This window comes from Syngnathoides biaculeatus, chromosome 18, assembly GCF_019802595.1.
Source record: "Syngnathoides biaculeatus isolate LvHL_M chromosome 18, ASM1980259v1, whole genome shotgun sequence".
In the NCBI taxonomy this organism is placed as follows: Eukaryota; Metazoa; Chordata; class Actinopteri; order Syngnathiformes; family Syngnathidae; genus Syngnathoides; species Syngnathoides biaculeatus.
Genome location: NC_084657.1, coordinates 17,572,237 through 17,849,520, shown reverse-complemented (window position 1 = coordinate 17,849,520; position 277,284 = coordinate 17,572,237). Strand labels below are relative to the sequence as shown.

Below are 277,284 nucleotides of genomic sequence, written 5' to 3'. Positions count from 1 at the left end.
CCAGATTTTAGGGATGTGGGAGGAAACCAGATACCCCCAGACACAGGGAGAACATGTAAACTCCACACAGGCAGAACAGAGGCCAACGCTCTACAGCCATGCCAACGTGCAGCCCACATGGAATAATAAAAACAAAATCATTATTAATCATAATAATACATTTCACAACTCAAAGTAACAAACAAACATTGGGATTAACGTTACCACAAAAGGAAATATTGCATGAGCATGGAATGAGGCACATCTGGATAAGACACCAGTGGCTGCAGGGAGTTGACAGACACAAGGAACAGGGTAAATGAAAAACTGTTGGAACAAAAACCTAATGAGCAAGATAAGACGTGAGCATGGGTCCCAAGAAAACAAGACATAACAATGAAACAAAACTAAATGTTTGACCCTCTAGCATGAAACAAAGTTTGCTGCCATGTTTTGAGCTTGAGCCCATAAAGCAATGGCTATGTGACATTCCATGCGTGTAAGCCTGATTGAAGATAAATTGTCCACAGTGTGAAACGGTCATCCCTCACGATGTGCCCAGCTGTTGACGGGCACCTAGATGTACCCTACATGTCGACCAAAGTTAGCTGGGATGGGGTCCGGCTCAACTATGACTCGAATGAGGTTTAGTACTTTCTAATTGAAAAAAATGTTTCCTGCAAATTTAAACCACAATAATGGCAGCATTAGTAAATGCATACATGACATAGTGTGTTACTAAACTTGGATTTTTACTTGCTGGGTAACCTAATGCTGTGGCCAATGACTTTATATGTGAATGGAGAATTTAACTTTTTTTTTCACTTTTATAATACTTTTTCAATTTTTAAATATTTAATCATAACAATGACGTATCGCGACATTTTCATTTATGATCCTTTTTTTCCATTTCTTTGATCCAACAGCCTCACAGTGAGTGGTGTAACTTCCATTTTGAATTTAGTCAAGCTAATAGTTAATATACAGTCGGTCCTTTAATTGTGGCATATTGTATACACAGGACATTGCATTAATCTTATTTCCATGCAGCGGGTGGCACTTTCAGTTTGTATTTGTGCGCGTATTAGACTAACAATACTTGAATGCTCGAGAATAAAAAAGAAGTCTTCATTGATCAAGCAGCGAGATTATCTCAGCGCGGCATTACTTTTTCATTATAACTGCTATCACAGTCATTTGTTATCAAAAATTCATGCGGGGAGGCAGAGAGGGAGAAATATAGGGTGGTCTTCTAACGCCGTTCAAATGCGCAGACTGATTACGCAACGTCACATTTCAACTCTCGCTCTCTTTGTGCTCCAAACACTCCACGTAATGAAAATCTGCTTTAAATAATGAGCAATCACGAGTGAATCACTAAAGATCAAGAGCACAACACATTTATTATGCTGCATTGAGTTTGGTCAATCCAAAATATTTGTTTTCAAAGTTGTCCTCGTTTTAAATTTCCTGATGCTAAACCTTGAAACGTAACATCCATCCATCCATTTTCTGAGCCGCTTATCCTCACGATGGTCGCGGGATTGCTGGTGCCAAGGCCATCTGGCATCTGGCAGGAGGTGGTGTATACAATGAACTGGTTTCCAGCCAATCACAGTGAAACGAAACATGACCACCGCAAAAACACTTTCCAATGCGTTCTAATCCACCTGAGTAGCTTTTAGCTTTAAGTCACACAATGGCAACACCCACATAGATTTTATTCATCTTTGCTTTTTAGGCATTTGCACCCATTAAATGCACACAATCTCTTCAAATTAAGCATATTTGCCTGTCTGCGGCCTTCTTTCACAGATTAACTTCATATTTAACTGAGGGAATGGCTGTTGAAACTGTGTCAGTTTACTATTCAAATGCATTTGTTGCAACACAATGCCAATTCAAATGTATTTGCAAAAAAATATGCTTATGATATCAACTATTAAAACAAACAGCATCTGATCGACCCATTGCAAAAATCACAGCAGTGGTGTCGAGGCTGCTCCACCAATATTTCAGTTTTAAAGTAGTGTAGGAAATCCAGGTCACTATTTAATTTGTGATTGTTTTGGAAAAAATGTGCTTAAACAGTCAGAACTTGCACAAATTTGACAATTTTTGGGCCATATTTGTTGTGGATTTCAGATTCTGTTCAGATTTCTGACACACACACCGTGCGTATTCTGAAAAAGTGTGCACAATCACCGAAAAGGCAAGACATAACTCATTGAAGCATGAGGCTGGTTGTAAATCATGGAGCATGGAGTTTTCCTGAGACTTGCGAATGTCATAGAAATTAATTTGGGAAATATAGCACTCTTTAAAAATCAAAGTACATTGCTGATGTGTCGTCGCCAGTGAAGTATGCACGTTTCATTTGACACGCTAAACTTTGATTTTATCTTAGCACATTTTGCAGGCCGATCAATCACAAAGGGCTGTGCCTACCATTCTATAGATTTGCGGTGCTCTGCAACCTTCCTTGCGCCACAGTTGGCAGACGAGTTGCTCAAACTTTAACTAAGCGTCATGAAGACTGATAACGAGCCGTAGTTTCAAAACGAGTCTGCTGGTGTCGGCTTATTTAATGAATTAGAACGATAAAACATGGCGACGCATAGGTGTCGGCATGATGTGGTACAGGCACATTTCGGCCGTTGGACTGTCGGTGAGCATTATGAGCCAAAGATGGTTTACTTGTTTTTACATTTTACAGTGGTTAGCTTTGCACAACGAGATGCGTCTCGAATGGCTTTTGTTGTGACTTATACATACCTGGCTTCTCCATTCACATTAGCAAAACATTAACTTTATAATTTTGCAACTATTTTCATGGTTAACATATTTTTACACTTGGTGACGTTTACTAATGTTATAATGTTAAGTTTATCTTCTTATCTTATCTTCTAAGCAACAGAACCTCAAAGTGAATTCCATTTATTCAGATCCTCACCTGCATTATAAAGACAAAATCAGTTTAAATCAAATCAAATTTTCAATTTTAGTTCTCTGGTCTGTGCTTTGCATTGATATATTTTTAAAATCTAGTGATGTCCATCACGATTTCATGATCAAATTGATGAATGTGAGTATTCAAAGAAATGGCTTCACTTCACCTCAGATTGCGCAATCCCTCATAAACTCAATTAAGGAGGCTTGTAATTGCCAAACGACTTATCACATCTCTAACATATTTTCAGAGACTTTTAAAACACATTTTAATTTTCTGAAGTCAGGCTAATGTATTTAAAGATGTAAAATATTTTGGGTTCAACTATAGCATTCTGACAGCACAATCAAAGTTTAGATGTGCTGTTTCACTGTCATTATATTTGACTACTAATTTATATTTAATTGGTGACAGGAATTATGTTTACATTACAAAATACTTTTTTTCATGTATGATCATTAAAGGATGTTATAAAGTTAAAATGTACTTGTATTTATGTTATTTGAAATTAATTTATCTAGATGGATAAAAACAGAGTCCTACATGGGATCAGGACAAACAATATTGGACATTCAAACTTACTATGATGACTCATCATCTAAAAAAAAATGTGTTATAACAATAATGTATTGCGTGTTTTCATGATAATTTTTCTGCATGGTCACATTCTTTAATTCCCTGTAATATGTCTTTCAGTCTTATGAAACACGTTTTATGTGAACAATATTTAGCAGACAACACTTTTCACAGGATGTAGTCATTCCGAACATTTATTTAACTTCAACGTGTGCGTGGAGATGAGAGGAAAACTGATAATGATGGATTGCAGGGAGCTATCTGTCCCCTTTCATGGGAACAATGGAATGAAAAGTATTTCAATTATGTCCATTTGGGAAGTACAATTACTTCAGCGAGATAAGGGGATGTGCTTCGAAATCAAAATGATTTTAATTAGTTCATCATTCAACAAAACCGAGGTTCAATTAACCACGCCATAATATACATTCTGTATTTTGATGCAACGGCAGCAGATTGTTGCATAAAAAGAAGAGAAAAAAAATCATTGAGGATTTAAGTTGTCATTGCGCAACTAGATGTCCTTTTTATGTATTTTTGTGTGTGCTTACTTCCATAAATAAAAGACATTGGAAGCCAGCAAACAAACAAACAAATCATTTTGGTCACACAGCAAATTCTGCAACAGGTGTGTGGAAAAAAAAAATGCATCGTTTGTCATTCCTGACCATGGTGCAATGCTTCTATAAATACATGCCATCTCTGAGATGGACCCACTGTACTTCATAAGTGTGTGGTTACTATGGCAACCACTTACAGTAGGATAAACTCAGAATGCGTGAGCGTGTCCACGTGTGTTTCTCTAAATTTTAATGCGCTTCATTTGTTTTTGCTCGTCAAACAGGGGCAGAATGTTTGGTTATTGTTTCTAAAAGTGTTTTAAGCGAGGACTCAAGCAATGGTTGCAAGGTCCCTTTACGATTGGAGGAAAGTTGTCATGTGATATTTCTAAGGGTTTACATACAAACTTGTGCAGCACATATAACATCAGCGACCACAACAAACTCTTACATTGAAAGTCCCGTCCCCCCAATTTTGTTTTTCATACTTACTCCACAAAAAAGTGTATTTTTAAAATGGTTCAGCTGTCTTTCGCACTCGCACAGGCTCGACATCGGGAGAAATGGCAGAGACAGTTCCCATGGAGACGGAACCATATCATAGCAGGATAAAGTAAATGTTGATTTTCTATTTTGGAGATGAAGATTGGTGGTGGTGGGGGGGGGGGCGATACCTCGGCTGACCCTGCGTTTGACTAGAAGGAAACGCATACAGATGAAATGCGCTGGGCAGCTGCCAACGTCCTCAAGCACTTGCCAAAGTTCTTCTACAGTGGACAAGAAATATAAAAGGTGGAGAGATTTATTTCTCTCTTTCTTTATGGTAAATACACCAGCGTAAAGATTTCCTTCAACTGAATGAATAAAACAATATAAAATAATAAAACACTTGTTTAATTATTTATTAACTTATATTCACAAACATACAAATTGTTTTTTGTCTCATGGTTAAAATTCTCAAGTTGAAAGCATATAATAAAACTTTTTATTTGTTACAAAATTAATGGAAAACAAGATGTCAAACATTAGGCACAGTACAAACTGTAGGCAAATTTAACAAAGTCCATACATTACATATTTCAACTTCTTGAATGTAATACAGAACTTTTTATTTTTTAGTTTTCAAGAACACTATGTTATACATTTATTTGAATTACTTTTAATTAATTTTATTCTTTATTTTTTTTCTATATTGAAGCACAGTGTTAATATTCAAATTTTGCACAACATTACATTTTATTATAATTATATTAAATTCAGTTTTTACATATATAGCCACTGTCTTATTTATGATGAACACTTATGCCTATTAGGTGGAACGGTGGGTCAGCTGGAAATTGTTGGGCTCACAGTTCTGAGGTCCAGGGATCAATCCCAGCCCCACCTGTGTGGAGTATGCACGTCCGCCTCGTGCCTGCGTGGGTTTTCTCCGGGCACTCCAGTTTCATCCCACACCCCAAAAAACATGCAACATTTATTAGACACTCTAAATTGCCCCCTAGGTGTGATTGTGAGTGAGCCTGTTTGTCTCCGTGTGCCCTGCTATTGGCTGGTAACGATTTCAGTGTGTACCTCGCCTCCTGCCCGTTGAAAGCTGGGATAGGCTCCAGCACTCCTGCGACCCTTGTGAGGATATGCAGCTAAGAAAATGGATGGGTGGATGGATGGATGGATGGATGGATGGACTTATTCCTATTATCTTTTTGGATTTTGATGTCGATCTTTAGAGTGATACTAGGTCTTTTTTTCGGTGGTAGTTGGTGTAAATGATTTGAGAAACATTGGTTATGTTTTTGGTGTTCCACTGCCGTTTCGAATTTTTCAGTGTTGTAGAACTACACTACTTTACTGTCTACTTAGAGCTGTTTGCTGTTTGACTCCAAATATCCATTCATATGGCACGCCACAGTTCAAAACTACCATAAACTATAAGTAAAATGATGAACATGGAGTTACAGTAAATGAATTCACCTAATTTTTGATACGGCTAGTCGATCAATGTTAGATGATGCATAAGCATCTCCTTGTACTGTAGGTCTAGTGTGTGCAGTTCTTATATGCAGATGCAAATACATGAGTAATGTAACTTATTAAAAATGTATAGTGTACAAGATATTTGCACAGGCAAGGAAACGCTTGCAAATAAAAACTCATTACAGGAGAGCTTGGAGAAGTAATGTAGCCATTTCCATGTCTGCCAATCATCTTCTTCCCCTCATGACATTTTTGTAGAGAAAACTTTTCTCCTACGGACTCAGCTGAAAAAAAAAAAAGCACAACTTGAACAGTGTACTGCTCTCTTCGACATCTCCCAGGGAAACCATGCAAGAAAGACGGCACAGGAGCTGTTGTGAATAATGAAGAAGAACACCAAGTTGAGGGCTCGATACTGTCGGTTATGTTAGTACTGTGGTTTCGTGTTTGTGCATAAGTGGGCGTTGCTGCCGTTCCACCTGTACAACCGCATCTGGTGTGCCCTACTGCGAGCTGCCGCTGCAAAAGACGTACCTGTGATTCCACCTCTTTGCTCTCACCTCCAAATATACCCTTCATCATGGACTTCTTTAAAAGCGTATCCTCTAAGTATAGTAGAATAGAACGTCGTGCTCCCTGTCCTCCAGCCCCTTCAGCCCCCCTCTACCTGCACTGTGGCTGCACTGTGAACCCTGGGCCAATTGAATTTGCTAGGGTACACCATGTGTTTGTCAACTATCATTGATCCAAGGCACAAACAATATTTTACATTAAAAAAAAAAAAAAATCTACAGCACACCACTAAATAAAAAAGTAAATACTGTACCTGACATACGGCAATTTGATTTCTTTCACACCAAGCTCATCCAAGTACATCCTGGGCCAAACTTTGTGCACTATAGGGTACAATATATTATATATTCAGTCATAGTCATAGAGGGCGGCACGGGGGGATCAGCTGGTAAAGCGTTGGCCTCACCGCTCTGAGGACCCGGTTTCGATCCCAGTTCCACCTGTGTGGAGTTTGCATGTTCTCCCCATGCCTGCATGGGTTTTCTCCGGGCACTCTGGTTTTCTCCCACATCCCAAAAACATGCAACATTCTAAATTTCCCCTTTATCTCTATGTGTTCTGCGATTGCCTGGCAACCAGTTCGGGGTGTACCCTGCATCGTTGACAGCTGGGACAGGCACCAGCACTCCCCACCACCCTCGTGAGGATAAGCGTCAAAGAAAATGGATGGATGGATGGATAGATAGTAATAGCGAAAATGTTTTGAGGTTATTCATCTTGTTCTGATGTTTTTCATTAAAGACACCTGAAGTTTTAACAGAAGTGTGTTTACTGTGCAAAAAAAAAAAAAACCTTGGAAATCAACTTTGATTTATTTTTGTAACATTTCTTCATTGCAAATTCACAAAATTCTTAGGAAGAACATGAGCTGGGGTTTTCAATTTATTGTTTTATGAGCAGTTATTGTCCTAAAACTTAGGGAAATCAGCACATGAGGGCAAAAGCCTCGTTTAAATACAATATTAGTATGTGTTCAAAATGAGGTTGTTAGTGTCACTAAATCCTGTGAGTGATTCTGGATATGCAGTTAAGCAGTCTCGCAAATGCATTGTTGCATGACGAGCATGTGCCAGACGTGGAGGTGGATGCCACAGTCTCCATGGTTACCGCTCATGGAAAAGTGGAGGTCACTGTCAAATTAAAGTCACTGGTGCCCCGGTGGTGCTAGTTAAACTCTGAGCTGCTGAGCCATCAAACTGAGTTGAAACAATTAAAAAACGAAACCAATCAAAGTGCCACGTCGTTGTCGGATTTATCCACTTTACATGCACGCAGGCATTAACTGGAAACCAAAAAATCCATTTAGTTTCTTTTTAGTACTGATCTGGCCGAGCTCTACGGGTCTCAATCATTTTACACTTTTTAGTTCAAGATATTATGAAAATTATTTGAATATTTGTTTACTACAAACTCTTGAATGAACCCACATTGCATGTTTTTGGGATGTGAGAGTAAAACGGAATGAGGATTGGGTAGTGGCACGATGTTCTTCGGCATTTTGTATCGTAGTGATCATTTCTATAAGTGTGACATCATTGTGGTGGTATTCCAAGTTTGAGTCAGTCGGGTGTTCCCTGCGGATGGCCCAGGTTTCAAATGCACGGACTCCCACTTATTACTGGATCCATGATCCATTTTGAATTCCAAGAAAAAAACATAATGTCTCCTTTTGCTTTTGATGTCTGCAGGAAGTGATGTACAGGCATACTGTACAAAAGAACCTCATGTGTCGCCATCTAAATCATCCCATCTGAAGCCAGCCAGCTCCCCTGAAGAGAAGCTTTTTTGGCAGATGCCCTCAAATCATCGCCCCACCTCGCCTTCCCAACTGTGTCTGAAGATGACAGTCCTGTCAGCACTTCTGGTTGAGAAAACCACTTTGGTGGTAGAGGTGGGTGAGTACCGACAATCTGCTCTCTGAAGGGCATGATAACTTTGACGCTGTAGGTGGCGCCCCCTTTGGAGGAGATGAGGCAGGGCCCAAACATGGTCTGACAGGCTCGGTTTATCCTGTTCATTCCAGCTTCCGCACTCCAAACCTAACATTATTCTTGGGACAGGTGTAGACTCGGAACAACTAAGGGGAATAGAAAAAAAAAAGCAGCACACATCAAGGGCTCTTTTGAAGCTAAATGTAGCGTATGTGCTAATTTTTCTTCTCAGGTGAACAATAATGGTAGGGGAGCAGCCGGTGCACACAACGCACTGTATTGTGGACCTCGGATGAAAAATTCATGAGCGTAATTGCGGATGAAAGTATGCCGATCATCACTTCGGTGGATGCAGGAAAAAGGTCTCCCATGCGTATATTGATCTTCGGGCGGACGTTGTAATGGATGTAAGCCTGGTTTAACAAGAATGCGTTGACATTTGCATATGGTAGTGAAACTTGATGTAAGGTCACAGCGCGAAGCAGTGAAATGGAACAAATTGTTTTGTATTTGGATTTAGTATGCTGGGAAAAATGTGATGAGTAAATGGTATTCCATAGTCATTTACTGTATTTGCCGAATTTCCTGAAATACACCATGTGCTCGAAGACCAATTAACAAATCCTGTGATAACGTTAATGATGAGCCCTTTCTCAACTCGAATGCTAACCAAAACAGCAGCACCGAAAGAACCAGATAAATATACTTTTTGATGAATCAAAGTGTGATGACTCACCACTTTGTAAACAAGGCCTCTGCCCAATATTAAAGGTGTGTGTGTGTGTCTATGTTATGTGGAGATGGCATCTTTCACGACAGCGAGAATTTCACTAGATGCTACCGTCCATGAGCTACATACGGTATTTGTTTCCACGCAGTGTACCTCGTCGCTTCTCGCCAGTTTCCCATAAAAAATAAACATGTATTTGTAAAGCACTTTTGAGTGATAATTGTACATGAATACAGGAACTCCACATTTTCTTTGTATCCTTTATTCGTTTATCCTTTGCTCTTACTTTCTTTTTCTTACATTCATATATTTATTGATAAAAAAAATATTTATCGATGTATAGCTTTGATGTTACACTCAGCGCCTGATAAACAACAGGAAGTTTCTTTGCATTTTCATTTGCTATGCAGACAGTGTATTTAAAACAGAAACCCTGACCAGTACAAATTAAAAAAGTAAATCACCACATTTTACAGACAGACGGCCTTGTTTGCTGTGGTAACACATGCACACAGATTTTGTGCATTTTCTAAGTAAGATCGTGTTGGCTCTGATTTATTTAGGAAGTAAATAAAAAAAAAAAAAAAAAAACTTTCCCGAACCAAGCATGGGTGGATGGATGGATGGACAGATGGAAGGATGATAGCTTTAACTGTCCTAATTAAACCAAACCAAAATGCAGATTTACATGTTAAATAGATGCATATGTTATGTCAAGAGTCATTTGAAAGTCACAGTTATGGTGGCGAGAAGGTGTTTGAGGCTACTATGGTGTTTGGACTGGGCATGTGCTTTGGCCTGCAGCCCCACTTGGATGACAAATAGACAGTGGGTCCGTGGTGGGTGGGAGCAGACCAGGTGTAAACTCCACAGTCAAGCCCCACCAGGCGCCGCATAGTAAATCTCTTCACGCCTTCCTTGCGGGGCCCGGCTGCAATGTATGAATACTGCGACGGTTTCACTTATTCAGTTTATTTGGCAGGTCTGGACAACAGCTTTAACAGCAAGATTTAAGTAAGGCAACAAATGTAAGTGACGTGGGTGGAGAAAATAACTGGGATGTCACTCAAAACAAACAAACAAACACACATAAAAACATGATAACTAACAGCCTGTTCATGTCACCAGAAATGACACTTTTGGAAGCCCCATGCTCCTAAAATACACAAATGCTGGAATGTACAGTACACGCATAGTGTTCTTTGTATGTATAGTATATTAGTAGAGGTCCTGAATATCAGCTTCTGATGGTTAAAAATAATGAATAATAAAAATAAAAAACAATACCTATTTGAGCTATCCATCTATTTTCTGTACCACTTATCCCCACAAATTTGACAATGTAGGGTATGACTACTTTCCGGCCATTGTGATTCATCAATCCATCCATCCATTTTCCTAGCCGCTTATCCTCACGAGGGTCGCTGGAGTGCTGGAGCCTATCCCAGCTGTCAACAAGCAGGGTACACCCTGAACTGGTCACCAGCCAATCGCAGAGCACATGGAGACAAACAGCTGCACTCACAATCACACCTCTGGTCAATTTAAAGTGTCCAATTAACGTTGCATGTTTTTGAGATGTGGGAGGAAACCTGAGTGCCCGGAGAAAACCCACACAGGCACAGGGAGAACATGCAAACTCCACACAGGTGGGTCCGTTATTGAACCCGGGACTTCAGAACTGTGAGGCCAACGCTTTCCATCTGCGTCACCGTGCCGCCATTTGAGCTTAAAAAAAAAAAAAAATCTCACGAACCCATCCACAATGTTTAACCAGAATGTGCACATTTTGGAATGAAGCAGCCATTTTGGAAAAATTTCACATTCATACTTTGACGAACTCCTACCAGAGATTTCACCCAAATGAATGAATGAATGAATATGACACAGTTATAGTAGACAGGCGGGTGAGACTAAACTGAAAAGTTTTTTTGTCGATGCCATTCAATGTGAGTGGAGCGTAGTATCACGTTGCGGCATGAAAAAGGAGGTATGAAGACGGGTTCATCACGGCTTATAGGGTTAATTATATATTTTTGTCCTTTTCCCTTAACTTATATGAAAAATACCCAAGACATGTCTGAAAAACATGTTTGTTATTCTAAAACAATTCTATTAAATACTGATCTATCTCAATGTAAATAAAAATAATGTATCCAGGTCAAACTGTTGCCATCCAAACCATCTTGCAAAGTTTAAAAAGCCATTAACCATCTTTGACAAAATCAAAACAACAAAAATATGAAGAAGATAGGATCTTGTTAATTTATATCAGAGATGCACCTCATTCACTTTTAGTTACACTTCCTGTGTATATTCTTTGTCTCACCCTTGGTTCTGAATTTGTTATTTTTTTATTTTGCCCAGTAAATCATTTTGATAGTTATTGTTCTGAAATCTGGGGAAATCTTCTATGACATACATGTCGCTACGTCTGTCAAAGGTTTTCAAAGGGGGAGTTTTGTATTTTCCTTTCATTTATACACGTATAGCAGTTACATATTATAAAATGTTCCAGGTTGTGGTGAAATTGGATTGCCAAAAGCATTCTCCTTTTTTATTGTAGTTTATTGTATGTCTTATATTATTATTATTATTATTATTATTGTTGTTGTTGTTGTTGTGTGTAGATTATTTTGTAATTGTGTTGTAACTTTGCCTCTTTCGCTCCTGTGCAGATATTTGCATAGATTATAAACATTGAATAATGTTTTGGAGAGGGAAATCAAAAACAAAGAACTGAGATAATGTGTTTGCACAAGTGTGCACACCCTCATGACTTGACTGAGGATGTTAAAGTCATGTTGAATGGGAGTCAGAACACACTATCGCCACGCTTTGTGTCTCATTTTTTAAATCACAAAAACCTGGTGTGGGTGGTGGACTTTTTTAATCGCCATTATATGTGCTCAGAAATATGTGCAAAGTCGCACAAAGAGCCGTCTTCACGTTCTTTGTCAAAAGGCTTTTATGGTCTAGAGCGTAGGCTGTAGGTACTATTTCTCCTGGCAGGAGTGTGTAGTTCTGAAAAGAAGAGTCGCTCTATTCCTTTTAGTGCAAACATGCAGAAACATGGATGCAGACAGAAAAAAAAAGGATGACAGGCGGTCCCTTTTGGGGATGTTGAACTAGTCCTTCTATGCTGCCCTTAAAACAGCAGAGTGAGTAAAAACGTGTTTCCTTATATTAAAACCAAATGCATGGCCACCTGTGGCATATGATGGAGTTGAATACAGTGTAGCAATATTAAATATTCATCTTCCATTCATCGATTAAAAAATTTTAAACAATTCTATGCTGCCAAATTTTTGTACACAGGCCTTTTTCCAGTGCCCAAAAAAGGCAAGATTCAAAAAGACATGCGTGGGTGAGTTCGGTGCAGAAGAACTTGATCAAAATCACCCTCAAAAACCTTTGGGATCAAAAAGAAATAAAGAAGAACACAACAGTAGGCATTACATTATTATAGTTTGAGGCAGAAAAAAATGGGTGTAATGTAAATGTTTCTTCTAGGAACTTTCTGGAACGTCCCACCGGAAGGAGACCCCGGAGACTATGTCTCCTCGCCGGGACGGCTTTAGGATCCCCCTGGAAGAGCTGGATAAAATGTATGGGAAGAGAGAAGTCTGGGCTTCCCTGCTAAAGATTCTGCCCCACCGACCTGAGCCCAGATAAGCAGAAGATATTGGACAGAATGAATTTATAGGGAGTTTCTCCGGGTACTTGGGCTTCTGCTAACATTACAAATACAAAGACAGTCGCCAAATTCACGTGGAATAGAATGCAGCTCACTAAGGGCAAGTGCTGATAGATGGATTGTTACCAAAGCTACATACACCATAAGATAATTTCACATTACACTACCCACCCATGATCTTCTGATGCGGTTATCCTTACGAGGCTCACAGGAGTCCTGGAGCTAATCCCAGCCAAATCCCGGCCCAAATCCCATCTCGTTGTATTGCTGGATTTTGCTCGAACACTCGGGAGGATGGATTCACTCTTCACATTTTTCCAAAAGACACGGTTTGTTGTGAGAAATGGATTGCACATGTGAAAAGAACGAGAGCTTTGTGGGTTCAAAATGACAGGTAGGTGTGTATAGAGCTATTAAAAAAAATAGTTGGGGGGGTCAACGTGATCCTTCTCTCAGAACGTAACAAAAAGTACGTAAGTCAGGGGTGCCGCCGGTGCCACCGTTGTTCATCGCTGCCGCGGAGGTGGATTGGGCAGGGAGGTGGTTTGGCTGTGTGTGGGAGGAGAAAGGAGCAAGGAACTTTCCCCCCAACCAGCCAACGGTGTCTGGGCACCCCTGAAATAGTTACTTCACCCAGCATGGGTCCTCCTGAGTACACTACATACATACTGTTGGGGAGTCTATGGTTAGTTAGAAGTAATCCGCATATCATCTAAATGTGGCTCGAAACGATAGAGTAAGATTACCCCGGTCACTTCACTCGATTGTGAGACATTCTTTTCTTCGAAAAGAGTTTCCTTGTCAGAAAGTCGGAAAAATCCAAAAATCTCTGTTGTTCGTCTCCCATTGCAGATGGCACAGCGTCTCAATGGCGACTGTCCCAGTGTGACATCTGTAAATGACGTTGTAGGCAACATAGCTGCCACTGGGATGTCGAGTGAGACTTCTGCATCTTTGAACATGAATGACATGCTCTCCGCGCATTTTTTTTCCATATAGACATTGAAGCGAATATTATATGTAGTTTTTATAACAATAATAACAATCTGCGATATCTGTTTCCAGACTAATCCCACTCCAATTTGTCATTTCGCGAATTTTTGCAAGAGCACTGTAAAGAACATACTGCATGTCATTGAACTTGACTCAGCAGTTACTGCATTTTAAATACAGTGACACCATCAGGTCATGTGGAGATTTTTTCTTTCTTTCATGTTGCATGTATGTATTTATTTATTTATTTTGTGGTACGTGAGCGCTGCTTAGCAGTGCGTGTGTAGCAAAGTGTAGCTTCACCCCATACTGCTGCTGGTCTCCATGTATCCAGCCTCCGAAGCCCGAGGCACTCACCGCACTGGCAGTGCGCCTCTCGCAGCGTTAAGACATTAAGACATGCTTGATGCACTCTACACATTCGGGCCTGGATGTATAGAGATCGATTCACTGGTGCTGGGATGTGAAGACACAACATTGAGTACCCCCTGCGAGATCCAATTTAGTTTTCTTCACAAGGTTGACATTGTCAAAAGAGGTTTTCATCTAACTCTCTTTATTATTGTGATCGGAGTTTGAATTGGTGTGGAACTGCACTGCATCATACTGGCAGGTCTCTGTAATATCTCATGTGAATTAGAAAGTCAAATTACAACATCCACACTGTAAAATGATTGCCTATTTGATAGTGGACTATTTCAAAATGTATATTTTTGTACAGGAAGGATAAGAGATTTGATTTACTGCTGCCTTTGAGTTTACATCAATGGATGCCAATACCACTGGTTAAAATAACTGGAAAATTAAAAAACTTTACTCACTAACTTTGCAAAATATTTTAATGAAATTCACCAATTTGTCTATTCATTTTCTCATCCTTATTAGGGTTATGGATGACCTGGCTCCTACCCCAGCTCAGTCGCCAGCCAGCCACACAACGACTGTTCATGGATTTTTGGGAAAAGCGGGTAGTTTTGTTCCACCCCCTGACTCTCCAACACTTTGGGAATCTGTCCCCTCTGAGCCCCCTGACCTGCCCCTCCCAAACACACCCCTTTACATTCCTGCAATTCCTTTTGAACATGTTTTTCCTAATCCACCGTGCACATCTGTCTGCCTTTGCCAAATCAAATACACCAAAATTGCATTGGGCCACCTAAGCCAAGAGTTAGATGTGGTCCGAGCAGGCATAACCTCAGACTGACTTTCTGCCCCCCAAACTGTCACTCACATGTCAAAGGACACGCCCCCGTTGAGGCGGAATGCCCAGCTTGTCTGTCGCACACCGCTCTGCCAAAGGTGCGGCGTGCCTTGTGCTGGCACAAATATCGAGATACGCCTGCCTTTGCTCCCCGCCGCAGATGTGCCGTTTATGAAAATAAGATGAGAGGCTGCTATTTATCACTTTGTTCTCTTGTGGGACAACGTGGAAAAAGAGCCCTTATATCATTGGGGAAAGGTGTGGGGAAATTACATTTAGGATCGTTAACTTCAAATTATCATTAATTTGAATGTTCACATTCACTTATTCTAGTTATAAATCTACAGAATATATCAAATAATTATTTGTGTCTTGTGTTGGGGTTTTGGTGGTCTTCGGAGGATTTTTACATTTCAAATTGCAAATCATGAAATCAGAGTACTTGGACTTTTTCAAAAGTAAAATAACTGACACGCTGATGGGTACGCTCCTGCTAACCACCCTGCTACCAAATACAATGAAGTATTTTTTTAATCACATTCTCATTTTTTAATTACATTGTGTTCTCTTATGCTTCACCTTTACAAACATCTGCATAGTAATGCTAATTTTAACAATTTAGTGTGAGAAGTATGACAAATAGATTGCTTGCTTACATTTGAGGCTCTGAATTAAAAAAAAAAACAAACTGTGCGATACAGTGCACTTCTACATGACTGCATCAACTTCACTGTTGTAAAGTTTTTGCATTGGATCTGTGCAAATGGACTTTGGGAATTTTCCAGTGTTTGTGCACTAAAACTGCACATCCTATTTCCATTTAAATGGATTTGCTTATTTTATTGACTACAAGAGATTAAAAGTGTAGTCAGTGGGTGAAACTTGCAGTTAACATGAAGACGTGCCTTGCTCATTTCCAGGGGAGTCTAACCTGCAACCTAATCTCAGTCGATCACAGAGGGAGATCCCCCACGACTCACAGTTGACTCCCACCCTTTAAACTCCACCCACGCTTGTCTTTTTTTGTATACTACACTTCTGTCACAAGCATCATCATCGTCATCTTCATCATCATCAGTCTTCACGTTGTAGTGCGGACTGCGCATGCGCCCGGCATTGGAATTACCGCACTGGCAAGAATAAGTTGTGGCTCGTCTTGTCTTCTCTAGAAGGAGGCTGAAAAAAAAACACGCCATCAAAAGACGCGAGCATGGTCGTGTTAAGAAGAAGAAAATGGTGGTTTTGTGTCGGGGTTTTCCCCCTCGTAGTAGCCGTGGTGTGCGCACAAAGGTAAGGATGCTCCTACTCTCTCTTTTTTTTTTTTTTTTTTTTTTTGACCGCCCGGACCAGCAATGGACACGGCGTGGAGGAGACTTTGCGCTCCATGGAATGTTTTGTCACCTTAATTTGTTAATTTGTGCATGCGTGTGTGTGTGTGTGTGTGTGTGTGTGTGTGTGTGTGTGCGCGCGTGTGCTCCTTCACAGCGTCGGCGTGAATGATCCCAGCAATATGCCTTTGGTTAAAGAAACGGTGGATAGGCTGCTGAACGGTTATGATATACGACTGAGGCCAGATTTCGGAGGTAAATCTTGTTAGTTGTCACTTTCTGCACCAGTGCAACGCGATGCTGTGTAAAAGCCAAGTGATTTGCTATATGTGCACGTTCGAAATCACACGCACAAACTACTTGTGCATGCATTGCAACATAAACATCTCTCTCCATTTCAACTTGTCAAATATGCAGGGTTTTTTTTTTTTTTTTGCACCACTGTTCCCAGTGATTTTTTTTAATCAATCCACCTCAGGTGCACCAGTGGGAGTGGGCATGAATATTGACATCGCCAGCATAGACATGGTGTCAGAAGTCAACATGGTAAGTTATTGTACATGTTGGGCTAATTATTCCTGCGGTATGATCGCACGAGGGTGGTGGGGTGGGGTGGGTACGCGTGGGGGGTGGGATACCCTCTCAAATTCACAGAGGGGAAATCCCCACACTTGTTTTTGTATTGACGTTGTGTTTAATGGCTCAAAAGGTGAGAGGTTTGCAGTTTAAATTATAGTTTAAATTTGTATTTGTAATTATTTATTTTAAATCATTAGTTATTTATAGAGCGATAAAAATGCATGGGGGCAAAAAAATAATAACTTCCCAGTCTCCTGCAAACTGACTGCAAGGGATGATATTGTAATGTAAATGCATTGTGACTTCAGTGATTATTTAAAAGAAAAAGATTTTAAGTTTATGTGCTACGCTGGGTTTACAAGTGCTTTATTTTATTTTATTTTATTTTATTTTATTTTATTTTATTTACTGGCAACTGACTGGAATTGAAGTGAGAGGTTTTGCTCCATACAAGTGCACCTCCTACTGATGGTTTGCTGGAACAGCACCCTTTTCTTCCCTGAAAGGTCACGTATGAAAATTGTAACCGTAGTTTCCATCATCATCATCTGCTATTTTATCAATTTTACTTCAATTCTCCGGACTGCTTTATTCCACGTTTATGTATAAATATGAAAATGCAAACGCTTGTTTTGGCGTGGTTTCAGTGCTGGCTGTGATGTGACTCATGTTTGGATGTCATGTGGAATATTTTTGGCAGCAGCGAAAACCCCCCTCAGGGCTTTTTGTTCATGTTGTTGTGTTTGTGCACATGTAGACTGCCTGCTTGAGTGGAGACGTGATGCCCAAAGCAGACGAGGCCACGTCTATTTGCAAATGGAGACAAATACACATGTGGCGCGCACACACGTGACACATATAGGTTAAATTGTACTGCAAAACATGACCTGGGGATTACCTAGAAGTCAAAGACAAACATTATATAAGAGGCTCTTTTATGTCTGCAGCCTAACTATCACATTCTTATCAGCAATTTAAGACATGTTCCTACAAAAATTGTCTTATCACGATTGACCACAAGGATGCTAAGGCCCAAAATGTCAAATGAAACAAATTTGAATGTTTCTATTTGACATGTCCATACATATTATACACTAAATGCTGTAGAGCATGTAAAGGAGGAGAATACAAATCACATTTTTGGTCTTGTGCTTGTAAGTGTAATCAATTACAGTCTACAGTTTGTGTTGGGCTTTAGCTGCTATGAACTCCCCAGGGCTAAAGCTCATGGAATGTATTGGCAAGTTATTATGGGATTTAGTTACATCAGGGATTAGGTTCAAATGATACTGGCTGCATTTGGCACACACAACTTCCTTTAATTGTGAAGTGTTCTGATTAAGTTAGAAGTAGAGTCTGAATCAATTTCTGTCCCTTTAGGTGCACTCCACATGAATGTATCTCAAGGGGCTACTTAGTTGATTCTTCTGCTTTTTTTAGTCCAAAACAAACAAAAACAAAACGAACATTCATCCATCCATTGACCTCAATACCACTTGTCCAGTTTTGGATTGAGGGGCATTGGAGTGCTATCCCAGCCAAATCGGGCCAAAGGCGGAATACACCCTGAAATGGTCGCCAAGTCAATCGCAGGGCACCAAACAAAATATGCAAAAACCAATACAGTTCTCCCCCACTATTCATGGAAAATGGGTACTGAGCCCAGCGAATAGTGACAATCAGTGGACATTTGATGCCCATTATGAATGCGCGGAAAAATTCCCTCCAAATTCTCAAATAGGCCAGGATGTTCCAGCAATTTTTTGTCTTCAGGATATGTCAGTAGATGGTCAGAAAATTGGATAATTTAGGAAGAAGAAAAATCAAAAGATATTCTCGTTAATTCACAAATAATGTGAATATAAACACTCCATCTTAAGTACCCATTGAAAAGTTTGAGAAATTAACTAGAAATGTAATCTTAAAATCTAATTTATTGGACTCCACATTTCCGTGATGTTTGTGGTCAGTGTACAGAATACAAATTTGAAATGTAAAGGATATTTACAAATGATGTTACCATTCATTTATATCGAATGTGTCGTCGATCCCCCAGAAAACCTTTGAATATAACATTTTTTTAAAGTCCTTGTCAATAAATTCTAAAGTACATAAATATCTTGATGACTCAATCAAACAAGCTTTCTCTAATTTCACTTAGTGTACAACTATTAGTATTGCTCTTGAATCCTCAAGCTAAATGTGTCATTGAAAGTTTTATAAAACAATTCAAATAATGCAATTCTAAAATATTCTACAGCACATTTCAGTGGCATAAAAGACCACTTTTTTTTCTCCTTTGATTGACAATTAAAGGCAAGTCAGTTGAAAGTGTGCAATTGACTAATTACTGTACTGTCGCCGTGTGTAGAAAACGACATTACGTGCTGCAAATACGCAATGAGGAGGTGGCTGGCTGATGTGGGGTGTCAAGAGGCTTGAAGGGTGAAAATGAATATGAGTGCGTAAGACCTGGGGGTCACATTTATCACCTCAGTGTATGTGGGAGAGCGAGAGAGGGGGGGGGGGATAGAGAGATGGTGACACGAAAGATTTGCCACCCAGAAAGCCAAATAGTGTTGAGGTCATGAACCTCTTGCTGCTTAGAGTTCACCGTGCGTGACTCAGTGGTGCGCATACAAAGGGCAAACACACTCCGAATACCAATGTCATGTTACACGTTCCACCCGAGGCAGGTGGCCTGGCCGACCGATGTGAAGCTCGAATATTCACACTTTTGACATGTGAGCGTTATGCAAATGCCTTTCTTTCAGAGCTTATTTTAGTCTTTGCATGTGAAGTTCTTTTGAGAGAAAGCTCAGCAAAGGAGAATCCGGGTGGGCCGTCTGTGGCACCGCGACAATATATCATACAGATATATTATTATGGATGTTGGCTGGAAGGCGAGAAAAGATTATTGCTTCCCATATGATAATAAAAGGGAGGGAAGATTGTGGAGCCACTTACTCGCGTTGTCATATCTCATCTGCACCTGAGAGCTTTAAAAAGGATATTAATTCAACTACATTGACTTCATCTGTTTGACAGTTGAGCTGGATGTTGAACAACAAAAATACAACAACCATATGATTTTGATCCTGAATAAGATTAATTTTGGTTTTACAATAGAAGACGCCGGCACTGTGGCTCAGCTGGAAAGCGTTAGCCTCACAGTTCAATCCCAGCCCTCCCTGTGTGGAGGTTGCATGTTCTCTCCATGCGTGCGTGGGTTTTCTCCAGGCATTCCGGTTTCCTTCCACATCCTAAAAACATGCAACATTAATTGGACACTCTAAATTGCCCCTAAGTGTGATTGTGAATGCGGCTATTTGTGTCTATGTGCCCTGGGATTGGCTGGCAACCGGTTCAAAGTGTACCCCGCTTCCTGCCCATTGACAGCTGGGATAGGCTCCAGCACTCCCGCGACCCTTGTGAGGATAAGCAGCTAAGAAATTGGATGGATGGATTACAATACAAGATTCTCAGATTGGATTTCTTTGTTTAAGACACTCAGCACCTTGTGAATAAATACATTTAAAAAAATCTGAGAATTTTTTTGCCGGTACTGTATTCCTCAAATAAATAAATAAGGAAAATTCCTCAAATAAAATTAGTCATAGCATAGTTTATCAATAAGAAATTTACCCATGGTGATATACAGTAGTGTTAAATAATAAGATAATAGTGGCCATAAATAAAAAAAAACATGAATATTTGTATTTATACATATGCTGGAAATATTGCTCACAATTTAGCAATATAATTAAATGTATAAAATATATGTTTTGAGTCATAATTTTTTTATAATGGAAAAATAATTCTAAAATTTGCCACTGGCTGGCACCCAGCCTTTGGGGTGGGGGTGTATGGGTGGGGATAAATATTAGAGTTCTGCAGCAATCACCAGCTCATACTGTGTTTAATCATGTTGCCATTTGCCACACTAGCTGAGTGATCCGGTATCATATCTCAAGATTACCTGCTTATAATGATTTCCACATTGTACTTGCTTAAGGGGTCAGGTGGAGTTAGGTGAAATAATTTAGTCAGGTGAATTCAAGGTGGTATATACATGTACAGTACTAAACCAAAAATAAAACTTTGAAAGTGTACTTTAAGTCAAAGAAGAAAAAGTTTTGTTCACGTTATTTGGAAGGACTCTTGGTTTTTAGCATATGCAGCATCATGTACATACAGCTGAGGACGTTTACCTTCTCCGTGTGCCCCACAAAGGATCACCACCCCCTCGCTTTCATCTCGACGCGCGGCCTGCAGCAATGTCAATGTTTGGATTACGTAACGGCCAGAGCGGTGTCTCATCCGGGGTTCATCTAGGACTTAAATTGGTGCCATAATACAGTCACCGGGAGCAAACAGGATGCGTCAAGAAAGCCTCATATGTCATGCCAAGTCATTAATCGGCATCATTAAATATAATTTCCTTGAGTCTCATTTTTGATCGATGTTGCTGTTTCAGAATCGTCACATAGATCGCTGTGGACACAAGTATCCAGTAATCAATAAACGCTTTGAATCTCTTCATCATCCTTGGACAATTTGTATACTTGTATTCTTTTTTTTTTTTTTTTTTTTTCTGGTCCTGTGCACAAAGCAAGGCCCGTAAAGACATGCTTGGATCAGTTTGGTCAGGGTTTGGCTTGGGCCTTGACCACAACTCCATCAAATGGTGAATCTTTTACGTCAGGTCTAACTTAGGTCCAACATCATTGAGCTTTGAACTCAAACATGTTTCTTGCGGATGAATGAACAAAACTTCTCAGAGACACATCAGCCTCTTGTCAGAAAGTACTCCCAGAAGACGTTGCAGCGGAAAAGCAAGGAAACAACTTTTGTCTTCTCCTATATTCAATTCTTGTGGGAAATGTTCTGATATTATGTCGCAAAAAAGTGTGTCCAAGCTTTTCATTTACTAAAATGTAAATAATGGGAAAGTATTTATTTCAACTGCGGGGGACTGTAGTTAACTTAGAATGTCTAAAAGTGATGTTCTGCGAGCTGCAGTAGGAAAAATGGACTTTGGCTGATGCATGGCAAGCTTCAGCTTTAATATCAGATATAACAAACAGACCCGCCTTATATGCTAAATAAGCGCCGCACAGACACAGCTGAGGGGTGAAGTTTCGGGAACTAAGCTGGAAGACTTTTATCTGGTCATCCGCTTCCCTCAGTCGAAATGTTGTTTTCACAGCTGGAATCTTTGCAGGGGCTGCTGGTGTGACTGACACCTCGCACATTGTCTGTCACCATATAAGCACGACTGTGCTATTCTGACGCTATCCTGTCAACAGGTATCACAGTGAAATGACAACACATTGTTTGGTTCTCTCACGGCTCTGCCAAGTAAGTGAGCGGCTCCAAAATGTTGTTGGATTGGAAGCCAAAAGATGGGCATGGTCCAGTTCATCCGGTAGCATTTATTTACATTTTCAAACGTTATGTATATTCTAATTAAATTATGTAAAATACAATGTTGCCTTCCTGGAAATTTTATTGCCTTTAGAAAAAAGGGAGGACTTATTTTTAATTTTACTTGAGCCATATCATTCTAAAGTAACAGTACTCATACTTGAGTATGATATTTCGCAACTCTACACACTTCTGTTAATTATAAAAATTGAAAAAGGTACATTTTATTGAGCAGCTTAAAGTTTTGATGAATGAAATGAATTTATTTTAACTTTTTGCATCAAGTGCACATTAACTAAAGCCTGGTTTGCGGCAGATAGTAATGGTGGCCAATGATGGTAAATATCATCTGGGTCAGTGTTTTTCAACCTTTTTTGAGCCACGGCACATTTTTTACATTGGAAAGTCAGTGTGAAACCTGGGCCTGTTTAGATGAACACAAAGCCGATATACTGGCAGGAATAGAAGAAAGACACACACGAAGCTCTTCCTCAACAGCTCTCAGTCTCTCTCTGTTTTTAGTTTTTATAGCAGTTAGGCTTGAAAAGCTCAGCTCACACAGATATGTTGTGGAAAATGGGAGCAATGTCAGAACAGCTTTGTTGGCCAGAATGGGGAACTCCTTGGCAGCAGTCAACCAAAAACTGTCCAAAGGAAGATCAGCAAATCTTAGTTTTAAACCACGATCCTGTTTCAGTTCAGTTAGTTCCTCCTGCTCTTGTAAAGTCATGTCCTTTCCAACAACTGATGCCGAGCTGTATGGGTCCCGAACCCAGTCAAAGCATTCAGTGGAGGCTGAAGAGAAATAAAATGACAACTTCTCCTCAAGACTTTTCAAAGGTTTACCTATTACCTCAGACAGTGCAGCAGTGTTGCTTTGCCGTTTGTCTGTGAGTGGGAACATCTCCAGGTTGGCACGTTGCACATGTTGTTGCCAGAGGTGGACCTTTAAACGGAATCCATTTATTTTATCTGTGCTTGTAAGCAGGTTTTCATTTCGGGCCTGCATCCTTGTGTTCAGTTCATTAAGATGATGAAATATATCAGCCAGGTATGCCAGCTTTGCGCACCACTTGTCACTTGCAAACAGATTTGAATAATCAGACCTCTCATTTGTCAGAAACATTTTAAGTTCCATACACACGGGTCAGCACCGCGCGACAACCATCGGACCTCCGTATGGAGCAATAAGGCTTTATGCTCCGCTCCCATTTCCTCACACAGAGATGCGAATATACGGCTTTTCAGAGGTCGTGTCTTTACAAAGTTCACTATGCGCACCACATCATCCAACACAGGAACCAGTTCTGCTGGTAAAGTCTTAGCAACGAGGGCCTCACGGTGCAAAAAACAGTGCGTAACAATCAGATCTGGGTTTCTTTCCTTCACTCTACTCACGAAGCCTTTGGTGCGCCCGACCATGGCTGCAGCTCCATCAGTGCACACACTTGTGCAGTTTTCCCACGTGAGTCCTCCCTGGTCAAGATATTCTGATGTGACCCGAAAAATATCCTCTCCAGTTGTTTTTTCTGGCAGTGCCTTGCAAAATGGGAAGTTTTCTCTAAAGGCATCTCCATCCACAAAACGCACATAGGCCAAGAGCTGAGAATGTCCACTAATATCCGTAGACTCGTCAACTTGCAACCCAAATTTCCTACTGATGCGTACCTTTTCTAAAACATGGCTTTCGATGTCTGTAGACATGTCATCAATACGCCTGGCAATTGTGTTATCAGAGAGCGGGACTTTAGCTATGTCTTTAACCGCATCAGGGCCGAGCATCTTGTTGACAATGGCTTTACAGGCAGGTAGTATTAATCTCTCTGCCACAGTGTGCGGCTTTTTTGATTTCGCAACAAGTTCGGCGACTAGGTAACTAGCTTTGAGCGCTTTCTCATTTAGCTTTGTGCTTTTTCCTCATAAACGTTGCCTGTTTCTCTGTGTTTACACGCAGGCGAACAAAATAGTCTATCAGCTTGTTTTGAAGCGACGGGTGTGTCGTTTGGAGATGGCGTTTAAGCTTGCTTGGCACCATGGCGCTGTTGGATAGCTTCTCGCCACACACCAGGCATAACGGAATAGGTGTCGGCCTCTCAGGTGCATCACTAATTCTCTTGGAGGAACGAGGCAATCAGCTACGTGTTGTCACACGGACAAATATTATATTACTCTGCCAGCCTTTACAGCAGGGACACTGGACAATGAGATAATATTTGCAGAAAATTATTAATAAATGTTAATTTAAAAAAAAAAAAGTGATATTGGATAATTTCTCACGGCACACCTGACGATCTCTCACGGCACACACAAAATCACTGATATAGGTTACTATTGCATTTACTTCCCTATTTCCCACATGCTATTCTTTGATAAAATTGCTGGAATGAAATATATGAGAATTGCATCCAGTATACTATGATGTCCATATTCTGCAAATATTCTAAGCAAATCTCCCAATCTTTTAGAGAGTCACAAGGGATGTTTGGTTCAAGTGTAAAAACTGTAAAATAAAATCAAAGATCGACATGCATTATTCATGCTAGTAGTGTACCAACATATCCCCATGAAAACTTTCACTATCAGAAAAAGTTTAGACACTTGAATGCAACACTAGCAAATATGTTACACGTACATTCTAAGTTGACCATTCTTATTTGGAACTTCTCGAATGTTACCGCTCACACACCCTTTACCCCAGATCACCATTAAGTTTGCTTTGTCTTTTAACAATGCTGACATAAACAATATTTATGCAAAATTAGTGGTGTCCTTTTTTTTTTTTTTTGCAATCTCCACTCTCAGCTGTGTCCACATGTTCCACTCTGCATTGAATGATGACACAAGGTTTGCGCCTTGGCCTGCGAGGGGGATTAGACAGTGACAAGTCAAAGTGGTTTAATCGTCTGACCATCTGAGTCCACTGGCCCGCTGCTGCATTTGTTAGTCTGCTTGGACTCACTGCGAATAAAGTTCTTGAGAGGTGGAGAATGAAGTTTGTGATTACAGCTTGATTGTCACGGATAGGCTTTACCCGGAGATACTACCCGGATTTCCTCAAAGAGTGGCTGAAGGCTTATGTTTATTCACCATGCATTTTGGAATATTAGCAGTACTATATTGACTTGTGTCTTTTTATCAATTAAAAAAAAATACAATGCAATACAAATTTGCTTGAAAAAAATCAATTTTACTTTATTTATCAAGTGAATTTTGCCCAACCATCTGGGCTGCTAACTGAGTGCATTTATGTTTATGTACATGATATACCTTGTAAAAAGTGGCCTTTTTTTTGCTGGCCCATGGGGCATGTATGATTGAACCCTATTAATGCTGCCTCGTATCAAGTAAACAATTTTTTGATTGTTCCAAGGGGCACAAATGTATGTGTTCCAGTATGACCAAAAAGGTCATTTATTTACTTAGGCTGGATGAGAGCAGGGAAAGTTTACTTTTAGAGGCAAAAGACAAAGTCAAATAATAAGTATCTACTGCAAATGTAAAGCTTTTCACAATGGAGACAACAAAGCATCGCAGCGAGGTTGGCTGATATATGTGTTTCTAGTGAACTGCGAAGATTTATTCTCGTGCATTCTGGCTAGTCATCACAACCTATCAACTGTTGGGTCAGTATTGTCTGCCTCTCACTAACCACTTCACAGTTTCTTGCAGTCACATTGTCGGCATCCAATCGAGCACTATATTCCAGGGTGCTTTATCAGAGCTTGTTGTCAGAATAATGCAGGTGTTTTTCTTTTTTCAAAATCATTGTAAAGCACACTAAAAGCAAGTAATAAAACGACCTTGAAAGGACAACTTTCTCCATTTCAACATTGGTTTGGAGTCTTCAAAAGGGAGACAAAACAAACGCACCAAAGACTTCGGTTTCCGATCAAGTAGTGGGGAAAACAAGTTTTATATGAAAAATCACAACCATGACTTTGACACTAATGTTTTTATTCCATCCCCCACAAAACTATAAAACATCAAAAACAAACCTGAGTAAGGGATTTTGATGGTTTGTTTCCGAAGAACAACTAAGAAACATGCCATGAGCGACGCTGACTCACCACATGGCTCGAGTGTGGGCATTTTTACATTGCGTTCACCATGCTGCACTCCATGAACTGCATTGTCGTTTCAAAGCATCGTGACACACACTTTACGTCACACATATGCATATATCAGGTGCCTAAATCTGTCTGACTTTCAACATGTTGGTATATCTATCCCTCTTAATCGATGTGACAAGATGAGACTCACCCCATAGGATCTACTAGTCATTACAGTGGTTTCGCAGACAAGCTGGGCAAGACCCTCTTCCATGACGAAACACTGAAAAATACACTTGGCCACTATGTCTATGTCAGTAAATTATTGGATCCCAGTTGACGAATATAAACGTCTATGGCATTGAATGAGTTAAAGACTGAATGACAATAGTTTATGTAATACAATGCAATACTCTAACATAAATCAAGATACTATGAGATACATTACAATCATATCACTTTTTAGAGCAGCATTACAAGACAACAATAGACAGCAAGTATCAATGGATATACTGTATAAGAAGCAAGTTATGCACTGAAAACATCATGAACGTATGTATGTAGTAAGAAGTTACAAAATAGCACTTTTTTCAGAGTATAATCTGTATTTATAAAAATATATATATATACTGCGAGGGACAGTATGCCAACCTTGATACGTAGTTTCAATTAAAGTTTGTTTCATATTTAAAATATTTTAAACAATGTGCATTGTTTCAATCTTCTTTTCATTGTGTTTTGCTTGGGCCGTACATCTATAGGGTGGATTTGAATTTAAATCATTGCTTGAGTTGACTTTCAGCTAAAGGCTGATAACAGGCTCCTTATTTAACATCGATCCGGCAATGGTCCTCATTCAATAGATTACCGTGGACATTGTGTGTATGTGGCGTTTTGCAATTCAAGTTCTACCTGAAAAGCAGTCAATGCCCAGAATTCCATTATGCATGCTGTGTGTGAGGATGTGTGTGCGTCACTGGTATTCAAAGCTTGAGTGACGCCTATGTCCAGTATGTCCAGAAAAACACACTTCATGCAGTTACATTCATAAATTGGAATAGTATGCAGATAACACCGATAATAACAGAGAAACCCTTGTCAACTTTTTTCACAGCTTCCATCGGGATTTTCAAGCATTTACTAATCCTTCACTAATAATCTGTGTGGTTCTTGTCCTCGCTTAGCCCTCTTCTCTCTCTCCGAATGGCCTTTCACTCCAACATTCCTCTCCAGGGACACAAAGAGGGCTTGCAGATGCCCCGATTGACTCTAATAAATTGTATGTCGTCTGTTAAGCTGTGCAGCTGCCAACTGCCTAAACTAAGCATCCCTGCTTCTGGAAGAGGAAAAACATAAACTATGGTGGCTCTAAATTTGTTTCCCCATTGGCTGCGAGCTTCTTCTAAAGCAATGTCCATCCCAAAATAAATGATAAAAAAAAAAAAAAACAGAGAAAATTTTACCCGAGAGGACATGATATTGTGTTTGAAAGCTTAAGGTCATTTACTTACAGGGAATCTATTTAGGAACAAAGTTGCACACCTCACCTATTGGATAAAATGTGTTGTGCAATACACGAGTCCTTCATTCTCCTCCATTGTCGTTAGCATGTTAGCATGTGTCGGTTCAGCAGTTGCATTCAATGCAGTGTGATTTTCTGGCAGCAGTACTATTATGAATTTGAAAACTGATGGTCCCAAAACATTGGCATCACATGTTTTCTCTCTATATTCTTGGTTTGATGTTTTGGAGACATACTGAGTAGCGAATCAATAGCAAAATGGCTATGTATGTAAAAAAAAAAAAAAGTGTACAATCCAATTACTGTTATTATATTATCTTTTATGTTTTCTAAATGTTGTAAAGTGTCCTTGTTTGTTATAAAAGACACTTTGACAAAGTGTATTCCATCAACAACACAGTCAGGAAGTGGTCAGTGTGTCTTACAGCTCTGAGGTTGGGGGTTTGAATCCTTCCTGTGTGGAGTTTCCATTTGTGCATTTTCACCATGTTCGCTGACTTCCTCCCAAATATCAAAAACCCCACCTCTCACCCAAAGTCTGCTGCAATTGGCTCCAGCTCATGCACAACCCTAATAAGGACTATCACAACTGAAAATTATTGGATTATTATTAGCCCCTAGTTTGTCGTTCTTAAAACTGAGACAGTTGTGAAGCTGGCCGTGATGTACAGATTAGGGACGGTGGCACTGAAGAAACAACAGGAAGCAGAACTGGAGGAAGCAGAAATAAAGATGCTGAGGTTTTCGCTTGGTGTGAACAGGTTGGATGGGATGAGAAATGAACTCATTAGAGGGACAGCCAAAGTTGATTGTTTTGGAGACAAGGTTAGAGAGAGCCGACTTCGATGGTTTGGACATGTTCAGAGGCGAGAGAGTGAGTATATTGGAAGAAGGGTGCTGAGAATGGAGCTGGCAGCCAAAAGAGCGAGAGGAAGACCAAAGAAAAGGTTGATGGATGTTGTAAGGGAGGACATGAGAACAGTGGATGTTGGAGAGGAAGAGGCACGAAATAGGCTTGGATGGAAAAAGATGACACGCTGTGGCGACCCCTAACAGGACAAGCCGAAAGGAAAAGAAGAAGAAGAAAAAGTTTGTCGTTTTTACAGTGTTATTTATGAATATTAAGAAGCAAACTTTTTCATTGTCATTGGGGCAGTTATGATTGATGCCTATGAATGTCACAAGTGTGAAGTGATCAGGAAAAAGAAATTCAGGGATTAAGTTAACTGACATCATTGCTCTCGCCAGAGGATTTGTAATTAGCTGTCGGTAATTTTGAACAGATTAAACATTACGCATTAGACATTGATAGGTGTCAGGTAGCCTGTGTATCCTAAACTTTTCATCTCTCTTGTCATCTTAGGTGTCTCTGTCAGTCCAACTGAACGTCACTGGTTTTGCTGATACAACAATGTAAAACTTAATTATTTATGCTGGAAGAAACAGCCCCTGAAATGAAATGAAATGAAACCCCTGCAGAAGCCTCGGTGGACGTGTGTTGCAGGCTGACTCCATGCAGTGCACAAGCTGTTCCAGCTACAATGCTTGAATATTAAGGAGTTCGTATGCAGCTGCCGGGAGACCGGGGAATATACTGTATGTCACTCAGCTCGGTGGGGGCTGCCATGCTTATTATTAGGCCTCTTTGGAGAAGCTGTGCCCTCTGCTAGGCTCCTCATAGCCTGTCGCTGGCGGCAAAAGGACAGTGCGGGATAGGAAATTGAAAGCCGCTTGTTGTTGTTGGAGGGCTTTTTGAAGACACTGAAGTAGATGGATGATAGTGCAGCATTGGCTGAGGGGCGGTGAGATCACATTGCTCCCCAGCAGGTTTAAGAAAATTAAAGAAATTATAGAAATATGTGAAAAGGGAGGTTTCATTGACTTTTAAAGGTCACAGAACAGGACTGATTAAAAGGTCAACTTAGCGTATGGTCACATAATAATAATGTCATTGAGTTTTTTGAAAAGTTTCATTTCCACAATCCCCATCCAAGCAGACCTGTAAAAGTGACAACACATTTGAGTAAAATACATTCTGGGGCAGTAGTTAACAATATCCAAAGTTGTCTTTTGAACAGACTTTGTCCACATAGAGGAGAATCATTTTATACTGCCTTTTATCAATTCTAACCTCTCAGTTAAAGTTAAATACTTCATAAAGTTATTATTTTGGTAGACAAAACACTTGTTGGTAAAACTTGTCATCCTCACTCAGAATAGAAATTCACAAAAACCTAAGTTTCATTTTAGCACAAAAAAACCTCAACATAGAAAAGTTCACTCCAACGGTTTCAAGTTTCAACTGCAGAGCCATTGCTGCTACTGTGTGGTGACTCCTTAGCGACTTCCAAGCAACCTGGTCTCCACAAGACGTGGCCTCTATTGATAACCCAAGCCCAACCCCATTTTGGTCTCCTGAGTCACTGCGACTAATCAGTTGTGGCAATTGCGACAACGCCTCCACCGGTGATATTATAATAGTAAATAGTAGGGGACTGATATGTGTACAAAGTGTACAAATGGACACAGCATGAGTTCTAGAGAGATTAAGATGGATGTACTTTCCTGGAAATGGGACACAGGAAGATAGGTAAAGCAAGCAAAAGTGAGGAAAGGGTAGAGGGATAAAGGCAGAAAGAGAAACCATCAGAAGGAGGTCAGCGCTGGTGCTGATATCAGATCGTGGAAGTGGCAAGCTGTGAAGAATATAAGCAATTTGCATCGCCGCTCTGCTGAGCTTTTGGGTGCCTCACATTTACCCCCTTGAAGCCCTTTATCCTTCCTTAATAAGCCCCTCGCTTCATTCAGCACCTCTCAAATGAAAAACAGGCTTTGAGTGTAGATGGAAGAAAGAAATATGGAACCTAAGTGCTCGCTATTTTGGTTTTGTCTCCTAGCCGAGCTGCTGGTCCTCACCCAAAACCAAATTCTCCTTTTTTAATCGGCGTGCCAATATCAACTCTGACCTCATCACATTTGTCTTTCCCTTCTATTTGATCAATTGCCTGTCTTCTCTCAAAAACTAGCTTTCCACACAAGCAGGTTTCAATCAGCCTAAAAGGCCACAGGTCAGATTGTAAAAAACGTGGTACGTTTGTATCAGAATACATATCGTGTGGCATTGCTGCTGTGAGACCGCGATACAGCAAGATTTTACAGCAGAGGTCTAACAAATTTGTCCTGCAGTCTGATTCAGGCATTAAAGAGTCAAGGGAGATTAGGGAAGTTTTACATTCTAAAACTTGAATGGTGTTTCTAACTTAGTCACTTAATATATGGATAGGTTAAATGATTGTTGCAAATGATGTTTGCCGGAAATGCAGATGCTTGTGTGTGAAAAGCACAATATGAGTGCAAGGCCATGAATCGATGAATAGATGCACTGGAGGGATCCAAGAATAATTGTCATGGTGGAATGTTAGAAAATAGTCAAACCTTGTATTATGTCGTGCACCGGTACTTTGTAAGGACTTATTGTGTTTCTCCCTGGACAGAGGAAATCAGTACAAATGAAGCCAAAAGCAACAATCTAAGGCTTAGACTGAGGACAGGAAAAAAAAAAAACACATATCCCGTGAATAACTTTAATATTCATTCTTGGTATTGTTCCTAATCCTAGAGCAGCCATGTGGCATGGGGGCGGGTATCTGATGTCAAGAGTTAGTGGACGGTGCAACTTGGAGGATCAGAGGTGAACGGAGGTCGGTGTGCGTGGATGAGAGCCATCCATTTTCTTAGCCGCTTATCCTCACAAGGGTCGCGAGAGTTCTGGAGCCTATCCCAGCTGTCAACAGGAAGGAAGCAGGGATCACCCCGAACTGCTTGCCAGCCAATCACAGGGCAGATGGAGACAGACAGTAGTCGCACTCACAATCACAACTGAGAGTGTCCAATTTATGTTTCATGTTTTTGGGATGTGGGAGGAGTGCCCGGAGAAAACCCACACATGCATGGGGAGAACAAGCAAACTCCACACAGGTAGGGCTGGGATTAATTCCTGGACCCCAGAACTGTGAGGCCAGCTGCTCCACCGTGTCACCCGAGATGAGTTCCAATAATTTCCATTATTTCTACTGGATATCAATATGCATTTTATTGTCCTCGGGTTCACACCACTTGCCGTAATGTTGGTTATTGTTCAGAAACAAACACACAACAGATAAACCAAAAATGTGGGACACTTAGGGGATCATTTATGTCCCAACTTGATTGTTTTTGGCTCCTTTAAGAGTATACGATAGATACTGTCTTCTGATAATGGCCTCATAATATGGAGGGCAGACCATAGGTATTCATTACAGAGTAGTGTTTGAATTGAAAAAAATGCATGTGTCCAAATTAATTTGGAGATAATACGTACACAGGGGTCCTCAGTTTTCCGTTCCTGCACTGGTGACAAATTCGAAGCCACCGAAGTCAGATCCCAATGTGGTAATGGAATCAGAATTACAGTAAATATTTCTATCAAATTAAAAACAGAAAGTAAGGCAATAAGTCACCATTAATGCTGCGTGACAACATATTCTGATGGTGATATTGTTCATAACCACAAAACGTTAAATCTTGGTAGTATCGTAAAGCGAAAATCCACCGTAATGATCAATAATTCTCATGTGTATGCGTCCAAAGTCTGACTGCTGTTTCTGTCGATTTTCTTGGGCCGTTTGCTGGTTGGGGTAGTGAATCCTCCAACCCAATGTCTCCAAGGAACATATCGATGGTGGTGGTCTTGGAAATATCCATCCATTATCTGAACTGCTTGTTCTCACAAGGGTCACGGGAGTGGTGGAGCCTATCCCAGCTACCTTCGATCAAGATTGGCGCCACCCTGAACTGGTTCCCAGCCAATTACAGGGCACATAAACACAATCAGTCGCACTCACAATCACACCAAGGGGCAATTTAGATGCTCCAATTAATGGATGTTTTTGGGATGTGGGAGTAAACTGGAGTGTCCGCACAGGCAGCGCCGGGATTTGAACCCCAGTCCTCAGAGCTGTGACGCAGATGCTCTAACCATGTCAGAAACTTTGTGTGTGTGTGTGTGTGTGTGTGACTGGGGTTGATAATTTCTCCCTGTGATCAGCAGGCAATTGGGGCCTAGAGGAAAAAAAATGACTTCCATGGCAAAATATTATATTCTCAGGCCCCTTACATTATTTTCCCCCTTACAAGGAGAGTCTCCCAAAAATTTGCATAAATGTGAAGTTATTCTAAGCAAGTCTTTCAATGTAATTCATATAATTATTTAGAAACTATCCAAAATCTTTTGTCTGTCTACCAAACCTGTGAAGGGGTGTTGGCCACCACACATTGACCATGACTATTTCACCATTTGTGCTTTACATCAGCCGTAAAAAATGCGGCTATGCTGTGGAACTTGCCGTAGGGTTACTAATTTATTACAATAAAGTTTTACATTTAGTAATAATTTTAGCATTGTGAATATGACAATGACTTTGTTATTGCCTTAAACTGACAGCTCGAAGCTGTGGCATATTCATAAATTACTGTCATTCTTCCTGCATCACTCCTCCTTCCTTTTGGCTTTGCATCTCTCGCCCACTCTCTGCTAACACAGTTTATGTAGTGATGCTCATTACGACTGTTATTATGACAGCATCACTTGCACTTCCACGTGCACACGCACTGTCACTGCAGACGCTCTGCTAATTTAGAGCCTCCTCCTCCCGCAGCGAGACAAGGCAGACAATAGTTGCCTTTTAGGAAAGTTTGGCGAAGCCACAGTGTCACCTCCACAGAGCCCATCCGACAAAGCAAGCCACAACTTCCTCAAGTAGATAAGGCTGCAATAAAAGGCTGCGGGGCATGACAATGGACATATTTAAAACCCTGCCACACTTACGCAGCACCCACTCTAGTCGACAGTGATTGTCAGTTGTCTATTTGAGATGAAAACACATTTAAAAGTGGACTGGAAGTGGTGGGTAGAATTGTGCATCCTGCAGAACGTCTTCAGATAAAGCCATGAGTTCGAAGACTGCAAGACGGAATGGTCTCTGCGGAGCCTATTACTGCAAAGTTTTGGAGCATTTTGTACAAAAAAAGAATCATTATAGTCAGTAATAAGACAAAATTATACATATAATATATGTTACTTATATTAAGATCAATGCTGCAGTTATACATCCATCCATTTTCTTCGCCGCTTATCCTCATGGTTCTCACAGGTAGTGCTGGAGCCCATCACAGCTGTCAACGGGCAGGAGGCGGGGTACAACCTGAACTGGCCAGCCAATCACAGGGCACGTGGAGACAAATAGCCGCACTCACAATCGCACCCAGGGGCAATTTTAGAGTGTCCAATTAATGTTGCACGTTTTTGGAATGTGGGAGGAAACTGGAGTGCCTGGAGGAAACCCGCGCAGGCTCCGGGAGAACATGCAAACTCCACACAGGCAGGTCTGGGATTGAACCCGGGATCTCAGAACTGTGAGGCCAACGCTTTACCAGCTGACCCACCGTGCCGCGCCCTTATACATAAGAAATAAAATTTCTTGAAAAAAATATGCTATGCAAATGAATTTCACACAAAAGTTAAATATAATTGTACATATAAATGTTTGAAAACACAACCGTTCTAAACGCTCCAAATTAATTAATGCTATGAACCCTAACTAACTCTGGCAATGCTGCCCGTCTACACTTAAAATGGATGAAAGGGGATGTTTACATTTACAGTATACTTCATTTATGTACACTATGTTTGAAGTATTAAAATGTGTCTTTTCTGTTCATTTTTTTCTCCGGTCGCTGCTCCTCCACATGAATCCTCTGGTGCAACCCAAGGGAGTCATCTCTTCCCCCCAGCCTTGAACTTCCACTCACTAGTCTCATTACAATTATGGCAAAATATGCTTGTCTTGAATCGTTGGGATGATTAAAATCCTTTCGAGGTATATAGTCAGGTAAAAATAAAAGAAGTGAAAAAAGAAAAACAATTAAAGAAATATAATGTTCCTGTGTTTGTACCATTTCCAACTAAATTCTATTCCAAACAGCTTGTTTTGAGATGGTTAGTGCCTCTATAATTATGAAAATCCCCCAAAACAAGAATTTAAGTGGCTTGGACTATCTGTAATGCATGTGTAATCAGTGTTGAAGCTGTGTAAAGACGAATTACAAGCATGCGTGAGAAAGTACTTGCAATGGTCTGTTTTGGAGGGTACCGAGTAGCTTCTTAAAAACGCTTGGTGGTAAAAAGCATCTCTTCACCCACACGTGCTGCAATACACAGCATGCCAGTGTGAGCATTACATAATCGTCAACTGGAAATGGAAGTGTTGCGAAAGCGGCACGTGCAGCTGAGAAGTTGGTGTGAGTGGGAACAAAGGAAGAAAAGAAAAAGAAAAGAAAAATCATTTCTCCAAGCCATATCAGATATTTTGGTCGTGAGACATCACACATCAAGTTTTTAACTATGAATTGTTCTAATTACACTGCCAAATTCCCAAAATGCTACCACGCCATAGTAAGTACAATTTCAAGTGCAAGGGTTTACATAAGGTGCACAACAAGTATGACAAAATGTGTCAAATTGGAAGAGGATAAAAGATGCTCCCGCTACCCAAACTCCTCCAGGCGACATGCGAGTCCCGAAGGTGCTCTGAAATAATCGCGTTTGTATCTTACCAGGCATGTTCAAAAATGCATGCTCAAGTTTCTTTGCCAGGAAATGGGTATGTCAGTCATGGCAAAAGAAAGTTCCTTGAGAAAGGAAGTTTATGTAAGAGTTATAGTTTATATAAAAAGTTGCTTTTTTCCAGAATGATTGTGTGGGCTGACGGTGTCCTAGATTTATTGTGCAGAATTTCACAGGCGATGAAAAAGGAATTCCTCTATTTGTTTATGAATTATTAACAGGTTCCCACTTTGTGTCGATGTGTCGCTAGAAACTTTACAGAAAATGTATTATCTTTTCTAATAAAACTCAACAATTGCTCAAAATGAGTGGGGCTTAGGACCAGCGCAGCGAGGCAGAAACATCATCAGAATTACTGACTTAATTTACCATTATTTTATCATTCTCAACAACTTATTTTTCAGTGCAGTGGTTGTGAGCAAAAAAAATGTGTTATGAGCGCCATCTATGGTTCAAGCAAACTTCACAACAAGCAGCAGTTTGGCAGATACAAAGTAGTCCACAATGCTTCAAAAAGAAGCCAAGTGCAACCACATGGGTTGTTCCAAGCTTTTTAATGCTACTCCCATTTCAAGTTAACTTTAAGCTAAACCTGTGTGTGTATTTATTTACCCAAATCATATTTACATTGTTAAAGAAAAGTTTCGCTCGCTAAATGCTAAACGAAATACAACAAATAAACATAGACAGGCTAAGGAAACTAGCATCCATCTTAATCCCTCATTTCAACCTCTGAACATATATTTGAACCCAAGCAGTAGCAACACGTGCAGATAGAGCATACAAAGCTTTAATAAAAAGGATTAAAAAAAATAAAGCGTACAACACAACTGGCCAGTATATATTATATATACTCTGCAAAAACAATGATTCATGCAGTTTAGTTAAGACGGTCAAATCTTTTTAATCATCAAATCTACATGGTGTGTTTGTACGTATTATACTGCCCCTACTGTTCAAGGTGTGCCTACCAGAATGAGCAGCATAATGCCCATTTGAAATATCCTCAACATTAAAATAATTTGAATAATGTTATTAATGTATTTTTCTATAAAGTACAATAATGTAGAATACTATTTTCTTAGTGTTTTAAGCCACCTGAACAGATGAATGGCATTTCCATTCATTTTAATAGAGAAAGAAGATTTGAGTTGTGTTTGAGGTAAAAGCATGGCCGCAGAAGGATTTAAACTCGCAAATCAAGGTACCGTTCCTTGGCTTGTATAATAGCAACATGCTCATGCCGGTGTTAAGAGGTGGATGAAATTGGTTCAGGTGCCAAATGTTCGTCTCGCCACTGCTCGGACTATCATGTATCAACGTTCCGCAGCAGACTTACGAGATAGAAGTAGTTTCATCTGAAGATAAGCATAAACATTATGCCATCTGCTCAATCTACAATATTTATACATATATTTATACAGTATTTATACAGCGGTCCCCGTGCAACTTAACTTTGCCATCTTTTACTTTCCGCAGCGGTGGAAAAACAATTGCTCATGCCTTAATCACAAATCCATGTGTACCAGGCCAAAAGACCTTTCATTCTCTGACAAGCTATTACAAATATGATTTATTTTGTTTTATTGTGGTCTACTAGTGTTCTGTGGCATGTGGGAGCTACTATATGTCTTATTAAATTATAAGTTACTACAAAAGGAGAGGCTACTACATGTACCACTTACATGGCATGTCTGTCTTGATATAACAAACCTGTTAGGTGTGTCATCTAAGCTGCATCGGATTTGTCAAGATTCAGTAAATGTATGACCATTTAACAAGGAAAGTGAGAACCAGAACATTTGACCCTGGAACATTGCAAACAATCTGTTTGGTGGATGTTTAATCTTTCATTTGTTCAGCCATCTATTTTCGAGATAAGAAATAATGAAAAGAGAATCAGCTAGGGGTAGACATCTCAGAGTAACTGGCAAAATTAGACAGCAGACTGGCAAACAATGTCTTAAATAGACCACGCAGTACAGTAAATGTACACTGTGATGGCAGCACATGGCAGAAAATATATTCAAATGGTATTTTTGTTTTATAAAGTATGGTAAGGCATATTTCAGTATTCTCATGCTCACAGTGCTATGAAGAGAAGGCATCCCCTTCAACTTTGTTCAGACAGCTCTTTTTCTTTGTAGTTGTGCTGTTACGCTCACATTTTAAGTGGGCTTCATCTAATATTGAAGGCCAGCGTGGTTCTAAAATGAAAGGTGGCCGTGTAGAAGTACTATATCACAGAACAGCTGTGTAAAACGCTTGCATTTAAGAGTAACTCTCTCTGCTCTCTCTTTTCTCCCACATCCACACTTCAGTTCACATATCTGTTTCATCACGTTGAACTTCTTTTTGTTACTGCACATCCTTCTTTGTTCCCTCGCTTACAGGACTACACGCTGACGATGTACTTCCAGCAGGCCTGGCGAGATAAGCGCTTGTCGTATTCAGAGATTCCCCTCAACCTGACCTTAGATAACCGCGTGGCCGACCAACTGTGGGTGCCTGACACCTACTTCCTCAATGACAAGAAGTCTTTCGTCCACGGTGTCACTGTGAAAAACAGAATGATCCGACTGCACCCGGATGGTACTGTGCTGTATGGGCTCAGGTGAGCTTTCACTCAGCCACTACTTTATACAGTTTTATTTTTGATACCGATGACTCAACAGTTTTCGCTTGCCAGGTAATTATCTCATTAGATGGGCAAAGCTATTGATGTGAGATGCGGTGTTGCCCCAAAGCTAATAATATAACACTGATGAAGTGACCGGACGATGGCTCTTCATCCAGGAAGCATCAACAATTAAATACTTCTTTAGATCCTTTACTCTTTTCTGAACTGTTTACTTGATTTATATGAAAATCTAAATTACTGAAAGTATGCGAAACCTGTCGACCAAACGAATCACAATAAAACCTGGATTTAAATGACTGCTTGGATGGATAGATGGATGGATGGATGGATGGATGGATGGATGGATCAGTGGTTGATGGATGGATAAAACAAATAAGACAAATGAATACTGGTGAAAGAGTTTTAAAGCAGTAAAACAAAACAAAACCAAAAAATATCACAAATTACTCCCCACTGAAGCGTTATATCCAGATAGCCTCCTATCATGCCCCCTTGTGCGCCATAAAGACCCAATATGAACCATCTGATTTGTACGCATTGGCTGTACGATTATTACCAGTGATAGCAGTGATGGGTTACTTATAGAACATCTTTATTTCATTGAAGCAATTCTATTATTGGTGGAACACAGAGTCGTTTCAAAAAGTATCACACCATGTGGCATATCATTAGACTTAGAAAATTACCTCTTCAGTATTTTCAAATTATTGAAAGATGGTTGTTTAACTGGAGAACAATGAATGAATAAGTCTTAAATTACAATTATTTAATTATGCTGTTTAAAGTAGAGTAGAATCTGTTGGGGCTGCTATATCTAGATTCTTTTATTTTTTTATTTTAAGAGTACCGGTTGAATTTTCACATATAAAAATTACATTCCAAACTTCAACTGAACTCCGGCCACTATAAAACAATCGAGCTAATTGACTTACTTTCAAGCTTACCGTCGACGAGGCACTTCAAGAGGCACACTGATGTCTCATCAGTTCCTTTGGCAAAATAGCCCTCAGACGTCCATAACTCAATAAAAGCTTATTGAAAACCGTAGCATCTTAATAGCTATTATGGCAACGCATTGGCACTGCTGAGGGAGACTGGAATTACAGTAATGCTGAGAAGAGGAGTCGATGCAGATCCTTTTTGTCTTCATAGTAGCCCAGTGTGGGGCTACACAATGTGTAAAACGTGTAGTTCATCGTTTTTTTTAAGGATCTTTCTAAGTGTGTTTACTAAATCATAATTTAGATATTCCATGTGTTCAAGAAAAACTGCCGAGAAGACTTTGCACACCTAAATCTACCAAAAAAACAACCTGTAACCATGCACATTTTAGAATGGCCTTTAATTGTGGGCAACCTGAGACATTCATCCATTCATTTTCTTTGCTGCTTATCCTCACGGGGGTCGCGGGGAGTGCTGGAGCCTATACCAGCTGTCAACGGGCAGGAGGCGGGGTATACCCTGAACTGGTTGCCAGCCAATCGCAGGGCACATCGAGACAGCCACGCTCACAATCACACCTTGGGGCACTTTCGAGTGTCCAATTGATGCTGCAAGTTTTTGGGTTGTGGGAAGAAACCGGAGTGCCCGGAGGAAACCCATGCAGGCAGAGGGAGAACATGCAAACTTCACACAGGGAGGGCCTGGGTCCTCAGAACTGTGAGGCCAACACTTTACCATCCGACCCACCAAGCCGCCCTCAACCTGAGACACATATACCGTAATAATAATAATAATAATAATAATAATAGCTTTACATAAAAGTACACAGTCAAAAAAGAACAAAGGAGACTAGACATCAAAACTGAATAACCAATTTGTTTTGAGTGTTTGCTTGTGTAATAATTGTGCTGTCTAATCGGCATGTGAATATTCTCCAGGTGATGTGGATGGATTATCTTGGTAAAAGAGAAGTACTTACTCATAAATTATTTGATAAATTTGTGAACAATATTTGATAGTAGTTGTTAATACATAAAACAACTCTCTGATCTTTGACTTTAGCTTTTGAAATGGGGTTGGTGGGTGGAAGTGCTGCATTTATGTATATATATATCTTTTCCTAGATCAATGTAATTGTTCCGATTACTTTGCGAATATAACAAATTCAGCCATAGACCGTAGATTGTTTGAATGGACTATAAGACAGCACTGTAAAAATGAATCCATTCTCTGTTTTCGATATAAATTATATACAGTATTTGAAATATATCACCCCTGCCTCTAATGCAGAATCACAACTCATCAATGCAAAGGCAAACAATGGAAACAATCACAATGTACCAGATGGTGACAATCTGGAAGCAAAAACAACAACAAAAAAACAACAACAAGAATAAGTAGTACTGAGATGATCAAAACTAAGTAAGTTGATGAGAAAGCAGTGAACTGAATTAAAACCCTCCTTTCTGTGAATGATTGTGAGGGCCTGATTACACTGAAATCCAACTCATCCCTGTGTCTTGTCATGTTATCCGGGTTCAAACTCGTGACCTACTGTATCAACCTCTGGCCCAGCTGAATCCCAATATGCAAATGAAATATCCCAAATTGCTGGGATTTGCTAGGCCGCGGAGAGCGGAAGTTGCGACAAAAGTCAGCACAAAAAAAATGACTTTGGATGAATGGGGGATTAGGATGAAATTCGGGGAAGAAATCCATCACCCTTGACACTCAATATCATGTAAGTAGGATGGCCAGAATTGGGTCAGGAGATCAGCAAGTTGCTCTTATAACAAACAGGCAAGGCATACAGTACATATTTTGCAAACTGCATTATAGCCCCCTAATGCATATTTGATCATTACACAAGCGATGGCTTTGTTAATACAGCAAATTATCCAGTGAATGGTAATTGGGAAGTGGTTGTAAAACTCAGCAAGAAAATAGATCATCATTATCACATTTAAAAAAATATATAATTACTCATTCTATAATTGAATGTAAAAACAATACATGTAAATATATACTGTACTATTTCAAGTGCGCTTTGTACAGACAATCAAAAGGCAAAAACAAATAACACTTGAGGCAGGCAGAAAGGCTTTGTCGAGTCAGAGTCTATTATGTGTCTTATTTTGGAATCCCATCGCCAGGCAACCAGATGCCAACATCCACAAAGAACGACAGAATCTGTTTGGATGTGAGAATGTGTGATCACATTTAATGTCACAATCTCTCAGATAAGGTCAAAACTAAGAAATGTACCATAATACTTAGCATGGGGTCTTTTAATTGAGAAAAAATATATCGATTTTTAATAATTAGGAAAAAGGACAGTGGAAAAGTAAACAAATTATTAGTGTCTGCCTCGTACTTCTGAGGACTGGGGTTCAAATCCTGGGCCTCCCTGTGTAGAGTCTGCATGTTCTCCCAGTACCTGTGTGGGTTTTCTCCAGGAAGTCCGGTTTCCTCCCACATCCCAGAAACATGAATGACTGAATGAATAAATGAATTCCATTTGTCTTCATGCTACTGTACAACAAAATAGGAAAGCCTCTCCTGAGTCAGTGCATACATAAAACCAGTATAAAAATAAAAATAAATACAAATAACTAAAAATACACTTGGAAAACAAAGTGCATAAAAAAGGTTATTCAAGATATCAAAATCAGTGTGCCTTTGCATTAATAGCACGGCTAGAGGAAAGATGACAGTTCAGAGTCTTAATGGCTCTTGGAAAAAAATGTCTGTTGGTCATTGGTTTTGCACATCTGTACTGCCTTCCAGAGGGCAGGAGCTCAAACAGTGATAACTGGCAGGTGTAGTGTCCTTAATAATCTTCTGAGCTCTACTGAGGCACCAAGAGAAATAAAAGCATTAATTGAAGACTCTAAATTGTTCGATGGTGTGAATGTGAGTGTGAATGGTTGTTTGTCTACATGTGCCCCGCGATTGGCTGGAAACCAGTTCAGGCTGTACCCCGATAGACTCCAGCACTCCCACGTCCCTTGTGAGTATAAGCAGCTCAGATAATGGTGGGATGGATCTGGTCGGCAGCTACAGGTTATTTAACTAATGATTAACATTGAAAATGACTTAAAAACATATCAAATGATTCAATAGATTTCCATGTGCATTCCAAAGCTAAAGGCACTACTAAAATAGTATTCTCTTTTCAAATACGACAGAAATTGATGTCAACTATTATGTGCATCAGTATCAATTATTAGGGATACATTGGTGATGATGATGGTGTCCCACACATAAATGGGCAGATGCAATGTGTGGTGTGGTTTTGCTGTTCTGAGACCCCTTAACAGAAATGTAATTGGATGTGTCAAGTCCATGGAAGTAAATAAACGTAAACTTACAGAATAAACACTTGATGAATATTCATGCGCACACAGTATTTGATTTCTTTGTATGCTGTAGAACTGCAAATTCATATCAGATTCATTAAAGTGGTTTGAAGGAGAACAGCTCCGAAGCTTTTTAATGGGCTCAAATTGCTAATATAAATGACGAGCGCTAACCCTGCACTGATCTTTAAATCCACAATCCTCGCTTCAGTCTTTTACTTACACTGTAAGGCAGCGGCTGGTCTGTTTCTAGGGAGGTTTTTATTTTTTTCCACACTAACTTTGAATTTTGCAATTCCAACTTACATTATTGATTTAGCCTATTTTGGAACATTGGAGAGATATGCTCTAAATTGCAAGTGGTACGTCAAAGGCCCGTAGTGCGAGTGCTAGTACTCGCAAGAATGATAAGGTAACGGCAACCACAAGTTTCACAGGAAAGATCAAGTTGTTCCATCTAATTAGGTGTGTGCTTCATCTTTCCGTTCTGAACAATTTATGAGCAATCCAGTCGAGATGAAAAGACATTCATTTACACTCAAATTGCATCCGTGGGGCTTACAGGCACAGCGCAGCTTATGATGAATAAATGACAGTAGGAAAGTGTTTTGCAACTCGCTGAATAATGCATCTTGACTATCCGTAGGATTGTGTATCATCTAAAGAGATATTCTTGCATCTGACTTAAACTAGCGAGCACTATTTAGCCACTTAACTATTTAAACCACACTGTTCACATTCTATATAGGGTTTGTATTCTACGCTAGATGTTAGTTTATTTGTCATAGCACATTTGATTGGACTTCACTACACCATCTATTTTCATTTCATTTATTTTTCAGCAGACAGTGGTAATAGTAGTCAAACATTTAGAAGTACATGAGATAAATTGATATATTCTGTAGAGTCTTAATGCACCAACTGAGGGTCAGCATAATGCATTTTATTTATTGATTAATTTCTTTATTTGACCTTTACTTAACCAGGTACAGTTTCTCATTTACGATGCCAACGTGCTTGGACGTTGGCAAAAAGTTCAAGGCACATTATCGCCACCTCGTATGGAGTGTATGTACTGCAACAATCTCTGCCTCATTCGACATATGCGTGCATTGAACCCTGACATCCACACTGTCAGGGTCCAGGATGAATACAAATTTTGTTAAACTCTTTTATAGCACTATAATCACATTTAATGATGGGAATAATATATTTTGATGAAAAAAATACAATACAGACAAAATAGAATGATAATATATATGTACTGTATATGTATTTTTGTGGAGTCACTGTTGGTGTAGTGGTACATATGCCTTCCTTTGGTGTGGGCAGCGTTTGATCGATTCCCGCTTAGTAATGGTGTCGATATCTGGCCTTTGACTGACTGGTGACCAGTTCAGGGTGTAGTCCGCCTTTCGCACGAAGCGAGCTGCGATAGGCTCCACCTTTCCGCAACCCTTGTGAGGATAAGCGGCTTGGATAATGACATGTATTTTCTTTTCCTTTTCACTTGTCCCATTGCTATTGCCAATTTTGAATCAATTTCCCCTTTCCACACAATTACAGGTCAGATGAAAGATTTTTTACTCGCTCAATCACAAGACAAAATAAGTGTGGTGGAAGGAAGACTGCTAAATCTTGATATGCCTGTGTTAAATGTGTGACCAACAGTCAGCATTTACAGTGGTTAGACCTTCAGCTCGTGAGGCTACTTGACCGTGACTTGACCTTACAAGTGAAGGCCACCATGTTGCTTCAACGTACGGCGCTCACTTGGTGTGGTCGGTGGTAATGTCCTTGGGCATTCAGCAAGCAACCACAGGTTGCACAATATTATCCATCAGTTCCACTAACCGTCCACTAACAGTGACCCAATTCCAATTGCCTCTACAGTGTTGCCCGGTTTGGACAGCCATCCATCCATCCATCCATTTAATGAGCTGCTTATCCTCACAAGGGATGCTAGAGCCTATCCCAGGTATCTTTGGGCAGGAGCCGGGGTACACCCTAACCCTGTTGCCAGCCAATCACAGGGCACATAGAGACAGTCAGCAGTCTCAATCGCAATCACAGGAAGTTTAGAGTCTCCAATGAATGCGTGTTTTGGGGACGTGAGAGGAAACCAGAGCGCCCGGAAAAAACCCACTCAGGTATGGGGGTGGGTTGGGGGGCTATGCATCAAGTGATGTTATAACTGCACAACTGCACAGAGTAAATATTTACTCAATGACAACCTTTATCTTACCTGGGCCGTCTTCCCAAAGACTCTGCCAAAGGCTCTTTGCACTCAGTTCTACACCGCTGACTCCATCAACTCACACAAGATCAGAGATTGGCCAGAGACTAAGCAGCAATTTACTCCTTGGTTAAACACTTGGCGGACTCATCACCAGAAGCAAATCCACACTGGTGGAAGAAATGCTGACAATGACGAGGCAAAATGTAAAATCCACCCAACCTTGTTATGGTCAAACATCATTTATTTATCGGTGCTGGGTGTGCATGACAAAAAAGCATCCATGTATCTGCCATTTGGACCACACATCTGGCAGTTACACTTACTGAGAATGACAATCTGAAGTTTAGCTCCCCCTTTCTACAAAGTTTTGGTGTACCAGTAGGATGTCTTCATCCAAAAGTAGTCACTGATGTTGGCCAAAATGTCTTTCCTAACAGTGTCTGTTCAAGATCATCAAGTTGCTGTTTGAAATCACAAGTCAGGAGGAACTTACTGAACTAGTCCAACTTCAAGTCTGTATTTTCCGCACTATGAGATGCATTGCATTATAAGGCGCATAAAATAGATGCTACAATAGAGGCTCGGGTTACATTATGCATCCATTAGTCCGAACTGCACTAAAGGCTCAATACTGATCCATATATCAAGCGCACCGGATTATAAGATGCACCATTGGCTTTTGAGAAAATAAATAAGGCTTTTAGGTGAGTCTTATAGTGCAGAAAATAGGTAATAAATATTTAACCAGAATTTTTTCCACAGTTAAACTTCTTATACATCTTGAAACCAAATAGAAAATACAGTTTAAGTTATAAAAAAGTAACTACATAAATAACTAAATATATTTAGTGTGAAACCTAAACTCCAGTCTCAGGCAATGATGATGATTCATGTACTTTAATGTATAATACACATCTGTGATTCGATTTCAAAATTACAATTGCCTCACAATTTTTAGAATTTGGTGGCACGCATCAAGTAGCCATGCACACATACTGTATGAGTCGATACAGCATCAGGTCATGCTGTTGAGATACATTATTTACGTTACTTAATATTGTAGCAGTTGTAAATGGTGATACAAGGGGTATTGCATTCATACAGCAGCGACATAACCCACACTGATTTGAAAAAAAAAAACTACTTTGAACTCAAAGCTCCGTAGTCTAGCACTAATTTATAATAAACTACGGTACTTTACAATACAGTTGTTGTGACGTGAGAAGTTATATTGTCATGGGGTGTGCCATTTATAACCTCCAAACGTCATATTTCGCGACCAATGCAAACTGAGAGCCTTGTGTCGAGAATCAAGCTGAAAGTGTTATGTCTAGTTCAAACCGTTGCTAATGGAATGAAATGTGTTTGAAAAAAAAAACAAGACAACAAACAAGCACACATCTACGCAAGAATAAGCACTGCTGTTTCCATGACATTGACTATAGTCTAGCTACCTGGTGATCAATACCTACCTGGTAACAAGTGGTGGTTTTGGATTGAACCTGGATTCCTGGACAGAGATGATTTTTGATGGATCACTAAAAATCATTCAGAAAGATGTATATGCAATTCAAAGATCACAAGCATAACTATTGCCATCAAAGTGTTTTTTGTTTAAACTATGGACGAAGGCGACTAGTTAGGCCAAGAGGCTCATTGGGTGATTATCTTCCCACTTGGATTCACGATTGATTAGCTACTCCGCTGGGACACATTTATCTATGTTGTCAAGTGTGACCACACGATTACCCACCATTCCGTGCGGCTTAGTGGCAACTCCCTCTGTGAGAGTCAAGTTTGCACACAAGAGCAAAGCCAGGGGAAGAATGGAATGCTATTACTCACAGACTCATCCTTATGTTCCTCTTACAAAGCCTGACGGACAACAGAAGCTTATCTACTGACTCACGGTTGGCTGTTATCATCATCCTACTATATCCATCCATGCCTCCTTATTTTACTCTGGAGTCTACTATGGCAACAGTCATACACTTTTTTTTTTATGATACAGGTGCAGTAATACTGTTATTTTCCATGAGCTCATAAAACAACCATGTGAAGAACTGGATCAAGTCTAAGAAAGGTCAAACCAATTGGGTTTCAGGCATCATCTTTATTCCCTGTGATCCTCTGTAAATATATACTATCAGAGGTCATTTCACTTTAAATACAGATCATCATCTATTTAGATGTATTGATCTTTTTAGCTTCCATAAAGGCCTGATCCTACTCTTGACCCTTAGCTCCTTGTGGGCTGTAATTTAATACAAGGTGCAATTTGAAGTTATTTATGGAACATCTATCCTTTTAGGCGGCACGGTGGTTCTGCTGGTAAAGCATTGGCCTCACAGTTTTGAGGTCCCGGGTTCAATCCCGGACCCAACTGTGTGGAGTTTTGCATGTTCTCCCTGTGCCTGCGGGGGTTTCCTCCGGTTTCCTCCCACATTCCAAAAACATGCAACATTAACTGAACACTCTTGGTGTGATTGTGAGTGTGGCTGTTTGTCCCAATGTGCCCTGCGATTGGCTGGCAACCAGTTCAGAGTGTACCCCGCCTCCTGCCTGTTGACCGCTGGGGTAGGCTCCAGCACTCCCCGTGACCCTCGTGAGGATAAGTGGCGAAGAAAATGGATGGATGGATATATCCTTTTATGTAAATACTAACGTAAAATGTAACCATCAAAAACGGTTAAAAATGTGTTAAATGAGATACAAAAATGGATAGACTTGTGGCATAGAGATCAGTTTTACTGAGACATCTTTTTACATCTTTAAAGGTCACTATACTCCCTGTGTTCTCCATTGACACAAGTAAGAGGGTAAAATACAGTGAAGAAAATAAGTATTTGATCTGCTATATAGGAAGTTCTCCCACTTACAAATCATGGAGGGGTCTGAAATTTTCGTCGTAGGTGGATGTCCACTGTGAGTGAGATAATCAAAAGACAAAAATCCAGAAATCACAATGTACGATTTTTTTTAACGATTTATTTGTGTCATAGATTTGCAAATGAGTATTTGAACACCTGAGAAAACTACTGTTAATATTTGGTACAGTCACCTTTGTTTGCAATTACAGAGGTCAACCATTTCCTGTAGTTGTTCACCAGATTTGCACACAACGCAGGAGGGATTTTAGCCTACTCCTCCACACAGATCTTCTCAGGATAATACATGAAGTGGAGATGGACTTTTAAAGGCGGACTAACAGGTCTTTGAGGGTCAGATTCTTGCTGATAGTTATTCAAATACTTATTTGCAGGTGCATCACACAAATAAATCATTAAAAAAAGTCAAACATTGTGATTTCTGAATTTTTCTTTTAGATTATCCCTCTCACAGTGGACATGCACCTTCGATGAAAATTTCAGACCCCTCCATAATTTCTATCATGAGGCAAAGAGCCCAAAGGAATTTTGGATCACTGCATTGCAGGGCTGACGGTCAATTACAGTGGCCGTTAACTGCCTATGCATGAGGGAGATTTGTGATATCTGTCAAACTCTAATCCCACAGGACTCAAGAAACCACCAGAGGGATTTGAAATTTAAGTCCTTTTTAAATTACATCTAAGCATGATCAAAGGTTAAACTGGTTTCAAAAGGTCAACATTTTTATTGGTCAAGTTTCTCTCCGAGGTTGAATTTACACTGCAGATTCATTTCCAACAGGTTATTTTTTTAACTTATACATTTCAAGTACACATATCCATTATGTGATGACAATTAAGGAAAATGACATCTCGACTTAGTTGGCCTGCGTGTTCTAACTCTTCCCTTGATTTTACGCTACTAGTTCAATGCGATTTATTTATTTGATGATTTAATGATCAGCACACCTCACATCATTTAGGCTACTTTTTTAATGATTTATGTTTCTGCTGTACTTTATTTGTTATTTGGCCAGATCTGTATATGTGTGCATCACAAGTCGTTGTATTCCAGTGACGTGAAACTTGCATTGACAGGGTGTATGCAGCCTATTTCGCCCTTCCATTGGTGGATATTCAATTTGACCGGATTTTTATCCACAGTTGGTAGAGCTCTGTGTAAATCCGCTCTGTGTGTATCCGATTTAGAGTGTTTATTTTCTTTTTGAAGGCTGCCAAGACATACTGTACATTAGAACGGTGTCATTTAAAAGCAAAACAATTGAAAATTGTTACTTGAACTCAAATGGTTTCCTCTAAGGCAACAAACTTCAATGGTATACTTTGTCTTGTGTTTGATTTTTCAGGATTACCACAACTGCTGCTTGTATGATGGACCTCAGACGGTATCCACTGGATGAGCAAAACTGCACATTGGAGATTGAGAGTTGTGAGTAGTATTCCTTTCTTTGCCCAACGTTGAGAAATAGCATTGGTTAAAGACTGGAAGATTTTCAGCCACACTTTACTTTCTAAATAGATTACCAAGGATGCATGGGATGAAAGGAAAATGTTATAAAGAAAGAAGTTATCATGACTTTAAAAATTTGAAGACCATAATTATTTTTATCTCTGTTTATTGTTTTCCCAAATTTAAAAACACCAAGTGTATTGTTTTGGAGGGCCTTGCTGTTGCATATAGTGAACATACAGTATGACATATGCAATAGCACTTATTTATTTTTCCACTCCAAATGTTAGACCACGTTTTGTTTCACACATAAGCAAAACAAAAGAAGTACTGTGAACTAGGTCAAACTGTTTTTTTTCCACGTCTATGGTTGATAGGAAATCATGGGAAATTGTCTTCCAGGAGTTATTTAACGTTCACAGCATTTTTTAGTAAGTTACATTTTTAACTGTCAGACAAGACCTAATAAATACATTACTAGTATGAGTAGAGCAAAATGAAAAGGTACTACACAATCAGTACTCTGTTTCAGGCAGTAATTCCTTGAGACTCCCTTTATGTTTATTTATATATTTATAAAGTTCCGTGTACTCTCTCGGAGTGATGTTATTTGATTTGTTTTTACCTGAGTCATAGTATCGAGACTGCATTTCTGGTCCGTTTAATATTATTGCAATTGTTTTTCTTCCAAAAATGTATTGCAGGTGATCCAAAATGTTTGAAAGGTACTCAATCAACACATGACATTGTTTGTTCTAGTTCAGGACTTGCTTCTTTTGTCCATGATGCATGTGTAATCCAGGACTCTTAGTTGTAGTAGTAGTGTTTCCCGTAGTAGATTCTACATCAGAGCAAAGGACTACCATTGCATCAATTATTAAAATGTGTTCTAACCACTTAAGGTCTGGATCCCTACAATATGATGGAACTGTATGGTGTTATTCAGGTGCCCGAACTGCAACGTGAACCCATTTCCTGTTAAAAGATTTCACTCTGACTCTGCAAGTCCAGCAGCTGTGAACTGTTTCAATAAATCCCGAACACAATACGCTCACTCATCCGTTTAACGCCAGAAACTACACTTTGTCTTTTTGATTAGCTCGAGCCCAAATATGACAACAGAGGGCTCTTCGGTGCAGTGTGGGGAATTTAAAATTTAAAGTGCACTGACAGGCAGAGGCGATTCACAAATGGAGACAAACTTGAGGTCATTGAAAGTCATGAAATACACACAACCGTATTATTTCATCCAACAAGGAAAGACTGCTCTATGGTCAACATTAAAGTATCATTTCATGTAGTTTTTTCTACCAAGAAATAGTCATATTTTCCCTATCACTGACCCACATCATATAGAGGCAGGCACTTCTCGCTCTCACTCTTTTGCTAGCTACATCTTATTCATTTATTTTTTTAAGATTCTCCATCTCTGCCCAGGCTCTCAGCCAATTACAGCCTTTCCATACGCTGGAGAAGTACGATAGCCATTTTTAATTGGACCCCAGAATCTACATTAAGGTCACTTTGATGTGTGCAGAATCATAGAATCATAGAATCATAGTATCTACAAGCTGAGTCACTTCAGCTCACGGGGGCAGTATAGAAATAAGGTAGTACTTAGTTGATGAGGTGCTGTGCGTGCTCATGCACGATTTTAAATGCATTGAGGTGAGATGCAAGCGCCCTGTTTATTAAACATCTCGGATTTCACTTGAGAACGGTGCCTTCGCTTCTGGTAAATTAATGTCTCAGAGAGTCCAAAGCTGCAGCCAGGCATGAAGGACCATTTGACACCCAATTTACACATCACATTCCTGTCTATTGAAACTTGCACAAGAATGTTTCGAACTTTAGATGGATAGTAATAAGACATCCTGCCAAGAGACTGTACAGTATGAATGGACAAACTAAATCTAAACTTGGTATTACGGAATTTTGTACATGCAATTTGGAATCCAAGAAAAATATCAGGGAAAAAACACTTTGTCCACCAAAATTACGAGACCTCAGCATACCTCAAAGGATTAACGCTTTACTTTGTCCTTTTGTATATTTTACAATACCTGTTCTTAATGGTCTTCCATTTTACTGAGATTAATTATTTTTACACTTGTTACAATAACGTCAAAAGATGTGAGGCACACCGCCGGGATGAATCACTTTCACATTATGCTTTAGTTATTAAAAGTTATTCAAGAATGTTTAATCTCAAGTCTCAATATTAAGATGGTTGTCTGTCGGATTGGTATGAAAACTGAAAGACATGAAGAAAACTAATACTGTACTGTGGTGATAGTGTTTTACACACAAAATGCCGTTATTTTCCAGTACTTCAACCTTCTTTGACCATTAAAAGAAATCAATGTAGACATCATTTTAGTGGACTGATTAAAAAGCCTGCAGTCAGATGTAGAAAGGGAGATATGCCACAGTCCCAGTTAAATAGCTCTTCTCTTGCATTGTTATCTCCACAGATGGAATCACAAAAAAATTCATTTAATTTTGGCCCGCCAGCACTTCCAGACTACCAGACCTTTTGTACTACCATGAAATCCTCATTTTTTTTCCCCAGATGGGACACGTTAATATCACTCCCAATTGGGCATTATGGGGTTCCTTTCATATTCATATTCATCCTATTGTAGTTCATTTGTATGACTGACTCACTCTGTTGATATCATGCACTCTACTAAATTGCTCCTAATTGCTCGGCAGAAATGGCACTCAAATATGTCCTTTCTCAAAGGCAAAAATAACAAAACATCAAAAAGGTGAGTTATATATTCATCTCAGTCTTTACTTCTTGTGGGCACAAATTTTCATATTGCAACTTAATGCATCATCATCCGCCATGATACACAGTCCAGTCAGCGCACTTCAGAAAGGCTTTTAAATCTCTGTATTTGGCCCCATGTACTATAACATACAGTAGTGGTACTAATTCTACCTTCAAACTAGTGTAGTGAGAAGTATGTTGCATCCCATTAGGAAGCGCTTCATTTATACAGGTCATCGTCCAATCTAAAAGACAAATCGACTTTTGCTGCCATCTTGAGCAATCAATGGGCAATTAAACTTTTTTGAAGGTGACGTCGGTTGTTCATTGATATTCGTTATTTGTGGCAGGGTTACCTTACAAACCGCAGAACACTGTAGCCTCAAAGTCTTTTCCACGCCGTCTATTCATTGGTATTTCTCATTTTCAGAAGTAAATCTTGATCGGGATTCAAATCATATTCATTCAACAAGAAAAAGGTTAACCAAGTTAACTCAGTAGTTACTGTGGGATTATGGTTCTTTTAGGATGCACTCATATTTTCATCAAATCCAATTATCTGCCTTCATTATCGTTTATCGGCATTGGAAAATGGAGGATCCTTATTTTGTGCTGGAACACAGTAATAGAACTAGCCTTCCTTTTTAATACATTTTGAGCTGTAGATGAACCGAAACTGTGCCGCACATGAAGTGGAAATGCATTGTGAGGGTGCGACTGAATGCAGCAAGCACCAAGCACGACTTTCACAAGGGAACCAGAGATGTCTCCGAGTGTGAGTGTTCAAAGCCACCATCGAAGAGTCAGGTTTAATAATTCATTCCAACTAAATAGGTCAGTCAAGATTTAATTAAGGAGAGCAGGCAGGATGGAGGGAACTGTGGTGAGGTATAGAAAGGTAGATGGAGAGACAAATGACGATGTATTTGTAACTTAACTCAAAACTCACTCAACAGAGTGCAGCCATCAGCCAAGGTGAGAGCAGAATCTTCACATTGCTATATATGTATTTTACAAAATTAAAAGTGTAGTATTTCCTTTTCTAGGAAAATGTATAAAGGATCCCTGCAAAGTGTCAAGGGGGTTATAAAACAAAAACTATTCACACCAAAAGCTTCATTACTACAAATGGAAAATAACTGGAACAGAGGTGAGGTGCTTTACTCTCGATGTAATCAAGGCGGAATTGTGCCAAATTTACCAAGGGGACAAACAGCGCTATAATGAAATTGTAAAAATAAAAAAACACAATGAAACAATAACTTTATAGAGATCTGCAATAAAAGAAAAGATAAAAGCAAAAGGCTTTTACTCATTTGCTCTTGCTTCAAGCAGCTACAAAAACTCGTTTAATTCATTTTTCAACAACATTTTATTGGTTCTTGCTATGCAGCTGTTCCACCTCTCAACAGAGGTTAATGGAAATCAATAATTTACTTTTTACATAATGCTACCAACTAACTAGAGCTGTGCAAACATTGCAAAGTCGTATGGCTCGCATTTCATTTAGGAGTGGTTTTGTTTCAAGTAACGTCAGCCGTTGCTTGGTGTGTAGTTGACAAAGATGAGCATTTACAGCCAGGATGTAGAATGAACCCCTGCATATTCATAACTTTGCAATTGTAGATTCGTTTATTTACAGATTTTTTTTCATGACACTTGTGACGATAAGTGGTTCAAATAATGGATGGATGGAAGTGAATTTTTATACGTTGTTACCTCTGTTTGCACAAACACTGACTAGAAGCAGTGCAGCCAAATGAAACCCTACAAAATAGAAAAAAACTGCTGGGAATGAAAAGTAAATATACAAATATTAAAATTTAGGTTGGTAAATGTAGGTCAGTGGATCTCATAATGTTGACGATAGCAAAGAAGCCCTTGATCAGCCACCATTTTTTGCACATTAGTCTTGCTTTCTTGCTTGGTGGAGGTAAGTAGGAGAGAAAGCTGTCTCAGGTCAAAAGAATTGTGTAGATAAAGACGATTGTTCATAATTCAACTCTTTTTGTGTCAGCCCTGCACGTCACAATTCCAATCACACACGCACACACACGTGTCAACCATCGTGCATATTTTCTAGCTGCTTAATCTCGACATTGCCATCCTTCATCATCGCAACACATGCAAACAATACCATATAACAAGTCAGTATGAAATAATATCACTTAACTGACATGCAAATCCCCAAACACACAGCCATATAATTTGTCATATACTGTAGTTGCATGTTGCTATACTCAACATCTATTTTAATCTTTTTTTGTGATGCACTCAACTATAATATTGTTTTTTTTTCTGCAAAGAAGTGCTTTGCAAGTCTTTTTCATGCTCAATCAGGAAAATTTTCCATATAATCCTCGTAGAAGAAGGATTAAATGAATGGCTGTTGTATTAAACTGCATTGCTGGGTGAGTGTATGTACTGTAAATGAGTTGAACTAAATTGCATGGAACCTCTGCAGGGTTTCAATAATAAAGTGCCCTCAACATGCAATGTAGCATGTAAGAGCCAACTTTATGGTCTAAAGCAGCGGTGGGCAAACTTTTTGGCTCGGGGGCCACACTGACTTTTAAAACTTAACAGACGGGCTGGGTCAGCACAAGATAGAATACATTAAAAAAGAGGCATTTGTTAACAGTACATATCAAACAACAATAGGAAAAAAGTATTAAAGTATTAACATGCTTTTTAATGAGAACAGTGTTGGTCATCTATTTTAGCCATTACATCAAAGTCTGGTCGTAATCTTAGAATAGATCTGAGGTGCTCATCAATCATCTGGCATCTTTTGGGTGTTTTGTTGTGCTTTGTTGGTGTTCATCACACTGAAAGTCAGTTTGCACAGATATGTCGAGCCAAACAACACCAGCATCTTCTGTGCCATCTTCTGGATCTTTGGAAATTTGGCTGCACTTAATGAAGCATGAAACTCATCCGGTTTCAGGGAATTGAACTTGTCCTTGCACACCATGTCACATTGGAGATCAATCTGTTCCAACTGCAACTCCTGTGGCACCGTTTCTGGGTCTTGTGAGAAGGGACATGACACCAGCTGAAGTGCCTTGTCAATTTTTCCAAGATCACAAAACTGACAGCAGGATTCCTTATGCAGGTCATCCAGTTATTTCCTTTTTTTTTTTTCCACGTGTTCCGGGGGGCCTCTTTTAATTTAGCCAGTGTGGGGAAGTGAGCAAATCACTTGTCTGACAATTGCATGAAAAATAAAACCCTCTTGTCTTTGAAGGTTCTGACGTTTGCATGCATTTCATGCACAAATTGATGTTTCCTTTGTGGCTTCATTTTCAGATCATTCGTGTGTGTTATATGTCCACATTAAAAGCTAAATCACAAACCAAATCTGTGTCATTCAGCTCAGGAAAATTGTCACTATTAAGTAGCTCCAAAAATGAAATCATCCCCTGTTTAAGATCCCACAAACCGTGACATATTTTTCCCAAACGTAACCTGCGGACATTAGAATGATAAAGTATTTCCATATGATCAGCGTCAGTTTTTTCAAGAAAATGAATAAGCTGACAATGGGGAAGTCCCCTCGCTTGAATAACGTTAACGAGTTTCTCAACTGGCTTCACTACGTGGTAAAGATTCAACACTCAGTGCTTCTTGGTGAATTACGGATCCATCCATCCATTTTCTTAGCCGCTTATCCTCGCAAGGGTCCCAGTGAGTGCTAGAGCCTATCCCAGCTGTCAACGGGCAGGAGGCAGGGTACACCCTAAACTGGTTGTCAGTCAATCGCACGGCACATCGAGACAAATGGCCGTACTCACAATCACACCTCGGGGCAATTTAGAGTGTCCAATTAATGTTGCATGTTTTTGGGATGTGTGAGGAAACCGTAGTGCCTGGAGAAAATCCACCCAGGTACGGGGAGAACATGCAACGTTCACACAGGCGGGTCTGGAATCGAACCCGGGACCTCAGAACTGTGACGCCAACGCTTTCCAGCTGAGCCACCATTCCACTTCATATTAATCCCTCTGATAAAAAAAAAATTCAAAGCTGGGCAGTATCCTTTATATCATTGCTTTCATCCAGTGTGAAAGAATTGAATGTAAATGACTCGGCTATTTTTTGTTTAGTTTGGTAGTTAAGTGTTGTCAATTACTTCAATACGGCGAGTCACTGACCTGCGTGATACGCTAAAATTTTCAAATTTGTTCTTTCTCTCAGGACATAAAATACTTGCTGTCTTTACCATGCACTCTTTAAGAAACTCCCTTTTGGAGAAAAGGTTTGCTTGCTTTTGCCGATTTAACTGCCAGTAAATAACTTGTCTTTGTGCTTGCTTCTTGGATGGAAGCTGGTCAAATAAAGGTGTTTTGTGAGAACGCAAGCTAGCTAGAAACCTGTCAGCGGTAGCCGCACATTTGTGTGTTGAAAGGTTGCTGACGTAATCATGATTGGTGGAAAAAGTGACAGCATTCTTTTAAAACCGCATTTGTTTCTTGGCAAATAATACATACTGTACACCCTTGGATCAGACCTCAGTATACAAGTATTTAGGATTCTATAAACACTTGGCATAGACTGTTGACTTTTCTGCAGATGGGTTCCGATCCGACCAGTAGAAGAAGAGCGATAATTGGAAATTGCTCTCTCATTCTTTCGGTCTGGGCTCTGCAAAATGAACTCACTGTGTCTACTGCCTCACCTGGTGTTGCAATACCTGTCATTACAAGTCTGCCATCATTCACGTCAAACCGTAGTTCTAAACCAATCTTTGCCGGGCCAGATTAGAAAGACCAATGGGCCAGACCTCACCCGCAGCCTGTAGTTTTCCCACCTCTCGTCTAAAGACAATCTTTTATCTTTCGTCTTTAAAGTAGCATTTGTCTTCAGATGGAACTCGAGTAACATGTTAATCAATGAATTAGAGCTTGTACCCATTGCCCACTTTGCTGCCCAACCCTCCACTGATTTGGCCAAAATGGAAGCAAAAGAGGGAATAACTTTGGTTCAGATAAATATTAATAGACTCTCGTGCCTTTTAAGGATTTTACTCACTTGTAGAGATGAAAATGGATGCCTTGCTTGGTTATTTAATCATTTTGTCTCCAAATATTAATAATTTAGTTGCATAATAGAATGACTCAAAGACTTAGTCCAATATACAGTATGTATACAGTAAGGGGTTTTATTCAGACACCATACATTAATAATGTTTACATGACTTTATAATTTATTAATAGTTGGTCTTTTCCATAATTCAGTCAAAAATAGCATCGAAGCACAAGCACAAGCTTTGTTCAAGGAAGGCTCAAAGGTGAATGTTCAAAATCAGTGAACACATGCAAAGCTAACAGTTCTAATGGATTATTTAAATTCACAAAAACACACTCATCTATTTTCTGTGCCGCTTATCCTCACAAACTTGACAAAGTAGGGGATGACTACGTTCCGGCCATTGTGATTCACAGTCCTAAAAATATCTTGAACTGAATTAGGTTGTTAAAATGATCTTGAAACCACAATATCCTTTATTAGATATTTTGTAGTTGAGGGCATAATGCTATGTAATACAAAACTGTACAAAACTGGAAAATGTTTGCGGGGGGACTTTTGTTTTTTTTTTTTTTTTTTTTTTGAGTCACAACATAATCATTTGGGTTGACAATTACATTGGCTCAGTCTTATGCTAAATATGCTGAGCATGCTCAGAATGCTAACAGCAAATTATTTTCTCAAACTTGGCAGCCACTCATGGCAATAAAATTGCATAAATATGTCGCTGCCGTATTAACTACTTTATAGGCTTTATTTAAGGCTGCTAAATGGAGATAACGCTGGCACTGAAGTCAATAAATACTTCATTACTTCCACCTTTTGTTTGGAATGCTGTGAAATTGGAACCTTTAAAAGGCAAAAGTGGGATATTTCTTATTTTCCAACAGCCTCAAATGGTGTATAATGGAGCATATTACACCCTAGCTATTGTCGTGGTCAGGTACTTTTAATTATTACCTAACTTGTACTTACAAAAGTAATGTTGTATTCTGTGTCAGACGGTTACACAACAGACGACATTGAGTTCTACTGGCGAGGAGGCAACAATGCTGTGACAGGTGTGGACAAGATTGAGCTGCCACAGTTCTCCATTGTCGATCACAAGCTCATCTCCAAGAACGTCGTCTTCTCGACAGGTGACTAGCGCGAGTGGCATGGATGTAGTCGAAACGCTTTGAACCATAAACACAGGCGGTAATAGGCTGTGGTATAGTTATACAATTTTGTCTCTGGTGCGCTACTCTGTTGTAAGCAGCAGAGGCGCTGTGAATTCAATCTCAGCTAGCTAGCGGTCTGAATGAGATGAAGTGAAGAAAATAACATGAGTTGTGTGAAGTATTAGTAGCAGCATACAAAGAACACATCTCAGAACATTCAAGAGGAATTTTCCCATCCTGTGAAAATTACCATAAACAGTTGTGAAAATGCCATCTCTGCTAATTTCTTGTATGATAACTTGTGAAGATAAAAACATTCAAAAGGAGTTTATGTCAGGAGCAACCCTCTGAGATGGAAGCCACCATGACTTATTTAAATGTGATAAACAAAAAGAAAGTTGTCTGATACACTGAAATATTCATGCTTTTTGCACTTCCATATTCATAAGACGGCGGTGAAAGCAGGCGACGTAAGTGTAAGCAGAACACTGGTTCTGTTCTTTCCAGAGTAGTCAGAGTAATGAAAGAAGGAGCTTTTCCTATCGAAAAGGGTTTACAAGTCACCATAACGCCATTACTTGCGTATGAATGGACAATGTTGTAAAAGCCCGTTTGTTGTGTCACTTCCCTAAATATAATTTAAGGGAGGCTGCCAAACTGGTGACCTGCTAATGTGACTTCAATGAACTCTGTCGCTACAGAAGGCGTGGGGATTCCCTTTTTAGCATGATGTCAGCGGCAGAATGGAAGGAGTGACCCTGAGTTTGTTCAAAGATGCAAACATCAGCATGTGCTTGGCATTTATCCAATTCAAGTGTCAAGTTTATGGCCAAGGAGAGCCAATGAAATTGTACCAAATGAATAATGCATGCTGCTAGGTTTTGTTGCAGTACTGTGTCTTCATCCAGTGAACTCAAATCTTAGTGAGAGACAGTGGCTCATTCTGAAATGAACTAAATCAAATGACAGACGTATTTATGCTATGGCTTGACAAACTCATAAGGGTTTTTATGTGTAGACCGTGTCTCTTCAGCCCTTTTCTGTCTGCAGGACTTTCAAGTAAATTGCAATTCGGTATGATGATCTTGTAAGACCTTTCGTGTGACATTTTAGAACTTGGTTAAAAATGAAAAACGTCAGATGACATCACCATCACTGAAAAATATCCAATAAAAACAGTATATCTCAAAATGTTGTTCTTAGTGTGTTTAGTGTCACAATTTAAAAAAACAACAACAACAAATGTGGCGCTTCAGCACGTACTTTCTTGTTGGACAGCAAGATCTAATTTCAAGATACTGTTTCAACAAACTTAACTTAAAAACTGTTTAACCTCTAAGGTTGACAGCATTACAATTTTGGATTCTTGTTATACTCTAAGTTCATATTTATTTTTTTAAAAAAGGGAAATAATACATGTTTAATTTCAGGGTCAATAAATGACAAATTTTAAGTGATATTTTAACATTTCATCTGTCATACAAGTCTATAATGTTAATCATATGTGTGTAAAATGTGTACTCTGGAGACTCAAACACCAAAGACATTTCATCTTATTTACTGTTGATTACATCAATGCGATGATGAGGTTCAATCCAGAGAGATTTTTTCACCTTCTAAAGTCTTTATGAATGGAATGTAAACTCCAAAATGCACCCCTTGAGGTGGACTACTTGAATTTAGTGGTTTTTACATTCTTTTGAACAATTAGTGCTTGGTTGTTAGTTTCTACATTTAAAGGTTAAAGCCATTCCTCCAAAGTACTTTACCATATTTTCCGCACTATAAAGGGCCCCTAAAAGCCTTTCATTTTCACAAAAGATGACGGTGTGCCTTATAATCCGGTGCACCTTATATATGAAAGAAGTTTTAAAATGGGCCATTCATTGATGGTGCATCTTATAATGTGGTGCACCTTATAGTGCGGAAAATACGCTACATTCAACACTTCACTTCCCCATACCTCTACAATTAGACATGTCAATTTTAATACAGATTGAACGATTGAGCTCTGAACGTGAGTTAATGTACTTTTCCCTTTGGTCAACTCACTAGGCGCTTACCCTCGCCTGTCCTTAAGTTTTAAACTTAAGAGAAACATTGGATACTTCATCCTTCAAACATACATGCCTTCAATCCTGATCACCATCCTCTCCTGGGTCTCCTTTTGGATCAACTACGACGCGTCTGCTGCCAGAGTAGCTCTAGGTAAGTCAGGCACACTTCTGCGGTAGCATCATCAAAAAAAAAAAAAGATGCTAAAGAAAAAGAAAACATTTCATCAGAGTGACGACAAGATACTTTTGCTCTGCAGTCTCTGAAGATAAGAGGTTTTACAAGTTTTGCCTTGGTGCCCCGTAGTCATGCATGATAACAGTTCATACTGCGGGTTCTTGAGTTCTCATCGGTTTACTTATCCTCAAAAGGGTTGGCAGGATTTCCCCAAATCCACTCAAAGCAGCCATATTCCAAAAGTACTCATTGCAGAAACAACAGACACTCGGTTGGATAATGATCACCGAAAGACATACATTTTATAGGACAACTTGGTTGATCAGTTTTTCACTATTCGATTTTCTCCTGTCGACTTTAATTATGCATCTCACAGGGCAGCTTGTGGAGTTTCTTTGATCCATACGGTGACTGTTCGTTGCAAGTTCCAGGTCTTCTTACGTATGGCCCGACACAATCCATCTAGCTTCACCCATCCCTCGATTTAGTCGACAAGGCAATTTCACTGATTGAAGACTGAGCTGCATTTAGTGATGTGGGGAGGAGGAGGGGTGGACAGAGGTAGGGGTCATCCACAGGATTTAATGAAAAAGGGTAATGCCTCATAATGGAAACGGGTCAGATGGGTGACTCAATGTTTAGTCACCCCTCAATCTATATGAGATCCTGAAATCTTTATTCCTGACCTTGTTTTTAGGCTTTAAAGCAGTCTTGCATGTTTTCCCCCCTCCTATTTAATCCCATTTGCATTTTGTGCAATGGTCAGCTTTGGGACAGATGTATAAAAAAAATAAATAACTAGTGCTCACAGATGTACTCCGAGGATTCGAGAATGTATCAAAACCTGACAACATTTTTAATTTATCAAATATTTCAAGTGCTGAATAAGAATGAGCCATTTCATTCGATACAAAATTTGGGGAGTTTTCTGGAAGACTTCTTTAAAAGTCACAACAGAGAATTTAAATGATCAAAAGATCAATCTAGGAACCATCCCCAAAGCCTTTGAAACTATCTAAAAAAAAAAAAAAAATCCACATGAGTTCTCTCCTCATGAACAAGACCAAGGTTGATAAAATACATAAAAAATGTAAAATTCACACACTTCGAAATTCAAGGTTTAAAGTGAGAGGGGTAAGGCTCATGGGATCAATAAAGCAAAGATGTGGTATCTCATGGTTAAGAATGAGATATTACGGGAGCAAATTGCAATTCATCGTTAGCACTTTCTTAAATCTTCCAATAACCTCCTGCTATGGTTCCACTCTTTTTTTTATACCAGGTATTACCACCGTGCTGACCATGACTACGATCAACACCCATCTGAGAGAAACCCTCCCCAAAATCCCCTATGTTAAAGCTATTGACATGTACCTGATGGGGTGCTTCGTCTTTGTCTTTCTGGCCCTACTGGAGTACGCACTTGTCAACTACATCTTCTTTGGACGGGGCCCCCAGCGTCAGAAGAGGGCCGCTGAGAAGATGGCGACAGCCAACAATGAGAAGATGAGAATGGATCCAAACAAAGTAAGTCTACCTTAGCTTATCACAGTGGAAGGCAGTCAAGTGGGAAATAGTTACTTTCTAAAGAAAGAGTTGGTATTCATATTTATTTTTTTTTTGGGGGTGGGGTGGGGGGCAATACAGTTTGTTCATGAAACTTTCTGACAACATATATTGAGAGAAAAAATATATTTAACTTGATTATCATACACAGTAAAAATTAATCCAACAAGGTTACAAGAGACCTGCTTGAACTCCATCTGGTTTCTGAAGAAAAATATATAATAATATAAATATAAATATATATATATATATATATATATATATATATATATATATATATATAAATCTAAATATAAATAATATAATAGTAAGTATGTGTGTGATGGTTGTAGTCACTGACGGTGTAGTGGTACACGTGCCTGCCTTTGGTGCGGCCAGCGTGTGATCAATTCTCGTGCAGTGATGGTGTTGATATCTGCCCTGTGACTGACGGGTGACCAGTTCAAGGTGTCGTTCGCCTTTTGCCTGAAGCTAGCTAGGTTAGGCTCCAGCTTTCCCGCTACCCTTGTGAGGATAAGCAGCTTGGATAATGATGTGTGATGCTTGTGAACAGTAATCCTGAAAAAGGCTGAATGTAAAAAAACAACAACATGATAGAAAGTAATGATAAGGAAGTTTCTGCTTTGACACACAATAATTAGAACGTCAGCAGTGCACTCCAAACCTAAAACCGACATTTTCTGTCTGCAGTCTGCACGGCTGATGTCAGAATTCAGCATCTCGATGAAAGTCAGAATTGATCGGTTTGCCCCGGCGTTTACTAACAGCAACTCTTCCAACTTCAACTCTGAAAAGTGCAATCGCAAAGCGTTTTACCTCAGACTTTTCAAACTCACTTTTCTGGAGATGTGTCTTAGCGTTCCCATTTTTCTCTACTCTACAGTATTGACCCGAATCTAAAAGAGCTGCCATAACGTACACATGTGATGAAAACAGCATATTTAATCAAGCCAAGGAAAAACATCTTCTGAGATGTGATTTGTATCAACTGAGTAGCTACAGAGGAATTGATGGAGCAATTATTGCATAAACTGCATGTTTTTGCCAACTTATGCCCACCCACACAAGCAAAACTCTTACTGTTTGAGTGGCTAAGTAACCATGGTGATTGTGTGCTCTTGCAGTGGCTGGTGGGCAATGTCGTTGGCCGAGATGACACCTTGTACGCGAGGATGAAACAAAGGGATCTCGACGGTCACGACTCAATGTGGGAACCAATCTTTATGGACGATGCGGCTATCGGACTCACTGACCAAAAGAACAAGGTAACGCAAACTGGTGAAGTATATTTTCTCCGCTGACTCAAAGTTATTGACATTTTTTGAGCCAAACCACTTTCATTAAACCCAACCACTTTAATGACTGCTCCAGTACCTTTGTAGATAGACCATGACCAAAGTTGACATTCTCTTTAGCAGATGGACCCACATGAAAACATCTTGCTGAGTACTTTAGATATCAAGAACGACATGGGAATTTCGGAGCTGGCTTTGGGTCTCAACGACCCACGAAACACTATGCTAACGTACGACAGCTCCACCCTGCAGTACCGCAAAGCAGGGCTTGCCCGCCACAACTTTGGCCGAAACACGCTTGAGCGCCACATGACTCAGAAGAAGAGTCGACTAAGGAGGCGCACCTCCCAGCTCAAGATTAACATTCCAGACTTGACTGACGTCAACTCCATAGACAAGTGGTCACGGATGATCTTCCCAACTGTCTTTTCCTTTTTCAACATTGTTTACTGGCTTTATTACGTCAATTAGGACACCAAACTTAAAAAAAAAGAAAAAATGTTGCTTAATTATTTTTTGTATTTTATTTGTGCGTTATTTTTGTGTCTCGTAACGGATTGACAAATAACACCTAGGACGGCAGTCATCATATCTTTTAATGCCACATTAGCTGACTTACTGTACACAAAAAAAAAATCTTCACGAAAGGAGATAGAAATAAAAAGGTGCCTGTTTATAGTTTTAATTAACACGTTTCTTTGTTTTTTCATCTGCTGTACATACAGTATATACATTTTTTCTATTATTTGCAGTATACTCAATGATTGCCAAAAGTTATATTCAAAAGCAAATGTTCAATTTGATTAAGTTCTTTAACTGTTGTATGGTTGAAAAACTGAGGAAAACAGGGATCAGGTCATCAAAAATTTGCAAAATGATTATTTTACTATTTTATTTTATTTTTAAAAATTGATTTCTATCAATATTGAAAACAACCTCACGTACTGTAAATATTATTTGACTGAAATTTTTTAGATGGTCTTTATTTCCCCCAAAATAATCAAAATAACTTTATTTTCCATTAAGTAGTAGTATTGTACAAATTGTGACTGATTAATTCATTGTTTCTATAATGGCACCTGTAGTAACCTCATATTACTACTATTATGTGAAGAGAGTAGTTTTGCACACACATACATGCATCAAAGCACAAATAATATACTTTTTTTTTTAAACGCTGACGCTTTTTACTCATTGCGCTCATAGGTCTGTGGTTATTTCCCCAATGTGATCATAAACACTAAGAAATAAATTAGCTATATACTGTAGTCAAAACATATTTTTTTTGTATCTTTGATGGTTGTTTTTTTTCTAGTTGCTTAGAAAATTGATTTTGTAAAAACTTTTGCACACAAGATCTTTAAGCCATACAGGTGGCACCATTCTTCTAATGCTGGTACGTGTAAAAGTTGGAAAATGTACTGATTTAGATTACACACAGTATTTCACGATTCACATACCAACATTTAAACATTTTAAACATCTTTTTGAATCAAATTATGTCACAAATACTCCAAAATGTATTAGCTATGTAGTTATTTTTTGTTTTTCCCAAAAATTCACTTTGATGATATACAGTAATCGGCAAGAGATTATCGTGTTAAAGTCCTTCAAAAAACCTAGTTTAGTACTAAGTACTAAACATTTTTGACCTGGTATATCGTAGAGTTTAATGGGAGTTAAAGGTAAGCATTTTGTATTTCAGGTCTCTACGGAAACAGTCACAGTGCACAAGCGTGCCTATAAATTACTACTTTACTTAAATGACTCATTTCCATCTCAATAGTACTTATAGTTATGGTTTTATTTTTCTTGATAGTACATTCCGAGACCGAGGTTTTACTTATCAATCATGGGGATTATACATCCTTAACCTTTCCGATAATGATAATTTAATTGTTTCTGTTGACCATTAAAAATAATAATAACATTTAAAATGGGCCTTTCTGGTAAATGTTTTAATTTTCTGGCTCACCAGTTATGCTGAAAAATAAATATCATGATCACAAATGTTTTATAAAGGGGAGCAACAATATAAAGCTGATTTCAATGCCATTGTGTAAATATCAAACATACATGTAACCTTACTAACCAGTTGGTGGATATAAACTGCTGTAAATAAACACACACACTAAGCTTTCTACAGAATTGAACATAATATTTCCACTAACATTTATACTGTGACATGAATAGAATGCCTAATCAAATGCTAAACAGTGTAAATAGTATATTTTACGGTGTCGCACGACTGGATTTTGTTTCCCGTAGCTTTTTTTGTTTGGTTTTTGTTTTTTTTATAAGTTTTTGTTGCCAAAATCAAACATGTAACAATGAATGTAGAAAATGTTTCTGTGCAGTAATATGGCAGTAAAGATAGAAAAAATTAGTCTTATCAAGGATCATTGAAATACGGCTTCATTTACACCCACTTTTCAAGTGTTTTTGCAAATGGGTGATGAGATGGACTAGCCCAAAAATTCAAATCATCTCAGGTCAGCACAATGTACACTACTACAATATTACTATTTCACAGAAAATGTCACAAAAAGACAATTTGTTTCAGATGCTTATGTTGGAGATTATTGTTTGAAAGTGTTTTGCTATATACGTTAGCTGTTCATGGATTAAATGTCAGACATTAGAAATCCATCTCACGTGCTAATGACAAACTATAAATATATCTTGAACATGACTAATAATTATTGAGGAATATTAGAGCCACACTGAAAAGAAAATCCTCCTTGGATATATTGGTTACATTTTTGAGGGAAATAATTTTGGTTTTTTTTAAATCTACTAATCTTGTAAAAATAAAGTCAGGCAACAATGAGATGGTTAAACACACTGACACCATCTTCAATACGAACAATTTAATATGTTGGTTGCTGATATTTCTCTTTAGTTTCCATGAACTAATGAGTTCTTATGTTATTACACGTTTGGCTTTATGGCACTGTTGTGAAAGAGAGCAGCTGCTGGCTTCCACTAAATTTAGCTTTGTGTGGAAATTTGTCACTCCACAAAAAGGATGAATATTCTTGTAAGATTACAACATTATTCTAATAATAAAAATAATAATTTCTCCAAAAAATACTACAATATTTTCGCAGAAAAGTCCAACTTTTTCAGAAAATTTTGTTACTTGTTTTCCTTCCTAATTCTATGTTAATTTTATTTCAATGTGGCCCTGATGTTTCTTTGTAATTTTTAGTGTATGAAGGATAAATAACAAAGTGTATTTACAGAGACACTGTGCCATGGATGCATATTGGCAACAGTCAGTTTTTTTGTCTTTTTTTTTTAAGTTTACACTGGCAACTGCCATGTAAAGTCTAAATTCCTAAGTTCTACACTTTAATGTCTTTGTATTTCACAGCATTTTTGTTTCATATATTTTTATACTTATGTAAAAAAAAAAAAAAGCGCAAAGACTGCTCTTTGGCAAAACCTTGTAAATCTAAATTTCACATATTTCTACTATACAAAATTAATAGAGTGTATATTGTCTTCGCGGGTTCTGAAAGCTGAACAACATGTATGCTCTTGTAAAACTTTCAGATACCCTTGTATAAAGTTTGGAGATTATTTGTGGTTGTGAATAGATTGCAAATGTCTCTTGAGGCTTGTGAAAACATTTTGGATCGGTCTCTGGGGGCGGAAGGACATAGTGACATGCTAAAAGCTTAAATGACTCATCTTGGTGTACTTTTGCACACACTCACAGAAGAAGCCTTAGACTCGTGCTGCCCTGGACTTTTAATCCGAGCGGCGTCAATCCTTCTTACCTTCTCAACACCGTCCACCTCGACAAATCTTTGTATGTGCCCCTCACAAGAACATTCCCAGGAACTCTGAGCTGTACCCCTCTCAAAGATATGCCCTGTAAAAGCCATTGTATGTCTTTACCAATAGAAACCCACAGAAACCATATTGTACCTTCATCAATAAATATTGTATACAGTTCCACTCTAATTTTTTATTTTTTCCTTTTTTTTGTGAATATTGACAAGCAATGGACCAGGATGACACAATGTTTTGGATAATAAGAGTTCATATAACTTTCTTTCAATCTTGTGGCTTAAATATTGATAAAGGTAATGATAAATCTATTTTGCTCATTTCTATAGAATATGTCATCAAACTAAATCTTTTGGTCAATACTAAAAACTACAATCTTGTATTCAATACTATAAAAACAATTCCAATGTCTGATTTAAATTGTGTCAAATGTAAATAAAACCAGAATACATTGACTTGCAAATCAGTTGGAATCAAATTCGATTCAGATTCAGCCTGTTTATTTGATTTGAGGTGTTTATATGAAACACTTTTATTCATTTTGGACTTCTAAACCGATTACAATCGAAAAACAAGGCTCAATGCAAAACCCACTCGTGCTATTCCGGGCCTTTAAAAATTCACAGACGAAGCACAATTCAATGCTCAGACATGTGGCGGTTTACAAAATAAAAGTTTGATTTTCAACACTGGTTTTGCATGGTTAGGCAATGCAACACTGAGAACGACGATAGCGCTTGCTGGTTTTTGTGCTTGAACTCATCATAGCAAAAAGTAAATACAGTAAATAATCCTTGATGGCACGGATAAAGATGAGCTGTTATTTGTGGGTAAAAAAAATATAGTACATATCACACTTTGTGTGTTGGAATGGTCCAAGCTGTTTCATGCAAATGTGTATTTTAACAGAGCCAGAGAATGTAGGAGGTAGGTGCAAGTAAGGTGTAAACATCTTAAGATCACAGGGGTGATGTATTCTGGAACGCAGTGATCTACACAAAGTACGACTGGGCCTGTTGTTTGGATGTGGATGGATTATTGCATCCTTGTTCTCATGGTTTTCGTTCTCACTTTGTTGTTACTTTGAACTGTTGCCGTTTTCTGTCTGCTGGAGAAAAAAATCAAGTTTCTTCACCCTTTTTTTTCTCAACCCTTGCAACAAAGAGTCAAAAAGCTTTTTTTTTTATGAACATCTTCTGTGTGTGTGTGTGTGTGTGTGTGTGTGTGTGTGTGTGTGTGTGTGTGTGTGTGTGTGTGTGTGTGTGTGTGTGTGTTGTGTGTGTTCCTCTCATTATCTTTTCATGTGTGCCTTGTCTTCACTGGCAAATCCTTCTGACTTTTCATGTTTTGTTCTCACTCGGCTCTCGTTTCTGTTTCATCACATTTCCCTTCCAATCCTCCCATTTTTTTCAGTCTCCTGCGCCACACCACGTGTATGTTGCAGCTGGAGGCTACAGCAATGTGACAAACTCATCTAGCCCGTGGAGCTTCATTAGAGAATTTTTACCCACTTCTTGAAAAAAAAAAAGGCTCATTCATACCATATGCAAAGATCAGACGTCCATCATATCTGATTTACTGTATACATATGTCAGACTATTTTTGTCATTTCTGGAGCTTCCTTAATTTAATATTTTGATTTTTTTTCATGATACTTTTCATCTTTTTATGTTGTGTGTTTTTCTTTTTTGATCAATTATTTCTTTGGGAGTCGTTCCATTCTGGCTTGCCTTTCATCTTAACTTTGCGAGGGTCCTTTGTTTTTGCCATCACCACACATTGAATGAATGAATGACTTCGATACAATTTTATAGATCTTCCTATGTAATTAGGGCTCAAGCAGCAGGTTTTGGAGGAACCCTGTTGGACTGCTTATCTTTCATATTCATCCCAGAAATTAGCACCTTTTTTAAAAGCCTCAACATTAGTTTCACCAATCAAGGCACCTGAAAAAGGAGAGACAGTCGGGAATGTTAGTGTAAAGCAGCTATTTTGAGTGTATTTAAAAAACGTGGGCATGGACAAACTCCCTTGGGAAAATCATTCAAGTTCAAAATGGACAGTGTTTCTTATCATGCGGACAGTCATAAGCCACAATCCTCAGGTAATAGATAAAAGAAAAAGTGATACAAGAGATATAATTATACAAAAGTAAAACCAAAAACAATGGAGACATAACATTACAAGTTGAAGGAATAAAATTAGGTTGTAAACTTCGATTGTAACATTGCACAACTTGAAATTCGTAGACGATCGAGCAATGTTAGCAGATTCTTCGGTATCAAAAGATACTGTGATAGTCTACGTGTTAATGAACCATGATCGGAATCAGGTCTACTATGCACAAATCTGATGCAAAAAATCTGTATTGTAGTAGGTAGTGCATAGTATCTAAATTTTCACATCATTTGAATAATTTGCCATGAAAAAGGGGATGTGCGGGCTTTAAATTTCATCTTTCAACACTACCATTTTGCTTTTTTTTCCACCCTAGTTCAAAATGTTAATTTCCACTAAAATCTGTTGATTTTATTTTTATTTTGTTCGTGGGTTTCCTCCCTCATCCCAAAAACATGCAACATGAATTGGACACTGGAAATTGCCCCGAGATGTGATTGTGAGTGCGACTGTTGTTTGTCTCCATGTGCCCTGCAATTGGCTGCCGACCAGTTCAGGGTGTACCCTGCCTCCTGCCTGTTGACAGCTGGGATAGGCTCCAGCACTCCCCGCGACCCTCGTGAGGAGAAGCGGCTAAGAAAATGAATGGATGGACAAATACAAATGTATTATTATTTTTTTTTTTTTATTTAATACAAAAATATATTTATGTATAGAATTTAATATATAATTAGTGTAACATAAACATATAATATGAAATATAAGTATAAAATATATTATAAATAGATATACGTCTAAAACATTAATTAATTAATTAATTAATAACTAAAAATGTATGTATAAAACATAAATTATAATTTATATATTTTTTATAAATAAATGAATACATTATTTTATAAATGAAATATAAATTATTTTATTTTATTTTTTACAAATAAAAAAAAGCTCAACATTTTTTTATTTGTACAAAATCACCCTAATAATGTATGCAAGAGCAGAGGCGGCCATTTTCGCCAAAGGCATTTCAAATACCTAATAATGAACATTTTCATCAACATTTTTAAAACATAACATCCTAAAGCAGCAGATAGCAAGGTTGGCCGAAGTTAAATCTTAAGAGCAAGTACAAGCACAGAAAATATCTGTATACAAACATAAATGTCATCGGCGGACGGTGTGAAGAATGAGATCATCTCTTAGCAGCATGTGAGTAGCATGTGTGAAGGAAGAAAGGCACTACCATGCCCACATCATGGCATGACTGTGCCAGGCTTTGGGTCCCACAGTGGGCGCTTGCTGTGCACAAATGTTGTATGATGACATGTAAATCTGCATCTATGGATAAAAACAGCAAGTTAAAAAAAAAAAAAACAACAACAGGATGGACTGCCCATCTGTCAAATCTGAGCAAATGAGTCACGTTTGTCTAAAAATACCAAATGCCAAATGTATCTGAAATAGGTACCCTGCCAATATATATATGTTCTCCAACTATTACACTTCATGACAATCTGTTTATACCTGTGGATCTGGATCTATATCATGATGGAAGATGAGAAAATCCATTCATGGTTTTTGGAATTATGTTCGTAACACTACAGATTCGACAGACCATGTGTCACATGGCAGAGTTGAATAAAATAAAGTCTGAATTCAGCCTTGTTTGCTGTTTAAAGAAGATGATGCAACACCAGTAATGTTCAGCTACATCCAGGCAGAATTATTCTGCTCAGTTTCTGGAAGGGGGAAAAAACATGAAAGGATGACAGTCAAGCAAATGGCTGTTAATTAACCACATAGGCAATCAAGTTACATTTAAACTATGAAAGAAAAGTCTTCCCCAAGCAAAGCAAATTCATCTGTATAGCGCATTTCATACACAAGGTAACTTATTGTGCTTTACATGATTAAAAGCATTCAAAAGAAATAAAACGTATGAAAGTAAAAGTACAATTTAAACAGTGTACTGTGCAAGAACTATCATTGAAAAGTGGAAAAACCCTCGCAAAAAAATCTAGTGTAATCAGGTGTCATATCTCCATACGTCTTTGGGCCATGTGGCTGAGAAGAATGAGTTGTTGAGTTAATCCTGAAGGTCTTTGGCCACCATGATGCCTGTTAAAGTGGCCACCGCTGCAATGCTCATGTTTAATAGGCACCATACGCCCCACTTCCAGCTTACCAGAGGCAGCGGGTCCACGAAGGCCATCACCTCTGTACTCACTGCCATCACGCCCGCAGCCGTCATTGCATTATGATGGCTCTCCATTATTTCTTACTGCCTATTTATTTGCCAGTAGCAGGCTCGCCAGTCGCGCACAACACTGCAATAAACTAAAGATCGTCTGGAGAGAAGGGCAATAATCACTGGGCAAAAACGAAAGAGCAATCTCTTGATTACTGTTTCTGTTTGTGAGCAGACAAACATTTACCTCTATTATTTTATTCTTCAACGTTCAAAAATTGCTATTACGCAGGGGTAAGCGGTCATATTAGACTGTTAAAAACAATGTCATTACAAATGGGGTGGAATACCAACAACTCGATATGGAGGAGCATGAACAAGGAAGAATAATTGACAATGGCGAGAGATTTGCAGATCCAAGACAGTCCACATAATTGGCCTGAAGAAAATCATTTCGCTACAAAAGTGATGCGTGACGAATGCCAAAAAAACACCAGTTTATGATAAAAGACATACATTTTTCTTAGTCGTTATCATTTGTTTGTGTTACTTACTTCGCAACATTAGTAAAGCCCTGGGATCACATTGTTTTGATGTCATAAAAGTTAAATTTGGTAGTTCTTGTGCTATGTAATCTTATTTTTTTAAGTAAAAAAATGAAAGACAGAAATTACTATAAATTATTTTGTGAGTTTGTTTTGTATTGCCCACTTAACAAAACAAGTAGTGTATTGAATTGACAGTAAAATAATTTTTTGAATGACTCGATTTCAGTTCGTTCATTTCAGTCTTTACTTTTTGGTTGCTTATTTTTTTAAAGTTCAGTCATAACGTTTACCAGAGTATTTTTACAACCAAGAATCTGTACTTCTAGAAAGTAGTGTGAATACTTTTTCCACTTCTGAAACCCGGTACGACCAGGTACTGCAGATGAATATTATCGACTATCTGGTCAGCTGGGGTTTCAGGCTCTTATATCACTGACGATTGTTTCTCATTGATCAACCAGATTTGTTGTTTCTCTTCGTCTCGACTTCTTGTATTGGAACCATGAGTAGTTCCAACCATACTGTATTTTCTTGGTAGCAATGCATCCAAGAGAAATGCTATGAAATAATTGGAATATACTGTTGGGAATATATCAACACAACACAGCAGAGAAGGCTTTTCTGGCTTTGACTGGCCACCACTGATCTGAAATAATCCTCCAAGGACCATGATGGAGCTTGCTATCAAACCACCACAAATATGGCAACCACAAAGTTGTTTTTTTTGTTGTTGTTTATTTGCGAGGTTAGAATTCTTACTGCTGCCCCACAATGTAGTAAACGTAGGAAGTACAGTGCTCGGTAACAAAACGAACGGACAAACAAAACTAAAGCATGACACATTTTTAATTTTAATATTCATGGGTCACATTGAAACTATTCCCCCAACCTTGTGGTCTGGTCAGGAAGGGGCCTGACAAAATGGACAAACAAAACAAACAAAAAAACATTCATGGTTAAAATGCATGATCTGTGCTACAATGATTCCCATTTTAGTTAGTTTTGTAAAAGCTTATTTTGTCTAATTGCCAGTTGTTTTATTGTGGTTATGTTACAACCATAAACAAGGGGAAAATAACAATAACAATGCACAGACCTAAGCAATTTTCTGGTAATTTAACTGACAATGAATGCAGGATCCAAGTTCTTCATACTAACCGCAGTACAAAAATAGCATTTTTGCACATCCCGCTCTGTCTAGCTTATGTGCAGTAACATGAGTAACATTGAACACTGCAGGTGTAATCAAACACGAGTGGCATACAGTAGTTTCAAAGGCAAACCATCTGTCAGGTTTGAAAAATTTTAAACCCTTTTATGATTCTACATCTTCTTTTAACTCATGGTGTAAACGTCCGATTTATGAGTGTGTGAAACATCATGATGGTTTCCTTTCATTCTCTGAAAAAGCAAGACGAAAGCCTCCTGTCTCGACTCATCCTTGAGAACGCATAGGAAAGTGATGTTGTGTTTGTTCATCGGGATGCCCTGGGAGTCTGAAATGAGGGGAGGAATGCTTTCAACGAGACACGGTGCTTCACAGTAAATCCCCTGCTTGAATTGTCGGAAAATTGAATCAGAGCCAACAGTTCCGGGCCAGCGGTGGAGTATTCCTGAAGCGTGATGCCTTTCCAGAGGCATTAAAAATGCAAAGGGGGCCAAAGGTGGTCTTCTCTTAGAGCTAAGGTGAAGAGTTACTTTAAGGATCTATGGGTTTTAATGAGATCTATCATATCCACCCCTTGTTTATCCATGCAGTGACAGAACTGTCTTATCAGTCCCAAAAGCAAAACACTACCTGGAAGGATGTGAAAGCAGATGTGTTAGTGGAAGAAAATATAGTATTCCATCCATTAATCCTCACAAAGGTCGTGGGAGCGCTGGAGGCTATCCCAGCTGTCAAGGGGCAGGAGGCGGGGTAGACCCTGAACTGGTTGCCAGCCAATCAACAGGCACATCGAGGCAAACAGCTGCACTCACAATCACACCGAGGGACAATTTCGAGTCTCCAAATAATGCATGTTTTTGGGATGTGGGAGGAAGTGCCTGGAGAAAAAACACATAGGCAGAGAACATGCAAGCTCCACACAGGCCCAGGCGGGATTTTGACCCTGGTCCGCAGAACGGTGAGGAAAAAGATCTAACCAGTTGGTCACCGTGCTGCCAAAATATAGCATTGTCATTCACAATTCTACTGTACATGTTTTGTATTAATGGACAGAGAATACATGTTTATTTTTTTTTTTATTTTTTACAAATAGGACTCAATTTTCCTGATCTGCGTAATTGTGTCATAGCACAAAAACTGGTGTAGCTTCAGTTTCATGCTCACTGCGCACGTTTGCCAAGTTGGATGTATTGGCCCGACACGGGTGTGCCCTTGGAGATGTGCCTGTCAAAGTGACAATTTGGTGTCAAAAAGTCTAAAGTCTAAGCTTACACCTGCTCATACAAAAGGAACACTGGGCATAAGTTGAGGAAATATTACTTCAAAGAATATATCTCGACTCATCTAAACTTTAGAGTAAGCGTCTGTCAAAAGTAATTAAGGAATGAAGTATACTGATAACATTTCAATTGCTTTTCTGCAGAACTTAATATAGAGGGTCAAATTAAGGAGTTTTTTTCTTCAAGGAAGCTATGATGAAATATCCCACGCATGATAATCAAGCAAATCACTCAATTTGATGGCACTTTTCAGAATTTCTTCCAATGAGGTGAAACATCTTTTCTCCTGACCAGTAATAATGAATTAGGATGACATCAGAGCAGGTCAGACAGAGTCTTATTTTTTATTGTCAAAAAGTTTGATTGAAACAAAAGGTCCCCTTCTACTTTTTGTCCTTCAAGTCAAGTTCAATGCAGTCTTGATTTCGAGAGCGCCACATTTAATGGATGCTAAATCAAACACGCCCATGCCCGGATTTCCTCCTGGGATTTGCACAAGACCCCTAATTTACAATTAGTCCAATCCAACTCTACATCTTCCTTCTTTGTTCTTTTTTCAAATTTCTGCAGTGTCTCTTCCGCTTGAAGGATTTTCAGTGAAAGCTGGTGTGTCCATGCATTTAAACTCCGTTTAATTACAATTACCCCACAGCACTTTCTCCTCTCTATTACTACATTTTCTACAGATTAAAAAAAATATTCTTTTGAACAGTCAAATACAGTGTGTGGTCAAAGGTATTGGGTATATTTGTGTTTCTGAAAAGATTAAAGGAACAAAATCTACTATAGTGCTATGAGCTACTGTCTCACTCTTTACTCTAGAAAATATGTCAGAATTTTTCAAGAATAAATACATGTTATAAAAACACTACACAGTCAGCTGCTACTGTATTTGTGTCTGAATCGCTTCTTAATTGGCTATCGTTCCATTTCACATCCCAAATGCGTCCGGAGCTCAGCCTAACTCTGTGTTGACCACACATATAAGAATTTGCATTGTAGATATAAAACTGTTTTAACATTTACAGTCCGTTCTCTGATCAGACTGCGGAGGGGGAGGGGCGGGTGTTAATATGAATCATGATCATAATTTTTTACATTAGGTATATACTTACCTGACTACTGTATACTGAATACTGTATCTGCATGTAGTAATATTCTATAGTTGTATTTTCAGTAACTGTGTCATTGTAGGAGGCCATAAACTGTGCCAAAAATGCATTAGGTTAATAAAAAATGCACTTGTATATGTGCACATAAACTGTAAAATCTGTGAGCTAATTATATCATGTAACCTATTTCTGTATGTTGGGGGATAGGAGGTAGTTGAAAACACAACACAAGCTAAAACAAAACATGTCTTGGGGACTTTAATTATCGTGGTTAAGAAATTCATCCATCCTTTTAAACATGGACCTGTGATTAATTAATGAGCAAGTGCATTTTGCCCTAATTAGATTGTTCTACGCCAAAGGGGAAATACTTTACTAGAGAGTGTTGTGAACCCTGACAAACTGCTATGATGCAGTAGGATTCTCTATTTTTTTAACATTCAGCATTGCAGTACATGCACAAGTACATTGGCCAGTTGCATTGCTGTAAATGATGCCTCAGAATCATTTCTTTTTCATTTCATTCATCTCCAATAATAACATAAACAAAGCACTTCCCCATCACCAAGAAGTAGATTGAAATCTCATCAAAATAGATGTTCACAAAATGAAATTTTCTCTATAAACTATATGCATGTAGAAGATGTGTCATTGAACTTCTGCAAATATTACTGGAGAGCCTTTTGACAATGAATAGATTTGTATGCTAATGAGATTTAGAACCTACATCAATAGCTGCTCCAAATTAAAACCCGCGCCTGCACAGATAATTGTTATGAAGAGTGTTAAAAAAAAAATATGTGCAACACAGCTGTCGTTTAACCCTGTGCATCCCATCTCTATCCCTTCATATATTTGTAAATCAAACAGTTGTCGTTGTTGTGAAAGTGGCCTACTTTTTTAAACAATGAACTTGGCCACTGGCCGTTTTGCAATGAACAAAATGTTCTTTAACTATATTTGTATCAATCAAAAAATTGAAAATAAAAGCCCAAAGTTTGGGTGATCAGTGCTTTAAATATTCCACCTTTAAGGCTGGTTCATTTTGACAATCTTTAAGATTGACGGTCATTTTGCGAGAAGATGACAAAGCCGGAGGGCAGCATATCAGGTAATAGGCTTTGCTTCAAAGCCCATTATTTTATTGCCAGAGGGGTTCGGTGGTCAGAACTCTTAGGCTAGAAAACAAATTACTAACAGGTTCATTGTGAAGTGAAAAATGTGAACATTACCGCTAAAGGTGAGAACTTGAAGCTGATGCATGTTGCTGTGTCGTGCCCGCTGCTAACACGTGGCAAATAAAGTATTATGTAACTCTATATTATGCTCAATGGTGACCACATCTATCTTAAGCTGCTGAAATATACAGTAACCTTTATTTCCAAGTTTTAATTACACTAACATTGAGGAGTTTGATTTTAAGTCATTTGAAAAAACCTTCAGTGTTGGATTGAGTATTTTCTTGTGAGCCGCTGAAAATTTGGAAAGTGACTTTTGAGTCTTGTGTGGTTACAAAAGGTCGCAGACAGAACAAAATCTTCAGCAGAAGTTTGGACGGCAACTCGACTTCGACAAACTACGTGGTAGCAACCATTCACTTGCAACTGGCTCATGTTGACTAAGATGGATATTTATATGTAGAAATCTTCCGAATGAAAAACAATCGCATCATGTTGAAGTTGTTTTTGTTTTTGTGTAAGCTGTACTAGAATCTAACATTCTAAAAGATTTTTTTTTCAACATAATTCTCCTCATAAATGGGCACCAGGCACTTGCAATATCCAAAGTATTACAAAAGACAAAATACCTGTAGCCAAATTGCACCTTCTAAGAAATTGCCTTGTGTGTTATTTTCCCAGCAAATTGGTACCCACAATACAAGATTGAATAATTTCATGAGAGGTGGGCACTGTGACCGTAAACGTAAAATATTAATGATGTTGAGCTATCCAAAAACAAACAAACCAGCTAAAAAATAGTTTAGACCATTTTATGAACAGCCTGCAAAGCGATTTTGTTATGGGAGCGTAGAAAAATGTGTCTTTCTCTTCACAGTATTATGTTTGAACAGACCTTGAGGTTAACGAAAACGTCACATTGACCTATTTTCAGCCTCAGGGATCAATTGCGACACTGGGGATCACGAAGTGTTCTTTGGCGGTAATTTGTCTTCCAGCAGCATGACATCGACAAAGCTGAAATGAGTTTTGTCATACTGTAGGTTATACGACATGATTCCTTCATGTGACAGGCTCCAACTCAGCCCTCAGATCTTTCAGAAGCTCTAAAATTGTATTCCGCAACAGGTGACACATGATGATTTTTGTTTTCGCCATTTCAAGAGCGGAAAGTTCTCCTTCTTGGTTCTCATTTTGCCTGCACATTGTAGTTTGGGCCTGCCTTTCATAAGCACTATTTAAAGACGCAAAAGCAGTCAGGACAGATGGTATGAATGAACGAGAGAAGGGCTGCCGGCAGATGGAAGGTTTCAGAGTGGGAGAATGTTGACGAGCAGGCATTGGTGAGGGGAATAGAATGATTGCAGCATAGGAATAGTGGGTGGGGGCTGAGCTATCAATGTCAAATTGCTTTTGTGTTACATTGCAATTCCTGTTGACCACCAGTGGCCCCATTACGGCTGACCTTCAGACGATGGTTGAAGGAAAATGGGGAGAGAAACACGGGGGGCGAGGTTAGCATCTGTATGTCTCCCGACATAATCTGTGTCTAAGAGTGACGATTTTATAATTTATTGCAATGAGATGGTTGTCAACATTTCACAAGCCTGTTGACAAATACACAATTTTTTGTGACACATATGATGCGCGGTGTAATGGTTTCACAGCATAAAAGTTGGACGCTATCCACGATGACTGGCAAGTGTGACGTTGCAAAAGGGTGACATTTGATTACTCCACTGCTCGACGAAATATCTATAGGATAACTGATTAAAAACGATTCAGTAGTGACAACCCTAGAATACACGTAGACCACTGGCAACCTTCAACGTCTTTTTGCATATATATAAAAGTGAGCTCTTCTCAACTTTGCATTGAACAGGAAAATAGTCAAATATAAAAACACATAATGAAATCGTAATGAAGTAACCGCATGTTAATGGCCGGACTTCACTTACTAGGCCACAGCACTTAAAGAAGCATATCAACGTGCAATTTTTTGTGTTCTACTTTCGAGTTAATTACACTTAAAGGAAAATTTGGGTGGTTTGGAGTAACAATGTATCCAATATGTCATGTAATCTGTACTCTATCTTGATAATGTGATGTTAAATCCCCTATCATTTAATAATGTTTTGAGAAGATTTTTATCGACAATTACGAATTTTCAGGTGCGCCGCCATTTTCGCAAGTCACCTGACCTACGTGCGCGGATGAGATGTGAATATTCAGATGGTTCTTCGGGTGGAATGAGGAGCTCGCTCATCAGACTCCGCGTCATTCAATTATTATTATTATTATATGATTCAATATTCAACATTATTTACAGCCACAGGTTCAAATCTGTATGGAAGTATTCCTCCATCTTCCCGATCAACCGATACTGCTATTTCTTCATCAGATGAGGATACATCCGAGAAATCAGCGCTGGGCATAATGGTGTCCCATGTTATCTAGCGTTTCGAACCCCACATAACACATCCCATCCGCGCACGTAGGTCATTTGACTTGCGAAAATGGCGTCGCACCTGAAAATTTGTAATTGTCGATAAAATTCTTCTCAAAATACTATTAAATGATAGGGGATTTAACATCACATTGTCAAGATAGAGTACATATTACATACATATTGGATACATAGTTACTCCAAACCACCAGATTTTTCCTTTAATGAAACCAATCTTTCATTATGTTTTTATATGTGTATTAAACAATTTATAGTGTTTTTGTCTTTCTTTTAAAACGTAATGGTTTGTAATTTATGTACTTATGTGTTTATGTATTTATGTATGTTGTTCAATTCATGATGTTGCTTTGAGTTGTATTTTCCATATGAAGAGTAATATGTACAAGCACAGACGCACGTGTATTTCTATATCAACTGAATGCAATTCACTCACCAGATAACTCCAGCTGCTGCAACGGGCGCGTCGGTCTATTCGCCGTTGAGTATTTAAAGTCAGCACAGTGTCTGCCTGCAGTCAGCAGGGGCATTGGGGTCTCATTACCCTTGATATACGCGTCCAAATAAAATGGCACCACCTGAGTAAATCAGGACCAAATTAAAGCTAGCTAACACACACACACACACACACGCACACACTAATTGTGTTATTTTGGAGTTACTTAAATAGGATTGTCCTTGAGTTAGATATTCTCATCAGAACTCAATCATGTTAAGAGACAATTAGTGTGATGAGGAAAAAAACACTCACTTTTCGTTTTTTTTTTTTTTTTTAACGGTGAGGTCCAGACTGCCCCTTTGTTACAGTGTGGAATATTTTAGAAGAGAAACACTGAAAGTCACACAGCAAAGTCACAGAGGTTTAAAGAGAACAGTGTCACCTACTGGCATACCTTGAATATATTTATTTAATACAGTGCGTGGGGACATCAGTCGCTGGCTCTTAAAAAAGAAAAAGATCTGGGACACTCTTCTTTTAGAGATTTCTTTCTATGCTTCGTGGTAACATCAAGTGTAATGTCCCTTTAAATCTCCACAAATATGAAGTAAGTGTGATTATAACTAAAGCCTCTGTGTTCTTGCATGGTTGTTGGGAGCAATTAGACTCAAATTTTCCTTGATTTGTGACTCAAATTTGTACTGAGGGCAGTTTTAGTTTTTGCATGGTCATTCTTGTGTTGCATGTGAATACCACATTTTATGTATATTATCTCAATTGGATTTTGTTCATTATAAACTATCCACAAAGCTACACTTTGACAATTACCCTTTGAGGCAGAGCCTGAGGTAGGCGTCACATTAATTCACATGATCACAGTTAATCACATTTCTCACAGACCAATAAATAGAAGTGTAACATGCAAACTTTTAAGCCCACAGCCCTGAGGTGTTGATTATTCAGCTCTGTTGATGTGTTGGAGATTGTTACTTTTTATAAGTCACCATTCCTCCAAACATAAAATAATGGCGAAGCAGTTGAACCACCAACGTTTTTCAGATTTAGACTAAATATCTATTTCATGAGGAAAAATGGAAATAGAATCAGTTCTTGAGAATGGCCATAAACCATTATAAAATGTTAAATTACTGTACATACTCGGGGATGGGGGGGGGGATATTACTACTGACAGATAGTTATATAGTACACCACAATAGCACATGCAATATTCTTTTTGAGATGCACATGGATGGGCAAGGTATTAACTAACAGTTTAACATGTTTATTCTCTTGCTGGTTAAATAACCTTCCCGTTTTTAGCAGTTAAACAATGATGAATGCGCAGAAGGAGTGTTCTGCTTGGTGATTTGCGTCGTATAAAGATATACAGCAATTGACAATTCAACATTTTCCATTTATCATACAAGCATGAAAAAAATTGAGTAGGAAAACAAACAAATCAAGTTGTACTCACATTGAATGACAAAAGACTGATTTGAAGAAAACTGCTTGGAAGATGAATCATCTGTCTGACAAAGACATACAAATACTCAAATACTATAATCATACAAAAATGAAAAGAAGTTAACCACAGTTCAAAGTGGAACAAAAAAAGTGTAGTCCACCCTCTCTTTCATTCATGACGAAATGTTAAAAAATCTTTGAAAGTGAGCCACCTCTCGTAAAAATTTCACAAAGCTCACTTTGCAGATTGCTATCGATGGTTGTCAGTTTTCAATGCGATCAGCTTCCGCACTGTACCACTATAATGGATAATGGATCGATGGATCATTTGAAAAGAGATATACGAAGTGATTCAAAGCCAACAGTGAAGGCAGTAAAACACATAAAAGTGCTGTCTTTTGGTAATCCATGTACAGTAGATATGTTTGAAGATGGAAGCCAATATAGCCGTTTTTCATTCTCTTCTGGTCGGCAAATGAAATAACAATTTCATTGACTTGTGTCTTAATGCAATGGACCACCTCATTGCTTTTAGTATCTCGGTTACGTTTCTATGTTTTATATCTTCTCTTTCTTATCATGGACCACCTCCGGAAGACGTGCAGTCGACACACTCGCAGCTACCTGCATGACGAAATAGATAAGGCAAACTGCTGTTCAGAGTTATAGAGCATGGTAATAAATTGTCCATTTCAGTGTTATTTTCCCCATTTATTTCCTGTGGAGAATCATGCGCACAGACAACGTTTTATCTCCTAAATTATGTCTATGGAGAATTTTCTCAAATACACAGCGCACAGGATCATTAGTGATGGTGCACAGGTGTCTAAATCTTTTCTTGTCTGTGCAGAGTAAATGCATTTTAATGGCTACCTAAAATATATGTACACAAGGTCAAGATTTTTTTCAAATATCAAACGTGTCCCATTATCGAGTCTTGATGGGCAAGAACTGTATACCCCGTGCTGAAGCCTGGAACAAGACAATACCAAAAGGTCACCTGCCATAAACAGATATGCACCAGTGGTGTGATTTGACGCGCACACGAGGCAGCCGACAAGCAAATAAGAAGAACGCGCAGTGTCAATCACAATTCACAATCTCAATGCCTCGTGAGTGCGGTCAACACAGAGGACAGGCAAACCACGGATTCCATGACTGTGATGACATAAGGAAGGGTAGCCAATTAGGAAGAAAGTGTTTGTTAAGATATTTCACCTTTAATCTAAAAAGATTCTTTAGTTCAAATGTTTTCGGCGTTGTGCCCATTTATGCATCTCGAGGGGGTGTGTCCACTGGGGTGGTCACGCTGGGGTGTTGTTGTTATTGTTGTTGGTGCCCAAAGTGGGTGGTATACTACCGACTGTGGAGAATGTCCGAAGATCGTCAGACACCGAGGATTTCTCATTTCAAGGTAAGAGTGGCCTTAATAAGTTGTTTTCCCGCCAGGCGATTGAACAAATGGTTGATATGCAGGGACAACTACACAGCAAAAGCAAGAAACAAAAATTTACTGAACACACCATTAGTGACCACACTCTCCTGTCACATTTTTAAAACCGATTGAAGTTTTAAAAAAAATATTACGTGTATCACACTTAGACGGACAAATATTTTTTAATTAAAATATGGCGACGGTAAGTATAATTTGGGGAGTTACAGCAATAATGAGCATCGTATTTTTTTTCAAATAGTTTTAGAGTAAATTAAACCATATAAACCTGGAGCAGGACATGACTCATCTCATTCCCTTTTCGCCAGACTTGGAAAGTTTTTCTAGAATTCAATCACGACATTCAAAATTGGAGGGGCATAATCATATCAATACCACTGAAATATTAGTGTCTCGAAGATCAGGTGTTTTCTCACATATTTCCCAATAGTCCCAAATCTATGGTGTGGATCTTTTCCAATAAGTTTGAAACCCCTTCTGACTTCTTCAGTTATAAAACAGTTAACCTTAGACACGGCCTTTGTACAGGCAGTATATTGAATTGCTGACTCTCACTGCTGAGGATGATACACAGGCTGAAAACAAAAAACAAACCAAAAAAAGTTTTAAACCAATACTGAATGCATTGGCAAAGAGAAGCACACAATATTTTGCAATAACTGGAAAAGGATCCTACATAGAGAGGTGGACAATAGAGGAAAATAGAGGGATTAGGGGGTGGACAGATAAACTCCCCCCAAAGGCCAACTTGCCGGCAGGGAAGCACTAAATCAAGAAGATGGATCGAGACAATTTTGGATTTCTTTTATCTATTTGACCCAACAAATACATTTGCTACCTCCACAAGTAAACATTGATAAAACAAATGAAAGTGGCCTATGTGTGACTGAATTTACTGATTTACAATCCATCCATTTTTTGTATTGGTTATCCTCACTAGGGTTGTGAGTGTTCTGGTGCCAATTCCAGATGACTCTGTCTGAGAGGAAAGGTACACCCTGAACTGCTTGCCAGCCAATCACGGGGTAAACATAAACAATTACTCTAGTCGCACTGACATTCACACGCAGGACCAATTTAGAGTCTTCACTTAACCTCCCATCGATGTTTTTGGGATGTGGAAGGAAACCAGAGTACCCAGACAAAAGTCATAGAGGCGCAGAGAGAACTTGCAAACCGGTGAGGTCGGAATATGAAACCCGGTCCTCAAAACTGTGAGACAGATGTTGATCTGCTCAGATGCTCTGATTTACTATGTACTATGTTACTATTTATTGTTTGTGCCTCAACAAGTTATAATGTGAAGGTATTGTAATGTGTGTCTTTTTTTTATGACTTCACTGAACTAGTTAAACGACGCACGTTATTTTTATTCAGGTGTACAAGACCAACTAGCCCAATGTCGTACAAGTTGTTTTAACTGCTACAAAATTAATTCTAAATGTCAGAGTTGTCCAAGCTTGTTCCTGACTTTAGTCAGTGATTAATGCAATGACACACATACACGAACACGCACACCTCCCTCCATCACTCTAATGATGTCCACAGAGCCATAGAGGCAGACTTTCATTCACAAACACCCTCTGATCTGATGTTTCCTCATTAGCAACAGTCAGATTCAAGGCTAAAGGAGGATGTGCTCCATAAAACCTGTGAGGCATCCCTTAGGGTTTCAACTCACATTTTTTGAGAGTTCCTGTATCTGAAGTTCATTAATTATGTAAAAACAAAACACAACTGTTTGGAAGCTGTCACAGCTTTTTTTTTTTTTTTTAAAGTTTACGTTAGCGCTATGTCAGCACACATTACGGAAGACTTGGACGATTAAACATTCAACAGCTTTAGTGTGACTGACAAATAAAAAATGCTTTTGAGCCATTCAGCAATCGGTGACGTGTCCTTGTTTTGTGACCTCAAATATTTGCAAGCTGGCTTCTGTTTGCGAGTCGTGTGTGCTCATCAAGCCACGTATGCTCTCATCCACTTGTGGCACTTTGCTCTACCAGTCAACAAACTCTCACCGCATGCACACTGTATCTGACTTCTGAGGTCAGCTGTGCTCATAACGCAGGTGGAAAATAGAACCTGACGTTGGTAAGCAGGCCCCCCAAAACTGCGCAGGTGGTGCGGCAATCAGCTTGCCAGGCTTCCAAATGGAGCTGACTGCTGCAGAACATCCAAACAAATGAGGGAACACAAATGCAATTGCTTTTTGTGTGTTTAGCCAGGTCAACCTTATTCTTTGTGTATTGATCACACTTGTGTGAAACACTTGTTTTAATATCACTCGTACAATAGTGACCTGAATTGCTTAGACATACTGGACAAGGTGAGTAGTGTTCCAGCATATCATGGTAATTTTATTTTTTTATTTTTTTAGATGCTTTTTGTATTTAAAAACGGGGCCCTGCAGAACTGAGGAGCATAAAATGATGCATCAGCCCTCAGTCTGCCAATGTGTGACCAAGACGAAAAATACTACCTATTTTGATTATCTACATGTGGAGTCTCAAACTTAATTTACCTTGGGGTTGCCGGAGGCAGAATCTAGCTGAAGCTGGGCCCCATCCTCGGTACACATCCATGCATGTGCAATTTAAATTAGAAATTAAAAAAGTCCAATCTTCTCAAATGTCTTTTTATTTTTTTAACACAAAATAAGATAAACAAGGATGCTGGTGTAAACAAGTTGTGTGGAAAATCTACTAATAAAACTCTCCATGGAAACACTGCTGTAACTTTCATTCGTTGAAAAATGTTTTTCTGCTTGCATCAAACCCAGGCGATGTCACGCCCTCAAAAGGGATACACACTACATTGTTAGGTTTGTTAGCTCCACACACAACACTTTTAAAGTGCCATTCTTATAAAACTCAAGGGCCGCACTAACGTTAAATTTTTATATCGTGTTGCAGTGGCCAATAGGCCGCCAGTTTTAGACCCCTGATATACATCATAATTGCTGCTATACAAAGTTATACAAAGTACAGTTTTTGAATTTCAGTTTTGAAGTTTTAGAATAAATCATGGTCTAAATTTAAGTCTATGTTTTTAGGAAACACTAAATACCATTTGCCATTCAGACATTTTTGCGATCCTGCATAGAGGACAGGAGCTCCAGTTGACCTGCATACTTGGTCTGTTCATGAATACAGAGATTCGCATTTTGATTGACTGGCCAATCCAGAGCGTAAACCTACAATGAGATGGGTTTTGCTACATCTTGCCCATGACCCTGAAATTGATAAGAATTACCAAATGGAGGAATTGAATTCAGGGGTCTGTCAGGGATGCTTTCTAGCTCTCAAGATGTATGGATTGACTGTGAGGAGTACTAATAATGGACGAAAGTGACGACTACCAAGCTGGAGTCTGATAGCTAAAGTCCTGGTCTTCTTTGTCTTCCACTGCAGATGTGAAACTTTAAGATTAACAAGAGACCTTGGAAAAAGACTGGAGTCCTTTGCTACCAAGTGCCTGAGCAGAAATCACTTAGTCCTGTTAGTTTCTCAGAGAGACCACATCCTTCATGTTTTCTGGAAGACATCAACTTGGCATACCTCTTCGCTAAGACGCTGTCGCTAACTCGGTCTTGACCCAGAAGTCACACAACAGCTCTTGTCATCGGGCCAAGGTATGCCATGTGTAATCTTGGGCAGTCACCAGGTTGATTCCCATGGCTCCAGGCACACCACCACGACTCAACAGCATAATAAAACAAGTAAAGGAATGAATCACCTTCTCAAGGAAATTAACTGTTTGCTGTCTCCTTGGAAGGTTTTAGTTGTTTATGTCAACCAACTGTGAATTATTTCTGCTGAAGAGACCCATGAGGTAATGGCTGTGCAAAACCTTTTCATTGCCAAGAGAACCAGATGGCCAGGTGAAGCATGGTGGCTAACATGTATATGGAACGTCACTGAAATGGACTCAAGACAAAAATTCAAGAAATCAACTACAGTATAGAAGGGTGTTTGGAACAGAACTAAAGAGATCAGGGTGTCTTACTAAAGACGTGCATTCTTTTTAGGTTGACATTGTGGTCTCTTGCTGCTTCATAATTATCACATCAAGCCATTACTCACATACTCACCCCAGAAGGCATCGTAATTGCTTGCAGTTTTTTCCAAAGAGTCCGACTCAGGTTAGGAACGGTTGACAGTAAACCAGCTTCTTTGTTTCCCGCCAGCACAGCATAATATGAACACTGGGAATATGAATTCGATGTGTTCATCTAAAGACATTTAAACCAAAGCAACAAAGAAAGAGACAACAAAAAAACAAAACTAAACTCCCAACTCGAATCTAAAATATATTATCCAGTTATATAATAGTTCAGTAGTTAGTGTCCACTAATTGGTCTCTTATAATCAGTCAACCAGGGGATTAATACACCGGTGCTAATATTTCTAACACATATATATAATGAACTACACTTTGCCCATATTTATTGAACATATTATATACTACTCATTGTCAACTTGTTTTAACGTAGAACCCCAACCCCCAAAAATTATAAAAATAAGGATTACTTTTATACAATTTACATTCAAATGTCCTCATGGCATAGATATTAAAAACCAAATTATAATTGTAGCATCACAATACAGACAAAGAAGCTTCAATTACTGGTTGAGGGTTGCCTTCAGTTTGCATTCTGATACAAAGTCACATAATTATTCCACTTTTTGTATGCGCCACATGCTCATGCACAGTCTGACAATGTGTGACCGGATCAAATCATTTTTGCAACAATACATCTTAATTCATTCCTTACCTTTTGGCAGGCCTGGACATTGTTCACTTAACTACTACACAAGCTATTGTGGACGAAGCTGCCTTACAGTTATAAATTGCTGTTGTATAAAGGCTATTTGTATGCTATCGTTGATGAGCAAAATTGAAGCCATAGCAACAACCAATCTGCATGTTATTGTTTGCATCACAAATAGCTGGTACTGCTATTTATCACTATAGTGAAATTGAATGAAGCATAATGGAATGCATAATATGTGTGGAAATATAACCACTTTCAAACTTTTGATCGACTGAACACAATTGGTTCCAAAAATAACAATCGCTTAGGGGTAGGGGCTACAGATGATCACAGAAAAACAGTAGTGGGCACCAACATCATCACTTTCCAATGTTAGCTAGAATAAGGTGCTGTCTTGTGTTAGAGATTGGGCTTCCAAGGCCCGAACGTAGTAGAAGCTCTTGTAGCCATTGTCAGAATGAATATTTTCACAAACGGGTTAAAATCAGAGGTAACATTTTAAAGATCATTTCCACTCACATTGTCATAAACTTCGTTTAGTGTCTGAAATATACCTGTCAACTTTTCGGAGCGCCAACCTTTATAAACTACCAAAAAATCCTTTTAACATACTGAAGCAAATTATATGTCAAAATAACGGAAGGAAAAACACAAAGTTTTTCAATTATTTTTATCGTAGATCTCCATCATGATGATATCTGAAGTTAATGTCTAATTATCAAAGTCTATTTAGTGGCATTACTGCACTGGTTTGGTAAACCAGGGGTTGTGGGTTCGTATCCCACTGGGGCCTCCACTCCCTGAGAAGGGTTGCGTCAGGAAGGGCATCCGGCGTAAAAATTGTGCCAAACATATATGTGCGTTCATCTGAGATGACACGCTGTGGCGACCCCGAAAGGGACAAGCCGAAAGAAGAGACAAACTGTGTTCAGAATTGTATTCATGTGTAACTTTTTTCACCAACTCTAAATGCTGACACTTCGGCTCGAAATTACAGCATCCATCCATATTGACTTTGCATTGCAATAATGCTCTAAGAATCCGTATTATTTGTGATATGCGGCCATATACGTAAGATTCACGACAAAATCCGTATGAACTGTGGCTAAACCGTACAAGTTGACAGGTATGCTGAAAGGTAAAGAAAGGTAAATCATGGAATGTTAAAATCCTCAGAATCTTTCGTTGATTTCTATCAAAATCTCTTGAGCATCTAATTGACAAAACAACTGGATGGTGTCTCTGGGCATTGCATGGTTGCTCCCCACATCTCCTTGGATGAAAGGTATCAAATAAAGTGTCTTTTTTTACCTGCTTCAATTGCTGCTCTACCAACTTTGACGTTCATAAGTGAAAGACAATGGATGGCTAGACATCATAAGGTTAGTTAGCCATTCATCTTCTATAGCTCTTTTTTTGTTCACCATCATTGGGGATGGGATGTCTACGCTAGATGACTTGTCTGTAAGGGGGCAATGGATTGATCACAACCATAAAGAACCAACCAAATTAACAATTCAAACAAATTGACACTCATAAGAAATTCGGTTTGCCAAACATTTTCGACAATAAGATGAAGCCAGATATCTGGAGAGAATCCCCCAATCAAAACTTCACATAGAAAAGTGAGAGCTCATACTGATTCAAGTGACTCCAGTTTCTTACCCAAGTCCTAACAAATTTGCTTCTGCCGCCTCAAATTAAACCATTAAAGGCATTAAACCAACCACTAATGTGCAGTTTTTCATTCCATGGCCTTAAAGCTATATTGACTTTGAGACTCTTTGGTTGAGTAATATGCATTTTTTTTTTTTTTTTTTTTGCTGAGCAGAAGGAGTGGAGAACACTGTCAAGGTGTTTGAACAGGAGGCGATCGTATCATGCTGCTTCATTAAACATGGTTTGTTTTACTAATTGATGCTGCAAAGAGGGTTTCAAGTCCATCCTGTCATTTGGACCAAAGCAGTCACTTAATGCTTGCTGATGGGAAAATTTGACTCCGACGTCATTTGCGCACATACTACGTAAGTGTTTAGGCGATGCTGGGGGTATTAATGGACAGAAGACCTCTAGCTTGGATCTGTCTTGATTTCTGCAGTTCAACACCTGCTCCTGTGTCACACAGGTCCTTCTCTATCTTCTTCTCATACCCATCAGGTAAGATTTTATTTTTCACATGTAGATTTTGTTCTGCAGGCTTGTGAATCAATAGTACAGGTAATTTGTGAATGATTGTTACATTTTAGCTTGGATTAGGCGGAAAGCATCAGAGAAGAGCATACTGATGACAACTGGAATTGTCATACTTTTTTGTATGTGTGAATAGATCTTTTCCATCATGGCACCACTGTGGCTTCATTCCGCCTCGGTTCTGGTCTTATTGGTCATGTCATGGCCATGTTCCAGAGCTCTTTCTTCACAACATCTTTGTGGCCCCCATCTCGTTGAGGCCCTCAATATGGTCTGTGGAGACAGAGGGTTTTTCACTAGTTCAAGGAGAGATCTCGACTCTGTGCTACGTAAGAAATTGCTGCAAAAATTGAACTTTTGGATCTCAATGTTTTTGATAATACATAGCCTTTTGAAGTTTGTTTTTTGCCATAACTTTTAGAACAAATACATGTTGTCTCATTCTCCAGGTATCATTCCACCAAAAACTGATGAGGCACCACCAACAGGCGATATCAATGAGATTGTGGGGTATGCCTTCAAAAAACAAATGGATATGATGATGAAGCGTGACGGCATTGTAGAACAGTGCTGTCACCAGCCGTGCAGCATGCTGGTCCTGGATAAGTACTGCAACTAATTGGGCAACATCAGCAACTCCACGATTAGCTTCATCTTTGCTACTCTAGCTTCGCGATGCTTTGATTAAACTCTGCACCTTTCTGTAATTTCTCACCAGAAGACTTGCAGGCACATGGAATATCTGCAAAGCAAGTGAATGTATTAAATATATTTTCCTAGTTTTGTGAATTGATCGTGTTTCCTATTTGTGGTCTTTGCCTGGATGTAATTTTGTTTTTTGTTTTTTTAACCGGGGTATGATGCCTGATTCCAGGGGTTGAAGAGAACTTTTCAGTATCAGGGATATATTTATGGGGCAGAGTGGTGGTGCAACTGTACAGCATTGGCCTCACAGTGCTGAGGACCAGGGTCCAAATACTGTGGGGAGTTTGCATGTTCTCCCTCTGCCTGCGTGGGTTTTCTCCAAGCACTCCGGTTTCCTCCCCCATCCCAAAAATAGGCATTAATTGGACACTCTAAATTGCCCCTAGGTGTGATTATTAGTGTGACTGTTGTCTTTCTCCATGTGATCTTCGATTGGCTGGCAACCAGTTCAGGGTGTACCCTGCCTCCTGCCCGAAGATAGCTGGGATAGGCTCCAGCACTCCAGTAACCCTCCTGTTGATAAGGAGCTCAGAAGTTGGATGGATGGATATCTTTATGGTACCAAGGTGGCAACAGCGAAACTTTATACATTTTCTCCATGAATGACTTTTGTCCAGGTTTCTTCCCAAAACATGTATGCTGGGCCATTTGAGTTTAAATAACAAATGACATAAAAAAAAGCACTCCTAGGTGTGAAAATGAGGTTGAATGGTTATTTGTCTTATTTGTCTGTTTGAATTGCCTGGTGACATGTCCAGAGCTCCTCATTTAAGTCAGATGGAATGTTTCCAGCTCACCTATGACCCTGAACAGGATAAACACTAAAAAGTGAATCAGAATTTGGATGTACCTCAACTTGACCCAGATGGTGTAGTTGTCTATCATCCAACAACTACTTAGATTATATTTAATTACTTGTTAGACAAACGATGATTTAGCAGAATACATTGGCAATGATAGATACAGGCTTTATGGCATTTCTGCATTACTTAATTTGTTAACAAAATCATTAAAGATTTTGAGAGTTTATTTAAATCTACTTGTAGTCACAGTATTCTGTGCACGTTCTCATTTGTAACTAGGAGCTTTCCACCAGTTGTTGCATTTACAGTGCGCAATGAATTCAGGGTTTCAGTGGCATAGTGTGTTCCACTGAATACAAGCAAAGAGCCAAAGACATTCAGAGAGAGTCTCTTAGTATTCCACTTGAGTTTCCATATTGCAATTTCCTATGTGAGTCTTATCAGGAGTGAGCTGGGCTTCAAACAGCTCCCTGTGCCCACCTGATGCCTCTGCTCCTCCATCTCTGCTGTTTTTTTTTTTTAATTCTGTTCTCACTTTCATGCCAAAAGCCCCCTCCCAGGTCTGCAATTAGCCTCCTAAGAAACAGCAAAACGTCAACATCTGCTTCATCATCACGTGTTCTGTTTTGCCTTGACATTGAGTATCATTGATCAGCCACCCATTTACTGTGTGTTTGTTTTTATTTTCACCCACTTATATTTGGAGAAACACACAACACCGAATGGGGGAAATTTTACAGACAATTATAGGAAGAAGAAACATGTATCCTATGGCTTGCTACACTGCCTGACTCCCAAGATGTCTTTCTCTTCAGGTCACTGTGCAGAGAGAAAGAGGGGAGATCAAGCTTCAGTCCTAGAATATGAATTTTCTATCTGCAATGCAGCCCTAGATGGAGACACTATCATAAAGCTGGCTGCTCGTCTTGGCGCAAAATGCTTTATAAATATATGAAAAAAGATGAATGAAATGAAGATATGGAGCAGATATAAGTAAGAAGACAGATATACAGTAGATATATTTTAAACCTTGAGGTAAAATACATGATTAAAACATACAGGTATAATCACATTCAAAACAACACTCCTGTATTATTAATAGCATTTTAAAATGGATTGTGATTTAATTTTATCTTAGCTGTTTTCAAATTATATGTACAGATGTGGCACAAGAGTTTAGTGGTGACTATCAAAATGAATTATCACCTGTCAGGGCACACCACCATCTGACAAATGGAGATAGATTGTCCCTTCTGCCTGCTGACCTTCACTCTCAGTCTGTGTTGGCCTCTAATAAAAGGATAAACAAGTGGTACTTTAAAAATTGTGAACTTGATTATTTTAAGTTTTGGGGGTTGGAAATATAGGACTGGATTGTCAATTGTGCTTGATTCTTGCTTATATTTTTAACAACGATATCAAATCAAATAATGTTAAAACTTGTTGAGATATAAACTGGATAATAAAGCTTGGCCTTATTGTTGCTAAAAGACTTGATGCAAGCCAAATAGTTAATTCACTTACATACACAGGTATATAATAATCCTTCTGAAAAGAATAACAAAACATGGCATGGAATAAGAGCTCCTCCATGAGGCTTGTATCCTAAAGAAAGAGTGGGAGGCGTTCAATGCAGCCAAAACAACATATGTATGCTCATGCACACTAATAAAGACACAAAGCGTCAACCTGGCAGCATTCATGCTAATGTGATCTGCTTGGAAGCTTTGTTGTGGCCATAAAACACATAAAATTGCAAAATGTACCCAGAATTGCAGAATGATCACAGTGAGGTGATGTTAAAACGTACATCATCATTGTTGTTGTTGGACAAACGTCTTTACAAGGCTGATTTGATGAAATAAACATGAATAAAACATTGGCGCTATCCTCGTATGTCATCCTTTGAGTTACAGCAAACAGGCTGGCGTCGGAAGAGACTTCCTAGCTCAAGGCATCCCTTCACAACACGTCTGTTTATTATATGTACGCCGGGCCTGTGGGGCAAAGCTGCGCCCGGATGTGTCACATGTCATGACAAGCCTGCAATACACATCGGGCCCACGATCAGGACCACCGGTGCACAGCGGCGACACAGCCAAAGTCATCCTCTTCCCGGAGAGACACCGCATGTCTCGTATGTGTCTGCTTCATAAATGCCACGGGCCTACATGTGCCCTTTTGTGTCTTTATCTGTGGAGATTAAATAAACACGCTGGGCCACGTGATCACTCTGAGTGGAAGAATCATAATAGCACATCCTGAATGCACAGCGAATTACACTGAAAACATTGGACGAAGAGAAAGAAAGAAAGAAAAAAGAAAGGAAATGTTTGGATATTTTTAGCTTTTCCTCTTCATTCTGACTCGTACTCATTTGTGGTGCTATCACATAAACAACAAAAATCCACAGGAAAAGGAACATACTTCATCCTTTGTGGGTCACCGAGGAAAAAGTCTGGCACGCACCGTTATGGTTTTGACTCTTGTGTTGGACTTTCGAGGAATACCAGTACTTTTCCCATGACATTTGCATTGAGCTCCAAATCGTGCCCACTTTTGCAGGATTTAGCTTTGGAGAGTTCGCTGTGTTTTGTGTATACTGATGACACAAAAAGTGAAGGGTTGCATCAGGATTTTAATTTAAGCATCGTAGTTTTGCACTTGTTATATTAAAATAACAACTTTTATCAACATTGCTGTTCCATTTTTCTTTTTCATCCTCCCCTCCTCATCAATCCTGCAGTGTTCCATTCAGTCCATTATATAAAGCAATTATTTGAAGTGCAATAAAAATCAATTACTTAAAGGACAAGCCACAATATGATTCAGTACTATTTAAAAAGGTAAAGTGGTAAGGAAATTAATATTTACAGATGCAAAGTTTCCCACTGCGCTTCCTCCAATTGTGATACTGTACAAGTGTTTTCGGGTTACAACGATCCCAATGTTTCAAATGGCTCGCAATGAGCTACAGTTTGTGCAGCAGTGTAAGAATACATGCGGCACAAGAAGGTACTTCCTGTTACAATACATGTGCTTGTTTAGGCACCGAAAATATATTCAGCCTAAATTCAACTGTTAGCTTTCTATTAAATGACACAATGCCGTATATGAGTGGAACAAAATCAGAACTGCATCTAAATTGAAGAAAGACATCCTTTTTTTTTGTTTTGTTTTGTTTTGCCAATGGTGAGATCTACGACCTGTGTTACAAAAATAAAACTGATAAATATGAATCCAGTGAAGCTACTTGGTGCAATAATATAAAGCTTGTCCTTTTCATTCTTCACTTCACTTCTTCACAATTACTGCTGCAGGCTACGTTCTTAGTTTTATTCTCTGTGATGAAAAGACGGAACAGTTGTCACAATAACAACAAGCAAACAAAAAATGGCAGAAGGTTATCTTGTTCATGGCTCAGCGGGGTGGAAAAGCACTCAAAATTAAACTGTAATTAGCATCCATTTGGGCCCGTGTTCCCTATAAGGTCATAGAGCGGGAAACCTATGAAAAATGTTCCTTCAGGAATCAAATCTAATTAAAACTCAGTGTTATCCTGCAGATAAAACACTAAAAGTTACAGCAAGATTAATACCCCTAAGAGGCTCTGGTTACCGATGCCTGAAAAGAGGAAGAAGGTCTGTATTTCACTGCGTTTTGATGATGAGTAACTGTTGTGACAATATCTTTTATATTGTTGTAATGAGCACTGGGAAACATCAGGAAGCGGGGGAGCAGAATCTGGATGGAGCAGACGCACAGAATGCAGAATTCAAGGTCTTCTTACTGACGAGGCAGCTCTTGTCCCACATTCAGTACATACTTAACATTGAACTGCTCATGATCACAAATGCACTGTTTATTTGTTTTTTAAAGCATAGTTGCCTATATGGCCAGTTGTTTTTTTCGCATTTTGACTGCTGTTGCAGAAAAAAAAGCAGTTTTTTTCCATTCTCTAGTAATCAGCAGAACGACATGGGTTGGTTTCACCTAAACACCAATTTCTGACCAGAAAGTGGAGAAATTGAGCTGTAACGCTAATCAACAAGAGACAGATTTTGTTGGAAAAAAAAAATATATATATATAGATATATATATATATCTATATATATACAAATATATAATGAAGAATGCCTTCATTCCATGCTTACCCGTTGAAAAATGTACTTGACAAATATATTCATCGGTGGCAGTAAACGGTTGGATTTCAGTTGATGCAATTACAACAGAATGAGAACCACCTTGTACAACTAGGAACCGCATATTGCGTCATCATGCCGAAAGAAAAACGACATTATTATCGTTGTGGATGTAGCAGGCTCTTTCCATTACATCGACACAACACTCTTGCGTTTGATAGTTGTAGGCAGGCATGAAAATGAAATTGAATATAGAGTTGCTAATAAAATGTATATATGTTGCAATTATAACTTCTACAACTTTAATGGATATTTTCAAACAGTCGATTCATATTGGTTTGTCTGCCACAGGGATTTTTTTGGTATTTGCACAGAGTACATTTATTTGAATTGTATTTAAATTGCGTTTGTTAGAATAAATACTTACTGGTTTATCATGGGCCACAAATGCTATCTCTATCTTCTAATGTGATGACATTGACATTTTTTTTTATCATAAAGTCAATGACAATCCGATTTTAGCAATGCAATTATTTTTTGGAGCCTTGTGCTTTTGTTGTACTATACACAATCGAAGGATGTCCTTTTCTCTGTGGGATACACCTGATCGTGACAGGAATGGTGGTTTAGATCATTGGTTCTCAAACTTTTTACACCATTTCTTACAGAATAAATGCAGATGTATAGAAACTCGAAGCTAAATACAACTGAACAGTACTTGGGCAGTGATTCTTTCACAAACGCTAGAGGGAGCCTGTGCACCGCATTGCGTACTCTATTATATGGAATCCCACTTTTTTTACGGTGACGTTTAGCGGTTGGGCTGGTTTTAAGACCATTTAGGATGATTTAGGTTTAGTGAACTTCAGATTAACGTCACCACACTTAAATCACATACTTCTTTTCGTGTCAGGACGCAGAAGGGCATCTTCTACGGGTTACAGCAGCCAATCGTATTACAACGGCACGTGTTATGCAGACAGTATTACTTGATGAAGCAGGATGTGTCCTTCCTGGAACACAAGAAGGATTCCAAAAAAAATGCATACCAAAATTTAGATATTGGTGCATTATGACAATAGAAATTCGATGACAATTTAATTTTTCGTTTTACACTCATTTAAATGATGGGTTTTTTTTTTCTTTAACAAAATACATGTAGGCGTTTAAGTTCTGATGCAGAAGATTAGTACTGTTGGAGGTTCTACCCTTTTGTCATTCCACAGGACAGCTGCAATGATTGCTTTTATTGACAGTGTGAATAAAATGTTTGAGGGAATGTGATCTGTGTGCGTATGTGTGTAGTCATGCGCGTATGTGTGTGTGTGTGTGTGTGTGTGTGTGGTGTGTGTGTGTGTGTGAGAGAGAGAGAGAGAGAGAGAGAGAGATAGAGAGAGAGAGAGAGAGAGAAGTAAAAAGCCTACAAGGAGACTTTATAGTCCTAATATTAATACAGATGGGGCAATATTAATACAGATGGGGCATCTGATGATGTTGCTGATGGTCCATCCACCTAAATGTTTCATTTTCGAAACAGTGGCGGAAGGAAGAAATGTGTGTGTTCAGTAATGGAAATGGGTTTTTCCACTAATGGACTGCTAGTCCAAGCAAAAAGAAAACACTCACATTTGCACTGAGGCAATTTATAATGCAAACGCCAAGTGTGTATTTTTAGGCAGTCTAATTTCCATGCACTACCAACATTAACCTGTGTTAACATTTCATTGCATTGTACACACTAGTTTTCCCCAATACACCCCACACTAAATATTAAATAAAATGGATAAAATATGACATAATACCTTGTGTTGTCCACTTCTGCCTGTTTCTCATATCGATCAAGACCAATATTCACATTGAATTACGGGTTGTACACCTCTGACAGCAAAAACCTGGACAGAATGCAAAATAATTCAGAATTAATCCTCGTATTCCACATTTAGACCATTTAGGCCATTTAGAGTATCCAATTAATGTTGCATGTTTTTGGGATGTGGGGGGGGGGACCCGAATACCTGGAGAAAACCCACGCAGGCACGGGGAGAAAATGCAAACTCCACACAGGTGGGCCAAGATTTCAACCCCAGGCCAGCATTCTACACATGCTCTAACGTGTCGCCCAGGACATTCTATCATTCTTGGGTTTTTTTTTCTTATTGTTCAGTGGTATTACCGGACTGACTTGTGTTCCCAATCCCACTTGAGGCTTCCAATCGCAATTCTAAATGACACAAAGGATATTGAACTTGTGACATGTTGTCAATGATGCAAACAAATGGTGATTATGTTCTGCGGTTCTAAAAGAATATTTTGGACATATTTATCGATGGCTTATCATTGGATACACTAGACGAGCTGTACGGCTCGAGCAGTATTATTGAGTAAGTGCGCCAGTATGTTTGCTGTGTTGACGCTCATATGCCTTTACAGGGAGTCGATTTGTAATTTTGCTGTCAAGACGACTGAACCGGGGAATTAGCTTCAGTTTATATGTATAGCGTATTTCCACTCCCAAGTGAAGATGTACAGTAGTTGTGTGTGGCCAAATGTTGGGCTCAGTGGTGAACTTTCACACTTTATTGCCTCTCAGAGTTTCAGCAAGGGGACTCACATGCACATACTGTAACACGGGTTGTCCATCAAAGAACGCAATCTCACCTCAACAGCTTTGGAGCTAAATTCAGCTTCCTCTTCGTGAGTTCTTCTAGAGATAGGAGATGAGACATCTCAGGGGTAAGTCACTCTGGCGTTTCAGATCACTAAAAAGTGACCTCCAAATAACCTTTTGGTATTTTTTTTCCTCCAGAAAGCTCTCACTCAGCTGTAATGGCAAAAGCACATGCTACTGGTAGTGCAACATGTCCTCCAATATACTGAACACACAACCATGACAAGCACTTAAAGCTCAAGTGTCGTCAAACGGATGATTTTTGGTATAATATTAATGAAAACCCCACAGCCAATATGGTCCCATGTGTTTTTTCACCACAAAACATGATTTTGACGTATACAGCTTTGTGTAACTACCGCCATGAAAATCCTCTCAGGAATTTGTTGTCAAGAAGAAGCAGGAAGTGATGTAAAGGACAGTGGCACCCCCTCGTGGAATCGTTTGTTTCCATTAGTTTTATCTCCGCGAAGGTAGCTCATTGTTCCTTCGTGATAGCCAAAATGCCGGCTCATTGCATTGCTGGACATTGCTTGAACACTCGGGAGAATGGAATTACCCTTCATAAGTTTGAAAGAGACCCTGTTCGTTGTGAAAAATGGATTGCACGGGTGGAGAGGACGAGAGCTTCGTGGGTTCCAAATAACAGGTACGTGTGTATACAGCTCCAAAAAAAAAATAATAGTTTGGGGCGGACCAAGTAATCAGTCTCTCTCATAACGTAGCAAAAGATCCGCGTATGGAATGTGTTGATGTGCGCATACAGCTACTAAAAAAAATAATAGTTTAGGGCAGAACACGTAATCGGTCTTTCTCATAACGTAACAAAAGATCCGCGTATGAAATGTGTCGATGTCCGCGTCGCCCAGCCATCAATGTCTCACTCAGCCTGCAACATAGCTCGGCTCCACCCCTTCCTTATATCGCCGAAACTCAGCTCTGAAGAACCCAGTCGAGAATGCGTTACTCAGTCGCATGCAAGCATGAAGCGCGCCGGCTCGACCTTGAACACAAAGCGGCACCGCTTGGCTGCGTCGTAAGCCACACCGGCCGGCTGTGATGAGCCGCGATGGCTCATCTCCGTCGCGGAAGTGGATCGGACGGGATGCGGTTTGGCCGTGATGGCATACCATCTGAATATGGCTCGAAACTATAGTGTAATATTGCCCTGAGGGCTCGAAACAATAGTGTAATATTGCCCCGGTAACTTTACTTGGTTGTGTGGTGTTGTCCTTTTCAAAAAGAGCTTCCGTGTCAGAAGGGGTGTTGGAAAAATCCAAATATCTCTGTTGTTCGGCTTCCATAGTAGCAGGCACTGCGCGTTTTCAACAGCGGAAGTGACGTCAAGGACAGATGACGCGACTAATATGGCGACCACTTGGATGTCAAGGGACACTCAATTGCGCAACTTTGTGCATGGATGACGCGCTCTCCGCTCACTTTTTTTTTTCGTATAGACATTGAAGTGAATACTGTTATATGTATTTTTCATTACAATGTCTATTTTAGAATGTTTATAGGGATGTCACCCGCACTTTAAGCATGGTGACTGACTACGTCCTCACATTATCAATGACAGAATCAATGGCGGGAGAAAGAAAAAGTCAGTTGCTGAACCATGTCACATTTGTGACTAAGGTGAAAGAGACTGTCACAGAGTGGTTGTTATAGTTACAAATGAATTTCAATAATAAATAAAGACTACTGCATTTCACTTTTTGATTTATTACTATAAATGTCAGATTGTCATTATTAACATTAACAGTTTTAGGGTTGTTACAGTTTAAGAATGGAACAAATGAATTCACCGTTAGCATTTCTGACGGAGAAATGTACAACGATGTTTTCATAAGTGAAGCCTCAATAGGTTTTACTGAACAGATTACATCAGACTTTGAGGTTCGCACTGTAATTTTCCCACATGACGCAGCTCAGCCTACACACTGGATAACTGGAGACTCACAGGAGTGTCATATCTTCATGCGTATAGAGAGGCATCCACATAGATGAAGAAACAGACTTCCAAAGTGGAAGGGAAAAAAAGCTGCATGTCGGTCAACAACTAGACAAGTTGTTCAGAAAAAAGAAAACGATTGCCACGAATGTAGCTGTACTCTTGGCATGTTCTCTCATATATGAACGGTGGCAACTTGTAACTCTCCTCTGAGAATTATAAAATGGGATGCTGTCATGGATCGACTGAGGTGGCGCGCTTGTGTTTTGTCAGATTGACAAGAAGGAAAAAAAACAACAGGAAAAGATAAAAGAAGGAAACCTGATGCACATCAGAATCAAAATCCCTTTGCCTGCTAGACGGCAAATGGTAATGAGTATGGAGGAGTGCTGTCGCATTTTCTCTGACTTGGATTTACATGCATGGGTTTTCTTTTTAAAATTTCTATCCTCTGCTGAATCTGTGGCCACAATGAAAAATGCTATGTTTTGCATCCTGGGAATTTACACTCTGTATAAGGTATAATACAAGCAATAAAGCTAGATTTATTACCTTGACCAACAGGCGTGCAATCTGAATGGGGCCCCAATCTGGAAAAAAACATTCTTGCCATTCGGCCTTACACACACAAGCACACACACACACACACACATGAAAACATGTATGAGGATGATGTGCTGAAAGGTGGCTATTTATTTCCACAATGGACCAAAAGCTATTTCAGCCAGGACAGGTATTGTGATTATGCAGTCAATTATGCAGCATAGTGTGGGACCCCAAATGGGACGTTTAATTTTCTGGCCACCATATTTCAAATGGCCTGGATGTGACTGTTAACAACAATAAAATTCCATATTTTCATTCCTGACAGTTGAAAGCACAAAACAAATGACAAATGAAATGGGACAGCTTAGCTAGCGAGGATCAAATGTTGAGTCACTATATTTTCTTTGTGCTCAGCTGGAATCAATTTTCAAATGATGTGTTGTATATTACAATGCGATGCCAGGATTTTAAGCGTCACCCAGTTGGCTTCGGCTTGTCCCATCAGGTGTCGGGACAACAAGTTACTTGCGTGAGTTGTTTGGCGTAGTTTTCACCCAGAATGCACTTTCTGACACAACTCACTTGTTTTTCTTACTCAGGGAATTGAACCGTCACCATTTGATTGAAAGGCTGCCGCAGGTACTGTTACACCGCATCAACGTCTATCAGCAAAAACTTGTCCAATACACTATACAGTCTGTATTCATACCTCAATACACAATTGTTCAAATATGACTGTATTTACATATTTTCTTTGTAATTTTGACATGGAACATCTACATTTAAATTAATTTTAATCCCCCAGTGTTGTTCTGTTTATAGTTGTACTTAGTTTGTATACTACATAAATAATACAAAAGCTTATGAGTGAATAATGCTGGGAATTTAATTTCCTCATGTAAACAAAGATCTAGTTATCTATAGCGACCTGTCTATTTAGCATCGTATTTTAGAAAATCACAATGATTCATATCATTTTCGACCTTTGCTAACTAATACACATATCCAATAATGTAAATAGCTTGTACAGCATTTGACAATCTGTGACACACAAAGTAAACTGTCTACGTTACAACATGCTGTAAATCTCCAAACGTTAGTGCCTTTGAGACTATAAGTTATACAACGCAATTTAAATTCGCTCAGCAGAAAACGCTGTGTGATCGGAAGTGTCTATCTTAAACAATTACATTTACAAAGATTTTTTTTTTTTTTAACAAACTCGAAAGAAACAATTTCATTACGTGGATGATGCACCTAATTGCAATTAAATGAGGTACATTGTGTGTTACAATAATACAGTACAGTAAAGCCCTGGATGTTTGCTGTTAAAATTAGCTTATTTATGGATTTTTTTGTCTGACTTGTAAAACTGGCACATTTTTTTCTGAGCTAGTTAGTTATCACAACCCAGTGACAATGCAGCATTGTGTTTGGTGATGAGGTAAAGACAAGGTATAAATCGATCTTAACTCTTTTCAAACTGTCCCTTTTATACAGGTCCATATGGCATGGCAGTTGGACCCAAGCGGTTGAACCACAGGTTCAGGTCTCCGCTGTTCAGCCTCCCCAGAACAGGACATATGAGGTCAGTGGTCTGACTGGGCTCAAATGGCACAACCTGGCCGGCCAGGTGACACACATACACACCGGTCTCCGAGTGTGTGCAAACTCGAGTAAAGATGTCTCCTGCAGTTCTTGTCACTTTTCCATTTTGTACGCGTCAAGAGACGGGAGCACAACAACGCTCTGTGAAATTGGTGTGAAAAACTATGATGGAGAAATAACAGAATGCCTGCTTGGTGGAGACATTAATGATTGCTATTTGTGACATGTCAATACGCTAAGAACCAGTGGCGGCTAGTTTATAGAAGGAAATTGAACACCCGCCCCTCCACACATGGTTGTCACCACATTATTTTCCTTGAAGAGAAAGATATTATTAATACAATGAAAATGTTAAACAGGTTTTCACCATTCATTTTTAAGATATAAATATATTGTGTCACTATCAATGTATATGAGACGAAATTGTTGAGAAATATCTGCATTTCTATTTTTAAATCCACAGTTTAATTAATATGTCATTAATGATGAATAACTTCTTTCTTAATTTCCCGTGTTGTGTAATGAGTGATGTATCAGCAGGCTAGGGCGCACAAACCTTTACCCACTAACTCGATCTAAAAATTTGACATGCACACTACGTGCTCTTCACTGCAATAGATTCCACTGCATGTTCAACCATTACAAGGTGGCTGCCCCATGTTGGATGCATACATTTAAAAAAAATCAACTTCCGAGTCAAGCTGATCAAAGTTCACTCACTGTTTGTGGAATAAATATTCTCAGTGTCAATTCCTGGTGCTGTAAAAATATGGTTCTTACTTAAAACGACATTTTTCAGCGGTAACTAGACTCGAAAAAACCTTTAAAAATATCCCAAATGCAATGGTGGGTAATGCTTAGAGTCAATTAAACGTGAGTTTCACAAAAACGCAGCTCCATAAGGTCACATGGTCAATTCCAATAGACAAAGCATTAAAATGTCACATTCAGAAAATAATAATACTGTAGTATAACCGTGATGCCCAAATCAGTTGAACCTTAAAAGCCTTCAGGTTTGCATAAAACCTTAATTCAATCGGACAAAATCCAAGCCTCAAATGGGTCATGCATGATATCAAGCTAGACAAGTATCCCCTGCAAATGTTGCGGGACTCTTGCAGGAATCTCATTAGACTTTAAGTCTGGAAAAAAAGAGGGAGAAAGAGAGACTGCTCAAGCTAGTTTCAGATCATGATGGATATATATATTTTTTTTAAACAAAGAAACATCATCTCACGCTGTGATACGAAACCACAAATTGATCCTTTGTCTGTCATTGTTTCTAACGGCAGTGGCTATTTATTTCCACAATGGACCAAAAGCTATTACAGCCAGGACAGGTATTGTGATTATGCATATTTACATATGTCCTGACATAGTTTCCTGAGCTCGTGCTGCGTCGTTTGATTGCGATCATAGTCCACGCTGATTGCGATAATGAAGAGATCCGACCCACCAGTGCCCATCGCTCAAGTAAACAAGCTTGGAGAGTACAGTCACTTTCAGAGGAGGCTTGCGAACAAAGCTTCACTCGAGGCAATTATGTCTAACAAGGACTGTCTGTGAGCCACCGCTGAGCCCTCTACTTCAGTCAATTAGGGGAAATTAAGTAAAACCTAATTAACACCTTAGCTCGATCAACATGGCCAATCAATTATCTATATGAATAACTCCTCAAAACTGACCTCTAAACCTTCCAGTTTTGAGGTCAGTTGGATACAATGCATTTTCACTTGTCGATATGGTAGTTCTCTCATAACTTCATTTCTACACCATGTGTAACCTATTTCACAGTATGTAACAGTAAACGTCCAAATACATTTATTATAACCCAATGCACGTTACAGTATCATGTCTTATCATATTGGACTTTTGGTTAAGGCATATCATTTTTAGACTCTTGACAAGATAAGCTTGGTATATTGATGCATTTGTATTTTGATATGATTGAAGTAGTATTGAGGTCAGCTAATGAACATCATTTAATGATATTGAAGCAACACCAAGCAGCAAGATTAAGATGGGCCAGAAACAAAAATAAAACTGTGAGCTTTTTAAAGACAGCAGCGCTGCGATATGAGTGGTTTAATCAAAACTAGACAAATTGTCTTCATTTTAAAAAAGTAGCAATGTGTCACCTTTTTGCTGTTGCCGCCTAAGAGGGGCTTTATGCAGAACATCTCGTGACCAAAGTGGGAAACTATTTGCCGGATGTTTTGTATATGCAGTGACAATTATGATAACTATGGGCTGAAGACATATGTGTTAATGTTAAGAAACTGCTTTTAGGAAATCAAGTGATCATTGCAAAATATAACATTGGAGGAGACTAACATGTTTTCTATTTAATTTTCTCACTTACGATTAGCTGCTTGTTGTTGTTTCTATTTACAGACATACAACATTCACGCAATTTATGACTTTTAGGTCACAAATGAGGAAGCTAATGCCGGACATTTTAGATCTTAGAAACCCTCCCAATCCACACCAAGGACCACAGCCATATCAAGAAATTCTCAAAATGTGAATTTCAAAACAGGGGAATGCATTGAAAATTGACGACAACGAATCACCTATACGATGATTTTTTTTTTTTTTTTTTGCAAGTTTTAGGTCCTGTTAGGCCCCCTGGTTTCAGCGTAGAAGGTTTCCATGAAATTACGTCAAGTTGCAACTTAAAACACTTTTGATTTTGTGAAAGTCGAAAGAAAGAACGCCTAAGCCGATATTTAAAGAATCTCTTCACTGTGAGGTAGACACGCTAACCACTACAGAAAATTAGCAATAGAAGATTCAATATACTGTTCATCAGCACAGGTGTGGTAAGGAGTAAACTGCCTGAAGAATGGGAAATTTTATCACAACATTGCTTCAACTCTGCAAGATCCCTGATGGGGAAGAGCAAGTTTCTGACACGCCAGAAATTCATTGAATCGTCATTTGGGAATGGCCAACCCCTTCATATTTCTCCAGTTAACGATATGGTTAATGATAGCCGACAAGACTTAACATCAGTCTGCCTTCAAAAATGAGTCGACTATGAATCTTATTTGAAATTGGCTTCATTCATAGTGTGTGTCCAGGTTTAGAGTCTGTACGGGAGGCTCTTTCTGGTCACATCTGACAGCGTTGATGAGTTCAAACCGACTGTGCACTTCAAGCGCCACCTGCGCCTTTTGTTCCTGCACAACACTGCGCCGGCACAGGATGCACACAATCACATCGTTACCGCAAACATCCGCAAGCAACACATCCCCGCGTAGGCCGAGTGTTTACATTCACACACACGCACAAGCGTCCCCACCTCCAGCAGCTGCGACAGCAGGAGGTTAGGACTGTGATGAATTAACAGCATCTGCAGACTGCAAATTAATGAGAGAAATCATCTGTAAAGAATTCAGCGTGGCACATATTCATCTGCTCACTTGTGCATCGAGGATGGGATGAGATGCGAAGACATAACATGCAATTAGGCAACCTTCGCCTCAGTCTAGTGGAACGCACTTTAATCATTCTAATGCCTCATTATGGTTTTATGATGAAACATATTTCTCTCCAAGCTGTCTAAACCAACCACACATTTTATGAACATTCTTAAGTTGTAAAAAAAAAAAAAGAAAAAAACATGGTCATAGAAAACCACAGTGGATCCCATTGTGATTTATCTACTTACTTGGTTTTGAGTGTACCCTTGCCACTCAAGATCAAGGTCAAGTTCTGCTGTTCGTTATGAAACTAAAGTTAAGGGTCAAGGTACAGTCCAATTAAGTTGTCCATGTTACAGTTAAATCTTGAAAAGGCCTGCTGTAATCCAAACTTGAAATAAGTCAATAAATCCTCCATTGTAAAAAGAAAAAAATATTGATTTTCTACACACTATTTGAAGTAAAAATGACAGTAAAATAAGTGATAAGTTTCTTTCTAGATTGCATTAGTGTTGACTAGAAATGAGACGAATATCATTGGAAAGATGCTGAATATTTTGCACTGTACTACTTCAGCACCATACCGAAAGGATTTTGGAAAGTAGCATCATTTGAGTTGTGACAGTTAGGGTTTGTAAAGGTGAGGAAGGCACGGCAAAACGTGGACGACCCAAGTGCAGGGAAGCAGTGAGGCAAGGCAGTAATGTCCATCAAAGGTAAACTAAATAAAACCACACAACCAAATACCAAAGTAACAAAGAAAAAATTACATCAAGCTAAACTGGAAACAAGACATGATGTGGCATAGAGAGACAGAGAAACTGACAAGAACAATGAATGACATGGGCAAGGACATTGACATTATCACTGACATGAACAATGGACCGACAAGAACTGAAAGAAACCTGAGAGCTAAATAGACACAGATTCACGAGCATTAAGGAACACTTTGACAACCCATGAGTGGCTGGAGGGAGCCGATTGGGCGAAACAAGTTAGAGGTTTAACAGGAACAGGTGGACACAAATAAATGAGCATGCAAGACATGAAAAACACTAAACATGCAAAAGATAGAACAAAACCAAATGCAAATCAAAACATAGACCATGAGTGACGTCTTTTGGGTCCGTATACAGTACAATGGAAATACTGAACATTTTTGTACGGTTCCAAACTGAATCAAACTCTACCGCTACATATGTGGAAATGGAGCTTTTAAACCCTCTGCTTGTTCACTAGAGCAAGCATACATAAGATGAAAATTAATACACATTTAGTGTATCTTATAAGTGCACCTTTAAATTGATACCTTTACTTCACCCTAAAACTGGATTACCAAAAAGCTAGTACCACCACCAGCCCTTATTGCGACTTTGTGATAACTATTCCAGCTTTTGTCTGTGTGCTTGACCCTTCTTCCACCTTTCTGGTGGGCCAATAATGCCAGCAGGAAATTGAAGATTTGGTTCATCTGTGCTTTGTGCTTTGAAGCACTGGGGAACATGTGCCAAATCAGTCCCAAATTTGGGTCATTCCCAAATGAAATGAGACCACCACATTAGCTTTACACATGACTAATAAACCAGTCATGATAAATACAGCATACTGCATCTGGCACACCTCCACCATCAGCGATGTTTCCACGATGGAAAATAAAGGATAATGTTGCTTTAAACTCCTAACAATAATATCTTCCTAACTGAAACAATGCACAGTTCGAACACCTTTAATATGAAAACATCGACTGAAACACAAATTATACTAGGTTGCAAAACTCAAATTGGTGGCACATTATAATTCCCCTTCCAGTTGACCCAGATTAAATGAGCAATGGCACAATACCACTCACTTGTTGTATGAAGAGTTGGCCCATTGCAAGGGGCCAAAATATTATCATAAGATGACAATGGAAAATGGAAAATAACAATCATCCATAAATCGCAAATACCAATACTTTTTCATGGATGTAACAGAAGGCAATGTATTATATTTATAACTGGCATCCTCATTCTTATGTACAGAGACAATTACTGTATATATGTGCAGGTTCATGACTCACAACAGGAAGTCATGATGCAAATCTGATCTAAGATCATCTCAATATTCCCACATGAGCCCCGTCTTAACTATGAACCCACTTTAGCAGTTTGTAAATGGAGTGGGTTCAAGAGAGGCAATCAAAATGGTAATGTTATCGTTACTGTCCCGTGTTGACCACCTACAGTAAGTCCACTATACTAATAATGATTATCAGTAGTCAAATATCCAAGGAAAACACATTTTATAATGGCATTTTATGGATTGCTACCATAGTTGTCCTTTAGAAAATGTATGGGTTTTTTTTCCAGACAATATTTCCAAATGTCAATTTAGCAGGAAAAAGTGGTCCCTTTCCAATTTGTTTACGGAAGTGTAACAAAATGGATTTTCCATTTCTTTTCAAATCTGTTTTTTAGGGGTTGTGGCTAAAATGGCACCCAATGACAGATGATGTTGAGCATGAGTCGCCCCTCCCCCACTGACTAAGAACTCAGCGGCTTCATTCCACCAACAGCTTTCCGTTATTGCGCAACTCTGCCTTTTCTAGCTAGCTAGCTATCTGCATGTTTCAAATATGCAAGACAACCACTGATGCAAAGGAAGGCACCCAACTTCGTACATAATGGAGGAGGGCCGAATCATGCTGTGGCCCATGGTGCGTTTGGGTGGAGTCGCACGAATGATGGTTGGTGAGGATAGATACTTAAAGTCGGCGGACATTTAAGTCGCCAGTGGTTTTCACCAGCTCATTCTGTATTTAATAAGGGTAGCGACTAATGTCTGTTTGCATACCGGTCAAGAGGTCAAAGTGCTCTTCCACACAGAGACATTATGCTGGAGTGTCCTTGTACCACATTTAATCATCCATTATCTGAGCTGCTCATATTTACAAGGGCTATCCCAGCTGTCTTCGGGGAAAGGGCAGGATACACACGAACACTTGCAATCACACCTAAGGACAATTTAGAATCTCCAACTAATGCATTATTTGGAATGTGGGATGAAACCAAAGTGCCTGAATAAAACCCACACAGGCAGTTGGAAAATGTGCAAACTCCAAACAGGCGGAGCCGGCAATTGAACCCCGGCTTTAACTAGGTGGTGGTCTACTACATTTGTTAAGCCTTGTATATATTATAGATCAATCGGATTGTGCTTAGCTGAGTGCATGCTGTCATCATTAAATAAAGACAGTCACAGCAGAGAGGCTATTATAAAGGTGTTCTTAAGTGTACCATTACCGGTCAAAGAATTAGTGATGCAGGCCTTTAAAATGAAGTAAGGGAAGGCTCATTATAGAATGGCTAAGCATATTGAACCAGTGGAATCATTGCCATAGTGCACACCGTAGCAATAGTCAATACGTCAACATTTTTTTGTCCAAGATGGTGTTCTCTTCCTACAATGGGTTTTCTCAACTCGATTCTTAATGTATAAGAAATTCTACCAAAAATGTCATCCGGGATTACATCTGCTCTTTTTTCATTCTAATAAAAACAGCTTTTACAACATGCCCTTTGTTCCCAGCGCTAATGAGAATACACGACTGGCAGCGGAGGGGATGGGGGGGTACTTTTGTCCTTCAAGCAGCAAGGCAAAAACATTCAAATTAATTCACATAAAAGTGTATGTAGGAAGTGTTCCGCACTGTGTCTTGCTGACCTTTATTACATTGCTTCCACCATTACTCACTGTCAGCTCGCTTCATTGTTTCAAGAACTTTGCCATCGCTTGCCACAAGCCGCTTTATTTTTTGTTTCTTTTTTTGAAGAATTACTTGAGTCACTCTTTGAGGACAATGAAAACCCTTCTGGGTAAAGTACTAATTGATATTTAAATTGACAGCTTTCAACAAGATTTTGCAACCTTTGCTTTGAAATACAAGCTTTATAACTGCTGAGTGTATGTGGATATTTTTTTTTTTTTTTCACAACAATGAAGATGAATGACAAAATTGCTTTTTTTGTGGAAGAATAGGGCCAAATTGTCTATGCTTATACTAATTCAGACAACGTTGTGTCTGTGTATTGTGTGTGTGTTCTTGGTTCCTGGCTAAGAAGACCCAGGTTTGGAATTGGTGCTATCTGCGTGGAACTTGTGTGAATTCCACTCTCATTCTAAAAAAATATGCAGGTTAGGATATTTGAAGACTAAATTGTTCTCTTGGTGCAAATAGAGCCTGAGGGATTGTTTGTCAACATGTGGTCTGCAATGGAACTGGGAAGGGCTCATCCAAAAAGGTGAGGTCACTTTCTATCAGGGTCGCCAGTCCTTTTTTAAATTGAAAGCTACCTCTTCGGTACTGACTAAAACAAATATTTTTAGAACAAGCCCAGTTGGCCTCTCATGTGCCTGTGTGCACCAAGTTGGTGACCCCCGTTTGGTATAAATCAGGTTTGCTCTTCAGGAAAAGCTTAACAAATGTAACTCAGTTAACTGAAAGTTACAAAAGAAAAACAGGGTTGTGGAAACGTTCGTGTTCATCCAATAACCAATCTCAATTCAATTTCATTCCAATTTTCTATTTCATTGACAAAAAGTTTCTACACAAAGTTGGAGTTTGGCTATGGGAACATTTTTGGCTATACTGCCATGCGATGGTCTTTTGTCACAGTAGAAAATAGACTTCCTAAAATTCTATCCGCAAGTGTGGTACAGACTTGTCCAAAACATCTGCAAACAATGAAAAACAAGAACATTAAGGAAAAACTCTGTCTTATTTAGAAGACTTTCTCCATCTCCCACTTCCCTTCAGTGGGTCTTCTGTTAAATCCTCATGTTCCTTCCCTTGCATGCCTACGTCTACTTAAGGTATCAGCCTGAGATCATACATGATGAGAATACACAAGCACGCTGTCATGTCGCAGCGTTATGCAAGTGTGTATGACGCATATACGTGCATGTCTGGGAGGGCCGTGCATGACACTGTCACAGTAGACTGCTTCTACTGGTGGCAGCTGTCTCCTTGTGTATCCCTGTATGTGGTGACGCCTCATCATTGTTGTGCTGCAGCGCTCAGGACACATTGAGCCTGCCTCAGGTTACCCCCTCCTCCGAAGAGGAAAGATACCCCAGGGTTACAAGTTCTTAATTGCATGCCAAACCTGGGAGATGTGAGTGCATGCGTTTGAGTTTGTGTGTGCGTATGTCTGCGTGTGTGTGTGTGGTGTGTGTGTGTGTGTGTGTGTGTGTGTGTGTGTGTGCGTGTGCGCGCGTGCACGTTATAAATGTGTATTTGCAGTCTTGTTGGTATTTTGGGACAGCTCACAGATCAAAGCGGATGAGAAAAGAAAGCCATGCAGTTCTGTCTTTATGATCTTACCCAAGGGCATGCTAAAGTGAATACATCATGATAGACTGAATGCATCCTTCTGTTATTTGGAGCAGCCTGGGCTCTTGCTGATTCTTTGAGTAAACAACATCTCCACAGACAGCAGTTTTATCGTATTAAGTCAATATACCATTGAAAATCTGGTCTACCGCTGGTCGAATTGATTCACCTGAAAAGGTATGTTGCTGCCTGGGGTTGGTTTAAACCGGGTGGGTTCTGACAGAAGGATTTACCGATCAAAATACATTCTGCAACAGGGGGAAGTACGCTTTTAATGACAGCCGTTTTATCGTATTAAGTCAATATACCATTGAAAATCTGGTCTACCGCTGGTCGAATTGATTCACCTGAAAAGGTGTGTTGCTGCCTGGGGTTGGTGAAAACCGGGTGGGTTCTGACAGAAGTATTTACTGATCAAAATACATTCTGGAACAGGGGAAAGGACGCTTTTAATGTGCACCCAATTTCGCTTAGATGCCACCCCTGAGTTGCATTTCTGGGACCATCGCCACCTTTGCCCTCCCTTTGCAAGCCATTGTAAGTAGAAATGGGAAGAAATTGATTTATTGTAATTTCTCATGTATCGTGCACCCCCCCGCCCCCCCCCCCCCCCTCCGGTCACCAGTCAGTCACTGGGCACTTATAGATACAGACAAACATTTCCACTCACATTCAAATTGTCACTGAGTGGGAACTCAATGCTCACTGCCCGCACAAAAGTCAGGCAAGTGTACCACGACACCACCACTGAGGATCATGGGAGTGCTGGAGCCTCTCCCAGCTATCTTCGGGCAGGAGGTGGGGTAAACCCTGAACTGGTTGCCGGCCAATCATAGGGCACATAGACAAACAATCATTCGCACTCACAATCCCACTTACAGTAATTTAGAGTCTCCAATGAAATTATACACACAACACAGCAACATGGAGCAACTTACTGACAGTATTCAGATTGTTGTCAGGTGTTCCTCAAAGCCCAATGGAAAGTCGGGAAAAAGAATTTCCTGCATCACATTGTAGAGGATGAAAAGGGAGGGGCAGGAAGAGCAGCTGATAGACAAACAGGGGGAAGCAATTTTAAATTAAGATTTATAAAAATACAAAGTAATTTCTTGATACTGTCCATATATACTAACAAGCGACATCTGCTGGTTGGTCAAAGCACATATTTGCATCGTTTCCATCTCTTTTTTTTTTTTCATTTCCAAACAAAGTAAAGTTTAGACCATTTCCAAGTAAACCAGTGTCATGTTTGCAGGAGTGAGTGGAGCCTCAGGGAGAAGAACAACTCAAGCCTGGCACACAAGGCCATCCAACACAGTGAGAGAAGGCTGTGAACCGTTACACCCCGTAGCGTGTCAACGTTCTTTTCCTGACTGGATATGTCACTCCCTTCCTGATGTCAGCGCATGATGATGCTTGTTTCATCACACGTAACAGATGTTTTTGAAGGAAGAAGATCCGCCTGACCTTCTATTTTTGAGTTGTTAATAAACAATTGCGAATTATAATTTTATTGCGGTTTAATTGCACTGCAATGTTGCTTTAATATGCTTTAGAATCGGTACATTCATCAATAAGGATACAATGAAGCATAGGGTCCCTTTAAAAGCTACCTTTTAGAAGCTGGCATGTTTCACCTTGTTTTTTTTTCTTGTTGTGACACTGTTCTGTTTAAACAGTACCAACACAGAAGAGAGCAGAGAAAATATGCGAAAATATGGTGGACCCTTGCCAGTTAGTGCAGTTGAAGCACACAGTAATAACTTAACAACAAAGATGCTCAATTTTATGTGGCTTCCAGCATACATTTTTCATTATTGTCTATATTTACTATAGAATTCAGGTAACCTTAAATTTAGCTGTCTGGGGTTGGTAGATGTTGGGCAAGCTCTACCAGATTCCATTGTTGAGACCCACGTAGTATGCTTGGTTTTTCAAATACAGCCACAATCACTCGTCACATGAGCATCTTGGCACTGAGCCACGTGCCCTCTCTCCCGTTGTGTGCTCACATTTGTTCAATTGCAACTGTCGGATTCAAATCAAGTGCAATTTGTTTGTTTTATAAGTAGTAGTAGACACATAGCAGCAACCCAACTTAATCAGGGTCGGAAAGAGGAGGCCGGGAATCAAATCGATGCTTCATCCTCCCACTCGCAGGATTGAGGAGGGAAGGCAGACCTGAAAGATAAATTGCCCCAGCACACACTGTGTTGGATTTGGTCAGTGAGCATGATCATTGTCAGGGAGACACATTTGTTAGTCCGTGTTGTAGCTGTAGGTGATATGGGTTATCTGACATGCTTGGATCCATCAAAGGGCAGTTTGTGATGCATTGAAGTATTTGGCCTCCCAGGGGGAGAAACAATTATACACCGATAACACTGAAACCCACTGTGTAATGAGCTAAAAGCAAAAACAACACCTGTAATTTAAAAGTCCACACCTCTGGCTAAGAGCAATAGTAGGTGCTGTCAGCAAATTGCACCTTGCGCCATGAACATTTCCAGGCTCCTCTCAAACATCTGCCATATGTTCCTGATGTTTGAGGGGTGCTTAACGTGTCAAAAGCACTTAAGAATACAAAGTAATCGGTACTTGGGGTGCTTGTCAAGTCGCGTTAGAAGACACAGATGCAAATGAAGGCTGCAGATATGGGAAAATGATCAAAACCAGCACCTTCCTTACCTACTTACAGCAGATCTGACATTTTTTTGCAAATCATGAATAACTTATATGGAAAAGCATCATAAATACAAGCATGAAATACTGTAACGCAGAAATGAGGACAATTGGCAAGCAAATCTGCCTCATTGTTGTGAGGTTCAAATCTCAGCTCCAGCCTTCCTGTGTGATGTTGTTGATTTTCGCCCATGTCTTCCTTTCTGGACCAATCTACTTCCTTAATTGCAATTCTATCTTCCTCAAGCTGTATAGCTTATTAACAGTGATAAAAGTACAATATATGAGGATCACCGATCAGGGTGTCCGAGATTAAGCTTCGGAGTGAAAGGAAGAGCCGACATCGAAGGATCCAAACGTGACGTCGCAATGAACACTTGGTCGGGACAAAGTGACAAGGCACCTTGATATCACCATCCAAAAATCAGAGCAAAGTGGTTTTCTATGTTACGAAGAACAAGCAAGGTATATTTAGACATCAAATATTAGTAAGAAATTGGGCAGTGTCATTGTGAACCATGGATTATACAGGAGAGCGCTCAGAAAACCAGAACTTTAATTTTAACTGGCATGAAGCTGGAAAGGGTCACAAAACTCTAAAACTCTCTAAGTGCCTTCATGTTCATCAGTCCTTGATAATACTGACTGTCTATAAATGGAGGAATGGATCGCATTGAAGTTTGGCGGGTCCATTGTGAATGATTTTATTGTTCTTTACAACACAAACTCTCAGTATTGTGATCATGAATGGTTAAAATTGATGTTATATTAACACTCAGCACACCTCATAGGAGCAGTAACAGTCGGTGGACAGTTTTGTAACTGCATGTGTGGCATTTTCTACAAGCCTGCTCAACTCATTTGTGTTTGAGTGCTAATTAGTCAAGCAGGTGGGAAGCCATTAATGGACATACGCTCGGTTCTTAACAGAAAAACAATAGTGTCCTAGTTTATGGAGGACATAAGAATATGCAGTACAATTCTGCAATTGTAAAGAGCCAACAATGAAGAACCATGACACACTATCACAGGAGCAATAATACAATGTAGTGATATAGAAACAACACCAATTAGATGTATCGCAGACCAGTTAGTCAATTAAGCCAGGTAATGTTTGTTTCCTGTGTAACCTGCTGTGGGCAAAAATAAACGAACAAACGAAATAAAAACATTAACGTTAGCTGTTGTCTGAATGCATGATCACTGGCAGTTACACTGCAAAGGCAACAATGGTGGCTCTTTAAACTAGATATATTTTCACTTCATAACCTGAGCATATTGTTCTATTTCAAATATTTAACTCAACCTAAGTATCTAAATCCTCTCATTCTTTGAGAATTGCAAAATTTTACAAAGGCCAGATCAGGACTGGCCATGAAAGTATAACTCAATTTTTGAGAAAGTGATAATCATCAGAGATCAGATATTAGACACGTGGAAATGTAGCTGGAGGGAAATTTAATCTTCCAGAGATTGTTCTCCAACTATCCCCTAACTCGCTTTGAGGAGGGTTCAAATGGCGTGTAGCGGGGAATGAAGCCTCTGAATTGAATTTCGGCAGAACTTGTTATTTCCAGGCAGGACTGTTGAATGCTGGACTACTCAGAGCTGTGCTTCTAATTAATGGCTTCATCTGTACACTTGCCATCAATCATTGTCATGCATCTTGGTGTGGATATCATTCAATGTGAAACAATTTGCCCTGACAGTCCTGAAACTGCAATTGAGACTGCTTATATGAGCCCTGAGATGGAACGTAAACAATTGACTTTCATTGTGAGCTTCCTCTGCCATCTTGTGATGGATGTCCAAGGCCAGGCAAGTATTCATGCTCCTTAACCTGTGTAGTCGTGACATCAGTCTCATCCTCCGTTTTGACCCTCATGACAATACCGTACTTCATTCTCATTGTTATAAATGTGCTAACTACTCAAAGTCCCTGTCAGCAAATGTAAAAACCCACATCAGTAAGTCAGAGCGATAATCACACTTTGGAGAACTCACTCCCACCATGATCGGGAAGGACGCACCAATATGCACGAGAGGGCTGAGAAAAGAAGGTATAACAAAAGCAATTGAAATGGTAATTGCCTTGTGTTTGACTGTTGACCAATCCAGGCTATAAACTACATTTTGACTGACATCAGCTGGAAATAATATGAAAATGGCTGTCTGGTTGCATCTGCCCAAAGTTCTCTAGAATAGTGTCCAGTTTGCTCGTTGAGACCCTGAACAGGATAAGGGGCGGAAAGTTGATGGAAGAATATCATTTAATTAGTTTCTATGCCGCGCCACCATGGAAGTGCTGCACTGTGATTGGTCAGTCTGTTTTTGTGACTGACCAAAATGTCAATTGTTAGCCCCCCATTCAAAATCATGGAATTTTTTTCTTTGAAAAGGGAAAAAAATGAAGTTAACATTTCCCCTTTATTTGGTAGAGTTCAAGATCAAACTTTTGGAAAGGAATTTTCAAAATAATTTATGACCAACATGAAGTCGTTTATGCATCTGGAAGACATGTTAAAATACAATTTCTCAGCAACAATGGTAATTTAAGTCTAAATCCCGTTTTCAGACCAATCTGAATGAATGGTGCTAAGGGAAAACACCTCAGGCTAAACTGGGCAGTCCAGTTTAGGCAAAAAGAGAAGACAATCGCAGTAGCTCAGTAAGAAGAGAGCAGGATGCAGAGGCAGTAAATTGAGCTGCTGGTCCCCCCGTTTACATAAGGAGCAAGAGGCAGAGGCTGTGCTTGTGCTTGCCTAAAATGGGTCACATCCACAGCACTGCATTTGTACTAAGTGACAGCCCTATTAATCATGGAAGGGCTGCTGTTGGTGCCCATTGGCTTTGCTCAGCAGGTGATTTGTCCCTTTAGATGCGATGAGGGTGATTCCACACCCCACTTCGACACCCCCTACCCCCTTTTCCTCCTGTTCCTTGATTGCCAGATGCTGAAATGGGTTTTGCTCGCATGTTCACCCCGTCACCGATTCTCAACATCCTTAGTTTTAATGCTCACTCGTCACGTTTTCTTTCTATTTTCTTTTTTTCCTGCCCTTGGAAAGTTTCCCCTTTTAAAACTGACACTCACTTTCCTATCCAAAGACTCACTCACCCCTCTTAAAACATTCCTTCTCAGTTCCAGGAGATGTCAGGTTGTCAAACTGCTTGTCTATACTTAAAAGAAAGAGAAGCTGAAGGCTTCGGAGCCAGCATTTCATCACCGAGCCCTTTTGGTAAGTGTAGTTGAAGTCCACCATTTGCTCGACATCATCTTGGCTAAGCTCCATTGAGAGCGTGGATGGAGTCATTCAATTGCCAAAAAGTCCTGACAGTTCACCATATTTAAAGCACTTACCTTGACTGCACATTCTTAGAGTAGATATTGATGCATATTAAGTAATAACAGCAGACGATAAATCAGCATAAATGCCAGTGATCTCAGAAATCAGCAGATATCTGGTTCAAGAATGTCACACACCTGGCAATAGGTTAAAGTTGATGAGACCCATCAAGCTTTGTTTGCAATGCACTCTTAAAACTAACCACAATTTACTACATCTAGTGCAAGTGACTATAAATGACACAAGATAAGAACATTGCTTGACTTTGCCTGTAACTGCTGCTCATAGTTACATCAGTCAGATTTGAACATCATTTATCCGAGTTGCCTTAAGAACTCAAGATTAGTGGTTTATGTGTATATGAAAGCACCCTGGGATTAAATCACGTTTGAACACCAAAGATGCACAAATGGACAGTTACATTCTGTACCCGCCGAAGCATGATTTAGCTATGAAGTGTTCAGTGTCTTAAGGTCTTTAAAGAGTTTCAACCAGATTGTCAATGTCATCTCAATGTTGTCATTTGTTTTTTTTTTTTTTATGCCAAGTTAATCTTATTCATGACTGTTGAGCCTGAAGCTCTTACTGATAATACATTTTGTATCAAGGATAGAAAGAAGACTGGTCAGCTAGTGGTCTTTGTTCTATGAATAATTATTTATTAAAAGACACTATTGACAAAGTGCTCTGCTGGTGTAGTTGTTGACTGAACATCTTCAAACTTCATATTTCAGCAAGAATTTGAATTAAAATCATCCACGTACTCTTGAGTTCCAGACGTTTCTGCCGCAAGGCCTGAAATGAGGTTGTTCCAATTTCTCAAGCTTATTTACATCACTAGCAAAGATCTGCGCCTTTCGTTTCTGCTCCCAAGTCAACGATGTCATGAAAAACACGTGTACTCTCACAAGTGAGTCTTCTACACAGAGGAAAGTGGGCGGTCTTCGCTAAATATGGACAAAGTGGATACAAAGATGTGTCAAACACAAATAGCTGTCTGTGGGGCTTTTGCTGTATACTCCTATGACAAAACCAAGGTGTTTTTTTTTTAAATGAAATTGACACTTTTGTGTTAGAGAGTAGGTTAGGTTTATTAGGGATTAGGGATATTTACATCAATGTCCTTAAGTAGACACGTGACCAGAATGACCTCATAAATGCAAATTAGGGATAATAAGAATGAGGGCTAATTAGGTATATGGAAAAAAACTCTGTTTAGGTCATGTGAATTTTGAAATGAAAGACCACTAATGCTTAACTCCTCAAAAACAGTTAGCCCTGCTTACAACAGATCTGTACAGTTTTGAAGATGCCACGGACTGTCCAAATCAGGGTGTGTGAACATAAATTGGTACACTATAGTCAAGTTGAGACTTTAGTCGTGTTCATCAAATTTGAATTTACTTTGTTGTGGGGGGGCGGGGGGCAATTCAACTAAAGTCTGATGGAGTTCCATACAAATTCTGGCACAGTTCATTTGTGGTGAAACAGAGTTCTGACTTCCACTCATACAATACACATGATTAGATCCATTGACTCAAGTTTGTTTTAAAACTCCATATTGGTGATGTAATGGCAGGTAATGAAAAAAAAAACAAACAGATGAGACTATTGAGTTATCGAACATATCTTTGGCTAAATTTGCTCAAGATTCCTCTTAGCGTGCACTTAGCAATTTAGTTTAATGGTCCTCTTTCACTCACTATTCCACGGGGAATAGCCATCTTCCTGTTTACATTCTTTATAAGCTAACAAGAGTCAAGAGTGATATCGCATTTTAGTTGGCTTGCATTTTTTTTTTACATGCAAAAAGACACCACACTCTACAACTGAGTGAAATCCACAGAATGTTATCTAAAGGTGTAAAAGCACCCTGAGACACTGTGCCACCATCTAATACAGTATCAGGTCATGAAGCTTTTAAGAGCATTCAAATCAATATTAATGGAATCCATAGGCATTCAGCAAATTTAATATCGGCAAAAATTGAGAAGCTGATTGTTGAAGAATATGATGAATAACATCGCCATGGATGAGCATAGTCTTAGGTAAGGTTTATCATTCCTGATTGGATGTGACTTACATTTTTACATTTATGACTGAAGAATATTTTCATTTGCTTTCATTTTTGATTGAATACTGAATATCGTGCTCATGCAGTGCTGTTTTTACTTTACATTTTATTCTCCTTGAGTTTAATTCTGCTAAATGTCAGTCACAAGATACCCAGAGGAGTTAACTGGCATACCTACCCAGAGAACAGATTCTTGTAGCTGCTACTTCCTCTAACGGAGTATGTTTTTTTTTACACCTGAATTAGTTTAAAAAAAAAACGGGGAAAAAAGGTTTATAGAAATTGTTGTCAGCAATATATGACCTCAGAGAGAATATTGCGATTGCAAGACATATCTAATACACGCTTTGCTATATCACGCTTACTAGCTATGTTTGTGTGTAAAATAATGACTTTTCCCAATCCAATCATCCGCGAAAATAGTCAAACTGCAGGTGATTCCATTGACCAACTATACTTTTTTCTGGACAGTACATTACCGCCAAGGGAGAAGGGCACAAATTGTATATACCTTCACACACTGCTACAGCGAGCTGGTCAATGTTTTCCACACCAACAGGCCAGAAGGACACCCTTGTGCATTCTTTAAACTATTTATATCTGACACTAATGACTCCTGTTAGCAATATCCATGTGTCTAGTTGCCCTTTTAGTCCCACCAGCTCATGTCTTTTCTCAGTCTTTTTTCCCTACATTCCATACATTCTTTCTCTGGAGGTTCATAAAAATAAACGGAGAAAGTAGAGTATATCATGAAAAGTGAGGTAGCTCGACCTCCAATAGCCTACTTGATTATTTTTCTTCTACATAAAATAGTGGCGACTGAATCAACAGCGATTTACTGGTTACCAGCCAAGAAGTGCATTCCATTTGCCTCAATTGCTTCAAGACTTGATTGTGTGGTGCACTCATTCCACACAATCTTAACAATAAATTGATTATTGAACCCACCGCATAGAAGTCAGTTACTGTGTGGTGCTCACTAAAAACAGAGAACATCAATTTTTCCAGTGTGATCAAGGTTCCTTAAGTCTTAGTGCAGTATAAAATGTGTGGGCACATCTTTCTGCAGTTCTGCCACGAAGGGAAATCCTTTTATACGCCCGGTAGTACACATTTAGATTCAGTAATCAAAATCAGGCTAAGGTAAGGGTAAGACAAAAAGTACTAAGCTTTATTTCAATACTTTTGGTCTATTTATCGTGTGCTTGTCCCAGAGTTCTGTAAAATTGTCTTTTGTTGTGATGTGTTTACTGACATGAGTCAAAACCGTGATGATGCTGAGATGTTTGCCGAATCGCAGCGGGGGAAGATGACACCATTATATGCAAAAGCAAAACAAATGCTCTCCCACAGTTTCTTTGCCTACTTATATATATATATATATATATATATATATATATATATATATATATATATATATATCACTTTGAACATCTCTTTTGCCATCCAGCCACATACGCTTTGAATGATCACGTTCCTTGGCATGAGAGTGCGATGTAATTAAGTCAGGGGAGCTGTGCGTTTGCAACGTGCAGCCTCTCCCGTCTCCTTGTGCGGATGATTACTGCCATCTTCAGGGCGAGGGAGGGTCCAGGCAAAGAGATGAGGCATGAAACAGGGGAAGTCATGCATCCATAGTCAAATCCCATCGTATTTCCTCAGATGAAGCGTTTCATCTGAATCAAAAGTCCAATTTAAACAAATGACTTGAAGAAAAGGCAAACAAAAACCCAAGGCTATATTTTAAATGTTGAATAGTTTTTCACTTCTATAGTTGCTTTTTACATTACTTTTAACACAGACTCATCATCACCACCTCATCATTCTGATGATGCAGCATCAGGAGCAATTTAGGGGTTCAGTATGCCTGATTAAAATTCCTATTGGCAAAAAAGTATTGGAGCTATATTCGGAATAATAATTTGTTTCTAGAAAATGTTACAAGATTTAGGGGTTTGCAGAACATTTTGGAGTCAATTTGAGTCATATACAAGACACACCTGATCATTTTCTTTCCTAATGGATAATACTCAGGATCAATGCTGAGTTGTAGCCTGTAACAGTCGATCTGCGGCATACACCCCAGATTGTTCGCAAGGCCAACATGGATAAACAACTATTCACACCAACAGTGGGCAAGTTACAATGTTCAAGTAACCTAAAATCTTTTTGAACAGTTGGAGGAAGCATGAGTGTCTGGAGAAAATTTATACAAAGACAATGCAAACTTCACTTTTCAAACCATTGATTGTGAGACACGTCTGATAACTACTAAAGTATCGAGCTGTGGCATGTATTAACTAAATAACCACTTAAGTTACCAAATATGGTTCCTTTGCAGCAACAACCCAATAACCCAAGTTTAGGATGGATGGGTGGATAGATGCGCAATATTAAATAGACTTCTGTGTTTATATCCCAACACAACCTTAATTAATACTTAGCAATTAAGCAATAATCTTCCTTTGCGAAAAGGTTCATTCTCCAGCTACTCTGGAGGCAGGTGTACTGGTATCGCTCTAATTGTGTGAACCAAGTAGCTTATAAAGACTAATTAGACGATGAAGCAATATTCAACGACTTTTATCTTGAAAGCATTATGTAAAATTGTATTTGCTGATAATGTCGATGTAATTTTACCATTTTCTGAAAGTGATTTTAAATAAAAATGCAACTTGAATGCAAAATGAAGATGATGAGGGAGATGTTTTTCTCCTTCATGGTAGTTTTTCAATGGTTATCCTGTTCAGCCCTCCTCAGTAAATGGATGCTGATCCACTTAGAACCATGCCTTCTGTTTTATTGCTCTGTTGAACATTTGGACTTGAACCAACAAAACATTAGAGGGATTTAGTTACAAGTTTTAACTTGCATAGTTAAGGGAAGGACAAAGACCATTAGTATGCATCTTAATACCTCACACGTGACACAACTTGGCCAATCGAATTGTTTGCCCAGAGCATGGTTTCATCTTTGATAGGCAAGCGGTGAGGAGAGAGGTCCAAGAACGGAATTTCATCTTTCACAAGCGAAGAAAAAGACTCTTCAAGTCTTTTTGTTGTTAATACGAGGCCAAGTTGGCTGCACAATGCGCAACTGCCTGACAGTTGGGAGGCCGTGGGTTCGAATCAGTGGCATTTCTAACATCTAAATTGGGGAGCGATGCAGAAAGACATTCATAAAGGAATATTTTATCTTCGCCCATATAAGTTTCTTGGGTTTACCCCCACTTTCCAAAAACTCGCATGGTAAGAATAAGTGAAGACTTCAAATTGTCCATGGAAGTGAATTGTTTGTGTATTTGTGCTCTGTGATTGGCTGGCCACGAGTTGAGGGTGTACCCTCCCTTTTGGCTAAAAGTCCGGCACAAATTTCACATGCAAGATAATGCATGATAGGTATGATGATGTTCTGGTTCCCTGCTGGTGAAGTGGACCACTTCAAATTTGAATTGAACATTCCTGGTCTACAAGGGACTGAATTGAAATTGGGTCTACGCTGCAGTGGCGTGAAAGTCAAACCTATACATTGATATAACCTTCAAGTCGTATAGCTAAATGTAACTTTTGGCAGTGTGCATGACAAGTGTTGCCCACACAAACTTGGCCATTGGAAACTTTTCAGGTGTCCAAATGTCCCCAGAGTCAGGCTGGCATTAGAAAGACGCATCCTGCTACCATGTTTCTCTTTCTATTCGTCTCCTCATTGCCGTGACTCTCCATCGTTTTCATGACATACCCCTGTCTGTGTCCCCATCAAAGCGGGTGGCGATGATTTCACCAACCTACCTGCGGGATTTGATATTCTCAGTCTGGGCGGCAGCGCTCCATCAATCACGCTTTGATCTGTGCACCATCCATCGCTAGCTGATTTCATCATCTTGACCCACAACGTTTACTGCACTCTGTATGTCCACTGTGGACTGTGGACTTCTCTGCCTCCCCAATAACAAATTAGGTACATCGTGTCTACTTTGACTTTCAAGAATTTTTTTATCACCAGAGTATCTGCAGGATTAAGCAACATTAAAGGCATTCAATCTTTGATTTTAGATTCGGTGGATTAACGTGGTGAAGTGCCCAAGGAATGTTTATTGTTCTCATCTATTCTGTGTTCTAAGTAAGTGTAAACAGCTGTATTTGCTCATGTTTGGAATATTATATTGGTGACAGCAGCTGCCATCTTAGTCAGAAGATCTTGTATGAGGTATTCTGGGCATCTTGTGTGTACAATCTCTCCTCGCTCTGGTGAGGAATAAACTACAAGGACAACCCTTGTGGCATTGCTGTGTTTATTACTGTAACATAGAAAACAGTGCCAAAGTAGTACCTCGCACAGCGCTCTTGAAATCATGGCAGCTGATGCAGTTATATTAGCTTGTCGAAGTGCAAACGTTTACTGCAGCAAACAGATTTAATTTAAATATATGGTAACATGGAATTTTTAGGAATATTTTCACAAGTGTTATGAGCTGAGCTAAATGTGGCCATCTGTGGTACAACATCTGATGCAAAGATATAAAATTGTAATAGCGGCACATACAGTATGAAGGCTACAAGCTTTTTAACTCCAGTCACAAATGTTTTGTTCTTCGTCTGCTCACTAGTGCCAGCTTTTAACCTCATCCTAAGTGTGAATAACCAAGAGAGGGATGAAGGTCAAAGGCAGACGTGAATATTATAAATACGGTAAACAACCACTATTTGTGGGTGATAGGGACCGAGTCCATCTGCAAATAACGAGAAAGAAATATGACTTAAAGATACACCCCATAATGTTTATAACAGTCTATTGTATATATATATATATATATATATATATATATATATATATATATATATATTATATATATATATATATATAAACTATAATCCCTGAAAACTTCAATATCACTTCAAAATCATTTTATAATCTTACCCTTAAAATAGCTAACAGTTTCTGTATCTCTGCCACTCAGCAGAGCAAAAATATGGTGCTGCACAGAATCGCCAATAACATGCCAGGCTAAACCATCTTCCCCAACATACAAAAATCCCCGTTTTTCAGACAAGATATAGAATTTCAACATACAGTGGAAGGAAAAAAAAGCGTGTGAACCTGTAGGAACTTTTTAAATTTGAGCATTAACTATTCACCCTATTGCAATTAGTTGACAATCAGTCGATAGTATACACCGGCTGGAACCCACCCGTGAGACTTATGTGAAAAAGTATAATCGAAAATGGGTGGCTGGATCATTAAAGTAAATGTTGTTTTTGTTCCCTGTTGGTCAGGAAACATCTGACCACAGTCCCGCCCATCGGCTGATTTGTCAGACTTTAGTCTCTCCTGTCTTCTGTCACCACCATTTCACCATCAACATGTCTCTCCCTCCCCCATGCCATTTGGCACTCAGTCTGTCTGGTCCATCTTGCTGTGTACTCGCTCCGTAGTTCTCCAAAAATATGTTTACAAACCAAAAGACTAGAACGGGCGTCACTGAAAAGCTGATTTATACCCACAGAGCACTTGTGACCACGTGCTTGTTGTTTGTGTAACGCCCCCATCATTTGCGTCACATTAAAAAAAAAAAATGAAATGACATGTAAAGTGTATTGTAATTGCACAGTTGTTAAAAGTTTGTTTTGTTTTTTTCCCCACAAAGGAGGACGGGTGAACAAAAATGTCGATTCCATGGAGGCGTGATGGTGTGGTGCCTGGAGCGAGAGGCAGAGAATTAGAATGTATTCCAGGTCTTGCAGCAAGTGGTGCATTGCTGCAACTCCTATCTAGGGAAAGGAGGGAGTTTAGAGGGTGTGTGGGTGCGTTCAGGGTAGGAGGGAGGGGGGCGTGCACGTGGGAGGGCTTCTGCAGAGAACTGTTGCTAGGAAACACTTGTAGCATCACATCTCCTCTTGTCTTGAAATGCCACAACTAACTGAAATGTCAGTCCCATCCACTGAGGAGCTTGAAGAGTGTCGGCCGAGTTTCTATTCAAGCATCCTTGCGTCAAAAGCATTCCCATAGAGAATCACTGCGAGGCTTTCTTGTACACAAAGAATGACTCGTGATACATCTCTCTATCTGGCTCAATGGCTTTTCTTTTACTTTTCCGTCTTTCATTGGGGGTGTTTATACCACCGTGTCCTCTCATATTTGAGTGCCACTAAGATTTCTTTCTACGTCGTTTATCAGTCCACTCCCGAATCCCTCTCCTGTTTCCCAATTCAAAGCCATCTGGACACCAAGGTACTCATCTGCTTAGACATTTGATTACCAAACGTGTCTGATGACTTTCTAATTAAGTGCCCTCGCTATATCGTAATTCAGAAAGATTAAAAAAAAAAACTTGCACAGTGACGCATCTCAAGAGAAATACACACTTGCATCTCATGAGCTGTGTGTCACCATGCAATGTGGAATTATTTGTGTATACGTCCATAACTGCTGAGCATATTTACTAATATTCTGCAAATCATCATGAAATAATGTCCTTCATATATTATAAGTCACATCATGTTTTTGACAAAAAAAAACGGACATGCTTTGATTTTATATTTAATAATGGTTTATTTCCAAGTACGTTGTTGAAGCGGCTGTTTGGTGCTAGTTAAGTCAATGATTATAGCTGTGAGAGCCTATTTTGTTCATGGTTTCCATCTGTTTTGGACTGTCATACCAGGAATTTGTAGAGGAAAATTTATTAGAAATGTCCACGCATATTTAGTTTATGCCCTCCTTATGTTTCTTCAAGACAGTATATCACAGACGCAGCATATCATGCTCTGTCTTGATTAAAGGCAAATATTTTGTCAGCAAAGCCAAACTTTTTTTATGTAATCTTTCTCCCATTTCGGGACTAATTAAATTAAATCAATCATGATGAAATATAATACAAAGTCCATCATGGGCATCCGCAGTAACATTACAGGAAGAAAGGCACAGGAATGATGCTATGCAGTACGGATGCAAAGACCGTAAACCTTAAAGTAGAACTAATCTTATGAGCCACATTTCACAATGCAAGGAAAAGAACAACATTTTCCCATAGAAATTATTGTTATATTTTATAGTGCAAGGAAAATGAAAAAGGGCCACATGTAGTATCTGCAATGTAACTTTGTTGATGACAATTCACTGGTTTCAGATGCAAGATTTTATATCAAATACTGTATGTACATCTCACAACACTGACACATAGCATTTTGTAGCTATACAGTGCTCAGAGGGCCATAACTCATTTTACAGTAAATATAAGAGCACTTTGAATTTTATACTGAGTGCAAGCTTAGAGTAGTTTCACTAAAGAAACAAGAGCCCTTTTTCTCTCAAAACTAAGTAAGTGCCTTTACTATGAGCCAATATAAATATTGACAGAGGGGGGATGTCTTGTGGTCCAGGTCTGCAGCCTCCACGGTAGCCTGTTTGTTTTTTCTGAACAGTTCTAGCTTTGTGTTTGGATCCACTCCTTCTGCAACACGTAATCTTTGCAACAGGACAGGTACGTATAAGCACAATTAATCTCACTTTTAAATTAAAGATGATTAATTTGACAGAACTTTATTTTCATAAGAGTGGAACTATTGCACACAGTATGTCTGACACTCGTCTGACCTCCTGTAATAATTCTACATTTTCTCCTTTTCCTCTAGCTTGTTTGACGTCGGAAATGCTGCATAGACTATATCTCACTGCAACTACTCTGCTGCTATGTTGTAAGTAGTATGTAAAGTGTACGCACTTCAGCGGCAGCTTATCAAGTGGATCACAGCACATGCAATGCAGAAATGCCTGCACGGTAGATGGAACTGTCTGAAGTTGAGCAGACGGCCATTTAAAGTCTGCTTCGACACCAATAATCTCTCTTCTAGGTATAATAAAAATAGAAAAATATCTGTTTGCCTGCACAGGTCACCATCAACAAACCTCCATTGAGACTATTGTAAACACACAAAAAAAAAAAAACCTTGGGGGAGTTTGGGTCTTTTGCGAGAATGGCTGTGCGGGAGCACCACTGGGGGAGACATTTAAAGCATGATTAAATGCTTAACGCATCATTAAATCATTGGATTGCAAATCGCAAAGGGACACGCTGACTCCAAAGGTCTGTTAAGTGACATGAAAATGAGATTTTTTAAGAGATGAAATGAGTCACCAACTAGGCTGAAATTACTGGTATATGCTAGTAACACCCACTAGGCTGCTAGAATGAGAAATTATGAGCTAACAAAATGGAAAGTCAAACAAACACAAGTTAGAAATGTAAGTCCATTGATGAGATGTACTGTACGGTACCAATTATGCAACAAAACAATCAAGTTCCAATAATAGTGTTGGTTTTAAACTTCATGTGAAATTTATCACATATGAAGTGATACATTGTTTTCCCCATGTTTAGATGTCAAGTAGTATTACAAACATAAAAAAAAATAACATGATTCTAAAAAAAATTCTAATCAGCCTAATTTATTTATTTATTTATTTACACAAAATCTTGCATGGAAGACAATAAATCTAATGTGGAATCGATTGGGTTTTCCAAACATTCCTCTACCCCCAAAAATGCATCAAAGTTCAGTTTTATATACATTATTTGTCCTTGCTCTGTATTTACATAATAAAGTACATTTTGGAGGGCGAGGCAAACCCCTGGAAGTCATGTTCAAGAAACTGTTGCCCCAAAGTTTAAAGCATTGATTTGTTCCCATTGAGTTTGATTAATTCATTCATTAAGAGGTCTGTGAGAGAATAATGTATTGACTAATATCCTAGTAGAAACCTGCACATGCAGCAATCTCACAAATCTTTATTTAGTAACAGGAACCCAACAAGTCAAAGACTTCCTCCCTGAAATGCAGCCCCTCTCTCATTCCAGTCCACACCCAGGTTGAAAATTGCTCGGCTACACCGCAACCGGCCGTCTTCCGACAGGTCGGCAGCCATTAAAAGTCTTCTGGAGATAAGCAACTTTGTTCAATCACAGAGCAGCACCATTGAAATATTTTCTGTGGCGCTGGGGTTAATGGAGTTAATGAAGAGCAAAGACACGTGTCTGAGCTGGGTAATTAGTATATGTCAGACTGAAGACACTCTATGAATAAATGAATTAGCATTCAGTCTATCTGCGTGGACGCAGTTCTTCAACAAGTGCGAGGGGGGCTGCAGGAACAGAATTAAAAGTGTAAATTAAATGTGATATCATCGGTAGCGTACGACTTAATGTGAACTCGTGTTTTTCTTGAAGTTCTTTCAATAAAAGCCATTTGTAAGTGTCCACAGCATGTTCTCTTAAATGCACTTAGATAACTTTCAAAGGCAGTCTGCAACTCTGCCTCAGATATTGATCACTCGTGTCAGGCAGCTTTAAAGAATTTTCTTATCAGGGAGGTTGCGTTGATTTCCCAGACGTTTATACCAATGTAATTGCAAGGCAAGTTGCCATTCTGAATGCCCCGCCCCCTCCCCAGTCCCACTTTCTTAACCCCAATAGCTCTAACCTTCCTTTTCATACCTCCAGATGTCCTGTTAAATTGTGCTTCGGAACAGGACAAGAGGAAAGGTGGACTAATTCAAAGCCCTGCCAAAAACGCTGACAGGGCCAATAAGGTGATGAGAGATGACACAAAAGCACATGACATGAGACCCAAAGCTGTCGCCAATACAAGAAAGGTCAAGAAGACAAGAAGTAGAGGAAGAAGAAGAGATGACACCAGCTGCAGCAGCCTGGGAGGGATTTGCCAGGCGAGCCGGTTCGTCTGCCAAGGTCGATACCTGAGAGACAAGTGTTCAGGGCCTGAAACGAGGCTGTGTTGTATGCCAGGTAATGGCGGATACACATGATTGCAGCCCAGTGCAGCAAAGGGTAGTATTGAAGCGATAGCTGATGTGTGTGGTCGTCTTTGTTCATCTTTTCAGTTTGCAGTCATTCGTGCGTGTCGCAGATCACGAACATTGCAAATGTGAGGCCGGATGAAAGACTGACATCCGTATTTTTGAATGACAAAGACTCCCGTTTGAATAGAATCTTCCGTGTTATATCACGGCAGCACGGTGGGTCAACTGGAAAGCGTTGGCCTCACAGTTCGGAGGTTCTGGGTTCAATCCCGGACCTGCCTGTGTTGAGTTTGCATGTTCTCCGCGTGCCTGCGTGGGTTTTCTCCGGACAATCCGGTTTCCTCCCACATCCCTAAAACATGCAACATTAATTGGACACTCTAAATTGCCCCTGGGTGTGATTGTGAGTGCGGCTGCTTGCCTGTCTCTATGTGCCTTACGATTGGCTGGTAACCAGTTCAGGGTGTACCCCGCCTCCCGCGAGTTGACAGTTGGCATAGGCTCCAGCACTCACCGTGACCCTTGTGAGGATAAGCGCTTAAGAGAATGGATGGATGGATGTTATATCACATGCAGAAATACTGGAATATATATTACATGTCATTTTCATTCAAATGTGGTTGCACTTTCTTATCCACTTTACTGAAACTTGATCTTTCTATCTATATCTATTGATCAAAATGTGTAATGGATGCAAATAATACAAGTAGGAAATATTCATTCATTGTAACGCTGTATTTGATCATAATTACAAAACAAATACTGCAGTTCTGTGTTGTAGGTCAGGAAATGTACTTTTTGAAAAAAGAAGGCAGTTGCATAAAGTTATTTTATCACTTTTTAACTGTGTCCATAGCGGGAGCTTGGAGTGTGCTATGCGCCGGTCACTCCAACAACAGAGTGAGGAGCTGCGACTTGCATGGCTGTGGAGCGTTCAACTCCAGGGGGTGATTTGCTCGGCTCTCATTTCGAAGCGCAAAAGATTCTTCATACTGAATTTGAAGTGTGATCAACTCTCTGAATCTATCCTGAGGCGCCTCTCGCTCACTCTGTGATCTGAGCGTTATGAGGTACTCTGTCAAGACAAAAGGGCCATATCACAGAAACTGAAAGGCAATTGCGGTGTACCTTTGGACGTAGCGTATTTTGCAATGTATAACTGGCAGATCTCCAAGGTCTCGGTCAGTGGGTTTGGAGTGTCTCACCCTGACACATAAAACTGCTTTAAAACTCAAGTAAGACTATTAATCAAACAGAATTAAACTTTGAACGATTGAATCCAATTAGGCACTGCTTATTAATGCTAACTACTTTGATGTCAATGTCATATTGGGGATTCTCAGGCACTAAGCTGAACAGGATCCTTGTTGACAAATACTTTTTTTCCCCCCACTACAACAAACCCATTTCCCTGTTCTTTCCCTTCTCTCACAGAGGCCTTAACAGGACAGTAGACTTGGTGTGTGCCGACTACGGTACAGTCAATGTGCCGTTCCCGGGAACCCTGGCTGGTCCAGTGAGTCAGATAGATCCAGCTGGTTTCCAGTATGATGGTGTTAAACTTGTCAATGACGGTAAGAGTGACTAAATACTTAGTAGCTTTTCAATCATAGGCTTCCTGCCATTGTTTCAATGATTTACTTTAACCCCCAAGCATGAAGAGAAAATACAAGCTTGAGCCATTTAATCAACTCTCAAAACTAACAATGAATCCTCGAACTGTCTTTTCTACAAGTAGTAATATGTCCTTTGTAGGGCCAAAAGACAAAGGTGATGTATTATAGCAAAAGCATGGGAAGGGCGTTTCGATATTAAAATGATTAGATTAAGATTTCTCTGAACTCCTGGTTGCCTTTAACACTGAGGACCCCTGCTCATGCAAATAAATCTCCATCAAAGCCCAGATGACAACCCCAGCGAGGACTGGCGCCACGCACCAAGGCAACTTGTCTGTGCTTGCAGTATTGCACACACACGTAAGCACACGCTCATCCGCATGTTTGCCTGAGCGTATCTTGAGAGTATCCTGAGAGAACGTCATTAGTGCCTTGGCCCCTAATTGAGTTGCATTATCACCAAAGCCTGTATGTGCAGTCAGTTCCTTTCATCTCTGGCTAAAGTGAAGACATGATTAAACATCACAGAGACGCATTACCTCGCCCTGACACCCGCATTAACGCTGAAACACATCATTAGTAGGCAGAGGTGCTCAGGTCGTGTTTACTCGTGCGCTGTTTGGTTCTCTGATGACATTTTGCAAGAAGAAGGTCCTGAGGATCAATTTGGGATTACAAAACAGCAGGTTAATATATGCAGTGTTATTTTTCCAGCATGCTGGTGAAGTGGTAAAGAAATCTTCCTACGAGTATTGCGGCTTCCCCTGACTTTTCAAAAACATGCATGGTAGCTTCAGTAAAAGCCAGCTCAGAGTGTAGACAGGACCGTAGTCTGTCATTTGGGTCCTCCATATCAGCAAAGGTTTTGAACAATAATTTTATCATCAACTATAAAGTACGTTAGAGAAAATTCTTAGTTTCACAGCTAGATAAAGTCGTTAACATCACAATCTTGTTTGAACTCCTAAATGTATTCAAAGATGAAAGATCGACGTTATAGCTGTTATAGAGTGTATTGGATATCGATAGGCTTTAAAACCATAACTGATATTCCGGCCACCCTTTATCAAATTGATTCAAGGGATTTTTCATTTCTCTCTCTCTGCCACCCAGTGCAATGTGTAAAGCTCTTTAACATTCGACCTTTCCGTTACAACGGCCCGGTGGCTCTGGGGGACCCGTTGGGTTACGTGCTGCCACTGCAGGAGCGCTTTGCCGGCATCGCGTCACACCTGAAGCTGCAGATGTGCGACGGCACTGACCCTTCACCCTTTATTTAAATGTCTGCTTGACCTTTTCGTCATGCAATTTTACACACACGCCTACACAAATGCATGCACACACACACCCACACACACACACACAAACATTTAAATTATCAAGCATGTATTTTAAAATACATTTCTAAAAATAAATAAATATTATAATACATAAAAGATGAAATCTTATTCTGATGCAGCACAATTATACACTGAACTATAAGTACATTAATACATCAAATGAGTACCTCACTGAGAGTGTCAATCAAATCTGATTATCTTTCTAAAGGCAGAATATTGGATGATATAGCTGTTGTACTGCATGTCAGTATACATATTGTTCAAGTGGTCATAATGTTGTGGGCGGTCAGCGTGTGCACACTATATACAGTAAAGAAAATAAGTATTTGAACACCCACAAACTTGACAATGACCCGAAGGACACATCCAGGAAAACCAAGGAGTGGCTCCGTAAGAAGCAGATCAAGGTTCTGGCATGGCCTAGCCAGTCTCCAGACCTAAACCCAATAGAAAATCTTTGAAGGGAGCTGAAACTCCGTGTTTCTCAGCGACAACCCAGTAGCCTGTCTGATCTAGAAAAGATCTGTGCGGAGGAGTGGGCCAAAATCCCTCCTGCAGTGTGTGCACACCTGGTGAACAACTACTGGAAACGTTTGACCTGTGTAACTGTAAACAAAGGCTACTGTAGCAAACATTGGTTTTCTCAGGTGTTCAAATACTAATTTGCTGCTGTATGACACAAATAGAGCATTAAAAAAAACATACATTGGGATTTCTGAATTTTTGTTTTTAGATTATCTCTCTCACAGTGGACATGCACCTACGATGAAAATTTCAGACCCCTCTATGATTTCTAAATGGGAGAACTTGCAATACAGCAGGCTGTTCAAGTACTTATTTTCTTCACTGTATGTACATTTATATTTTTTTCTGGAAAGAACAATTACATGTCAATTTTCTTTAAGTACACTGAATACTACTCCCGTGTGTTTCCTGTGCTACAGTTACACAATTTGCATTTGTATGACAATATTTAGCGTGCATAGCTCTTTTTCATTTACACTGAAATAAAGTTTTCATTTAATTATTCGGACCATTTTATTTCCTCTAAATGTCATATCTAATATTTTAAAAAGCTCTAAATGTTCTCAATGCCTCAGAATGAGAGAATGAGCATTGTAGTGATATATATTGTGCATATGTTTAATATCTTTTAACAGATGCTATCTTCACATAAATTATGTGACGTGCCACATGTACATGATCAATGTAATGAACACAAGCCACCAACAGATGGTACTGTTTTAAAGGAAGTCACAGCGTCTCGTAAACTACACTCATCAATAAAATGAAACGTATACAATATCAACCGTGGGGGAGGTCCAGACGACGTACGTTCAAGCTTTTTTTTTTTTTTTTCCCGTGGACCTTCCCACTTGGAGCCAAAGCGGGCGATCTGGGGTAGGCTGGGAATGTGCTTGTTCCGCCGAGAAAGAGAGAAACTTACAAGAAGGGGAGAGGAGCGAAGAAGGAAGTCGACAACTTCTCGCGGATATCGTGACTGGGGGACACGGGAAACGGGACCACTCGCCGGAGGACAAAAGAAGAGGCAGTTCGGGGGTGCACATCTGGAAGACGCAGAGGACGAAGAACCGTCACGGGGCAAACTTTAGTCGTCGCTCACTTAAGCGAAACAAATACATCAGATTGATCTTTTTGGAGGCCCAAGACTGAGAGGAAGGACATCATGCCGAGGAGGACTGTACAAGAAGTGACCGTTCAAGATGTCCAAAAACGGAGAAACCCCAGCAAACACTACGTAAGACTCACTTTAATTCGCAAAACAACACGTTGACTGTTCAATTGGGCAACACTGTGAGGTTATTCTGCAGATCCCCCCCCCCGCCTGTTGACTAAAGTAAAAACAAAGAGGGGATCAAATTACCGCTATCTACCAGATCCCAGATTTCTAACGGGATTTGTCTGCAAACGAACAGACTTGTCTCATTTAATTCATTTTTACACAGTGTGTTTAAAGGGCAACCACTAAAGTTGGGTGTGTTATTACATCTTTATATCAGGTTTTAGTTAATACTTGAGTTCTTAAACTGCTTTCAAATTTGCATCTCCATGCAACAAAATGTGAATCCGTTGCGTCTGGGAATCACACAGGGAACATATGCAGAAACTTTCCACATTTTGTGAAAATCTCAGGCACTCTGAAAGGGAAAAGGAAATTTTTTGCCGGAAAAACTACAACTAATAAGGGCACCGAAATAGTAGAACCAGGGCTTCTTGGTACATGATGAAGTGCTATTCTACAACCACAATAATAAACATGATTAAATAAGTGGAAGTGTCAATCAAAACTGAGCAACAAAAAATGAAAAGTGTTTGCAGGTATGCCAAATACGTGATCACAGTGTATTTTGAACAGAGAAAAGGTTAATGTAATAGGTATGTGTAAATATGTGTTAAGGAGAGTGGTTTTGATTACCTATAAAATATATATAGCTGCAACTGTAATAACCTCTGAAGATGTACACAGTCTGTCCTGCGATGCTGATTTGGAGCCAGGTGGCACCAATTTATAAACATCCATCCATTATCCAAAAGTGCCAAACTTATTTTTGTCGTGCACCACAGCATTGTTAGGAGATGACTGTAAAATCACTTGTTTCATTGCCTTATCGTTGCATTACTTATACACAACACATTGATAGACAACCAAATTTGAAATTAGCAAAGACAATAGCTTGTTTGATTGTTGTCGGTGTCGCTTGGAATATCTCCACGTTATAGGTCCAAGTGTTCGTTAAAAAGGAGTGAGAGGTTTTGTTCCTAAAACTTACATTTGATATTATTTTAAGACACTCCAACATTATGCACGGTGGACATTAACAATATGCTCAAATATAGGAAAAGAAAACAACTATGTAACAGAGTGTTTGAATACAACAGGGCTAAGAGATGAAATGCAGATGTGTTGTGCTTGAAAGTTCATAGAACTGAACTAGACTTGACAATTAAGCATTAAAAAGAAAAAAGTTTTAAGACACTGTAACATTATGTACTGCCGGTGCTTGTACCACACTTTGAGAACCTCACTGACCTCACTTGATTGAGATTGCATCTGCTTGGTAAAATTGGATTTGCAAAAGTAAGAGTCATCCTTGTTCAGACGCTTACTAAAATGACGTTTCAGATGGTGGTGGTTTACTTTTGGGGCACGTTTTATCCAAAAATATCAGTTAAACGCCATGTTGTATGCAGCAACACTTCAATTTTAAACAACTCTAGGCACTACTTTAACTCACACTAACAGTAGTCGTAGCTCCATTCCTACGACACCCATGAGAGATGGCAAGTCATCTGGCAATGTTGAGATTTTTTACGATGTATTTTGGGGATTGCATCAATGTTAAAATCTCCTTTTGTCCACTGCTCTGTTTTTGTGGGACTATAGAATGTCAACAAGACAAAACCTTATTTCTTACCACTCCACAATAGAGGCTCCATCCTTCTGTATAAAATGAGTGTGGAGGTCAGAAAGGTTGTTGCCTGCCAAAGTGCACATTCATGACATCATGTGCGGAGCAGGGCCAGCACCAGGATGCCAAAAGATGCAGCAGGGGTTAGTTCTGAGGCCCTGGTGCGTGACTGTATGTCTGTTTGGGTCCAAGGAAAGACTGAATGTTTTTGGAAAGCATATTTGAAAAGATTTTCCCTGCAAACCTGAACACTTTTATTCATCCTTCTGCAAAAATTTCCGCTTGTTGTCCTAAATTGAACCAATCCTGTTTAGCTCACAGACTTCATTCCCAAAATTATATACTTTTATTACATTAAACCAACTTTAAATGCTATTAACTTATTGACCCGGTCTTTCCATGATCATCTTTGACACCAGTCGCTCCTGAGAGAGCAAGCAAGATGAGGGAAAATCTGGGAGGGAGCCCAGCGGCCGCCACAAGGGAGTTTCCAGCCACCGCTATTCTTTTGGGAGGATAATAAAGAACTGAGTCAACCTTTAGACTATGTTCATTATCCAAGCTGCTGAAAGTATGTAGGTTTAGTTAGTAAAATTTGAGAATATATGACACATTGCATTTGAAGGTAACAATCTCTTTGTGTCAATGTGTTGACATGACTTAGTCAGGCCTCCCACCCTCTTTCTTCTTTTGTGTAGAGTTGGTTGATTATTTTACAACTCGGGCTAAGCTCCAAGGTGAGAGATTTTGTTCTGATCTCCCGTTGTTGGTTACTTTCGTTGTTGCTCAGTTAGTTACTTAGAAGGATGATGTAAAAAGTACTGCACACAGTCAATTCCCATGAAACTCTGTTTCAGGTGGGAGATGGGACAAAAGAACTAAAATGAGGACGTAACACCTGATTTTCTCCTTTGACTGTTTTAGTCATGATAAAATACAGCCCGATCACCATTTTCCATGAGTCAAAACATCCTGCTATCTTACAAAAGTATATAAAAGGAGGAGGACGGGGGGTGAATCAGGTAATATAACTTGTGATACACCCATTCGTCCAGTGTCAGAAGGCAAACGGTAGAGTCCTCTCTGTATTCCTAATGAATGTCTTTTATCACTCATCGGGAACCAGAAAGTGGCCAGCTCACGAGCGAATACATAGAACACATACATACTGTATGAACACAAATAAGGCATAACTGCAATTTTTTATTATCTTAGCAACATATTTCCTTTCTCCTTTTCGTTTTAATGTCAAAGACCTGACCATTTCTTCTCAAGCCAGCACTATGAACCAGATCTGAACCGGAAAGTACCGTATTTTCCGCACTACAAGGCGCACCTAAAAGCCTTTAATTTTCTCAGAAGCCGACGGTGCGCCTTATATATGGGTCAATAGTGAGCCTGTAGTGCAGGTCTATCTAATAGATGCATAACGTAACCCCAGCCTCTACCCTCGCAGCTATTCTATGTGCCTTATAATGCGGTGCGCCTTATATATGAAAAAAAGTTTTAAAATACGCCATTCATTGAAGGTGCGCCTTATAATGCGGTGCAGCTTATAGTGCGGAAAATACGGGAGTCTGATAAATGGATGGCCACCTGAATACCAATCAGGCACCGGAATCTGTTTGCTTTTTTGCTGTTTAAGCATTGATGAAACTGTTCGACTTACCCCAACCCTATTCTCAAGAAATGAGGAAGTTATTAATGGACACAAATACAAAAAAATGCACTCTTGGGTTTTTTATGACTTTAGTTGGACAAATCACTATTAACATAATACATTACTAATACAATAATAATAGTCATTTATTTGCTCTTTTTGTCATTGAAGTCACTGCAAAAATCGCTTCCTCTATATTGCACATCTCCATGGGCAAATGAGTCAGAGCACACACTAAAGAATGGTTGACATCACTTTACCACTGCTCAATGAACCACAATGTGGCCAGCTGACAGTCTGTAAAAACAAATATGAATGGCTTTTGTTCAACCTTGGTGGCAGTCTGTGCTGTAGCTAACAGCTGCAATTTTGGAAAATTGGGTTACAGTAAAACTTTCTGAATTCTAGCCAGATAATGACTTCCTCTTTAACAGGATGTAGTGTAAATGGACTGGAGAGAAAGACATGCAATAGCTCAGTAATATCACAGAGGAAAATTTTTAGAAGGACAACGTTTTAACGAAAAAATAAAATAAAATCTTCATTTGGATATTTTTTTTTCTTCCTCCTAGGTTTACATCATCAAAGTGTCCTGGACTGATGGCAGCACGGAACTCATTTACAGACGCTACAGCAAATTTTTTGACTTGCAGGTGAGCGAGTGTGTCATGGTTGGGACCACATTTACTTAGCATTATAATTAGGTGTCATGTGTAAGATTAGCACTTTCCATCTGAAAAGGCAATAGTAATGCGCTGCCATCCCCACCCTTATGAGGGTGGTTATTATACTGCCTCGGAGGGGATGGAAAGGAGCCCGGTCAAGTTAAGTGACTGCAGGGATGGATGTGATCAACCACAGAAATGTCTGAATCATGGTCATACGTCATATTGACAATGTGTGCATGTGTGTGTTTTGGAAAGAGGAAATTAGGATCCTAGTTTCCCTTCCACTTTCGGAGGTCATAGATCTGCTGCAGGGACTCGCGGAGCGTTAGGAAGATGACTGCACACACGCAATACATGACTAACCCTAATTGGTTTATATGGCTTTTCAGTTGATTAAGATCTGTCAGAAATATGAGCTGATACACTGCTGCGAAATGCCAACAAGTTAAATATGAAATGCTGTGTCATCTTACAATTCACATTGGCTAAATTGTCTTGATTGACAGTGGGGAAAATTAACGTTCATGTAATTGTTTTTAATTGCTTTAAACGGGTTGCGGAAATCATTATCGCTGACTGAATGTTCTCAACTCTGATGCCAGTGTTACATTAAGTACAATAACCTTGTCTGGAGGATTTATGCCATAGTAGAGGTCTTTTTGAACATAGTTCATCTTCACATAGCTCATGTTATACTTGTTTTGACTGCAAACTAATTAAGACTACGTCAACATTTTGAAGCCAACAAACTGCACAAGCTCCTCATGAACATTTAAATGAATATATCCCTGACAGTACCATTCAAAAGAGAGGGCTGTCAGGTTTCAAAACTTGCATTTTTTTGATACAGCTCATGTATTGGTCCGTATTGGACTTCACAGGTGTACCAAGTATCTCGTCCAGGGATTCTATTGCACTCTGCTGCATATGAGTGGTCATGACATCATTAGGCGTCCTTTCATGCAGCCTAATGACATGGAGCATAATCATTCGTCTCCTCTCATTGCTTGCTTTTAATTTCCTGTCGGTCTCTTTGGGATCATATCCTACCACTTTACAGTCAGCGGAGGTAATCACTGCATACACTTAAATACTGGATGAAAGATGGAGGTATCACTGAAGAGATTCGGTATATATTCTAAAGAAATGTTTCAGTACCCCAAGGTCAAAGAGGAAGTGTTAGTAATCAACCCAGCTGATCCATACAGCTGATGTTGGCATGAGCAGCACGTGAAGTTGGCGTGACCTTTAATAAAGAGATGTATTTCCCCATATCACAATTAGGTTTTACGTTTTCTAAAAAAATACGCTGTTATTTGCAACCCACGGAACATCTTAAAATTTGAGTTAATGGACTTCATTTTTACATAGAGTTGCAGTCATTTTGAATTGTATTGTGAGGTGTTATTATTGTTAGTTACTAGCGTGCTTTGACAACTTTCGTTCTTTGCTTGAAAACCAGTTGATGGGTCTATAAACCATGTTCATGTCGCCCCAGTTTGGTATGTGTTCATATAGTACAGATAGGTTTCAAGCGAACCAAAATCCATTAATACATAAAACATGATTTTGTTCTTTCTCTAAATGCTCAAAAGAATGTTACTGGAAACAAGTTTAGCTATACAGCTTAGTGAGTGATGAGCTTTGAGCGGGGGAAAAAATGAACCAAAATTGGTATTTGTTGATAAATTATAACAACTGGACAATCTAGCAGGCTACAATACAAACCGCAAATGGCAAAAGCAACTGTAAAATGTACAACTCTAGTGCATTTTTCATGTTTGGGAGGGGGAAAAGACAATGTGCTGCCGTCAGTCTACTGTGCCCAAAATATTGAGCTTGTACTGTGTGTGGGTGCCAACTGCAAAAATGTTAAACCAAGACCTGGCTGTTAATGCAACAGTGTAACATTTACATTTTTCCTGTAGTTGCCACCATAATGACTTTTGCTCATCGTGGGAACACGCACATTGCTGTATTATATTATCGGTCAATGCCATCACTAAAGGTGATCCCAGAGTTGTTTGTACGTCAGATGGGTTTTCACGCCATTATAACCACGCTCGAGTATGTTTGGAATTCTACCGAAACACCACCAAGAAGTGAACTAGACTTTTATCAAAGCAAACTAAAACTTGCTATTTGTGTAAGAATTGTATCGCATCAGTGGTACCATTTTGGGTGTTTGATTTTGGGGTTCTACTGTATTAATGGGGATTAGTCACTTTTATTCCTTGCATGTGAATTGTTACTCTCATTGACATGTATAGAATGAAATTATACACTGATCTCCTTGGTGAGACAATGATTGTTTGAACATAAAACCACTTTTTCCCCCTGTTAGTTCCGAGTAGCCAAATCATGAAAAGAAAGACTGGTTCCATGCCAAAGGATGGAAATGTTTCTGTTCTGGGGTCATCCTTGAGGTTTTTCAATTTAAAAAAATTATTTTTACATTTATGTCATAAAGACCAGTTTTCCATGCAGCACACATGTCCACTCAGCTGCTAAATGTGCAACGTTTTCATTTTGGAGACACTTCAAAGGTACAAGGGGGGAAAAAAATACATCGTCTCTTGCTTCGTAAGTGTTGCACAGCTGTCACATATTTTCCGTGTGCAGTAATCAAGTACCAAATCTATTAATGGGGGAATACATTTTATTTAAGTGATGAGGGGCTGCTCATAGCGAAGGTTTGACAGTGTTTCATTTACACTTTAACCACTGTACTTTATTTTTCCTTAAAGAGTTGGGTAATGCCCAAAGATGGACTTTTAATATACTGTAGATGTGAAAAATCCACTTGTGACCCCACTATTTGAGCATTATACTTTTCCAATTATATTGATCTAAATTGATTCTATAATGATTTGTACCGATGCAAAGGGTTAAAAATGTCCTCAGACAAATGTCGAATGTACTGTAGTTGACCGAGTGCAAGCATCTTCAGAATCAGAAGCTGCAGAGAGAGCAGCCATTGTTCTCATGCTTGATTAATGGGAGTCTTTTGGTCCTCCGATCTTTTTATGTGCAGGCTAATGTGAGTAAACCGGACATGGACCAGACAAATTAGAGCCTCCTGTGAGTTCAGGTCTCTGAATGAACAAGATGTAACATTCAGAAGGTCTCTGGTATTACTCAGGGGTATTAACAGGCAGGACAAGCAACAATGTTTTCCGATAGAGCAGATTGTCCCTTATGTTTGATGAAGGCATTTGCACCCATATTACTGCATGTTACAAAATAGTTTGTATTTGTATTTATTTATTTACTTCACATGACCTAAAACAAACAATACAGTGCAAAACTATGGTCAAATAACTAAAAATGCTTGAAAATGTTTGAATGGTACAGATTTTATCCAAACGTGCATCACTGGTGTGCTTGGTTTTGGTTACATTGTTGACGTAGAGTACTCATCAAAGACAAGTGGCTTTCATGAGCTGCGACGAATTACTGCGCTTCCTAGTTCCAAATCTAATGCCAAAGGCAAACGGCTTGACAATAAAACTGTTACTGTACCAAAATAGCATTTTGCAGACTCCTCAGAGTTAACTCTGTTAACCATGCTCTCTCTCTCTCTCGCTCTCTTTCCTTCCACACTCAACATGGCGCCACCACTGTGCTAGTAAACAACAGCTGTGGAACCAACAGACGTTGTCAATAGCAGTTTAAGTGACAAACTCTTTTGTGACACAATGTTCATTCGCAATGGTCTGTTATATCAGGGTCTGTTTTTATCAAAGTTCTACTTTCCAGAATTCTACATTTCATTTCCTCATCAGGTTTATGGGGGGTGGTGTAACCACCCCTGTTTGACTTTGCGCAAAAGGCAAAATACATACTGGACTGGTGGAAAGTCAATCACAGGACACTAACCTTCTAATCCTGCTGTTGGTTGTAGGAAGCTCGAGTTTATTCCAACTGATATTTGGTGATAGGCAGACTACACCATTCCTAGTCAACCATGAGAAAAATACAGACAGAACCATTCACAATCACATTCCAAAGTGATAACTGACCTTTGCTGGCTAATCAGAAGTTATACAACTGAAGCACTTCACCATCGGTGAATGAACAAAACAAGTACTAAACTCAAACAGATTTTAGTCCTGAGAAGAATTTATTATCTTTCCTATGGTACTGTAGAAACAGTCTACATTAGGATGCATAATGATGCATCCATTTAAACAAGATGACACAGCTAGTCTTGCATTTTTCACTCACCTTAAAAAGTCAAGTTGAACCCAAGTGCACACTGCATGCGGCAGTCATCATCCTGCTTGTACAACATGAATATTTGACGTAAGAGGCTTGACGCAACTGGCATTTGCGAGAGACTCTCATCTCTCCAGGGATGCTGCTCTCTCCTTCCAGGCAGACATAGTTCCACTCCTCTTCCCATTCGGATACAAAGTTAACAGCCAGCCAATCTACGTGTCAACTTCAACCACCCATCAGACATCTGTACCTTAAACACAGGATAGCGATTAGGTAAAGGCTATCTTAGATGGCCAGCGGGACAACGTGGGCATTTGTCTATCCGAAGCATGTCCTGGAGTTTGGCCAGGTTGCTTGATAGTTGCAAGGTTTATGTTATGTCTTTGGAATTCCAATTTTTTCTTGTTCATGCTATAGAAATGAAATCCTTAAATGAACAGAGTAAAAAAATTCAATGAACACGTCTTGAGTGGCCAAAGAATTGAAACCATGGATCGCTTCTGTGCAATTTATAATGCAACAGCCGCACAAAAACATTTGTGAAGCTTTGAATATTATGTTTTTTAAAAGGGTTTAATCTAATATTGGAGGAAATCATCTCAGGAATGCATCATCATTTACTCTGGCCGGTGGTCATTTGATTTTTCTGTGTTTGCCAAATGTGTACCTTTCATCAGTATGTTGATTAGTTTACCATGGTAATCTATATTTGCCAACACAGGATTGCGGCGTATGTTTGTCAAGGCCTAAGGATGATGATTCAGCATCTTCTGTACCCACAAATTGAGGGCTAACACCTGTGAATTATTTATGAAAATGCTGTTATTAATGTATCAGCTGTGTCAGGCTTTACTCAGCTGTTTTCTTCCCCAGATTTGCATTTGTGTGCTCACGGGGTTAAATTCTAATAAAACTTTGAAATGGCTGAATAGTGCGATTAAGGTATACAGCGAGACGTGTATCCTTCAACAGTCAATGTTAATACGGTGCTACTAAGACAAGAAACTATGGTTCTGTGTCGTTCTGTAATGACCAAAACAGACATATTGTGCTCTCTCAGCAGTCTAAGTAGCAGCAGCATATGACAGGCCGAGGGGGGGACTGGTAATGGTTGGCTGAACCATCTGCTCAGTGCATTCCTAAACATCGGCAGACCTTTCTTTTATTGGCCTAATTCCTCACAGGAACTGCTGATTTGTAAAATTTTCAACCTTCCTTTTCAGCCTCAGTGATTCCATTGCGTGCATTTATTGTGAAGGTTGGATGTTTTGGAAGGTTTTCATTATTTATTGCTGTATTTCAGATGGAACTGCTGGATAAATTCCCAGTCGAAGGAGGTCAGAAAGACCCCAAGCGCAGGATCATCCCATTCCTACCTGGTAAGCGTACAAACCTCACAAGTTTTGTACCTAAACTGTGACACACACTTAAATAGGGATTTCACAACTCTGGCCGGCCAAACTATTGCTTATGTAACTTTCAAAGTGATGATTGAAGTACACAGGTCATAATTATTTGATTACCACAAGAGCTCTCAGTGTGCTCGACCAAAATTTTATTCTAAGAGTTTGGAAGAAACCTTCACCCCGCCCAAATCTCCCCTACCACGATTGGGGTGGGACTGAGGGATAATATTTCTTTGAGGCCGTGCAGGTCTGGAACTCATTGAGCAGATACACACACAAAAACACACGGACTGTTTGATGAACTCTGAGTCAGTAGGAGAAGGGGAAAGAGACAGAAAACACTCCTCCTCATACCATCCCCAACTATCCCTTAGAAAAAACAGACCAAGCTTATTGTCTATGGATACTGTTCCACATTTTCATCTACAGCAATACCTAAAGACTTGCATTTAGGACTAAGAGCCAAAAAGTTAGCTTGTCAAAAAAACGGGTTAAGAATGCTCCTGAGAGTAGAGCATTGGAATTGGTATTTATTTGCTAGCCCTTTTCAGACTAGCCCTTTTCACTGTCTTGACGGTCGTTGCAGCTTTGCCTTTTTAAATAATTAGATGCATGACAATGTTAGTGTGAAAAAAAATGTTCTCCAAGCTAAAGTTACATGGACAGAATAGTATCAAGGTCTCAAACCCTGCTACTGATAATATCCTGGAAGACAGCAAATTATTCAGTCGATTTCAAACCCCCACCCCTCAATCCCTTATTAGCACTTTATACACATGACAGTCACCTGAGAAAATGCCATTTTAGTGTCAAGTGTCTAAAAAAGGGGATTAAAGGTAAAGGACCAACTAACCAGACCAGAAACTGGTTTTCTTTTACATTTTAGTTTGTTCAAGGCTACATATTTGCAATTTGCAAAATGCAATATTTCTTCAGTTAAGAGCGCACAAACGGCTTGAGGTGAATTCAGTCCCTGGAAGACGATCCAACAATGAGGATTTGTTTTATCTACAGATTGTAGAACCACCAGAGAGATATGATGTTGTCCTGTCATCTGAATTGTTGTTAATTTGATTAATCCATCCAGATTTATGTATTTCTATGCAACCATTCTTTGTCATTTGAATGATAAAGTAACAAAATGTTTTTGGGAGCCTACATGGAATGTGGGTTTCATTTCCCATGATTAATAGGTTGACTTCATTTTATGAACGGTTGTATCAGTTACTGTTTACACTGGCGATGCTTTGGCTTGTCCACAGGACGTTTGGAAGGTGAAGTATGTTTCTGTAGAGAGAAATATTTTGCATTCCTCAACTAAAACTTTATCAAGGACAGAAACCTGAATAGAAGTGGATGTATCACCTCTTATCAGCCAGGATTTATTGTTTCATGTCCAAAGTAAATTCTAGTCAAGCTTGGTGACGCTTTTCTAGACGTTATTCTCAACATTTAGTTTATATCCATTTATGGTAGCACCAACTTTGGTTCTTGGGGCCCGTAGGTTTGGAAGAAATCAGTTTAGCCACTTAAAACACTTCCAAAAAGGAATGTTTTGGGAAGCTATCCAACAGAAACCATTTTTGTACTTCCACCTGTGTCTGACTCTCTCTCCCCATCTACCTCCCTCAACGGCCTGTGGTCAGTCATGCCTCGGAGGGCTTAAAACTATTTGTTTCCTGAATGTCCTCTCACAAAACAAGCCCTGTTCATGGGCTCCACCCTCACACTGGTGAACATACACTGGGTTGTGTTGAGTCACTCACTGCTTCTACGTTGACTCCAAAGAGCTTTGGAAAGCTGTAAAATCATCTTCCTGTTTATGAGAAGATGAAGAGAGGTGGAAGAGGAAAAGTGATGACTCTTTTTTTGTAACCTTAACTAGCTATTCAGATGCCGTATGCAGCACTAATTGTTTATGCACATGGTCCAAGTGTTCTTCGTGTGAAGTGTCATGGTTTTCATTTGTGCTAATGTGGTGAAATCTGACCTAACATCTTACGAATCTCAGTTGTTTTAACGTAACTGAATACAGGATGTGAAGGTGTTAAAAAAAAGACAAAAAATTAAGTGCCACATTGCCCAGCTGTCCGGTGTCTGTAAGGGGTTAGCCTTTGAATTAAATTTGTTCAGCAAAAATCTATATATTAGGATGTGCCTCGAGCAGGGGTTTCAAACTCGTTTTTATCACGGGCCGCATTGTTGTACGGTTTCTTTTAGAGGGCCATTATGACTGAAAACATTAAAATCTTGAATTAACCCACCATATTTACACATTAGATTTATCACCTAGTTTCGGAATCAGAAATCAAGGGTAATGTTTTTTTCAACTATTGTTGATGTTTGGTAAAAATGCTTGCAATATCTCAATCTCATCATTTATGGTGTGACAATTTGAAAATTTGGTACAGATTTGAACAAAAACCATGGAAGCTGATACACATGATTTGCCTTTGCGGGCCACATAAAATCATGTGGCGGGCCGCATCTGGCCCCCGGGCCCCCTCGAGTCCATCCATCCATCCATCCATCCATCCATCCATCCATTTTCTGAGCTCCTTATCCTTACAAGGGTCATGGGAGCATTGTAGCCAATCCCAGAAGTCATCAGGCAGGAGGTAGGGTACACCCTGAACTGGTTGCCAGCCAATCGCAGGGCACATGGAGACAGACAACAGTCGCAGTCACAACCACACCTACGGGCAATTTAGAGTTTCCCATGAATGCATCTTTTTGGGATGTGGGAGGAAGGCGGAGTGCCTGGAGAACACCCACGCAGGCACGGGGAGAACATGCAAACTCCACACAGGTGGGGCCAGGATTTGCACCCGGGTCCTCAGAACTGTGAGGCCAACACTTCACAGCCTACAAAAACACATTAAATCTATAAACTATTTATATTCGGGATGGTCACAATAAGTAGTTTCTTGTTAATAAGTGTTGCTACTCATAAAGACAAAGCACATTCAAGGTAAACAAGTGATGGGAGTAGTTTAAGTAATGCTCAATAATGCTCATTTGTTCAAATGTCTTTGCCGGGCACCACCAAAGGACAAATGTATTTAGCAAATACAACTCAGGTCAGAGCCTCTTCCCACTGGAGCCAAGTGCATGATAAATGCAGTGATGCCACTTGTCTCCAGTTAGGAGTGTTTTCATGAAACACATTTCAATGTTGGCGGTTGAGCCTATTGGACAAAATCTGTGAGATTGGCTGCGATCTTTTGAGGAGGTCAAGTAACCGCGCATCTATCTACTCAGCAGTCCGTAGTTTTCTTCCTTCTAGCCTCTTTGTTCATCCCATTTCCTTTCATGTGGGTTTAGACATGTGTTTCACATTCACAAGACAAATAGTTAATGTACAGTGGATGTGCGTACAAAGGCATTCAGAAAGGATTCAGAAGAAACGCTGTGGTTTGCAGTGTGGCTATAGGAAGCAGACTTTGTTTCCTCTTGAGGTCCGAATTCAGATAATTCATCAATCTTTCTCTTTCCATCTTTGACTTCAAGCAAAAATGACACCTAGAGCTAAATGCCCGGTCTCAAATTTCCAACATGGAGCTTAGATTGGAGTGTTTTGGGTTTTGTTTGGTCTATTTTTAGCCATTTAGCTTGCCTGTACCTGTAGTGAGGACTAGGGCGATAAAAACAGGCATGACAACAATTTGTATATATCTATATAGATACATGATTGTCTTCCTGTCTTAAAGGATTCATCGTCACCGTTGTCCTCCAGTATAGGACATGCTTTTCAAGAGTTTAACCAAAAAAAAAAAAATGAGTACATTGTCTGCAACTTCTTCTGTTCCAGGGAAGATCCTGTTTCGTAGGAGCCATATCAGAGATGTGGCCATGAAAAGGCTGAGGCCTATCAATGAGTACTGCAGGGTAAGTATTCAGACCGTGAAAGGACATGTCCATGCTCGTTCCGTGACCTGTATTTGTTGCATTTATACAATGATTTTTTTTTTTTTGACAAAAAAAGGACCAAATTCCCAGCCAGTCTAGGAGAAATTATTTTAAGCCCGAAAATGAAGGTGTGTCATGGAACATTTTTATTTAGTTTAACTCCCAAGATAAGCCCCAAGTGAGATGGTATACTCCTTTCTTGATTGCAAATGGAGACAATCTATCTCAAGCGCATTCCTAACTTGCTTGTGCTGTAGACAACTAATCACGTGAGTTTTAACAGCGATAAATCACCTCACAAAAGGGAGGGGATGGAATACAGTCTAGATATACTATATATATATATATATATATATATATACTAGAAGTACAGTCATAAAGCTTGTCTAATTCCTGCTTTTTGAGCAAAAGCAAAATATTAAGATCACTGCTACACCTTGGGGATTTATCATCCCGTACATGCATCAGCTTCCATGAAGTATATATTTATTTTCTTTCAAGGTTTTGAACAGAATCTTGTTCCCACCATTCCACCTTAAAATGTTTTTTTGGGGGAATTGTTCAGTGTTATGCCTGAGAATGGATCTGCGTTGAGGCAGACAAAAAATATAATATATATGCACAAGTTCATCCCAAAGATGTTTGATGGGGTTTGGGTGTGTACATTCCAATGACATCCAGTCATGCCCTCTAAGATCTTGGAGAAAGGAGGCTTTTCCCCAAACTGTTCCCACAGACTTAGACAGCAAATAGTTGGTTGCTGGCTAATTGAAATTCAAGGAAAAGTAAGTAAGTTCCTTTTTGATTGACTAACTGATCAAAAGATGTATAGATTATGATTTTGTCTATAGTATGTCTTTCATCGGAGAGCCACACAAAGTGTTGCAGAGTTAGCAAAAGTGGTGCTTTTCTTCCATTTTACAAGTTTGCTTAAGCTATTCACATCTTTCTGCACTCTACTTATAGAACATGGAGCTTGTTTAAAAGTGAGCTTTGACTACAGTATTTAAATGTGCCATCTTTCCATGAAGGAGTTTTTGGATTGTTTTTCTGTAATTATGGGAATGGCTGAAACATTTTTACTGCTGCGGCTTCCCTACAGCTCACGTTGCTGTCGTGAAATTGAGTGAACAGCAACGCAGATTTATTTTACAGTAATACTTCAGAAATTTTTCTTTCAGTATTAATTCATATGCCCACCAACAGGATGAACTGGGATAACATGTCTGAATTTGGCTTCCCGGCTGAAATGTTTTCATCCAGTCTTGTTGACAAGGTGGAACTTCGTGTTGATGCTGGAGAAGAGCTGTGTCAGACTTTCTTTGTGCAGCTGAGGCTTAACCTGACTTGTCTGGAATTCCCCTGGTTTGGTAGTCATGTTTTTATCCAAGACAAAAATATATATATACTAAACAGATTTTATTTTTTTTGCATACATCAACCGCTTAAACTGCTGAGTATGGATGACTCAATCTTGGTCTCACACACTCCTTAACACCAAGTGAGTTCTTAATGAAGCTTGCAAGGAAAACAGAATGATGATATAATAGCGCAGGCAAGCATTCTCAATACGAGACAGGCCTCCAAGGCAGAACACTTAATGTGACACAGTTTCTGATTTGTAGCTATTAGTTTAAAGAATTACAGCTAACAAAGTGAAAAACAACCAAGTTAACATGTTTTGCTGTTAATAATAGCAAACAACAAACACAACTGGTTTTCCTTCCTGTCATAAATGTACATTCACTCCAACGCCGCGATCGTTCTGTAGGTGGTGCTAATGTTTATTGTGAATGGTAGACGACTGCCAAACGACTGAAGGATAAAACGTACGCCATTTTTGCTTGGTCAGTTTTCAGTCTACGTACAAATTGGGTTTAACCTGCAGAAAACTGAAGTATTTGCTCTTTTTTCCATTAAAAAGTTTGGACACTTTGTGCTTTTCATTGGACTGTTGTTAGCATGCAGAAAACATTATGTTCCACCTTGTACTTTGCGGAGTTAATGAATTCTGTGAATCCACTCGTAATGCATTTCATTTGTTCTTTGAAAACACACACACACACATGCACACAAACACAAATTACCTTGATGCTGCCAGCGATAAAGAATAGCCATAAAGTCCATTTACGTTAATGTACGCTTGCTGCTCTCCCGTCTCGTCCCTGGGGAGCATGATAATGAGAGGGCCGGCCAACAGCTAACGGACATAAATCCAAGGTGAGAACACCCAGTTCACAGTGCACTTTGACCTCATGACCTGTGCAGTGTCGCAGAGGAGATGTAGTCGTGGGGACAACAGTCAATCAACTGTTAAGCTCAGGAGTGGGGAGGAGGCACTCTGAATGAGCAATGTTTTGTACACTATGAATCAGCAACTACGTAACCCATATGGTCTATTTTTAACTTTGCAGGAATTGGAATATTGGCTTTACGAACTATATATGACAAGGCTAAGTGCCACATAGGACAAGGACACCTTGGTTTGGGTGTCTGGCTTCCATCCCATAGCTGCCAGGCTTGATGTTATAGCAACAGTGCTCCTTCAAAGGACAGGAGTGAAACACTTAAGAGTATTAAAAGCTGAGATAAAGGGCAGTAGAGAAACCTTGATGGATGGTATTCAGGTTTGCCTGCCAGCTTCAGCAGAGGATGGCATAGTCTCGGTCCCAATAAAAAGGACAGTCGACACAGGCACTTTGACAGGAGATGTTCTGTCTCCTGGTTGAGAGCGTCAGGCATTCAGGGTGACTGTCTGTCTCCCCTCTAATTAGTTTGCTTGAAAGATAAAACTGGGAGTGGAAGAAGAAAGGCAGACTCTGAAATGGCTGCGATAACACAACATCACAAGAGCAAAAACAGCCATTTGTCTTCATCTGCAGTAAGGTGGTCAGGATCAGGCTTTCGTCTGCAAGTGATACTGCACAGGGCCATGACAGCAAAAAAGAGCTGGATCAGGGGACCAAAGATAGACCACAGACATGTTTTGACAAAAAAAAAAGCTTTCTACAGAAGTGATTTCACAATATTATTTGATGCATTATTCTTTTTGCATTATCACACTGATGAAGTCCCACTTACGTAGTTCACACTGCACTTCTGATTGCAATGAACCAATGATCATTGTCATCAACTGAGAAATTCAATATTGTTTTATCTTCACCCCGTGGCCACATGCTTACAAATCACAGAGGCCACCAGTTCAACATGAATGAGCATGTCAGGTACAAAATCAATACTCCTGATCTTTTAAAAAATCTAAATAGATCACGTAAGTAACCAAATCAGCGTAGGGAACAACAGCAGAACATGGCTAAAATTGTCTGTGTGTTCGTTTCTGTCTAAGTGAACTAACAACGCTAAGCAAATTGTTGAAAGTCAAAGATCTAGCAGTGTTTCCTGAAGCTTCCCCACTTTCTTCTGCCCCTGCAGGCCCTCATCCAGCTGCCTGTCTACATCTCACAGTGTGAGGAGGTCAGATTATTTTTTGAGACCAGACCAGAAGACCTCAATCCACCCAAGGAGTAAGTACTGCATGGGGCCATATCAATCTCCCTTCGCTATACTGTACCAATAAGGGAAATGCATCGTAATCAATATCTTTGTTGTTGTGTGTAACTGATGCTGATCATTTATCACAGTTTGTCTTGGAGTTTGTATTTGTTCTTGGGTTTTGGTGGTCTGTCAGCCTCGTTTTAAAATGAGATTTAGAATGGCAGGAGTCCTTGTCTGAATGCAAATATGCAACAAGCCTCACTATTGATCTTGATGTATGGAGTCTGACAGCCAGACCTCTCTGTCTCATCACCACTCACACAGATTTTTTTTTTTTGTATTTTTGTATTCTGTACACGGAGGTAGGTGGCCACCAAGGACAAATAGCTTTTAACTCCTCATGCAAATTCCTCAGCATATGTTGAGGCCAGACTGCAAGGGTGTGGTGGCTGACTGAAGGGACGACCTTGGTCGTCTTCGCTGAAATTAGATTAACGTCTCTGTGCTTGTGCAGCAACACTGGTGGGCCGGGCCAATGATTTAGTGAGGAGTCCGTCTGACTTTCTCAACGACGGACATAGAAGAAAACAGACTGGAAAGAGGAAGAGGAGTGTCTTGAGAATAAGAAGTTGTGCAAGAAGTGTGGGATAACAATTGTAAAAGAAAGAAAATGGAAAATTGACAGTTGGCTAGAGAAGAGGGAAACGCCGATACAGAAATGTCTTCCATCACAAATAACTGACAATTCGTTTTGTGAGAATGAAGATATTCCCAGATGAGTCAGCTTGAGGTCATGTGATCATGCCGGAATGAAGGGCAACGCTACACTTGAGTCACCATCAGTAAGAAAATTAATGTATTCCGGTACATTGTTTCACAACCTTGGAGGCAATTTACCAGAAGCGGCGTCATCTCACATTATTCAGCATACAAATATGAAGTTGCACAGAAATCCAAAGGTTTTATGCCCCCCCCCAATCCTTGTTTTTGATATGTGTAAAGTGTTGAGCCCTACGGTCAAAAAACACTGTGAAAAACAAGTTGCGCCACACCTCTTATTCAATCACAAAAGGGTTAAGATTGGGCATTGTGTATTTATGGCTATTGATTTGGAGTAATTCAAGGTCAATATCACTAGTCCCACTTCTATGACTACTCCTACTGCAACTGCTCCTCATGTACCAATATTCATATTACTCTATATACATATCTCTGGCTGGGTTATGAGACTTTTGACCAGTATTTGACCTCAACCTCGTTTGTCCTGGGTATCTTTTTTTTTTTCCTGATAGCGCAATCAGTAATACTTGTGTTGAAGGATTTATTGAGTTCCGAGCAGCTACAAGTAACATAGCGAGAATCTTTAATGACCCTAACAGCATTCTTATTGGTAAAGCCAAACAGGGGAAAGGGTTGAGCAATAGAGAGAGTGATTGTACTAGATGGACAAGGAAAATGATGAAGAAAAAGTGCTTCTGGAGCAATCCTCTATTTGGCTAATGTCTACAGCGGTCCTAGTTGGTGCATTTAACTGTCGGAAAGTGTATGTTTAAAAAAATCAGCCAATTGTGCAATGTTCAAGTCTGGTTCTGTTCGTAGTTTTGATAAATTCTGCACAAAATAAAACAACTGTTCAGCAGTGACTGTTTGTATACATTTTCTTTAGCAACTTGGGGTAATGGGCTCTGCTGCCCCACGTGGCGCAAAGAAAGGACAGGAAGAGGCAGCAGCAATACAATTAGACAAAACTGAAAAAAAGATCATTTAGATAATATCTCAAAGTATTAGGAGACAATTTATATAAATTATCACATCAGTTCTTTATTAACTAAAACAAAGCAACCAAAATTAAGTAGTTTCACTTGCTACTAAAACTCTTTTGAAAAGCTGTAGTACCAGCCGTATTCATACAAAATGTTGATTAAAATGTACCATTGATTTAAAAAAAATATTTAATGTTGACAGTATTTACTGATTAAAAAAAATACCAAGTTGGATGTGCTGGATTTCCACATTGTAATGTTTGTTTTTATTTTCTATCAGGGAACCAGCAGGAAAGAAGAAAGCTGGTGAGTCACATATCTCTATTTATGATAAATTAAATCATTTTACGTTGTTCTGACTTCTTTTCCTACTTCTATGACTGTGATTGCACCTCTCTACATGTACTGTGATGTGACATTATTTACCTCTTGTGGTGGAATAACAGCATAGATTCTGTCATGATAAATGTTTTCCAACCTGCCCTTATAATATATATAGTTTATACAGATACATACATTGATACAGTAGCTATAAAATCTCTCACATCTTCATTCGCTCTTAAGTTGCATCCGTGTCATTCTTTTTCAGTTTTCTTTTCCATTCATTTTCCTTTCCATCAGGGTTTGCAGAGAGAGCGGCTACTTTCCTAAAGCGAGGTAGTAAGAGACTGACTGTCATGCTTGGTCGTGCTGTGTGTCGACGCACCAAGTCGCTAGAGGCCTCCTACCGACCGTCAACACACACAGACACACATGCACACACACGCTACCCTTTCCTCAGCCTGCGTAGTTGGGATGGAGCTGGAGCTCCTCCCAGCCCTGCATTATGTAGTTAGGTCCTTAATATTCCTGTGCCATTAGACTTGAGGTGTGCAGCGGGACATGATTTACAATTTTGATGCATCAAGATTTACTTCACAGATTGGCTATATAGGTTATAATTCTGTTGGCAAAGCTAGCAGCTATGACTGACACCAGCACGCGAGGGTGGTGTCAGTCTCAGCGCTTGCTGAGCAGGCGTAGCATCTGTAAAGATGAAGTTTACACTGGCGTTTATTGCACATTTATTTGTCGGTCTGCACTCAAATCAGCCTCTGGATGTTCACTCTAACATTGCTTTAACCCAATCAAATCGTGAAGCATTCTACTGTTAAAGAGAGCAGCCCTTCTAATAATTTCCAGGTGCTTTGTTGGCTGACAACAGTAGAAACTCGACCTAAAAAAACGGAATTTGTACAAACTATTCCTTTAGGCACCTCGTACTCACTGCAGCTGAGTAGCAAAACGCCCCAGTTACTATATTAGGATAAGCAATAATCACAATCTCATTTGTTTATTCCCTATTTTTTTATTCTGCTTTATGAGATTTAAACACAATCTGACATGTTGTTTGCTTTGCTTGCTGCCGCTCACTGAAGGATCTGCATCCCAATCCGAGGTGCCGTATTTAGGATGCTTGAAGTTTTGATTTACAAGATAGTTGTGAAAATTCATCAGCCCGATTGTTGCAACTATGTTTAGTTGTGTTTTTTCACATCCATCTGCACCTTCAGTGATCTGCTTGCTGTGTCGGTCTTCACCATCATGATCGTTTACACGTAGACTTGTTTCAGTGTAGTTTTGAGGAGTTGGGGTTGAAACCAGACGAGACCAGTGATTGAAGTGTTTGTCTTTTTATTTTTCAGCGTGTTGGTGGTGGGATTTCTATGGTGTTGGTTAATAATTTATACCTTTCACAAGTGCTAGGATTTGTGTTCCGATTATTTGGTCTTTATGGTTATTTTCCCTCACACTGCTGCTCCAATCTCGTCCGCTACCCCACCTGCTCTGCATCCGGGTGACCCTCCAGAATCTAGTTAAGCCTCTTCTCAGTTATTTCTCGGTGATTCTGCACAGAGTTTGGCCTTGTTGGAATTCTTCTTGGCATGGCATCACCTAACGTTATTCAAAACCATGTCAAGGTGACGATCTGAAAAGTGCACAGGTGATAAAAATTCATGGGATGTCAGCGATATCCCATCAGAGGCTTTAATGACATTTAATGAATCGTAAAATGAGTGGAGGCTTTTCTACATTATTGAGACTTTGCCTAAAAAACAAAAAGAGCAGACAGTAAATATAAGAGTTGTCTGTCCTTACTCTAACAGGAGACGGCACGTCAGCTGACCCGCTTGTTTTGGACCAGTATGTGGCAGTAACGGACTACGAGAACCAGGAGAGTTCTGAGATCAGTCTCCGTGTAGGTCAAGTGGTGGAGGTCATTGAGAAAAATGAGTCCGGTAGGTTCCCAACCACCTTCGCTAACTATTCAGTCATTTTTCTCGTCACATTTTTAACCTTATAAGTCAAATCAATTTCATTTGTTTAGCACCACTTTACAGACAATATCTTACTTATCAAACCAGTGTAAGAATAACTTCGGTTATAGTACCCATGACATGATTTCTCAATTTATTCCATTGTGCCGTTTACATTAACACTGTTAGTTTTCCTCGCCGATTGACTTTGATAAATCATACCATTTTACTGCCTATTAGCCGTGCAGGGTCCCTTTTTAAAGCCCCACTTCAACCAAATATTGTTCTTCACAGTTCATTTCCCCGACAAGATGAAGATGAATACGTCTCCCTTATCTTTGTTATTTATATCGTGCCCTTGTAGGCTGGTGGTTTGTGAGTTCAGAAGACGCACAGGGCTGGGTCCCTGCCACCTGCCTCGAGGCCCAGGATGACCCCGACGACTTCACTCTTCCAGGAGAAGAAGGTACACCACAAACGAAGCCTTCTCGTTGCCTGTGTGGTTGCGACTGTTCAAATCCTACATCTCTGTGAGGTAGCCTTGGGAGAACATTTAAATAATGTGATAGGATCCAGGAACTGCATCAAGCCTAGCTTTTATGTATTTAGACGTTCCAGATGAGTTGAGGTGTAATACAGTATTACTTGCTTTCTTGCCTCACCATGCTGCCACGTCAGCGCCTCAGAGATTCTGGTCTTTGCCGAGGCACGTGGGCCGCCGTCGCACTTTAGGGGATCTTTTCAGCACGGGCTTTGGGCAAGGTGGAGCGCACACCCTTTTCTTCTACTCACCCTTTTACACTCAAATGTGTCTCTTTGTGTATGTTTACGCACGCACGTTATACGCTTGGTGTGTGCTGTTAAGGCCTGTGCATGTCAATTAAATCCTTGCATGTAGCATTTAAAAAATTCATCTTCATTTCATTTAAGCGGCCATGATAAATGTAAATTAAATCAAGTGAGGTGGTCGTACAATTACACGTCACTTATGTACACTCACCGCTCACAAAATTAGGTACATCTAGACCTAATCAGATCTAAAGCAAGAGTTGTCTGAAAAATTCTGATTTTAAAAAGACTATTATCAGGTTACGAATGAAGGCATAGACATACAGGAATAGGTAGGCACGCTCTGTTATTGACTCTTTTTTTCTTCCTATTTAAAGTAGGTTTGAAAGTGTTTCTCATCCAAATATTTACTTGAAATATTTGACCTCAGACTCGCCATTTTAAGCCACAATCAAATTGTTTGAAATCGACATTGTCAAGCAAATTTTAAAAAATTGCAATATGAAACCTCGTTCCACGAAGATTAGCGTCCCGGGGGGAAGAGTACCACTGTACTTTCGACGACTGATCTCTGTAAACCGTGGCCACACCTTCACATATTGTATACGCAGGTGGCAAAATGGCAGCTGAACACTTCCCCCACTCATTTAATGCAATGAGCCTGTGGTACCTAATCAAGTGAGCAGTGAGTGTATGCATGCTTGTGTATGTTGCATGTTTCTCTTCTCTCTCTCTCCAATGCTTTCTTGGTTGGTTCCAACAAAAAAATATCTTAATATATGCTGCAAAAAGTTAAGACAATGCAATATTTAGCATTCCAATATGTCACTTATTAATTTATAGTTGGGTCTTTTTATTCCTATTCCAGAGGAGAAGTATTCCGTAGTTTATCCCTACTCAGCCCGGGACCAAGATGAGATAGACCTAGAGAGAGGAATGATTGTGGAGGTCATTCAGAAGAACTTGGAGGGCTGGTGGAAGATCAGGTATATCACTAACTGGTGTTAGCTACTTTTAAACAACGTAATAAATGTCTAATGCCGTGATTCCCAACCACTGGTTTTGCAGAACTTATCACGTATACTGCGGTAAATCATCCAATTCCACTTAAATGGTTGGGTTTTTATTCATTTCCAAATAATGTATCTTTGGTCATCAATTCCAACGATGAATAGTAAAAGGCAGAACAAGCAAATGCTCATTTTCTAGACCTACAATTTACAGCATATACTCTTTGTGGGTTTCTTTTTTCTGTTTGTTTTTCTGGTGGTGCGCTGTGAGATTACTTCCATATAAACCACTGATGTCAAACTCAAGGCCCGGGGGCCAGATCCGCCCCACCAAGTCAAATCATGCATGTCAACTTCCACGATTCCTGTTAAAATCTGTAAAAAACTTACAAATTGTCATATCATTTGTTACCAAATCACAACAATAGTTGAAGTGCCCATTGTGCTTGATTTCTGATTTTAACACTAGTTCATAAATTTGATCCAAAAATATGATGAGGCGATTAAAGATTTTTATGGTTTCAGTCATAACGTCCCTCTGAGGGAAACTGGACCTACAATGTGGCCCATGACAAAAATGAGTTTGACACCCCTGAAATAAATCCAAATAAATAAGCTTTGACGTAATAAAGTTTGTGAAATGCTCTTCAGGAGAATGAAGCCCTGGACTACACATTGCACACTACATTTTTTTTTTCTTATATTGTTTGATCAAAATGTATTTCCCATTCATTCAGTTGGAAGTGTGTCATTATTTTACAGTCACGAAGAGTGAAATTTAAAAAATGTGTGTATATTTTGTTTTTGCTGTCGTTTTTTAATATGAAAACAGCAATTTTTAATTATTGCTGCATGGTCTTATGGTAGCATACCTAAGTAAGTTTCAGACTGTCATAGACTGATAATATGACATCCAATCAGACACCAGGGACGCGAGGGCTGGGCCCCGGCTTCTTACCTGAAGAAGGCAGACATTCAGAGCCAGAAGCAAGCGGCGGGCGGCGCCGCGCACGCCAGCACCAACGACCTGGATGGATCCTCCAAACAGAGCCAGTTGACCCGAAACGGCAGCCAGAAAGAAAATAGACTCTCTTTATTTTCTGACAACAAGAGTAAGTCAATATGGATGATTGCGTCATTAGATTATATTTTTTAGATAGTTCATATTTCAAACGTGCACTGTTGTGACCACTGGACTGATTCTTTGTAACTACAGAATTTGGACTAAGACAAAGACCTCCTCCACGCAGAGATCTTTCCATAGTAAGACGGACTACTTTACTCATCATATTTGATGGTTCTTAAATAGAACATTTTGAATTGTCATGTACTAAATAATACGAATAACAAGACAGAAAATGCTAATATACAGCTTTTTTTCCAATATAATACAAACAAACCGTGATAATTCTCGATCAATCACTGAATAGATGGCAGTGGATGTAGCAAATACCACGCAAGGAAGGTTGAATCTTAAATAAATACCTACATTTAAATAAACACCCATTGCTTTTTGAAATTCAGTAAATCAATGCCAGCCACCATTTGAAGATATACTGTGAATCGCGTTGTTCTGTTCTTCATCATCATCATCATCATCTTTGTCATGAACCTTTTCACAGCCACGTGGTACAAACCTTCCCAAGCCGCCTGGCCCTCCACAGGTCGAGGAAGAGTTCTACACAATAGCCGACTTCCAGACCACAATCCCTGATGGGATTAGCTTCCAGGCTGGAGTCAAAGTGGAGGTGAATGAAGGATACCTCTTTGTGATTTGGAAGTAGTGTGAGAGAGATGTAATAAATAGTGAAAATGGCTTCTTTTCGATCTTACCAGGTGATTGAAAAGAATGGTAGCGGCTGGTGGTACATTCAGATAGATGAGCAAGAAGGTTGGGCCCCGGCTACATTTATTGATAAATACAAGAAGACAAGTAATGCCGTGCGGCCCAACTTCCTGGCGCCTCTGCCCAATGAGATGGAGAGGCTGCAACTAGAGGACAGCAGTTCTTCAAATGTCCCGGGTGCAGATAATAGCTGGTCTAAGCCTTTACCGGATGAGCCCACCGGAGCCCCTGAATCCTGTACCCGAGTCAAGCTGAGAGACTGGAAGTCTGGCGCTACCAAGTCTTCGGCCTTCTCTGGACCTCTGCCTCCAGCTCCTGTGGCGCCGCCTGATGACAAACCAGCTCTACCACCGCGAAGGGAGTCCATTAATAAGGGCTTTGACGTTGACGTGGGAGAGAAACTGGTCAGATCCGATCATTCCAAGCCTTTGCCCCCTAAACCACCAGCTCCTGGGGTCATCATGCCCCTGGGCCTGCCTAAGGCAGCACCTTTCAAACCAGACAAAGCACCAGAACCAAAGAAAGATGACAAGAGCAAAGCGCTTCACCTTCGTAATGAGATGGGTCTGGAATGTGGTCACAAGGTCTCTGCCAAAGAAGTTAAGAAGTTTAACTTGAAGCCAGTACCCAAGCAGCCACCGAGACCAAAGTCCGAAGTCCCAGAAGAGAAAGAGGCGGCTTCTCCACCCGTATTTATAAAGCCAAAGCCGGTGATTAGACCTAAACCCATTCCAGCCACGAAGCCGGATTCACCAGCAGAGAACAAAGTCGACATCACCAACCTGAGAAGTAAGCTGAGACCTTCAAAACCCACAGATTCCGGCTCTTCTTCAGGGGAGGTCAACCATCAGAACGACACCGTGGCGGTCCACCCTAGCGCACCACCCTTACATAGCTCATCTCTGAATAATGGCAAAAACAGCGATGAAGCAAAATTCCCCCCTAAACACGTGAACGGTCACAGTCAAGAGAGCTCTCCGCCCCCTGCTAAACCAGCAATGCCTCCCCACAAGGAAGCACCGCTCAGACCCCCGGCCTTGGCTCCGAGAAGACCTCCTCCTCCGAAGAAGAACACCCCATCCAGCCCAACAGAGAGCAAACCACCAAGCGCTTTAAAGGACTCTCAAGAACCCCCTAAGAGTGGACCTGGTCAGCTCAACAGACCCCCACCGCCTAAACCAAAGGTCTTTTCTCCCCCTATCCCAAGCAAAGAAAAAGAAGAACCCAAGGGTAATAAAATCCAAATTCCCCCCAAACTCCAGGTGAAGAGTGACAAGCCCGGGCCCCCCAGAGACAAGCTCCCACCTTTGCTCAAGGAATCCACCAAGGATGAGCTGTACTTGGCCGTGGCCGACTTTGACGGCGATGACCCGACATCCAGCTTCAAGGTGGGGACGCTCTTTGAGGTGCTGGAGAAGAACAGCAGTGGCTGGTGGTTCTGCAAGAACATAGGGGCAGATGTGGAGGGCTGGATCCCTTCAAATTACTTGAGCAAGAAACCTTGAAGCACTCATACACAAACAGATACAAAAAAAAAAACACTTTTGTAGCTAGAAATCATTTTTAATTTATAGGTACGTTTTTTTTTTTTTTTTTTTTTTACTTAACACATTTTTTGCGGGGTCACTTCTTTTGACTATGACATTAAAACTTTGTTCCTTTTGTCAAATACTGGTTCTCCCTTGCATTAGCATTAGTGTGCTAGTGTACCCTTGCAATTTGCAGGGAGGTCCCCCGAATTTCTCTCAACAAACCAGAGTCAAAGTATCCTAATAATGCGATAAAAACATTAAGAAAACAAAACAAAACAAAAGAGACAGTATTATACTCACCCTACAGACTTCTTTTCTTAGTTGAACGTAGCTTGAGCTGATCAACCAACCAGAGGACAAAACATTGCTCACGGCTCACCATTTTGATGAACCCCAATTACAGTCAGAAATTTTCCAAATCAGAATCATGATTACAGGATTCAAGAGCAGACTCCGTATGGTGGTGCAAACAGGGGAGAAATTACACTAAAAGTTCCAGGATTTTTTTTGTAGTAAACGGTTTGTTTTATTGAGGTTCAACGGGCTTTAAGTGTTGAAAGCAATCACTATGAGAGTTCACCTTGCCAACTGGAAGTGCTTTTGTTCATGATGGTCACACGTGTTGTTTTTTTTCCTTTGCTTTTGCAAAGTTTCCTTTTACTGATATTCAACTTTGCCTTGATGTGTAACATCACCCCTTTTTACATGAGGTCAGGTCAAGATTTGCACATGTTCAGAGGTAAAAGTGGATAATTTTACGCCACGTACCAATTTTCATATAAAGCTAAACTCGACACACCCTGACCAGTTGCCAGGTACATTAAGTTAAATAAATACAACACTGCATCTTTTTATTTCTCAATACTATCTTTTTTTTTTTTTTTTTTAAATGAGAACTCATAACCTCTGTAAAGCCGATCTTTAGTAGTATTGCTTGTAAAGTGGATTTATTCCACGTAGGACAAGCACAATATCCTCCTTCAAAGAATAATAAAGCAACATTTATCCTTTAATGAATAAAAGTGTTACACAATAACTACATATTTATTATAAGAATTTTAGATAAATGTGGTAATTATTTATGAAAAATATTACATTCAAAAAATCTGTAAAAAAGGCTGTAAATACGGGATGGTAGGGCATTGGTTAGCACACGGGTAGATTAATTAAAGACTCGAAACTGCCCATACACACGAATGTGAGCGCAAATCGTTGTTTCTATGCGCCCTGCGATTGGCTGGCAACCAATTCAAGGTGTAAAACCTATTCTCGGCCACAAACAGCTGGTAAAGGCTCCAGTACACCCACAACCCTAGTGAAGATAAGCGGAACAGAAGATAATGAAAATATACATAAACAAAATTAACAGCTACGTGAAGAAATGGGGTGAACAGAAATTTTGATATATTTTAACTGAAAAAGTAGGGTTCTAAAAAAAAAAAAAAAAAACCTCTGACCAAGTGATCAGTGCAATTAAGTTACAGTATTGTCAATGTGCTACACTTTGGTGTTCGATAACAGCAATTTAATTTTTAAAAAAAATATATATTAAAAAAAGTGACCAATGTACAGTACATGTTTAAAGTAAATGCTTGACTGGTCTCAAGCGTGGAACAGTATGTCAAATATTTTTTATTGTAAAGACTATCTTAAATGTCACCACTTTTCATATTAACTATCGTTTGACGTTATTACTGAAGGAACTCGAAAGAGGGGGAAATAAAGGAAGTGAGAATAATGAGGATTTGATTGCTAGTGGGTGATAAATCTGGTTTGGATCGAATGCATTCATGGCTTTCATCTCAAAGTGGGAAAAATAAGTTCACATATCTAGACAATCAGACAAGACTTGAACTGGGTCTCTTTGTTCATTTGACACACAACTGACAGTCAAAAGGCAACGAAACGAACATGGGGTAAGTTAGGTCCAGTACATGAAAGAGAAATGTTTGAGTTGATGGTCATCATGGCATGATTGTCACTTTTTGTCATTACTATTGTTATTACATTGAATCTTAAGTCAATAAACATTTCTGATGTTTTCCCATTCTAGTGGTTTTATTTAGTGATTCCGCCCATGCTTTGTCATTCTGGAAGGGGGGGAAAAAAACTGCTTAAAGTGTTGCAATTTGTTCAACTAGAAAAAAAAAATGTATACCTGTCGCTGAACAACACTGGCCATTTTCATTGATTCACATGATTGGCAACTGTAAGGAAAATTTATATCAACCTGGACCTGTATAAGAAATTTAATCTTAGTAATTTACAAGCTTTCATGCAGCACCACCTTCAGGCGAAATGCTTCAAAAATATTTTGAGTTGTGGGTGAGACGTTTTGACAAACACAGCATCTTGTAATATAGTTTTATTTGGATTAAGTAAGAAACCTTTTCAAACTTTGACTGCCAAGGTTTGTAGAATAGCATCAGCATGTGGTGAAATTGTGCAAAAAAATCTGACTTTAAGAGGTTCTGCTTATATTTTCCAGCCATAAACAAAGAATAGAAAAACACAGTTTTGCATCAGCTTCCTCTGCAGCCGTTCATCAGCACATTGACAAGATAGTATTTTTCTTGATAAAATAAGGAGAAAATCCCTGTGAAAGACTTTGGACTCATGAATTGACTTTCTTGCCGATTCAGACTTTTTAACTTGTAAAACCAGCACGACAATTTGGTGAAATGATATGCTTCAAAGGAAATTTGAGCTAAATGTGTGTGAAGTTTCTAGTCATGAAAGAAAAAAAATTAACGTTATCCACTTGCTCTCAATAGGTTAAATTGCTTCACTGAAGAAATAGTGTCTTGCCACAGTCCAGCTTTTAGAAAATCTGCATTTATTAGATATTTACAACAGTGGTTCCTTCTGATACAATCACACGCATCAGCTACCATACATAACCGAGGCAGAGGGACCCAGTAACCTCGACTCAAAACACAATTTACATTTAAAGAGAGTGGAATGAAAATGTACCAAAATTTGGATTCAATATAAACTTGCTGGGCAAAAAAATAAAAATAAAATCAGAAACAATCCTTGCATTCCCTTGCAAACCAAAGTACTGTATATTAAAAAAAAAAAAAAAAAAAGCATGTTTGACGGCTCAAGTGGGATTTTAAACTCCTCTGTTATTCCCCCCTCAGTGCAAAGGGCAAAAAGTAAAACGTTTGACCTCGAAAAACAAAGTAATATTGCACTTTGGTTAGCACGCAGTTTGACCACTGCAACAATTAAAGACAACACTTTATCCTAACGAACAAACAGTATTTCGCTTTGGCTTTGTCACTTCCCATCCAGTGTGGCTGATTTCTACAGTAAAACTATCACTTCTCCCCTTAAAGATGAATCAATAAATGATCATTAAAATATATATAGTTTTTTTTTTTGCTAAATTTGGTTTCAGCTGATAACCCATTCCAAATAATAACATACCGCAGTTTAGGGTTAAAACATAGGATTTTTAAATTAAAATGTACAGTCATGAATTGAGATTATAAACTGCTAGCAAAAATAAATTAAAAAGTGCACCCTTTGGCAGCTCTCTCAAAACATAAGGCATACAGAAATGGAACTAGTTGACGTATTTTGTAATCTACATCGGAAAAAAAAAAAAAAAAGGCAGCCCTTTCAAACAACCCTCTTCTTACAAGTGTTAAAAAAAATTATCCCCTTTTACCGAATAAAATATATTCTCACTTCAATATTAACTATAAATGGGGTGTGGCCTTTGATCAACCAACAATGTGAAGATTATGTACTAAAGAAAAAGTCCAGGATAAGAAACGCATAAAACAAAAAGCAACAATGACCAACAATGCAAACAAGTGCCTTGCAGGTAGGTGTGACTTTGAGACAGTTTTGAGAAAGTGTGTGCGCGTGTGTGTTTGTGAGTGCCGCAGCGGCAGGCGCTTATGTAGTGGAGGAGTCCTGGTAGGGCACAAACTTGGAGAGTTTGCCAACGGATCCCCCGGGACTCGGAAAGTCTTCAATATCTGTGATCTTGAAGAAAGCGTCCTGCTCCTTCCTCCTGTTGATCAGATCCTCCTCGAGTGCCTGAGATGCAGAAAGTTGAAGACAAACTCGCAGTTAGACAGCGAAAAAAAAAAAAAAAAGTACATTTTTACATACAATTACGTGATAATAGACATAATGCTGTGCTTTTCAGAAGACGAATTGCACTTTATCTTCTTTAAAAGTGAAATAATTGCTAACATATGACTGTCTTGTTTTTTTTTCCCCCACTTATTTCTATAAAGAGTGGTGCGTGCGTCTGCTATTGTATTAATCCATGTGGAAGAATTAACACTGTGGAGCTATGAACTTTTTATTCAGTAATCACAATGATTCCATTCATCGAGTCAGCCGGACAAATTTTAGATAATGATGGGAAACCTACTATCTTCCTTGGCTTCAGCTTCTCTCGCCAGTCCTTCAGCACCTGGTTGTGCTGCTCATCAAGATGTTTGAGCCTCTGAGTCTCATTTTCGACCAGCATGTGGCACTTCTCATTCTGAGGAAGTAACAACGTGGATGTTTTTTTAAAATAACTTTTTTGTGTGTGCACAGGCAAAAACTAAAAGAAAAAAGGTTCGCGCATGTGTACCTGCAGCTGCTGCAGCTCTCGGATGTTTCCCTCGCACTCGCCGTGCATCTCCCTCATCTGGTTCTCGTGCTTCTGTTGTTGGAGCAGCCTCTCGTTCTTTTGACGCTTGTCCTCCTGTTGGGTAAACTTCAGAGGAGAGACAAAATCAGTCATTACAAGCCTCATGTAAAGGTACAACAACGCCTTGCCTCACAAACGGTGCTGATAAGCTGATCCGACTGATCGGAGGTGTCATTTTGTAAACAAACCCCGGACTAAATGTACGTGGGCTGGGGTGTGCACTCGCTCACTCACTCACTGCATGAGACATGGCCATGCTCGCAAATGGGATAATTTCAGCAACATAATGCTGACATATGGTGTCGTATTTCTTCATACTTGGCATCGTTTGACAAAAGCATGTCTCAAACAAGCTTTTATACAATGCAGAAAAATGCATTATATGTCATTTGAAGTCTTTTCTGGAATTACCAGCAAGCGTCCTACACGTGACAGCAACCTCCTGCTTCCCTAATAGGGTCTACCTGCTTAATCTTCTCCCTGTCCTCTGAGCTGCTGCCTGTCGAGTTGATGCGAAGGCTCTTCTTGAACATGGCCAAGCGCGTTTTGGCTTCATTGCGCTGGATTTTGGGCAGGCGGTTCTTCTCCTGCTGCTGCCGAGCTTTGTGGAGCTCGATCATGCGCTGATTGTAGCGCTGCATGTGTTCCCGCTCCTGGATTGGAAGGCAAAATAGAAACAGGTGGCACTATTATTTTATTTTAAGTATTGTAGAGGTGATATTATCTTAAAATGAGTTTGAAATTATTTATAAAAAAAATTTTGGAATCAGTTTGTGGCATTTTTAGAATTTGCAGTTGGAATGGGTGACTTATTTGAACGTATTGGATACTCGTGATGGCTGCGGACACCAAGCCAAATACATTAAATGTGCCTGTGAATAGTGCCCCCCCCCCCCAAATATACTGAATATGTATGAAGCTAAGTGCTGAAAAATGCAAAGACTGAACAATTTAGTCCTGATTTGTTACTGTTTGAAACAGTTTTGCCTCAATGACCTGACCTTGCCATGTTTTTTGACAAGTAGATGCCTCTGGAGGAAATATTGATCTTTGAGCTGCTGCTTTAGTAGCTGGTGTCTCTCGTAGAGGTTCCGCTCCTCCATCTCCCACATCGAAAATTCCCGATCTGAGCAAAGAGGCAAGAAGATGGTGAGATCAGCTCAGCAGACACTGATGGATGCGGAAGAGCGCAAGCACGAGGCATCCTACGACATTGATCACAAACCTCTGATGAGCTGCTGCTTCTTGCTGAGACAATCACGCTCTGTATCGGCAATCTCTTTCTTGTTGTTGAAGATGATTTGGTTGAGGGTAGTTTCCAGGTGGTTCTTCTGGGCTGCCAGGAATTGTTCCTCCTTGAGGGAGATGAATGATATTGTCTTAAAGCCCAACTGACATCCCTATAAACATTCTAAAATAGATATTGTAATGAAAAATACATGACATTATTCACCACAATGTCTATACGAAAAAATAAATGTGAGCGGAGAGTGCGTCACCCATGCGCAAAGTTGCAGAAGTGTCATCCTACGACATCCAAGTGGTCGCCATATTGGCTGCATTCTCCGTCCGTGACGTCACCCGGACATTCGCCAATGAAAACACGCAGTGCACCCTAACTATGAGAGACAAACGCGCCCTTTCTGACACGGAAGCTCTTTTCGAAAACACCACACAACCGAGTGAAATTAGCGGGGCAATATCACACTATTGTTTCGAGCCACATTCAGATGATATGCGATCATGACCAAACCGCATCCCCGTCTGATCCACTTTCGCGGCTCATCGCAGCCGGCCGGTGTGGCTTATGACAGAGCCGAGCGGTGCTGCTTTAGGGGGTTGTTCAGATGCCGCAGTCGCGATGAACAACACGATCAAGCCGGGGTGCTTTACAGCGCGCACGTGGCTGAGTGAGGCATTCTCGGCTGGGTTCTTCAGAGCCGACCCCATCTGCAAAGCCCAACGCGCAGCCTTGCGGAAGCCATGACCGCCGAACGTGGCCCCTCAGCCGGTGTGGCTGATTTTCGGCGCCATATAGCCACCGCAGAACGCGATGAACACCATCGAGCCAGGGGGCATTACTGCGCGCACGAGGATGCGTGAGACATTGCTGGCTGGGTTCTTCAGATTCGCCGCCGTCCACGCAGCAGCCCGACGCGCACATCAACATATTTCATACGCGGATCTTTTGTTACGTTATGAGAGAGACTGATTACGTAGTCCGCCCCAAACTATTATTTTTAGTAGCTGAATACACACCTACCTGTGATTTGGAACCCACGAAGCTCTCGTCCTCTGCACCCGTGCAATCCATTTTTCACAACGAACCGGGTCTCTTTCAAACTTATGAAAAGTAATTCCATTCTCTCGAGTGTTCAAGCAATGTCCAGCAATGGAATGAGCTGGCATTTTGGGTAACACGAAGGAACAACGAGCTACCTTCCCGGAGGTAAAACCAATGGAAACAAACGAGTCCACTTGGGGCGCCGCTGTACTTTACGTCACTTCCTGCTTCTTCTCGAAAACAAATGCAGAGAGGATTTTTATGGCAGGAGTAACAAAAAGCTGTATACATCAAAATCATGTTTTGTGGTGAAAAAAAACACATATTGGCTGACATTTTTTCATTAATAACATACTAAAAATCATCCGTTTCATGACACTTGACCTTTAAACTGCGGGTGACATCCCTATAAACATTATAAAATAGATATTGTAATGAAAAATACATAAAACAGTATTCACTTCAATGTCTATACGAAAAAAAAAAGTGAGCGGAGACCGCATCATCCATGCACAAAGTTGCGCAATTGAGTGTCCCTCGACATCCAAGTGGACGCCATATTAGTTGTGTCATCTGTCCTTGACGTCATCGTCACTTCCGCCGTTGAAAACGCGCAGTGCCTGCTACTATGGAAGCAGAACAACTGAGATATTCGCATTTTTCCGACGCCCCTTCTGACACGGAAGCTCTTTTCGAAAAGGACAACGCCACACAACCGAGTATATTACACTATTGTTTCGAGCCCTCAGGGCAATATTACACCATTGTTTCGAGCCATATTCAGATGATATCCCATCATGGCCAAACCACATCCCGTCCAATCCACTCCCGCGGTGGAGTGAGCCATCGCGGCTCATCGCAGCCGGCCGATGTGGCTTATGACAGAGCCGAGCGGTACTGCTTTAGTCACAGTCGAGCCGGCTAAGTAACGCATTCTCGGCTGGGTTCTTCAGAGCCGCCCCCGTTGCAAAGCCCGACGAGCAGCCTTCGCGAAAGATGTGACCGCCGAACGCGGCGCCTCAGCCGGTGTGGCTGAGTTTCGGCCCGCTGTGCTATATAAGGAGGGGGTGGAGCCGAGCTATGTTGCAGGCCGAGTGAGAAATTGTTGGCTGGGCGATGCGCACATCGACACATTTCATACGCGGATCTTTTGCTACGTTATGAGAGAGACCGATTACGTGGTCCGCCCCAAACAATTTTTTTTTTTTTTAGTAGCTGTATACACACCTACCTGTTATTTGGAACCCACACAGCTCTCGCCCTCTGCATCCGTGCAATCCATTTTTCACAACGAACAGGGTCTCTTTCAAACTTATGAAGGGTAATTCCATTCTCCCAGTGTTCAAGCAATGTCCAGCACCGCAATGAGCCAGCATTTTGGCTAACACGAAGGAACAACGAGCTACCTTCCCAGAGGTAAAAATAATGGAAACAAACGAGTCCACGAGGGGGCGCCACTGTCCTTTACGTCACTTCCTGCTTCTTCTCGACAAATTCCTGAGAGGATTTTCATGCCGTGAGTTACAAAAAGCTGTATATGTCAAAATCATGTTTTGTGGTGAAAAAACACATGGGACTATATTGGCTGTGGGTTTTTCATTAATAATATACCAAAAATCATCCGTTTGACGACACTTGAGCTTTAAAGAGCAATACGAGGAGCAGAAAATCCAAGTGACCCCACCTCTACTTGCTTTGATTCTTGGAAGGAGCTCATGTGTTGTTTCAATTTTTCTTTGCGCTCATTTCTCGGCAGCTTGTCGACAGATTGTTTTAACTGAAAAGGAATAAAAAAAAAGTGCAGGGACAGTACTTAAAAACTGGCATATTTCAGTGAGTCAAATAAGAGGACATGTCAAGTGTCTAATTCTTAATCCTTGGTGTGTTTTAAAAAATACATTCAAAGACGCTGTTAAAAAACCTTTAAATGTCTAAAATTGTGCAATAAAATAAGTACCTCCCCAAACATACTGTACATTTAAGAAATGTTACTTTATCTATTTCTGTGGAGGAGGGAAATCAATTATTAATACGGTTTGAATACTATAGATTGTCCATCCAGCCATTTTCTATGCCGCTTATCCTGTTCAAGGTCGCTGGGAAAGGAGTCAGAACCTTTCGGCGGGGACTTGGGAGGGAAAGGTGGACTTTATCTTACACCAGTATCGAGATGCACGGCAATACACTCAGATTCATGTTACTGAGTGGCAACTGATACTGCACTGGCTGCACCAAAGTTGGGTGAATGTAGCCTAACCCAAACAACATCAGTGACTTACTATAGAATTGCATTGAAATAGTGGGGAATAAATCATAGTGCATGCTACATACTGGAATGCTGATTGAAGAACTAAATGAGACTAACTTAATTTAGGACCCTCTATTTTACCCATATACCCACCTCCTTTTTCTTGTGTTTGAGATGATCCTGGAACCTCTGATAGTCACGGTTTTGGTCTGCTTTGATGCGTTTGCCTTCTTCTTTGAGTTTGCTTTGGTGGTCAGTCTCCATCCGCTCAACAGTCTGCTTCTGATGCTTCTCCAGGTTCTCCATTTCCCCATCATAGTACTTCTTCTTGGCCTGGGGATGGCACATTAGGGCTCATGAGAATGTGATTTATTAGAGTGGAAATCAAAGCAGCCCCACTTAGAAAGCCGCTCAATTTGTACAGTTCAAAAAGAAGAAACTGGCCATGAGGTCACTAAAAACTGTTTACTTAAAGGATCAACTTTGAGTTTTTAGCCAAAACCTTTCCAAAATAAAATCATCCTTTTGACATGAGTGATGTTCAAATTTGATACATAAAGTGCAGCTTATTGGACAAAGTTAGGACTGAGGATTTTTGATATCTTATCTCGGAACACTTTACGATTCCATTTCAGTTTGTTTAAATGTTTGCAGGCTGTTTTGTACATCAGTGGGAACGAGACTCAACAATACATCCGATTTTCAGTGATTACGTGTAACTGGATAGGCGTTGTGTTGCATCTCACATTCATTTCCTGCTCGAAGCGTTTTTGCATTTGTTCTCGCTGCGTTTCCAATTTGGCTTGTAGCTGAGCCAGTGCTCGCTGCTCCTCCTTCTGGAGCAAACGCAGCTCACGGAGTTCCTGGCGCCTAAACACAGACAACAAAGACCACGATTAAAAAAAAAAAAAAAAAAGTGTATTGTCATTTACAATTGTAGTTAGAAATGTGTAGTAGGTGTAGTGTCATGTTCCTACCACTAGATGTCACGAGCAATGAAGGTGTAGGGCTTGTGTGAAAGAATGCATTCATGTAATCAAGATAGACAATCGGATCCTTTTGCAACTTTATACTTTTATATACATAGAAATTAATTATATTTTAATATTTACGTCTGTATATCTATTTAACATATTTAAAAGTACTTTTTTCTTATCCAGAGAGCCCTAATACTCCTTCAGTCTTAAAATGCTAATGAGTGAAGCATTCCTTTTCATTTGCATATGGGATGGATAGAAGAGTCATCCGCATACCTGAGGAATCGCATCTCCTCATCTTTCTTCTCATCGTCCCTGATGATCTTCGAGGTTGTCACGCTCACCTCTACACCATCAACCACAAACTTCCTAGTTCGCTTTAAAGTCTTCCGCGAGTAGTCCTGGAGGAAGGAAAGTAAAGGGGGGGGGGAGAAAGGTCAAAAAAAGATGATGGAATTCTCACAAAGGTACTTTATAGACGGAAGTTATTAGTATACTCGTTTGAGCCACATCTAATCAAATCCAATACAGAGTACTACAAGTGTATAGGTATTAATAATAAGTGAACGGTGGGAATTTGTGGAAGTGTAAAATTGTACTGCACTGTGAAATTTGTAATAGTTTGCATCTGGCATACAGGGTAATGTCTCTCGGTTGACTCTCACAAGAATGGATGTGCATTTTAAATGGCTTTTACTTTATGTGACCACTGTGTGTACATGGATTCAGAAAAATTGCCCCACTACAATCATACAAGCAAAAGAAAGACTCCAACTATGTTAAATATATCCAGAGTCCATTCACTAGCATCACAGCGCCTCTCATTGAATGAGTGGTTCTGGGAAAAAAAAAAAAAAAAGAAAACAAAGAAAAAGGAAACAAGACTCCACACAGAGTCAACAGGATTGCAGTCACGGTCTGTCAGAGTCCATAAAGCCCCAGAAGCTACCAAGTGACAGTGAGACGCATAGAAAGCTCCATTCACTGAGGTCAAGCGCTGGACTGTGCTCGTACAAAGGACAGATTGGATCTCCAAGAATGGAACACGGTGAATATTTTTCAGCAAGGAAAGCTTGTTGGAATCCAATGATGCAACTGACTCGCTCATATTTGCCATATTTGCTTGGTCTTCATTGAAAAACGCTGGCTTTGTTAGAGTTATGTATTGTAGCCCAGCATTAATCCTAACTCATTACAAACATTAAACATCATGCAGCACACTTTTATTAAGATTATTTCTGGGTATCTGCAGGTTTAAGGATTAAACTCTGAATCCACGCGCTATAAAATTTGATATGCAGGAAAACCTCAGTAAGTAATGTGATTAAGTTGATTAAGAGATGCAGTAAGCATAAATTGTGGTGTTAGAAGTACTAGAACACAACCATTGTTGTTTTCATCATCGTTTATCATACCAGCCACTACGTCAAAGGAAAGAACAGCAGTGTTTTCAGAAACTTTCAAGCTCTACAAAACCTTTGTCAAGCAAACAACTAGACAAACCAATCTCAAACAAAAGTTAAATATTCCGCCTCCTCTATCTGTGAGAGAAAGCTTTGTGAAAACAGGGAATCCTCTGTTTCAGTTGTTACACACCCCAAAAGCAAAACAATGCACTTTCAGTTCCTCTCTATGTGCTTTTCCCAAGGAAGAGCTTTCCGGATGACACTGGGAGCCAGAGTCAAAACGTTTTCACCACTTGAAAGGAGATTTTAAAAAAAGAAAAAAAAAAAGAAAAAAAAAAAACTTAGGAATGCACACGGATACCTATGATGGATGTGAACTCACCCTTGCAGATACTGAGAAGCTCTCCTTATTAAGAGACAGGCTCTTCATGCTCTCGGTCTCCATGCTGCCAGAGTACGAGTAGCGTGTGCTGTTGACCCGACCGTTAATGTATGGCGAGACCGTTTCAGGAGAGGACCCCATTGATGCTCGATCAGTGTTTATCTTGTTGAGGATGCTGCTCGGTCCGGAACTAGGTGCCGGAGAAGAAGCGTCTGAAATCAATTCTGGGGTCTGCGTTGGGCCGGTAGTAGCTTGTTCATTCTCTATTTGTGTGCCCTGGTCTGGAGACACCTGGCTCCTGGGCAACTGTGGCGACTCGATACAGTCGGCGCTTTCCTCGGATGTATCAGATTGGGGGAGGGACGGCAGCAGCTCCGCCTCCACAGCCACCTGGAAAATGTTGATTACTGTTACAAATTCAAATTTCAAGTGTTTCTCAAACAATTTGGACTAGCCCAAGAAGAAAAACAGGCTTCATAAAAATTCAGCTCCAATGTTTCGGATAACGATTAATTGATTGGTTAATACTATATGTTATTTCCTTGAAAACAACACCCAGCATGCAATAATGGATTATGTTTGATGAGAGTTTCACCAAGTATAGTTATTCCACAGTATACGAACAATATGACCTAATTGCGTCAAAGACAATTTCTGGTTCATAAAAGCACAGACGCAAATGTATGCTTTTTACTTATACTGCAAGCTATTTTTAGACATGCTGCCGTAGCGGACATTTTGAATACTTTTGTGCTGCTGGTTTGTCACCATCATGACAATGTATTTCTAAAAGGGAGTCGGGCAGAAGCTGGAAGAAAAATTTTGTCAACTTCATGGCACAGATTCTGCTTAGAACTGTAATCAAAATTTTTTATTTCTTCAATTTATCAGAGCCCTAAATGAAATACCACTGAGGTCAAACAATAGAAAATGGAAGGACGGCTGTTGAAATCAATTATCTGGAATTTGGAGGGAAGGCTGAAGTAAAAGTTGGCTGACAAATGGTACCTTTTCTTCCTCAGATGTGGGAGTAGTCTTCCCATCCTCGATCCCAGAGTCTGAACTTGAAGTCTTGATCGACACGCCGCTCTCATATTTCTCTGACTCCAGCTTCTCTCCAAAATCCCCCTGCTCCTTTGAGGGGAGATTGTGCCGTGGTAATGGAATAGGGATCTCCGTGACTGCCTCCGGCTGCTCCTCTGTTGCCGATACTGGCTCTGCTCCTTTCCCCAGTAAAGATTGGGGTGACATCGGTGCGGATGTCGTGGGGCTGGATGGGCCTGAAGACTGGTCTCCTTCCAAACTGGTCTGACTGGTCTGGCAATGGCAAAGAGAAACGACTCAGATTATGCAATTATGTGACCAAACACTACATTAATTACTAGTCTCCTAATACAGTATGTCAAAGAGTATATCTTTAGTGAAACACACAATCGTTGCCTGGGAAGAATGCAGCCATTCCTTCTCAATCCTCCCTTATATCAAATCTGATTCAGTACATGAGATTAAATGCAATGCAAACGACAGTACGTATATTCTATTTAATTAAGACTTGAGGAAATAGGTGCTATAACAATCTCACATTTAATCACGGAGATTCCAAACACTGTGGATCTTATAAAACCAGTCCAGAAAGAAGAGGGATTCCATAAAATTACTGGCAAAACGAAACAGCTTTTTAAACACATGCTCTGAAGGTCTCGTTATTTTCCTGGTTTAAATGTGAAAGCACAGGTAGAACAATACGCGGCAATAAACAATTCAGGCGGAATTTTTTTTCTTCCTATTTTTGTTACAGGCGTAATACCAAAGTCTAAATTTAAAGTCCGGCTGGATGCCAGTGTTTCGGTTCCTGTTCTTTTGTGTATCCTGAGGGTGGTAAAGTGCACCCTCGTGCTCTACATTACTTTCTAATCTCATGGACTCTGTGGACACATGAATGACCTCAGCAGAAGCGACCTTCAGTCCTTTGGCAGGAAACCAATGTTTACCCAGAAATGTTGTTTAAAGGCTAGCTGGACGTGCAGTTCACTTATAATCTTGAGGTAATTGCGCATGCTTTTCCAAGTTTGAATGTTAACAATATTGGGGGGACAACACACACTAAGGCAATTTATATGAGATTTTGTAGGTGATGGAAATTACCTTTCTGCATAACTTTTTCACCTCAATTCTTAACTTCTCTTTTTATGCGAGTTCAGTTCTTTTACCCTCAGATGTAATTTTTGTGCTTTTTGGGGGGAGGGGGAAAGAAGTGTAAACAGACTTGAGACTAGATTATCATCAATATCCAACGAAAAGCATCCCTCTGCACTTGACTACCTACAGCTAGAGTCAGAAGTATACCTTTGTAAATCGGGAGAAATTGTGAACTACTATTTTTAGACATGAAGAATTAAATGCAGTGACAGATCAGACAAATGAATCAGGTTTGGTACCACAGTGAGCTCCATTGCGTCGTCGTCCTCTCCTTCCTCTCCATTGTCATCTATTTCCTCCATGACTTCAGCCTTGGCCTCAGCCACCAATTCCCTCAGCGGGCGGTTCGTCGTAACTGAGCTCACGAAAGGGTGCTGGTGGATAACACAGGGAAATATTACACGAGTACTGGCAAGGGAATCAAGTGTGTTTCTTGATGAAAATGTGAGCAATAGCAGTCATTTGTTGGCTCGGGAGGCAGCGAGACAGAAAGAGAAGACTTTGATGAACACTGCTGATGAAATTCAATCCGCCACAAGCCAGATCCTAATTGCTTACCACTCAAACGAGGTACCTGCACCGACACACAATATGACAATACCTCAACATCACACCTTTAGAACAGCAAGTCTGTTGAGGCTAAATGTGCTTTCAAAGGCTTAGAACGTCTGCACATTTCAAAGATGAATGTATCATAGATAAGACTTGCCATGCATTATTCACATGCGGTGTAATTTAATTGGACTGGTTGACCAAAGAGGAAAAACGTGATTGACATCTAAGGAAGTGCACACTGGCAAATATCCGCACGTTGTGTCACAGTTGTCATTGTCCACTTTCTGCTGTTCTTCCAATTGGCAGCAGCTTCAACTTGGCTGATTAGAGACAACCGTCAGCTATTGTTTAATGAAGCAGGAAGTGTAAATGCTGAGTGGTGTCCTATTACGGGACAGATGGCAGACATACATTGCATCGGGTGAATTGAACATCCATCCATCCCTTGTCCTGTGCAGGATCCCTGAGGTGGCGAGGGCACCCAGGACAGTTGCCTGGTCAGCACCAGCAGTCTTCCTCCACTTTTGAAGTTTGAATTACTATTAAGATCATCTATACAAAATTAAATATTGTTTGTATTTGCACTGTAACAAATAATGCTTGGGTTAACAACATGTGACCTCGCTGGTCCGCCTTCATTATCAGATCTAAAGTAGGAAGGTGACTGACTGTTGCCAAGAAAGGAACTTAATTTTGAGCCCTTGCAACTTTCAGTTAATATTGAACATTTACACCAGACATTGCATATTCTGGGACTAGTAAAGCCTAAAACAGAATATATTACAATTTTGTTCATTTGAACAAGGCGAACGAAATGTCACAGTTGGGAGGAAGGCAAACAGCACGGCTTATGTTCTTTTTTGTGGATTTATGTTGCGTTAAGAAGAACCAAGTCATGCATGCCTGGTTGGGAAAAGGTTAAAGCACACCATAAAGCCACCTGAGCTGCAATTTCTGGGACAACGCATTGTAGATTTTAGAATGTGTTGTGGTGATCATTACTTGTGCTAAAAATCGCATACAATGAAGGTCAGAAGCACTCAACTCCGCATGGAATTTGTGTTGAGGGGGGAATAATAATTGCATGCCCGATATCTAAAAAATGCAGAGCAATCACAAAGGCTACTGGAACACTAATCACAGGAAAAGATGGCTATCTTCCACTATAATATCATCTTTGATACACCACAAAAGACTTGGTTACTATATCACATAAGACCCCGCACATTACAGCAGAACATCAGTTTACCAGTTGACAAACAAAACTAAAGAAAAATATCTTTTCATACACTAGTTTCAGGTCAGGAATAGTCTAGCCACTAAGCTGTGCCACACACAAACGTAAAATGTATGACTAAGAGATGTGTATTGTATGAACACGAAGACCCAACAAGCCCATTATGCCATTGCTACATGTAGCGGTTTAATGTATTCAATTACAAATCACAATGAACTTACCTGTTAAGCAAAAACATTAATAATTCTGTATCCGTATACTGTCCAAGTCGAAAAGTGCATGCGCGAGTGAGTACATGGTAATTATCACTCCTTTGATGTCTATTTTCAGCAGGGGACATTCAAAACCTTTGCTTAACCTTATTATTTCCACACAGCCGTCCAATTCCTTCTTTTTAAACTGTATGGAATGTGTAATTTCTAATGCAAATTATCTTATCTAGACAAAAAATATATGTTCAACTGTTCCATAAAATGCATATCATGTTCGATGTTTGTACCAAAAAATATGTTTATGACTTTAAGTCTGCGAACTTTGACCCAGTTTCTCTTGCCTGCAAAACATTTCGTGGGCGGACCTCTGACATCACAAAATCTGGGAGGGGCTGTTTTGGAACGACGATAAGATGAGTCTTTTGTAGTCACGTCGAAGAAAAACCCCATTCGTTTCGAGAATTCCTCAGTGATTATAAGCTAAAACCAATCCGTAAAAATGATACATTTTATTATTATCATTGAAACTGTGCCAAACAAATATGAGCGTTCATCTGAGATGAGACGCTGTGGCGATCCTTAACGGGACAAGCCAAATGAAAGCAGAATTACATTATTATATTATTACTTATTTGTGAAAATATACCAACTTAGACTACATTATCGGCTTGTGTGTGTTTTGGTGCAATAATAGGCATTTTACACGCAAAGTAGTTGCCACGGTTGTCGTGTACCAAATTACTAAATACACGCAGTTTGCATCATTTCAAAACAAGACCGAAAACTTTGTATATACATTCAGAAGCCTTTACTATTTATCAGTTTCTGACTAACTAAAGCAAAAAAAAAAAAAACTTCACAAACCAGTCGATATTTCCAACAAGAGGCATAGCCTCCACAATGGGTCTCACTGCTATGTTTCCTTCTTTACTCCCAGCTACTTCGTCTGAATTCAAACGTGTGAGCTGTCCAACTGCCTCAAATTGATGAAACCTTTAACGTCTTCATTAAGCTCGTATTCTTCACTGTCTTCGTGGGACCATTCAGAATAATGTTCATTGCTCGAATTATCGGAAAATTTATCAATGTTCTTACAATGTATTCCTACGGGATCCATTTTGTTGCCACAACGTCCTACGTCACGCCCCTGATCGCCTGTTTCCGCTTCGTTTGTCTTTTTTCGGCGAATCCAGTAATGTGCGATCATTTGTTGCAAATCAAAAAATAAAAAGTTTCCTTCATAACGGATTTAAGATTCGTATTCAGCATAAAAACTGTATAATTTTATCAAAAAGGTGCATTGCGGTCCTTCCATTCCCTATAACTATTGTTGCCAAGTCGAAACTGAAAGTGAAAGCGCCCCACTCCAGCATGCGGTTGTCAATGGTTGACAACACAGCCTCAGTCATTCTTTCTGCCACAAGAGTCTCTGATTGACTGTTCTTGTCCCCCCGTGCCAGTTGTAAAATACGTAGAGGGAGAAGATAGCACCAGAGAGTGAAATACCATTTTGATAATATTCTACTACTAAGTCATACGATATCAACATTTGAGGAAAATGTTGTTTTTAATCATCAGCGAATATCTCCATGCAGCCACCTGTAGGTGTAATGTGAATGACATGTTTGAATCTTTTTAATCTTAGTTTTTACTCTTTCAGACCTGTAGGCAACAAACAGTCTATATATATATATATATAGTAAGGGGGAAAGGCGAGAGAGAGAGAGAGCGAGAGAGAGAGAGAGAGAGAGAGGAGAGAGAGAGAGAGCGAGAGAGAGAGAGAGAGCGAGAGAGAGAGAGAGATCTCTCTCTCTCTCTAGAGAGAGAGAGAGAGCGAGAGAGAGAGAGAGAGAGCGAGAGAGAGAGAGAGATCTCTCTCTCTCTCTCTCTCTCTCTCTCTCTCTCTCTCTCTCTCTCTCTCTCTCTCTCTCTCTCTCTCTCTCTCTCTCTCTCTCTCTCTCTCTCTCTCTCTCTCTCTCTCTCTCTCTCTCTCTCTCTCTCTCTCTCATACACACCATCTTTTCTATGATTAACCATTGTGTTACTTTTAAACGTATAATAATCTGAACCTAAAAAAAAGCCAGACACAACTATCCGAAATAAATGTTATCTGACAATCACCACGATACAAATCTAAAACTTCCAGCATGGCACCAAACAGTGAGCCACACCCATCCCCTCTCCCCCTCCGGTGATGAACCCCCCAGCGTACTTGCACAGATCTTGGGTTTTCATCTCTCCAACTGGCCAGTGCTGGAGAGCGAGGCGTGATCCTGACATGTTCGCAGCGGCGGAGGCTTGGGAATGTAAACAGCTGGCTTTCCTCCAGATGCGGGATCAAGACATGAAAAACCATGGCTCGGATTTTTTTTTATAGAAATCACTCTCCTGCTTCAAACCACGTCATGGTCAATTGTACTTCAGATTTTGCTTTTTTTTTTTCATAAACAGTTGGTATCAAGCGGGTCTTTGTAGTACTCTAGATGTGATTTCATGTTCATACATAAGTTTCATGGCTTCAGCTGTTTTTGAGAAGTTTAAAACAAAGAATTTTACAGTATTTTTTTTTTAATCTTCCCAATATCAAAAAAGTTGGTACAGTCTTGACTGTACAAGAGGCACACATTAAAGTCAACAAAGTTAAAATTTTTACTTTGTGGAGTGTCAACAACACGTCACAATTTGTTCTAGCTATTTTTTCCCGCTTCCTGGTATCGGTTTTTAGTTCATAACCAAACCAAGACACATAGCAGTGAGAAGTCCAAGCAATGTTCTTAATGAATAAGTGTTGACGTTCCCTGCATGCAGCCATGTGAATACAATTTCGCTTTGAACTGGAGAGGCTTTGTATTGATATGCAGGCATCATTCATTGCACCTTGACAAAGTGCCTTTGAAGTTGAAAGTTCTTTAGATTTTGTTAGAATCTGCTCCAGCCACAATAAAAAGAGCATACCTTTTTTTTTTTTTCCATTGCATTGGTGAGAATTGACATGGCATTACCACACTTATCCATGTACCGTAATGTACAGTTTGTAGGTTTAATTAAGTTTAAGGTTTAAACTACAGAGCAGACATGTTTCATCATAAAGTAATGCAGGGCAATGCATCGTTCTTACCCCCAGGAGCTGGACTGCAGTGGGACGGGTCTCTGGGTTCTTATCCAAAGCTTTCCTCAGAAAATGTTTAAACTCTTGTGACCTGCAAAAATAGTCATACAATATAAACAATAAGAAAAGAGGAAAAGTGGGAGGAAGCCATGCAGGACAGCTTGATGTAGTAAAGTGTTCAGATGAGAACAGTGGTGGATGTGTCATGTTGATCCATGCAAATCCCTCTCCTGTGCACAGCTGGGTTTCGTAAAAGCAAGCTCTCGACAGGAATAATGGATATGCGGCACATCGCGAGCCCACTTTCAGCAACTTTATGAAAGCAGTCTTGCACATCTTGCCTCATAAAGGTGAACGGAACAAGTCATTCTTCAGCACTTTATGCAGGTCCAATGTCAGTAAGTGGAGGGGACGCATTGGACAGCAGAAAATAAAACGTACCATATAAACTTATATGGTCGCCAGAGGCATTGATTCATTTACTGAATTTTATTTACTTAACAGCAGAAACGGTATTTAGGGTATAGGGTGTTTATCAACTAGGTCAGAATTGCAAATACGCTCATTTGCCATACCTAGATGAATAAAGGTACAATTAATTTAAAAAAATTGAGATACCTTTATTGATGTGTCTAGAATTAAGATTTGTTACTTTTTCATTTAGTGAACTACAATAATACAAATATAATAAATAGAATACTACACATTGCACCTCACTTTTCTTCCTTCATTACTTGGTTATGGTTTTAACTGGTGGAAATCCATTTCAATAGCAGCATTAGCTCTTTCAATGGATGCACCACAGTGGTATTACCATCGTAATTACACACTCCTGTTTTGTTCTTAAAAGGAATATATCTACCATGGGTGTGGTATTCGTGAAGTGACTGAATCACATCCATTGTAGAGAGATACAATACAACCATCTTTACACGCTGATTCACCATGGCCGTTAATGGCAATGAACCTTGAGAACAAAACATTTCCTAATTTGGACAAAGTTTCTTTACCATTTGTTGGGTTGTTCCAGGGCGGGAGGATCTGACTTGGCAATCTTCAGCAGCACCCTCATGGGGTTGAGGTCATGGTGCGGAGGTTCAATCTGGGCAAGTTCAATCAGTGTAATCCCGAGGGACCAGATGTCGGCCTTGTAGTCATACGGCGCGTCCTTCATGGTTTCACACATGACCACCTCTGGGGCCATCCTGGGCGACACAGACAAGACATACTAAGTACACTGGTTACAATCCTGCAGTAATTCGAGAGAACTTAGATCCGGAAACATTTAACGCAGTGAGATCCTGGTATTTTACATACATCAACAACAAGATCACTTCCTCGCTTAGCTTGTGTTTCCAAGTAATTTGCAAGTGATTGTGACAGCAGCATCAAATCGGTGTACTGAGAGGGCAAATTGTGTTTCCTTTAGTCATTAGACAGTTAAAGTGGTCAGGTCTTTCCGGATAGATGAGGAACCTTTTGTTTCTCGTGACTGACAGTTATTCAAAGTGGTACAACGGTGGCGAAGGATCACTGTTGAAACCTTCAAACAAGCATCCCAGTTTGTTTGGGTAAAGAGAGGGGAACAGCTCTGTTTCAACATTTAAGGATTAAAGTTGTGTGCAAATGGATTAATGGATCATTTGTGGCTAAGAGATTGAAAGGATTCCCAAGAAGTGCCAGATTCAGTTACTACAGTAAAGCTTTGGCTTGAATTTGACATTTTTAACAGCGCAGGTTACATACATGCGGGAGAGTGAATCCTGGATAGGACAAAAAACATTTCATACAATGAGGAACAAAGTCTTTCCCCCATGCATCACTTCTGCATTCAGGGATTCTCAATTGATTAGCGCATCCCAATTTAGGTGTCTTCGCTTCCGTGTGGTGCTCAGAGCGTGTCAAACTCACCAATATGGTGTGCCGATGAAAGAATCTCTTCTCTGGAGGGTTTTGGTGTTTTTTGCAGACACACCAAAATCAGCTAGAAAATGAAAGAAAAAAAACTTGATTAGATAGAGACTTGTGTTAATGGTTTGCCATATTTTGTTGGGCTGACTAATATCATATATCATGAACTCTCCACACAGTCTGTTACAAGGTTAATCACTGTCATCATAATGGACAATAATTTCAATTTTAATAGTGTTAGCAAGTATAAATACTGTAAATTAACCAAGTTAATTCCTATAACTTGCAGGAGATGGTAGGTAAATATTAAACAGAACTGTCCAGTTAAATTATGACAAAGTGTGTCATTCTCTAAAGTTACTTTTAGTATGGCTGACGCCCTAGAATGAATATATTATAAAGCACCACTTTATTGCATCAGGGTGTTAACAAAGCTTTATTTGAACACCCTCAACTTTCTAATGGAACATCGTGTATCATTATGGGCTATTTGTAAGATACTTTTGTTAATTTTCTGGGTGTTAAAGGCTTGAAGCAGAACACCACAATATTCTAAATTTGGCATTTCAAGGGCAAAGATGCGTGTTGAGGATTTCCTCTCACAGCCGCGTCACTCGGTTTAACTTATGACGCAGCGTGATCCCTTTAGCGACGCAGCAGCCAAAGTGTGTTTCCCTCAAAGCATCTGGTTCATTTGATGATTAAATAACACAGAATTGTTCATCCAGTTACAAAATGGTGACAGTTGTAAATGAGTCACAGGGAGGACTTAAGGGTTTGAAGAAAAAAAACAGGGTGAATTAAAAATATGATAAAGAAAAAGACATACCCAAAATGTTGTATAATTAAAATACACTTTGATCCTGGTTTATTTGCATAACGACCCAATCGACTAACTTGACATCCTGTAAAGTGGTAACCGGTAAAGCCCGTTTTACTAGACGTACTAACAGAGCTGAGAGCCTTTGCAGTTTTTCTTCCTTTTCTATAAATAAATTTGCAAAATTGTTTATATTTTAGAAAGTTACATGTGCTTTAACATTTTATATCTGAGCTTTATAATGTCAATGCTGCCTTGAATGACAAAGAAACCACTTCAACCACCTTTTTTGGACACCTATGCTTTACATGTGTAACGTACTAACCTTTGGGTCACATCCACTACTGCAGTGCAATGTGAAGAATGTTTTCAAAAGTGCCCATTTATTTAAAAATAATAATTATTATATTTTCCCACACAGTGATGCTACAGTTAAGGGTCCTAGCATAATAATACTAAGAAACCACAGCAGGAGATTAAAAATTCCAGCAAAACTGTTCCAGCATAAAAGGCACGCAAGAGTTTATATTCTACATGACCTAAAAGAAAAAAAAAAAAAAAAAAAAAGTTTCAATGAGAAGCTGTAGTGTTACACGGTGTTATCCAAATCTCTTTTCCAACAAGCAGTTTGTAATTTGTATAACATATTTTGGCTTTTTACCCAGTGCAGATAGAGTGGAGCTAGACAGTTGGATGATTAATGGAAAACATTAGATAAGGCTTCCATCAAATAAACTGACCTTCTTGCACTAAAGATATGTTTTAACACCAGTCTACAAATCAATCTGATTTATGAGATACTTTTACTATAGTGCAAAGAATAGGCCAAGGATTTGCAATTGTGCTACTAAGCAGGTCTATATTGTTTTTAAACGTGACATTGACAATTTTCCGGATTTATGTATCACTATCCTCTTTGGCTATAAATCCCCTGAAATTTGTTCAACGGGAAATGGAACCTCTTTATAGAACAAATAAATGCCCACCCAGTCAACTCCTCACCTAGTTTGATGTCCCCATCCAGCATGAGGAGGATGTTGCCGGCCTTCAAGTCTCTGTGGATGATCTTAATGCTGTGGAGGTAGGCTAGAGCCTCCAACATCTGTCGGCAGACCACTTTTATCTGGGGCTCAGTCAGTCCTCGGTCCAACTCTGATAAAAGGAAAAGGTGGAAACAAGGAACAAAAATAGGAAGGATGTAGAATGAAGTTTTCAACTGGTGCCAACTTTGCACATTTTGTTCTCGAGGGAGCCCTGATCTCGAGAGTGAATTCCGCAAATGAAGCGATTACAAAAGGTCGTCATAGTACGCAAGATTCACAGGTAGTGTTGCTAATCTTGGAGAAGAGAAGGTGTGTTTAGTTAACTGGATTGGGGGTACATGCAGATACGAGCACAAGGATTACACTGTGAAAGCACACGGGATTTTCCCACAACAGAGGACTCCGCTGTGTCTGCTGTCTGGGGCTTTTAAGGTCTAATTAGTTTTTGAAGCATTGTGGACAAAAAGAGACTGAAAATGCTGCATGCGGGGCTCGAGACTGTGACCACATTAGTCACTTATGTGCTAGGTTAAAAATCCCACTCTTAATTAAAAAAAGACTGCACAGGAAAAAAATATACTATTAAAATCAAGTACAACAATTGGAGTAATAATGATTTATCCATGCATTTAGGAATGTGAGGAATTGCTGTTAGTAAACACCTGGACTCTCCATCTTTAAAAAAAACATATACAAAGTCCGAAACCTTATTGTTCTGATTCCGACCTGACTTTCAATCATGTCAAATCAATCACAAAAACTGACTTCTACCATCTGTAGAACATATCAAGAGTGAAGTCTTGTATGTGTCAAACAGACCAGGAAAAGCTCATCCTTGCTTTTATCTCAGGTAGACTTGATAACTGTAATGGTCTTCTGACTGGACCCCCCCCCAAAAAAAAAAAGTATTAAACAACTGCAGCTCATTCAGAATGCTGCAGCTCGCATTCTGACCAAAACAAAGCGGTCAGAGCGTATAACTCCAATCATAAAGTCCTAGCACTGGCTTCCAGTGAGCTTCAGAATAGATTTTAAAGTTCTGCTAGTCTGCTGGTCTATAAATCACTAAATAATTTAGGTTCTGAATACATGAAAGAAATGCTTACGGAATACAAACCCAGTTGAGCTCTGAGATCGACTGACTCAGGTCAAATAGTGGAGCGCAGAGTCCAAAGCAAACATGGTGAAGGAGCATTTAGCTATTATGCTGCACACAAATGAAGTAAGATGCCAACAGAGGTGAGGTCAGCCCTAATTGTGATTGTTGTTATCTCGTTGTAAATGTTTCTCTTTGTTTTCAAATGCCTTTAATCATGTAAAGCACATTTAGTTAACTTGTGTATGAAATGCGCTATACAAATGAATTTGCTTTGCTTTATGATTTGAAATGACCAAATTGGTTTGTTTTGCTAGTAAAATTATAAAATAGTGTATACAATACTTGGTGGTGTACTTGTGCAATCATTTTAAATGTATGGCAATCATGTGGTTTTCCAAGGAAAACCGGGAGCCTTCACTATAAAAGTCCAATAAAACAGAAGTAAAACCTTTTGTTGTTTTTTTTTTTTTTTTTTTGGGGGGGGGTTTAATTGACCTGTTTTGCCAGTTACTGCTTGTTGCGAACAAACAGTGACAGTTTGCAAATATACTTCGAGTTACTATCAATTTTCATAAAAAACTAAGCTATGTCATGGTACTGCTGGACTGTTTAAAAAAAAAAAAAAAGGGGGTGCCAACAAACCATATGATGGTGTGACCAACTGAAAAAAAAGACTTATACAAGCAGTACTAGTGCAAAAGATAGTGTAGAGCTCTGGCATGTATAGAATTGAATGCTGTTATAAAACAGTAATGCGGCGAACATACCAAGCATTATGGCATCCACAGCTCCTCCTGGACAGAACTCTATCATGATCTAGGGAAGGAAAAGCAAAAGTATGTCATGTATTTTTTGTTATGTACAGTACAATTAACTGAAATATTTTCTCTAGATTTACCCCATCCACCGCAATATTGTGGCACCACCTTTTTAAAACTAGGATAAAACGATACCAGTTTTTTCCCCCCACGCCAGAGTACAAATCCATTTGATTTGATTAAAAATTGTTCAAAAAGAAAATACCAACTTTGCTTTAACATGATTTAATTTCACTGAAAATTATCGCTTTTTGGAGAAAACAGATTAAATTGTTTTTCTAATTGAAAATTAGATAACGGGACGGGAATGTAAAAGAAGGATATAGATAAGGGACAAAGAATAAATGACAGACAGACTGGTAGACAGATATGTTGGAATATGGATGTCACGCTACCCCCGTGTCTTGTTAACTACAAAATAAAGTGAACCTTCAATTCTTGAGAACACTGCAATGGAAGTTATAAAATTAAACTGACAGGACACTTGACAGAGTTCATACTCAGTCTGACCCAAAAAATTTAAGGGCTTTTTAGGGGCATTCTTAGGGGCTGACACGGAAAAATTTTAGGGCCGACACGGAAAATTTAGGGCCATCGTGGGAAATCAAGACTTACCCAATGGTGCCATCAAACGTTCTTGGTTCATCAAATGTTCCAGTACCTCAGTACCTGTGACAGTGATCACCTGTCGCCCCTTGTGGTAGTTCTCATTGATATTACCCTTGTCAATGTCTTCACACAACAGTCTACAGAAAAACATATTCTAACTACAATTGCAACTATATACACAAATGTCTTCTACTGATGTCTATCTCAGCACCCCTATTCTGGCTCCTTGAACCTACCCAGTACCTCCTCTATTTGTTGCTGCAGAGGTGCCAAAGTGGCTCTCTTGTCCTTTGCTCTGCCTCTGAGTGCATTGGCCTCGGTGATAAACCTCAGATTCCTCTTTTCTTCTGCCTCCTCACACAGCCTGTCAGCCTTCTCAATAAGGGTAGGTATGTCAGTCTCTATTCTGGCTTTTTTGGCTTTGAAGCAGTAGAGATGAAAAGTGGGCAGCGATGCCAAATGTAGCCAGGTACGAAGTCTTCTTTTCCCCACAGTGGTAGTGTTTAGCAATGTCACTGTCTGGGAACATGACTGCAAACACTTTTGAATTATTTTCACAAGATTTGTAACTGTAATGGCTGTAGATCACTTTTAAAGTCCACGCGATCTCTGCCTTTAACGAGTCCGTCTTCGTGTATTGAACTACGTTCATAAAGCCTGACTTCCGGCTGGTTGAAGTTGATGACTGGACAACTGTAGGTGCGCATGCACTGCCAGTACCACTGCCTGAAGTTGATGCTTCACTATCTTGATATTTTAGAAATGGATTCATACAAACGGAAGATGAGAGTTTTCGCCAAATAAGCGTGTGTCCTGTTTTTCCGGTGCGACTCCAGGGCTTTGTCCCCCATCTTTTCAAACTGGTAACTCTGCTTGCACAGATGGCAGTAAAACATGTGCCGATCTTTTGGATCTCGACGAACCCAGCCCCCGAACTCCCTACTTTTAACCCAAGCATATTGAAAAATGCACTTCCCCATGATACAAGTTGGATCGATGAAAGAACTACGCTACGTCGTAACGAAGACGAAGTGAAATGCCTACTCACACAAACAAAAAACGGAATAGCGACAAGATGGCGACTAGTTGTCAACACGGTGACTTCCGTTGACAATTTCCGGCTGTCTTGGACGCCAGACGGATCACTATTTTTTTTTTTTTAAATAATTTTTTTTTTGGGGGGGGGGGATAATTTTGACGGTTGTGGTCCTGCCTTTGATTTTTTTTAATTTAAGGCTTTTTAAGGGGCTTGACCGGTTTTCGCAGATTTTTAAGGACTTTTAGGAGCCCCTAAATGCACCTTCGAAAATTTAGGGGTTTTTAGGGACTTTCAGGGCCGCGTGCGAACCCTGCTTGATGTGAAAATTGATCGCACTATCGCGAACTTCTAAGCCATCCCGGCATGCCCTTCTTTGCCATGGTTTCCAGATGGGAGAGGAGGCAAACGGGACTTTAGAAGCTAAAGTGGGATCGCTGACGTAGTGTCGGATAATTTGTGAGTATAGTAAAGATGTACGGTGCATGCTCAGGTAAAGTTAATGAAGCAAGACAACAACAAAAAAAGTTGTGAAAGTATTGCAATCAACTGAGAATAGACTCACTGGAATTTCGAGTGAAGTCCCTTGACCACACATAATAGCAGTTTAAGAGTGAAGTCAAAACAGAGATGGAGAGAGGAGGAAAAAGAAAACAGGACACTCCCTAAAATGTCTTGTTGGCCAACAGTAACCTCAAACAAGCATCTTTCATTTGCTTTTCTCCCATAGTTTCTGACACACAGAGACTGTGTACCATAGGGACAGCCGTAGTGAAATGTACTGAATTTTTATCATTCCACGTTCAATCTGGGACTATAAGTCCCACCTCAATTTTTACTTTTTCCATGTTTCATGGTCTGAGAGTCATTTAGAGGTTGGATGTTGCAATGCCGGCTGAAAAACTTTAGTCCACAGGTGTAGGTTTACATTTAAAGTAAATGTTAATGAGACAACTGATAAGTTAAATGTGTATTTTTAATTTTTGTATGTATTTATTTATTTTAACAAAGTTGTGGCTAAACCTCACTATTGTTTTATCTTTTATGGCCTTCTATCAATCATATTCCAGACTTTATCTACTTTTGGACCACATCAAGAATTTTTTTTAGAATGTCATAAATCAATTTAAATCATTCAAAGGAAAGTGATGTTTACCTAAGCCCACAAATTTTGCAAACAATCTTGTCATGTTGAAACAATACATTGGGTCAGTCTGAACATGTTCAACAGATTTTTAATAGAATCTGCACTCAATGAATGGAAGGGCAAGTGTGTTAATATTTAAATATGGCTTTCATCACATTTTGGACACAGGCTCTTATCCATCCGTCCATCCATTTTCCGAGACGCTTATCCTCACAAGTGCTGTGAGAGGGCTGGAGCCTATACCAGCTATCTATCTAGCAGGAGGCGCAGTACACCCTGAACTGGTTGCCAGCCAATTGGAGGGCTCAAACTTATATCCAAGTAACCAAAAGACGCTAACATCTGTGCCATGAGCTCATCGTGCAGATCACACCTTGCTATGACAACAATGTCAAAGCACCGACACTCTGCATGGGGTGTGGAGTTTCAGCTCAGACAAAAAAGGTAGACATGAAAGGGAAGTTGATGCAATAACGTATGCATACCTTCATGAACAGGCATATGAGCACATTCACTATATGTGCATGATTTCTCAAAGAAAGTGGTTTTTATTCCACACTGCAGTGTGATAAGTAAGTTTCTCTGTGTATCGTCAGTTGAGTTTCACTTACATCTTAACATGACAAAGAATTTGTATGTTAATCGCTCTTAATTTACAAAAACATTGTTTTTTTAATTTTCATCAAATTTACCCAGTGTAGGACAAGAAATCTTGTTTTGATTTAAACTCAAAATGGACACGTCAAGCTTCGTAGCAGTAGAACAACATTTTCTTGCAGCCAATAATCAACAACAGTTAAAATAGTGTGTGAATTATTATTCATTGCCATGTTTACTATCTGTTAAATAAAACATCTTGTAATGAACTGAAAGTATTTAATGGGGTTCATTTTCAAATTTTCAGTCACTTGTACTTCATTGTTTCCTTTGGGGATGAGGTAGAAACCAAACAAATTACACCTGTAGCTATTATAAGGTTACAAAAACATAAGGAAACAACTCAATATGATAGTGTAGTTCTAAATCATGAAAACTACAACATTGATCATTCTGACTTGATAGTATGAAGTGCCAATAATCATTATAAAAGCACCACTTTTACGACAGCTCACCAACCAATAAGATCGAAGGGTTACATGGTGATTAAGGCTTTGAACTAATATAAGATATACTATGTGGGGTTTATATATGAGGATGTATGTTCTATTATTGTATGTTGCACTCCCTTGCTCTAGACAGATTTCTCGTGGGCATAAATAATGACAAACCTTTAACCTTGCACAAAATGATATATGGCTGGTAGATCTCGATGACACCATTTGCATGTTCTGCATCTTACTCTCAACAATACTAACATAACTATAATGAATTTGAAAATCTCGGGGACTATAACACTCATGTAAGTAAGGAATTACTGGGACTGAACTTCAGTAGGGAGACAGTCAGTCAAATGTTTCACAGTTTTAACAGAGTATTCTGGGTTGTTGTTTAGCAGTGAAGAATGTGCCCTGACTGGCCAAGCAACATTTCAACTTTAGGCCAGAACATCTCATCAGGACTATTTTTTAACTAAACTAAATTCATTTTTTGTCATTTTTTTTATCCCCCCCATTTGGAGAAGCTACTCTCTTATTTTTCCATTTTAAGTCACAGTCTAGAAATGTGAAAAGGTGTAGGTTTAGCTGATGCAGCGGTTGCTCTCTGGTCACAGTGCTGTGATTTTCCCGCCTCACGTAGAGGGAGAGCTGTAAAGAATCTTAACCTTCCAAGGAATACCCGCAGTGTCTGCAGTCCCCCTAAAATTAACTACAACCACATTCAATGTGTGAGTAGTGTAGTCATCTGAGGTTTCTTTCCCTAAGGTGTATCTAGCTGTGCCAGCAAAGACAAAACATACTGTCTTCAATGAAAAACTGCTCTGTCATTAAGTCTCCTAGCAACCGCAGCCTGTGCCACTGGAGACTCCAAACGGAACAACCTGAAACACTGATTCGGAAAGACTATTACACAGGTAACATAAAGCAATATAATGTACATGAAATGGCACAGTGTGGCACGCTAGTACAGTCTGTGCACTTGCAAAAGCTTCACTTACTAAAATGATCTCTTAATATCTGTTCATCTCACTGCAATGTCAATCTAATCAACTGACGAAAATGAGTATAGTTACATTGTTTTGAATCAGTCACAAAAGCAAGAATGAAGTCCATCGTTGGTTTTAACTGTTTTCCTCTCTCTTAGGTCAATACTTTTTAAATCATTAATATATTTTAAGAGGCTGTTTTTACATGTTGCTCTTAAATTGTACATGTATACCTTGTCTTCCGCTAATAATTCTGATAAATTATAGTCATATAGATTACTTTCAAATACTTTTGGAGAAACATCTGAAAACAGTTGGCCTACATATGATCTTGATTACTTAATTGCTTCTCTGACGTGGGGGCAATAAAGCCAGTTTACAGCATTCTTAAATATTGCATTAGTATTTATGAGTCTTTCGGCTTCAAAGAAGGTAACTTGATTCTGAAGTTAGTGTCACAGTTAGCCAGGTAATCTAGTATAAGTAACCGTTAAAACTAAACTTTTTTTTTTTCCCCCCAGAGTGAATGGAGTTACCAACTGTGGTTACTGGTAGTGCAATTTCTGCTCAACTAGGTGACCAGAGTGAACCACAGAAAGGGAAGAAACATAACTGGTACTAATAATTATCTTGTAATTATATTATTTAAGATAATTTAGGTGCATGGGAGCATTTGAACAACCTAGTTGAGAAAAATTAATTGTGTTGTTTACAAAACCCAGAAAAAAAAAAAAAGTCTGATTAAAAATGTTAACGCAACTTAAATAACACCATCCTGGAATTAATTTAAGTGGGGCACAGAGGAAAAGTACATTTTTAAAAAATATATATTACAGTACTGAAATGTATTTAAAATCCTACTGTTCTACGGTTTAATAAATGTTATGTAAAGTACAATCTATAAACACCCATAAAGGCTTGCTCTTCAGTCTGTCCATATGGCCAGTCTGTCAATGTGAGAATTATTTTTTTTTGCAATGATTTCATTGTATGGGGTTTGTCTGCATGCAGCAGGCCTTATTGCTGATACCAATACTTGTGTCATCATTGTGTTAAATGCTAACTTCTTCCTCACTCTGCTCAGCTCAGATGATTGCTCCTGAAAAGGGAACAAAAGAGACTACCATTCTTTCGCCAGGTCTTTGTTACCAGACTACTCTGATGCGGAAGACGTAATTTCACCCCTTGCCCAATTGTTTGAGTCACACTCACTTGCTGGTGATCTTGCACTCTTGCAGAGATTTTTACGTGATGCACAGTATAACATGAAACGTCTCACAGTACAGTTGCTCTGAATTGGCACATGTTCGTGGCGTTCAAACCATCCGCATGGATTATGCAATGTATTTGCATACCAAATGAATTCAGATCAGCATAGAAAGGATTAATTAGCTTTTATTTTTACCCCCTTTATAGTGCCGACAAAGGATGTTAAAAAGTTGGAAAAAAAACAAGAAGGGAAGAAAAATTTAATCTATTAGTAAGTTATGTAATGTAATGTGACATGGCTCTATCTTACATTTCGTTATATATTGTCTGGTTTTATAGTCAATGTGCAAAAAGATTAATGGAATTACTGTGCAATACTTGTGAGAGTAAGAACACACCCATGTGGCTTGAACAGGGAGGGAGGCAAGGATGTTTGTTGCACAAACCGTCTCAGTGAATACAGATCTGACTTGTTTGGGAGGGGTGGGTGTGGGGATGGGGTGGCTTAGGAATTCCAACTATGGCCAACAAAAACCATGACAACATGGTAATCATTGAGGCTATGCCACAGCTGTGTTTGCGTGTGCATGCTAGATTCTAGTGAGAAGTCGTTGCACCCCACTTTAAAAAAAAAAAAAAAAAAACAATTTAAAAAAGTATGTAAACACACTTGTGATGTGCACATCTTTTTAATCTATTTCTGCACAGGAAACACTGTGCATATTAAAAGTGGACTGCAGGTTTTGATTATAGTCACATTTGTATCTGAGGGGTGAAACATTACAAAAACAACTCTCTTTAGTCTTTTGGCCGGCTTTTAATTCCTAGAATATTCAAGGTCATGGTAGAGTGCGACGTCATTACTTTCTTAGGCCAGAAGAACCTGGACATTAAAGAGGGGGTTGGACATTATATATACTTGACTAAACTGAGAGGAATACACCACACATTCCTGCAGTAACATCAGGGGCAGGCCCTGGTCACCTCAGATGCATTATGTCACCCAAGGGATTTTAACTTTCTCTCTCTCTCTCTATTGTTATCTTTCACTTTTAACAGATCAAACCCTTGTGGGAGAAATGAAGCTTTGATGACACATTTTCCTTAAATATCCAGTCCACTACACACTGGATACAACATCCCGTCAACATGTGTGCAACATTTTGTTTTTACTTCTATTGCGCGGTGTAAAGAGGAAGGTAGCAGATAAGATGTGCCTAGTCCATAATCACCAGTCTGCATCAATGCGTGTGTTGGTGTCGCCTACCCAGAGATGGTTATTGTAGTAGTAGGCATCCAGCAGCTTGACAATGTAGCGGTGGTCGCATTTGGCCAGGATTTCAATCTCAACCATGTAGTCTTCGAGCTCTTCCTCACATTTGGTCTGGATAACTTTGGCAGCAGCGAGAACACCGGTCTCCTTATTGCAGGCCTGGTGAACGTGATAAAGACTCTGCATGAGACCATCTTTAAAAATACACGTGAACAATTTCAGACTTTCTGCAAATCTGTTCTACTACTGTAACATGAGTTTGGGAAATTATCTCATCAGTCCCAGCATTACTACTTCTAGGTGCGCCAAGCAAGGACCGTAAAGATATTTTGCACTTGGATGAGTTTGATGTGTAAGAACTTGGGAGCCCTTACCCTATACCCAGCAGCATCAAACACCTTTTCTCTGGACTAGGAAACAGAAGTGTGAACTATGTCCTCTCCCAAATCTGGATCAATAGCCAGAATTAGTGACAATAAGCAGTATGGAAAATGAGTACATTGATGACATCAGTTTAACTCTGAATTATTACATTATGCATGGTTTCAGCCCATACTACTTAGCAGTTTTATAACATATGGAGAACGTATGTCAAACTTTAGCTTCATTGTATTGGTAGTGTCATACTATTACAGACATACACACGAAAAAAAGCATGCCTGATAAGTGTGAATTATTTTTGTATTATACTACATATGTATCTACATTTTTGTTATGTACCAAAATGTTAATCCACAAAAGGCTTTATCATATGACCTTTGGATGAAGTTGACAGTGAGGAAAAACAAAAATTTGAGATAATTGGCCAATGTTGAGATTTAAATTACTGCTACAAACAAAACTTTCACTTCTACTCTGCGGACAAACTAGAAATCCCTACAATTTACAACTATGAACCCATCTCATTGCTGTGGTTGGATATATATCTTGGGCGCAGTTTAGCCCTTAACGTTAAGAGAGTCTATTTATGTACACCATGTGGAAGCATGCATGTGCGTCCCCAGAGTGACCTACAGGAAGCTGACAGACTAAACAACCAACTGACTTCTAATGTCTTCGTTCGAGAGCTGTGGGAAAACATCTGAATCAACAGAAAGAGGTTCCAACTGTACCTATCTCATGCACTATATGGCCATGCAGTGTGTGTGTGTGTGTGTGTTAACCAAACGGAGTTGCCATCGCAAGGGGCAACCAAAGGTGCAAGTCAACAGAATGTCTCCTCCAACCATCAAACCGTCAGTCAGTCAGCTGCACAGTTAACAAGGCTCCAAACGGTAAACACTGAGACACCAGATACTTTCACTCTTCTGTGAACATCTCAGCACTCCGTTATACTCCCTCTGACCCCCAAACACCCCAGCGACATTGTGACAATGATAAACTAGCTGTCTTGGATCAGATTTCCAAAAGCGACAAGACACCATTTTAAAGACTGCAAATGATGAAATACATACCGTATAAGGAAGATCATTCTAATCAAATATACCCAATTACAAAAGTATATATATATATATATTTTTTAAAATCAATAAAAGTGAAACTATCAACACCTTTTTCCCACAAAAATGGAACTACCTTAAATATAAGAAATTCAATGGCAAAGATGAAAATGTTATTCAAGGATCAATTGAATATTAGGCCTGGGCATGAAATTTGGATCTCACTTTTTGTCATCCCTATTGGTCAGAATTTATGCAACTGATTTGACTATCTTTCTAGGTATTTCGACAAACATATTTAGGGAGTGTGACCATAATGAAAATTCACTGCCCTCTTGCTAACAAGCCCTGTAGTTTCAAATGTGTATCCTTGCAAGAAAAAGAGGTAAACGTGTCTGTTTACATGTACACAGGTATCAAGTGTATACAACTTCATGAGAAAAAATGACTTGGAAAGGACACTTCAAATTAGTACGACGTCAGTGCACAACTGTGGAATGTTTGACCACAGTGGAGACAAATGCAAAGTGCATCGTAAAAATGTTTGCAGCGTTACTGCGAAGTTAGTTTGTACTGCAATTTAAATCACAATCAATGTTGCATTGTAGCTATTGCTGAGGAAACTGAATGTCATACCATAGCTCTTACACAAAAACGGGTGTGCCTAGTGCCTACAATTTTAAAATCGTGACAAATGATGTTAATCATTGTCCAAGTGTCGCATCAGAGTTCTCTAACAATTTTGGAAAAGAAAAAAAAAAAAAAAAAAAAAAAAAAAGCTTTACACAGTGTTATGCTTTTACTCTAATTTTTTGTGACGCTCTGAATTCCTTGGAGATGACGGCAACATGCCTTACTTAATCTTGCTCCAAATCTCAGTTTTAGCTTCAGCGCCATGTAGCAGGGAACAACTTTGAATTATTTTCACATAGTAAAATGCCAAGTATAGTTCGAGTAATCTTTCAGGAACATATATTGTCATGATTGAGTGTACTAAAGTAATAATGCTGCCAAGGAAAACAGTGTCAGGGCTTACAGAAACTTGTTTTTTTCCCTTGTTTGGAATTCGACAAATGCAAAATTCTACCTCTTAGCTTTATGACTTCACTCAATGTCGCTTTGTCACTCTGTCATTGGTCAAACATTTCTTCCTTAATGGCTGGTCTGTTTATCAATTAGTCTGCAGTCACTGTTCTGCTGAACGGCGTAAACCGTTTAAACAAAGCTAACGTCACCCAACAAAAGTAAAAACAGATGTTACTGTTTCACCTGCCGAAGCGAATAATACAGGCATGTTGGATTTAAACAATTGGGAAATTACTTACAATACCACAAAAGTCCTTAGTTGAATAGGCTACGTGGTCAAACAAGTCAGTTCCGATCACAGGTGTACCTCCAAACTATTTTTCCTGTTTTGCAATAAAATTAAACTTGAAATATCCTGAGCCGTGGCCAACTGTTGAATTTGTAAAACCTTTAGTAATTCTAAAGTAAGGTTTATGTTTTACAAAATATGCTGATACCTCAGGTTTTGTGAAACTTTTCCTGGAAAAAAAAGAAACACGTTTTCACATTGTATGACCCAAAGTATATGTCGACTTCAGAGGTTCTGCTTTAAGTGGATCTCAACCGTAGCCACCACAAAGTTAACAAGCCTTTTTCTATGACAATTCTGCACAAGTGTGTACTAAACTTAAAGCAAACACAGGAGCTGTCAAGCTCACATACTGAAACTGAGGGTTATTTTTCTATTTGTAAATAACTGATGGGTGCAAACCAAGAGTGGGCATAAAAAAATAAATACAAATACTGTTGATTGTGCAGAAATGATTCCTGGATAATTGTGTCTTGTAGCAACTGAGGCAAAATGGAGCACACTACATTTGGCCGAAATCAGCAGAAGTGTTCATACCGTCAAGTACAACAGTTTGTGATCACAAGAATGGCAGGAAATCTGCTATGAAAAGTTCCGCTAAATCAATGCAGACCATTTGCTGCAACTTTCAACTTGTCCCATTGGGGACACCGGAAAATATCATTCTGCTCAATAAGACACTGGTGTTAAGTTTTGCCCCATCCCATGATAAATGTATTTAAAAAAAAAATAAATAAATCTAATGAATTTCTCCTCCTCAAAGTCTTAAACCATGGTCTTTGTACACATCCCAACCACTTTGCATCACAACAGAAGTCCACGATGATACTCACGATCCTGGAAAATAATCAGAAAACTTAATGCAAAGTATCGATAAGACCTCACTTTTCACATATTGTCCACTAAACACAGCACACACACACCACTAGGGAATAAATACATGTTAAAATTTTGCCCTGCAGTAAATTTCCACACCTCATCTTCCATTGCCTTTTTTAGCATCTGTGAACGGCAACGTGTCGTATGACGAACGGTACACCTCCTCCAATTTAGGTTGTGTGATATGGCGTCAGTTTTTTTTCCAATTTTCCTTTATTTTTACCACTTCACCTTTTAGAAAAACAAGTGACATCATAAAATGATCCGTCAAATTACAATGCCCGGCTGCTCTATGTCCGTTGTAACGCCTCTTCAAGCTCTCTCACCGTCTTTTCTCATGAAGAGTAGCACAGAAAAAGCACACTAAGCTCGGCAAAAGAAAATTACAGCGTGGAAGCAGATACCTTAGGTCAGGTTTCAAAACTTAATAAATAAATCACTAGTTTTGAAATAAGAGCATCGTGTCTTTAGCACTGTTCGGCATGACTGAATACACAAATGCCTTCCTCTGGGATCTTGTCATGCAGAAATCGATGTGAAAGTGATTCTGATGTCAGTTTTTTTTTAGCAGGAACTAACATCGGTCAACGGTTTTTGAAAAACAGTCATGAGAATAGTCACTAACATAGCAAGACTGGGCCAACTCCTCTTTGTGCATTGCAACAAAGCTACTGAAACCAGTGCACATCAGAGTATACGCCTTTTATAATGATGGAAGCCATGAAAAATGACTAAGCAACAACTCAAATTCGTCCAAAACGGTCATTAATTGCTCAGTACTACTTCTACCAATGACCTAAAATCCCTGCATAAAGTGAGGATCTGTCATCAAGTGTAAAATAAATAACGCAATTTAAGAGAAAGTCACTTTTTGTTCCCCTGCTATGGGAGAGCGTAAGTGACGTTTTTTTAATTTTTTTTTTTTAACCCAGCAGCACAACAGTTCCTCTCTTGCATAACCTGCCGACAGACTCCAAGCATGAATTGAAGCATTTACAGAAGGGAACTGGGTGTGAAGCACTATATACAAAGAGCAGCACTTACACTGCACACCCTTAACAAAAACACAACACTGGTCCTTCTAGCCCGCAACATTTTGAAAATAACATTTCTAATTAGATTAGCTAAATTAGACTGTCTGACCACATGTTCATTATGAGAATTCCCAATCCATGAAGATTTGTGTTTTTTTTTTTTTTTTTTAAATGGTATTAACATTTCCCCAGTAAAACAGTCAAAAAATAAAACATTTGGTCAGAGTCCTGGGACCACAACCATTATGACAGCACAAAAAAGTGCCAGGAATAGTACAGAACAGGGTGGGGGTAGGGGGTTCCCCACATGATGAGCCCACACCCAGCATGCAGTTTCTTATCAGTCCCCGTGGGTTCAGCTGGCTCCTGAGATTAAACAGAGAAGTGATGACCTCACTAGAGATGTATACGACAGTACATGTTTGCACAATTCTAAATTAAGCATAAGGACATCATAAACTTTGTCTTATCCCCCTACACCCTCAAAATGAGGAAGTTCGTACCACAGATTTTTTTTTCCCCCCTTTCATTCAGTTAGTGGCATGATCAAGATTTACTAAAACAGAGAGTGCAAACAAAAAAAAGCTAAATAAAGTAAATATCCAATGTGGATGACCGTGGAGGTGCGTCACAGTTACAAGGCAGACCTTCTGGGGCATCACTATCACAACGGGAGTCTGATGGAGCGTAACCTTACACAAGCTGCACGTGTTTATGGAAACATTTCAACGGCACCAGCAGGGTAACGGGCTAAGCAGCACGTGGATCTTTAATTAGTGAGGGAAAACATTTGCAATTTCACTTGACACCCATACATCTGAATAAAATGTAAATAAGCCATACGTCCACGCCATTTTCACCCCACTCTTTTGCAACACTGTGACAGTTTCTTTCATCTATAGGAGCAGGCAAATTTTTACTGCACGTTATTTCGCCAGGACATAAAGATTTTTACATCACGAGTATATGTAAAATGCACAATTTTTGCATTATGAATGGACATATTTGTGTATGTATAGTTATATGTTCGGCATACCTTGCTAATGTTTACATAAAAAGTGTATACGGAGGGACAAAAATTGATAGGCTCTATAGGAGGCGTGTCAAACGTTTTGTTGCCGGCCACTGGGGTTACAGTTCCCCTCAAAAGGCCGTTATGACTGTGAAACCATATTCTTTAAACGCCTCATCGTATTTACCCATGAAATTTATGAACTACCAATACCTTTGGAATCAGAAATGAAGGCTCATGGGATTGTTCACACAAAAATGCTGATCTTAACATTATTATTTATGATATGACCATTTGAAATTTTGAACCATTCCCAGGTGTTTGGAACAAAAATAAAATACAATAGCACCCACTTGTCAGTAGCACTACTTTGCTAATTTACCACAAATCCTATTGCGCCCTTATGTGTCCACTTTATTTCTGTTCTCTTGGTAAGTTATTGCAGGCCATGCTGCTGAACAGAACAGGTTTAAAAAAATTAAAAAAAATAAGAGAAATAAGGCCAGTATCAAATTGATACTGATATCTGCTATCCGTACTCAGTTTTCGAGCCTTGTGGTATTTTTATAAAGGCATTGCAAAAGATATGTTAAAAGACTAATCATATTGTCTATTTTCACTACAAATTAAAACCTGATCCAAGGTGTCTTAAGAAGTCTTCTGGCATCTATTTGGGAAATGACCTGAACATTCTAACCTTCCAAAATGTTTTCACATCAGTTCCTTTACCAAGTGTCTTCTAATTACATAAATCAATAAAGTGACGAGCAACTTATTTTGCAATGGTTTTGTGGAGTTAGTGGTGACTTCAGGAAATTGAAACTCCCACTGGAGCAGATGTTCACCCCTCCGCATCCAGACTGTTACAGTAGGGCAGGAATGCGGAACAGACACAGACATTTTCAGAAATAGACATAACAAAAGATTTACTTGGAAGTTTAATATAATACTTGATGGATGGGCAGCTATATAAGAGACTAAACTATTTTTAGCCCCAAAAACGGGTAAATACACCATAACATGTTCCCTTTTCATGGGTCCTTTACAATTCAGTGGTTGGACAAAAGTGGCTGATTTGCTTAACGGCACCTCAGTAATGCTTGGGAAGCATACTGGCCTCTCTCGGCTCAGCAGCCAGTCCTAGATTTAAAAGCTCTTCCCAACCAAAATGTTATATTCTTATAGATTATAAAAAGGTTTCTCATAATGAACATGAATTAATTTAAAATCCAACCTGATTCTTTGGAGAATAAGCACCCCAAAGTATGGAAAGTGTCATTTTTCACCCTTCAGTCTTATGGTGAAGGCAGGTCAATAGAGACCTTTTCATTCATAAATCAATCAACATGTTTATTCTAAATCAGGGGTCTCAAAATGCCAGCCTTCGAGAAGATACTTTGTGGCCCCCGCCTTAATATGAAAGTGACTCTCAGGGGTCACAGTGACTTTGTGATTTTGCACGCAACACGTTCACACCAACGTCCTTGTTTGTCGTATTTGGTGTTAAAAAAATGAAAAAGACTTGAGAAAATTGGAATTTTTTTAAAAAGTTCTAATTTAAACCGTGCACACCGGGACTTTTAGGAACTGGTGACCTTTACCACTTGAAGCCATTTTCTTTCCACATAAAAATTGGTATTTTTGGAAGTTTGGGAGTAAGTAGATGCAGTCCTACAGCTTCCTCTCTTGACTATCACATGCTCCCACTCTCTATCTGTAGAAACTAACCTCCTTCAGTGGCATTCATGGAAAGCAAACAGCTGAGACGCCTTCTTATGAGAACGGATAAACACTGAGGGGATGCATAAAGTATACCTTGGGAGTGAAGCTGGGATACAAAGTATGACTTACTCCGAATCCTACATGTGAAGAATATCTGTCTCCTTCCAGGAACAACATTGATGAGAGCACATTTTAACCATTGGACTATATGGCTATATCGACAACACGTGTGTTGTCAAAATGCAGAAGTTAGGCATTGAGGGCACAAAAGCCATTGCTTTGAGATGGCAAATCCGGTGATAAACCACTGTAGCCCTACAAATACTTATGTATTTATATTCAATACTGACTTCCAGTAAAGCGGTTCTCCTTCGACCCAGACCATTGAAATGTCAAAGACATCCACTGTACTCTACTGGGCGGTGCGCACACGATGCCACCTTGTACAGGAAGAAATCAGTTGGACACAAACATCCAGATTAAACCTGAGCTCAAGTTCTGCTTGTCCTGCTCGTAAGGAATGGATACAAGAGTGCTTTCAATGTCCCTGCAGCTGGATTCCCTAACAGGGAGGGCGGGGTGGGTGACTGAATGGCTGGTTGATTCTAAAAATGTGCTAAACCTATCGTGCGTGCAATTGTTGCATCTAGAAACGTCAGCGAAACTCGTTGGTCTCGTTTGTTTTGGAAACATCAGGAAAAGTTATAAGCTTGACGGAAGTGTCACGAGGAAAATAAGAGGCCTATAGGTGTAAATGGAAACCTGATGAAGTTATGAGGAACACAACATTTTAATGAGTACAAGGAGGTCACTATCTTGAATTGGCGGCAACAACGAGTGAGAAGGGTAAACAAAGACCTGTTTTTCCTTTAATACAACAAGCCAAACTTTTCTTAAGAGGGAACTGGAAATTAAAATTGAGCTGTTCAAGAATGAATGTGACTACATCAGACGAGGAGTGCAGAACAACTCTAGAGGCAAACAAAGCTAATTAGTAACACTAAACTGTCAACGTATGGATAGGTTTCCAATTATGCCATCTTGTCTGTCATAGAGGTCAGAGAACACATGTAAACGGTGAAGCATTAAGTTTTTTTCTATCGTTAATTTACCCAATTGGTCTGGACTGTGGTGACATATTTGGAAACCTATCAATTACATACCCACCTTTGAAATCTTTGCTTTTGGGTTGTTTTTTTTTTTTAACTCACATTCATGTATTACTGGGAGATTATGGAAACTATGCATCTTAAAGCACAAAAACTGGATTAAAACCAAAATGTAATGGGTTTTTCCTTGCCTGGTGTGTGTGTCATCTTTCAAAGTTTATTCACTATATTTTTTTGTGTGCGTGTGTAATCCTGCTGGGGGGGTGGGGGGGGGTTATGTTTGTGTAGATTTTTCAATCATCTGTGTGACTGTAATCGGAAAAAGCCCGAATCAAAGCAACAGAAATCTTCTCCTTTTTGTTGTTGAATTTATTTCTGAAAAGATTCAAAATTGATTTGGACATTTATGATAATTGGCTAAAAACGTGCTAATTAAAATTCATGCTCCCAGGCAGAAATAAATGCAGCAGGTGTCGAAAATTGCATTAAAACAAAGTTATTAAAGACTGTGGTCCATCCTTGTGCCTAAATATGCCAGTGCACTAACTATGAATACACAAACTGGCCTTTTTTTTTTTTTGGTTCCTTATTCAAAAACAAAATCCAAAATATGGGAACACATCCTTTCAAATCAAATGGTAAGTCAATAAATCAAATGGCATGTATCAAACGTACCCCAGCCGGTGCAATTAAGTACTTTAGCAATTTTCTCAGACAGTTTAAGTTTGCATAAGAGGTCCAAATAGTTTGTAAGTCCATTTGCATGGGTTCCACCTTACCTTGTAGACTTTTCCAAACGCGCCATCGCCCAGTTCGCCCACAATCTCCCACTGGTCGCTTGGGTTGATGTCCCGGTGGACGTGCTCGTACTGTTTGACTTTCTTTTTTATATCAAGAGTGGGCAGACGGAGTATTTTGCTGAATCTCGCCAGCGCCATTCTTCAAACGATGCTGGAATATACAATTAAAATGTTGAAAGCGGATCTAGTTACGCGCGCGGCATGTTCACTGCCTGTTATTTATTAAAAAAAAAAAAAAAAAAAAAACTTGTCACAAAGGGACGTTTTGTCTTTTAAGTGGGGAGAAAAGGCGGTTATTCCACTCCGTCCATGTCAAGAGGGCGCTCGGTGGCTAGCGATATTCAAATCCCACGCATTTCCATTCATCCTTTTGGCCCACCTGCAGCTGTTCGAAGCGAGGCCGTGGAGGAGTGGGAGCAGCTCAGCCGGGCCAAGCCAACTTGTCGCCTCTGAACTGGCAACCCCCACTTCACGACGGGATAAGCGGCACACCCAAGGCTCCGCCCACCATCGTCAGGCAAATGTAGTTTCTTTGTCACGAAACCATCGTCACGTTGAATGCGACGGAACGTACGAAAGGACTTCATTTCCGGGTTGGGCACGCGGGATGTCATTTTCATTGGTAGTTTTGGTTAAGGAACAATTTTTGTTCACTCACTCGCTTGCTTTCACACGGAAACACGGAGCAGACCCGATGTGGACTATCACTTACAAGATAAGTATGACTCACGATTATTGTTTAGAAGAGATTTATTAAATGCGCCAAATTCGTTGAATTGCTATATTTTAGCATAAACTTGTTTTAGCATACAGGTGGTGCTTTGGTGACCTCTGGTGGCAATAATACCTAAGATCAAGTTTAAGAGCAAAACATTAGACAATTTGACAAAGCCTACTTTAAGAACATTAACACAATGACAGTAAAATAAACCCCGACAGAGTCTCAGAATTCCTCATATTATGTTAAAATCTAAGGAATAAAATTGGATTTTAAATGATTTGCCTTTTTACCTTGCGCCGACTTTTCACTTACGAGTGCAACCCTCTTTTTTGGGGCGGATTCATTTTTTAAATGGTTAGTTCTCTTTGGTTTGACCCAAGGCAATGTTGATGCTTAAAACTAATAAGAAATATATTGAAGGCTATGTATGAAGTCAGAAGACATTTGATAAAGGAACAGACGTGAGCAAAACTTTATATTTTGGAAGTTTAGAATGTTCATGTCAAACTGACCTTAAAGAATATCAGTGTGTACAACCACATAGTCCACATGAGAGGACAGACTGAAATCATCATCAGGATGTTAATATACTGCTTTTTTTTTAGTTTTTCGAGTTGTCCTCATAAATAAGGTAACCCCACTAAATATAAAAAAGATATGCCACTTATTCACTGATAACAAATGTTTGGAAAATTGGATTTAATGGGAGGATTGACACAATTAAAAATACTGCTTTTTTTATCCATCCATCCATTTTCTCCGCCGCTTATCCTCACGAGGGTTGCGGGGACTGCTTGAACATATCCCAGCTGTCAACAGGCAGGAGGCGGGGTACACCCTGAACTGGTTGCTAGCCAATAGATACTTTTCACTGACGCCATGCAGACCACGTGTTTGTTTGTTTTGGACGGCAAGATCGTGTCTACATATCACGGCTAGGAAGATCGTGTCTACATATCACACTAGGAAGATCGCGTCTACATATCATGGCTAGGAAGTGAGAAGTGTACACTGTAATGTTTTGGCTACGGTTATCGTTTGATCTTTTATCTTGTAAGTCCTTTGACAAATGAACACTGTAACTAGAAGTGATTGAGGCACCTGTGGTGGCGTGAGGAATAAAGAAAGCAAGAAAGAAATGCTGTTGCTTGAAGACAAAACTACACAAACAGCAATGAGATGGTCAGAGACCGCATACTTTTTGCCAGCAACTCACTGAGTGTGCGCGAAAAGTTACTCAGCCAGTTGCCGGAGCTCACGCTTCAAAAAAAGCGATAGGCATAACCCGCTCCCACATGTTACCAAAAGAGCAGCTAAAGGCTATGGCTAGCGACAGCCACGAGGTTCACGTTATACACCTCAAAGTTTTACCGCGGGTGCGAGGAGGCATATTGACAGCGCAAAGACCTTCGTAAAGATATGTAACGAGTGTGGAGGATACCACAGTAAATTAGCTGAATGCCCAACAAAAGGTAAACAAGTTTCAGACCCCTTTTCCTGTCTATTCTTACAACCATAAGCCACACAATGAAATACATGATGAAAAGGCCGTAAGACGCTTACAAGCAAGCCTGGTACTTTTAAGCCAAAAAGATCACTAAAACACGTGAGTTGTATTGTAGTTTTGCCGTCCAGTGGGCATCGTCACGAGAAAAATATCTATCACAGGGCGCATTGAGATAAACAGCCACACTCACAATCACACACATAGGGGCAATTTAGTGTCCAATGAATATTGCATGTTTTTGGAATGTGGGAGGAAACCGGAGTGCCCCGAGGAAACCCACGCAGGCACGGGGAGAACACGCAGACTCCACACAGGCTGGTCCGGGATTGAATCCTGGAACTCAGAACTGTAAGGCCAACATTTTACCAGCTGATCCACCATGCTTCCACTGCTTTTTTAATAAATCTAAAATATTATTTCTTCTTTTCACCGTCTTGCTTTCATTTTGTGAATTCTGACTTGATAAGATACAGTATGTGTTTTGTCCTGTTGCCGCATTTTTTCTTCTTCTTTTTTTTTTTTTTTTTGCTGCTTTCATATCGTGTCCGGATATTATCTTGCCTTACATTTTCTCATGTAATCTTGTTCTCAGGCATTATTTCTTTGTCTTTGTAAAGCACTTTTGATTTGAAATGTTTGCGTATGAATACTGCCGTTTAAAGAAACCTCCTGTGTATTATAGGATTTCTTTTAAAGATTTCCCTCTTTTCTCTCTTTTTTTAATTTCTTGAAAATTTAGTAAAAGAAAAAAAAATCCTATCCTTTGGAATTGTTAAACTAGGTTTGAACATGAACATAGCTTTCTTAGCCTTCGCAAGCCACGCTACCATCAACTACAGGTAGTTGAAGGTTGTGACGCGGCTTAAGAAACTTAAGAAGTTTATTGTATTTCTATTTTTTCCAGTGAGAGCTGATGCTAGATTTTTCTGGGGGGTGAAATTTCTATGAGAGAAAGAGTTTCAAAGCTTGTTTGGTATTCAGAAAAGTTTTTAAAATAAAATAGGAAATTGTGGGGGGGGGGTGCTGAAGAATTAATTTCAAAGCCATATCCCCCAGCCCTAAAGAAGGATAACCTCAAAGTTCTATAATTTCACTTTTCAAGTCAACAATTATTTTATTATAATTTTGTATTCAAACGGGAATATGATTCCAAACACACCTTTAAACTGGTTTTGGACTGAATGACGCCAGCTAATAACTTTGCCACACCCCGACCTCAACCCTCTTGAATATTTGCGCCCTTTGTTTTTACTGTACCCAAAATTAAGATGACATTAAAGCTCATGATAACGGCACAGTGGAGAAACTCGTTAGAATGTCTGCCTCACAGTTAAAAGAACCGGGGTTCAAATGCTAGCCCTGCCTGTGTGGACCTTGCATGTTCTCCACGTGCCTGTGTGGGTTTTCTCCGGTCTCCTCCCACATCCCAAAAACATGGATTTATTGGAAACTCTAAATTGCCCTTCGGTGTGATTGTTTGTCTCTATGTGCCCTGCGATTGGCTGGCAACCAGTTCAGGGTGTACCCCACCTCCTGCCCGGAGGTAACTGGAATAAGCTCCAACACTCCCACAAGCCTTGTGAGGATAAGCGACTTGGATAATGAATGGATGGATAGTGCTCAATGATGTGTGCATTGAAAATTTTTCACCTCAATACACACTGCTGGTAGCGGTAGATGTGGCATTTGCCTCAGTGACACATTTGAGTTTAAAGACAGTGCCGCTACATGCAAAAGCTGCTAAACGTGGTTACACTTGACCTGAAAAATAAATCAATTACATGAAATAAAAGGTGGAACGGTGGAATAACTGGTTAGATCGTTGACCTCCCAATTCTGAGGACCGGGGTTCAAATCACAGACTCCCCCTGTGTGGAGTTTGCATGTTCTCCCCATGCCTGTGTGAGTTTTCTCCGAACACTCCGGTTTCCTCCCACCTCCCCAAAACATGCACCATTAATTGGACACTCTACATTACCCTTAAGTGTGATTTTGAGTCTGACTCGTTTGTTTCTATGTACCCTGCGATTGGCTGGCAACCAGTTCAGGGGGTACCCCGCCTCCTGCCCAATGACAGCTGGGATAAGCTTCAGCATTCCCACGACCCTTGTTAGGATAAGCGGCTCAGAAAATGGATGGATGGTCATGACAGTCTGGAGGAAATGCAGGGAAGAAAAGGCGGATCAAACATCCACTAAGTCTTGAATAATCGTCATAATTAACATCATAAACCCTGTTTAATTAGCCATTGCAAGAGCAGCCACTCTCCTTCCTCCTTTCACGTTTGACCACACTTTCTACTCTACGGTACAGACTACTTGTTTGTTTTAAATCCAAGTAAACTGTATAATTGCAGGATGTGTGTGCCAGTGTAGCACAAATATTATTTCACACAACACGACGCTTGAAAAAGCTGTCAACACATCTTGTTTTTGCGGTTGTTGCACAGCAAGCAGCAGGTGTGTTCCCGTCGGCTTTTTGTCACAACTGGTTAACACCTCTCATTATCTCACACTCGCCAGGCAGCTGAGATGCCGAATGGATGAGTCATGAGATGCAGATTGTGACACTACATGCACGTGTGGCCAAAAGTATTGGTCCGTTTGCAATGAATGGAAGTGGACGTGATACATACCAAATTCCACACAGAATGCATTCTGGATCAGAAATGGGCCTTTCCTAATAGGTTTCAATTTGCCCAATCATCCAAAATGTCCTGGTAAAAGTAATGGAGGTGTGAATGGGGATTTCTGATTGATTAAGAGGTGAGGCGTAATTATTTTGCCCATATACCCTGTAGTGGTGAACTTTTCTGTGCCCGACATCCACTACAAAAATATTATCTCATTACAAAATCCATATGGACAAATTTGAGGCTGATACACTCAGTTACTACTTAATATAATATAAATACATTTGAAACCCCCTATGGGGTCTTGAACTCCATGGAGGGGGGGAAAATGATTCAGAACAATAGTATTTAAATTCCATTGCTCAATTTAGAGCCAACTGCGTGTTTTTTATACTATCCAGGATTTACACTATCCAGAGGGTTTCATAATTAAGGTGATATGACTAATATGCATAATGGAATTGTGATAAATCAACTAGGATTTACTGTATTAATAAAAAAATCCCACAACACCCATCAATGGTAAAATGTAGTTTGATGTTGTACTGTATTGTATCAATAGAGGGAGCCATTTTCACAAACAGTACTGTACACTAAATAGAGGCCACATAACTCAGTGGTCATGAGTTTATATCCCGATGGGGCCTCCACACCCTGTGAGGGGTTGTTTCAGTGAGGGCATCCGGCGTAAAAACTGTGCCAAAACAAATATGAGTGTTTCTCTGTGGCGACCCCTAATGGGACAAGCCGAAAAAATCCATAAGTGAGCACTATGATGAATGCGCTGCAAAAAAATCCCCTAATCCCATAAAGATTTGACCTGTGACTGACTTTTGCCTTTCTTTATCTCACAGGGAGACAAACGCATTTTCAAACCAGGACTAGGCTGCTGGGGCAGCTGCGTTGCCTGACTCTGTCTCTGTTCAGTTCAGTCCATGTCCATATTTTCTTTAAAAAGTGCGTGCCACTTGCAAATGTCCGTGCAGAGTTACTGTATGCTGGAGGGCGGACGATACACACAAAGATGGACGTCGATCAGTGAGTGTTTTGGAAGGTCATAGGTGAATATGAAGTGTGCATTGTAAGCATATCTATCGTCATGATGTCTGACCACTCAACCCCAACTGCTTTCGACCTTACCTTAGAGTTGACACTATTAATAACACTTAGTGGTGACTAAAATGTCATGTTTAAGATATAATTAATCAGATGTAGCAGGAATTTAATAACTATAATGCAAAGAGCAATGCCAGACTAGGACCAACACTGAATTGTACTTAATGAGGGCACTATACTGGATTAAAAAAAAAAAAGTGTAAGACAATATACACAATCTCAACGGTCAGGTATGTAAACTTTCAGCATTCAATTCAGTGATTCTTTTGCAAACCGCTAGAGAGAACCTGCGTACCAACTGGTGAGACTATTACCACCTTTTGACAAGCACTCCATTCAACATGCTCTAGGAGTCAATGGGCTACTCCAATGTATACGCTGTCCCCTCCAAAAGCAAATAGAGTTTTGACTGGTGAAACCCAAAGACAAAAAGAAGCACTAAACAATCAATATAAATTGCAACACCTCATCAAACTACAACCACCCCAATACTTCCAATACTTTGGCTCACTTGGAAAGTGGGTGGCATCACACAAAAGGTGCTCTGTCCTGAGTTGTTTAACACATCTAGATGTGAATACCATTAAATAAAAGCTGGAATTCTAAATGTGTTTCTCATATTCATCTTTTGATCTGAAACCCAAAAGTCTTCACTATACACCAAAAACAATGGACTTGAGCGGACTGTTCCAATACTTTAGCAAATGTTTTTTTAGGCGCATCCCCATGTTGTTAGAAGTGTCAAAAAAGCGGTCCATGCGAGGATGACGAGCTCTTGAGCGGTTCATTCTTTGAGGGTGCACGAGTAACATCTGCTCGTCAGCCGGCGTCACAGTTCCACGGTGATGAGCAGGCACGCGCGTGTGCGCACCTCCCGCGACGCGTGGCCACAGTGGTGAGAAGCTTAGACCACACACGTATGTGGCAATGGGGAAGTCAGTCGCTCCTTTTTGCAACCAACAGAGCAGACGTCCTCCAGAAAATCGTTTACGTTATTTCCCTATTCTGTCCCTGCACATTTTTTCCTCTTGATTTTTATTTTTTTTTTAATTGGACGTCTTATCTCCGGTGGCGCGTGCATGCGTGTGCGTGCGCGACGAGCTCCGGACAAGTAAAGGCTTTCAGAGCAGCACTGTTGCTCTCTTCCCAGCTGAGAAGGAGCTGCTCCTGTAGGCTCCGCGGGCACAGAGGTACGTGTTCCGTGCTTATTACGGGTGCGGGGCGACTTTCTATTCAGTGCATGCTTCACCCTTCTTCATCATTGTCATCATCGTCAGCGGGAGGGTGTCCTGCGGGGAGCTCGGCAATGCGGGTCCCACTAGTTTTGGAGATAGGGTTATATCTTGTCAGGCACCCTGTGAGTGACATTGTATGCCCTGCCCCGCATGTGCATGCATGACTGTTTATTCGTGCATTTCTTTCTACAAACTGCTGTTAGACGACATAATAGACCACCACCACCCCAGCCAGAATATGAATCATTCATGCCACGACAAAAACGAAGCTTCTGGTGCTCACTGCTGAATGACATTAATTTGTTAAATGTGTATGTGTTCTCTTTTGAACCAAATGAAAGGCAGAAAGAAACCTGGTGAATGACATTTAGATTCTTTCGACCCAGCAGTCAGAAATAAGGGTACAGAATATGAGTGTTTTTTTTTTACCTCATTGTACAATATAGTCAGTGGACCCCATTGTTTTAGGCATTTCTGGCTCTTGAAAAGCTGCAGGTATGTTCTAAAATTGAAAAAGTCAACAAAATCGGCATATTTGACAAGCCATTGTGCCTTGAAAAAGATACACCACTACTTGTGCAGGTCAAAAGACAAATAGTCCAATTATGAACTCTACACAGAAAACTGTTGACTCTCCAAAAGATTAGATGTACTCCTGTTATGTTTTGCCCTGATTAAGTTGTTGAACAAGAGCCCAATGGATGACTGATGTGTGGAAGAATGACAGCGTAATAAGAAGGGATTATTTTGAAGTAGTTCTGATAGTACTAAACTCTAGTTTTATTATGGGTGTTTGGGAACGGAGTGACAAGTTTAGTTTAAGAAAAGTTACATTCTCCTTATACAGTTTTAACTCAGAACCAAATCCCAGTTGGAGTTTTGATCCCCCGCTCCCCCACACACACACATACACACTTTTCTCTTTTCTGATCTTGCCTTATATCCATTAGAGAGGACCAATTTTCACAATAGTCACTGATGATATGTTGATTTACTTGCCTGACTTTTGATTCCCATTCAGTGATGGTGTGAATGGTTTTGAGTCCCTAGAGTCCAGTGTGTAGTGAGATTTGCCTCCTGAATTAGACAGGATCAGTTCCAGCTCCCCCTTGACTCTGAAAACCACATGAGCGATATAGAACATGAATGGATGGATCGTTTCGATGTATACTTATAGAGAGTTGTACATACATGGGGAAAGAATAGTATACACACAAATGGCAAAAGAAAAAGAAAAAAAAACACTAGTGAGATAAGTTCATGACAAATTGATTGATGAAATTCAATCTAAATTTGTTTTTTTTTTTTTACATTTTCTAAATCGGTGTTGATCAAAATCTTAGCTGATATTCTGTTTCTCGAGAATTCAGGATTCACACTTTCTCACCGCAACAGCCCCGGAAAGGCATACGTTTGGCAGCAAGTGATATTTTTCTAGTCAATGTAGTATTTAAAGCAAACTGAATGGATCTCATTGACTTTGACAATGGAAAAAGTTGTATGGTTATACATATTTATGATGATAATGGTGACATACATGGCCTCTTGAAAAAAAGATATAGAGCTTTAGAGTTCCATGGGCTCGCTGTATAGCTGTTTTTCCCCTGACTATATAATTTTATGTCATCTTTCAGGGTCACAAAAAGATGTAGCAAACGTTGTATTGGAGTTGAAAACTTCGACCAAGGGGTTTTCACAATTGTCGACTGCACCTTGTGCAGTTGCATTTTTCACCAACTAGTTAGGCAGGCTGCGTAAGATCTGGCACTCCAGAAACCACATGTTGTATGAACACCTGTGAGACAAGTTTGCTTATTCACTGCCAGAATTGAACAACTGCTCAATACTGAGACACTTTGTTTTTGCAAAACACCCTGATTCTTGATCCCTTTCCTCCCTCTCTGCTACTCGAGCCACACCCTCTCCTCCTCCTCCACTGACGGTGTCATGTTTTCCTTCTTCCCACACAGGTTAGACACTCAGTCACCAGAGGGTCACAACCACATCAACCAGTCTTCTCCTGGGCCTACCAGAGACATCCCTCCGTGCCGCTCATCCAGACATTTGTAAAGACAGGACAGCAACTCTTGAAGGGGGCTTGAATGTGTTTGCATGACTCCGAACAGCTGTAGTATAATGCTCAACCTTCCCAGAAAGATGCGGGGTTGCATGCATGTGTGAAGGTCTGGAAATTTAGCCTAGTGTATGTGTGAGGGGGAGTATTGCTGACCAGGCTATGAGTGCATTGCGCCTTTGGATGCTGAGTTGAGCGACGGGAGCTGAACCAGAGGCTGGCTGAGTAGTCGCCATGGGGCTTGGACAGTCCAGCAAGTCTCCCGTCATGGGTGACACCGATGAGGGTGAGTGTCAACTTTGAAGATCCCAAAAACATCTTCAGTCAACTTGTGTGGCTCAAATCTTTTTTTTTTTTTTTTTAAATTAGGAGTTATGCTGTGATCCTCAAAGGATGAACTGAACTGGACTTTGATGTAGAACACTTTTCATCTTGTACATAGAAAAGGCTTCTTTGGGGCTTTCTGGTCTTGAAATAACTGAAAGTGGTTAAATGTGAAATGTCAAGAGCAAAGAAAAAGTCAGCTTTCTTTAAATTCAACTTTTTAATCTGAGTCTGCTGCTCCATTTCAAGAAAAAAAAAGACTATTAAACCATATGGCTTCAGTAATGCACAGCACGGCTTCTTCATGCATGGACAGTAAAAGTAGCATAGTGTTTTCTGATATTTAAATTCACTAGAGGGCAGCATGGTGGATGAGTGGTTCGCACCGATGCTTTGCAGTCAGCAATTTGCACGTTTCCCATGCTTGCATGGGTGTCTCAAGTTACTTAACCTTCATCCTACATTTCATAAACATGCATGTTAGCCTAATTGAAGTCTCTTAATTGTAGGTAAAAGTTGTTTGTCTAGTCTATATTTGCCCTAAGATTAACTGACAATCAGTCCTCCAGTTAAGTCAGTTTATCCAGTCAGTTTATACAGTGGTACTTTTAAGTGTTAAGAGGACCGCTACAGAATTATTAAACTATTAGTTTCTGATTCATTTTCATTCATTCATTTATGAGTAATCACACATGACCTTGAGTTTGGATTAATATAGATGACTATTTGAATTCATATTCCTTGTCATATCACATGGTGGTGTCTCCCGTCTTGCTCATTAGGCTGTCTGACGGGTTCCCAGGACTTGTATCATGAAATCTTGATCTAATAATCTTGTGGTCATAAAAATGTAACTGTACAAACCCAATTCCAATGAAGTTGGGACATAGTGTTAAACATGAAAAAAAAACAGAATACAATTTTGCAAATCACGTTATACCCATATTAAATGAATACACTAAAAAGACAAGATATCTAAAGTTCTCACTCATAAATTGTATTGTTTATAGCAAATAATCATTAACTTGGGATTTATTGGCTGGTAAAAAGACTTGAGAAAGTTGACCAATGCTTATCAAACCCTTGTTTGGGACATCCCACAGGTGAACATGCTAATTGGTTAAAGGTGGGTGCAATGATTGGGAAGAAAAGGAGATCCACTGAATTGCTGAGTCATTCACAACCAAAGATGGATGAACTGCAAGAAATTTAGTGACTTCCTCATCTAAGGTCCATGATATCAAAAGTTTCAAAGATTCTGGAGAAATTACTACATATAAGCGGCCAGGCCGAAAATCAACATTGAATGCCCATGACCTTCGATCCCTCAGCTGGCATTTAATCAAAAACCGACATAAATGTGTAAAGGATATCACCACATGGGCTCAGGAACACTTCAGAAAACCAATGTTACTAAATACAGTTTAGTGCTACACCTGTAGGTGCAACTTAAAATTCTATTATGCAAAGCAAAAACCATTGAACAACACCCAGAAAGGCTGCCAGCTTCTCTGGGCCCGGGTTCTCCCAAGTTAGACTGATGTAATGTGGAAAAGTGCTCTGTGGTCGAAAGACTTCACAGTTCAAAATGTTTTTGGAAATTGTTGATTTTGTTCCTCCCCTTGAAAGAGCAAAATAATCATCTGTACTCTTATGGATGTTAAGTTCAAAAGCCAGCATCTAATGATTATGGGGCTGTATTCGTGTCAGTGGGATGGGTAATTTACACATCTATGAAGGCACCATTAATGCTTAAAGGTGCTTACAGGTTTGGAGAAATATGCTGCCATCCAAGCAATGTCTTTTTTTTTTTTTTTTTTTAAATAACACCCTGTTTTATTTCAGCAAGACAATGCCAAACCACATTCTGCACATGTTACAACAGTGTGGCTTTGTAGTAAAAGAGTGCAGGGTACTAGACTCCATGCAGTCCAGACCCGTCTCCCTATGAAAATTCTCATTATGAAGCATAAAATATGACAACCGAGACCTCACACTGTTGAACGGCTGAAGCTGTGGATCAAGCAAGAATGGGGAAACAATTCCACCTACGAAGCTTAAACAACTAGTGTCCTCTGTTCCTCAACGTTTATTGAATGTTGTTTGGAAAAAAAGGTGACGTCACATAGTGGTAAATATGACGCTTCACCATCTTTTTTGGAATGTGTTGCAGCCACAAAAATCTAAATGATTATACTCTAAAAACAATAAAGTAACAGTTGGAATATTAACTATCTTGCCTTTTTGGTGTAATTCATTAAATATAAGTTAAACATGATTTCAAAATTCTTGTATTGTTTTCATCTTTAACACAATGTCCCAACTTCATTAAAAATTAGGCTTGCATTTGAAATCCAAAATACAGGCTCAAAATGTCTCCTTTGAAAGAATCCTGGAAAGGCAATTTCCCAAACTTCTCTGCCACGCATTCTTGTCTTACTCTTGTGGAATAGATCTTACTGGACCCTCTTGCAGCTCCATCATTATGGCCATCTTGATACCGCCACCATCTTTAAAATGGGTCCGCTTGATGATTCTGGTGGTCTTGGGAAAGAGGGAGAAAAAAAAAATCACGCAGAGCCAGGTCGCGTGAGTAAGGATGTTGCTACAGCAGGGCGACGTTTTTCTTGGCACGAAGCTGTTGGATGCTGAGGGCATCATGAGCAGGTGGGTTGTCATGGAGAAGCACTCGTGAGTTGTCCTGCCACAACTCTCACCTATTCTTACACCCAGAACGATAACAAATGCTGCAGGATGTATTTGTTGATACGGTGGTTGATTGTCGGCCCTTTAGCGATAACTCGTAGAGGACGAATGCCTCAATATAAAGTAAGCGATCAACATGGCTTTGATTTTTGGATTTTGACTGACTTGCTTTCTTTGGGCTTGGCAATGTTGGACTTTTCCACTCAAGGCTTTGACATTTGGTCTTCCAATCGTATGGAATACTTATGACTCATCACCAGCAATGACTCTTCCTGAACAAGTCTGGCCTCATTGTTCTCATTATCACTCACTTATTGCTTAACAACCTGAAACCGTGGATACGTGCATAAAACCATGTGTGGATGAGGTCAATGCATGCAGGTCGCAGTTATGTACTCCAGGGTGATCACATTGAAAACAGAAAACCTGTGTACTGTTTTGTGGTTTGTGACACCAATACTCAAACATTTCAGACCCATTTCTCAGAGTCCAACAGCACTTTACCCCTGGACAGACAGATAGCAGGAACATCTACAGACGCTCTGCAAAATACTCAAAATAACCTTATACGAATTATAAGACAAGTTGATTTATTTTTCATTTCACAGTTCAGCTATTTTTTTGTATTACATGTAAAATATCAAATTCTAAAAAAAAAAATACATTGTGTGGGGATCTTTGTTCTTAAGGAAGAATTACAGCTGAACAAAGGTCTGGCATTTGGAGAGAAAGTCTATTACTATTACTATTTGCAAACAGTAAGAATATACACGAATTTGAATTTATTGATCCAAGTGTGTGGACACATCCCAAGCAGTGCAAGTTAAGTCAGTCTTACATGTTGATTTAATCAGAAATAGGTTTGTAAATAATGGATCTGGCATTTGAATGTGAAATGTTTCTTTTATTTACTACAGAGATGATTTTATGGTACAAATGAAGAAATACAATGACCATCTTTGTTTCTGTCACAACACATATAAGTTAACAGTACACACATACACACACTCTTCACCTTGCATTACACTCACTAATGAAAGTGGAGCCCTTTCACTGGATGCGACTTTATGAAAGGAGGAATTTATTAATCATGGTGAACCATACCTCTGCTTAGTCATCCAACATTTTGTTTGGTAAAATGTCAGTCATATCCAAGTCTTACTGTGCGCTCTTGAGGTTAATAGGCCCCCTCTGACACAGCGAGGGGCACTTCCAACTCGGCTGTGCTTAAGGCAGACGTGTCATTTTGAATTAGACGAAAAGCCCCTCGCGCTGAGAAGGAAGTAATCCCCTGGGCTCACGTCAGAAGCAGGCAGAGCTAGCTTTTGGAGCTCGACGTAAGCAGAAGGGAGTTTCTTGACTTTGTACTTTATCGTTCAACACACTGTTAAGCATGGAATGGCTTTTGTTTCCACTGGAGGAGTAATACTTCCTTGATTGATCAGAAAACAAAAAGTCGTAGATGTCAGACCTTCAATATTTGCAATAGCATATCGTTGGATGTGGATGATATTGAAAGAATAACACACTTAACTTTAATGAAACATTTAATGGCCCACCTGAGATGTTGGTCACACATCTGATTTCTAAACATTCATAACTGTGACACAAGTGTAAAAATAAGTAAAATATTAAAATGTAAGGTTTTGGGACATTACTGGGAGTCCTTTGAGCCCAATTGTGCCTATTAAAACCCATTAAATGTTGCAAAAAGAAAACAATGATACCATAATCATTTTGTGCACTGAACTGCGGTTTCGTGAGTTATGCTGGAGGTTTACGTTAACTTTAGTAACATCATGCAAGATACCGGTCCTTCAAGTTTGATTCTTTTCGATGCATGCTTTTTTTTCCTTTGGTCGAAATTCAACTTTTAATGGCTCTTGTGTTTACTGAGAAAAAACATTGTCAAACTAAAAAACTGCAGAAATGTGAAGTAGAAATTCAAGCTTAATTTTCAGTTTTAGTCCAAAATCATACTGCCTCAAGAGGTCAGATTTTTCTTTTTCTGATCGCATCTTGTGAAGATCCATCCAGAGAAAGTTTTACTCGCTTGCGTCAGGGCAGAATCAATTGGGTGTTGCATGGCTGTCGCTGAACCTTATTAATTGATCAAAACAGAAGAGTGTGCGTGAATCCTGCTAGGGCATGTTGTTAGTCCCCTTTGAGGATTATTCGTGTATCCCCTTTGCGCTACATTTTCCACTCCGTGTAACCAGGCGACTGTGCTTAAAACGCCTGTTTACTGCTGATCATGCTTTATTCACCTTGCGCCGAGACATGAGCCCGTGGGCTCTGTTGCAGATGTTAGAGCAGCAATGAAAGGATTCATGTTTGGTGTTGTATTGGGTTCAAATAGAAAAGCATTTAATACTTTCTGGTCAGCCATTCAGACTTTTACTTTAAAGTTAAGTTTAGCCAAGATGTTACCAGTAACCTTTAAAGTGGTCCAAAAGATTGCATTTCTTCAGAATTGTACCATGTGAATAATAACAAATGAAACGACGGTGCATTTTTCATGATTGTACCATCCTCAAACCTTTTTTTCTCAATGTTTTATGCCTAAACTCAACATATGAGTTTAACTGTATGCCTCTCTCTGGCTTGGCAATCCGTTTTCTATCCTAGGTGTCCCCATTAATGTCATGATAGAGCTCGAGCCAATTCTGGTCGACCCTTGTCAAAAAGCAAGGCACCGATACTGGTTGCCAGACGATAGCAGAGCACATATTGACAAAAAAAAATCCATCCATCCATATTCTTTGCTGCTTATCCTCACGAGGGTCGCGGGGAGTGCTGGAGCCTATCCCAGCTGTCAACGGGCAGGAGGCGGGGTACACCTTAATCTGGTTGACAGCCAATCGGAGGGCACATTGAGACATACAGCCGCACTCACACTCACATTTCGGGGCAATTTAGAGTGTCCAATTGATGTTGCATGTTTTCGGGATGTGACAGTAAACCGGAGTGCCCAGAGAAAACTCACGCAGACACGGGGAGAACATGCAAACTCCACACAGGCGGGGCTGGGATCGAACCCGGGTCCTAAGAACTGTGAGGCCAACGCTTTACCAGCTGATCCACTGTGCCGCCAAAATAAAAATAATTCACACTTAATATTCACTCCTATTAACAATTTAGAATCCTTAATGTCCCCAACATGGACATTTTAAAAAAAAAATCTGGTATATAATAGGTAGACTCATAGGTGAAATCAGGTTGCGGTAGAAGATGGATGAATAGGTGAACACATTTTTCAGATGCTCCGTTAAAATATTCCATTACAACGAAGTACTTTGTGTTTTGACAGTTTTCTAGGTGGTTTAAAAATTCCATACAGTTAAGAAAAACGTTTTGTCAATCTCAAATTTTGAGGGTGTGGGACGTCATCTAAAGCACCAACAAAATGGACAACAAACATCTATAATAATGGAGATCACATGCACAGAAATATGTTTTTAGTTGGTTCATAACCGTCAGTCATTTGCAGACGAGACCATGAAGCTCTGAGATTTCATGCGTCAGTCAAACTCAAACTGCTAAGCAATAGAGCTCCTAACTTCCACACTCAACGTGGCTAACACTGCATCAGTTACACCCGTTTACGGAGTTCAATAATTTTACGCTGCGTTACTCAGGTGTCCATCATTTAATATCGCTTGTTAAATTGCCAGCCGGAATATTGTAATGCTCCATATGTCCACTCGTAGACACAAGCCTCGCTGTGTCTTGGGAAAAGCCATCAAAGAAAACATCGCCAAGTTGCTCAGTGGGGAAATGGTACTGTTTATGCATTGTGTGTGTGTATGTATGTGTGCGTGTGTGCGCACATGTCAAGGTACTTGTGGTTCCTGTCAAAGTAAGTTGAGTACTCAGTCCAACACATATCGGGACAAAAGGAGAGTGTGATATGTGGCTAGCGAAGCGAAATATTATCTGTCAAATCTAATAAACGTGTGTGTAATCTACACTGTGTGTAAGTGTAGTTCTATATGCATGTGTACATCGATGTAGTGAATGGTCATATGAGTACGTCAATTGTCCAGCAGCTACTCAGTCCTCAGAGGTTCCACAGAGAGGAAAAGGTCTTCCCTTTTGTTGTCATGGTAACCAGGACCAAACAGCCCATTCAGTTTCAAATGGCAGTGCTTGCTGCTGGTTAAATGATGAGAGTTGTGTGTGTGTGTGTGGTGTGTGTGTGTGTGTGTGTGTGTGTGTGTGTGTGTGTGTGTGTGAGGCAGAGTAGGTTTTATTAAAACATGTTTTCAGTTAATTCCATGTTATTAAAAAGCACACTTTCATTCCGATAACATCAATTTAACTCCAGTCGTTCTTGTCTTTCGTTTCAGTCAATTTTGACCATTTCCAGATCCTCAGAGCAATAGGAAAAGGAAGCTTTGGAAAGGTAAGACAATTTTTTTTGCATATTTTCTGGATATAACATTTACAATTTAACATTCTTAATTGGCATTAAGTGTTATAAGCAGTTAACCACTGAAATAAGTTTAAAAAGTATGTAATTTGAAAACTTAAAAAGCTGATTAAAAAAACGCAGTTGCTATAATAATACCATTATGATACAACTCGTGATACAGTATTCTCAATAATACTGTGTGATTTTGACCATTTGATGCAGTGGAGTGTCTACAAGCAGTGGCCTGGAACAGTCCAAACTATAGTCTGTTTTTCATAGGTTTGCATTATTTTCTTCATTCGTAGGCAAACATTTTAAATAGACTTGGGGAAAAAAAGATAAATACATTGGCATCGGAAAAGTGTGAAGAAAACCCACGTTGCTCTTTATGTTTTCTGGATTTGTTTGCACTTTTAGTTCGAGAGTTAATTTTTTTCTTACAGTCATACAATTCGCCAGCCATGCTAAAACTAAAAAAATGTTAAAAATATTTAATTCATAAAAAAAATTATCACCACCAGACCAGTGTTCTGTACAGTAGTCTAGAAAAAATACATTTGTTGAAGGCCGTCTCATCGACAGGACCCAGATAGCACAGGATAATGAGTCATGTCAGCTTTTTCACTGCATCCGATGAATTATAACAATGTGCGTACATAGGCCAACTGTACACAGCATTGATATTCTGTCTGACGGCAGATAAGCAATATAATCACGATACATGGCAAGCTGTTCAATGAGGAGAGTGATGTGATCAGGGTTTGGCTGATTAACTACGCCAGCTGCTCCACAGAAGACTCTTAGATAGCAGATAGCAGTAATCACTGGCTTATTGACGCTTGTAGCACAGCCACACGTCTCCGTTGCACATATCGTCTCCGTCAAAAGACGGTAAGCGCCCTGATGGGCTGCATCTTTAATGGATTTCCAATTCAAGCCTTACCAAATAAGTTCCCCTTTAATTTATTTTTAGGGTTATATTGTATTATGATGCAAGTGTGGCGAAGTATTGCAAATCTTCGTCAATTTCACTGCCTGTACTGGGAAAAGTAGATCGAAACCTCATCCTGCTGATGCCTCACTACACAACGACAGGAAGAAAAATAACCATCATTGAGGAAGTGGCCTGTGGAATTAGCGCAGGCTCTGGAAGACTACTTTGGAACAACACTGGGATGCACAGCAGGTGTCCCACTATTAAAAGGTGGAAAAGGTGGCGGATTGCACTACTTTGAATACATCATCTTCTTTATAGAAATTGTTGTTTGTGTAACAATCTTACACTCCTTTGCAAACAAAGCCCTGGATGGAGAGTGGCTTCAAAGGTCTTCTCAACCAGAAGATTATGGCCTTCGGAGATGGTGGTCTCGCTTGAGCTCAAGCATGAGCAGTAGAATTTCAAATTTAAAGTTCAGTTCGGGTAGGTAAAGGAAAAGTAAAGTATGTTGGAGCAGAAGCTGCAGAAAATCAGCATGAAGTTGGTATAGGACAAAATGAAGACAATCGGCGGCTGAAGTTCTGAAAGTCATGATACCACTTAAGGGGATTTGGGGAGCGCAAACCAGCAGTATAAGCTCATTGGCAATTCTGAATACAGTACCCCTCCCATTTCTCACAAGACAGTACAGAGGAGAACATCCCACTCAAACCCTCCCGCAGATCGAAATAATAGCCCGGTTCGTGGACAGCTGAGGAGGCTTCGATCCGACAAAGCAGCAGGGCCTGATGGAATTTCCCTTGAAAGGGATGAAAGCCTGCATGCCGAAGCTGTGTGAACCTCTTCAAATTTAACCTGGGACAAGGGAGGGTCCTGCATCGTCACGATTCCTTAAAAAAAAAAAAAAAAAAAAAAAAACTTTCTGGTGATCTTTATGACTTCAGGCTGTTTGGGCCTACCTACCTACCGAACAAGTGATGAAGACAATGGAACGGCTGCTTTTTCCCCAAAATGCCTTTGACCCTCTGCAGTTCGCATATCAGAAGAACGTAGCAGTTTAGGAGGTCATACCTGCTCACTCCGACAATCCCTTTTTCACTTGGACAGAGGCAGCGGTGTTGTGAGGATGGCATTTTTAGACTCCTCCAGTTCCTTCAATACTAACCAGCCTCCGCTACTCCCAGACAAACTGGCAGAGATGGGTGTTATTTCACACATTGTGGCATGAATTACTGACTATCTGACAGGCAGACCCTAGTATGTAAGGCTGGGGGAGTGCAGGTATGACATTGAGCACCACTGGGTCCTCCCAAATGGCCTGTTCTATACCTCGGATATGAAGTACAATTTGGTGATTGTGGGTTATATCAGGTAGGAGTACACACAGTGATTGAGGGGTTTACACGTGATGTTACTCCAAACACTTGCACCTTACCTCAAGCAAGACTAGAGAAATTATGGTAAATGTAGGACGCAGAGACCTTAACCTGATTGGTTTGTATAAATGGGAACAAATACCTGGGGCTGTATTGGACTGCCTAGACTGGGGCTCCATACAGGAAAGGATAAAGACGTGTGTACTTTATCAGAAGACTGGCTTCCATAAATATCTGCCAAACAATTCTGCAGGTGTTCAAGCAGTCAGTCGTGGTAAGAACTCTCATGCATTAGTTGAAGTTGTGTATCAAGAAAAGGGACACTTCTCGACTGGATAAACTGAGGAGCAAGGTGACGCTCTTGTGGACACAGAGTTGGACATCATGGCAGCTGTGGCAGAAAGGATCATACCCAACAAGCTTCTGTCCGTCATGGTGCATCCACTGCACAATACCATCTCCAGGCATAGGCGCAAATTTAGTGACAGGCTGATATTTCTGCCTTGCTCCACTGACAGACTGAGGAATTCCTTCCTTTCCCATGCTATGTGGCTTTTTAATTCCACCCTGGGAGAGAAATGCTCATATTAAATTCTCCCAACTCGGTACCGCACTGTCAACGTTTTGTCCATTGATCCATTCGTTTTTTAAAGTGAAATCAATAATTCTGTTGATCAATCAGCAAAAAGTTATATTTGTCACTCTATCCTATACAAGCAAAACTGTACCATGCTCCTTCCACTGGTTAACCAATACTGAAAAGTGGGATGGTAGAGGCTACATAATTATTTCTACAATTTTTCTACAAAAACACCAAAAATACAGTTAACGCAGTTCACTAAACCCAACTATATTCTTTAGTGGAAACAGGGCACATTCCATCAAGTTAAAAGTGCTGTATATTAGAGCAGGATTCACTGCGTGCTGAGTTCCAAACTTCCATTCGAATGCATAAATCTGGATTTGGCAGTGAGGTAATTTCTTCTTCATCATCATCATTATCTGTAGCTGAAGAGTTTGCATTGAAAGAGTTCTGCTCTCCTCAGGTGTGCATTGTGCAGAAGAAAGACACTAAGAAGATGTACGCCATGAAATACATGAACAAGCTGAAATGTGTGGAGCGTAACGAAGTGAGGAACGTATTGAAGGAGCTGCAGATCATGCAGAACCTGGAGCATCCTTTCCTGGTGAACATCTGGTAAAGCCACCCATTTTTCCGCTAGGGTTTTTTTTTTTTGTTCCTCAATGAGTCTTTAGTCTGTCCCTCAAGTTTCATGTGGATGAAATAGCAATTGCAATACAGTACACTCACAGAAATATATATTGGAAGAAAATCCCTTTTGTGAAAACCTCTGAAGCGCTGTCATTGATCTCCACTTTCAGTGCTTCCCCTCATGACCACAGCAACCATTTGAATGTTTCCACAAGGCATTGTCCTCGTACACTGTCCATCATTCCAATGAAATACAGGCTAAAGGGAAAATGACCCATTAAAAGGCTGTTCAATCTGTTTAGCAATGAGTCATGAACACCCACAATCCCCTGTGCACATCATAGTAGAAGTAGTTAAAAGGAAAAATGTAGTTTGCGTGCTCATCTCGAGCTTCAATTTTTTTGCATCCCATTTGCCTCGCTGCATTTGGGGAATCTAATGACACATAGGCTTACTCATAATCAAGATGAGTCATCAACTACTTTTAAGCAACTTAATTTGTAATTTTTTCATAATTTTAAACAGTATTGAGCACCTAGAATCACAGCTTCATATGTGAGGCCTCATTTATTAACGATAGGCACACCTTTTCTGCTACCCAGTTCCATCAAGCAGAGATTAAGAAGAGAGAAGAACTGACATCGCTGAAAAAAAATGAATTCCCTCCTCACTTCCTTTCAGTCTATTTGTATCAAAGGTGCACACTTTGTTTTTATTTATTGCTCCTTTGGATTGGATCCCTAGGAACAAACAGCCCTTATATTACTTCATATCTTTCAAAAACATTGCAGTAGCCTGGCAGAAAGACTACTGTGAGAGAAAAACTCACAAATTTCACAGCCATAAACAATTTAGGATGGAGGGATAGCAAAAAAAAAGATGGGATAGAAAAGGACAGCCGAGTATCAAGGAGGCTGCAGACGCGAGCAATGCACTGACTTATCTGACAAACAATGACAGCGCATGTTTTCTGGGATGCTGCATCGAACATTACGTAGGGTGGAGGAGTCTGGAAGTGAATGCTTTTGGCAGTGGAAATTCCCCCCCCGGGAGGGGTGGTTTCCTCTGGAGAGATGCTTGGGTCAGCGGCTTGCCAGCTCGCCCACTCTCTCGGTTGTGTTGAGTTGGCATGTTTGTCCCGAGTTTAGCATTCAAGGTTAAAAACTGAGACATTAGCTGTAGGCAAATGAACTGGACCAAGGCCTCTATTTGTAGGAAAATTGATTTGATCTCTTTTTAGCATCTCTGAAAAAGAATGTTTATTCTTTTTCTCCATGATTCAACTCTCCTAGTGTCTTATTGTTGGATTACAAAGTAAATGATTGTTCCTTAATGTTAAGGTTTAGTGTCCTAAAGAGAGACCTACAAAATTTAATAAATTAGGAGAATTCAATTTATGAATACTCTGTCCACTGGAAAGACTGTTTTGGCAGGAAGTTTATGACAACAGTTCCTTTATTCCGTGGCCTTTGAAGATAAACTTGTCTCAGTGTTTGTTTTGACAACAATAGCATTATAATTTTTTGGAAAAAAGGGCAGCTTGAAAATGTGATCATTAACATTTGCGGGATAGATGCTAACACTTCAACCAGCTCATACTGTATTTAATCAAGTTGTCTTTGCCACAGTAGCCAAAACCTGAGACTGTGATCCATTCACCCACACATTGCTCTTCCAGAGTTGCTATGATTGGTGGTGACTGAAGTTGGCTGTGTTAACTCCCACAGCAGTGCAGAACAACCTTATTTAAATACACTGGCTGCACGTGTCTGCCAAAATACGAAAACCCTGACTCACCTGCCCTCGATCAGAGTTACGGCACGCGCCACGTCTAATTTTACCTGGTCACGTAAAGACCCCTTTCAGTCTGAGCACCCATTAGGACCAGAGTTGAAGATGTTCTGGTGGACCCTGTGTCTTGGTTCACATATAAATGGTTCATGCCGTTGGTGGGCATTTGGATTGTACGTGCTCCCAGGCTGACATTGCCAACAAGAGAATTGTTCTAGCATTCGTGCCTTTTCACTCCTTTTTGAAGGTCCTATTCTTGCTCTGTCAAATCCTAAAATTGCTTTTATACAGTTCATTCTTTTAGGCTAACCTCAATGACAAATACATGCTATTGTAGAAAGTCATTTCACACGTATTACACGACGCAGTATACAATGAAAAGCTTAAATTGCTTCAGGGCCACCAGTAGTCTTTTTCAACTGTGTTTTACAGAGTAACAATCTTTGTCATGTTCTATTCATGCTCCTGTACCCTCAGAAAACACCAATAGCATTTTCTTTTAAAAGCAATGCCTTGAAAGCAATGACACTTGAGAAAACATATCCTCAAAGATTGGACATTCTTTAATGCATTAAAAATATACTTTTTTTTTACAGAAAATAAACCATATGTTTGTATGTATTGGATTTTTATGCAGTACGTGTAATTCAACTGTACTCATCACTTTTGCCGTTACGAAAAAAAAAAACCTTGCAGGTTATTGCTGTTATTATTAAAGTAATGTGGATTTGTTTTATTTAAATTTATGCATTCCTCTTTGGATGTCCGGTAGGCATCGGACAGTGGGAGGTGTTAGCGGTTAGGAGTGTCTGACAGCATGAAGCCAATACATCAGTTTGAGTAGACAGCCAGCTGTTTCCCTTCAGTAAATTAGATTTCTTGTTTAATATTCTGGATGTGTACTTAATTAATCTACCAGAACATGATACTAGAAAAAATAGAGTCCGACTTCTAAACTACTGGGATCACCTCAGTCTGAATTGAATTTTTTGAAGGTCGGACTAAAACACTCGTACTGGAAACGTCTCTGGACTGAAATCCGAATATGCTACAGTCTGTGCTGATTATCTATACCTGGAAAACAAATATTAATTGCTGTCATACTCCAAGCGAATATTGCATTATCTGTCTTGCAAAATGGCATGACTACATGTGTCTTTGTAGAAAAAGTAAATTTACATCACAAAGTTAACAGTTTTTAATCCCTATTCTTACCTACATCTATGACAAAGAAACAAATAAAACTAAATAGAGTTGTCAAACTAAGGTATTAGCTTGACTGTGTGACTATGCATCATGTAATTGCTATTCTAAGTTATCCAAATGTTAACAGTAAAACTACTGAAGATATGGTCTCAAAAGTACTGAGTTTTAGACAATGTTTTTCCTCTTGAAAATTATGCTTACATTCTAAGTTTCCTTCCTTAAGTTCCAAGATTCTTGTGTACTAGGACTGACTTCCTTTTGCAAGGAATTGACAGTATTTTTGTGAAACTGTTTGGCCATACCCAGCATTTGTATTAAATTTGAAAAGTGGGGAAGGATTGCCTTGTAAGGACATTATCCAGTGAACTGCTGTGAGACTTCCATTATCGAAGTGGCCTGCGGTGCCTGTGTCTCTCTAAAAGCTTCATGCAGGACGCCCTCCCTCAGGATTGGCTGCCTGGAGGCCACAAACACGTGTGAGAGGAGAGACACAACGAGACAGAGGGGAAAAAAATGGGACAGCTCGAGGAGGAAAATGTTACCAAAGATGCCTTGGTCGCGCGAAGACATCTAGGAGTGCTTATCCCCATTCTGACTGTTGCTCTGTGCAAAATAAAGCAACAAGCTGCTAATGGATGTCCAAGAAGATGAAGTATTTGTACTTCCTTTTGTCCCATCCATTATTTTTCCATCTGCTCTATTCAACCAAGCAGTATTGTAGAAAATTGTGGGGAAAAAACATTTTTGGGGGGAGCTGTTGGACAGAAAGGACTTTTGAAAAGAAATACATAATGGCAAGCAAAAAAGAGAACTTTATGAACTATTCATCTGTTGTGGATATTCATGGTCCTTCTTATGATGTCCAGTGATGTAGAGCCTATCCCAATTTAAATTTCAGGCAGGCAAGAGACAGAGTACCCCTTAGACTGGTCTTGAGCCAGCAGCGGGGCACACGTAGAAAGCCATCCACACCTTTGGACAATTTTGCCTTCAGTTAACCATACGTTCCGTTTTTTGAAGGACGCAGAAGAAATCTGTGAAGCCCGGACCGAGATTCCAAACCAGAACCCACAATTCACTGAACGGCTTCTACTTAATCGTAATAGCAGTAAAATGGAAAGTACATACCTTTTCATTTGACACAAATAGCTGAATAAAAGACAAGGTTACTCTGCCAAGCCAGCAAGTGAATGCCTAACTTGTCTGCTTAAATACATGTGTCAGCTCAAGACTCATTAGAACCTTGACGAACTGGGTGAAAAGGTATTTGCTCTCTGTTCATGAGTGTCAGTGAAGGAGCGGTGGAAAGACAGATTTAAAGAGATAATTAAGCTATTAAAGTGATTAATAGAGTGGAACATCCTTAGTAAGCTCACAGTACGTACTACAACCCCATTAGATTTTTGTCAGTGCTTTGCATATTTAGTTTTAAGATTTTCTCATCTTGAAATTAGCTGCAGGTTAGTGACGTAGTATGAAAATTTCGTATCTTTGGAGGGAAATTGGCGGCACGGTGGCTCAGCTGGAAAGAGTTCCCGGGTTCGATCCGAGACCCGCCTATGTGGAGTTTGCATGTTCTCCCCGTGCCTGCATGGGTTTTCTCCGGGCACTCCGGTTTCCTCCCACAACCCAAAAACATGCAACATTAATTGGACACTCTAAATTGCCCCTAAGTGTGATTGTGAGTGCGGCTGTTTGTCTCTATGTTCCCTTCAATTGGCTGGAAACCAATTCGCGGTGTAGCCCTCCTCCTGCCTATTGACAACTGGGATAGGCTTCAGCACTTCCACGACCCTCGTGAGGATAAGTGGCTAAGAAAATGGATGGATGGATGGATGGATGGATGGATGGATGGATGGATGGATGGATGGATGGATGGATGAAGGGAAATTGAAAAGTGTGGAATTTAAGGAGTATGAGGGTACATCTGAGCTCAGCTTTTGTTGGGAAAATGTGTTATACTATCGTGCTATAATATTTTTTGGGTTATAAATCATGTATAAAGTCATACATGCATCCACTTAACATACCGCTTAGAGAAAAAGTGTAGTGATACACGGGTATCTTCAAAGAAAAGTCAAATGCTGGTTACTTGTATGTAACCACAAAATGTTGACGCTGTAATACAGCTTTATTTCCACATTCATGATGATTATCGTCAAATTTATCCATTTCACAAATAGGAATTCCAACTTCGGTGGAGGCAATGTGTATTTCCTGGTCAAAGGCTGGAAATTTCCTGCAAGGCACTCTGTTCTCATGGTGTGGTCGTGTATCCTCTTTCCTACCTTGGCAGATATCCTTTCTGCCCTGTGAGGCCAATAAGATGTTAAGTGGTTTCAGCATTATCTGAGCCCTAACAAACAATTTGGAGTCAGCTAATCAATCACCACCCATGCAGCAGAAACTCCTTCACAACTCTGTGTGTTAAAAAAAAGAACAAAACAAATCACCAATCTAAATGTGAGGTTATGTCTGAATGTCACTATGTTTCTATCTTATCTTTAATACAGAAGACGACAATTTGGCCGCAGTCGGAAGCTTGAATGGCAATCATTGGAGCAGGAAAGCAGTGTGCGGCATGCTGATTTGGATGACTCGCTTTCTCTCGAGTAGCGTTTCGTGATTAATGGATAACAACATGTAGCATTATGACCCTGACATGGCCTTTCACACAAATAAGGGCGATGGAGGAATGCTGCAGAAAAGATTGGAGTAGAGAGTATTGGCATTCCCATGCACAAGAAAATGTGTGTACAGGATGTACTGTATGCCATATGATCTAAGAAGAATATACAGTATCACCACCAAAAAGTGCTTTGCAAGGTAAAGGGTATCAAGTCATAAAACCACCCTCTGCCTTCAATGTCTTTCTATGTGGATTTACAGTGCGAAACAAAAAAACAGCAATAACGAAAAAAGTACCATGGTGGAATAGAATTATTTGTCTATACGTGTGAATGTGTGTGAGTGGTTATTTATATATTTGTATCCTGAGATTGACCGGTGCATCCTGTCTCCCACCCAAAGTCAGCTGGGATAGGGTCTTAAGTCATTTGCAGTTCAAATGAAGTGTACAGAAATTGTTATAGAAAATTGATGTATAGATTACACTGAAGGTTCCTCCAGCAACATGATCACCATGTTTTATAAATGTTTGTATAGCACTCTGAAACACCTCAATTCCTGCCCCCAACACACTCCAAAAACAGGATGGGCATGTATTAGTTGAACTAAAATTATTAATTTGGTCACAAAAACATTAATCTATGAATTAAAACCCATAGGTGTTGGATGTGACAAGATTCCACTACTTACAGTGTGTCCCGGAGTGCTGCGTTGCTTTGTCACTAATCATTTCTGCGCCATCTTCCTCTACGGCAGGTATTCCTTCCAGGACGAGGAGGATATGTTCATGGTGGTGGACTTGCTCCTTGGAGGAGATCTGCGTTATCACCTGCAGCAGAATGTCCATTTCTCGGAGAGCACGGTCAAACTGTATATCTGCGAGTTGGCTTTGGCCCTGGGATACCTGCGCTCCAAGCACATCATACACAGGTTGGATGTCTATTTCCTCATTTCGATTTATTAGAGAGTTACTTTATTTGTATCATATAAGAATAGTCTTCCACTTGCACTTGCTGTAGTAGATGTCCTACTTCTGACCTTCACGCCACCAGCTCCCGAGATGTGTCAATATATAGTATCAAGCGTCATTTAAAAGGCAACAAGCAAATTTCTGTGAAGTCACTTATGTTTTATGGAGCTACGGTGGAACCTGTGATGCTGAATCCATCACCAGTTGTTCATTTCTGTTTGACCAAAATTGCCTCCCTACCAGCTGTCTAGTACAATATAACAATAAATAATTAGAAAATGAGAATACAAATGCAATTAACACCTAAACTTATTTTTACATCTGGAAAATATATGGGAACATTTTATTCAAAATTTGGAGCAAATATAAGGTCAACCAACATTACAGAGAGGATGTTCGACCAAAACTGAGCTTCCACTCTTGGCTGTCCACATCTGTTTTATTTAGTCATAAAAAGGCTGCTTAGTCAATGTGCAGAAAGGTTAAAATAGCTTGACGCAAAGGTCCTATCCAACACAACCGTTATCCCTGGGCTGCATACTGTGGCTGCTATAAAAGGCGCAAGATAAAGGCTTATTTAATTTGTAAACTGCAGGTTAAGTGCTTTTTAAGCAGGGCAGACCACATGGCGGCTGCTGCCAAACTCGACTGGGGGAATAAAAAGTCCTCAAATCCTCAACTAAGTGACACTACTCTCAGGACAATTAATCCTCCCTTTTAAAGTTATTTAATCTTCCTAGAGACAACTATACCTTCCTTATAATGTGTATTTATCTGTAGTGTTGCATCTAATACAAATGGTGTTAATGAGTAATGTTGGCTGGAAAATCTTTTAACGTTTGTATTAAGGAACAAAAATTTCCATTTCGTAACTACGAGTCTTAGGACATTTTGACGCAGCCTCTAAAGCTATCATTTTTTTCCACCATTTTTCCCCAAGGGTGTTGGTTTGTAAAAACTCCACGTTTGGAAATAATATCATGAGAACCGTATGTGAAGGAATGGTATCATGACAGTATAGGGGTTGACATGACATGACATGACATGTTGACAAGTATGACACTCAACATGCAATCCTACTACCCTGTTTATTTGAAATAACAAATGTTCTATGTATCACATTTGCAACTGGAGTCATTATCTTCCCACATCTATTTATCTGATTACATGATATCATGTCAGTATTTGAAAGAACACATAGTTGTGGCAGTACCTTCGCTGGGTTCTATGTTAAAGGCAAAGGCAAATAAATGTTAAGGTAGTTAAAACGCTGACACTACAATTTTGCAGGATCTGTTTCTAATAGTGGCTTTTCCAGTTAGATTGAATTCACTTTGTGACGTGTATGTACAATACTGTATTATGGTAACAGCGCTACCTTGACTTACTGTTACTTCTGTTGAGAGCTGAAAGCAGTTACAAGTGTGCTTGAGTTACACTGCCAGGTGAGTGAAGTAAAAGAAAAAAAAAAATGGAGCAGTTCAAGTTTTGTATTAGGAAGCCATACGTGATGCAATTCCGGCAGTTTATTGACCGATCCAAACAGAAAATCACAAAAACACCTCCCTGCAAGGAGTGATCTAGTTCCTGATGTCACTAGCCTGCTCCCTGAAGGTTCACATCCAACACATGAAAACTACTGTTCATGGGCCTACATTGATTACACATCGGCCAGTTTAAACTTAAATTCAAAAACTGATGCAAAGGGACATTTAAGAAGGTCAGTACGTTATATTCACCACAACACCCTTGACCCTCTGCAATTTGCATATGAGGAGAACGCGGCAGTGTAGGACGTCATACCTGCTCACTCCACCAATCCCTTTTTATCAGCTTAGTTGGTTGACTTAAACGTAAACATAATAACCTTCAATTAGCTTTAAACTTTTGATAAGGGAATGAATTTAAAGTCAATATACCACTATCTACTTGCCTTTTTGACCTTTTTTTTTATTTCGTGACTCACATTGCAGTTGCATTGCCAGGTCATTGTTTGTTTCTTGGCGCTGTCTGCCTGAACTTTGACTGTTTACTGTAACCAAACTGAAATAACATCCCAACCATACAATGCAGCATTCTCCCTGACATTTGGTGCTGTACAAAACCTCAGTGTCCCCACGCATTGATCGCCACAGTCCTGCATTTTTATTTTCATTTTTACCATGAAAAGCTTCAATGTTAAGTGCCCGAGTTGCACATTGTTCCAGTTTTTTAGGACAAAAAGGTTGACCATGTTGTGTTCGGTACTCCAGAAGAAGCAAACATGTATCGTCCTTCACCTGATGACTAACAGGAGATAATACGAACAGAAAAAAACAAAATGACACACAACTAATGAGTAGCAAGATTGCATGTTCTTCTGTGGGCTTGAGCATCAGCCCGAAAAGAAATAAAACAAGACTGCGTATTGAGTTGCAAATTTATTCAGTCGGTTGAGTGGTATTCAAACTTAAGTAGCCTATATGTTGATATGTTTTCTATTTAAGTGCCGGAAAGGACAGACTTGCCAGCTGATGCTGTGATAGAATCAACATCTCTTCAATCTGCATTCATTAATTTTAAATGAGAGGAGCCGCTCATCTCATTTCGATGGAAATTGAATGAGAAATTTGTGGACACTCTGACTTGGTACCACTGGGTACATAGAGAATGGGTTTTAGCGCAAGCTTTTGGGATTGAATTTCTCATAGAAATCACTGCTGTGTATCTGTCTTCTAATGTGCAACTTAAAAGATGGCCTATAAAGTTTATGCGATGTTCTATGCGATTTGGCCTTCAAATAAAATCTGATGAAAATAAACATCTGTGCTAAGTTACATTTTTATTTGACTGCTGACAATCTGTAAATAGCCAGAGTACTGTTTTCAAGAGCAGCTGTTACCATTTAGTACAAATGCTATAAAAATTGACGAAAATTGCCAATAATTTGGTTCCTTAAATAAGCCTTGTTGTTGACATATTTTACAAATTCCCAACCTAATCCTGCCTTTATTGGGGTTTATGTTTGAACAGCATTTGGCATTATTTCCCACTTAATTTTAGAGGCTTTTAAAAGTTCTGTACAGCATTGGGTTTTTTTTTTTTTTTTAAATCGAGATATAATTGCATAATGCCACCTTTAAGCACCCGGTTAGACCAGTCAATCATTTCCATAATGTCAATGAATAGGCCTTTGTTCTTCATCATTTTACGAGCTAGAAAAAGATAGACGGAAAAGGTGGATCTACTTCAACTTACTTTAGAAAGGGTTTTCAACAGTTGGGACTCAGATGGTTGGAATTGGTTAACAACTGAGTGAGCCTCACTTAAATGATACCTGCAGGGACTCGATTGTTCCCTCCAAACAAGTGGAAACGTGGGAGAGGGAGATCTATTTTTCTCCCATTAGCAACACTGTTGAGCATTTTTGGGTGTTTGCTGCAGTCCTCTTAATGGTGGAACATGCATGTTGTCAATCAGGCCACTGTGGAAAGGAAGACCTAAGAGGACTATTTTTTTTGGTCACTTGTTTTAAAAAATAAAAAAAAATAACTAAATATCCAACTTGTGGGTGTGCCTTATAGTACTGATAATACTAACAGTATTTTGGCTGAATTTCTAAGAGTTATGCCATCGTCAGGCTCGAATGAGCGGAAGGTCAAATGCCAGAGACATTTTTCAGAAGTCAGTGACTGCAGTGAACTGAATCTAAGTGCTCTGCTTTGTTGCCCATTAAAGACTTAGCAGTAAGGGAATCTTTTGAATATTTAAGAATACAAGTCCTCTTTGCTTTGCCAGAGTAACATTTGCATTTTTCTCCACGGAGCAGTGAGGCTATGCTTTTGTTAGAAATGAGACATTTTGCATGTTAATCTTTACAAAAACCACCGAGTGCAGTCGAGTGAACCATAGGTGAAATAAAAATGAAAAAAAAACATTACATATGTGAAGCATCGTATTCAGTTCATTTTAATTCTCGCGTTTGTGGTGTCTTCAAGTGAGGTATTACATTTCAGCATGTTCATTTGTCATTTGGGCAAAGACAGGGAGAATGTGGGATATTATATGTTCATGTTCCATAAATACAGATGAAGGTGAAAGCTGGTGTCAGCTCCTTAATGTTGCACCCAAAGAAGCAGACACTGAGGCATTGCAAAAGCTCCCTGAGTGCACTCGAGCCCTGAGAATGTTTACCAAGCATCGCTGATTGCGGAAAACTGGCTTATCTGTGGCACAAAAAAAAAAAAAAAAGAATCCAGATGACATAATAGCGGGATCAGCATTATTCATATGACTGACTAGTTGTGTCATTGGGATGTGCATTTTGGCCATAGTTTTTATTTTGGTACCTTTTTAGTATTCTCAAACGTCTCCACACTTGTCAGCCTGACATCATCCAGCATCCACACTCAGCTTGCGTTAATGAATAAGGAATGAACATCTCCCAGTCATAAACACACACACAGAATGTCCCTCTATGTGAGAAAACACACTCTCGTATGTACACTTGCACCATCCTCACACATGTCTGCTTAGCTTTAAGCATAAAAAGAAACGGCAAGTGTGAGTCTCATCACAGTTTGTATGGATTGGAGCTTTCCGTTGGTGTTCACAGGCCCCTCCTCCATGGTAAATTGGCAAAGCCTCACATTCACCCATTCACTATGACAATGCACAAACATAATGTAGCTTGTTCCCTTTGTGACAGTAGCTCACTGGTTATGCTGTAACATTGAACATTTGTGATTCAACTCCTTAATTGGTGTACACGCATATCCAGTTTTAATATCTCAACCAGTTTGTCCAATTTGAGAGATCCCACGCATGAACAACATTGTACTGTTCCATTTCACATCATTATCACCAAGTCTGTTGCTTGCCCCACCTCCGTGTTGACCACGTATTTGCAATCGGAAATATTGAACAATTTTGAAAAACTATGAGGGTTTTCTGAGCAGATTGTGCAACAAGAATCGTTTTTATCACCAACCTACACCAGAGCATCATCACTCTGGATAATCTTTAGAGATCTCCGACAATCGCCCCTTTGCTGACTTTGATCGTATCTTTCAACATTATGCCATTTACTCACAATTTTATTTATTTATTTATTTTCACTCTGGTCCCTAAACTCCTTCTCCTTTAATTATAGTTAATTGGAAGACAAACGTCTACTGTAAATTCTGGAAAACGTGTCTTTTGATCAACAATGTACTATCTTTTTCTTGGGAAGTGGATGGTAAATATTTGGATTATTACACATATGACCATTTCATGTCACCATGATAGTGACCCAAAAGATTATTTTGACTAGACATATACAGGTGATTCTTCAATCGAAGTATTATAGTCTTTCCAGATTATGAAGAAATGTACAAACTGGGATTCTGTGGTGTGTCTTTGTGTGAAAGTCCTGCCGCATTTCGTTGTGTGGTTGGTTGCGTGACCCGTGCATGCCCAAACCGTGGTTCCCAGGAGCATCAGTGAGCTCTGGTATCAGCTCAGGATCTTATGACCAGGTATAGGTTTCAGTTACGCCTCTTCCTCTGATAGCAGGCTGTAATGAGGTCATTAGATCCTGCTAATAGCTTGTAGAAACAGTCAAGTGAGAGAAAAGCAACTCGGATCATCTTGCAGCAAGTAAACCACGCACTTCTTCTCACTTCACGCAAACAAGACGAGTTTGAACATCGGATTCATTCTCTTAATTGAGCAATTGATCAATTGTAAGGGCTCTTTATGCCAGCACCGATTTCCGATGACCTTCTATACATTCCTTTCCTTTTTTCCTCTCTTCATCTTTCTATTTATTCCCAGTCAATCCAGCTATATCCTATTGTTTTATCACTACTAGTGGTATTGTACTGTTTTTTTTATTTGTTTGCAGGTTTACGCAAAATCTACAACACAAACTGAGAAAAAATGTTGTCCGGTGTGAATACTAAAATACAATAAATTGTTGCACATTCAGATAAATGTGCAGAAGTTTCTTAGTTCAGATTCCGTATATTTTTTGTGATATTCATTTATATAAAATTCTGTTACACAACATACTTTAACCAGTACCTCAACTGTTGGTTTCTGGGAGGCATAGTCTAAGTCAAACATGCAAAAACAAAACAGTTAAATTTAATTCACAGCTGTTGGACATTTATTTATCTATTTTGAATCAATGGCAATAATAACCTTATTGCTTTATGTCTAATTCAGAGTTTTATCTGATATCCTCAGCCATTGTCTGGGTCCCTCATTGTCACGCTATTTGACAATGTCATCCTGGCCTCTTTCAACCGTGAAGACACACACACACACACATCCAGTCTCTCTGTCACTTCCTTCTCCCAAGCCCCTGAGGCAAATGTCAGCTAATTAAGGCTTACATGACTGACCTTTCTCACCCTCCCACCTGTGCACACGCACCACTTGATCTGCCAGGGCATCTGTGAGCCCAGCACCGCGCTGCTAACGTCAGCCACTGGGGCAGAAGCACAAAACCCAGGTCGACGTGGCCTTTGATATGCTAAATATCACTAGCTTCCTGCTGGGCAGCTCACTGTAATGAGCGGAAGCACAATGAGGTTGCTTCCATGAAAGTGAGCTTTACGTTGACATGAGCATCTCAATGTCATCTTCCTTGCTGATATACAGTAAACATAAGAGCAATATATTTATCAAAATCCATCCATCCATTTTCTTTGCCACTTATCCTCACAAGGGTTGCAGGAGTGCTGGAGCCTATCCCAGCTGTCAACGGGCAGGAGTTAGGGTTCACCCCAAACTGGTTGCCAGCCAATCGCGGGGCACATGAAGACAACAGTCGCACTCACAATCACACCTACGGGCAATTTAGTGTCTCCAATTAACGTTGCATGTTTTTGGGATGTGGGAGGAAACCGGAGTGCCTGGAGAAAACCCACACAGCCACAGGGAGAACATGCAAACTCCACAGAGGCAGGCTCAGGATTTGAAACCCGGTCCTCAGAACTGTGAGGCCAGCGATCTAACCAGTTGTTCCACCGTGTCGAAGTTTAAAAAAAAAAAAAAAAAAAAACATCATTTGAAGATGCGGTCTCATTCATGCCTCAATTTTTAAATCCCATCTCTGCATGTAGACATGTAAACAAAGTCATGTTTATATTTATATTTATTTATACATATTTGACAGAATATTTGGACAGACATGACATGCAAATTCTGCCTTACCATGATTTATAGGTAAGCGTAAAGGGGAAAAAAACATCTAATCAATGTTGTTTCTCACTTCAGAGACATCAAGCCTGACAACATACTACTGGATGAACACGGTGAGCACCTTTTTATAGCTGGAATGTATCAGATATTCATCATAAATAAAAAGGTACAGTCCAAAATTTGTATTAAATTGGAATTCATCCATCCAGCCAATACCACAATCCTGTTCAGGGTCACGGGGTGCTGGAGCCTATCCCGGCTACTTTGGGCAAAAGGCAGACTACACCCTGAATTGGTCACCTGTCAACTGCAGGGCACATACAGTATAGACACAATACAACCACTTGCACTCACATTCGCACAATCACTGAAGGGGAACTGAGCCCACGCTGCAGTCAGGCGACTCCACCACTACACGATTAGCGACGCCGCTGAAAGTCCTTCAGATATAATTGTCTGTTTGTGATAATTCTCAGATGCGTCACGTCTTCCCCATGGAGGAAAATCAGAAAAGACACATCGTTACAATTAAGTATGAAAATTGCTCAAAACATCAAAGTTCAAGTTCTGTTTTTTGCACAGAATTAGCTCAGAAAAAAGATCCATGAGTAGATATGTAAAGCCCTGCCCTTGATTTTAAATGGAACACTAGAGTTTAAAGTTTAAAGAGTTTTTAGACCTCAAATATGTGCTTAGGCGATTATCTGGGAAATTATTACACCACCTGTTTATCCGAGGGATGCTGATAAAATGATGGAATGGCACATTTAAAGTTCCCACATACCACTAGTCAAATGAAATGTAAATCCATACTGGGACCATTAGCAAATTCATTTATGAATATTTATAGTACACGTTGTTCACTGTACTTCTTGTTTGTAAAAGCCGTGGGCATTTGTAGAGCGAGGGAATATGAAAATGGAATAAATACCCAGAGGATCAAACTAACGACAGTTGTTGTGGTAATCCTGCTCAGCTACATGAGATAATCTGATAAACCATTGTTCAGACATACAGGTTCTGGCCTGACAACTGTGACAAGGCTGTAAAACTCTCCTTACATCCAAAGGTTTAAAACAAAAGATGTAAGATGAGAAAGATGAAAGTGTGACCCACGAGGCATCATTAAATATGAACAAGGATGATTAAGTTTGCTTCAATTTGATTTTTCAGTCCTTCTGTACCTTGACTTTCACCTTGAGCTGTCATCACACTGAAGTCAGTTTGCCAAAGGTCTACTCAATCTGTCCTCAGTACTAAAAACTGTGTTAAACTAGAATTAAAAAAATAACAGTAATACAAAAACAGTGATATTGAAGCAAATATTCAGAAACCAAGACGTCAGATGCCGTGAAACATGTACAACTTAACCTCGAAATATTTGGGTTTTTACTCATTTGTTTGTGTCAAATTCAGCCTCATTGCAACGTCATTGTTTTGTATAATAATGACATCTACAACCCCATTTTTAAAAGTTCTATATGCATTTTTTTCCCATGGGAAAACTAATATTAAGTATAATAATAATAAGTTTTGAGTTACAAAACTTGAGTATTACAATGGTGAGATCACATCATTGCCACCTACAGAATATGTCTGTTCTTCATAAGAGCTTCCCTGTAAACATATAGTGTATTACATGAAATCTCTTTTTTTTTTTTCCAACAGGTCATGTCCATCTAACAGACTTCAACATTGCAGCCATTGTGAAAGAGGACCTCAAGGCGACGTCTATTGCAGGGACCAAACCATACATGGGTCTGAAAGTATACTATACTGTATATACACTGAACCCCCGTTTATTGTGAGCAATATGTTCCACATGCACCAACGATAGGAGAAAAGCTGTCATTTCGAGAGGTTGTAAAACATCCTAGTTTCAAAATGCACTTAAAACCTTTGAAAACATCTTGAAAATTTTATACACACCTTTTAAAAAGTGAAACCCGTACACTGAACGCTCTTGCTCACACAGTTCTCTAAATAAGAGTATGAGCATGCTTACGTCAAGTTGTGATGCCCAGTTAAGGTTAAGTGTAAAACAGACACATAAAGCAAAGTGAATTAAACATTGTGCAAATGTATATTTCAATAGCTAAATTTAAGAACCTCGGCTTGCAAAACACTATATAAGGCTAACAGGAATTAGGATTGTTATGATAGTTGTAACCCTTTAAACAACTTATTTTCACACACAGAGGCAACACATGTAAAAAAAAAAAAAAAAAAGCATAGAATAATACTTAAAGGCATATGTTCTCTCTGTTTTTTTGGAAAGAATTGTATAACTGGACTAGTTTGGCGCTTTCTCTGGCTCTTCTTCTTGTTCTCCTTATTCATTTACACTGCATGTCCCCCAGTCAATTGCAGTGCTGCCTGCCATGTTGTCACACAACATGTTCATAAATCCTTAAAAATCTGCAATATAGCAGGATTACAAAAGATAAATTTTGTAATTTGTACTTTGGTCTGTTTTATCATTGCAGCTCCGGAGCTATTTCAGATCTTTGAAGGCTCCCATCCTGGTTACTCTTTCTCAGTGGATTGGTGGTCATTGGGCATCACATCTTACGAGCTTCTCAGAGGGCAGGTAACAAACTCAATATTGCTATCTCAGCATCATCACCGGGCACCAGCTATTATCGCAGTGAACAATAAATATGGAAGCCTGTATAAGCGAGCTAGGCCAGACGCCAGTCTCCATAAAACAGAAGGGAATAAAGCTGTAATTGAATTTTCCATTTAGGCTGACCTTACTGGTGAATATACTTGAACATTTTAGTCACGCCATGAGACAGATGGCTGTGGGAGCATGTGGAAATTTATTCAAAGATTATTTTGAGAGCCATGTAATTGGAATTGATTTCCTCAAATGGCGTTTATATTTTTACTTTTGCTGGTCTCATCTAAAGCACCTAAATTGAAAATGTCATGGAAATAAACACGGTGCAGAATATTTTCCACACAATCTTCTGGGCTGCAGGTTTTCTAAAAGACATCGTAAGTCTTGAACATTGATCAAACTCAAGGGACAATTACCGCCATCGATAAGGCCGGACACTGATTTTTATTAAAGCTGCCATATTTACCATACTAAGTTATTCAAGTATTTGGGATGTAATTTTGGCTCTTCAGTGCCTCGGTAAATGTTAACATTGAATTAAAATTGTTAACGAATTCCTGAATTCCTAATGTTATTTTTTCTGTCAAGGGGCCTCAAATCAAGTAGTCACTAGTGATGCTCTCCGCCTACCTCTCCGCTCTTGAGCCAGTGCTGTCAACATAACAAATACATGTGCTCTCACAAATCTTTTACTCCATTACTACATTATTTAGTAAGTTACAAAAAACAAATTTCTTCCAATGAGTATCACTCATCCAGCCCACAGTCGTTGGAAGAATGAGTGAAAAATGCCTTAATAAGAACCATCTATCCATCTGAATATTCTGTATTTCTTGTCAAATATCTTTTGAGATAAATTGGGTTCTTGAGACCGAAAAAGAGAAGAGAAAACTCACGATGTTAAAGTTAGTGGGAGGTTTGGGGGGGCTCAGCAAGGAGAGGGAAAAAAAAAACAATTAGAAAGCCATTTCCTTGGTGTTTATAGAGTTGTTTAGCACCTTTCTATGTTGTATCATTTGTCCTTACGGAGGTAGAAAATGAACAGAACCAGAGGGAGAAACATGGGGGTGGACAGAAAGTGGTAGATTGGTTTTAAGACAGCTACTTTGTCAAAGAAACTCCTGTGGACAGTTGAATACAAGCATTCTTAAGATGTTCTTCCGTCTCCTTGCCGGTTTTCAGAGGCCGTATGTGATGAGGTCCAGCACCCCGGCCAATGAGATCCTTCACACCTTCCACAAGGTGCACCTCAGCTTCCCAGCAGTGTGGTCCTCAGAAATGAAGTCTCTTCTGAGAAAGGTATACCAGACTCAATGTAGCTGATTGGCATTGCACAGAAATCTACAAATGTCATTAAACTGACACATTTGCATGCAGAATTGTTTGCTTTCTATACAATAATATACTGTGCATAACACAATCAGTTAACTTTTCACATTCGCTTCTACAGTGGAGCCTTGATCGAATGGACAAATGGTGAGGGGGGGGTCATTCGATATAACCGATTGTTGCATTTTTTTGGGGGGGAAGGATATATGCACCCATATTACTGGATAGTCCACATTTTGTTGGTTTATTTAGAGGGAGGTTATACGAGAAGTTTGAAATTGCTTGATGTTTGGGCAGCCACTCCAGAGACCCATCTCCATTTGTACAAAAAATGAAAAAGGCACTTTTCTGCAATATGTCCCCCTTTAAAACACATCCTTGATTTAGCCGCCATTTGGGGATTTACTTGTTTTTGTCTTTTGAAACTCGTGCATGCATGGTCACAATTTGTCACATGGTTTGCCGTGGTTACTTTGTTTATTGGTTTGCATAAAAATATCACTATACAGATGAATGTTAATTTGAAAACACTTCTACTTTGAGACATGCTTTAGGCTCAAGAATATAATTTTTGTGTAAACAAGACCAACTATTTTGAGTTGAAGACAATGTCATGGAAGCAGTCTCTGTGTTTCCTCATTAACTTGACCTACGCTCTCACAAAACATCACTTACCTGCGCTCAGCAGATAACTGATAGGTACGAAGACAAAAGGCCCACAAAGTTCTTTTAATGAAGTGTCTGGAGTCCATTCCTCTTCTTTCCATTAAGCCTCTTGCAACTCCCCGCTGACTTCTTGCACCTCATTGGCATTCCAACTGCGCATATGAGAATGAAAGTGTGTGTTTGCGTGCGCATGACGCTGATGTAAAGACAATGTAAGGGGGGAATTCCACGCACAATATATTTCGCCATTATCCTTCACAGTTCACAACCTGCAGAAGTCTGCTCAATCATCATTTGCTTTCTGTGTGGACGCTGTTGTCTTTGAGTCTCCTTTGGCCGCTCCCACCATCACTTACCATCCTGCACCCTTAACTCCCTCCCCCAGGATCTTGCAGCTATATCCTCATTCTCAGACAGCTCATGTCTCAGTGGAGCCATGCATCCCCTGCAGACATTTTCTTTTTTTTTTTTTTTTTTTTTTATTTTAAGTTTCACCTAAATTGGATTTTTTTGTTTTTGTATCCTGCAGTTGCTGTGCATAGACGTCCAGAAGCGCGTTTCCTGTCTGGCGGAGCTGCAGGATCTGGACTACATGTCGGACATCAGCTGGGACACTGTGCTCAATAAACAGATTCCTCCGGGGTTTATTCCCAATGTGAGCATGACAATTCAACTGACATCGCGTGGTACTTGGGGAAAAAAATGCTCACTCTAGTCACAGCAGAACCTATTCACCTCTGTCCTGACTATATTTTGCTCCACATTGGTGATATGACACTCTCTTCCTTGTGCCATTGCTGCATAAATAATGCTATAGTCAATGGCTGATGGGAACATAAAATACAATCCTAAATCCTGTGGTATGGACACCAGTATTTTATATTCAGTGGCAGAATAAGATTTAATGGTGTCCCGCTCTCTTTGTTGACACTTCAAAACAAAGTACGTAGTTATTATAAGCTAACAACTGAAACTTGGGCAAATAATCAGAAATGTGTCATTTGACTGGAAAAATTATTTTATGACAGATATGACTGTTCCACTCCAGTCCTGTTGGTGGCAGCAATGGTAGTCAGCGCTGCTATATCCTAATTATGCCCCTTGGCCCCATTGTAAGTTTTTTTTTTTTGTAGTGGGTAAGGAATTTGTTTAATTTTGGTCCTCAATTTTTAAGGGGTCTTTCTTTGGTTATTGTTGAACATAAAAATCGACCAAAAGTACAGTTTAGAATGTAACCACTGTAGTGGTGCACGTGCATATTCCTGGATATTTTTTGTGAACCTACCTGCCTTTATCTGTTCAAGACTCACTTATTGTTTTTTTTTTTTTTGTACTCGGGACAACCAACGCCATCTTTAAAATACAGTACTTTCCTCTGGAGCCTTGATTTAACTAACTAATAGAGGGAGGTGTAGTCCTTTAAAGCTGATTGTGCTAAAAGTGAAGAAGTATATTTGTGGCCTAAAAACACAGTGCAGTACAAAATGATTCAGGAGGGTGATTATTGCATTCTGGGCCCCCTGTTTTAATATGGCTGTATCTTCTCGAACTCCACTTTAGCATGTTTGCATCGTCATAACACACTGATAAAAACTCAAAGATATTTAATTTCACCGTGAATCACTAATGGTCATCTTCTCTTATTAAAAAAAAACTCATATCTGACTTTTTGCAGAAAAGGCGACTAAACTGTGATCCTACATTTGAGCTGGAGGAAATGATTCTGGAGTCCAAGCCTCTTCACAAAAAGAAAAAAAGGCTTGCGAGAAAGACCAGGGACCAGGGTTCTGACGGGTCACCACAGGTAATACCAAATAATAATTACCAGCAAATAATCACAAGTGGTATCCAAAGGCTGACTTTGTTCGGACCATGTCTTTACTTCATGGTCAATGCCCTGAAGAAGTTTGGTTTGCCATGTTTAAATTCATAATAGAATGTCAAGGGCACCTTTAAAGACTCCCCAACCGTCACAACAAATGGTCCGCTTGGCTGCTGCCTGACTTTGCAAGGCAAATAACGTGATCCCGTTGCTCATTTTCCTCAGTTTTTCACGCACATAAATCAGCTGCGCTCCTCTGGGTGTTGATACAAAAGAGAGGCAAGAACAGAGAGGTTAATTTGATTGTCCTGTCAAATGCGTCGTGCCTCGTCCACTCGCACGTCTACATACATTACGCACTGTAATGTAAGTGAAGGAAATTAAAGTGGCACTGTGAGTGATTAAAGTTTTTGATGAATGATTTGTTAACTACTGTTGTTTAAAAAAAACAACTTTAATTAATTTTTTTTGTGTTGTTTTTGTTTCTCACGTCTTATGAGTTTGTGTTGAAAAGCTTGGGGACACTTTAAAGGGCCACTGTCATGAAATGGATGACTTTTAGTATATTATTAATGAAAAAACGGCAGCCCATATGGACCCACATAAAAACATGATTTTGATGAATATGGCTTTTTCTAACTCCCGCCATGAAAATTCTCTCGAGTGATTTGTTTTCAACAAGAAACAGGAAGTGACGTACAGGGCAAGCGGACTCGTTTGTTTGTATTAGTTTTACCTGCAGGAATGTAGCTTGTTGTTCCTTCATGTTAGGCAAAATCCCGGCGGGTTGTATTGCTGGATATTGCTCGAACACTCGGGAGGATTTACCCTTCATAAGTTTCCAAGAAACCCGGGTCATCATGAAAAATGGATTGCACCAGTGCAAAAGACGAGAGCTTCGTGGGACCTGGGACTTGGAGGTGGTTTGGCCGTGATCCGCATATCATTTAAATATGGCTCGAAACAATAGGGTGATATTGCCCCGGTCACTTCACTCGGTTCTGAGATGTTCTCTTCTTCAAAAAGAGATTCTGTGTCAGAAGGGGCATGTTCATCTCCCATAGTAGGGGCCACAGCGTGTTTTCAATGGCAAATGTCCGGGGTGACGTCACGGGCAAGAGATGCAGCCAATAAGGCGACCACATGGATGTCGAATGACATTTCAGCAACTTTGCGCATGGATGACGTGTTCTCCAATATTATATGTATTTTTCATTACAATATCTATTTTAGAATGTTTTTGGGATGACACTCAGGCTTTAAAATGTCACAAGAAATGGAGAGTAGTACTACAACATGAAGAATGGGTGCTTTATCGTGTATAACAACTCAAACATGAAGTACACATGCTGCATGTTGAATTTGTTTTAGGATGCTTCATAAGGACAAGGTAAAATGGTGCCTCTCTTCCATTTTTGGAAAAAAAATAAAATAAATTACTCACCTGTCAATGCAAGCGCACCATCTACTTGAATAAAAGGTTTTGTTGTGACTTTGTGGAACTCAGATGAAGGAAAACTCCTTTTTTGTCCAAGGTGCAAAGCTTGACCTTATCCTTCGGGACTGCTTGTGATGGATGCAGATGCATGAGTGTGAGGAAAAAAATTCAAAGAGGTATGTGTGTGAGGAATAGATTTTCGAGCATGATAACTGGAGCATAGCAGATCAATATTAAATGAAGAAATCCAGTTTGCCTCATGCTCATCTCCAACTGCTTCCTTCTCTTTACCCCAGGAGCGTCTCTGTCTTTTTGCATATTTATTTCCTCCCTCCATTTGCTTCCTTCTCTCTCCTTTCTTGTCCCGAGACTCTCCGCAAAGCTGTCTGCATGTCACTGTCACTCCCTTTCACCGCATGTGACCTCTTTTTCATCCAGTTTTTCCCTCTTCCTGAGTGTGCTTTTATCTCTTTGCCTCCGCCTGCCCGCCTAATACCGACCTCATAATGTAGCAACCAATTAGCTCGATTGAAACTCTTTGAGAGATTGCAGACATTTTGACTTATTTACCACTCTCGTACACACACTCTTGTTTGAAGCGTGAAATGAGAATACAGAACTTAAGGACATTTATTGGAAGCTGTCTTCAGAGTTTGGTCGACGCTCATGCTGGCACGTCAGAACCAATCAAGGACACTGAGAAATGTCCCCGCCGGGCTTTCTTCCAACAGAGCACTCCCCAATGTTCGATCTAACAGTTTGAACAATGAGCTGTTGACTGTCTTTTACAGTAATTAAATGGGGTGTTTTGTTATTTGCTGATGGCAGAGCAGTCATCACATCAATCCTTTGGCAATAGAATCCTACGGGGAAAAAAAAAATGGAGGTAAAATCTATTCAGAGCAAGCAAAAGTGGTACCAAAATGTACATTTTAAATAAACAGCCTAAAATCTGACTTAAGGAGGGCCTAATATAAGGATTTTTCCTCCCTGCCAATCAACATCAGGAAAGACCTCATTATCTTACAGATTGTTCCGTGGTGTTGGTTTGCATTATGAGTGATTTTTTTTTTTTTCTTCTTCTTGATTTGGTTGGAAACCGGTCAAGGCAGGATTTTATCTGTGTTTTAAGGCAGATATTCCTGCAGATATGAAGGGCGGATGACCTCACCGTACCAGCCGCAGTTTTAGTGGTTACCTTGTAACCACGTCGGTGAGGGCAATGTTCTCGTCAAAGGCAATGCACGGATATTGAAAATAAGTCATAACTTACTAAATTGAAATGTAGTCTTTTGTCAATGTCAAAGCATACGCTATTCATACATAACATTTGCAAAAAGAGCTCAAAACAATGAAAGTTTATTTCCAGGGCCCTTGTGCGGTATTGTGTGCAACCATATGAAGGACAATGTGGAGGCATCCTTATTATTTTGGTTTTTGAGTCGTGCTGTGACATCTTGCCTAGATTAGATTTTCAGGTCACTCCGGGCACATAGTTCAAGAGAGGGGGCGGGGGGGTAAATTAGACATTATAAATTGCCCATAGGTGTGATTGTGAATGCGGCTGCTTTTTCTCTTATGTGCCTTGCGATTGGCTGGCAACCACTTCAGGGTGTACCCCGCCTCCTGCCCGTTGACAGCTGAGATAGGCTCCAGCACTCCCATGACCATTGTGAGGACAAGCGGCTAAGAAAATGGATGGATGGATAGTTTGCAGTGTCTCGTGTTTTAAAATTGACGAAGAGGTATAATCCACGGCAGTGTTTTCCAAAGATATTGCGTCATCATTTGTGATTTCATTAACTCAGTTGACACATACAACTACACATTGTGTGGCTTCGGTTTCTCTTTAAGTGCCTCTTTCCTGTCCTCTTTCAATCACCATGGATGCATTATTGAACAAAATCGACATCAGTAGCAGAACCACTGAACTGTTGTGAGGTCATTCAGTGTATGTAGATTAGTATTCCCAACTGGTGTGCTGTGAGAGCTTTTCAGGTGTCCCTGGAGAATTGTTTGATGTCACTTAATTTGCCTGAAAATTTTTTTTTTACTACATTGATATTGTACATGTCTCTTTCAAAAAATTGATTGTGTAGTTTCAGCAAAATCCTAACAAGCCAAGCTACACCCTTGGCTCTGGCACATTTGTGCTTGGCTGAGTTTAAAAAAGGGCCTATCTTTGTCTTTGCTTGATTTTCTATGATGCTTGTTCCTATTTGGATCATGGCTAAGCTGGAGTTGATCCCATCTGACTTTTGGCAAGATGTGGGGAATACACCCTGGATAAGTTGCCAACCAATCACATCATAATACAACCCAATGTTCCCAACAGCATTTTAGAAAATATTGGCTGCATGCTAAATGTTTGTTAAAACCCCACTGAGGTCTCGGCTCTTGCGCCTTGCTGTTTAGTTTCACGACTTGCCTGAAGCCTGTTAAATAAGCACACTAGGTATTTCACAAGAAGGGCAGTTGATGTACTTTGCCTTGTTTTCATGCAGTCCATAGAGAGAGACGTTATTGGCAGAATTTCAGAACAGTGGCTTGCATTTACGGTAAAAGCTTCTCACTTCCTGGCATCGCTAACCTCAAGTCTTCAATGCGATGTGGATGTGTGAGTGTTAAGGTCTTTCTGATATCACCGTGTGAATGAATAGTTACGTACTCTGACTAACAAATCTTGTCAAGCTTGTAATTTTAAGATTTTTTCCCAGCATGAAGTAACAGTAGTAAGTGTCCGGTTATCACGAGTAAGAATAACCTGCTTCCAGCCCCCCTAGTTTCTTAACATTCAACCAGAAATTTTCATTTTATGTTTGTTTGTGTTACTTTCCCCTGAAAGAATTCCCCTTTTACTTTGCACTAACTTCACAGATGGTTCTGACCATTTCCCCACTGTGAGGGCACCTGCCCGAAGCCTTTCTGCTGGGCTCTGATTGACAGCAGTGGGCAGGGAGTCAGCCACTTTTCACTCGATGAGAGCACCCCGCAGCTCGGGGTTCGATCTTTGTCACAAGAGGGTGGCCCGGCGGAAGTAGACAAAATGACAGACATGCACTTCCTAATCAATTAATTAATCAATCGTAAGCACAGTAGATGAGTCACCTCGTGTTATGGTAGAAAATGTTTCTTTACACTGGAAACTGAATCAACAACGGCCTAGTAGTCTACGCCATGTTTTTCCTGAATTAATCAGTCACTGGACTGCAGCGTCTCTTCTCTCCACCATTCAAGCACTGTGCAGCCCAAAAGTAGTTTGTTTTAATTACAGTTATTTCTCAAATTCACTTGCATGTAATCTGTAAAGTCTGCTTGAGATGCAGTGGCACCGTGAGCTCCCCTTGACATAGTAATGAACCATCTGCACAGTTGTCTCGGCTTTCCAGAAGTTTGAGGGCAGAGCAGAATTTTTTCTCGCGATGAAGTGGACCAAATATGTAGTCGGAGGTGGCAATAACAAGCCAGCACTGGAGTCCTCTAAAAATCAAGTGCTAGAAAGCTACTTACTCTGTCTTTTGTGGTATAAATTATAAACTTTGTCGTCATCCATGTTTTTCTGGTCGTAGACTACATGATGTTGATGGAAAATCTATGATTTACTAATCAATGTTTGTCTTTTCTATAGAACGGTCAGTTGAAGCAACGTTTGGACAACGTTCAAAGGGATTTTATTATCTTCAACAGAGAAAAGTAAGACAGCACCCATAATTGGCATTTTTAAGTTATAAAAAAAAAAATTGGTAACCAGCATAGCAAAAAAAATGCTTTAACTAAAGTGATTTTAAAAAAAAAGATGTTCCTCATTCCCTACTTAAACCATGCCTGACATTTTTTTAACAAAATACTTCTGCTGTGACTTGTAAAAATGAATAAAAGACATAAAATCCTTTCTTAATTGGCTGCCTACATCCTCATTGTTCACAAAAGATGATGTGCAGTAAAACCATGACCATATTGTTTTTAATTATGGAATTGGGGTAACTCCTTCAGTGTGTTTTTAACAACAAAAATTTATCACAACATTTAAAAAAAAATCTTTTTCTGTTTAGGAAGCTTCTTTTAGGTTAAGATCAAATAATTCCAATTCCTGAAATTTTCTTAAAATTTGTACCCAAATGTCAAACACTTGATGATGATGAGTTTTGTAGTTTTTGTGTACATTTCAAAACGTCTTGACTTTGCCCTTTCTTACGTGAATATGAACGATTATTGTTTTAAAGGCAACGACTGTCCCATTAAACTACAACTATTACTTCTCCCTAGTGCTGATCAATCCAATGTATGGATGTGTGGTCCTGTTGTCATGACGACATCAGCTACTTTTCCAACTGACACATGATTTTTGTGAACAGATCAAGGAAAGCAGCGTTGGATTTAGACTCAGCTGAACTGTCCACAAGCAACAAGAACAAAGCGATAGAGGACGGTCAGAACAACAATGTGGAACCTGTCGCTTTTTTGTCCGGCTAGGACAATCAGACTCCAGTTCTCCTCCAACCCCCAACCCATCTTGCCCCTCTTATCTCTCACCACTGCTTGCAGATCAGCTCCCTAGCGCAAGCACACTGATGCTAGCGGGCTGCTATGTTGCCTCAACAAACATTGCAAAGACTGGACAAATACAGGGTGAGAAAACTGACTCTTAATGGACTTTGTGGCAGGTGTTTGGGTTTTTTGGAAGGGGGGGTATGACCTTGAAGAACTGTATATGTACAGTAAGGCACATCTTACTCCTTTACATGAGAGACTGTCACGCCAATGGAGAAAATGCGGTTGCAGTCTAGAACGTTTTGTTTAGATCTAGTTTGAATACAGCGTGAGGTGGATGGTGGTATCAGGACTTTGGTCAGGAATGATAGTCCACCTTTAAGGTACTGAACATGGTTTTAATTTGAAGGTTTGGTCTACTACTCTACTTGTCTGAAGCAATGTTTCCCAACCTTTAGTGAAAGAAGGCACATTTTACATAAGAGAAATCTCACAGAACACGGGGGGGGGGAACAAATCTATTTCCTGAAGTAATGATGATCTGGTCTCGATTCAGCTACAAAGTACCTACTATGACATCTGTGCCTGTTTAGTAGAAGATAAATCATACACAAATGCACAGATGAATTCAAATGGATGAGCATTTAATTGCTTTGCTTATTACTATACATGGGTGTCATAGATAGATGAGCAAAGATCCAATATTTGGAGAAAATAAATATTTTTAGACCAAATCAAGTGAAATTGACGCTGCACATAGGTTGAGGATCACGGGTCTGGAGCGCAAACCCTTTCGATTTTCAAGGACACAAGCTATCTGAGGTTATCATGCTTAAATCTGTACATATTCTGCTTTTGTGCTCCACACAAAATCTTTAAGCAACTCCTTCATCATACTATTGCTTTTAATATCCAACCATATTAAATGTAGCACCGGTTGTTCATACTGGTCATTTTAATACATTTTGGCTTTTCACCACAAATGTGTGGAGGCACATGAAATAGCTGTGCAAATATTAAACAATGATTCTGGTAGCAGTTTGTTGAGAAACAAAGTAGATGAATGTCCAAAAAAAAGTAAACAAAGGACAACGGTGAAGGATATTGAGCATTTTGTCTTTTTTTCTCTTGATTTTGTTACTGCTCAGATGGAAGTGTTTACCTTCCGTCAGTCAACCGGACAATAGTGTGTGAGCTCCGCCCCTTTGGTATCCCAACAGAAGTGCCAAAAAAGCGATATGGATGGAATGTTTTGGTACCTTTTACAACTTTTCACAGTGGAAACAGAAATGTGTTGTATGAAGTATGCTTAACGTAGCTTATTTGTCCTTTTTAGTCGCTTGAGACATCTTTGCAGAGTTTACACACTTCCGTCTTAAAAAAAAACACACACACACGTTCTAAAACACTCAGTCTGTGATTTCCTTTTGTCAAACTATACCAAGCATCAAGATGCACTAACACTGTTGAATTTAGCACATTAGTGTGTGGAAGTGATGAATACCATCCACTACAATGTAATGATGTAGTGTGAATACATCTTCGGTGACTCGCATATCTGCAGTTACTCTGTAAGTTATGCCCTCCCCCCACCCCCGTTACAAAACAATGCAGAAAGTTTCAGTCACAGACCCATTTAGGACTAGGTAAATAATGGGAAAAAAAAGTGACTTGTTTAATTTCACTCTTAATGGGTGTGCAGGCAGTCACACTACCCAACTGCATTGTTCCTGGGCTACTTGCCGAGTATTTATGCCACAAGATGGCAGAAAAGCTCTTTTTTTTTCCTTCCTAATTACACAGGGCAATGTCCTGACTACATGAAGCACCTCCCCTCACTTCAACATAGTTCCTTGGCCACATGATGGTGGAAAAATAGTAACTTTGTATCAGGCAGGACTGAGGTCTGAGCACAAAAACAACAATGGGCTAACATAATAAGGAAGGAGCAATTCCTCCAACTGTAGGGATGCCTCAGGCGATCAAAGCTGCACATACTGTACAGTATGTGCTCGAGTACTTACTAGACTTGTGAAGCCGTCCCAAGCATTAGAATTGCAGTATTTGGTTCACAATCCTCGCCAATTCTTCTTTACACTGTGATTGAAGTCGACCGTCTTCTACAAATATATCAGAAAATATTTCAAACTTGAGCTTTGCTTTGCACTTTGCATATTCGTCCACTGTAGCATTTATTCACAAAAGTAAATCTGTTGTCGAACTCTGACCTGTCAAATTATGTTTTATTATCTTTCTTTGAGGTGTACCAGCTGTTACCAGTGTGCTACATTTACCGTATAAACATTAGCATTTGTTTGCTTTTGTGTCTAGATTTCCCGAAGAACATACCACTTTACCTCTGCAAAGACATTCATGCATAGATGATAGTAGCCAGTTAAAATTACTACATTATTTTCGCAATTAGAAATCAATTCATAATAAATAAATACTTGCTTTCATTAGTAATAACTTCTAAAGAGGCTTTTTAATTATTTGATGTTACACTGCACTCAGTCTGTATGTTTTGAACTCTTCAAGCACTTTTCCAACCAAAAAGAAAAAAAAAAGTTGGCACAGTGTTTGTACTTTCTTTTTCTGTGTTGGTGTGTTAGTTGTTGTTCTTGTAATTTTCCCCATTGTTTCCTGTCTTTAACTGTACAGCACTGTGGAATAGTTTGAATGCAGTCAGCGAATAAAGTGGGGAGAAAAAAACGGTTCGCAAAATCAAATGTATGCTTTAAACATATGTGCATCAGAACACGGGAACAGACCTTATGGATCTCAAGATGGGGGTTTTGTAGTCCCTTAGTTGTACTGTGTGTTTCTTCTACTGTATCTATTAAGGTGTGCCTTAAATAATAACTAAACTTTCTTTCAGAATTAATCTGACTTTGCCTTTGCCCTTTATTGCATATGCACTCATTTACGCATTAAGTCTTTCTGATTCCTGCAATTGGCAAGGACGAGCGGTATCGAAGGCGATTGGATGATCGTGCTGGTGTACCCGACGTTCATGTTGCCGCGGGGCTCCCCCAACAGATGTTTTCTTTAAAACCTCAGTGATGTTCAGAGTGGTCCACTGATCCCAGGCATAGTCCATTTGTTTCCCAACATTTTATTGAGCCAGTGAGGCACACAGTTAACATTACAACACCCCACCTCACCCCTGAAAAAATACCAATAGATTTAAAAAGTAAATGATTATTTCAGGAATGATAGGATGAAATGATGACATCGTCTTAGTTTACTCAAAGATTTGTATAAATACTAACGGGCAGATACACAGATCAATTTGAACCTCTGTTGTCTAGCAGAGGAGCATTTAATTGTTCTGTCAGTAACTTGCCGGGATAGATGAATGAGCAAAGATGCATATTGTACATCATTTGTAGTCAATAATCATTTTCTCATTTATACCGCCAAATGAAAATAGTTTTCAAAATCAACTACCTGCTAAGCTTTAAACGACGTGAGCAAGAGAAAAGCCTGGATTTGCATTGTGCCACTGTGAAGGATATTAATAATGATGATAAAAAAGTGTTTTTGTTGATGTTTTGTTTTTCTTTTTTATTTACTTGCATTTTATCTTATTGTATTCTGCAGCCAGGTCAGCGTTGCAAAAGAGAATCTCTTTTCTTCTGCCATGGATGGATGGAGGGATGGATGCATCCCTCCATCCATTTTCTGTGTCACTTATCCACACAAGGGTCGTGGGAGCAAAGCAAGTGAAATCGTCGAGTTTCCCACGGCACACCTGCACATACATATCTTACGGCACAGTGGTTGGGAATTATTGTACTGCAGTTAACGACAATTGTACAGTAGGTGTTCTTTGGTATCCTTGGAAACAAAGCAGCTAGTGCTTTTCTTTCAAAAATTATTATGAAACCTGTATTTTGTGTCAAGTTATTACCTTTGATTGATTTAATATGGTAAAAAAAAATCTATGACAATATGTACATTTGTAAAATACTTTTAGAAGAACCTCAGCCTCATGAGTAATGGTGTGCTTGTGTCCTCCCCTAGCGCCCAAATGTGTTATTGCTTCATTTTTATTTAAAAAAAAAAAAAGATTAAAAAGCTAAAAGATGGCTGAAACGTCCATCCATCCATTTTCTATAATAATGCTTGTACTCATTATGGTGAACTGGAGCCTATCCTATCAGTCAATCATAGAATCTTTATGGAGACAGGATAACATTACTTGGAATTTACCTGAAAGTTTTTTTGTTTTTTGTTTTTTGCAGTGATCCGACAGTGTGAAGGTCAGAGATGCTTGAGTGGATGATTCACTGATACATCAATAACCTAACGTCATTCAGTGCTGCTCTCCATTGTTGCTCCAATCCTTGAGTGTTACACTAAGTCATCAGTCTTACGCCATTCAATGCATCACTTTTGCCTCCCTGTGTTTATTACACGATTATGAACAGACAAGGGGAATTGTTATTATTTGTCAGACTATCACATATGCTATCAAGTCTTGATAGTGTAAAAGTGACACAACACATACAAACACACGAGAAACACTTCAATCAGTCACCTGCGAGTCTTGTTTTTATTCCCAAATCAAGTCAGACGAGCACAACACATCTCATTTTTTTCAACTCTGCCATTTTTAGGGGGGTTTCTACAACAGTATCAAAGAAATAACATAGAACAAACTAATATAAATACCAAACGAAAAAAAATGAAAACGACTTGGTTCCTACAAATTTGTATTAGCGCCACAGTGAAAATTGGAAAGCCAATGGAAAAAGCAGATTTTACGTGATGATGGAGCACAAAGTCCAACATGACACACACTTGCACATGTAGGAATTTTCTCCTTGTAACACGAAAAATTTATCAGCAGATAAAGTCGTGTTACAACTTTGTAAGAAATATTTGCTCACGTATTTTTTCATTTTTCATTTATTTTTAAATTAAAACTGGTTCTTTTTCGGGATGTGGATTTGGACTGTAGCGTTTGAACTAACAGCACTTTTTCCTGTCATGAACATTTCTTCTCATGACATTAAAAAACTATGTTTTAAAACATTATGGTTTCTTTTAAAAGCAAAATTAAGACTTTCTTCTTGTAACAATTTGCCTATGTAACATTATTGCAAAATTCTGACTTTTTCCAAATTATTACACAACTTGGTCATCTTAATCAGATTCAGGGGTTTCTTTTCTCAGAAAAGTAAACCTTTAGTCAAATACCATTATTCTTCACAAAGTCACAAGTTTTCTTTTTTTTCATGAACATTGACTTTGTTCTCGTAATACATTTTGTTTCTGTCCTAAAATTAGTACTTTATTGTAATAATGACAAATATTTTGGGATTTCAATTTTTCTTTTCAGTGTGGCCCTAATGCACTCTGCCTCACAGTTGATGAGATAAAAACATCTCCCAATTCCTTCCTTCCTTCCTTCCTTAGCATGATCACGTTTTATTTTGAACATTAGGAAGAATATTGGAGCGACGTTAAAGTGGTTGCATTTTGCGAGAAAATCAGAGCTCGGGGATGAAAAGGTTTTCTTAAAGCATCATTTCTTTCTTTTTGTTGTTTATAAGGATCAGGTGTACATAGATTTTTTTCTCATTTTATCATTTTAAAAATGATCTCCAGTAAACATCAACAAGTGCAAATATTTTTTTTTGTTGGTTTTCTTTTGACAATAACCGTAATTTTCCTCTTGCTACCTTTTTTTTTTTTTTTTTTCCAAATACTCATCATTCAGTACGTGACATGTGGATGGGATCACCATGGAGACGAGTTGAAAAGAATCATGGATCACGTCACCAGTATCTGTGTGGCCCATGCAGCTCCATGTCTTTCAGATCCAATTCGCCTCTCAGATGCACGAAGTACCGTTTTGTTTGTTTTTTGTTTTTTTTTAAATCATTATTTGGCCCCATAAACAAGCTAAACAACATCATTCACAAAGCTACATGAAGTCTACTGTATCTACAATGATATGGAAAGCCAATCAGGACAAATGCATGTGTCATTTAAGACCAGGTAGTTTAATTACCATCAATACAGGTTTATTTAACCAACTACCAAGAGCACCAGTACAGAATCTCTAGCATATTTAACTGTTGAGAAGAAAGGCTGAGACTGGTTACGCTTTGGTTGTTTTATCATTTGAAATTAAAACAAAATAGAGTGGGGGTGGAAACGCCCATTAACACATTGCTCCAGCCAAAAATGCCTTTTTCTTTTTTTTTTTTCATTTGAGCAACCAAAATCTAGCATAATGACAGGTAAGGCAAGTTTAAGTCAGCATTGTTGTTGTTGTTGTTTTTCAAATTAGTCACGGTGGTTCCAAATCAGCTCTACCCGTACTCAGACAAACATTAACACGCACTCGGGCTCTGGCGGCACGCAGTTGGTTCTCCTGGGACGGCGGAAGGCAATTTAACTGAGGGAGGTGATGTTGGAACGGCCACCGGGGGGCACCATAATACGACGACCAGCAGGCCTAATGGGGACCTCATCTGGGGTCGGGGGGCCTGGGAGCACAGAGAGGAGCGACAAGTCGGGAAGTTTTATGAAATATGTTGATGATGATTGATACTGTCATAGAGCCATTCATTTAAGGACATGTATGATATCACACTCGTATTTTGGCAGTGGTGTACAACTGTGTAAACAAGGTAAAATGGCCTGGGAGCAGCCAGGAGTGAACTCATGTTGAAATTCTTTCCTGAGGAGATCACTTTTCTTATTCGTATTTTACCCTCAATGCTTTGCTATACTTGTTAAGACAGGTAGCACAACCAAGCCCTACATCACATTCGGCACGCTTCTAGTCTATGATGAGGATGTTAAAGATTCTAAGGTACCATTAGGATGGCCTCCACAATCTAATGAAATCCAGGGCAGTATGGGGAAAAAAAATGCCTTTACAAAGAAAACAAAAATTGCATTTGAGTAATTATTTTCCGAATACATTTTCTATGTGTGAACTGCATCATGGAGAGTGCTTCCTAACTGCTTATGTTATAACACTAAAGCAATGGATACCGGAATATAAAGTAACAGGTAGACAGATAATATTACAACTCTCGTAGGTGTATAGTCTTTTTCTGTGAAGAATGACTAATTATTACTGCAGCTGAATGAACTCTATATCCATATGTCTGTATTGTACTGACAAGGCGTACACTCCAGAGAGAGCAGCCCAATGACAAATGTCTATTGAAATGAAGCAAAAACTCTTTCATTCTTTATTTCCGAAATATTTACTGCATGACTGTTCATTTTATATCGTGTAATATTATAGAAAACAACTTATCTTTTTGAGAGGCTGAAGCTGGTTATTGGCGTGGCTATTCATTTCATCAGGGAAAGTTGATTTGTAATGCATGTGGTTACAAAATGAATAGAACTCATATCTCGAGGCACCACTGAATTTCAGTGTCAATCATTTGAAGGGAGTACAAATGTGAAAAACTACCACAAAATTCCTAGAAAATTAAGTCTTAATGAAATATGTTCAGTGTACTACAAATAAACAAAAACACATAACATTGGTTATAATCGATTTAAAATACAATAACTAACTATATGAAAAGGGTTTTGCATTTCTTTTGTTCAGACATATTTTGTTTTCAAATATTCTTTCCAACCTCATTTCTCAATATATATATAGCAGTTTGGTTTAACATAGTTGGAGCTCTCATTCTGATGAACAAAGTGCATCCATCGGATCCAAAAGAACCGTGAAGGTACACCTGTCGTAGCCTGGGAGTGTTTTATACTAAGTGACCATGAATGCATCACTCGTGATAGGGGTCTTGCACCTAAAATGTTCATCCATCCATCCATTTTATGAGCCCCGTATCATCATGAGGGTCGAGGGAGTGCTGGAGCCAATCCCAGCTATCTTCGGGCATGAGGCACTGTACACCCTGAACTGGTTGCCAGCCAATCACAGGGCACATGGAAGACCCACAGTCACACCTACGGGCAATATTAGAGTGTCCAATTAATGTTGCATGTTTTGGGGATGTGGGAGGAAACCGAAATGCCCGGAGAAAACCCACGCAGGCACGGCGAGAACATGCGAGATTTGAACCCCGGTCCTCAGAACTGTGAGGCCAAAGCTGTACAGCTGCGCCATCATGCCGCCACCTAGAATGTAATTTTGTCATAAATTTCATAATGTATTGATTTTATTTAGTGTTTCCCTTCATTTGGCTCGAAGCTGAGCATGTCGCTGCTGACCTTTGGGCGAGAGGCGGGGTCGACCCTGTGCCGGTCCATAAAAATTTGAACCCCAGATAGTTATTATGTTTTTCTTACTTTGGTAGCTTTTTTTAAAAAAACACGATCAGTATTAGAAAAATGTAAATTGTTGGTGTCTTTATGGAGTCATTTGCACTTTATTGTGGAGACAAATGAGGAGTCTTATAGCATTTTGCTAAAAAAGTGAGAGGTTTTCAACATCAAGGAAGTATGACATTTATGTCATACTTGTATATGATGTATTGGAGGGAGGAGCTGAGGTTATTCCATTGTAGGTCAAAAGTGATGAAAAGCGTCTGTCCCGCGTGGCTTTGACAATAGTTACCATAGATTGTATATTTGGTGCCCTTTGCAGAGTAATGTAGTAATCATGAGCGATATATTTGAAGAAAAAGAAGAGGGTATTATGCTCACCACATGGCGCAGGGTTACCTGCTAGACTAAATCCAGACTGGTGCAGGTTCCTGACGGGCTGCTTAGTAGGCGACGTGCGCGCCGAGGCGGACGGGGTGCCGCCACGTGACATGGAGAATTCCGACACGGGACCATCATACATTCCCCTGGGCACTGCCCTCAGGACGGCCAGCTGCACAGGACCACAGATAGAAAGTTGAGAGAAGACCAGTCGGAAGGATAAGAAAGAGGCAGAGAACTGGTGGCTTTGCTACGTTTTTACTGGTTTTCCAGTCATCAAGGTCCAGGTTTGCACACCTTCACTTACCCCCCTGACCCCAAAAAAATATACCAAAAAAAAGCACATGAACAGCTGCCAAGACTGCACAATGATTTTTTTTTTTATGCTTTCTTATACAAGAAATACTTTGGCACCAACCACTTAAGGTAGTCTGTGTACTGGGAAATCAATATTACAGTCTCTCACTGTATGTAAATCTTTAACTGTATTTATTTTTTACAAATGTTCCAAGGTGAACACTTGGGGAAATGGAATTGATGAGAGTTACAGTAACTAAAAAAAGTTTTAGTAATTTATGTATGTATATAGACCGATGCACTCTTTGTCATCCAATTTCCGTTCCAACAAAAAATGTATTAAATCAGTAGTTTTCAACTGGTCACCCCGTGAAGAACAATGCATCCATTTTTTTTTTGTTTTGTTTTTAGAAATACCCTCTGAAAGTGTGTACATTACATTATAAAAGGGACTCAAAGGTTTTTAAATTCTGTTTAAATAAATTTGGGATACCGGCAAAAGTATATAAATAGAAATGTTCCTCGCTAGCAAGAGGCTAAACTGCACTGTCTTTGTTTATGGAGTAAACCAGGAACAAGAACGCAAATAAGTAACATTTCCTATCACTTATCTAATATGTTCAATGTGGAAACTTTTTACACCTCTGTACTGTAATGGAAAATAATCAGAATACTAATGCGACCAATGTAATTTTCTACTAGCTGTCCGTAACCCACCCAAAAATAGGTCCATGAGCCACTTTTCGGTCTCAACCCACCATTTGAGAAACACTGTACCAAATAACACAGATGTGCATAATAATTCATAATAGTCGTAGTCATAGCGATCTGAAAGTTTAAAATTTAAGTATAGTCTTCACAGGAGGCTGTTACCTGCTTCCTGGCCTTGACGCGCTTGTAGGCGTAGTCGGGGAACGGTGAGCAGGGGATGAAGCGGCCCACGCCCGAGGTAACGTGCAGGTTGCCGTCTTCCAGGACGATCTTCCCCTGGCAGATGACCACCAGCGGGCTGCCACGCAGCTCCATGCCCTCAAAGATGTTGTACTCGGCGGCCTGGAATTACGGTAAATATAAAAGTAAAGAAAGACGTTAGGATGACAAAATGGATTATATTTTATGCCCTTCCTTCCTCTCAAACGCTCCTTTCCAAAGTTGATCTTTTTTTTCACTTTCAGTACAGTACTTTATTTTCAGTCATTTTTATGTTTCTAATCTTTAAAAAAAAAAAAAAAGTCAACTCCCTCATTCCACTGTTGCTCCTTCCTGGCCTCTTTTGTGCTGTCGTCCAAATTGAGGCCAGAACAGAGCAGAGCTCTCAACGGCTGCGCGCCAAATGTGAGGTCATGACAAATGCGTGTATTCGTCTGTGTGCGTGTGAGCTCGATATGATGGTAAACACGGCCGTCCTGCTTGGCAGGGCGTCAAACTATCCATTAGTTTTGATTTATTGTGGCTGGGATCCACTCTGAATTCCCTCTTTGTGTTTTTGAGGACGATCAAGCTGTGGGAAACGAACATGTGACACCATTACATAAAAGCCAAAAGAGGATGTCATCCAGATTACGAGGTTTACAGATTTTTTTTTTTGTCCCAAAGACTGAGCTCTGAGTCCCTGTCTACTCAATGAAACTCTAGTCTTTTGCTTACCTTATTCAAGTACTGCAGCATTGTATGAACGGGACAAAATATGACAAACAGCTCTAATGATGCATTGCAATGCCAACAACAAACTACAATCATTTGTTAAATTAATAATTTTTCGTCAGCGTCAATGAAAACTCAGCATGCTATCTTCGTAATGGAATCATTTTTGATGCATTGGATCTGATTTACCAGATTCGAAGTTGGTGTTTCAGTGAAAGAGCAGACAGATTGATGGAATTAAGATGGTTAAATGCAGCATGAAATCAAAAGTGTCTGCCGAAATCCATTTTCCGCTTCAGAGATGTTTCCATCAGAAGACACATCTGCGATGTGATACTGTGCAAATATTACAAGACACAGTCGTCCACGTATTGTTTTAAACAATACACCAGTGTCACGTGTGATAGGAAACACCACTAAACGGTTGTTATCGTTACCGAAATGTTTTTTCTTTTGAACAGAAGTGTACTTTGTGAGTCAGATGAAGATCCTCTGAGAGCACATTTCCGTTCAGAGGAACTCAGAGGCCCCTGGACGCTGGTCAAAAATGTGTTTTTCTCGCCTTCAAAACTCTCTGCTGCACACATGCTGTCTCTTATTCCACCTCCACGGTCAATTACTTCCCCCTTCATACATGTGCTTCATATGTAAAAATGACACGCGGTTCCCTACGCACCGAATTGTGTTTCTTTGCCGTGATGGTTTGAATGGTGTCGGTGTCCCAGATGACCAGGTCGGCATCGGAGCCCACGGCGATCCGACCCTTGCGTGGGTACAGGTTGAGGATCTTGGCTGCGTTGGTGCTGGTAACTGCCACAAACATGTTCTCGTCCATCTTGCCTGTAGTCTATAATGGAAATGGATATCTGGTGTTAAAATGCAAAAGGCAAATTTAGGGTTTTATATTTTGGAAATCCGTACAGCAGGAATGGAACAGACTACATTTTTAATAATGATATCACATCATCATTATTGTACTTTTTGAATCATCTCATTGACACACAGCCATGAAGGATCGGGGTGGAGGATGGTCTCCAAGAGCCCACTTCACAGTATAGTCCTTCCAAGCTAACTTTAAATATTAGCGCACTTTGTGCACTTTGACCTTGTAGACTCGAGAAAATATTCTTTTCTTCTGCTGTGTCAAGACTAATACTCCTCCACTCGCGTGCAGTATTTAAAGGGAATGAGAGGACCATTTTGGTCAGATAGGGTTGAACACAGCCACACCAGTGTGGACGTCCTACTTTTAAATGTGCCAGTCAACAAAATTTCCAAAACATGGTCTCACCCATTCACAGAGTTACACCGGGGATGGATTTATTTGAAAATAAAGCCCTTTATGTGTATGGCCTACACAGGCTACATACATGCAAGTCGCTCTGTTCTTTAATCCTGTCCTATGTGCAATGACATAAGCAAGAGTCCTGTAATGTTTGCGTCATTATATTTAGCCCTCTTTCCATCCATCCATCCATTTTCTTCGCCACTTATCATCACGAGGGTCGCCGGGAGTGCTGGAGCCTATTCCAGCTGTCAACGGGCAGGAGGTGGGATACACCCTGAACTGGTTGCCAGCCAATCGCAGAGGCCCTTTTTCCCTAAACTTAATTCAAATGTATTCCTGTTCGGTTTATTCTTAATTAATTTGTCCCAGTGTGTTGATGAATAGTGATTCAACTAATTCAAACTAAATGAATTACATTATTTTTTTAAAGACTAATTTATGAATAACATAGTCTGGTAAAGTAAATGACATCAAGACATGAACCCTGAAAATAACAGACGCTACAAAATGTGAAAAAGACGCAAGGGTGTCTGACCACAGCTTTGTCCCAGATGAGGGTCATCCTCTCCTCCACCCCATTGACGCCCTCGGGGATCTGAGTGAAGTCGTCCTTGCCGATGGCCTTCTGTGACACGCTGAACGTACAGTGAGCGCTGCCACTCACACTCAGGTCTCCACTGTACGACACACACACAGACGCATCTGTAATACAACTCCACTATGGATGTGTCTATAATTGCACAGAACAAGCTAACTCACAAGTTGGACAGATGCGTATAAAACAACTCAACCCCAACATGACTTCATGTTAGAAGGCCAGCTGGCAGACATAAGTGAAGCCAACATGCTGGCATTTTTTTCTTTACGCTGACCAGATTTTTTTAAATGAGCTCAAAAAAGCCAAGGGCATTGTTTTCATCTGTGGTGGTTACACAACTGATTTCCACAGAAACAAATATTTGGTTTGCCCATGACAAATATTTTAAATCATTCTTCAAAAATTTAAAAGTAGTGTAGGAGCCAACAAACAAAGAAACAAATACAAATCAAATTTGTTTCACTTTTGACTTATGTCACATTGGAAATATTAACCCTTCAGAAAATGCAAATGAATGCAGTCCATCTCTTACAAACATTCGTCTTTTTGCATGAACCAGATAGTAACAATTTTTTTGACTTATATTTGCAGAATGTCACCTATTGTTTTAACATTTGAGTGTTAGTTACAATAAACTGATCGAGAAAGCAAAAAGTATACCTTTAGCCTCTTCCTTCGAATAACATGGCAAATCGGCTACTCATAAAATATTACCAATTATTCTTCTAAACCAACAAAGTACTTAGCAAACAAATCTAGAAACACAAATCCCAATGTTTATATATTCATTTGTTCACTCCAGAATAATAAATTGTAGCATCCCATCGTATAAACCAGGAAGACGGCTCTCAATGAACTTTCCTATTTTGTAACTGGCACGAGGAATGAAACCTCACACCGGATTGCAAATGGTAGTGTGCCGTTGCACAAAATGTTGTATGTCAATTTCTATTAACTAAATAGTAGCCTGCTAAATAACATGGAAAGTGATGCGTGCCAGAATTTGGAGATTTAGCTTCTATTTGCGTCATTATTTTGCACTATAATAAAAAAACTGCACAAGTGTTTCTAAGAGTAAGTCATACCTGGACAGGAGTGTGTTCAGGTAGTCTGGAGTGGTCGGGTCAGGACTAAGAGGTGGTGAAGTTACAAAAGAAGCCGCCTTGGCCCAGTTCTTGCTCCAGTAATGCGTGCCGTCCGTCCCCAGACTGGCCGTGATTGGCTCCCCAAACACGACATTTCCTGAAGAGGAAGCTTCATTTAGAAAATGCTCCTCAAAACGTTGTAGCGGTTTTAAAGGCTTTTACCTTTTTTGCGGGCCTGTGAGATGATGTCGGCGGCGCTCTTGCTCATGACTCGGGTCACGTAGAGGGGACAGTTGGTTTGGCTGGCGATTGTGATGGCCCGAAACACGGCTTCTGCTTCCAGCTAGAGAAGTCCGCCCAAAAAAAAAAAAAATTCAGTTGAATACGGTTTTCACAGTTTCTCACATAAACGCGAGCACAGCCAATATCATTTATGGCTGTTTTCAATAAATACTTTCCAACCAAATGTGAGAGCTTAGACTTTAATGCCAAAAACTGCAGCAGTTCAGTTACAGTACTTTGACTTCCATGCATGCATCCATTTTCTAACGCTCATCCTCCTTGGGCTGGTGAGAGAGGCAGGGTACAACGTGGACTGGCCGTCAGCCAATCACAGGCCAAATGTATAGAGATCGTGCACGTAACGTCACCCTTTTCATGGCACCATATTGTCGGTCAAAAAGAACTGCTCAAAAGTGTGGGGGACATTGAACTGGAGCAAAATATTCACAATGCCCGAGACTTGTAGTGCTGTTGGTTGTTACAACAGACAAGACAGATATTTAAAGAGATCTTTCTATGGAATACCAGCTGAAAAGACCAGAAAAGATCGATGTATTTCGGCAATTAAAAGTGATGGATGGTGCCCAACCAAATAAACACGTGTAGCGATCTCTTCGGTCTTTTAACTTGTGGCCGCAATACGCTTCCGTGAACGGGGGCTGAAGCCTATCCCAGCGGTTTATTTTCTTTTTTTCAATACACATTGGACTCATTTGAGAAAAATGCATATTTAAAAAAAAACATCTGTTACGGAGAAGTTTACCGAAGTTTAACGTGTGGCCGCAACACGCTTCATGTACGGAGGAGTCGACTCGCTTTTCTTCCCAATCATAGTTAATGAATGTGAGTTTGTGTAAAACCAGGGATCATTCATTTAAATATTGGTATTTGTACTGAAAATAATCTGAGTGGCTCCATCATTATGTGGGATTTATTCCCGATTGAGAACAGATCCAGCAATGAAGTATTTGTATGTGTTCAGATTTTTCTACACTTTCAAACTCTTACGTATAAATCTTGACGACGTACTCACCAGATACATGTGTAGATCCAGTTGTCCAAGACAAGCAGAAGCGGGTTAACAGTCCAATTTCTTATTGGTGAAAACATCGACTTCGGCATTAAATATGGCTCCTCTATGCCAACTGTCTCTCATTTTTCTACATATGTTCATTCACCTTCTAAATGTTTAACAGTATCAAACAAAACTCTGAGGGTCGTGCTATAAGACGTATTTTTGCGTCGACTCCAACCAACTTAGCATTGAAGAATGGTTCGTTTGACCGTCAATATAGCCAGTCACGTGACTTCGGTGACGTAGGTGCACGAGCTCTATACCAACAACCATTCACACAAACATTCACACTAATGGACAATTGAGAGAACATGCAAACTTCACGCATGAAGTCCAATGTTAAGATTTAAACCCTGCGCATCGGAAGTAAGTGACTAACATCCATGTGTAAAACTAACCAATCTAAGAAAAAGAGGAAACAGTCCAATTCCTGCTGTTGAAGGCAGCTGATCCCAAGGATTCCCAAAAATTGCCGTCAGTGCGGGTCAAAGCAGACAAGATGCTGGAACTGATATCGTTTAAGCTGTTTATATTTATTTATTTATTTTGATTGACGTACTGCACGTCACTCGTGCATGAAACCACGTGTCCTTAATAAGTACAGCATGGCTTTCCGTGAGAGTGTAGCCTGTCTGTAGTGTATGTGTGGCCATGCTGTGAGTTGTTTCGATAATGAAATTGCATGCCAAAAGTTGGATTAGTATTACTGCCGCAATGTTTCTGATGTGTTCCAACCTCTTCTGGCCGACTCAGCACGTGCCCCTCCGGTCCAGTGATTCCCATCTGCAGCATTCGGGCCTGCTCCTGTGAATGTGAGAAGCTGATTGAATCATGAAAATATGCAGAGAATTCAAACTCAGGTCAATATGAAGCTGGAAGTGTGATGACATTTGAGGTTTTAGTGGTTTGAATTTTCAGTGATGTGTTCCTCATTCAAAGTGTTACGCGAGGACAGGCTGAGAAATCAAAGTTACAAGTCAAATCACAGATGTACTGTGGTTCCTTAAAACAATTTGGTCATGTAAAGTTGTCAAAGAAAGTTGAGCTTGGGTAGAACTTCTTTCTATGAAAATGCAACAGCATAGCTTGCAAAAGGTACAATACTTGGACAAAAAAATTGCAAAATATTGAAAGACAAAGAAAACGTGGTGGAACCTCAAAGAAGGTTCCTCACAATATGAGTCGACCGCTGAAATGTTTGAATGACAGAAAATCTCTACAAGGAAAGTGAATAAATAAAAGCAATGTTTTGAAACCTAGTCAGGTCAAGCACTGTAAAAACATAAGAAAACAAAGATGTGAGGTCTTTTTTTTTTACATGACATGCTATGGCGAGCCCGAAAGGGACAAGCAGAAAGAAACTTACTTTTTTACTTAAGAGTACAAAGAATGTGATTGTTGAAAAAAAAGACAATTTAAAAAAACAATAAAAGACTTTTAATGTCAATATCATATTACATTGAATGTGCACGTCACATAATTACTGCCTTTTTTTTTCCATTCTCATGGTGCTGTTCACTTTGTTATGTTTACTGAAGCCCTGATTTGCATCCTGGGTGCTTGCAGATGAATGTTAGTCACTATATAACGTTGCTTAGGTTTTACCATTTCTTTCTAATGACTGCTAAGTGACATGTAGAATAGATTCATGAATGGCTAGAATAAAATAGATGGCTTTATTTTTAGCTTAAATGGTTGAAATCAAGTTAAAAGTATGCGAGTGTTTAAAAAGAAATAGCAAAATACCCCCATATGTGGTTCTGATGGGGTGACCAAGACATGACATCTAGGGAATTGAGGCCATAAATTGAACGGTCCAGGTTTGGTTTCGGAGCTTTACAGCTCTGTTGCCATGGTTACAATCGTAACAGTGGGTTTGGAGTAGATTCAGACATCATGCAGCTAACGTTTGTGCTCAAAAAGATGACGATGGACACCAAGTGAGTGATTGTTTAGAACCCGATAAAATAAAGTTAGGAATTAGGGCTGAATCTGATGCAGCACTATCACTTGCTCACCATCCAATATGAAACAAATCCTCCTACTCTCTTTAATGACATTGTGTTTAGTTTGCATTTAGAGGAGATGATCTATGGAAAAAGCAATAGAAAAATGCAGATGACACAAGATGCACGTACGATTAAAGGTAATTAAAGCCAGTCCGAAGATGTTTACAAGAACACCTTTACTGTTATTTTATTACCTCTGCGATGATCTCTCCATTTTCTGCATGGACCTGAGCAATCCCTCCTCTTTCTGCCAAGAAGGTAAATACCTCATAGAGCTGCAGCCACAGAAAGGTCACAAAACACAATAAATGAAAAAGTTATTGCCGTACGGGAAAAATTAAATTTCCCCTTTGATCCGAGGTGGCACATGCTGAAATTATAGTCGTGACACATCTTGCATGTTGCATGTATGTGTATGTCTCACAGTTCTCGGGCCAGATGCATGACATTTCCTGGAGGCCGCAAACTGACTCTTAGCCTCATGCTTTGACATAATACTAATATAATAAAGATATCTCTTGTGAACGACAAACCTCGCTGTTGCTCATCTGGTAGTAGTCTTTGTAAGCCATGTACACCTGGAAGGAGTTCACTCCTGTAAAAATGAAAAGACGAAACACAGTTACATCGGAAGGGTGTCGCATTAAGTCAAAGCAGTTGGTATACACAGCACACTGAAAGGCACGGCAAATGAACTCGGTATTTCAGATAGATTTTTTTAAAAAAAAATGAGAATATTGGAGTCAGAGCAAACAAACAAACAGATGTGACAAACCAACTGCACCTCACATTCCAAAATTTAGGGGAGTTTTATAAATGGGTGAAAATCCTTTTACAAGGGTATACGTCACTAAAACCAAAATGGAATTTGGTATTTGATGACAATGAACCTAAAACAACAAGAACAACAAAAAGACTACTTATCAACTTAGCTACACGTATGCTGAAGTACTACATCTCGATTGAAAGTCAAACTACACGTAGGCCTGTTTTGTTGCCGCTTCTCCTCTGAAGAAAAAGTGTTTTCCTTAAGCCAACTTCATGTCAGAGGAACTAAGTTTAGCCTGGGTTGTGAGAGAAAGTTAGTCTTTACTGCAGATACATTTTTGCAAATTTGGTGACGCTTACTATGTGCAGGACTGTTTTTCATAGAAACATCTTTACTTTGTCATTACACAAGCAATTGCCACATCCTCTCTATTCGGGGAGCCACGACAAGGGAAATGTAGGTACATTATGGAACTCTATCTCGTGACACCTTTTTCCTTCATCAGGTTGTCCACTTCCTGCTTGACACTGTCGTTCCAGTGGGTGATGTCTACGTGGAGAGAGTAGTCACAGCAGGCCTTCTCGTCAGCCCACTGCCTCCACTGGTCGTAGGCATCCATCAGGCTGCTACCTGCCTCAGGGATCACGTGATCCACTGTATGGATGACAGGGGTGATGGTCAACATTTGTGTGCGACTGTTTTCTATTTTCTGTCATATCTTGCAGGGTCAGCTGTCAGTGTGTGTTTTGGCTGTGATCCACCCATGGCGACAAAACACTGGCACATGTCACATTTTGTTTTTCGTCACAGCACGAGGGTGTCATATATCATGCAGCCACCCGTGACCATTATTTCATAAATTAGAGGATGTGCTGGTCTAAATTCTTACCTTGTAGAAAGTCTTCCCCTCGGAGTGGAATCTTGTCAAGTACAACTGTATTATACTCTCTTTTCTTTCTAAAGTTCCCCAATTTTCACATGTACTTTTCTTGTCTGTGTAGTTATTCTATTTGTTGATGGTACTTGATGGAAAATACATGGCCGTTACTGAAAGTATTGAAAAGTAATGCAACCTCAAATACTGTACTGTGCTTGTAAAAATGATATCCACTTAAAAAAAATAATATTTCAAATAAATGACTAATTTTTCCACTTGAGAAAAAAATGGCTGAAATCCTGTGTCACAGTTGGCATCATTACTGAACAAAACAATTGTGGTTTTAAATACATATAATATATTTTATATATATATATAAAATAAGATATAAAAATAGAAAAATTGTACAACATACACTACCGTTCAGAACTTTGGAATCACTCAGACAAAAATGTTTTCCATAAAACATAGATGTATATATACAATATAAATATGATGATGTAAAAAAAAATAAATGTGAATTAATTCTGATCCATTTGTACAAAAACAACTTTGAGTATGAATTATTGCAATGCCAAAGGAAAAATATTTTTAAAAATGTAATGACATGGATAATAATGTCTTATTGTTTGTTTACAACTGTGACATATCTTTTCTGTATAATTTGTGAGAAACCATTGAATTCTTTTGTTGCATCATGTGTACAGTTCATATACAAGGTATTATTACAGTAATGCATTACACAAAGAAGTTTCTTACCTCTACGTTGAGTTAAAAATGAACTAAATACCCTCAGCCACAATATGAGGAAATACAGTATGCTAATATGGCCAGTCTTTAAGAGAGCATACATGTGAAAACATGGCGTCAAACAGCCAGTGCGTGTTTCCACTAACTTCCTTTATCTCATTCAACATGGGCTCATGTTGTCTTTGTACATGTTACGACTTGAGGATTGGGGCAGAAAAGGGCGACCGGGCTTCAAACATTTCATTTTTTTTCCTCTGCAAACGATCCTTAGTCACACTGACATCTTCTGTTGGTGGGGGGAAAACTGTTGCCATTCCCCACCCAGAGAGTGAATGTTTTCACTTACTGAAATATAATGCCCCACAAATGAATGGGGTGCGTGAAGAGTGCTAACAGAGGCGTGTCTGTTCGTCGACGCCTCACTGCCAGCTTTCATAGAAGTTAATAAGCCAGAATGCGGCGCTGCTATTTCACAGCTGTTGCTTATGATGGCGCCGTGTCTCCGAGGACACACACATGGAGTAGATATGTATTTGCTGCGCTAAGATGACGAGCAGAAATATATTTAGTGTTCTCTATTCCAGTGGAAGCCCCTTACATAGTCCCTGCTACCCTCATGAAGTCTTTTCTGTAGACTAGCATTGGGTGGTTGCCCGTAGGAGACCCTCCTTGGGCCTCATCTCCACCTCTGTTCATCTTTTTGTTTTTATGTATTTATTTTTTGGTTTTACATTCAGTTTCCCCTAACCTTTTGGCTCTTACCGATCATGGTCGTCCCCCCAGCAAGAGCTGCCTTGGACCCCTGAGCAAAGTCATCTACGGTGGTGGTCCCACGGTAGGGCATCTGGAGGTGGGTGTGAATGTCGATGCCACCGGGGATCACCATCTTGCCGTTGGCTTCAATGGTCTTCACCCCACCGGGCACGATCAGGTTGTCGCCAATCTGCCTGTGGAGGGTTTGCAGTTATTAACCAGGGTTTACGGTTAAGTATTGTCACGAACCAACGGTGCGGGGGTGGACCCAAATGCAGGACTCCAAGACAAGGACATAATGTTGGACGTGGTTTTTATTTCGGAAGTGGCTCGATACCAAAAAGCAGTCCAAAACAAGGCAGAGCCACAAAAACTCTAGGCTAGGCAGGATCCAAAAAGACATTCATCAAGGTCCAATGACAATCTTAACAGGACGGGATTAACCAAAGGGCACAGAATCACTGTGACGAGAATAGCTCAACACTACACTTACTTTTAGTGGTGGAGAATCCAACTAATAGTGAACGCAACACACTAACACAAGGCAACGAACTGGCAATTGCCAGTGACAAAACTCCAAATTCAAAGACATAGTCTAATTAAGAGTCCAAATGGAAAACAGCTTTGGCCGGTGAGAAGTGTCAGGGGTGACACCGCCCAGAGTGGTGGCCAGGCCATGCCCCTCTTGGCCATGGTCCAGCCTTGCTCATGACAGGTATAGGCATTAACCAGGTCAGGAGGTATGGCCAGGTTTTGGGTGAAGGGTATAGCCTGTCTTTGGATTAGAAGGCATTCACCAGAGTTTGCGTGAGGATGCATTAAGCAGAGCTAGTACTATGATTATTGTCCGAAGACCAGAACCCTAACCACAGTGAGGCTTGGAAAGTTTTACCCAATATTTGTGTCAGGGATAGGTAATTACCAGAGTTACTATTTGGAGGTGTTCAACTGAGTTACTTACAGCTAAGAGGAGGAAACAAGATAATTTTAATAGGTATTTCCCGGAGAAGGTTTTTGTAAGTGTTCACAGAAGTTAGAGTTAGGTGGCCTTCATTAGTTATAGTTACAGTCATGAGGGTTAGTTTGGTAATGTTAATCAAGATTATTAACCAATGTTAGTTGAGGTCAGAAGATGTTGACCAGAGTTAGTTAAGGTTACTAGGTGTTACCCAGTTTAGCAAGCATTCACCATAGTGTACATCGTGTCTCCGGGAGTTAGCCGGCAGCTTAATTGTTCTGCACTCATTTGGTTGTTTATTATGCAACACCAGCTTTCCTGTAGGAGCCTCCCTCAGAGGGGGGGACAAGGAGAGCATAATAGGAACTCTAAGGCTGAATGGGATCAGGGATGAAGTTCCAGAAAGATTGTATATATTTAAAAAGGTAAAAAGTTAAGGCTCAATTTCTCAACAAAACTTCCGCCGAGCCTTTTGTTTAGTCAGACCGTATTGACACTGCAATAGTTTGACCTGCCTCACAGTTCTGCGGACCCGGATTCAAATCCAGCCTGTGTGTAGTTTACATTTCTCTCCATAACTGCGTGGGTTGTCGTTGGGTACTTCAGTTCCATTCCACAGCCCAAGAATAGGAATGGTAGGAAAACTGAAGGCTCTAAATTGCCTATAGGTGTGAATGTGTGACTGATTGTCTATACAGTATGCGCTCCAGCACACCCATGACCTTTTTGAGGCCAAGAAGGGCGGAAAATGGAGGGATTGATGAATAGTTGGCCTTGTCTCAACTTTTTCCTTTAGCCCGAGCCTGAAATATTCTCCCGCCTAACCCCCACCCCACCCAACTTCCTAAAGCTCTGACTCAAGGGGTTCTAACTTTTTTTTCCATTCAAATTAATTCACCCTGGAATATACCCGCGAGGATTTGAATAAGGGTTTAAAAAGATGGAGAGTCCGAGGAAGAAATATTAAAGGATAAGCTAAGAGGACGGCTCTTACTTGATGAGGCCATCCTCCATGTAGATGTCTGCGTGGAAGGATTGATCATCATTCACAATCCGGCCGCCTTTGATCAGGAGCCGGTCGCTCTGCAGGAAAAAAAATATATATATATTTGTATGCTCAAGAGGTGCAGCTTTCCAAGGGTTTCACACCGCCTCCATGTTTATACAATAAAATCATTTTTGGGGAAATAAAAAAGGAATATCCCAACAAATGACTGTATCACGTAATGTGGCCTGATCTGGGCGTTGCCATGACATCTCACAGTCAGACAAATCAAAGTCTATTCCTGCCGCCGAGTTGTGGACTGACTCCAGCCTACTGTTGCCATGGCAACGAGTTCACCGCAGAGAGGGAGAGTGGATAGATAGGGGCCTGGCTTTTGCTTTGTTGGAGAGAACCAACAGCCGTTGGTTACCGAGGCACGGGATAGAAAATTGAGGATCATAAACAAATCAACCATAGTGTACAGAATATTATAGTGTAGGTATTGTTCTAGATTATGATGGAAAATGGATACAAGTGTAGGTTAATTTCTAAACATTCTGGCATAACTACATTTCACATACAGTATGTAAGGTGATTTGAGATAAGAGAAAAAAATACTTACGAGAGAGAGCACAATTTACTACACATGAGGTACATGCGTGTAAAAGAGAAGCTTGGAGATGAACAAATTCTTGGGACAAACAAAGAGTATGCTGCTTTTTTGCGGTATGGCTGTTGTTCCGTTCTCAGAGAATATCTAAATAAATAAGTTTGTCCAGATCTCCTCAACATTATTGTCAATTAAACACTAACGGCAAATTAAATTATTTGTATTATTATTAATTCAATCACATTAAACACTAATTTGCAGTACAATATTATATAATTGGTTGTTAAGAATTCAGCGGAATGAAATGTCGCTTTGTGTCTGACTATAAATGAAACAAAAAGGGGCGCGAACAGCAGACCATGTTGAGTTTGTTGACTAAGGTTGATAAATGATGTCTATGTTGATATTCGGTTGAGTTGTTGAAAAACAGGTGATGCCACATTTTAGTTGGAAACAGGAATTTAAAATATTCACTTTAAACAAAATAAAATCACAATCAATTAATTGAGAGGAAATTTGAGTTGTTCAAGGACATTTAGTCAATCGCAAATCGAAATTGTGCTGATAGGTTATGTTTGTTAGGATAAAACATTTGTATAATTTTACATTTGTGTTACCTAATACAAATAATATAATATAATGCATTTATCCTAACATTCATTGGTGACCAGTCTAAATTGTACCCTGCCTCTCATCAGCCGAGATGGGCTCCAGCTCACCCTTGACCCCAGTGAGGACAAGCAAAAAAGAAACTCAATGGCAGAATGCGTGTTTGTAGTGTGCTAGAGTCAGTAGTCCATCCCTCCCAGGAAAAAAAAAAAAAATTGTTAGTGTTCCAAGAGCTCCAACAATCTGTCGAGTCTTTGTGCGTGATAGTGGTGTCGTACAAGTGAAAGCGAGGCCAGAATCTTCCCAGGCGACCACACCCTTCAAGTATTTCACTATTAGACTGAAGCGCAAAACACGCTTGCACATCACTGGTGCACTAAAACTGTCGCTCATCCACTCCCTCCACACAACCATTCCACTCGTCTACCGCCTTGCATCATATAATCATGGCAGTGCATTCATATGTGTTTTTATTTGTGTCAATATTCTACTGTTTGTACACTGGCAGGAAAAGGATATTTTGTTTGGTTTATGTGCACAGTCCCTTCCCCTGCCAATACCAAAAGTAGTAGATCCCCCCTAAAATAATTTGTATAATTATCTATATTAATTGCTTAAAACACAACCTATCAACAAATATCACTTAAAACTCATATTACAATATTAGCCTAAAAAATAAATGGCTTAAAGTGTCTCTGACTCGCTGTATCTTCCATTACAAAACTTGGCTCCACCCTGACATACTTGGTAGAGAGAAAAATTTCACCATTCAATACTTCTTTGACACCAACTACTACATTGCAGTTATCCATGTTTTTTTTTTTTGGAGAGGGATGAGGGTGGGGGTTCATAGAACAATAGAATCAAATTGCAAATAGCAGAGGTTGTCAGCAAATAGAAAATATGGAAGCTATTCTCAGAGCAGAGAGGGGCACAAATATGTGAATTATTATAGTTAGGTGAGTTTTACATTAGTAGAATATATAGCAAACAAAAGTATATACAATAGTACCAAAACGTACCATATCATATTTGTATGTATTATGTATGTCCATCCATCCATTTTCTTCGCCACTTATCCTCACAAGGGTCACGGGGAGTGCTGGAGCCTATCCCAGCTGTCAACGGGCAGGAGTTAGGGTACACCCCGAACTGGTTACCAGCCAATTGCTGGCCGGGATCGAACATGGGTCCTCAGCACTGTGAGGCCAACGCTTAACCAGCTGCTCCACCGTGGTGCCCGTATTATGCATGTATGTATGTATGTATTATTATTGTTATTATTATGTCCTATGATAATGATACATTGTCTCCACCCTAAAACACTTCATACAATATTTGCTGAGATGATAAAATGTGATTTATATGCGATATAAAGAAAAATAGCAGACATAAATTAATGGCTAGTCACTTCCCATGCTTGCTTGTACTTCATGTTGACGATGCTTTATTGAGTATAACAGATGATTGTTTCATAATTCATCCCCTTTGAGTTCATTTCGCAACATTTCAGTCTTTGAAGTAGTAAGTCTTTTCATCAGATTAGTCCATTATTTTTCATCACACTGTGGAAAAGTATTGGTCTATAAGGACTAAGAACCAGACTAAATAATCCTCTTTGGGTTTTTAATCGAGGCAAAGCTTCCTTGACTTTAGACTTTTGCTGTGGCAAACGCGTTGACGCCATTTGGCAGCTGTAGTAGTCGAGGTCACGTGACAGGATGCTGAGTACAGTTTGAAAGCTTCGGTCCAAAGAGATTGAAAGATTGTCTGTGTGAAGAAAAGAGGGAGCAAAAGCAGGAAGAGCAAACACTGGTCCGACGTGATCGCCTTGATCCTGATCTGCACAGACCTTCCAGGGTCACGTCCTACTTTGTCACTCCCGCTGACTGCATCCTGTTTTACGAGTGGCACATTAAAAAATAAATAAATGAAAAATCCCAATAGGATGATCTAGGCCCTATTGTTGGAGCTATAATAAAGTACATCACGCAGATAGAATGTTAATAGGAGATTTTATGGCAGTTAATTTAAGGTTGGCTGAAAATCCTACTTCATAAAAAACATTCAGTTGGCGTAGGTAAAAGCTGAATGATGGAAAGTCTATTCACACTCAATAATTCTTGGAAAGATTTATGGGTTATAAATGATGAAATGTGTTCCCACACTAGAAACGACTGCAACATGTCTTTTTCTGGGTTAGCGTTCAGGATTATTTTTTTTTTTTTTAAATCTCCTTCACATCATATTCAAGGCAGTGACATGGCACCTAGTGGGTAGGACATTTGCCTCGCGCCTCTTCAATTCCAGGTTTAAATCTAGGCTGCAGCATTTCTGCGTGGACCTTGCATGTTCTTGTGCTTGAACTGGTTTTCTCTTCCCCAAAGATTCTGAGAACATGCTTTGTAGGTTCACTGAAGACTGTCAATTGTGTAGTTTTTGTATGTTGAGTGTCTACCTTGCCCCACGCCCAGAGTAAGCTAGAATAGCTCACATGTGACTCTGGTGGGTAAAAGCGTTACACAAAGTGAAAAGTACACTCATGCATTCAAAGAGCTGCAGAATACTACCAAAAATAGACTCTATTCTTCTTCTACTGGATAATAATTCTTGACAGATAAGTAGAGGTAAAGTTCAAAGTTCGGCTGCGACAAACAATTCATGAGTCGAAAAAAATAACACAAAGCGTCAAAAATAGCACACGTCTCTTTCTCTCCACAGGAAACTGTCATCTGGTTGCCAGCTACAATTAAATACAAAAAAAAAAATAGATTACAGGATGTTGCTGTTGTGCTATTTTCCACTTTCACCAGACTGCAAGGAAGAATATTTCTTAGAGGCTCTTGTTACTGCGTTGAAATTGGGACTATTACTGAACAACTCCCAGGTTAGACAGGATGTTAATAGTAGCTGCTATTAAGGTGTGTGTGTGCGTGGGGGGGGGGGGTTCAAATGGGCTCGGAGGGCAGCTCAGACCCTACGGGAACTCTGCACCCAAGTTTCTGTTTTCTCCCGGTTGCCCAGAGAACAAAATATTTACCCAAAAAGCTGCATTTTGTTCACGATTAAGAAAAATGACCCACTCGAGTTAAATGCAGACAGTGCAGTTTGCTAATATATATGCACCAACACGTAGGGGGAGGGGGTGCTTGGTGGCATCTTGAATGTGCAGCGGTTGCTATGGTGAGTCACATTTGGGTAGGCCACGTTCTGTTTTGTTTTGCACACAACCCCACTTTGTGGCAACGCGCCTGGTGATGGCATAAGCATGAGCATTTCCCAGCTGGGACATTTTAGGTGCTTATCCCCAACGGAAGCAGCAGAGCGCGGGTGGCGTTGGGGGTTTAGCAGTCCCGGGGTGGGGTGGGGGCTGAGGGGGAACTGTGAAGGGAGCACGGCAGAAAGGGAGAACCGCACTTACAAATGTGACAGCCACTTTGGCACAGGCTAGTGTGAGGAAACATCTGGAATAGAAAAGAATAGAATCTTTTATGGCTGAAAAGTGGATGGTAGCAGCACGTACTAATAACAATAACAAAGCAGTACAAGTAAGAATAATCCAATGATATCTCATGGCAGTATATGAATATTAAGTATGATATGATTAAATATCCATCCATCCATTTTCTTTTGCCACTTATCCTCACTAGGGTCACGGGGAGTGCTGGAGTCTATCCGAGCTGTCAACGGGCAGGAGGTGGGGTACACCCTGAACTGGTTGCCAGCATATTGCAGGGCACATGGAGACAAACAGCCCCCCTCACAATCACACCTAGGGACAATTTAGAGTGTCCAATTAATGTTGCATGTTTTGGGGATGTGGGAGGAAACCAGAGTGCCCGGCGAAAACCCACGCAGGCATGGGGAGAGCATGCAAACTCCACACAGGCGGGGCCGGGATCGAACCCAAGTCCTCAGAACTGTGAGGGCAACGCTTTACCAGCTGATCCACCATGCTGTCATGATTAAGTATGTATATAAATATTGAATATGATTAGACAAGGCTATGGCCTAAATGAAGCTCTTGCCCTGTTTTCACTACAGTTGTTTTGCCTCAGATTGACACGGCATGGCACCAAATCAATATTATGATATATGATCTTTTCAATGTATTTGCATTCCGTTATCGCGCTTACTCATGTTACTAATCTTTGGCAGAATGGGGTCCGGTCACGTGACCAATTACATGAAGTTTAATCTTAAGAACACTCAGCAGGTGTGGCTCGTTCCGCATTATCAAGATGAAAACATTCCAAAAGAAATGCTGGATGAAAATAAATACCTACAAATATGGAACCTCTTTGGATTTCAAAGAACTCGCGCCATTCGGTGAGACATCATTTTGATGCTAAAGGAGCGAATGCAAAGACAAAGGCCTCGCGACGCTCCACATCAGCGCAGCAATGAAAATTGGCCGGCATGACAAACGCACACACAAAGGAGGACATGTCTGCAGCTGGAAGACAAACCAGAAGCGCAGCTGTCTTAACTGGCCTCCATTCAACCTCCGCCCTGAATGCTGTGACACAATTGCTCTCCTTCTTGAAATTCGCAATTCAAGAGCCTCCTTTCCCTACATGCCGCTTTATCCTAGATCATCCCAAAATGGGCGTGTGCCTGCCTGACAACCTTCCCCCCCCCCCTCATCCCCATCTACCTCCCACCTCGCCTGCCTTTCACTCTTTCCTCTGCACCACACCAAGCCTGCAACATCAACGGTCAGTTTGGAAACCAGAAAATCCTTTCTGGGATTACGTTGGAGTCACACGCAGGCATGACTAGAGTGTGGAGTTAAAGGATAGATCATATAATAGGATAGAGCAGGATGAAACAAACTGGGGGGGGGGGGAAATCCTGCAACATGCAAAAAACACACTAAAAAAAGAGAATTGTGTGCGTTACAACAGACCAATTGATTGGGAAAAAAATCTACTCTTGAGGGGGAAACAAAACATGAAGTAAAATAGGTTTGCATTAGAATGATCCTATGGGCGAGTCCCTCAACAAAGAAAAGAGAAAAACGCCTAATGCCGAGCATGCTCCGTGCTCACTGCAGCACGAAGGCTGACCGACAAAATATTAGACGCAATGGTCGTATCGTTTAAACAAGGGCGATGCTGCTACGTCTCGATGTACGACTGCAGAAGCCAGCGCTAATGCGGTGATTTATCCCAGCCATCAAAGTTCCCACATTCCCTGGAGCGTCATGAACTACTCACCGTGATCTTCGGGATGTTCTTTTTGCCTTGATAAGACATCGTCCCTTTCCCCTTTTTTCTTATTTTAAGTCGCTGAACACAACAAGGGGTGTAAAAGCACGATGATAATTCCCCTCTTGGACGGATGCTGGATGTGGAATGTTCCGGGAATGTCAGTGAAGCACGATGCGAGCAAACACACGCATACGCGCGCACACATACACACACACGCACGCACACACGCGGTCGGTCACAAGCTCCCAAAGTGTTGCAGGAGCGTCAATGGTCCAAAGACACCACTGGGGTGGGGGGTGGGGTGGGGTGGGGTGGGGTGGGGGGCAGCCCCGCCCTCAAATGGAAAGGAGGCAGCTGCATCATGTTGCCTCAAGAGGACGCCAGACGCCCCTCACAAACTTCATGCTTGCGTTTAGCCGCTTACACACGTTGGTGAAAATTACACCTAATTGGTGATAAAAAAAAAAAAAAACAATATCTGATTTGTGTATTACAACACTTTATATTATTATTTCCTATACTATTTATTTCTTATCTAAATATAATTTGAAATGATTGCTTTTTTACATAATATATAAGTATTGAAAATTCATGATTGTTATATCACTCATTTATTATTTATGCATTTTAAAAACATTATTTTGCTCTATTTATCATTATTATTATTACTGTGTTCATCTCAGATGACACGCTGTGGCGACCCTAATGGGACAAGCCGAAAGGAAAAGAAGATTATTATTATTATTATGATCATTAGGCTTATTATTACTATTGAGAGACACTCAAATAAAATATATTTATTATTATTATTATTATTATTATTGTTATCATCCATCCATCCATTTTCTTTACCGCTTATCCTCACGAGGGTCGTGGGGAGTGCTGGAGCCTATCCCAGCTGTCAACAGGTAGGAGGCGGGAGGAGGCGGGGTGTGAACTGAATTGAACTGGTTTCCAGCCAGTCGCAGGGCAATTGTTATCATTATATTATATATTATTTACTTTTATCATTATTCTTACTAGAGGCAGGCATCCAGGGTAAAACTGTGCCAAACATATATGCGCTCATCTAATCTTAACGGGACAAGCCAAAAGGAAAAGAAGAAGAAGAATCCTTACTTGAGGCAATCAAAATTA

General features: G+C 39.7%; 7 protein-coding genes and 1 long non-coding RNA gene across 16 annotated transcripts; 6 read left to right on the top strand and 2 right to left on the bottom strand.

Moving 5' to 3' along the window:
• The first annotated feature begins 16,374 nt into the window (after positions 1-16,374).
• On the top strand, positions 16,375-63,913 carry LOC133491732 (gamma-aminobutyric acid receptor subunit beta-2). Of its 2 annotated transcripts, none has more exons than XM_061803278.1 (10): positions 16,375-16,454; positions 16,650-16,747; positions 16,971-17,038; positions 38,126-38,346; positions 49,150-49,232; positions 58,059-58,196; positions 60,273-60,425; positions 61,732-61,976; positions 63,140-63,280; positions 63,434-63,913. In XM_061803278.1, the coding sequence occupies exons 1-10, from the start codon at positions 16,375-16,377 to the stop codon at positions 63,779-63,781; spliced, it is 1,575 nt and encodes a 524-aa protein (XP_061659262.1). In that variant the 3' UTR covers positions 63,782-63,913. The 2 variants fall into 2 exon arrangements, with proteins under 2 accessions (XP_061659262.1, XP_061659261.1); XM_061803277.1 differs by having other exon boundaries at positions 63,431-63,913.
• A 25,437-nt stretch (positions 63,914-89,350) lies between these two features.
• On the top strand, positions 89,351-90,277 carry LOC133491810 (insulin-like). The gene is made up of 3 exons (XM_061803430.1): positions 89,351-89,451; positions 89,621-89,813; positions 89,934-90,277. The coding sequence occupies exons 2-3, from the start codon at positions 89,633-89,635 to the stop codon at positions 90,101-90,103; spliced, it is 351 nt and encodes a 116-aa protein (XP_061659414.1). The 5' UTR covers positions 89,351-89,451; positions 89,621-89,632; the 3' UTR covers positions 90,104-90,277.
• Positions 90,278-110,766: 20,489 nt separating this feature from the next.
• LOC133491453 (uncharacterized) lies at positions 110,767-112,166 on the top strand. The gene is made up of 3 exons (XR_009792412.1): positions 110,767-110,883; positions 111,181-111,243; positions 111,965-112,166. It is a non-coding gene; the product is annotated as an uncharacterized LOC133491453 (long non-coding RNA).
• A 17,419-nt stretch (positions 112,167-129,585) lies between these two features.
• Positions 129,586-131,609, top strand: LOC133491589 (myeloid protein 1-like). Its single transcript, XM_061802892.1, has 3 exons — positions 129,586-129,698; positions 130,063-130,202; positions 131,358-131,609. The coding sequence occupies exons 1-3, from the start codon at positions 129,694-129,696 to the stop codon at positions 131,522-131,524; spliced, it is 312 nt and encodes a 103-aa protein (XP_061658876.1). The 5' UTR covers positions 129,586-129,693; the 3' UTR covers positions 131,525-131,609.
• A 1,282-nt stretch (positions 131,610-132,891) lies between these two features.
• Positions 132,892-162,281, top strand: sh3pxd2b (SH3 and PX domains 2B). 2 transcript variants are annotated; one of them, XM_061803229.1, is made up of 14 exons: positions 132,892-133,343; positions 137,248-137,328; positions 142,868-142,943; positions 146,782-146,858; positions 150,312-150,403; positions 152,418-152,443; positions 152,759-152,794; positions 154,285-154,416; positions 154,799-154,900; positions 156,092-156,209; positions 157,155-157,345; positions 157,450-157,496; positions 157,856-157,981; positions 158,070-162,281. In XM_061803229.1, exons 1-14 carry the CDS (start codon positions 133,272-133,274, stop codon positions 159,582-159,584), a joined length of 2,691 nt encoding a protein of 896 aa, XP_061659213.1. In that variant the 5' UTR covers positions 132,892-133,271; the 3' UTR covers positions 159,585-162,281. The 2 variants fall into 2 exon arrangements, with proteins under 2 accessions (XP_061659213.1, XP_061659214.1); XM_061803230.1 differs by lacking the exon at positions 152,759-152,794 and having other exon boundaries at positions 132,893-133,343.
• Positions 162,282-163,192: 911 nt separating this feature from the next.
• stk10 (serine/threonine kinase 10) lies at positions 163,193-201,797 on the bottom strand. 2 transcript variants are annotated; one of them, XM_061803227.1, is made up of 21 exons: positions 201,681-201,797; positions 201,281-201,452; positions 191,926-192,090; positions 184,524-184,572; positions 182,617-182,766; positions 180,795-180,867; positions 179,894-180,088; positions 178,893-178,974; positions 174,010-174,144; positions 172,580-172,888; positions 171,572-171,961; positions 170,060-170,184; positions 169,553-169,676; positions 168,960-169,139; positions 168,243-168,335; positions 165,500-165,629; positions 165,276-165,400; positions 164,739-164,927; positions 164,215-164,340; positions 164,008-164,121; positions 163,193-163,664 (listed from the first exon to the last, which is right to left on the bottom strand). In XM_061803227.1, exons 2-21 carry the CDS (start codon positions 201,437-201,439, stop codon positions 163,521-163,523), a joined length of 3,057 nt encoding a protein of 1,018 aa, XP_061659211.1. In that variant the 5' UTR covers positions 201,440-201,452; positions 201,681-201,797; the 3' UTR covers positions 163,193-163,520. The 2 variants fall into 2 exon arrangements, with proteins under 2 accessions (XP_061659211.1, XP_061659212.1); XM_061803228.1 differs by lacking the exon at positions 201,681-201,797 and adding an exon at positions 192,306-192,379 and having other exon boundaries at positions 201,281-201,373.
• A 79-nt stretch (positions 201,798-201,876) lies between these two features.
• stk32a (serine/threonine kinase 32A) lies at positions 201,877-253,398 on the top strand. 5 transcript variants are annotated; one of them, XM_061803233.1, is made up of 17 exons: positions 201,877-202,020; positions 207,016-207,199; positions 210,483-210,872; positions 217,966-218,021; positions 221,390-221,541; positions 227,938-228,111; positions 235,397-235,434; positions 236,990-237,079; positions 237,808-237,911; positions 239,127-239,243; positions 240,469-240,594; positions 241,615-241,743; positions 246,828-246,892; positions 247,555-247,628; positions 247,745-247,828; positions 251,294-251,511; positions 251,938-253,398. In XM_061803233.1, the coding sequence occupies exons 3-17, from the start codon at positions 210,821-210,823 to the stop codon at positions 251,938-251,940; spliced, it is 1,482 nt and encodes a 493-aa protein (XP_061659217.1). In that variant the 5' UTR covers positions 201,877-202,020; positions 207,016-207,199; positions 210,483-210,820; the 3' UTR covers positions 251,941-253,398. The 5 variants fall into 5 exon arrangements, with proteins under 5 accessions (XP_061659217.1, XP_061659220.1, XP_061659221.1 ...); XM_061803236.1 differs by lacking the exon at positions 201,877-202,020 and adding an exon at positions 221,205-221,317 and having other exon boundaries at positions 202,918-207,199; XM_061803234.1 differs by lacking the exons at positions 201,877-202,020; positions 207,016-207,199 and adding an exon at positions 207,229-208,467.
• dpysl3 (dihydropyrimidinase like 3) lies at positions 252,225-276,419 on the bottom strand. 2 transcript variants are annotated; one of them, XM_061803231.1, is made up of 14 exons: positions 276,154-276,419; positions 269,725-269,813; positions 267,782-267,966; positions 265,882-266,046; positions 265,157-265,218; positions 264,818-264,898; positions 263,350-263,418; positions 261,480-261,600; positions 261,258-261,414; positions 260,110-260,251; positions 258,963-259,133; positions 257,516-257,695; positions 256,346-256,517; positions 252,225-254,193 (listed from the first exon to the last, which is right to left on the bottom strand). In XM_061803231.1, the coding sequence occupies exons 1-14, from the start codon at positions 276,190-276,192 to the stop codon at positions 254,099-254,101; spliced, it is 1,728 nt and encodes a 575-aa protein (XP_061659215.1). In that variant the 5' UTR covers positions 276,193-276,419; the 3' UTR covers positions 252,225-254,098. The 2 variants fall into 2 exon arrangements, with proteins under 2 accessions (XP_061659215.1, XP_061659216.1); XM_061803232.1 differs by having other exon boundaries at positions 256,364-256,517.
• Positions 276,420-277,284: the final 865 nt, after the last annotated feature.

Bases quoted from the DNA above. Each gene is read 5' to 3' on its own strand.
- LOC133491732 (XM_061803277.1), top strand. From the start codon at position 16,375: ATGGTCGTGTTAAGAAGAAGAAAATGGTGGTTTTGTGTCGGGGTTTTC. The intron at 17,039-38,125 runs GTAAGTTATTGT...CCTCGCTTACAG, and splicing joins TGGTGTCAGAAGTCAACATG to GACTACACGCTGACGATGTA. The intron at 63,281-63,430 runs GTAACGCAAACT...CATTCTCTTTAG, and splicing joins TCACTGACCAAAAGAACAAG to CAGATGGACCCACATGAAAA.
- LOC133491810 (XM_061803430.1), top strand. From the start codon at position 89,633: ATGGCACCACTGTGGCTTCATTCCGCCTCGGTTCTGGTCTTATTGGTC. The intron at 89,814-89,933 runs GTAAGAAATTGC...CTCATTCTCCAG, and splicing joins AGATCTCGACTCTGTGCTAC to GTATCATTCCACCAAAAACT.
- LOC133491589 (XM_061802892.1), top strand. The intron at 130,203-131,357 runs GTAAGAGTGACT...TCTGCCACCCAG, and splicing joins TGTTAAACTTGTCAATGACG to TGCAATGTGTAAAGCTCTTT.
- sh3pxd2b (XM_061803229.1), top strand. From the start codon at position 133,272: ATGCCGAGGAGGACTGTACAAGAAGTGACCGTTCAAGATGTCCAAAAA. The intron at 142,944-146,781 runs GTAAGCGTACAA...CTTCTGTTCCAG, and splicing joins GATCATCCCATTCCTACCTG to GGAAGATCCTGTTTCGTAGG. The intron at 146,859-150,311 runs GTAAGTATTCAG...CTGCCCCTGCAG, and splicing joins CTATCAATGAGTACTGCAGG to GCCCTCATCCAGCTGCCTGT.
- stk10 (XM_061803227.1), bottom strand. From the start codon at position 201,439: ATGGCGCTGGCGAGATTCAGCAAAATACTCCGTCTGCCCACTCTTGAT. The intron at 174,145-178,892 runs GTAAGAACGATG...GTTATCCACCAG, and splicing joins CTGCAGTCCAGCTCCTGGGG to CACCCTTTCGTGAGCTCAGT. The intron at 168,336-168,959 runs GTGGGTATATGG...ATTCCTTTTCAG, and splicing joins TCAAACACAAGAAAAAGGAG to TTAAAACAATCTGTCGACAA.
- stk32a (XM_061803233.1), top strand. From the start codon at position 210,821: ATGGGGCTTGGACAGTCCAGCAAGTCTCCCGTCATGGGTGACACCGAT. The intron at 210,873-217,965 runs GTGAGTGTCAAC...CTTTCGTTTCAG, and splicing joins CATGGGTGACACCGATGAGG to TCAATTTTGACCATTTCCAG. The intron at 247,829-251,293 runs GTGAGAAAACTG...TGTATTCTGCAG, and splicing joins AAAGACTGGACAAATACAGG to CCAGGTCAGCGTTGCAAAAG.
- dpysl3 (XM_061803231.1), bottom strand. From the start codon at position 276,192: ATGTCTTATCAAGGCAAAAAGAACATCCCGAAGATCACG. The intron at 269,814-276,153 runs GTGAGTAGTTCA...TTTTTCCTGCAG, and splicing joins AGAACATCCCGAAGATCACG to AGCGACCGGCTCCTGATCAA. The intron at 254,194-256,345 runs GTGAGCATAATA...CTGTGCTCCCAG, and splicing joins AGGTAACCCTGCGCCATGTG to GCCCCCCGACCCCAGATGAG.